This window comes from Haemorhous mexicanus, chromosome 2 (genome assembly GCF_027477595.1).
Source record: "Haemorhous mexicanus isolate bHaeMex1 chromosome 2, bHaeMex1.pri, whole genome shotgun sequence".
NCBI lineage: Eukaryota > Metazoa > Chordata > Aves > Passeriformes > Fringillidae > Haemorhous > Haemorhous mexicanus.
Window position 1 is genome coordinate 31,231,730 of NC_082342.1, and position 280,852 is coordinate 31,512,581.

A 280,852-nucleotide genomic window follows, 5' to 3' on the forward strand; every position below is an offset into this window, starting at 1 on the left:
TGTCATGCTGTGCAAATGGAAGGGATCTAAGCCTAAGGGAGTAACAGGCTCTGGGAGAAGGCTTCTGCTGTATTAAAGCAGTATTAACTGCTCTGCTTTAACCTTGATGTTGTTCATGTGCCTTTTCACAAAAGAGATTTGGGGCTCTCACTATCCACTGTTTCCAGCATGATTTAGACATCTGTGTTTACCGTATTGAGATGCTGTGCTGCTCTGAATGTCCTCTGTGTGAATCAGAAAGGGAAGATGTTGGCTTTGTATCTCCAAGCATATGGATTCCTTGTAATGAGCGGAGGGTAGCTTGCTTAAGGCATTTTTATTTTATTTTCTGAACATAATTTTTGAGCCTCTGTTCCTGTGTCACAGGCCTGCTTGTAGCAGGAAATGATAAACCCAGACCCTGCCTCTTTGAGGAAAGGATAGGTGGAGAAAAAGACTTCAAATACATGTATGTTTTTCATAAAAAGATAAGACAGCAACTTTAAGTGTGCTGAACATACCAGAGAATAGAAACAGACTTTTTTTTTTTTCTTTTTTTGGTTCTTCCTCTGGTCTAAGCCATGGAGCCTAACCAGATCAAATGTATGCAATAGGTTTGACTTGTATGCAAATGTTTTTCAGACCTGGATCCAATTCTATCACCCAGGTTTTTCACTCTAGCAGATGTTGAACCACACAAGAGGCATTCAAACTTCCATTTCTAGAAGTTCCTCTAAAACATGTCACTATGGACTAACCTTAACCTTTATTCTCCCTTCATTTCCTCTAAAATGCAAAAAGGCATTTCTTCCTCATTTTTCACAAGACTTTAGGATCTGTTATCTGTTGAGGATGCTGCCTTCCTGATGTGATTCTGCCCTGTACTTCCCAGGATTATTTCAGTGATGATGGACTCAAGCTGCACAGGGCACAGGTCTCGAATGCAAAAACTTTGAGAAGAGCAGGTGGAGAGCAAAGAAAACACCTGATGGATTCCACAAATAAAGAGGCTGATGGTGGAGATTCAACACTGCTTGTTGAATATATCTTGTCAGGAGACAACATCATCCTTTACCTCACATCACCCACAACTGGTGTCCTGTCAAGGTACCAGAACAATGCTTGAGAACCCAGAAGGACAAGGATAGATCTGTGCTCTCTCTGCTTTACCAGTAGATCACCTACCAGTACTGCATCAGTTTCCATCTTTCAGTCTGATTAGAATCTAGGGTGTGATAAGCCTAGGCCAGGCCAGAAAGCCATGCCAAAATTTCTAGAGATTAGGAGAAAAAAATTGAAGTGTTGACAAGAGGGCGACTGCTCGCCAATAGCATTCTGTCAAGTGTCCTACACCATTGTTTGGATGCCATAAATAGCATTTTCTGCAGGACATTGTCCCTCAATGAAAATAGAAGCCCCAAGTGAAAGAACATCGAGAGAAGTGAATTGCTAAATGTGAGAGGGAAGAGAGTGTAGGAATTACGAGCTATGCCTTGCAGCCACTTCCTAGCCACAAAGTCCTTGCCTTCCTCAGCCACCTAAGAATTTTTTTAGGGAAAATTGTAATTCAAGTACAACTACAAACATATATAAAATATAATAAATGAATACATATTTGTGGAGTAGTCCATTTGGTTAGTGGGTTAGCAGACAGATGTAGGTGTAAAGGAAAAATAGAACAGCAGATCATAGAAAGGCTTCTTCTAGAAGCACCAAGTTCCATATCAAGATAGCTTTTAGTGAACTCTTACATTAAAAAGGGCAAGAAATATTTTGCATAATTAACAATTCACATGTAAATGTAACAAACATATTCAGTCATGGGTTTTTTAGTAATGGGAAATAAATTGTTAAACTTGGTACAAGCTTGTTAATTGCTCACTCTGTCACATGTAAAACACAGTCCAAACGTGGGACATTCTGGATAAAAAGTAGATCTTAGTTTTATCTAAAATTTACCTGAGGCTCATTCCTGGAATCCAACTTTAATTCTGCTCTGAGAAAGGCTGTATATCCTCTTCTCTACCACATGGAGCTGGGTGAAAAATGGGAAACCACGGCAAATTGATTAAGAATAATGAGATATAAAAACTTTATGGTGACATTATTAGTGAGATGATTTACTATGCTTGAGATTATAATGCTTTCATGGGGGAAAGAATTGGCTTTGCTAGAGAAAAAGTAAGCAGGAGAGAAATGCAGTAGCCAACAAGTAAGAAACATTTCCCACCAACACCCAAACTAACAGGGCAATGACCAAACTTCAGGCTTCAAAAACAACACAGGTGGAAAATCCATTGAACATTTATAAAGACCTCAGTACAGTGAAAGGGAGAGAAGATGAATGTACAGGACTGTCAGTGGGTTCTTTTTCCAAGTAGAGATGTTGTTCTGCTAGATTAGAACCTTTTTACTCTGTAAGGTTTTTTTTACTTTCAAGAAATAATCCTTTTCATTGGGACAGACACTTGATTAGAAGACAGGACTTCCCTTGCTTCTGGAAGGAGCAGAGCAGGAAGTGCTACAGGGAATCAAGGCACAGCAAAGAAGTTCTGGTGTCCTTCAGGCCAGCCTGAGGAACCTTTCACAGGCACTTACACCTGCCCCTCACACAAAGCTTGCCAAGGCTCTGGACCTCCATGAAAAGGCTTTGGAAAGGGCTGCTTTTAAAGCTTCTGCCATAAACTCTTCTGGCTAATAGGAACCAGCAGAAATTACTTGCATGAAATATGTGTAAATGGTGAAAGAATGCTACATTTGCAAAATAATGGTTCAACTATTTGTAAGTATTCTATCTAAAGGATTTTTTTTTCAATAGGCTGAGAAGACTGATAAGAAATTGATTCCTAGAGCAACCACATATATTATTTTCTCCATATCTTTCTCTTTGTTACAGAAATTCAATACCAGAAAAAGCAAACAGAATACAAAGCTTATTTTCTCCACTATACCTCAGTTAGCATAGTACTGTATCTTTCCCTGCTACAGTATAATAAAAGATAAGACCAGCCCTAAGGAGCTGGAAAAAGAAGTGGAAATTTAATTCACAGACAAATTAGCTGCATTGCATTTAATATTCCCAGTGAGGAAATGAAGAGAAATTTATTCTGTTCCTGCTTTCCACAAATTCACCAGAGGGAATGATAACCCTTAATTAAAGAAGACTGATTGCTTTTTTTTTTCCCCCAAGCTTTCATTGCCCTAAAATTAAAAGATGAGAAATAAATGCATATTAAAAAAACCCCAAAAAACTCACTGGAAATGCTGCAGTCATTCAAATTTCTCAAATGTAGTAGATATTACATTCTAAAGAGCTCTTTAATAATCTAGCAGGAGAGGAGATCAAATTGGACAAATTCATGCCTGGTTTCAGTACAGCAAATCCATTCAAGAAAACAAACAAAACCCAAGGAATTCTTTCTCTTACTTCAGGGCTTATAATTTTGGATAGTTTGTAAGTATACAGCCTTTTTTTTTTCCCTTTAAACATAAAGACTATGTTTAAATATGAAGAAAACAGGAAGGTCTGGATGAAGAAGAAGATGGATGGCAAAGCAGAAAGGAGCCTAGGACTAGAACTATATTCATTACACCTTGGTATGGTCAGACAAAATTGAATAGGAAACACAGGTTGAACAGCAGAACTGATCCTAATGCAAGCTTAACAAAGTGTGGTTGTGCCTAGAGAGCTGCAAACTATTAAAATATCTGTCAATATTTAAGGATTGAGATGTGACCTAAAACCTTCATTTGCATCTTGTTTATAAAGAATGCTCATCTTTCCATTTGTTTAAAAATGTAAAATAGAGGAGTTGGAAAGTGTAGTTAGAGAGAAGACATCCCAGTACCTTCTACTGCCCACTTAGACCAAGGAGGAACTCTGAAGAGTCTGATGGCAAGGGGGCCTTTGATAATGGGTAGGTAAGGTAGAGGATGACTCTTGCATGACTTGTTTCTCCTGGCCTGAATGTAGCCATGGTGCTGCCTTAGGCTGGTCACTCAAAGGGCTAATGACACTGTATTGACAGTCTTTGACACATTTCCCACAGCATTCTACTGGTGGAACTGTTACAGATCTTTTCCAACCCAAACTTCTAGGATTCTATGTAAGAAAGAGGTCTATGGAAACTGCTATCCTGCTTTGATCTAGGATACTTTTAGCTCTGGCACAGGTCCTTGTGCAGCTTCTCTGGAGGCATCTGCTCTAAAAAATATGTATTGCTACTCTCTGTTTCCTTTGTTTCAATTAATTCTTTTTCATAAACTTCCTTCTTATACATTGGCTATTTAGTGTACTTAGCAGGCTTTGGTGAGGGACATATGAAGGCAGATTCTGTCTACAGGGCTGTTTTTGGCAATCTGCTGATGATCCTTTCAGAGATATGCAAGGAAAGCTCTCAGAGAAGGCTTCTCTTTACACAAAGATTTTGACTCACTTGAAGTATATTCTATTTGTCCACATATGAAGAATGAATTCTCTACTGAATGCCAATGGTTTGTCAACAGTAGAATTTGCCCTCTGACACAAGCAAGTCCTGGTCTTCAGCAGCTGTGCTGTTCACATTTCTAGGCTTAGAAAGTACTATGAAACATAAGAACTGTGTTTCCCTGCATGTCCCCCAGGACCTGTTTTAAAGTTTGGCTTCATAAATGTCACCTTTGAGTCTTCAGGTCCCAAAGAGGTTCCAAATGGAAGGCTGCACACCATGAACAGCATTTCAGTCTTTCCATCCTTGATTTCTGCTAGGTGTCATCTGACTCCAGCAGCGTGTAATAAATATCTCACTTTGTCTATTTGAAACAAAATCTCATCCACAGTTACTTTGACTTCAGATGTATCTTTTGCATTTTCCCCCATATGAAAACTTTTCCCCTTCCCAGTGAAAAACACTGCAGAATGGCTTAATTGTCTCTGATTTTTGTCCAATCACTAGCTGGCTGCGCACAGCCCCTAGCAAGATTTTTCCCCAGACATTTTTGATGAAGTACTAGTTTTGATTTCTTTAGCTAGTTCTCCTCAAACTCTTCTAGGATTTTTGCTTTTAATCTGCCTGACAACACTATTCTTTTCATTTTATTGGTTTGGATACAATAGACATCTTTTTGGAAATTGCCTTTTTTTTCCTGCTAATAAACTTGCTTACTTGGCTGTTCATATGTGCTGGCCTCCTTTAATCCATTCTCCGGCCTTTCTCAATAGGTCATACGCAGCGGTGTTATGCTTCCAGTCTGGTGTTCTTCAGAAGTTTCCATGCTGTTTGCTAGGATTTCTCTTTGCTGACCTTTCTAGATTCTTTTTAACAAGCTCCCTCATTCCTGCATAGCTTTTCTTGAAGTGGAGGACAATGGCACTGGCGTGTTTGGCCTGCAGTGCTCCTCTAGAGCTGGTGAGGCTGAGCCCTCTGTGGTCACTGTCACAGAGTGGAGCTGCCATTAGAAGGGCTAGAGCCACAAAGCTGAGGACTGCCTTTGCTCCAGTGGGCTCAGACCAGATGCTCCATGAAATAATTGCTGACAGAGCCCAAAAATGTCATCTCTCTTTCATCTGCTGGTATGACATTTGTCTATCTACAGGAGGGCTGTTGATGTCTCCCATTGCTACTGTTTTTTCTGCTTCTCTGATTTCTTACAGTGTATTGAATTCAGGGCATTTTGCTATCCTGGGTCAGTAACATTATCTATCATAACAATAATGTGTTTAGGCCTGGAATTTCAACTAGCACAGATTTCAAGTAACGAGATGATGAACTTGTAAATTTGTTTTGATGATCAGCTTTTAAAGAGGCAGAGCATTGCTCTGCCTCCTGCACAGTTTATCTCCGTATTTTATATCCTGGTTTTAGTGTCCCTTTGTTAGTCTTCTTTGCTCCAGGTTTCCAATATGTATGATTGATCAGTGTCTGCATTTTGGATTAAATATTCTGCTTCCCTATTTCCATTTTGAGATTTCACATGCTATGTGGAACTGTACCACTACTTTGGTTCTGTTATTGGCATCTAGTATAAAATTCATTGTTTGTTTTCATTTGCCTGCTGGATTACTTGCATCTTCTGGATTGTGATTTTCTTGAGGATTCAGAACTTCCCCACTTTTTGTCTCATAAGGATACTCATGTTAAGCCTGGCCTTTTGCACACCTATCAGCTTGCCCCAGCTACCTGGGTTTTCCAGCCTGTTGGGGAATATTTTAATTCCAAAATTACTGTCTGGGGCCTTCATTTTGCTAAGAATGTTTGAGAATGTTTTCAATTTGCTGCAAGACCAAGCAATATCATGAAAGAGATTTAGACATGTTGGATGTTTTCAAATAGGCTGGACTTGATGAAATTCCTGCTAGGATACTTGGAAGATTGTCTGAAGCGCTGCCAGCACTATTAGCTGCTATCTTTGAGGAACTGTGAGATACAGAGATAAATGTGTTGCCTCTTACATTTTTCTTCAAAAATGAGGGAGCAGGGGAAGCAATAGTTGAGCCTCCAGAAGTCAACTACAAGGTGAGTGGCAACCAGGGTGAATTTATTAAGAACAAATCATCCCACACCAATCTAATATATTCCTGTGATGGGACTTGTGGCTAGGGAAGAAAAGCAGACAGATTATTTTAACCTTAGTAAGGCTTGGAACATTGTCTTTTATGTCTCATAGCTTCTAAGAAGCAATCTAAGGAAATATTGTCTGTGTACAATTTTCAGCAGTTGAGAGCAATACTGACTGAAAAATACAATCAGAGAGTAGTCCTTGATATTCAGACTCAATTTGATGATTGACTTTTTAATTAATCAAATAACACAGGAAAAAAACCCACAGAATATATTTGAAGGGTTTGAAATTAGTCTGAATAATCTTGATGACCTGGAGAAATAATTTGGAAAACTTAGTATGCAGTTTTGTGAGGAAAACGTGTTGCCTGTAGCTCTCAGTCACCAGCTGTTCGTGAGCTGGACAGCAGCATTGCAGGGAGGAATCTGGAGGCTGCAGCGTGGCCCAAGCTGAAATCTTCATGCAAAGCTGCTGCAAAACAGAGAAACTCCTCACTAGAATGATGCCACAGATCAGTGGGCAAACAGGGTCACACTGCCTCAGCTCAGCTGCTTCCCCACTCTCAGAGTCGGTGTCAGCCTGAAGAATGCCTCTGAGTGGGCTGCTGGGGGTGGGGGCAGCCTCTGAACCCATACTGGGGTCCCTTGAGAGTAAATTCTCTACTTTCAAGAGAGTCTGAAGCTCTGCTGTGTGTCTAGACATTAGCAATAGTCAACAAGCCACCTTCCAATACACCAGTGGAGGTTTGCTTCCTGAAGGCAGCAGCTCTGGTGTTCCAGAGCCCTAGGCTCAGCTTAAGCACTAATTCAGTCTCAAGGGTAAAAGCAGCCTCACATTTATACTTTTGAGTCCACAGTCTCATTAACACTGAGATTCATTAAAATCTCCTTATTTTCTGCCCTTCCACCACCATGAAATCTCAAGGCTGAGGTGGACCTGTCATGACAGAAATTGTTCATGACCCTGTTGCTCAAAGGCCTCCTTTATACCACAGCAGCTTTCTCTGTCTCTTTTACTCTGAGGTGACTTTCAGCATGTATTAGGGTGTCTCTGTCATGTATTTGGGATGGAGTCTTTTAAAGTCATCTGCCACCTCTCAACATCTTCAGCAAAAAAATGAGAGTTCTTTCCTATGTGGTTGATCTCTGAGATTTGAGACTTCTATTACCTTTAGCCTGACTCTTATCTGAAGAGAAGACAAGACTACTTCTTGATTTGGAAGAGGTGAACAAAAGTGTTTGTCTCCTTTCTTCATCTCAGGATGGAATGACACATCTGGAGAAATAAGTAAGGAACATACTGCTGAGCAATGAACACAAAAATACTGTCTATCATCACAGCTGAATAAACAGTAGTATTGCCAAAATCTGTCTCCTTTGTTCCATATGAGGGCCAGGAGAGGACCCAGCTGGAAGATCATGTCCAGTTCCTGGTGCTTTGATTAAGGGAGGATGTTGAACAGCTGGAGAGTCAGAGGACAGAACTTGGGATGACCAGAAGTCTAGAAAATATGGCTCATGATGAAAAGCCAAAGGAATTTGCACAACTTGGTTTAGAAAAGAGACAATAGAGGGGGTGGCCCATTGATGAACTTTAAATATTTTAAAAATAGGCATAAAGAGAAAGGGACTGAATCTTTTTTGTGCCCATTATGGGTGGAAAACAACTGAAATTACAGGAAGGGAGATCCAGATGAAACATCTGTAAATTTTCATTGTAAAGTCAATTGATGAAACTGATTTTCTTTGGAGGAAGTGGCATCTCCATGAGTGGAGACAGGCACGGGTGTAGCTAATTCTGACTTCAGGAACAGGAGTGGACTGGATGGCTTCTCCTCTCCAGCCTACTTTTCTATTCTTCTGTGAATGTTATCCAGTGGCTGACAAAGACTTAGTGCTCACTGATTCCCAAATGGTGCTGCTGATAGCAGGATCACTCCCACTGCAAGTAGAAGCTACCAGAACTTTTTCCTGCTGATGAAATGGAAGGGGAACATCAAGAGCAGAGCACTCTTCGGCTCAGATAGGGGCAGGTCCCAGGTGCCTCATGTTTCTGTTTTTAGTGTCCTCTGTGAATTTGAGCAAGCTACTGCTTTCACTGCTAGCACCATGGGACTTTAAATACAAGGCAAAGAAGGAAGGCCACAGCTAGAGAAGCCTAGCTGGTCGAGCAGGCCAGGTAAGGCTATGGACAAAATAATCCATAGCCAAACCTGTGTGAGGGTATATCATGATTAATCTCATATCCTGCCTCTGACTCCCTGGCTTCAGGAGGGACAACTGTCCATGGAAATCAAGGGGAAAACCCCATGCTGAGCTTTGTCTGAGCTCCTCTGCTGCTCCACCCTGTGTGAGCTCAGTGTCTTTGGAGACAGCTTTGGCAGCAGCTGGTGAGAACCAAAGGGTGTTCTGGGAAATGGCTTCTGTAGACCTTCCTCCCCCAACTGTGTTCTTGCTCACCTCGCACTGTACACCAATTTTTCATAAATGCTATAAGTTGCAGTGATTTGTGGAGTTCTTTGCCTGACAGTAGTCTCAGATATGTACCTGAGGGATGCTGTATGTTTTCATACTGAGAGTATACAGTCATTGTCCTCCCTCCTCCAGCATTGCCCAGCAATAGTTCAATGACTCTGCATCTGCTCTCTGAAAACTATTTTTAAAATGTTTTGTTCTGGTCTGCTCAGCCTGTGACTCTGCTTGCACACACCCTCCCTGCTACCTGCATGTCATCCTCCTCACATGACCCAGCTGGGTCTCCTACATCAAACACTGATGTGGTCTTTCCTCCCAGCCTGTTGGACTTATCCAAGCATTGCTGGTGTCACAGTTTACAGCTCCAGGTCTTTTATGGAGAGAGGTAACCAGGGAAAAAGACTGCATTGTCTTTCTTAAATGTCACAAAGCACTCTAGATCTTCCTCATCTGAAGAAATACAGTGGAACAGACTTCCACAGTAGGACACAGAAGCAGGCTTCTGAATTCTTCTGGGTTTTTTGGGGGGGAGGGAAAGGAGGAATGAAAAAAGAAATTGTAAGGATGAGATGAAAGAAAGGATACCACAAAAAATTCAGATGAATGCTGAGCATAAATCAAGTTCTCTTCTGGTTTTTGCAGAAAGAACAGCCAAATGCTTGGTAGTCTCCTAGATCACTAGAAAAGTGTGTCACAGGCCGTCCCCTTCTGCCTCTTTCCTGAATTTATCCCCTTCTCTTGATCCTTTTACCCCTTGAAACCCTGCCATCCCAGAATATCCCTGCTTGGATTTTCCCCACCTGCTCTGTCTCTGGCCTTGTTGCTTCTGCATATCCCTCCCTGCCTGTCCCTGGATGCTGTCCTGTAGGTCCTATTTTGAGCCATTATTTTTCTCCTCCTCCCCTTCAGTGCTGTTAAAGGCGGCATCCAACTCTGGGTGGCACAGGGTGAGGGAGAGTGGGCACAGCCAGCTCTCTGCCCTGCCTCTGCTCATACTTGGGGCTGAGCTCCTATGGCACCAGCATGCTCTGCACCAGGCAAGTCTTCAGCAAAGACAACATCTGGATTTCAGACAAGCTCTGCAGGCCATGTGCAAGTGGAAAGCCGTGATTTACAGCTAGGTCAGATCTGACAGGATTTTCATATGGCCACCAAGCACAGGCTGATGTCTCCAGGGATCAACCCCCGCTAATTTCAAGCCCCTGCATGAAGCACTGAACTGCAGTGAAACCACTGTAAGATATTTTCAGCATGGGCCAACCATATTTTTCACTAACCTCATTCTTGGAAGTTGCTGACCAACTTTCAGTGAAATGTTCCCAAAATAAAAATTCAGCCCAACACAGCAAACAAGAATGGAAAATTTCAGCCTAGAATGAATAAAATATGAAAAAATTAAAAGCAACTGAAAACCAGATCTTATAATCAAAACTGTTAGGCAACGTTAAATATAAGATTTGTTGCCCTCTCCACCTGTAACAGAGGGATGGCTATTTAAGCATTCAATTTGGGAAAAACTTTCTTGCATAACTGACATGCAAGGAGAAAGCATTTTCCTTCTGCACATGAGGCATGTGCCCAAGAAGGACATCTGATAAGGAGAACCAGTGGTGGCTGTATGCAAACTGTTATGTGATCTGAATTATTTACATTGCTTGGAGTTCATCAGATTCTTCACCAAACTGTTTTAAAGTCTTTCACCAAACTGAGCACTAGTGGATGCATCAGGGGGAGAGATGTCAGCTTGACCCACCATGATTTGCCATCTGAGAAAAACAAACAAATACAAACAACTGGAGGAAGGGGCATTGTGACTGTAACAGGAACTGGAGCACAGATTTACAGAGGATCTTTGTGTTTGGACTCAGGAGCCTTTGACTATGTTAGCCCTGAAAAGTGAGCAGCTGCAAAAGCCCAGCTACACAGATCTGTGTAAAAAATCAAGCTTTGCCTGTTGACTGCTTGACATTCTACCTGCAAGGGTGGACCAGATGGGTGTAATTATTTCCTATACTATTTTCTTTAGTTTTTAAAAGAAGACAGCTAGGTTTCCAGCAAAGTTTTTAGAGAGTCTCTATAAGGTTTTTACTATACTCCAATGAGAAGGCTTCAGGATTTTAAAACTTTTCCACTTTTTTCAAGTATATACACAGGTTATAATAAAAGATATTGTCTCTGTGGCAAATTCTGGTTTCCTCAGATTACAGCTTCACAGCTAAATCAGGAGTATTACTGCTATCAGAGAAACTACCTCTTTTGGAACAACAAGTCACTGCTACTTTGAATTGAGTCCATTGCTGAAAGAAGAAAATATATCTAGATGCAAAGTACAGCCTCTTAAAAGCCACAGCATAAACACAGAGAGTTTTCCCCTTTTCTGATCCAAAATACAGTAGTCACAGACTATTTTTAATTCATGTAGAATTATGATAATCATGAAAGCATAAACTCCATGGTTTGCTGAATTGGCTGCAATGTGCATCCCTAAAGTAGGGAAGTACTGAGATCAGCATAATGAGAAATATGACAGAGGACCCTGCAGATGACTTGTAGGCTGAACCAAAGATCATGCCAGACCAGATGTAGCTACATTTATTGCTGTGCTGTGCACCAGAAAATGTCAAAAATAAGGCACGGGGAGTGAAGATTTCCAAACACATTATTAGTACTTTGGTGATGTGATTGCAGCAGTTTTAAGGCCATAGTGCCTCGCAGGCCAGCAAGTACTGGGTTCTTTTTAATGCTTTTCCAAACCTAGGTTGAAATATATGACCCAAACCTGACATCTAGTGGAGGAAGAACGAGGGCAGGATTTTTCTTGCCTTCCCAGGGATGCACTGGGCTGCGAGCACACACTTTGCTCTTTCCAGAAGTGACCTGAAGGCTGTCTGCCCCACGGCTCGTCCTGGGTGGGGAAACAGACCAAAGAGATTGTGGGCATTTCAGCTAATTGTGCACACCTTGTCTAGTTCATGACACCTGTATCCACAGCTATCCATGCCAGAAGCCAGTTCCACAGTGCTGTCAGCAGATCATGAGCTCTGAAGGCTGAATTTAAAGTTTCCAAAGGCAGTAGTAGAGCCACCCATGTCTGGTTGAACTTGGGCAGGGTCTTGTGAGAGCATCTAACAGAAAGGTGTTCACTACAGCTGCACAGATGGTGTAGTGACCTACAATTTCTGCTGTCACAAATGTCATCTCTGCTCTCCTGGACCAGACCAGCCAGTTCAATGCCAGCTCATGAGGCTGCAGATCTCTTTAGCTTCCAGCTTTTTCCCACAACAGTAGTTCATTCACTGCCCCATCTGGGCTGTTTGAGCTGGGAGGCCAACAATACTTTGGGAAAGCTTTAACAAGTTTCTGAGTTGTCCTCTGCACCTGCCACTGTAATATCTCATTTCTCAGTTAGCAAAAATTAAAACTTCAGGTTCTCATACTTGCACAGAAATATTGAAGGCATGAACCCTAAAGGCTAAAAGAAGCTAAAAGCCAAATAAAACTGTCCAGTGTTTATTTTTCATATCTTAGAAATTTAAATCAATATCATAAATTTGTTGGTACCTCTGTCCTGATGAGAGCACTTGCAGGCCATTAAAAATGGCAGAATACAAGGGGTATTTTAGTTGTTTATAGACTGCAGGATGCAAAAAACATCTCCCACATGTTAGTAAATTATCCAGGCTTTGTAGCTGGGAGTTGTAACTACTCACACTGTCTATGAATCATCATTTTGGAAGGATGAAGCAAGAAGTTACCAACAGTTTAGAGATTCATTAAACCCCCTGAAATACTGTTGCTTGATTAAGCGAATGCAGAGCCATCAGCCACTGCCAAGGAGCTCAGCTACAGGGCTCTGTCCCAAGCAATCACAATGCTGACAAGGTGATGCATTTTTTAGGAGGGATTTTTAATCTCCTGATAGCAAAACAAAGTCAGTGTTATACAAACAGTACAAAGTTTACCACAGGATTGAGCTTTAATCTCTGGTGGTTGCTTATTGACTGCAGAAGAAACACAAGCTACTCAGTGAAAAGACCTCAAAATCCTGTTTGCAGGCAAACTTGAAGGAGAGGCTCTCACCCCCTGCAGCTTTCCCTGAAACCCAAAGTAAGTCTGAGCTGAGGTCTGAATTGGAAGATAGGACAGGGCCTGGATTGTTTAAAATTCCTGTTTATTCTGCCATGAGTGGACTTGGTTTATCTTATTGTGCTTGATGATGTTGACCTTTCTAAAAGTTAGAAAAGCAGAAGTTGTGATAGATGGCTTTAAGAATGTCACAGAGTATTTATGAAGACTTGTGCTATCAGCACAACTCTCAAAGTCAGAGAAAGCAGGCTTGGGATTCTTGCACCCTCTCCTACCCGATGCCTGTCAGAGCAGACAGAACAATACTGAAGAAATCAGTTGCATTTCTTCTTCCTCGTCCAATGAGTTCCTCATCTTGGGCTCTTAACTAGCAGAGAATTGTGAGTGCTAAATCTCAAATGTAAACACAGGTACTTCAGTCAGTGAGAAGCAGGGTGCCTGCAGTTTGACATGTTGTGTATGTGTACATAACCTGTGTGTTTATCTGTGCCAAAAGTGACCAACATGGGACACATGGGGCTGATTTTGGTGAAGCTTGACACCCTTGCTATATTGGGGTGGGAGGTTAATCCTGAAAATTAGGATATTTACTTCTTCCTGTATATTTTTTTGAGAAGTCAGACTGAGCCACAGCTGTTTTAAAATGTCATGTTTCCACATATCTTGCTAAATATTTATTTTAATCAGAACTGCAGAAGTAACTGCAACTAACAATTTAGAAAATTGACTTTGTCTGTGTTTTGTACATGTTTCTGCACACACGGGCATGGTTTGCTAAAATATTATTTTTCATAGCTTTCAGTTCTTGCTTCTTCAAAAGTATGTAAGTGCAGGCATTTTCTGGGCAGCATTTATGTTGGTTTGATTAGACATCTGGGTCACGAAACTTCGCTTCCATTCCCTGAAATGCCGAGATTAGTTCTCAGAAACGTTTCATATTGTGCAATTTGTTTTTTGCCAGTGTTTTCTCATAGCTTGTCCAAATTCTGTAAGTTCCTTTTATAGTATATATCAGTGCTCCAGCATGTAATGCAAACACCCAGAAGATATTTGTTACAGAAGAGAAAGGAAGAGCTGTAGAAAATGCTTTGTTTTTTCCACAGCACTGGCTTCTACAGTGACTTGTTCTCAGGGTCTGGACATAGTTTTACAGTGTGTTCATCCTGGAGCAGGTTACATGTAGACTCTGTATTTACTTGTTTCCAGATTTCATGAACTTGAATTCCATCCCTGTGCTCCATAACTAACTGTTCAGTCACGGTGCCGTCCTTAGGGGTAGTCTAACAAATTATGTTCTGGGACAAGCTTTGAGCAGAATTAGTGGAACAAATAATGCAGCTTGTTTTAAGATGGAACTTATGACAGAATTACACAATTGAAATAGCAGAGGACCTAAAATGTCCTCTTCAGGCTGCTATTTCAAACAGAATGAAGAGAGGCACAGAGATGCAAGCTTCCTCCTGATCTCATGGCTGCATCTGCAAGTTTTCCCCATACTGGGGGAGAGGATTCATAGACCGATGTGCAAGACAGGCTGAGACAACTCTCAGCAGCGCTTTTGTAAAACAGATGGCTCCAAGTTTTGCATGCAGTGACGTTAGAGCCCCTGGAAGAGAGAATGACAGTTCAGAGACCTAATTTCTGCTCCATGTTATTCTTTTCTTCAAGGTTCCCTACACCTCTCTCAGCAATGGCTATGGTGTGTCTTTCTGACTTTGAAGCTTATGCTAAGAAGTATTTACCCAAAATTGCTTGGGATTATTTTGCAGCTGGAGCAGACGACTGTACCACACGAGATGAAAACATCCTGGCATATAAAAGGTAATGGGAGAAGGAAATGAAGGAGGTTGTGCTGGGACCTTTTAAACTGTTTTTGTGCAAGAGTTTGGACTTGACAAGCAAAGACACCTAAAGCCTTGTCCTTTCCAGGCGGTCCCCAAGCTAAATGCAAAACCTGAGCACTGCGTGCTCTGATGCCAGACTGAGCATGACATGGGTTGGATGAGGATTTAGGGATGCTGAGGGTACAGGCAGGGGTAGGGTAGGACAGAGTAGGGTACAGTGTGCTATGGAGTGTGTGGCATTACAGGAAAGGGCATGAGCAGCTCTAATAGAACGAATTGCAACAGGGAGCTCTTGGTGTACAGCAGGAAGCCTGTGTGCAAATAGGGTGGGATTTGGGGAACATGCTGCAGAGCCTGAGGCAGGCACACTGAGCAGTGAGGACAGACACATGAAGGGTGAAGTGGAAGGACCCAGCCTTCCTGCAAGTGAAAGGAGCCTGGGGGAGGACAGTGGGAGAACAAGACACAGTGAGCTGAGGTGGGAGATGCAGAAATCATGTACTGTGGCCAGTAGAGCAGGACTAATGAAAAGTGGAAGTGACTGAACTCCTGGCTGAATTGACCTCTAAAAGCAAACAGAAAGGACAAAGAGCCTTTTTTATATTTTCTTTCATTATCATCTTATTATTTGCTGTTTTCTTCATTGGCTCAGACTCCTGCTTTGTAATTGGTGAACAAAGACCTGGTTTCCATGAAATTTCAGAAAACTCACTGAACATCTACTATCCTAAAGGGGTTTTTTTGCCTTACAGAATTCGTTTCCGGCCACGTATGCTGCGGGACGTATCTGTGATGGACATTAGGACTAAAATCCTGGGTTCTGAAATCAGCTTTCCTGTAGGAATTGCCCCTACAGGCTTCCACCAGCTAGCATGGCCTGATGGAGAGAAAAGCACAGCCAGAGGTATGCTTCTGCTCTGGTGCCATGTAGCACCAAAAGGTGTTGTAGAAAAGCCTCAAGAAGCTGTCAGGATGACTTAAGTGAGACTGAGAGATATTTTCAGTCTTGAGGGGGCAAACTCCATTCCCACTTTCTGACACCCTGCATAGGAAGATGTATAGATGGTGCTCTTCTTCTCCAGCTACCAACATAAAAAATCATGGAGTGTGCTGCAAACTGAAGACCAGGACAGGGGACACATTTCTGACTCATACCAAAAACCACATAAGTTTTTCAGTCCTAGGAGCTCTAGATGGGTTGTAAAAGTGGTGCATAGGACTCAGATTGTGAATTCCTTGTTACTGGTATAGAAATATCTCCCTTGGACAAAATATATTCCCTTTTCACAAATCCTCTGGAGAGTTTGGAGACCTGACCCCTAGAAATGTTTTTTCTTCTGTGTACACTAAGAGGACTCAGTCATAAAGATAAAATTCATGCTTTTCTAAAAAATGCAGATGCAAAATGAAAGCACAGCTTGGTTAATTACCTCTCCCTTTTCTGCTTTCTTAACCAAGGACTAACAAGAGTGCATGGTAAATGCAGTCATTGTCAATTCTGGGAAATAGCTGCCCTATGCTTTGTAGGATTCACATGAAATTGGGAGTTGGGGTGGTCTCTGAAAACAGCGCATGGTTTTGTATCTGATGGCTGGCAAGACCCTTCAGATGCCTTTGTTTCTGACTCCTTCCCAATGCCCCCCAAGCGGCCAGAGCAATGGACACCTGCTACATTGCCAGCACCTACTCCACCTGCACGCTGGAGGAGATCTCCGCGGCTGCGCCCGGCGGCCTCCGCTGGTTCCAGCTCTACATCCACCGCAACAGGACAGCTTCCCAGCAGCTGGTCCGGCGGGCAGAGGCCTTGGGCTTCCAGGGCCTCGTCCTCACCGCGGATCTGCCCTACACAGGCAAGAGACGCGACGATGTCCGCAATGGTTTCCGCCTTCCTCCCCACATGAAAGTGAAGAACTTGGAAGGAGCCTTTGAGGTTTGTAAAATGAGCCTGTCCTTTCATTCGCTGCGCTGGCATGTACCACATGAGAGAAAAACCACTGGGTAACTGCTGCCCTGGCATTTGCTGTACCGGGGTGTATCTTCTCCCCTGCTGGTTCTGCAGCATCCTGGCTTGACCTCCTGCCGGACTGGGTTCTGTCTTCAAAATCCCCACCCAGCTGCCTTAGAGACACTGATCTCCACCCCCATTGTAATTATTCTCCTCCAGAGACATGTGACATTTCTGGAGCTGATGAACATGTCTGTTGGCAAGTTTGATTAATCTCTTCTAGGGCAAGGAAAGACACCAAGGGACCTGCGTATTGTTGCAGCCTGGATGAGCTTTCCTTTTGCTGTTTCATTGTGGCTGTAGGGAGATGACTGCTCTGAGTACGGACTGCCACCCAACAGCTTGGATCCTTCAGTCACCTGGAATGACATCTACTGGCTGCGGAGCCTGACACGCCTGCCCATCATCATCAAAGGCATCTTGACAAGAGAAGATGCAGAGCTGGCAGTGAAACATGGAGTTCAGGGAATTATTGTGTCCAACCATGGTGGAAGGCAACTGGATGAAGGACCTGCCACTGTAAGTGAGAATGGATGAAAATGGATGTCCCACATTTTCCCCGTTTATGGCCTGCACGTTTGCATTAACCTGGGTGTCTCTATGCCCAGGTTTGTGTGTACACTTCTGGTGGACTTGAGTTTGTCCAGTGGCCATGGATGTGTGCAGATAGACTTTGGCTTTAAACTGGTGAGATCCATGCCTTGGTATGGGGGCTACCCACTGAAGTATTTCTTCAGCTTCTTGGGAGGGTTCTGTAAGTAGCACAGAACCCACTTAAGTGCGGGTAAACTCCTGGCCTAAGTCAGGGAGAGTTCCTGCCTGTGTCTCCATGAGCTGGTGCAGCACACTCAAACTCTTTGCGCACTGCAGCAAAAAGAAAACAAAGCTCTGGAACCAAAATTGTACAAATGAGAGCATAATGTATTCTCATTGTTCACATCTGTCAAAACATGCAAAACAATGCAGCTAGATTTAGTGAGAGGTCTGCTTGCGTATTTACAGGCTCAAGTCTAAACGGGAATTTATTGACTTACACGAGCCAGAAAAAGGATAACTTATCTGGAGAAAAATTCCCCTGCTTTTAAATTTGTACAAAGAAATCGTGCATTGTTTAGACATGTGTGTATTTCACTGGCTTAATTTGGCTTCTGTCAGTTTTTCCAATTGCTCTTATTTTACAGTTCTGCATTGCACAGTATCTTACGAACTTTCTTTTCTCAGTTTTCTTTTGTTAAATAAAAATAGGTACCAGGGAATTCTCTTCTATTCTGTGTCAAGGCTGACCATAATGAATTAAAAAAATATTTAATAAACTCAATGCTAAAGGCATAATAACAGAAATGGCATCCACATTAAACTGTTCTTCTACCTTATAAGTTGTTTTACACACACAGACAGGGCAGTAGATTCCTAGTTGGGCTCTACTATTTTTCTGGTGCCAAGCCTGGCTCTTGCTGAGTTAGTCCTAGAAAATTTCAGCCAGAAGGTTTTCAGTTTGAAATTCAGAGAAAAAAAAAAAAAGGCAGAAAGGTATAAGACACTGCAGAAAAGAGCCTTTTGGGTTTGCTCAGGAGGAGAGTTAATTATGTCCACTGCTGTGTCCTGCCCCTGGCTGTACTGCCTTTGGGGCCAGAGGCAGCACCTCTGCGTGGTGCTGCCCTGCAATGACATGAGGCTTACTCCATGCTGAACTCTACAGGAAAGACCTCAGGGAATCAGGAGACTTAACCTGGAAGAAATGATTGACTGTACTACATAGCAAATGAAACCCTTCACAGATGCTTTAGAGGGAGGCACTCAACAAGTGGTCACCAAGATTAAGTTGAAATGTAAGTTTAGGTAGTTTGAGCAGTAGAAGTCTGACATCAGCCTTTCTTGCAAACAGCTGTATTATTCATCATTGTCTCAAATAAAAGAAAAATATTGATGACGGCAGTTCCCATTGAAATTTATATTTAAAATCTTTCATAAATCTATTGAAAATGTTACTTTTTCACTAATCAAAAGTGAGAGCAAAGAATATCAGTAAAAGCAAAGCACTGGAAAATGGCATTAAACATCTGGAAAGCAGAGCAGGGAGCTGCATGTTCGTTATTCTGCAGCTCCGGGTGCTGAGCTATTTGTGATGCATTGTCACCTTTCATTTCGAGAAGGTATCTTACTAAAGCACTGCATCCCTGCCTGTCTCTTTGGAATATATCCTCCTTCTCCTGGAATCAAAAGCTGCCCTCAAGATGAGACTGGCTTCTTCTTTGCAGATTGATGCTCTGGTTGAGGTTGTGGAGGCAGTACGAGGCAGAGTGGAAGTTTATGTAGATGGTGGGATTCGAAAAGGAAGCGACGTGTTAAAAGCACTGGCACTGGGAGCAAAATGCGTCTTTATTGGAAGACCAGCTTTGTGGGGCCTGGCTTACAAGGTGAGTAAGGAGCTCCGAGTCCATATGCCTGCTTCTCACACTCTCCAGCAGTCTTGCTACTGAAGTCACAGAATTGTCACTGGTGGAGAGCACATTTTTTTAATTTTATTTTGCTGAATTTGAAGTGGAATCACCCCGAATTGAATGAAACCCTGACATTTCATCTGACTTAAAAACACCACTGAATTTGACAATTTCCTAGGATTTTGAACAATGGGATTTTGAAGGTGATAGCATTGTTTTGTGGGACCTGATGTGTTGTTGTTGCAATTTGGTGCTAAAATAGTTTAGGACTCAGGATCATCAGTGCTTTTGAAAACTGGAGCTGGGCTTATTTGCCAGAAAGATTAGTCTGACAATTTTATTTGCTTTCAGCAAATAGTTGGTAACAATACATGGTTTTGGTAGAACAGTTTCACAGTGCTATGAATTCTTCAAAAATACATAAAGAACTCCATGCCATGGATGGCTGAAACATTTTGGACCAGGCTGAGCAAAACTGTGTCCTGGAGGTTTTCCACTGTGGCCTGGATTTTCCACTACTATTTCAGTTCCAGCTTTGCTGCTTCTCAACTCCAGGCATATTTCTATGATCCAGAGTCATGAATTAGGCTTCTGATGCAGGAGGTAAACATAATACAATTAAAATGAAAATAATATTATTATACCAGTTGGGGGTTTTTTGCTAATTGTTTGCTTTTTACTCTCTGGATGGAGTCTTCCAAAACTTTTCTCTAGAAGAAAAGATACTTTTTTGTATAGTCTAGACACATTTCCCTTCTCTTAAATGGCACTCTTGTCCAGTGGTATGATTGCTGTGGATTCCAGTAGCAAGGGTTTGATCAAGAAATCACCTGAATCTCCTGAAAAAAACCTGTAAGAGTTGGCAGTACTGTTTCTTTTGCCAGTAAATATTAACAAACGGCCTAGGATGAAAAAGGTGCTCCTGTGAGTTGCCTGCACTTTCTCCACAATGGAAACAGAAAGGAGATGGGATTTTGGGGAGTTCAACTGTGCTTTGGTGTTGTATTCCATAGAGTATTCCTAAAGATTTATCTCAGTGGCATTACCAAAGCATACAACAGAGGAAGGGCATAAACCAGTGCTAGCATTGACTGCACCCAAAGTATCCATTATTGCAAGACATAAAAAGAAAATTTAAGAGAAAAAAAAATTAATCCTCAAGTATTTTATAGGAAGATCAAAATCTTCTATACATTTTATTGGCTTTTGAGCTTCTTGGTGTCACTTACACAGAGGAAAACACGTAGTCTATTATTTTTAAAGATTCAGTCCAGTATTTGAGTAAAGTACAGTTTCTGGAGTGGTAACATATATAAAACTCTCATTACTTTGTTAAAACCTGTCAGCATTGTAAGGCTTGACATTTTAAATAGCAAGCCCATTGGTGGGGGAAAACTGAAAGCTGAAAAAAAGAACCGACTACAAAATGTCAGAAGTGAAAAACAGCTTTGTTTTCTTTCCCTGTTCAGATGTATCCCAAAAGGAAAAGCATCTAAATTAATCTGTGATGAACTGAGCACATCCATCATATCATTTTAATCATTCATCTGCATGAGAGACTGGAATTGGCACGGGCTTAAGGGACTATCCCAGCTCTCAGGGCGCAGGCATCCTGCAGCACTGCTCTGTGCCAGTGCTGCTTTTACCCTGACTGCTTCCTCTGTTGGTTGGTGCAGGGTGAAGAAGGTCTTCAGGATGTCTTGAGAATCCTTCAGGATGAGTTTCGCTTGTCTATGGCCTTAGCTGGTAAGTATTTTGCTTGTCATGGGTGTTACAGATGTTTCTGCATGCAGGCCCTATAAAATGAGGAGTGTGATGGATAGGTGACAAAAAGGGAGTCCACAGGAGCTGTGATGGTTCTAGCTGCTATACTTGAGATTCTCTGCTTCCTGTGAAACCACTTGGCATTCCAGGTGTCACAGCAATGAAGTTTCCATAGAGGGAGTAGGTTAGAGCAGCTTTGTGGCCCAAGTAAACAGATGCAAAACTGTGAAGTACAGCCAAGCAAAACTTGGAATTTCTGTTCTTCAGGGAATGACAGCATCTGTTTTTCAGTATTTAGTGTTTATCAAGGTAAAATGCAACTGATCTTTTTTCTGCATGAAGAGTTCATTAAAAATGGATGCAGAATTTTTCTCTGTGTTAGAGAATACGGTCTGTAGGTGATTACACATGTTTTAAAAGCTTCTGTGTCTCCTCCCTTTACACTCTGTTTTTCTCACTCCTGCTCCCAGCTATAGCTGCCCTGTTTGAGCCTCTCACCAAACACTAAATTTGCAGAGTGCAGTGCAAGCTCCAGTTTTACTCTTGAACAAGAGGGTTATGGCACTGGAACAGGCTCCCCAGGGCAGTGGTCAAAGCACCAAGGCTGACAGAATTCCAGAACCATTTGGACAATGCTCTCAGGCACATGATGTGATTCTTGGGGTGTCCTTTGCAGGGCCAGGAGTTGGACAGGATGATCCTTGTGGGTCCTTTTCAGTGCAGGATATTCTATATATTATGACATGTAGAACTCAAGTGGAGAGCAACACTGACTGGGACACTGGAGCTGAAATCCCTCTGGCCATAGCGTGGGTTTATGGGTTACTTTTTCAACCAGTAAAGATTCCTGGGTTTTTTCCCCAGCAGACTTTTACAGTTCTTTTCATGTAAAAGGGCACAGGATTCAGCAAGGTTGGGATCCTTTTGCTGATGCTGGGAAATTCATTGAAACAGTCTTTTAGGTTGGAAAATACATTTTTAGATCATCAAGTCCGACTGTTAACCCAACACTGCGAATTCCACCATGAAACCATGTCCCTTAGTGCCATATCTACGTGTCTTTTAAACACTTTCAGAACTGGTGACTCAGCCACTTCCTTGGCAGCCTATTCCCGTGCTCGATAACAATTTCTGTGAAGAAATTTTTCCTAATATCCAATCTAAACCTCTCCTGAACAGAGGATTCAAGGTGCAGCCTCACCAGTGCCCAGTCCATGGGGACAATCACTGGCCTGGTCCTGCTGCCCACACCATTGCTGACAAAGGCCAGGATACCCACCTGGGTACGCAGCTGACTCATGTTCAGCCAGCTGTCAACCAGCGCCCCTATTCCACCCATATTTGTCCAAATTAAATGGCAATGCAAATCTTCACCTCTGGCCATTTGGCACACAGCAACCCCTGTCTTTTCTCTGTGTTTTTCTGCTGACTTTACTGGATCAGATTGCACCCTGCTCAGCTTGTTATAAAAATATTTTTTTTCATGTTTCTGACTCTTCTTATGGGGGGACTCCAGTGCTGAACCTCGGTGCTGAAGATGCTGCTGAGGAGTGGAAATTTTGAAGTACAAACCTATTCCAACCTGGCTCGTACAAGACTGGGGTTCAGAGCAGAGGGGCTTCCAAACTTCATCCACAGACCTTTCTCTCTCACCAGTGTTTCATTTATTGCAGGCTGTGCCAGCGTCTCAGAGATTGGCCAGCACCTGGTTCAGTTCTCAAGGCTGTGATCAGCCTCCTGCCATGCCCACCAAACAGAGGCAGCTGAAGCCAAGGTCCCAGCCAGACTGAAGATGAAAAAGGAAGTGCAATAAGTATCTGATAAGGCCTTCTGGAAACTTCAGAAGCGATTAGGAAAGGCTCTGTGTTAGCAAAGGTTGCTCTCTGCTTTTATTAAATGAATTCCATAACAGTTTGGGTAATTGTTACTTGTCTAAATGAATTTTCTTTAAACTGGCTGTTCCACGGCATTACCTATGTTGGGTCTTCCTCCAAAGTTCCGCTACACTGAAGAGCCAGACATGGAAAACCCTGTGCCTTGCTTTTTCCACTTGTCATGCCAAGTCTCACTGCAACCCAATCCACACACCTCTCCTGCTCAGGCACAGTAAGTGTTGTGGCTGCTATCTTCCACAGACTTGGCTTTTCCTGGATGTATTCATAAAAGATACAGAAATAAGATGAATCAGCTACCAGGCACCCCAACTGCCCTTTGAAAGTGGGGGCAGTCCTTGTCCACTGCTTCTAAGTGCAAAGCAGGGAAGGGGTGGAGCAGAGTACCACTGGTGGGGAAGGTGCCAGCTCCTTTTTCCAGCAGTGCAGCCCCCCTGCCTCCCCCTGCTTTGGAGCCAGCAGATACCCTGATACCCATTTCCCTGGCACGTGCAGGGGAGCTGTGCTACCAAAAGGTGACCTTTTGCATAAAGCCCACTTTAAATCAGCCCAAAGAAGGCAGAAGGAAGAAGCTAACCCTGTTGGTTCGCTCTGTTTAGGCTTTAGTTTCTCTCAGAGATAACAGCGTCTGCAGTGATCTTCCAGAGGCCTTCACATGGAGGCCTTCCTCTCTGCTCCAGTAACAATAAACCTTGTCAGCAGACTGACAGCCCGGCAGATAAGACTTGGGAATTACAGCACATCACACACTTTGATGGATTTCAAGGATGTACAGGAAGAAAATGAGACAACTGGGAGTGCTCAGTCCCGCAAAGGCTAAAGCAGGGGGAGGGGGATCACATCACTGCCTTTTACTACTCGTTTGGAGAAGATCCAGGCCAAATTCTTGGATGTGTGCAGTAAAAGGGTGAAAGGCAATGGGCACAAGTTGCAGTGAGGAAAATTCCAGGCAGAAATCAGTGGGGGGGAAAACCACCATGAGGGCAGTGAGACACTGCAACACGGGGTTTGTGAAACCTTCATTGTCGGAGATATCCAGAGCTTGCCGGGGCAAGGTCCAGAGCAGCCTCTCTGACGCTGCTGTGAGAAGAGGTTGGCACAGAGATCTCCCAAGGCTGCCTTTAATCTGAATTGTAGGAGGATGTCACAGAATCATTAAATAAGAGCTGCACATGCGATCTGTACCCTGCCATGCCACTGTGCTGCCACGACCACCTACCTGGAGCTGCAGAGGCAGCACCTGTATCTCTGTGAAAGGCTGCAAGAAAACATTTTCTGAGTTAAAAACAAAGACATTTGGTGAGTGAACTTAAAGTGAGAGGTCACAGGGCTCAATCAGGATAAGAATCTATTTAACAAGCCCAGTTTTTTCAAGACATTGAAAGTTTTCTATGAGCTGGGTTAGGCCTAAGCCAATGCATACCAAAGTTTTGTGCCCCATTGTCTGCACCCAGTTCTGCTTTATGTACTTGATGTCTGATATACTTTCAAGCAAGGTTAAATCTTACAAAAAAACTGTCCTCAAGATTGTAAACATGCAGCTTAAGGACTAATCAAGCCCTGCTGCTTCCCAGCATCCCTGGAGGATGGGACAGAGAATCAGCCTACTTACAAGGGTAGTTTATCTACAAAATGGATCCACACATAAACATTTTTCTTTGGCATATGATGCAAATTTCTCCAGCCTTTAAATATATGAGTCACTCATCAATTTCACCTGAGGAAATAGAGTTCTTCCTAAAACTAAAGGGAAAAGAAGACTAAATGTTTGTTTCTAGATAATTGCCCAAATCATGTGCTGTCTAATATGGCAAAGGCAAGAAGCCTTTTTGATCTTGGAGATAAAGTCAGAAATGTTTACAATCACCTTCTCCGTTCTACTGGAAGAATTTTGGTATTACTGAAATAGGAGATATTTTCTTTGTCAGGTTTGAAGACACAGAAACACTGAGGCCTCTTAAGGTGGTTTTCTTCATACCATGATAACAGTGTCTTACAGCTCTTCTCCACCATGAGAAGCTGTGTTTATTCAGAGTCCAATACAGGACAGTTGTCCACAAGTTAATTATTTAAATATTTTCCCCCTCTTGTCAGTATATAACTAGAAGAGAGGGAAATGTTTCCAGGAGGGAACAGTGCCTCCCACGCTGAAGGGCAGAAGTTTTCCTTGAGTAAATCTACATTTCAAAGTCCAGCCTCTCTCTTACAGCTGCCAGCATGCCAGCTTACAGGCATACAGTGGTAGAGAAACACATTAGTTTTTCATGTGAGAAGAAACATGGAACTGTGTGTGTGTGTGTGTTTTGGTCACAATTACTCTATATTTAGAAATCAAAAGGTCCAGCTAAATAATGAGTATGCTTTTGCTGCTTTTGCTATTCCCTGCTTCAGTTCTCATAGGTCTGGGCAACAGGCCAGACTTCCCTTTCCTGAATTAAAATTCTTTCTGGACAAATAGATCTGTTATTTCTTTCTTACTTCTGGATACCCTGATTGAGAGCAAAATCAGTTTACCTGATTCCATAATTAAACAGCATTGCCCGCTGTAAAAGTAAATTTTATCCCATAAAACATCCATACCTTGGAATGTTATTGCATAAAGCCATTCCAGTACCATGATTCAGTTTTTTCCTAATGCTGCTGGGAATTTTCCCTTCACTATTTCTCTTTGTGTCTTCTCATCTCCACTACACTCCCTCCCAATCCACTTTTCCCCTTGTGACAAGGCTCAGAAAATACATTCTCTAACACCAATCATTGCCCCAGAGTATCTGTCACAACAGGCACCAGTAAAAGCAGAGGAGCAGCTGTTCCTGGCCAGGCTGGAATGGGACATGGTGCATTGCACATATACTAAGCTGTCCACTTAGTCCACGTGTAGCATTCCTCCAACACTCATCAAAATGTACAAGCTCTGATTTTCTAAAATGATGCTCTTAGTAATGCAGTCCATTCTACAGCAAAATACCAGATTGTGGTGGCTTCATTTTACAATGAAGTCTGAGAGAAGGAAGACATCAACATAGTTAAAAAATGTCTATGCCTTGACACAGCTTGGTAAACTTTTCAAATGCTGCTCAATTATGTTTTAATCTGCAAGTCCCCTAGCTGTGCAATAACTCTGAATTTCATCGAGTTGTTCCTGGTGGTCAGGGGTCTGGTGGACTTTGGCCTTGCTGCTCACTGGCTCCATTCTGGGGTGTGCAGCCCATTCCAGCATCTGCCTCCCTGTCCTTTGGGGAACACCAGAGCCTCTCTTGTCTGCAGGAGGAGCTGGCATGGCACTCAGCAGCCCCAGCAGCGATGTCAACACCAAACAAGAGGTGAAAATGTTGTCTCTAGGTGAGACTGCAGGAAGGACCAGTAGGTCTGAGCTGGAGTTGAGCAAATTGCTGCTCTCTGACCACTGACATTCACACACGGCAGTTCAGGGGAAGGCTGCTATGCAGTCATGTATAAAACTCCCTCAAACTAAGCCAAGCATTTGTCTGAGTAGTACCTGAGAGGATAAAGCACAGCAGCAGTAAATCTCCCTGCAGTCCCCTATGAAACACACATATTCTCATATAAGCATATAATGCTAGGCTTGGTCATTCTGATAGGCAATCCTGATGCACAAGAGTGTTTTGTACCCTAAGAGGCTATGTGGTCTTGTGTGGTCTTGTAATGCCTCTTCAAAGCATTTTATTTCCTTTTTGAAAGCGAAAAGGAAGCCCTGTTACAGAGAATGCCACTTGGAGCAGCAGTATTTGGCTAGTTATTTTTCCTTGCAAAGTGCACAAAATTAATTTGCAGCAGCTTCTGATAAGAATATACAATGTCAAGGTCCTGAATGTGAAAAGCCAAGGAAAGAAGCACTGATAACAAATTTTTTAAAGCTCTGTTGGGGTAAGTAACAGATTTTCAAGGACTCTGGGATTGAAACAGTTGCCAAAACTTTGTCATCTGTGTCAGCCAAAAGCCTTTATCCTCCAACAGAAGTGGTTTTGCTTCTCTCCTGTAACTTGCAAGCCCAGTTTTGCTCTAAAAAAGTAGCAGTGTGGGGATGCTTCTACAGCTTTTCTCCAGAACTCTCTTTAATGAGTGAACAAAACCCATGATAGAATAAAAAGAGGAGCATAGCAGGTAGTGGCAAGAAAGGAAACAAAGCATTTTTAGAGATCCATCCCAGCTATGCCCCAAATCAGGGATCCCTTCTCCAGTGATTTCAGCCTAATTAATTGTGTTGCTGGCCTGCTTTGTAACTTCCTTGTCACTCAAGGCAACTCCCTATTTATCATCCTGCTTCAGCAGGGGTGGCAGCCTATCCCTGTGTGAGAGAGAGAGAGAAAATACAGCTGCAGCCAGAGTGTGCTGACAGACCCAGGAGGGCAGTGCTGGCACCAGGAGGTTCAGGCTATTGCTCTGCCTGGTCTCACAGGACAAAACAGTTTTGCTGGAAGTGGAGTGAAACCCCAGGGAGGAACACCTGGGCATTTTGCCTGCGTGTTGGAGATGTAAAGCAGTAACGACACAGATCACTGCAGAGGAACAAACAGCCTTACTTTAAACAGCTACTCTTGCACAAGACATTTCCAGAGGTGAATCTTTCCCTCCTGCAGCTTGAATTTAACTTGGATGGTACATTAAACAATTTCATCACTTCAAATGCCTGTGGTGTACTGAACAAATACAAAATCCCCAGGGTTAGTTTCTGATCTTGCACAGAGAGAGTGAGAAACCCACACTGTAATGGGGGAGCCCAGCATCCAGAAAATATATAGCAGCAGAATTCACTCCTCAAGCCACTTTAAATAGCTTCTCCTCTATTTACATTTAATTTAAATGATCCCTACCTTCAATATTGGCACAATATCGGCGCTGTATTACACAAGCAAGTGCAGCTGAAGAGAATTATCAACATGGGGGTTTATTTTCTGGGGATTTAGGGATGCAGGACCACATCTAGGCTCAGACCTCACTGTATCCAGAGCCTTACTCTTTGGGGGGAGTGGTGTGGAAGCATCACATTCTTTTGCAGCAAAGGAGGCACTCAAGAGGGAGGGGAGCAAAATGACCGAGGTGGAGGTGGTGCCCAGCAGGATATAAATACAGGCAAATCTCCCCCACGGTCTTCTGAGTGCTAGGGAGGTGGAACCAAGACTCAAGGCAGTGGGGTTTGTTTGGCATTGAAGTCGATTTTGAGCATTTTCAGATTTGTTAATTGAATTGGTGGTTTGTAATAATTTGTTAGAATGTTTTCTTTGCATGGAAAAAATACATAGACTGCTTCTGAATAGGAATAGCTAGCAAAAGTAAGGCACGCTTAAAAATTTGTTTAATGTAGGGATTAAAGTTTGTTTTTCAGTAGTCTCTCCTTCTGGTAACACCCTTTGATTTGCAGTGTTTCCAGAGGTTGTGTCATATGTTCCTTCCCTCAGGCAGGAGGAGAACCAAGCTCAAGAGACAGCAAATCCACCAGCGAGGAGCAACGCAGAGCAATGTCCCTGGCTGGGGTGAGCTGCCTGGTGACAGGGGCAGGAGGGTTTCTTGGCCAGAGGATTGTGTGCTTGCTGCTGGAAGAAGAGGAGGCTCTGGCTGAGATGCGGCTGCTGGACAAAGCCTTCAGCGCGGAGGCGCTCGGCAGGTTTGACAGTAAGTGCCTTTTCCTGGGACTGTGCTGCAGTCCCACGGGGGTAGCTGGGAAACCTTTACCTCTCATCTGAACCAGCTTTGCAGATAGAGGTTTTATCTCAAGGAACCCTTGCTTTATCCCTCCCTCCCCCTCCAGCACAGGAATCAGATGTAAAATGTGAAAACAAGAGGGTTTTCTGTCAGGCCCTGAGGATTCTGTATACTGTCCTTGCAGTAAACAGGCTGTCTTCAACCTGACTTCTCTTACAGCAAAACCCACAGAGCAAAATTAGTGCAAAAATCTCAGACTTCTTCATGGGGAAAGGGAAAATTCAAGCACTGCTATACTGGGTGGGAGGGCAGAGGTGTCCAAGCATGCTGTGCTGGGCTCTGGTGGGCCAGACAGAGAAGGCAGTGAAAAATTGGCGGGTGCAAATTCCAATGGTTTTCTTCAACCTGTGATTAATTCGATTAATAGTGATCTTCTGGCTGAGACCTGTGGGGAGGTATTTTTAAAACTGCTTCTGTTAATAACATTATTGCAGTTTCCTGTTTAAGCAAATGCTAAACAGAAGAGACAGAACACATTTGCAAAGGGCAAGGCAGGCTTCTTGAATGGATTGGAGACAACACAAGGGAATGATGTGCCCAGTGTCAGAAACAGTCTGTGGCAGGGAAAGCAGCTCAGAGTGTTTTATTTTGAATGCCCTATTTATCAAGATGCACTGAACACATCTATAAAAAGGCATCTAAGGAGCCTAAATTCAGTCAGGTTCATAAGTCCCTCCATTATGTTTACTTAACAGTAACTTCCTCCATCACATCTTCACTGCAAGACTCCTCTTCCTCAATGCAGGAAACTATATGGAAACCCTTAAGGAATATCTCTGTATGGTTTGCTGAAGTGCCTCAATCACTCTATAGAGCATGAAGTGTCATCAAGGGACAGCAACAGTGCACAGTATACCTGGTACAAATTGCACAAGCCTTTATCATGGTTTTACGTCACTCAAACTTCTTCTCCATTAAATCTGACTCAGCATTTCAGTATTTCTAAATGCCCCTGAGCCTTGCAGCAACCTGTCCTGCTCTGGTTTCCAGAGAGTTTCCTCAGAAACAAACCCAAAACCTGCAGCTACAGTAGAGGCTGAAGCAGCAGGAGTGTGTGTGGTTTAGCACTGATGCAGCAGTGCAGAGCCATCTACACTGCTTTGGGCCAGAAGAGCTTTGTGGGGATAATGGAGCATCCTGGGGAGTGAAAACCATTGTTTGTGTGAGCAGGCTTGGCTGGGCTGCAGCAAACGTTTTGATGTTTTGGTTTTTTGTTAATAGGCAAGCTCTATGCCCTCTTTCCTTATCCTCCCTTCTTCCTCCATGGAGCATGGCCCACACTCCCCCTCTCCTATTCTTTTAACATTCCTTCTGCCTATCTGAGCAGCACAGGAGGTAGAGAAAAATCAGTTGCCAAAGCCTTTTCTTCCTTATAAACAGGTTATAGGGGCCATAGGCTGACAGTCCAGATTTGAACCCCTACATTTTGACAGGCAGCTCCTCTGTCTGCATCAGCCCTTGTGGCGACATCTCTTCTAGTGCCCTGCTAGTCCCTGTGCTCAGGACTACCCGAAATATTTCCCTGCTGTTCCCTTTCAAGCCCTTCTCTGACTCAGTGACTCCTATTCCAAGGGCTGGGCTGCTGCAAAACCTGTGGGTGGGGCTGGAGTCTTCTGACCTGCATTATTTTTACTACAGGGACTTTTACTTGCTAGCCGATGTTATCTGGATTTCTGGAACAGCCAGGAGCAGAGCTGAGTGGGTTTTTTCCCTCACCAATCTCTTGAGCACGTTGCACTGGCAATATCTGTGCAGAGTCAGGGCTGTGGGCAGTGAGACAGAACAGCCTGTGCAAGTCACAGGTCTTTGTGCCAGAAGGCACCCAGGGGCACTCCTCTTTTGTCCAAACAACCTTCCTGCTGAGAGCTTGACCGTCCCACTCAGTCTGTGTAAGACAGTGGCATTTGTGGTCTTCCACAGCCCCAGGGAGTCTGGGATGATCCAGTCAGTGTCCAGGGCAGTGAGTCGGAGTCCACCCGGTTCCATTGTGCGGCTGAGAATGGATATGAAGTTGAACAGGGTACTTTGGTGCCTGGGTTTCTTACCTCCCACCTCCCATGGCAGATTATTTATCTTTCTGCCTTTCCTGTGCTCCCACTTACACAATCCTTCTTTTGCTGTTCACTATTGCATTGGCACTTCTGGAGAAATCAAAACTCCTGTGTTTTGCTCAAGTTTAGGGTAAATAGTCTGTACTGCTGAGTCAAAAACTGCTCACAACAGGACACTGAATTTTATTGAGAAATCATTGCATTTTCAAGCAAAAACTACCCACAGCAAGCAGGGAGATTACTTACAACTCAGAGGACACAGAAACCACTGGTGAAGAAGAACAAGTTTTCCCAATGAGTAGATACTTTGTCATAATCACTTTATGCCAAAATGGAGAGCTGACTTGAATTTATGCTGTTCCTCCCCCTCTGACCTACCCACATGTGTTCTTTTGCTGCCTGGGCAATGGTTTGTCTAGATGGAAATCAAGAGCAGTTCTCTGTGCTGGCCATCTCAGACTGAAACCACTGCCAGTCATTCCTTAACTCTCTTTTCTTCCAAGCTCACCTGTAGTTTTCTCTTCACCCGGAGCAAAACAAGATCAATCTTCTGATTCCTGACAGGCAGCTGATGCTGCTAAAGGGAGCAAGGCCCAAATTGTACCTACCATGGCAACTTCTGCTGGCTAAAACGATATAGAGGAGCAGATTTCCTGACTCACATCACACACACACAAACTGCAAGCCCAAACAAGGCACAAAGCATGCAGACAGCAGATTTCTTGGGACTGGCTTTAAAAGGGACAGGCTTCTTCTGTACTTTTCCTGAAACCTTTGATTTGCACGTGTGAAACTTCCTTTTTCCTAACCCCTTCCTGGGCACTGTGATAACTTTAAAGAGGTCACATGTCAGAATTAATGTTGTGAAAACTATTTCTGTCTGTTTTTGGGATTATTACAACCCCATAAAGCCTCGTTCATGGAGAACATCAACCTTAGGGTAATACAGACACTAATATTTATTAGAGCAAATCTAACTACCAGGTGCTTAAAAAAAGCCCAGCCCTAGTCTGGCACCTTTGCATCCATGCAAGCAGAGATCAGAGTGAAGCTTCTGGAGATGGAAGTCTGTAAAGTAAAGGAGCAGAAGACAGCATGTGGCAGTGACTGTGCTGGGAGGGCAGCAACTCTAGATTTAGTAACAGTTCAGCAAATGTTTCACAAATCTTAAATCTCAGACCAACTGTTTGTGGTGGGGGAAAAAAGCCCCTTAAGCCTGTTGCATCAGAATAATTGTTAAAATGACACAGGATTACATTCGTAGTGTGCTATAGAGAAAATGAGATAAAATAATTTTAAGATCTATTCCCACTCAGTTCCAGATCTAACAGCTGTCTCTTGCAGTGTTTCCTATTACAGACATGGGATGAAATAGTGCCTGCTTTGGAGCTGGTGACAAAGCTCTAGGATACATGAGATTTCAGTCATGGCTGAAGCTAAAAGCTGTACAAATTAATCAGGTTCTCCTCTTATCTAAAAGGGGCATTTGATTACCCTGGAAGAAGACAGAAGCCCGTGCTGCAGAGACCCTGCCCAGCAGCTGTGCCAGGGGAGCCATCTAGTGCAGCCACAGCAGAGGCTCCCAGAGGACTTGCTGATGGCACCAGCTCCTCACAGGCTGTGGCTCGTGCTGAGGAAGTCCCCTCCTGTCCCGCAGCACTGCTGCAGCCAGGCCAGCTGAGGTCCCTGCACAGCAGCATTGCCTTGGACTGTGCATTTTTCCAAGTGATTGTCAGGTGCTGGCTCATGTTTGTGCAGCTCTGGGCTGCAGAAAGAATCCTTCTACCCAGCACAGGATGGCTCTGAGACCTAGAGCTCCTCTGGGGCCACACACTGCAGCTGCTGTGGAGGGCTTAGAAAGCAGGATTTAAGCAAACCAGGCTGAGGTAGCTCAGGAGAGCACTCTTGAGAGTTCAGGTATGAAGCAGAAAGACGTGCAGGCTAAAAATTACCCACAGCACAGACACTGAAATGGAGCCAGAGCTGGAAGAGGCACTGTAAGTCCTGGCCAATGCTCAAGAAAAAGCTGTCAGAATTGTATGTGATTTATTAGAAGAGCTGCAAATACAGGCAAGGTAAAGGGGCACAGAGTAGGTATGAACACATCTCTGTGCTCACATGCTCTGGGTGGAGAGAGATCATTCATCAGCTTGAAGACAGGAACATGCAGTGCCTGCTCAGTGCTCTTGGGTTAACACACCTATAGCCAGCCAGCCACCAGGACATGCACAGCTAAAGCTGCTCCTCTGGGAACTTCAACACAGCCACAACTCAAGGAAGCTTGCTAGCAGTGGAAAAGATCTCCCTCTAAAAAATAAAATGGAAAGAAACACGTTGAGTATTGGTGCCAGATCTATGGCGGGTGATGCAAAATAAGTCTCTGTAGCACTGTAGTTAGCACTGACAGTAGAGTCCAGGGAAAATGCCTTCTGTTTCACAGCCTTAAAATATCCCTGCAGTTCCTGGGCAGTCAGCACCTGCCAGGCAGGGTCAGCTCTTCACCAGCCTTCCAGTGCTCTCCTTAGGGGGCCTGTAAGATCTTGTGCTATGTTTTCTCTGCCCCTGCAGAGTTCAAGGGGAAGACTGAGGTGAAAATCCTGGAAGGGGACATCCGAGATGTGACATTCCTGCACCGTGCCTGCCAGGGGGTCTCCCTCGTCATCCACACGGCTTCCCTCATTGACACCCTGGGCCTCATCGACAAGAAGCTGCTCTGGGAAGTCAATGTGACAGGTGAGCAGGGGAAGCACCTTCCTCAAAGCCACATCTGTGTCCTCGCCACTGCTCGGGGGGGAGCACCTGAGCCGTGGTTGTTTTGGGCCAGGTCACCTGGCTTGTCCTGCGTCTTGCACAGGCATACCCTGGGGTGCAAATCCCATGTCTGTGCAACCCCAAGAATTTCTGGGCCTCTCCACACCCAGTCTCTTCCACTTCAGGGCAGGGCAGGATCTCTCCTTCTTGGCAACACTTCTGTATGCCCATGCTGAGGTCTGCACAGGCCCTGCCTTCAGTGGTGATAGTCATAAACCCATGCTCAGGGGAACTTTCTGAAAGCAATTTACCTCTGAAACCCCAATGCTCACCTCAGAAATTGGTCCTTACTCTCACCCCACATGGCATCCCTGACTGTGTGCATTTTTCAAAGTTTACAAATACTGCCGACTTTGGCTGCAGTTACAGAAATGTTGCATTGATGACATCCCAGAGCCTGCAGCTCTCTCCTTGCTATTCTTTCTCTTCTTCTTTTTCTCCTTTTCCTTCCTTTGCCTTTAAGTCTGTGTGTGCAAGAAGGCAGTTGAGAGGAGCAAGTGCTCTCCCACCTTGAGCTTATAATTTAAAATTCCCCAACAAACTCAGAGCTTTGGGAGGGAGGGGTTTCAGTGGCTCAGGGATGGGATTTTCCCTTCCACTAAGGAACCCCCATTCTTCAGGAAATATCAGGTGAAGGGAGAAAGTTTAGACTTAGGAATGGCCCATGTAGCATCACCTACCAGGAAGTTTAAATGTATTTCCTAAAAGAACAACTTCAGCCCCTGTCTGTGATGCCAAAACCCTCAGTGCCACTCTGAGGACTGGCACTGCCAAACCTGCATGCACACTGGCCTCCCTGACTGCCTTGCTTCAACTGCCTGGGGCAGATTTGGGGAAGATGTTCTTCTTTACACAAACAGCTTTCCCAGTTCTCTGTTCCTCTCTGCCACAGCCACAGGGCTTCTTCACAGAAAAATGAGGAACATACCTGTACAGGCATCGCTTTCACAGATATTGGCTGCTCACCAGTGTTCAGAGGAAGAGAGAATTCTTGGCAGTTGAGGTGTTTCTTACATGTACCTTAAAAACAGTGGGATGGCATTTCAGTTATTTTAGTGTGGCTCATTCCCTGTATCATTAGCTTCCAGACCCTTTCATTTTGGCTCAATCAAAGCCACAAATTATCAGTGATCAAAGCATAGAGCCCACTGGGCAGCCTCTTAGGCCCCTGTCAGGAGGGAAGAGTAGAAAGGCAAGTTCCTGGAAACCTGTGCATTGAGTAATCTAAAAATATACCTGGTTGGTAGTTCAGAGAGAGGATTTCTAAAGCTCTGTCTTGATGACTGTACTCCTGCTACAATCTGTTTTTTCACAGCAGAATGTGCTGCTTAAACACATTTTACCATGGGGAATAAAAAAAAGCCCCCTGGGCCAGGGAGGATTAGCTGATAACATTTGCTAGAAGGAAATACCATCCCCAGTCCTGCTCCCAGAGCCCAGTGGCCACAAGGTCAGTGAGTGAATACTGCTGTCCCCTCTTCCCTGTTTTCTTCCATTTCCATTCTGATGCTGTTCTGGTTTTCTGATCAGCCAGGACACTGCTATATATTTCATGGGCTTGCAGGATGAAAGTTTTGTTTCTCCTAGAAAATAAAACTCATGTAATATCAATGTTTCAAGAATCAGATGTGGATGTTCACGAACCAGGACAGAAGGGAGAAACTTCAACTTGCCTTGGTGCAGGGCTTTCCTCCATTGCCATACAATATCTCAGAGCAAAAATATCTTTTTTAGGAAGGAAGGGAATCAAATTTTTCAAAGGAAGGGAATTGAGAAAATAATTAACTATAAACAAAGCAAAATACCTTCTGTGAACCAGATCCTTAACCAGAAGGGCAAACAAACCAAGGGGACCCTCTCACTGAATAAAGCATGTAATACAGTAATAATTTACTTATTACATGCTATATGGAAGATACTCAGATTCCCATTACTGTAGAATCTTTAAACTTTTACATATAGTTTTGATTTACAAATAAACCACATTTTATTTGGGTGAAATTCATCTTGAACAGATACCAACTGTCAAGATAATTTTATGATTGCCTTTTTCTAAAACTTGCTATCTCATTTGATTTCATCAAGACCTTCTGCATTTGATTACTTTCCCTCATTTTTCATACAGTAGTGACAGCAGGAATAAAGCTATTATTTTTAAAATAATAAAATAAATAAATTTTTTTTCCAGATGACCCTGGCTTTTATGTCATCTAAACAGGCTGAACTCAGTTTTCACATTAATTTATTCCTGCCTGTGTAACTTTTTTTCAGTTCACTTCCTTAATGTTTCTGAAAGCCTCATTCAGATTTGTTTTCCATTTGTTTCAATGTCTTTCTTTTTCTTGTTCAAGCTTGAAAAGAGGAATTTTGGTGCCCTAACAATATTCAGTTCAATAATTCTTCCTATTTTTCACTCATTAACAAGTCCATATTTTGCTGCCAATATTCCTGGCTCTTCTGAACCTCTTTAATTCATTATATTTGTTTCAGTCACACTAGCCTGGTCTGCACTGTGCTGCCTTCAGTTGTTGCTGTAACAGACTGAGCAGACTTGGAAGATCTTTAATGTGCCTCACTGCCTGTGCTTGATTGTATCCCCTGGATTTTAGCCTACACCCTTCTGGTACCATACCAGTCATTTTAATTTAATGTTCCTTTGCCAAAAATGTTTCCAAATGTCTTTGAGCTGTGTCTTCTCTTCCTAATTCGCTGGCCTTTTTACATTTCATTTCTCTCATTACAATAAGTAAGGCAATTTCTGCCTCAAAGCTGGGTAGAAAGAGATTATTCTAATTGCAAGTATAACAACACAACTTATTAAAGTATTTATTTCCCCCTTCAGAGTGCTTTCCTTGTTTAACCTTCTTGGCTATTTAAAAGACTTTGAACAGCTGACCTCTGCTGCCCCCAATGAAAGCATTAAAGGATTTAAAATGTAAGAAATCCTGTACTACTGCAAGGAAAAGCCAGATTGCCAGAAGAGGAGGCTTACACACACAAACCTCTCTTTGCTCATTGCACTTCATGATCTTTGACTACATGTTATCATGCCTTGCTTCACCATGTTTCTCTCCAAGCCCTTCTCTTTACTCAGTCAAATACTGTATAAATTTGCACTGGGTGTGAGTGCACTGATTTTGGAGCAGATCTTCAGGTCCCGTAATAATTCTGTCCTTTCTTAGCAAACCACCCAAGAGCATCCTCAAACCTGAAAAACATGGGCTTCACCACAGGGCATGGATGACACCTAAGGGGAGGGGCAGCTTCTGAAGGTTCTCTGCCTTAAGCCCACTCAAGTTGGCACAAGTCCCTGAATCCGTGCTCAGTCTCCATGCTAAGTTAAAGAAAGGCAAAAATTTTATTCTTGTCATAAAAAACTCCCCACAACATGCAATTAGGATCAAAATTCACCCTTGTTTAACTCTGGAAGGTGCACTGATACCACGTAAATACAGATTCAGAGCAGGTTTAGTGTCACTGAATATACTGCCCTGTTCAGGACAGGATTCTTCCAGCTGCAGGGAAGGAGATCTGGCTAAGCTCAGGCCAGAGATGCTGTTTCTGATCTGAAACCCCCACTTTTTCCTGGTTAGGAGGCCCTGACCTAGACTGCCTTTCATGTTTGTTTTCTGAAGGCACTCAGCTGCTGCTGGAGGCGTGTGTCCGCTGCAACGTCCAGCACTTCATTTACACCAGCACCATAGAAGTGACGGGCCCAAACTGCAGAGGGGACCCCATCTTCAACGGGGACGAAGACACAGCTTATGAGAGCACATCCAAATTTCCTTATGCCCAAAGCAAGAGACTGGCAGAGGAGTCTGTGCTGAAAGCAGACGGCCAGGTGCTGAAGGATGGTGGCACGCTGATGACCTGTGCCCTGAGATCCATGTACATTTTTGGGGAAGGCTGCCCGTTTCTCCAGGGCCATCTGGATAAGTGCCTGCTGAACAAGAACATCTACCTGCGCTTCTCCAGGAAGGAGGCTCTGGTGAACCCCGTGTACGTGGGCAACATCGCCTGGGCGCACGTGCAGGCGGCCAAAGCCCTGCGAGCCCCGCAGAGAGCCAAGCACGTCAGGGGCAAGTTCTACTACATCTCAGATGACACCCCTCACATGAGCTACGCTGACCTGAATTACGAGCTGACCAAGGAGCTGGGGTTCGGCATCGAGCCCCGGCTCCCCATGCCCCTGACAGTGCTCTACTACTTCTCGCTGCTGCTGGAGGTGCTCAGCTTCCTGCTGCGCCCCTTCGTCCGATACGTGCCCTCCACCAACCGCCACCTGGTCACGCTGCTCAACACCCCCTTCACCTTCTCCTACAGAAAGGCACAGCAGGATTTTGGCTACGTGCCCCGCTACACGTGGGAAGAGGCCAAGCAGGGCACTGGAGAGTGGATCGCCTCCGTGATCCCCCAGAGAAGGCTGTGCTTGCAAAGCAGCACTGCCTGAGCCCGGAGAGGAGCTGAAACCCAGCTAAGCAAGTCGGGCCTTGAGCCACAGGAGAGCTGGGAGAGCAGCAGCAGCAGCAAACTACAAAGCATTTAAATGAATCCTTTGTGTAAGAGCCCACTGAAACCCCTCACCCCCAACCTCAGAATAAATAAAAGTGGAATGTTCATTTGTTTGCTGAGTACAGGCTGATGAGGGTAACTGTATTGCATAGCCCACACCCACTTGTACATCTCTGCAGCACAAGGACCGATTTTAGCAAGACTCCACACAATCCATGGTGTGAACATTTCAGCCCTTCTTTCCCTCCACGCCACCTCCAAGGCTTTTGTAAAACACAGCTTGTCCTAGAAGTAGGATTACACTTTACAAATGTGCACCACTCAGCTACACCCTGTTCACTCAGAGTTTGCCAGCCTCACCAAACAGGCAGCAGGCAGAAGCCACCTGATGGCAAAAGCTGCAACAAATCTTGTTCACTTTTTCAAGGGTGTTGTGCATTTCATGTTCACCTGACAGCCAAACTTTGAGCGCTGTAAGCATCATGAGATCAAAAGTACAATGTAAGTGCAATACGGTTTTAGGCAGGACAGTGTGTGGAGGGAGAGAAGGGACAGATTTGGTCAGGTGAATTCTTCTTTATACACCCTCATTTTGCAGTAAATTCTGTGGGTGTCCAGCAGAACAACTTCAAGAAAATGAAAGGGAAAAAAATATTGCAGGAAGGCCTTGATCACAGAGGGGTGTCACTGCAGAGTCAATGTATTTGTGACCACTGAGGAAAAATAAAGAGCACTGAAAAAAATCCTGCTCTTACCACGTTTCAGCTGGGAACAAAGGCTAACCTAGGCTGATGGGTACACGTGTGCTGCCCCTGTGCTTCTCTGATGGCCACATGAGCTTCTGCACAATGTGTAACTTGACTTGTGGGCAAAAACACAGATCTTGTCTGAACAAACAAATCTGATCCAGTGTTTGTTTCTCAAACATGCTTCTCTTCTCACCTGCTGAAAACAACTCTAAAAGATGGGAAATTCTGTCTTGTTTTGGAGGTGTGAACAGAAACATTTCACCTGACTCAATACTAATGTAGATAAATCACATTTCCAGGGGTGCTGAGTGCTTGAAGTCTGTGCTGAGTTTAATTATCCAGCACCCTAGACATTAGGTAGTCCCAGTGCAAACATTACTGTGTGCTTCAGTAACATCTTTGGTTAACTGTGTAAGGTCTGAAGTAGTAGAATAGCAGAGTGACCAGAGCTGTCAGTCATATTCTGGGGACCCAGATCCCCACAAGGGTATGGCCTTTGGTATCCATCTGCCTGCAAGGAGATTACTTAATGCCTCCCTGCCTTCAGATGTGCCTTTTCACCTTTTCTGCCATGGTGACAGTGATTATCAAACATCCTGAAGGAACACAGGACCTCTCTTGAAAAGAGGTCTGGGGAGAGAAGGAAGGGTCACAACTGCTTTGGGTGCAGCTGCTTTAGGCCCTGGCAGAGCATCAGCTGGTCCTGCCAGGCCTCTGGGACACTGCACTTAGATCTCTGTGCTTTTTTCTTCTCCATCCCCTTCCATGGACATTGCTCCTCTTCCCTGCCCTGCAGGCACACTCTTACTTTATTTATTCTGCTCTCTGCCCACCCTTAGAAAAGCAAAAACGTGTTTAACACAGTAACACCCACAGTTTTTCTAGGCTAATGATATTTCATCCTAATGCTCAGTGAGTGCCAAGCAATGGGTGCAGCCATGGCTGCTCTGTCACTGAGGTAGGAACAGGAAGAGCAATCCAGGCACAGGGAATTAGAGCAGGAAAGGAAGAGGGAGAACAGCAGCAGCAAAGCCACTATTCCACAGGGGGAGACACTTCTCATGTCAAAGGGATGGGGTATTAAAACACATTCCAGAAAACTGGGACATCTTTCCACATGTTTAACAGAGGCCCTAAAATATCCACAGATGCTGCCAGAGAGAATAAAGGACACTTTTTCTTCCACAGTCCAGTGACTTGTTTCCCAAGTGCAAGCTCCCACTGCCAGAGCTTTCTTTGCCATTTTTGCCTTCACAGGAAGACAGTGGGATCTTTTCATCTCTCCAAGAGCCTTGCTCCCAACAGTCAGATTTCTAAGTGCCAAATTCCTCCTTTGTTGAACTTCCTCCCTGTGTCTTGCTACCACCCTCCCTTACTTCAATCCCCATGACAAGCCATTCCTGCTTACAGGAAGCTTATTCCCCGCTCCTGTCCCTACCTGAGCACCCCTGGGTTGGCATCTGTGCTGTCTTTTGCTTCAGGTGGCTGCCCCAAATAGTGGAATAAAGCATCCTGGAAGCCCAAGGGAGTGGCTACCTGAGACATTTATCCTGCTGCTCGGAGGCACTGGAGCTGTTGTGTGCTGGTACCCAGTGACAAAAACGAGCCAATGAGGATATGCCAAGGATACCAAGAGGGAGAACAGGCAAACTTACTGCAGAGGGTTGATTTTCTGCAAGTTTGCACTCCAGCCTGCTTTGCAGAAGCTTGTTTCCATGCTCTTACCCTTGGCAGGTTAGCAAAATGGCTACAAAATGGACTTGATCAGGACGAGCCTTGTTGCTTTCAGGTCAGCTGACCAGGACCATTCCTCTGATTTAATTAGTTTGTCTGGCAATCACTAAAGCAAACTATTGGTTATCAATGAAGCTCCACTGTCAACAGCATCACAGTCAGTAAGAAGACCTTTACTTCTGTATAAACAATGGAAGAGAAAAGAAAACCCCAAAACATGAGGGCTGCTTTGCTGGACAGGTGTTTATTTACCCTTCAGACATGCAGAAAAGGAAGAAATAGCAAATATATATCAGTGATACTTACATGCTACAGGCAAATTAATGACTTCTGGTTCCAACAGGTTCAAAACCCTACATTTATAAAGACCACCATTTGCTGTTAAATATTTTGCCACTGCAGAGGAGCAGAGTTTTGCTAGCTAAAAGGGCCAGGAACTATAATAATGCACATTTTGAATGGATTTAGGGACAAGGAAGAAGCTGCAGAGGAACAGAAGGAAGAATAGCTCTCATGTCAATACCAGAAATCCATGCCTGGAATTGGTATCATTAATATAGGATACAGTCAGTGGAGGACAGTTGGATAGTTGATGCCAATGAACATGTTTTTGTGAAAAATCCATTTTATCAGACAAACATGACACTGGTATCCTGAGTGCATTTCAGGCTTCAAATAACAATAATTTGAATTATGAATTTAAATGAATTAATACAGACTAAATTATAAAATCACAAAATTAATGTTAACTTTCTCAATAATGATCTTTAAAACTGATTTTTTTTTCCTTTTTTAAAGCTTTGGCTCAGTTTACAGGCTTTGTGCAGAATAACAATGTGAAAAGTTATGTACAACCCCTGTTATGTAGGAAACCAAAAGTACCAATTATCTCTTGACCTGAGAAATCTGTCACTTATACATGCAGCTATAATGGATTACAGTGGCTCTAAAGCTAGTTTGGGAAGTGGGAGCACAGTTGGGTACATTCCCAAAGAACAACTTCACCGCTCCCTGCCATGACCCCTGCACTCCCTTGTAATACTCTTCTCCCTCCTGAAAGCTCTCCCTCTGCATCTCCATCTCAGCTCAAAATCCACTGGATAACTGGAATTCATGTATGGCTGTGCAATGGATTTCTTACTCAGACCAGTGATCGCTATTTCTAGGCATTCCTCATTCACAAAGCTAAACTTGTCTCATTTCTTAAATAAGACGTGTCTCTCCAGTGCTGGCAGCAAGCACTGAATAATAAGCAGTTAAGGATTAATCTGCAAAAGGGAAAAGAACATTAATCAAAAATAAAGATTTATTTAATCTCTAGCTTGATCCTATAACAGGTGCCACTCAAAATGCTTAACATGCATTGTGGAACACCAGCAAGACAGAGAAAGATGGGGATTTTTTGCTGCCTAAAATGTGGAAAGACAATCCAGAAACTTGAAAGGAAATAAAATACATGTGGGCAAAAAATGCTTTGAAGGTACTGATATACTCAGTAATCATCTCATCCTTTCAGGGTTTTTTTTTTTTTTTTTTTTTTTTGGTAAAAAGAAAATAAATTACAGGAATGAAGCACCGTCAGCTTCTCTATTTTCTTTTTCAAATATTCCTGCACCTCAACATTTTCTATGTGGTGATTTCATCAGAGGCTAGATATATATTTTTCTGATAATGCCACATGCAATTCTAGTTATCCATGTAGGTTTAATTTATCCAGACCAAAAGCACGCTGGATTTCTTACACGCACTTGGCCTTTTTACATGCTCTATTTGCAATTTGTTTGTGCTGATGACATAAGGAGCGCTGCACACTCAGCACTAAGCCCAGGAAAGTTCACTTTCAGGGGGGAGTTTCTTTTGGTCCATCTTGGAATTGATGTCTCTTCTCTACAGGGCTCTTGAAACAACCTCTGGCCCACAGGTGCTGCTGCAGCAAGGGTCTCTCTGGCCAGCCACGAGCAAGAATCAAGAGATGAAAACTGCTTGACCCCGATCACGGCGCGGCAGGTTTTGCCTGTACAAAGTGGGTGAGGCAGCCATTCTGCAGTGTTCAGCTTCTCCTGCTTCCCCAGGAACCTTCCCTCAGCCCCCTTAAATGTACTGGCGATGTATTTACAGAGAGGAGGTAGCTCCTTTTACGATGGCCTCGTTTCATTTGAGCTCTCTGCTCCTGGCATTGCTATAAATGAGGGAAAGGAACCAGGACAACTTCCCAGCAGGCGCTGGATCCCCTCTTGCCACAAGCTCTGCGATTAACTGCGAGCAGAGCGGCTCCTGCTGCAGGTCCCAGATCCCCGCTGGGCTCTCCTGCCCGTCAGGGCCCCCGCGCCCCCTCCGGGGCTGTGGGAGCAGCCGGCAGCTCTGCGCGCCAAGCTGGGCATCAGGGGCTGGAGCCAGAGGGCAGAGCTCCCTGATGCACCGGGAAGGTGGGTGGGAAGTGGCCTCGGACACTTCTGGGAGAGGTCCCGGGGTAAGGACCAGATCTGCATTCAGATCTCGCCATCCTGTCCCAGGGAAAGCTGCTTCGGGCGAGGGATGTCCTGGAGCGGCCGCTGGGTGGGGTGAGTGCAGTGTCAACCTGGGGCTTTCCCTGCGGGTCCCCTCCCCGCAGCTCCTGGCCGAGGACACAGCGGGATGGGAGCCCAGGATCAGCACTTGCTCCTCGGGGGCATTTCCTCCTTTTCTTGGCGAGGGAGGAGTGCCCGATCAGCTGCTCGGTAGGACTGCTGCTTTGCTCCGCACAGCTTAGATCCGCTGGCTCTCTTGGTCTGTGCCTCTCGCTGCCACAAGATGGTATCGTCAGCGATGGTTTCCCCTGCTCCGCAAAGCCCAACTTAACATTCCGACTGCGGAGTTTCTGCCTTCACAAAGTCCGAAAAAACACAGTGCAAGGTTGCTGGTGTGGGCTGCCTGCTGCTGGGTACGGGGGATCCAGACAAACAGAGACAAATGATCAAGCCTGATACATCACAGAAGTAAGTATTCATCCCACCTCGCCTCCTGCTAACACTCTTGGCTGTTTTGCAACCCAGGAAAACTCCTCTTACTAGTCAGAATTTCTCAACGTCGCTTTAAGGGAATGACTTGATACATGTATTTTAAGAAAAGGTCTCAGGTTCATTTTCTGAACACTGCTCCAGTGGGAGTGATGCCACGCTTAGCAGTGACAACACAAGAACTACAGCACAGCTGAGATAGTGTCTGGAAGATGCTTCCAAAACTAGAGTGTCACTGTCTAGCTTTTTGTTCCTGTCTGAGAACAAATTGGTTAATGCACTGGAAGTCTGTTGGGTCTCTCTGTACAAGCAGATAAGCAGCACAGGATTTAAAAATCCCTTGAGTTTCTCCCTTGCTTCCTCCCTCCAGCAATCCTGCAGCAAGTAATGGAAGAACCACAGGTGACAGACTCAAGGTCAAGTGTATGAATCCCTTTCAAGTGTATGAATCCCATTCATTCATTTCCACTTTGGTGTGGAAAAATTATTCTGTCCCTATGAAGATCAGTGCAAGAATCCTAAAGTGACTCTGGGGCTCACATTTATATCACAGGGACATTTTACCTGGATGTCCTGGTTTTGAGTGTTATGTTTTGTACCTGGTTACTGTGAGCTATCTCGCTAAAACCAGGATGCTGCCAACTGTTTGAACCAGAGCAGTCAGCAGGATCAATTGCATGGTATGTCTGTGGAACAAAGATCCATGTCTGCTTCACATTTAGGTTGTAAAAAATTAAAAAGTTGTGTTTTCTGAAAAGCAAGTTGCCCTTAAGTATCTGTAGCAATGCTCTGGGTGAGCTTAATGCAGGAGTGCCCACTCTTGATCATTTCATGATGCTGGAACTTCTGCCAGATTGGAAGTTAAGCCAAGTTTTATTTTTGCTTTATTGTTAAGCGTGGTTCTCACCATTCTGAAAAAGAAAAAAAGGTCAGGGCTTGGAAATATTAAACTATGAGTGACACAAAAGCTCAAGATTAAATAAAATCCCACAACTGCAGACATGGAAAAAGATCCTCAAACCCATTATTTAGAAGCAATCTCATAATTCTTGCAGACTGACTCATCAGTTTTTGAAAAATCAGGCTTGTCAAGCAGCTGAAGTACACCCTTTTCCCAACAGGAGCCAGTTAAAATCTCATGGTGCCCACAGAGGTTATAGACCCTCCACATCAGGTGGTTTTTTTTTTCCCTTCAGGAAGAAGGCTCCTCACTGTCACAGCTGATGTCCCACATCACAAAAGGATTTCATCCTTTGTATTGATTTTCTGATCTGTTCAGGGCAGACTGCTGTCCCCCTGTGCCTGGCTGGCTCTGCTCAGCCTCACTGACTCCCCAAACCAGGAACTTTGCACAGGAGTGGGCAAAGGTTCAGCATTTGGGAGACACTGTGAGGGTTTGGCATATGAACCTTAATGTTCAAATGTCACCATTCTGGAAGTCAGTCTGATACCATTATTGAAAACAAACTATGACTTCCAGACTCTGAGCAGACCAGCACCAGAGCACACTCAGCCACATCCTTGCCCTTTTCCAACAGCTCAAGCTGGCAAGAAGTTTCTACTGCAGGAGTAAGAAAAGGATGTGGGCAGAGCATCTTCCTGATGCAGCAAACCAGCATCTGGCACTAAACATAACCTGTTCAGAGGGAACATCTCCAGGGCTACACACTGTGCTCTGTGAAGCCTGGATGTGCTTAACCCATAGATTTCTATTAAGAAATAGCATGAGCAGGATCTGGAGGAAATTTGAGGCAGTATATTGAAAGGTTTTCTTAGAGGACACACTTGAAAAAGGAGCATTTGTGTGTTATTTAAGTTAATAAAAAGTCAGCGTAATGATGTCACCCAGATGTGGCAGTGAATTTTTCTCTGTTGTCACTGAACTCATCAAAGCCTGCTTCACAGCAAAGCAATTAATTCCACAAGTTGATGGCTGGTGTGCATTCAAAGATTTGGAGGATTTTTTTTCCTGTGGAAAATTTCCACTTCAGTTGCAAAATATCTAATGAGAACCTGAAAGCCTAACCTTGCTGTGATACAAGAAGTACAGTGTGGGAGTTTGGCATAAGGTTTAGCAGACTGTAGTACTGGTCTGACAAAAATGGTTGCTCAAGTTACACTGGTTTTAAGATTTGAGCACACTAACAGCAAGAATCTGTGGATTCTTTGAAAAGCATGTGCCTGGCTAAAGTGTACAAAATGCATGACCACGTATCAGTGCAGAGCTAAGAGAACACTTGCAAAAATGCCAGAGAACTGTCAGGGAAATCCCTTGATGTGAACATCAATTAGTGCAGAAATAGCCCACAGGCATAAGGTGCCTCGAGTTTGGGATGCATACCCAAACAAAGGACAAGATGAGCCACCTAGAACTGGATGCAAAAAGGATTTAAATGCATGCAACAGAGAGTATCTTCAGAGATTCTCTCTTGAGGGTACTGTGTAAGAATTACTGCACAAAGGATTCTATTTGCAGACTGTGCCACTCCTTTGTTTTAATATAATATTCTTAGTTACTTGGGTTTTGTTCAGTAACCATCTTTAGATCAAAAGAGATTGGTGTCCCTATGTTGTTAACACTGTGCTCCAACACGCTGCAATCTGTTTCTGATTTCTCCACAGAAAATCCAGTGGTGAAAGGTCATTGGATAACTGTGTTAGAAAACTTAATTGGAAGTCTTTTGGTGAATTCCTATTCATCATTACTCAAACAGCATAGCAAATGTGAATGAGTAACTCCCATCCATGAAGGGCTTTTTGCTTCCTGATTCCATGGCATTTTACACTCGCCCTGCCCTAGAAACAGATAACAGAGCAAAGGAAAGAGCTTTTGTAAATTCAGCCCTAGACTTAGAGATCCCACAGGAGCTCTGGAATGCAGGACAGCAAAGGACCTCCTACATCCTTGATTCAGGTACATGAAACTGCTGGCAAGCACACATCATCCTTTTATTCAGCAGAAAAACATGTTTTCTACTTCTAGGACCTCACTGTCAGAAGTGATTCAGACATTGCAGGTATCAGTTTGTGTGGGGCTTTTGTGCAAGTTTTGTCCTCCAGGAAAAACAGCTTTTCTCTCTCCCAGGCTGACCAACCACTTGATGTGTTGTAGACAGCAGATATCCCCTCTGCCAACCTTCCACTTTGCCAGGCTGAATTCCTCTCACCTGTCCTGACACCAAGTCTCTCTCCATTCCCTGGTAAGCCTCAATCCTCCTGTCTCCTCTGAGACAAGCCCTCCTGAATTCGGGTGACCAGAACCACAGACCACATCTCAGAGGTGTTCACCCATCTCTGCACAGCACTGACATGCTTTTTGTGTCATCAGAAACAGCCTCTCAGTGCATGGATGCCTTGCCAGCACCATGAGGCTCCTTGGCAGAGCTCGCTCTGCTCCCTGACAGCCGCTATTGATTCAATAAGTGACTGGACTAATTCCAGAGAACAGCCCCCCCTCCATGCATGTCCAGGCCTATTAAATACCAAGATAACCACCTATGGCTCAGGAAGCTGCAGATCACTTCAGGGTATGTTTGTGAAGTACCAAAATTCACTTTCCTGCTCTTCTGTTGGAATTTGCTCTTGATTAGAGTTGAGTCAAGATATGAGGTCAGACAGGCCTTAGTTTTGACTCAGCACAACCATTTTAATTTTCACTTGCTTTTTTTCACCCTGCACTGGTGATCTGTGTATTATGGCTGACTGTATGTTCCATTTTTTCTGTTACCCATTTCAGATTGACAACATCCCAGACTACAGTGAAAGGTTTTGCTCCTCATCCCAGGAGGAACAACTTGCATTTTGACTTTTAAAATTTCTTGTCTTCTTCTGTTCCAGGCCTCAGCATTATCTGATCTTCCATTCTCTGTATTGACAATTCTTTCTAGATTTTTCTACAAACAAATTCTTCTTACCATTACAGACAGACATCACACCTGTCACCCGTGACTACTTGGAAACCACCTAAGAGAGCAAACAGTGACACTATTGGTACACATGAACACACAGCGCTTTTCCCTTCCTCCCCAAATTCTTCCCTGAATTTTTACCTGCAAGTAAGTTTGGCTATATGAGTGACTGCTCTTTCTCAAACCATTTCTCATGGGAGTTGGCTCAGCCTGAAATATTGTCAAAAAGACTCTTGCTCTTCATATTACAAAAAAAAAAAAAAAAAAAAAAATAGCAAGCACACCATCACCAACCTTCACACATCCCACACGTGAACCAGCACAGATAGAGTAATGCTTCCTTTCCAAAGCCCACAGAAAGCCCATGACTTTGCACTGAGAGAAGCCAGCTCCCAGAGCTACAAGACAAAGGCTAAAAATAACCCATTAAAGGATTAATTTCAGGATTTTTAAATACAGCTAATTAATATGCATAGGAAAGGCACATGGTCTCCAGGAAGGAGCACACACAACCACAGAGTCTGCAAGGGAAGGGGGGGGGGGTGGGTGACATGCAGGCAGAGCGCCAGTGGAGAGATAAAAGAGGATATTCCCTATATATATCCCTTGGGCAGAGAACATGCAAAAGAACGTCTGTTTCAGAGGAGGTGGAAGCAGAGGCGTGAAGCACTTCACTGTTGAAGAGGCACAGACAATGCAGTGCAACCACAAAGGACAGGACACACCTTGCTAGAGCAAGTGAATCCCAGTGAGGTGGCTCAGGGGCTGAGGACACCACAGGGAGAGCAATGGATGCAAAAGCTGCTGCTTCAGAAGAGATGCTGCAGTTGGGAGCAGCACGAACGCGCCAGTGCAAGAAGCAACGGAGCAACGGCTGGATGAAAAACTGGATCTCAAGGTGGATGGCATGGCAGCACACCAGGGGCCATGGGCTGCACTCAGTTATGGCACTTTGGAGGCAATTTCCTCTTATGATCATTGCATCCTGAAAACAAGGTACCAGGTATGAGCAACACGGGTGACGTCAGACAGAAGGGATTATCTACAGGTAATGTGAATCAGAAAGCAAATCTGGTTACTCACAGGATGTACTGGAAAAAACAGAGCTGTAGCAGCAGTTCCAGAGAATTTCAAGGTACAGGGGGAAAACAAGCTCAGCTGAAGCCACATTCCCTGTGAAAAACACATTATTGGAAACTTTTTCCATTTCCCAGACAGCAGAGGAATGGATGGACAGACTTTATTGCCCAACTCACTGGCTACTGAAGTCTCAAGGAAAGCTGGGGGTTTAACCTGGTGGCTTAATTATTTAGTACCACTGCTTGTCTGCCTGACCCTTTACCCTCATCTAAAAGGATCTTTGAACCTTTTAGCCACTTTCACAGAATATGAGAAATGGAGAGAAATCTCAAACTTTTGTGAGGTTTGGTGGCTTTCACAATGACACCCAGGAAGAGCCTCAAAGTGTTGTGCATGAAGCTGCATCTTGAGAGCCATCTGAGCACTACAGGCACCTGTCAGAAGCAGGTACAGGGGTTTAATTTTGCAACAGGGGGTCCTGATACATGTTTAAGTTGACAAAGTCCTTAGTTGAGCTGCAGGGGAAAGAAAAGCTGCAGCACTATCACACCATTGGAACAGGGTCAGCTTCACACTTCAGCGCTACAGGATGCTGCTTTTGGAGGCAAAGGACAAAAAACACATTCTCTTCACTTAAAGACATTCTTTATTCAATCTTTTTTATATACAATATTATTTTTTAATCTGTAAAAAGTACATATGCAGGATTCCAGGTCAGAGGCAGAAGGTTTCACCATCAGAAGATAGACTTTTGCCCTTTTATTATTTTGGAGGAAAAAAAAAATCTGTCAGTTTTAGACAAAGCAAGAATAAAGGCAGAATGCAAATCCAACTTTCACCAAGCAATTAGGATTAAAGGCAACAATTCACTGTAACAGGTCAGGCTGTCTCCTCTGACTTTGGTGGTTCCCAACTATCCTGGGCAATTACAGAGCAGTTTGTTAGAAGGCGCTGACAGCTGAAGCAGCTCCTGCTTATCATCTCTGCTACAGCTTGCACACAACTTGCAAAAGAGCCTGGGCTTCCTCTTTGTATGGCAACTCAAACTCTTGAGTCAGAAGACTGTTTTCTCAAAATTCAAGGACTGAAAGAGGGATGCTTTACTCAGGGTGAACTGATCTCCCAACTACAGTATGGATCATGAGCTTGCTTTCATTTTTCTCTGGTATCAAGAAGCCTGTTTCTTATTTGTCCCCTTAGCAGGGGCTTAGCAGTGTAAATACCAACAGGGCTTTGCTTAGGGGGTGCACCTGTAATCCTAAAGGAGTGTGTAATTATTGTCACCTTTTAGTACCCAGGCAATATTCAAATCTTGTAAAATGCTGTGGGGGAATATGTCAGTGTTTGGGAGCTGGAACTCACCGATCCACAAATCTGGAGCAAAGAGCTGAAGGAACAGCAAAGGTGTGACTGGCAAATGGAACTACTAGCTCTTCCTTCTACTCCAGGGCACTTGCTATTTTCTATACTTTCCTTGAACATTCAGTTTGAAGGACTATATTGTGCAGCAAAATTACCACTCAGAATATCATCCAAGGTGCTTTTTTTATTTAGAGGACAATGCTAAGAAGTTGACTTCTTGACTGCAGGATATGCACAGCTCCAGGGTTGTTAATGGAAGCTGCAGAAATCTGGCCTCTCTGAAAAGTCAAGCTCTTTTTTGAGGCTTGGATTAGGAAAAGAACCATACATCCTTGTTTTGACTGCATGCAAACAGGAAATAGACAATTTTGGGATTTCCAGGCTCTTGCCCAAATCCAGTGTGCCAGAAATGCACATGATTTTCTGTTTTTTATTTCATTCTGTAAGGGGAAAGGGTATTGTAGAAGTTGTAAAATGGGACAGCTACCTAGAGAAAATGAGGATTGTTTTGTTAGAGAGTACAGTGCAAGACTCAGAAACAGCTAGGACTAAAAAGTCATTTTTGTGCTTAAATTTACACTCTTATCTTCAAGAAAGTAAGACAGCAGCAACAGAATGAAATGGCAACATTCTACTGTACCTTATGTACCCAGAGGGAAAACAGTCTGAACTTTGGGTTGCACATAATGCCATTTTGCAGATCAGAACCTACTTTTCTGTGAAGGATTCAGAAGGAGGGCACATCACTTCAGTTAGAAGTTTCAGTATCTGTGGTGCTTGGTAATAAAGTGTGTACCTCAGCCAGAACCCATAACCTCCAAACTCTGCTTGATCTAGGCAATCTCAGAATGAAATTTATGAAAGACACAGCAATTAGTCCTTAAAATGCATCGTTTTTGATAGACTCTGCACATCATTAGCTTCTGGAGGAAAAGGCCAGCTGGTATTTTAAAGAGTGATGGAGAATAAACTGACTGTTATTGGGGTAACTGGAAAACAAGAAACAAGTGTCCTTTATTTGGTACCTGCTGCTTATCCACACAAAGAAGAAATAGCAGTACTGTACATCTGCTTTGAGAAGAACACCATCCCATAACATGAAATGGCTTAGTCTTCAATTCAGGCATTCCTGTGGCAGCAAGTTAACCCACTGGGATTCATGGAGAAGTTAAATTTGAAGGGTTCCTCTTTAATTCACAAGAGGGGGATGGAGGAGGAGAGGCAAGTTTGCTGTTTCTGGGACTCCTTGACATCTCTCTGAACAGACTGGCAGCCATTCTACACATGCATTTAACATGAGGAATACAGGATGGGTCTATGGGGCAGAAAGTGTTTTTATTATTTTTAATTCTTTCTTTCTTTCTTGTTTTCTAAACAGAAGGGCCTGCTTTTCCTCTTTCTTCTATACACCCAGAGACATGTAGGAGAACAAGGCAATCGAGTGCAGTTTTAAACTAATAACAGTTCTCATAGGATCAGAAAAACAATTTGAAAACACAGCATATCTGAACTTGGGAAAATGAAAAACTACTAGTTCTTCAGTAAGTCACTGAATAATAATTAGAAAAATATATTAATGTGGGGCCAGTAAGAAGAATCCATTTATTAAGCTATTTCTAATTTTAAATAAACAATTACTGAAATCAGCATTATTTACTATACCAATTACTTTATAAGTTCTCAAATTATTTTTAGGATACTGCTGCAAATTACAGTAACAAAGTAACTGGTATGAAGGTACAAACATTGAGACTGAAACTTTTCTCAAGCCCCATGTTTTCTTCCTCTTAAACTAAAGAAACTGTCTGGGAAAAAGCATCTGACAGCATTTTTACTTAGATCATATGATGATTTCTATGTCTAAGTAAGTGACAAACGAAGATTAATTTTGGGGGGAAACTCTACAGTCAGATGCATTATAATATGATAAGGAGCAAAGTCTTTTTATAAAAAACTTCATTTAAAAACATTTTTGAGGAGGGAAAATAGCACTCACTCCCTTTAAATCTGTTGCTGTACTGCTGTAGCTCACTAAAGAGTTCTCCCACTTGCTTCAGTACAAAAACATCATCAAGATTTTTTAAAGACTGAACCTGTGCACGAATTAGGAGGGAAACCTGCACCTAAAGGCTGTTTGTCAGCAAAGGGGCCAGTCACCATGGCAAAAAGATTTGAGAGCTCTATAGGGGAATAAAAAGAATAGTTTGAGCTGTAAGGGTTCTGAATAACAGTAAAAGAGATTGAGGAAGACAAAACTGAAAACATAAAAAATCTGGAAGGATGAAACTTTTTCTAGCAAATAAATGAAAATTGAAAAAGACTCCATTTAAGGATACTATCCAGCCCAGCCATGAAGCACTTGAAAATACCCTATGCATTTAGCAGCATCATAAATTAATGAAAAAGAGACTCTTCAGTTTCTTTTTCCAGTCACACATGAGAGATATCAGGATGCTTCCAAAAATCATGCTGGATTTGTACTGGAGCACCCAGAAGAAAAGCAAGTTTTATAAAGTAAATCAAAGGCAGTTTTAGGCTTCTGTCAGACACCCATATACCTGCAGAGAAGATTCTGTGAATAGAATCCAAAGAATGAAATGTAACAGATTGTGTACAAAAACACAGAGCAACAAGCTCTCACTGCTTAGCTCAAGGGGAGCTCCTTTTAGTTCCCTACACTGTATCCTCCTATATAAATCATGAAATAGTTATGCTCATGCTGTCATCTCTGTTTATTTAGCTAAAAGAACCAGGACTAAGAGGAGAATGGTTTTTTTCATGTGACATAATTTGTGAGGAAGGGAAACTTAGGCTCCTTCCTACTCCTGTGATGTGCTCCAGACTCTGCCTGAGCTTGCCAAATGAACTAAGCCCACTCTGCTGACAGTGAACTACAAACCAAATTTTTTTTCTTTTTGGTTATAAGCATTATTTTGAAAAGGGAAAATGAGGAGGCAATACTTTTTGTACTTTAGGTCTAACAGATAAGAGGCTCTGAGAATGGCTGCCAATCTGGACAGATGCTCCTTAGAAAATTCAGACAGGTACAGAAAGAAATTCAAATCCTGATGCTGCTGGTGCAGTGGTGTTGCTTTGTTCATGCCATCATAAAAAATTTTGAAAAGAAAAAAAGAAAGGAAAAGAAAACCTAGGTATTTGGAACCCACCCAATCTGAAGAGGTGACTGTGTGTTGTTCCTTGCAACAGCAAGCAGCAAGTTCCTCTCCCTGGATGGGAAAGCCTTTTCTTTCTTATTAGTGCTGCTGCATTAATATTATCTGTAGATTCCATGTCTTGCCAGGGTTCAAAGCGTGTGAAGTCTCCGTCCTGCAAAAATCACACTCACGTGTTTTGGTCATGTATAAAACAGAACTTTTAACTTATTCATATGTTGAAGAGCTTCGTTTCCCATGCCAATACTTGCTTGACTCGGGGGTCTAGGTTTACCAAGTGTCTGTCTGTCTGTCTCCCCTCCTGCTAAAGTCTCAAGTGGTCCATGTAAACAAAACAGAGCTGAAAACAGTCTCTCTTCCTCTTCATAGAGCTGTTTTTATCGATATGCAGGATTTCCTGACAGTGTGGTGTTGGCTAAATGTAAAACAGGCAGAGGATGAGCTTCTGTGTTAAAAACCCAGTTGTCTAATGGTAGAAGATCATCGTTGGAGAAAAGCAGATACAAATACCTGGACAAAAAGGCAGAGATGAAAAACATGGGTATTAAAGCAGAGCACAGGCAGGCAGGAGCAACAGACCATATTCAGTCCTCACAGTTCAGCAACTACAGCAATAAACAAATTACTTGCTTTCAATCTTTGTACAGCACACACACAGCCTTCCCTATTGTGATGATCTGAAGTCATTTTTATTGTGATCAAGCCCTTCAATGAAAAGTTGTTATAAAGACAACATTTTAATCTTTGCAAGAAACTTTTGTTTTTCGAGTCTCCCTTCAAAGACCTGCAATGTAAAACAAACATCAAGACATCAACTACAAGTATTTGGGGGACAGGAAAGCAGAGGAGTTGTCAAAAAGCTTTTCTTAATGAAGTGAACCCACATGGAAATGACTAACCCTCCTTAATCCAAACCAAAGATTTTGTGGCAGCACAAGAGAAGCTATTCAACCATGGCAGGTATCTGATTTGTCATCACCGTTCTGGAAGCTGGTTCAGCTTCTGGTGAGAAGAAATGGGACAACAGATTGTGCAGAGGGATTTCACAGATGTTGTACATTGTAACACAATGCAGAGGACATGAAGCATGTAACAAAATAAGGATTACTGGACATATGAAGAGAAAAAGTTTTTGTTGTTCCTTTTTTCTTAATGCACACTTTTGAATGTGGCTGTGCTGTAACTCTGTAGGACATACTGGTAGTAGGGATCTGTCAGAGTTTCCTAACACAGCAGCTAAAACTCAAACCACATTTCCCTTGTTACAGAACACCTGGCTGTGTGCTGGGAGTGCAAGCACAACAGCGTGGCTGTACAGGATCTCTCATCTCCTGCTTGCTTTCCTGCCATCCAGAAAAAGACAGCTTTGCTGCACTGACAAGGAAAGGGTGTCATTCCCATTAGTGGACTCTGCCCCATCCAGAATGCACACACTTGTTCTGCTGCTCCTTCGCTCTCTCTCCACTGGGAGTGTCTGCTCCTTTCAGCCTGACCAATTCTTCTGCTGCCTTTATTTGCCAGCTCTATCCACAATCCAGGCAGCAGAGCCCTAATTTTTCTTTCCTTCCTCATCTATTCATGGTTTACAGATAAAAATTTCTTGCAGAGATGATTCAGTTTTGTCACACATATTTCGTCTCCTTCTCCACACTCTTCATTTGTCTTTAAAGCATCAGGCCTTTCCTTTCCTCGATACTCCTGCCTCGCTCTCTCCTGCTGCAGCTCTCCAAGCTCTTTCTCACCACAGCAGCAATATTTCATCTTACTCAAACTCACCTTCCTCATTTGATTCACACTTTTCCTTTGAATAACTTAAGAAACCTATTTCTCCATCTTGGTCCTTCCCACTCAACAGGTACCTTCATGCCAGGTACTGCTCAAAACTCTCAAATTTGCTGTGTATGTCTGATGAATTGAAGTATCCAAGCAGCAAGAAAGCATATTTGGGACAGTCACCAAATGTGAATTTGAGAGGAACGAATATGCAGAAGTAATCATCAATAGCAGAAAAAACTACAGCAGGTATTGCTTAAGGCATATTTTATGCCCCTCTTCTGAGGAACACCTTTGTTTTTCTCATGACATCACACCAAACCTTTCCATCTTTATTTTCATTCGGGCTATCTCATTGTGAAACCGGTTTCTGGTCTGGGCTATGCCAATTGCATCAACGTCAAAAACATCTAATATCCAGCTCTTCAATAAGCCTTCATTTTGTTCCACAAGCAGGAAACGCTCAAAGCAAAAGTCAGTAAAAATTACTGAGTTCTTTCCTAGAACCGCCTATCTGCAATGCTTGCACTGCAGTATAACCAGTTACTGAATGATGCATCAGTGAATTTTCAGATCTTGTGATTATTTAAGATGCAGACAGGATTCTGGTGATACATCAAAAGTCAGCCTTGCCACCACACAAGTCCCTTAGGAGCAGATTTCATTCTCTTATTTGGCTTTTATAGGCAGATCAATCATATACCATCAGCTCCTGGAGAGGTACTGTTTCTCTGACCTGACCTGTTTGAAACTGCTGCCTCTCTCTTTGGGATCACTGCTTTTAGTCTCCAGAAAATGAACTTGAAGGAGTAAGTGAAATAAAATTAAAGAAGACAATAGAGGACGTAGCAGTGGCTGACTTCCTTTTTATAATGGTAACACGAGGCAGCAAAGTATTGGGATTACCTGGAGGAATTTGGTAAGGAGCCAGCAGAAGGATAGAATAGCCACACTGTGCCCTTAGACACAATGAACTCGGAGTCCCTTTTTTCCCAGTGAAACATGCTGTGATCCCTGAATTAGACACAAAACCTGCCATTTTCAGGACCTGCTTTCTGTTCCATTTGGTGCTCCTAATACTCAAAATCAGTCTTTGTCTCCTTTTAGCTACCTGTGGAGCATCTTCTAGAATTTAGATGTGAGTTTTTACAGAAAGATGCAGAAGTGAAAAGGACTTACTTCAAAGTTTCAGCAAGGAAAAAGCTCTGCTGTACATCATCATATGTAGGAGATGAGGAATACACATCCTTGACACCAGAAAAGCCACCACTAACTCGGCAATACTTGTCAATTGCCTGCAAAAAGGAAGGGAAAAGACACAGAGAATTTAACTGTAGAACAAAATTTGGAAATTTTAAAGCATCGAGCTTGATCAACAAAGCAGGTGGTTTTTTTGTGCTGCATTTTTCTGCTGTGAATCTCTTTGTTGAAGGATGCTATGGACATTAACAGTTTGTGCTAAAATAAAGAAAAATAGACTGGACACATACAGAAGTAGCATCCTTTTAGTGTTATTAATGACACCACATTTGGCAAACTGCTACATGCTAAGAAAGTATTCTGGGGAAGAACACTTTCTTTCCTGGGTATTTACTGTTGGCTGATATTGATGACATGACAAGGACTCCGTAGACTTTTTTTCTGAGCTCATGCAGTTCCTCATCAATGACATTGGGTAGAACATCCATCAGTCAAATCAATGGAATAAGTGCTGTGATGTGCACAGGAAGGTAACAAACCCTGGAAGAGTCTGAAGAGTTATAGGAATTCTTTTACTGGTAGACAGTCACGAAGACTTACTGAAAGTAGAAATAAAATACTGTACTCATCTTTATGGACTGTTGATTCCATCCTGTAAACTCTTCCAGCTGCTGCTTTCTCCCCTCATCTCCTTCTCCTGCCTATGCTATTTTCTGTTTCCTGTTTACACAGCTGAAACTCAAGTCAGCTTGCATGCTGGACTGCAGCAGAGCTCTTTACCTTTAAAGCATGGAGTTAAAATCCATGCACATTCCATGAAGGAAGGGGCCGATGGATTCTCCCCCTCCCCAGCTCCAACACAGTACTGTGAAAAGCACAATGGAAGAGGAGGAGACTGGAAAGAAAGCGTTAGTAGCTCAGAGCACCTCTCGCCTACACTTTCATTATTCCACTCGCATGCACGACCTTACAGCACACAAGGATATCAGCCATTAAAACTGGTTCTGAAGAAACAACTCTGAAATGATTCACAGGTTATTTGTGCTTCCCTGCTGCTTTGACTGTGCTTCCTCAGCAGATACCAACTCTTTTAATAGATTCATGCAGGGACAGAAAAGAAGCAGGCATGAAGGAAAATGTTTGTCTCGGGATGTCTGTCATTATCAACAACTGAACACAGCCACCTGTAGCTCAGCAATCTATGATTCAGCCCCATAGCCTTGTGTGAAGCTCCTCTCCACATGGTGCTTTAGGCCCACATTTCTGTTAATTCTGATTTTTGCTAGTTATACTCAGCAGAAGCTGAAGGGAGTCAAGGCAGGGGAGAAAACAAGTTGTGAATGATGCCCTTTTTATGCAGAGAACAAAGATTAAATCAAAACTAAGTCTTCAAGGACCTCAGTATTGCCTTTGCATACTAGAAATACTGGGAGACAGAGAGGAATTTTCCACTGGACAAATGGACAAACAATGTCAGCAGATGCTGTCACTGAAATCAGGAGGAAAAGCGAAAAGTTGAGCAGGATACCCAGGGCAGTAAGTCACAGCACAGCAGGTACTACAGCTCACCTCCTCCTAGAACATACTCTTACCCTGTGAAAATCTGAGACTGTTCACAGACCAAAGAATAATCCAGACTGTACAAAGTTCTTTCAAGTTTCTAAAAAGCAAGGTTTTAGAAAAGCAAGTGGAGAGACTGGCAAAAAGATGTTATTGGAATGGCTGTGGCTGTAGAGTCTGAACTTCTGCCAAGAAAGGTACAGTCTTTCCTGGCAAAATCTAATTACTGTAATTCCTTATCTCAAGCACAGCTTTCTCCAAGTTTGGATGGAAACACTCCATTTTTTTTGGGGACTTGAGTCTAAAAGGAGAAAGTGTCTGGATGAATTACTTTCAGATTTGGTTACTGGTGCAGGAGAGGGGCTACACTGAGACTACTCCCATGGTGAGAGCTGGGTGGACCAGGATTTCTCTACAGTGAAGAGAAAGGTATATGTGACACATCTAACCCAACAGCACCAAATGCATGACAATCTCTTAGTCTGCACGCTCTTGCACAACAACAGTGATGCTAGCTACCACATGGCAGCCAAACAACAACATCAACAACACAAACAACCCCAACACCACTCTCTCCACACAAAATGAAACCACACCAACCAACCAAACCAACAAAAAGGGAAAAAAATTAATTGCGTAGCTTCTGAAGAAATAATGCATATGCTGTTTACAGAACCATTTGCATATTCCTCCCCAGAACTCCTACAGCCACCAGGTAGGTGTTATATGAATAAACAAGAGCCAAAGCACTTTTGCTTTACAGGCAGAAAATGAATTGCCTGCTCTTAGCACTATTCCCTTTTATAATAAAGCAGAACATGACCTTGTGTCTGCTCTGAAGCACGGCAAGATGGAGGAGGAAGCCCCAGTGTTTACAACTCCTACCAGAATTCCCAGCATACAGCCTAATCAGGACTCTGGTCAACCAGTCAGCAGCCTTGATGCTGTCTGCCATAGCCTAGACAGGAGAAACCTGCTAGTGACTGTGGCAAAATGAAAACAAGGAATACATGATACCATTGTAAGAGACAAAACTTGCTTATTTTGGAAACTGTAGCTAATGGATAGCACTGAGATCCTCCTCTGTGCTGTAGAGGTCACATATTTCGGTAACTAAGTGCAAAACTGGTGAAGCCAGCAGGACTACAAGCCTAGAGAGAGAATATCAACTTTTTTTTTCCTTACAGTTACCAAGTAACCTTGAATCTTCAGAAATTTCTCCTTGGAAAGGCAGACTTGTGTTCAGAATAGGCAAAGGATTTACCCTAGCTGATCAGAGTTCTACATAATACAGGGAGTATTGAACTGCACAGGAAAAAAGCCTCTGAAAGATTGCTTTACAGCTATTCATCCAAATAGAAAATTTTACAACATGAACAAATCACTTGTCCTTGATTCCGAGCTGTACAGAACTTCAGGACACTGTCTGAAACACTTGGTGCCACAGACAAGCTGCTTAAATGCCACCTGAAAGTCTCAGTGTTCTGTCTTCACACCGACCTCAGAGCACTTGGTGTAGTGGCATCTGATTTGCCACCCAGATACACTTTCACTCCAGAGCTGAAGACCAGTCTCCCTGATAAAACAATGCTTAATTTATTGCACCATAGAATACAGGGAAGCTCCAAGATGATTGGAAGGGTATTAAGGTAATATTGCTACCATTATGAGGCACTGGCAGACTGAATAATTTTAGGATGGCATACCTGATGTTAGTTCCAGTCACTTACAGACACATGGGTGTGTATATATATATATATATATATATTTTTTTTTAAGAATTAGAGGATAACTGACACCAATCAGCATGGTTTTATAGAAAACTATCTTGGTCATAAGCTTGATTTCATTCTTTGAGAGCTACAAATTTGATAAATAAAGGTAACTGCAAAGCTGTAATAAACTTAAAAGCTTTTAAGGCAATTGACATAGTATTTAAGATGTTATGAGAAGACAAGGCAGCACTATACCATAAAAATATAATTCAATTTAAAATTGACTGACAGTGCTCTAAGAAAGAACTGGCAATGAAAAATCATCAGAAAATAGAGCTGCTTCTCAGAGAGATCCACAAGGAGCAGTCTGAAGTTTTATCAAGCACTGCAACACCGCTGCTGGCTAAAATGACATATGTAAATAACAGCAGCCAGTGTAATCTGCTGGTAACTGGGTGCCAAACAAAATGAGTTTCATAAAACCAGGCACATAATCCTAAATCTAGTCATCAAGACTGTGAAACTGCAGACCCAGGCTAGCCTGCAAGGTAGAGACAACCTTTGGAATGCAGAGACAATTCAAAGACTTCCATGGCCACGTAAGACAGTTCAGTCTGAGTTCCTGTCAGGACGTTGCTTATTATAATCTATGAAAATTCTCTGGAAAGAAAACATGGGGGAAAGGACATTTTAAAATGGCATTGGAAGTCACAGGAAAAGCCAGTGATTGAGAGCTGAAACTAGGCAAATTCAAATGGGAAATAAAACATGGGGTTTTTTAACACCAAGAATAAATAAGTAATGGAATAAACTACAAGAAGTAGTGGATTTAGTACTTTCCTTTATTCAAATACAGAATAGAACAGGAGAATATTCAACAGTATACTCCTGCCAAATACGTGTGTCTCAACTCAAAAGTGACACAAAGTGAAATTTCAGTGCCTATAACATACAGGGAGGTCAACATGAACCTAAGTTCTTTGGAAATAAAATCTGATGTGCTTCTAGATTGGACCCCAGCTCCCTCAGTTTCTCTGAGGGTGTTTTTTGTGGCATATGTGACTTTTCTTGACTGTGCCAACAACATGCCCATAAAAACTGTGCCAGTTTCTTCACCAGCTGTCATACTCACAGCTTCCAACCCACGAAACTGTGAAACCATATTTCTTTTACCTCCAACTTATGTCTGGCTCTTTTCTGTCTACTCTTCTTCTCTAAGTAGAATCACAGAATGGCTTGGGTTGAAAAGGACCTCAAAGATCATCTATAGAGTTCCAACCCCACTGCCTTGGGTAGGGATGCCACTCATTAGAACAGGATGCTCAGGGCTCCATCCAACCTGATCTTGAACACTTACATCCATTAGCTTCTCTGGGCAACCTGTTCCAGTGCCTCACCACGCTCTCAATAAAGAATTTCTTTCTAACATCTAATATAAATCTGTTCTTTCAGTTTAAAACAATTGCCTTTTGTCCTGTCACTATCTGCCCACATAAAAAACACCATCTTGCTTCTTTTAATAAGCCCTCTTTAGGTACTAGAAGGCTGCAATGAGGTCCCCCTGGAGCCTTCCCTTCCTCAGGCTGAACAACCCCAGGTCTCTCTCAGCCTGTCTTTGTAGGAGAGGTGCTCCCACCCTTGGATTATATTTGTGTCCCTTCCTGGAACCTGCTCTAAAAGGTCCACATCGTTCTTGTGCTGAGGACCCCAGATCTGGGTGCAGCTGAGGTCTGATGAGGACAGAGAGCTATAGGTCTTTCTACTCCACCTTACTATCAATCCCCAATTTGCCTGAAGTTAGCCCCAGCTTCAGGTCTTGGCTATTTATTTTCACTGTTAATAGAAGCTCTGATGAACTCAGCAGCCTCTGTGGTGCAGTCCTACTTAGTGAGATACACAAGTCCACAACTCTTAATTGAACCCTTCATTCACACAGCTCAGATTAGTAATTGGCTTTACATGCCTATTGTGAAATGGTGGCTCTTACTGCTTTCAAATAATTAGCCTGAAAAGGATTTTAGTAATTTTCTGTATTTACCCTGAGTATCCTCCATGCATATTTCTGTAATAGTTCAGCCAGCCCCCCAGCACACCATCATCCAATTTGACTGGCCCAATACAATTGAGATGAATGCTGTCTCTTGTGCTAAGTACAGTATTAGGGAGAATTAGCCTTTTTTTCATCAGGAAAGGGATAGAGACCCTGTCATAGGGATTTATGATCACTGAGGGAATGTAAGATTGAACTTCTTGTTTTTTTCCTCCAGAGACACTGGATTTGGAGAGATGCAACAAAACAGGCCTTGGACAAAGCATAGGATATGCACTAAAGTGCATAAGTTTTGTCCAGCAATATAGATAATAAATCCAAGTATGCGTCAGAGGTTGGAAGGCAAAAGGAAGACAAATTCAGACAGTGTTGTACAACAGCAGTAAGCCAACTGCTCTGCGTGTCACACCAGCTTCTTCTCTATTTATAAGTGATGGAATAAACAGAGGCAGAGCTGTGTGTGATAGGGAAGAAGAAAAAGTAGTGAGTAGGTGTGAGGAATAAACACAAGAACTTATTATCTCTACGCAATGAACAGAAAATCCTGGGGAACAAAACGCTTCAAGCTTCTGTGTCAGTACGATGGTGGGGTAGGAAAATTCCTAATTGTGGGAAGGAGGGGTTTGCAAAACTATTTATTAAGAAGTCAAAAATATTTTATGGCTTTGTTAGATAAAGAAATATTGTATCAAGGAAACAACAAGCAGAAGAAGGCAGTCTGTAAGGATAGAGGCAATTAAGCACAGGGGCAGCTTGATTTACAACTTTAATGGAGGTTGACAGAAGGAAAAAATAAAATCCTACCCCACACATGGAGAAAATTAGAGGCAGAGGAGGAGGAAGGGAGGGTTTGTTTTGAAAGCATTAATGGGAACCAAGATAATGAAAGCAAATGAAGAAAACTGAGCAAAATGCAATTAAAACACATGCTTCGCAGTGTACTTAGGAGACTGATCCTGGCTTGAAAACCTTTACATATGTAAATTTTTTAACCTATTACAAAGGACCCCTCCTCAGCTTGGATCACCCAGCCATAGCTTCTGAAAGGAGTTTGTTAGATCAGCAAGAATTTGTAGTATCTACACAGGCAAGGAGTAGATTATTAACTTTGTCATGTTAGAAATATGCATAGTTTAGGCAGCAGGGATGATGAGACTCAAAGTTTGATGTTTTGGAGACAGCAGCAAGGCATTCTGGAATAAAAATGTTACAAATGTGGAACCTGTCTCCAGAATAACATAATTCTGGTTGGAACAAAACAGACTAAAAGGCAAAACCACACTAAGACACAACTGTAAAATACCTGACCTCTTCTAGGTGTTGCAGGGATGGATAGTAATGAGCTGAGGGATGGATAGTAATGAGCTTGGCTAAATATTCTGTATACAGGCATCTCAACAGATCTCTTCCCACCTTCTCTTGATCTCTTGCTTTTGGAGCAAACCTGGTTTTCAGCCACAGAATAAACTTACCCAGTCTCCTGGTTTGTCTCTTTCTTTGCTTTTTTCTCATCTCCTCTGGCTGTAGTCAAAATATTTCATTACTGTCTTGTTATCTTTAATGTTTATTCTCATCTCTGAAACTGGCTTTGAGCTGTTTCCAAAGACTGCTGGAGCAATAGCAGGGAAGTAGAGAAACTCTCGGGGGCTGTGCATTGCTGACAACAGTAGGAGTCATGACTAGGGGCTTCTGTTTCCACACCTAAACTCATGGGCTGTGTAATGCTGAATGCACCCCTCACCTGAGCATCTGACTCAGCAAATGCAAACTAGCAATAACTGTGTGCACCCTCATATGTACCCTGGTTTACAGGAAACTGTGAAAATCAATTACCACTCCAGGTGTTTCATTACTGTGAGACTGAAGTGGCTTCCAAGGGGAAATACACAAACTTAAATTACTGACAGATGATTAACAGTTACCTGTGCTGCCTCCCAGCCCCACTGCCTGTACTTGGGATCGTGGGTGAATCTCCACATATACCAGTAGGTCTCAATCACCTCTGGCCTTAGGATGTAATACTTCTCATTCTGCCGCACTGCCACCGCCTCCACGCCACCATCAAATTTGAATGCTTCTGGGCCCAGCTTTAGTGCTGCAGAGGAAACAAACAACCAAAAAAAAAAAAGTAAAGGTAAGAAAAGATTTGCTCCATACCAATCTTTGCAGGAAGGATGGGTAGGAGACTGCTTTATCCCAAGCTTGTGGAAAAAAAACCCAGGACCTTTAAGCAGTCTCATAAACATTTCCTACTTTTGAGGCCTATAATTTTTCTTATGAATAATTTATCGAATTCCTTTGAGAAAACTACCTATTTTGACAGGACTACAGTAATCCTCTTGAAAACTACTGGAACACTAAGAATATAAGCACATTAACACATTCAGTTATAGGATAAAATTGAAGTGACCGACATCAGTTCCTTACAAGAAAAAAGAAAAAAAGTGTCAACAAAGGTTTTGATGTCCTTTGATCCCATCCAGCACAAGAGGAAAAGATCTTGGAACTAAACAAGTAGTATCATACCAAATAACTTGTATCTTTATCCAAACTGTTGATTTAAGGATGTGCTGTCAGGCCACTGTAACTGATGTGCTGTGATCTTCAAGTAAAGGGTTTACAACTTGGCAAGGAAGTCTTAAGTGACCTGAAAATAAATCTCTGAAATAAGAGATTCACTGTTTAAGCCCTTAAAGGAACCTGTAAAGGCCCTGTGCCAGCACCTGGAAGACTACTCATATAAGAACAACACACCTGTAAAATAACTGTCTATAATAAGAAGTTAGACATATTTTGATTAGACAGCTGCACATTGGTCCTCAAATTTAACATTACTAATGCACTCTTATTACTGCACCTAACCATTTGCTTTGGCAGAGAATTTTTAAGGTGCTGAACGCTGGAGCTGCACTCAAGCTTTAAAAATTATCAAAGCAATTAATCATGTAATTCCTGTGGGCTAGAGATTCAAATTAACCAAGGTTTCATGGGTCTGAAAGGGGAACCTTCGAATACTATAATGAAAAATATGAGCGACTCTCAGTGCATGCTGCAGCAGAAAATCTCCAAAAGTTCCTTAAACTTTTTGTTTTAAGGGACTGTGGCTCTATATGCCAAAAGAAAAGGCATCACACTGCTTCAGCCACATGAATGGTAAAGGAAATGCCATCAAGAAATTTTTTTATTGCACTTCTTTCAAAATGGGCCATTTTATTGTTTTAACTTAAAAAAATAAATAATTCTCACTACAAAATGGAGGAGATTAGATACAGAGTTCTACCTATCCAAAATTCTGAGTATAAGAATGGTTATCCTGGACCAGATGGAATTCTGTCTGCTACAGTATCACATCTCCAACAACAGCCAAAATAAGACATCCATGGGAAGTGGAAGCACCTGTCAAGTATATGAGACACCTTTTCCCATCTTTTCTACCAGCCTCTACTGTTTTTGAGCTCAAAACTTCTCCCAAACTAGACATACTTTTATAGGTGGTCAGTAATTCTTAATAAATTTATTTCCCAGGTACTCATCTGGTGCTTCCTTAAATCTGTGTAAGCCTTGAGCATCCAAAACAGCCTCTGCTAAGGAGCACCACATCTCTAATACCTATTTGATGCAGAACCACTCTCCAATCCCTATGTAATTTTGCAAATCTGATGAATCCTACCTAGAAGGTCCCTTTTCCACCCTGAATAATACTCAACTCAGTTGGGCCTCGAATGGAAACTATTCCATGCCTCTAGTTAATCTTCTTGCCCTTCTCTGCAACTCCTCCAGTTCTACTATATCCTTTGTTAAACAAGAGAGGACCAGCAAATATAGGGGAAAAAAAGCGCAGGTGAGATTAATACAGTGACATAATGACATTTTCTATTTTTCTCTTTCTCATTTTGTTTTTCCTGAGTGCTACTGAGTTGACATTTTCATAATCTCAAAAGCAATTTCCTGAATTGCAACGGTCAGTTAGCACTCATCATTTAATATGTAAGGTTAGAAATAATTTTTTCAGAGGCGCCTCACTTTACAATTAACTACACTGGATTTAATTTAGCAATTTATTATGCAGTTACTCAACCTCATAAGGTCCTTGTGTAGTGCTTTTTTTTGTTATTATCAGCACACTTAGCTTACTGTTCCTGCCCTTTTCTGATCATTTAGATATGTGTGTGCTTTATAGACAATACATACTAAAATATGAAATGTAAATATACTATACAATTACAATGTATATAAATACAGTATTTTACACAGCTATGCACATACTCTGATATCAAATATATCAGAGTACTGCTGGTTAACCAGCATTTATCCATTTGCAAGAGTGGACTATTTACCTCTATCCTCTTTTCTATATTATGCCCATTATCTTCCTCCATGCAGGTACTTGCTGCTTAGCTTGTAATCGTTTAACAACCCTAATGGCCCTTAGTAAAACACTTGTTAAAAAGCCTTTTGGAATCAGGGAAACATCACAGCTATGTTAGTCTTATCCACCAAAGAAGCTGGATTTCAGGCAGTTCTGGTGATCCACTACCTACAGAAACTGTGATGTCTTCTCTTGCTTTGTAGCTTGCTCGTGCTATAGTGGTCACAGAATAATCCAAAATTTTCATATTAATAACGCTGATAGACTATAGTCTAGGCAGGGAGAACAGATGAGAAACAATTTCATACCAGTGGAAAGCTGAACAACCACCATTTAAAAAAAATTTAACTGACATAAAATTGACTTCAATGAGAGCTGTATTTAGTACTGCCAAAAAAAAGAGCAAATCTTTATACTTTTAGATAAATATATTTCTAATTCCATAGGTATTTTTGAAAATACTGTTGTCTGTTTTGTATGTTTCTTTAAGACTACGATCAATCTAGCAATAAATTTCCTGAAAGTAAGAAAGCAATCATAATTATAAAAATACATGCTAGGCTCTAATTCATACCAAATTGGAGGAACAGAACATCCAAGACACTTCTCTTTGAGACTCTGAACTATTCCATCAACACATTGCTATTTCATACGTCTCACAAAAACATGTTATTATTCTCATTTCCTCAGCCTTGCCTGTTTAGCTGCTTACTGAAAGTCTTGGGGCAGAGACAGCATCTACTCATACACATGCATATGTCTCAGCTGAAATCTTAGTCATCTGGCTTATTCTGCACTTGAACTGTCACACATAAAAAACAGCTAAAGCTGTACCGCGATTCTGAGGACAGCTCTTGTCAAGAAACTTTAAAGATGTGCAAAAAATTTCATCCTAAAATAAGCTCTCTGTAGTCAGTCAATACTTTACACACTATCAGCTAATGGCTAGGAAAATTCTTATGCATAAGGGATGGTAGAGTGTACTAAAAATACTGCGTGCTATAGATCAGCACACAATGCCATCTATACAGATAATTTTGCTTATTTATCTAACCTCAACAATACCTATGAAAGCTGATTTTTCAGTTTGATTTGTTAGTGATCTTTCCATTCCTTTGATTTCATTGGACTTGTTTTTTGTTGCCATCTCCAGATTTCACATTGCCAATTATTTTATGCCTGTGCTGTGTTTCTCAGTGCTTCACATTAAGCATGAAAAACAAAGAACTAACCCCCAGAAACTGGAACACCTCAAGACGTGCAGTACTCACATAAGCTTAAACACCAAGAAACCTTGTGCCATGAGCACATGAAGCTGTATTTTTGTAGCCTTACCAGTGCCCACTGACAGCATTGTGATTTCTTCTGCTGGTAAATGGATACACAGATCAGAACATGCCTCCTATCTTTGTTTTTCTCAATCTTCTCTCCAAACTGAGAGCACACAGGACTACAGGAAAATCCTGCAATCTCCTGTCACAGGATGGGAGATTTAGGATGGCTGCAGCATTAATCTATTGATAGTTCATGGTACAAAAAATAGTAGAGTTGGTAGGAAGCAGAGGCATGTATAGACTACACATCATAAGACTATTCTGGTTACAGTTAAGTTTTCTCATTGACCATCAATAAGCCTTTTCAAATCCTTTCTAAGGGGCACCACATGCATTAACAATTTCCTGAAGAGGGGAAGAGCCTTGTGGGGGCTCTCATGCTGCAATGCCCAACAGATCCTGGAAATACAAATCCCTTGCTCAGAGGTAGACCAGAACCACGACTACATCCCCTGCCTTCACCTTTCAAAAAACCACCAGCTTCCTCCAGCTGCTGAATTAGAAAGACATCCTTTGAGGACTGCTACAGACTGATCCTCAGCTCAAGCAGAATCTGCAAGGATTTTCACAGAGCCATGGCAAGGGCGCAAGCTTCTCACAACATACCTAGTCACTTCTCCAGCATCATAGTCTGAAGTCTAATGTTTTCTCTCAGGGATTCCTGGAGAACATTAATAGGTGACTCAGATTGTCAGTGAGACTACATCCCTGCATAAACTTCTTGATTACATGGCAGTGATGCCAGCTGCCACTGGGACATAATTCCCAAGAAAATACATCAGAAATAGTTTCAAGGACTTTCCAGCTCTCTGTACTAGGCAGCACTAAAATAACCAGCTTTCTGAAATACCAGGTTGTTTTTTCTAACAGGCTTTCAAACCTGCAATATGTGCAACAGGTTGATGATAGTTGTCAATATAATGCCCTCATTTTCCAGAAATGCTTTTATTCTGTGAAATTCTGTTTCAATTTTGCTGAGACTTAAGCTCAGCTATGGAAATTTAGGTTGCTTCATAAAGTAGTATTTTAATACTGAAGTATTGCATCATCACATACATACTGGAGTTTATTACAAGAAGTTGTGGAATGATACAGGCAAGGGCCGCTCTGCTGGTTTATCTAAAGAGCTGCCTAACCCCTGCCTGCAGTCTCTGCATCCTTCTCCTTCCTCTGGGCATGCCCAATGGGGCAAGTTCTCCCATGTCCATAGGAGAAAGAAACCAGGCAATCCCCTTTGCCTGCTGAACCATAAACATATTAGCTGAACCAGGATGACTGTCTGCCCTCTTAAAGATGCTTTTACTGCCATCAGCCAGTTCTGCCATTAAAGTGTACAATTATGCTCAAATCCTGCTGTTAAAACATAACAAAGAAGTTGACATTTTGCATGTATAAGTTCTTAATTTCCTTTGAAAAATCAGGCCAGAAAATTAAAACCAAAACATCCAAACACAAACAATCCACATTCCTGGGACTGCACAACTGAACAAAAGAAAACAAGGGCATTGCAATTTTATAGCTGTCTGTACAGCTTTCAGTCTTTCTTGCTCATGTGTTCTATTACAGTCATTAAATATGTAATCAAAACTTTTATCTCCCCCATCTTTTGACTTATTTAGGGTACAGAATAAACATCTGAAGGAATAAAATTAGGTCTGCTCAAACAACTGTGAATTTAACATTGCTTATTTTAAATGTCAAATTAAACATTTAAATGCAATTTTTCAGAATGCAACAATAGCTGCTATGTCCTACCTTTTTTTCTTTAGCATACTCATATTTTTTCTTTTCCTTTTTTTAAAACTGTTGCTACCCAAATAAAATTATCACTTCTGTGACTGAATTATTTAGAAAGACAGGCAACTATACAATGATACGATGTAACCCTGTGGATAAATACATGAATTCTCATCTTGAAACTGCTTAAATTATAGTTACCATTATTTCTGCTGGGAAGGTATTTCAGAAACTCACTTCTCTGATAGCTATGCAAAGCCATTTCCAACCTCCAACCCACATTTATGCACAGCGAGCTAAAAATCTTACTCTCGTTACAACTGTGTTTTTTATATCCTAAAAATATATGTTTTTTATATCCTAAAATAACTATTTCTCTTCAGTGTTTACCCCTTGAGATGGCAATAAATTTGTTCCTTTCTTCAGTATTAATTTTTTAGCCTGAGCAGGCCAATCTCTCATATTTTCCCCGCTGTAAGATAAAACCTCTGTCACTCTATTCATTCTCTTGGTCCCTCTCTGCATTTGTTCTGCTTGAAATTCAGATTTATACAGAGTATTCAGGGTGACAAATTACACATGTCTTCTAAGGCAGTCTTAATATTATCTAATCTCTGCTGAAAATTCTTCATCTGATAGAGACCAGGACATTTTTCAACTCCCACTTCAGACTAAGAGCTCCTGACTTTTCCCGGCAACCTTCTTATTTCTGATAGTCCAGTTCTCAAGATGTCCCTGATTACTATTCTGAGACTCTTCCATTTTAATTATGTTTTACAACTACATGGCCACCCGAAGAACAATCAGTATACTTCAAGCATCAAGGTCACTATAAAATAATTCTGGTCCAAAAGACTGACCTTGAGAAACTTCTAGCCCAAAAATGAAGTCTGAAGCTGCCTCCTCACTAGTCAGGCCTTTGGCCTTCTCACAGTCTGCACAGTACTCCTCATCCTCTCTTGTTTAATTGTACTTACTCAGGATGCACTACTACAAACAACCGGTAAAAAGTCGTCTATTTACAAATTTTTTCCTCTATTTAAGTGTAAGAATAGTATATGAAAGTAAAAACTTCCCTATATATCTGTGAGGACAAGAGTTCACTCAATTTCCTTCCTCACCATACCCATATAACCCATCTTAGCTGACTGATCCAAAACTGAGGACAAACATGCAGGAAGGAACCATAAAATCTGGGTTTATATTTACTCACCATGATGAACAGCAGAAGTAAATACACAAATGTTAAAAATTCACACTGGTACAAAACCAGTGCGTGTTAGACAAGGTCCATAACAAATCCTAACAATAATCACAAGAGCTGCTGTATTCCAACTATTGAAATAATTAGATTAACAATAGGTCTTACTTGTCCTGTCATACGACTCATGACATGTATGTGCAATTTCAGCTCCAAGCTGCAAATAGTGTCCAGCTTTATCATCTCTGGAACCATCTGCTCCAAGGGCAAACATTCCCCCTGCAAAACAGGTCAAATGGCCCATCTTTCTTTCAAGATGCCCGTTCTTCCACTCCCCAATGAAGGTCAGTCCTCCATTGGACTTTCTGACGAGATGTTTTTCTATGGCCTACAAAGAGATTAAGAGAACATTCAAACACTGTTTCACATGCAAGTTTTACTTATTAACATTCATTATTTATCAAGCAAAGTCTGGCTTTCAAAACAAAAATAATTTTCTTTTTTCAAATTCACTTCTGAGCACTACAGGAACAGACAGCTATAAGAATATAATTTCAAAGCACAAAAAAAAATACCCTAACTGCTAAAAATGCTAATGACATCTAACATAGGAAAATCACAACATAGACAACACTGTACTTTTACTTGAGAATTCAACACTTATTTTATGGCTCAAGCAGTATTTGTCTAACTGTTAATTCTGGGAAGTACCAGAGCTCTGTGCACTCTGTGAGTACTCAGAAAACACATCCATGTTGGAAACTTTTGGTCAGCAACATGCAAACCTGTACCCTCAGTCAGTCTTTAATAGGAAGTGACAGGAATGCTCCAGCCACCTCCCAGCTTCTCCATAGCAGCTTTCTGATTGCACATTCTCAAATGATGGGTGTTGGAGCAGCTGATCACAAAAAACCCTTTATTTTATACATGAGACAACGGCTGCTTTCTTTTTGCACATTTGTACCAATATATGCTGTTGCTTGTGACTTAAAAATGGTATCTATCCTTCTCTTAGAAGAACAGCTGACCTAACTTCCCAAAGTTTGCAAACTAGATGGAACAACGTTTGCTTAAGCCTCTTTCAGAGAGGATCACAATTCCCACCAACTTACTACAGTATTTACTATGTCTAGTCTTGGACAGTGAGAAAGTAATGAAAAGAGAAGCGCTGGCCTGCACTCCTGTTGGGTTAATTCTTTCACTAACACCACTGATAGACCTGAGGTTTGTGCTCATGGCAGGATCCAGAGAGAAGAAGGCAGAAGTAACTGAGCAGAAACCAGTAAATCTCTGACAGCTGCCAGGATGGTTGTCTAACCATCATGCAAATTGGCATTGATGACTGCCTTCTGCTGCGAGGGAGCCTGATGTGGTTAACTCTACAAGCCTCATTTGGGATGAAAGTACTGGTACAGGAAGTATTGGATCTGCTGGAAACTTCCATTGGAAAGGATATCAAGATCTGGAGCATTAACTCTGTTGATGCTAGACTGTGACAAAACTGCTGTTTTTTGACCATACGGTATATCAAAGTTGAGCCCTCTTTGAAGGAAAGCCACTTTAACTATGAAGAGCAGGAAGGCACTAAAGCATATGGATTATTTATTTCCTAGAGGAAAGCATTTTTTTCCAAATGCTAAGTGACATTTCCTTTTGAATTGTATCTTCCCATAATTTCATAACTGTTGAGGAGCAAATGGTTGCAGAAGCATTTCCAGTGGGACAAAATTGCTGTGGTTAGCACCAGGATAGCCAACAAAGGCCAAATTTACATACTTCTCCATGAGCTACACTTCTACTCTGGATTTGCTTTCATGGTTTGACTGAAGAGCATGTTCTAAGTGCAACATGCTCCTTTTCTGAGCAGAAAACACATCTGAACTTGGAAATAACTGCCTGGAAGAAGGAGTAGTTTTTGAAATCTGAAAATCAAGTTCTATCAGCTACTTAATATCTAGGTTAGGTTCTGAGAGTCACAAAGGAAGCATCCCAAGAATATAAATGCAACTCTCTCAAAATACTTTATCATTCAACAACCCACTGCCTATTAACTGCCCAGGGAATAAGAAAAGTTTGTGCAGGTTGGGATAGGTGTGGCATTTGTATCCTGGACTGGATGGCTGAGGCCACAGAGCACTCCAACAGGAACTGCAAAGCAGTGACATCCAGCTGGACTACAAGGAGTATACATGTACCAGAGTGGATGTGTACACCCCAACTCCCAAAGAGAAGATTTAGTTCACATCAACTAAGATTTACAATGGAAGGAGCTTCCTTAGTCTGAGCAATGCCTGAGAAACAGGGGTCGTTGAGGTCACTTGGTTTGTTCAGCCTACAGGAGAGACTGAGGGGAGACCTCATTGCAGCCTTCAACATCCTCACAAGGGGCAGTGGAGGGAAAGGCACTGATCTCTTCACTCCTGAAACCACTGACAGTAGCCATGGGAATGGCCTGAAGTTGTCTCAGGGGAGGTTTAGGTTGGATAGCAAGAAAAGGTTCTTCACCCAGAGGGTGGCTGGGCACTGGAACAGGCTGCCCAGGGCAGTGCTCATAGCACCAAGCCTGACAGAATTCAGGAAGTGTTTTGACAACACTCTCAGGCACATGGCATGACTCTTGGGGGGTCCTGTGTGGGGCCAGAGCTGGACTAAATGATTCCTGAGGGTCCCCTGCTATTCAAGATACTCTGATTCTATGCAAAACCTCAATGTTCCCTGAAGTTCATGTGCTTTTCATGACTACAAAAAATAGCATTTTCTGAGCTGTCTTGCAGCAGTACTTGCTATGTTGTGACAGTCAAGCACACGGCTGAGTCCTTCTTTTAGCTACCTAATGCTGCGCAGTAAAGAAAGAGTAAGGATCAAATTTATGAGCCTAACAGATTAGGCTACTCAAGGCAGCAGATCAAAAAGAAGCTTACCCATTCTCCAGCTGATGTGAGAAGGAAAAAAAGACACTTGAAACCAGACTAGCTGGAAGGCCCACATGATGATGATGAAGGCAAAGTTAAGAGGCCCATCCTCAATTTTTATCACCACAAAAAATTCCCAGCAGGTTTCACAATTTCAGCTTTTATCACAGCTGTAAATTTCCATACTAGGACATAGCAATGAAGTGCTCTTTACAGTGCAAGACTGCACCCATGTTATACAGAGAGGTTATGGACATACAAATTGTTTGTATTCATGTTAGGAAGTATGTGGTGACCTGGATAAGATTTCATATGCCATGGAAAGGAAATCATGACATCTGAAGCACAGATACTGCATTTTTCTTCCCTGTGATAGTTCCAAGGAATGAGATATCACTGTCTACTGCAAGACTTAGGACTGAGGTTATGTTGTCCATCTTCCCCCCACATTGCTGTAATAAGATAAGGGAATGAAGTGTGGCTGGACAGAGACAATCTTTTAGACTGGTGGGTGCTGAGAACACTTCCAACTCTGTGCTGTGAGTGGGAGGAATGCATGCTACACCTTTCCCCTTCTGCTTGTACAAAGAGCTTCTGCTCCACATTTTGAAAAACAAAGAATAAGAAGTGTTAGCTATGGAGGAAGACCTATATCATAGGCAAGAACAAAAGAATGGTAAGGGAACCTCTTAAAAAAATGTAAATAAAAATTCGAATTGCAGTTATGCATAGTGAATCCTACTTAATGAATCTTTGCCTATGTCTTTCCATGTCAAGTAGGACCTGGGAGAGACACAAACCCTGAAACAGAATATGTTCCACAGCACATAAATCAGTACAGTTCATGCAGACTCAAATGTACAGGGTGGGTTTAGCTGAGTAAAAGCAGAAGGAACCCTCTGATACTTGGACATATCACACATGAAGCAGGATCACCTTGGCTTTTCCTTCCTCCTGTTCACAGAGTGTTTTCACCTGGTCCCAAATTTACCTTGCTCTGTCTCCATTCAGAGATGTGCTTATATGAAATGTTTGTGAGATGGTTTACAGTAAAGAGGATGAACAGGAGAGTTTATTTCCTCTAATTTTGAAGTGTTCACAGTTTAGGAATTAGAGTAAAACATTTAAACAGTAACACTATGGAAGCTAAGTATCAACTGCTAAACATGCTTAAACCCACAGGACCCCATAAACTGTATTTTAACCTGTTAAAAATACACAAGTAATGTTATGAACTAGTAATATAGATTTTTAACAAACTCTGGAAAGCTAAGGAAGTTCAAAAGGACTGGGAAACAGCCAATGCTTTATCAGTAGTTAAAAAAGTTAATAAAACAATTATCTAAAATTAATGATATGGTTTCAAAAATACATGTTTGATTGATATGTATATGCTGATACTAGCAATATTAGAGAGTTCAAGAATTTCTTGGCATTTTACAAAATATTAGTCCTAAACAAGTAAAGAAAAAAAAATTCTGAAAAAATCAAAAATATCCTTATCCCATGAAAATTCTGCATAGATCCTTTATTAACACTGGGCAGTATTTCTAATAATGATCTCCAAGAAAAATGTAGGGAAAAAAATTGCAGATGACACAAAAATTGATGTAACTATAGATAATGATAAAGAAAAAGTCACTTCTGTGAAATCACTGAGAGCAGGTGACAAAACGGGTTTTGCCTGAACAATGTGTTGCAATAGAGATAAGTGTAAGGTCAAACACTGAGGAATCAGGAATGTAAATCACAGTGGTAGGAAAGCAGTAAATCGAAAAGATTATAACCAGCTTCAGAATAAAGCAACTGGAAAGTGGATGATGGTATGAGGCAAAGGTTAAGAGTACAAGCAGTGCTTCTGGCTGGATGAAGAGGATAAAACCAAGAAGGAATCAGTTAAAAGAAGAATCACATTAGAAGAACCATTACATTGCTCTCTCCATACTGAAGATAGTGGAAAATACAAAGAAAAAGCTTAAGAAAAAATTCAAAATCTGTTTTTTCTTGTGAGACCAAAAAAAGGGCATTTTTCCTTCAAGAGAGAATGCCTATTGTACATTTGATAGTACCAACTATATGGTGTAGATAACCCTTTAAAACAATGTAGAGAAGGAAAAAGTCAAAGCAGCTGGAAGTCAAATGTAATCAAATTCAGGTCAGGAATAAGACATATTATAGCTTCAAAGCAATTTTGTACTAGAACTTTCGCTATATATCTTGTAAAATGTGAATTTTGAGAATTCCAAAAATAGGTGTTTTGCTTTAGAAGACCGACTGCACTAAAACTAAGCTGTAGAAACTTATGTTGAAAGCAGGAGGGCATGCACAGAGCCTGGAACACATCAGGCACCAGCCACACAACAGCACGGGGACAAGGCTACACAGCCCCTGCTCATGCTGGTACCACAGCTCACTCAAACCAGCCCAGTTACTCTTTTAAGTTCCTAAACTGTAGCGGAGGAATGGTGGCACAGTGGGAACCACTATGAGAGGCTGCTGAGAGAAGATGGGGAAACTGGGGAAGTAAGAGCTGGGCAGCAAAAACCTCAGAGCCACCACAGAAAGGCCATTGTCCCCCAAGTCCCACTGAACCACCCTGCAGTACTGCCCTGCTTGGACAAGCACTTCTTTGTCTGTGACAGGGAGTAAGACCATAGCACAAAAGAACCATAGAAACAGGAATAGATATGAACTACATTTTACAAGGTAAATATGGAATATAACATGTAAATGCCCTAGAAAATCATGCAAAGAATAAAACATTTTGGGTCTTCAGATCCTAGAATGATGAATTCTAAACACTGTAAAAAAGTGACTTGGTTGTTCTGCACACATCTCAAGGTTGCTAGATCTCCTTCTAATAAATTAGAGCCTGGGCTTCTACATTTTACCATTTGGGACAAGCTGATTATTTTTAGCACAATAATCTGCATCACATGTATTCCACAATAATACTTTTTAAACTACTCGAAGTGAAAGCTAGTATTATTCATCACTTGATTTCTTAAAACTTACACAATCAAAACAAGTCCTGTGGTTGGTGGTGGTTTTTCTCCCTAGGTTTCTTTTTAAAATTTAATTTAATTTCCTTAAAATCATTAAAGATTGTTCCAGTGTATTGGAAAACCCAATGAATTATAATCACCTCAATTGCATCGTCGTACATTTTCCTTGCCTCCGTGTCCATCTTGTCTGACATAAGCCAGGCTTTCAATAAATATTCATAAAAACTGTCTCCCAGCCCGCCCACGGATGTGTGATCTGTAGAAGGGAAAGAGGGAAGAAAACAACAACAAAAAAAAAAGGTTGAAGTTGTTATGTAATAGCACCTTAGATTTATTCAAAACATAAACTTATGTTTTTAAGGCCTACTGCTGTAGAATTATAAACATTTTTAGCCTGTTTAGAAAGCTGCACTGCACTCTTTCCCCTCCAAACTTACATCACAGGCATAGAACCTTCTGTACATGTTCCCTTTTCGTCATTCTGCGCAGGCTGTCCCTCATATCAAAAATGTACTTTAACCTCTGTTTTTACTTCATTCCAAAGAACCTAATTGTTTTGCTGCTAGGGTTTGGGGGTTTTATTTTTTGGTTTTTTAAGGTATATGTGAAAAAAGCATGTAGAAAACCTCCTAAGACCTCTGTACCCAGGATGTAACCAGGTCACATGGCTGGCTACAAACTGTCACCCATGAACTACACAGAATCCAATCTTTCCAGCAGACTTTTATTTCTTACAGGTTAGTTACTCAGCAGACTAATGAATTCCCTAAACTAAATGTTCTTACTGAAATTATTTTAGTCCAAAGGGAAGCAAGCTGCCTTTGCAGCGTACAACACAAGCCCTGCTCTGTTCCACTGTGCCTGAGCAGCTACACAGAGCTGTGCCACGTGCCACAGGGTAAGACTGCTTCACTATTAGAATCCACCAGCACATAAACTGAACCTTCTAACACACAGATTTCTTTTTTGTCCCCCTTTTTTCTTTCATTTTTTTCCCTTGCAGGGGTTGCCTTTCACAAATAATGTCACTGCTATTCTGTGCTGACAGACCACTTGAGAACTATCTATGTTTCTCTCTGGCTGAACTACCATCCTTCCCCACAAAAAGCCCACTGATGGTCTGGCAGCCTTGCAGCTCCTGCTCCAACCAGGGTAAGCACTGACTCAGTACACCCTTCATTCAAAAAGCAGCACTCTGTGAGATTTAATAAGTGACTCCAACCAGAATACACATAACCTTCTATTTCTTATGTTACAGCTCTCAAAACAGTAGCACCAGAACAGTCTTAGACTCCTGAAGCTAGGTGAGGGAAATGTTTAACACCAACATTGTCACAATGCCAGAAATTCACTGCCCTGAGCATGGCTGGTTGAGTCATGCAAGTACCCTTTCACTGGGTGAAGAAAAGATATGACACTTCCTTTTACAAAATACCTCAAAAAGTGGTATTATTCACAGTTTTTCTGGGATAAAGGTGCAAAAGAGAGGTTGAGCTCTCCTTCTGTTCTTTTTTCCTCCAAGCACCACCCTACCACAGCATGTCTGCTTGTCTCTGAAGATGTGAGTAGGAGGTTAGAGCTGGTAGATGCTGCTATCCTAACTCTTCTAGCTGCCTCTTGGCTCCTCTGCTACTTAAAAATGGATTTCTAAACAAAGGAAGGAGCAAGTAGAGAGCCTGTAGCTTTCCCATTTAGTTTCAAGTTGTGAATTTGAAGCAAATTACTTCATGCCCTTCTCTTAAACCTCAGAATCTCCTCGACTGCCTTTTCACACCCAGTTACTCAGTGATTATGACTTTTCATAAGCTTTCTCACCCTGAGCTAAGGGAGGACATTCAGGTCATGAGTCACTTTCTCACACAAACACAAGGGCTGGAAAGTATTCCTTCGATTTACAATTACATTCTTAAGTAGACACAAGACACAAGGGTCTGTGGTTTTCAGGAAAAAAATAAAAAAAATCACAAACTATCCTAAGACTTCAAAGCTACAATTCATGCCAGGACTGCTCAGGGACTGACTGCACAAGAGACAGTTTGAAACTACTTCTATTAAGCTGCTGCCTTGTCCCCAGCTGAGCTCTGTCATTTGAGTAAGGGATGATCCTCAGCCACATTTCCTTGACAGATGCACTCAGGTCCCAACAAAGACAGGCTGCTGAATCCTCAGCAGTGCTCTTGTAGTAGCTCCAGCTGGGAATGGGACAGGAAAGAGCAGGAAGATGAGTAGAAAACATTCATTTCCTAAACAGAGAAATCCACATTCCAGGTGTCTTTCAAAAGTCAATTATCAGCAACACGTCCCATTTCATGACTACTTCTCCAGGCAGTCATTTGAGAACTGTCCTTCTCTTCTGTCAGCAGCTCTTCTCCTTCACCTTGCTTGTCATCTTAGCCAAGAGTACAGGGAACACAGGCACCAGAAGCACGGGGGGACACAGAACTCAGAGCCATCCCCTAGAGAGCCTTTTTTGCACCTTCTTCTTGCAGAGAACAGGGCTGCTCAAGCCTCAGATTCAGATCCTCCTCCCATTCAGAAGCAGACAAGCACATGGTAGGAAACTAAGGCCTTTCAAGGGCCTTCCAATTCCCAGCAGCAGCATTTTCCTTGCTCCTTCTATGCATACCTCACTCCAGCTCTGACCAGCCCAGAGTTTTCAAGGCTCCTCTCTCATTCAGTAGTGGGCTACTCCACTCCCCAGCTGATGCCTTTCACAGCTGGACCAGAGGGAAGACCTGTCAAAAAAGGCAAACGGATCCTGTTCCTTCTCTTCAGCAGCAGGAGAAGGACATATGAAATATTTCTGGTGGGAACACATGATGGTATTTCAGGGGAGCTGGCCGCATCAAGACGCAGCTGTCTTTATGTCCTGTCCCCTCATCCATAAAAATAGCCAAAAGGGGATGGAAGTGAAAAGGAGGCCAATGCAGCAGCTGAACTGAGGTTTAAACACAGTGAGTTTTCCAGCTTCTGCAGCTGCATTAACTGCACCCTGGCAAGGCCTTCTTCAGCTTTTCTGCTAGTGTCTGCTAAAGCAGAATTTGCTGCATTTTATAAGAAGTATAAGTAGAAATTACTTAAAACACAGCTTGTGACAGATTGTGGGTCTTTGACAATTTGCTCTCACCTAGAGCAGAAATGCTAAAGAAATATTTTCCAAGATTCCTTAGCAAATATATAACTGGGGAAGACTGTAGAACTGGGTCATTGCATATCATTCTCTCCTAAAAGTAAACCTCCCTATCCAAACTTATCAGAAGGTCCATGGTGGTTATCACTCTCCTGCTCTTTGAGCTATAGCTCAGATGGGTTCAAAGATTTAAGTCAGCTCAACTCGGAATGTTTTGCTCAGAAAAATGTTTTCCACATAAAATTTACTGATGTTTTCACACTGGCCCTAACTTTCCATCTCAATCCAGAGTACTAAAAAGGAATAACTTCTGATTTGAATAACTGAGCTTACAATAGCATCTTGACACTGGGTACTCCTCAGTAAACAACTGAGAAGATAAGCATTAAGTACAAGCATTTTGAAAATTTTAAATAGATTCATTCTTTCACAAATTTGATCTACAAGAATCATTTAATTAGCTCTTTGTCATGTAAAGGTTTTTATTTTGATGAGCTGTTTTACAGTGAAATCCTGGAGTAGAATGCATTCCAGATTAAGACAAGTATAGCAAGAAGAACAGAAGTATGATAGCACAACAAATGTGGCTGAAGCCACATGTTGTGTTCAATGTATATATTTTTAGAACACACATTCCTTCAAATCAAGACATATTTGGGTAATTTCTTCATTCCGCATTTTTTCAAATGTAGGCCCAGATGACTGGGCAAACATAAAAGGATTCCAGTCAAGAATTGCTTTGGAATTCTTTTCAAACTGAAAGACACAGTAACTGCAGTTGGAAAGAATACCTTCAACTTTTGCAACCAAAAGCAATTACAAGAAACCCTGTATTTTTTCTGGTTTGTCACACTTGAAAGCATATTGTGTGCAAACCTGTGCAGTTAGTCTGTGTGTAAGGATTCTTTTCCCCAAAAAGAGACAAATAAAACCTTAATAGAAAGACAATGATATTTCAAGTTCAGAGCAACATTTTTGCTCAGCTACTACAAAGGATCTTCATCCTGTTAAATACTGGCATTTTTCTTCTTAATAAACAGCACTCAACTGTAAACAAAAAACCCTCAATGAACAACAAACCAATCAATCTCAGAGCAATACTTTAATGAGTTGTTAATGTATTGATAAAATATCTGTACTTAGTAACATTGTGTCTCAGCTAATATGCCAAAAACCAGATCTACCTCTTTCCCACAGACTGAGAGGGGGACTCTCTTTTAAAACCTCACACCATCATTATCTAATATTCCAAAGATAGTTTCATTCCAAATGATCTTATTGGTATCAGCAAGCCATGAGCTCACTGCTGACACAGTCTGAACCACAGCACAGGCAGGAGGTCAGACAGGGCGCACACAATCTCGCTGAAATGCCCCTGGATCTCAGCCCCAGGGAGGACGGAGGGTCTGCAGAGCTCTGGTGATTTGTTCTCTCTAAGTGAAACTATTTCTTTACAAATCTGGGGGAGAAAAATAAACAGCTTTTTACTGCAAACAGCTCTTCAAGGCATAGGCAACAAGGTTTCCCCTCCTCAGTGACAGGTGAGGCACTGAGACAGATCTGGCTGTTCTTTCTCTTCAAGACTAATTTTTGGGGATGGTTGTAGATAACAGGGATACTATGCATTCCCACAGCTCATCCTCATTTGTCATACCCAGATCTACCTAATATCTGTAAATAACTTCCTCCACAGCAAGCCAATTTCCACATGAGCGGCAGTGGTTCCCAAGAATACGGTTATGGCCACAGACTGCAAGTTACCAACACGTGCCACTTCCTTTTGTTTACAGGGAAAGTTTGGTTCAGTGAGCAATAACATGTTTCCCACAACTGACAGGCCCCTAAAGATAACATTAATAATGAAGCCTGTTCTAATGAAGGTCTACCTGCTCTCTAGAGCAAACTTAAGATGTGCAAATTATTTTTAGGCAGATGGCTTTAAGTAGTTAACAGCAGCTTAATGAGGCAAATTAAAAACAGTTCATGATTTGCTAAACCCTCTCTGCTTTGTGCCTTAATTGTTCAATTGTAATTTCTTGGCAAGGAGCAAGAATAAATAAAGAAGCCAGGCATTGTATTAAAGGCAGCATCTCATGCCAGAAGTGATGCTGCAGTCCCAACACCTGAGGGTGAGGCTTCCTGCTAGCCAGGAGCAGAGGGGAGCGAGCCACTGCCCCTCCCTGACCCCAGGGCACATCCACCCTCGGCAGGAAGCTTCTGCACGGCTCACTGCACATGGAATAAAAAAGATGAAATACAATACTGAGCAGAGGTATGTTTAGCATGCACAGGCTGCCCTGCTGGAAAGCAAGACGGTGAGATAACATTTGTGCAGTGCAGAAGCACAAACAGGTGGAGATGAGGATCAACTATGTCCACAGTAGTTTCAATTCACAAATTGTAACTACAACATTGATTCAGTATTTTAAACTAGAGACAGAGAGAGAACACCCAAGCAAAAAATTACTAATTTGGCCATTTATAAACTGAAATATCAGAACTGTAATCGCCACTTTTGGCTTTAAAATAAAGCAAAACTCACTAAAACCTGTGCTATACTCAGTAGACTGGAAATGCCAAGATAAACAAACCACTGATTCATTTCAACCAAGAGCAAGAGGACAGAATTACTTTGCAACAAAAAAAAGAAGCAATAAAAAGGGAGGCTGATCTTCCTCAAGGATCACAAATTGACAAAGTGCTATTGTAATATGTAAGAGAAGGAGTTCAAGAGTGGAGAAGTTAAGTGACCAGGAGGGGGTAACAAAGTGATTAGGCTAATACCGACTTTCATTAGGAAGCCCACATATCCCACCACCATTAGTTGTTCTGGCCTGCACCAACTGGCCTCACACTGCAGGAACCCTCTTTCTCTGTGCAGGAATCTTCCAAAGAATTGTTTTTCTGTTTGTCTTCAGGCTGGCTCTGATTAAATTTCAGTTCAATCTTTACTTCATGTAGTTGGACTTACTGCTCCTCAGCTGCTCTAAATAGGTGCAAGCTCCCCTCTTAATCCTTTAATCCAGAAATCTGAGGCCCTGGAAATTGCAGCTGCTGCAATTCACAGCAGAAATTCAACCTAAGGATGTCATAAGCCATAGTGGTTGGCTAAAAGTGCAAACACTTGTAAATTAACTGCAGCAAAGGCAGCCTGGTAAAAGGAGATGGAGGTGTAATTCACAGTCAAATATAAACCATGTATCACTCAGGAACACCTCACCAGCATGAGAATTTTTCTGAAAACATTCAGGGTCTCATATAACAGAATCACTTTTGAAGAATTTAAGTTAAGCATTTACCAGTTGGGAGGTAGCTGAACACACACTGCTTCCCATTCTGGTGCCACAACAGAACCCAGCAACATGAAACAGCTCGCCCAGCTCCTCCCGACCTGGGGGTGTGTGGGCATGACTGCTCAGCACCCACAGCCCTGGAGAATGGAGCAGCTGAACTCTAAATACTCCAGATGGAGAAACTAGATGTGAATATTTTAACAAGACTTGGAAAAATATGGACGGTTCTTGAGTTCCTTAACTGTACTCTTTGAAAAAACAAACTTTAATCTGAGTAGAATCACATTCCATTTCTAGTTTCATTTAGAGATGACTAAAGCATTTTTGTCCAAGTTGTTTAAAGAAACCCCAAGAGAACAGCTTGAGGCAGACAGAATATTCTAGTTGGAAGAACTAAAGTCTGGCAGCTACAAGAAACTGAAAATACAATCACTTAATGGAAAGTATTAAGCAATCTTAATTATAAGTGCTACCAGTTTCTCATATAATAAAATTAAGCAAAATTGCTTCCTAGATCTGTAGGGACTATCAAACTAAAGATTAAAAACAGTTAAACTTGCACAATTCAAGTGTGTCCAAAGACAATAGAAATACTTTGAAACAGACCAGCAAGTATAGCGAGCCAACTAATACACATATTTAGGTAACTAATGGTATTAGAATCAAAACATTTATTCAGACTGAATGTAATGTATGATTCTGTAATGTCGAAGGAGTAGCCTAATTTGGTATCTTCCAACAGACTGTACTTTCAATCTCAGGAATTTACAGCTGGAACAAATGTTTTCTTTTTTTTTTTTTTTGGTTTTGTATTCAAACTTTCCTGAAACATTGAAACATTCCAGCTATTATTTATAATTCTGGAAAGATTTAGGTCATCTCTCAGAAGACATATTCAAGAATTAAACACCAATCAACTAAATACATCAAGTCCACATACTAAAATTAGAAACATATTAAATCCTTATGTCGGTGTGTTTACTGAGAAGCCTTTTATCACCTGAAGTTGTCTTTTCAAGGTTATTACACTCACCCACAGAGCCACCCAAATGAAGCACACCTGCCTCTCAGCCAAGTTTGGAGTCACTGTAAATCCCAACTGTGTGGGCAGCTTTAACAAAGCCTCTGGGATTTGCAGTGGATTGGTGGGAAGTCACATGCATGCTTGTCTCTGATGACTTTTTTTTACTTGACAAGGTGGCTGTGAAAAAGCTAAAAGGGATAACACCTCCTGCTGCAAGTATGCACCAAAACCCAAAGAGTCCCTTGAGAATAAGAGTTCACATATAGGGGGATTGACAAATTCTTAAGGTCATTACATCCTTTAGTTTATTCACCTTAATCTTCCTTGAAGATCTCAATTCTGCTCTTGAAGATTATAAACAAGAACATGGGAGAGGGAAAGCTTTATTAGATTAAATCTAGTCCAACACTCATCTGCCCCAAATCAGCTGGCAAAACCACTGTCAAAAACTTCACCCTTCAAGTTGAATCAAGACATGGCAGTTTATATATTTACATATATATATATATATATATATATATATTTATATCTCCCACATGGAAGCAGACAGTCAAAAGTGATTCTGAGGAGCAAGGAAAGACACTCCCTGTTTTTGACGTACTTTTGGATTATACCACACGCAATACAAATCCAGGCTACTCTGACTGTTTCTTCCTCCTAAACTTCAGTCTATGTAGCTCTTATTTTTCTTCTCATGACAGATGCTTGAAACGGCGCACGCAGCCACCTGAAGTTTTGATCGCTCTGTAAGCGCTGGGAAATTGTGCTGATTTTAAGACTTGTTCAGTCCATGCTCCGTGACTGAGCTACCAAACCATACATGGACTGCATTCATCACCACCTCTCTCTTACTTGATTATATATGTCATATGGGACCATATCACACAGATCTTCAAGTCGAGGCAGTATTTTAGCTTGCTGCTACTAGGACACTCCAACTCCCAGTGGAACTTCAGGATTAAAAGAAGCCATTGGTAAGATACAGTCAATGTTCACAGAACAGAACTATAGACCCTCTCTTCTCAATGTCACCAAACTGGAAATGTTTCTCATGTGAACGCCAGCAGTTACATCCCCACGTACAACTCAGAATATGAAGTTTCACACACTGAAGACATAATAAAAAGAAACAGATGTCAGATGTGACAACAGATGTGTCATCTGAATTTACCAATCATCTAGAGAGCATTGATTGAAACACTTAAGTGCACAGCCTCCAACACATTACAGAGAAGGAATAAAATAAAACCAAGAAAGTTTAATAAGGCTGTAACAAGTTTGTAAGTGGACTTTGATAGGCTTCCCTTTCGTAAGAAACTAGTAAGTCAAGAGTGATTCAAAAATGCAGTTTTAGGCATAAAATTATCACAGAAATAATGAGGTTCCACAGGAAATCAAACTCTAAAAAACTCAAAGAGGTGTCAAAGGATAACTTTCTACTCCCCAATGAGTTCAAGTTAATGTCTTCAAAGCCATCAGTGTAAGCTCTCAAAAATATCAGGCAGTACCCTAAACATGCCAGACTTCATTACTACAGATGAACTTACTGAATTCACAGTAAATGACAAAGATGAGAAAGACAAATGGAAAAGCTGCTGTGGGACAAATCACAAATTCTAGATATTGATGCACTCCCCACCGAGATCATGCTCTAAAAGTATAGCTTGGTGGCACAGCAAAATGAAATATTAATCTCTTTGCCAATGTAGCAATGTATGCAAGCATTCTTATAACCCAAAGTTACACCATATCCAAATCCTCTCTTTAGGAATTATTTATAGACACTCCTTTTCAAATGCATAATTCATATACATGTTTAACCTTCCAATAACACTAGAATCTTTAACACACTAAACAAAGCTTTTATTTGTTCACCTTTTTCAGCATCTTGCTCAGCAGACCAGCAGAGCACCTTAACCTTGTAGTCTTCTAAAAGCATATTCCCTGTAATGCACAGTTCTGTTGTATTTCATTAAAATAAAGTTTTAACAGATTATCTTGCTCTTGGCTTCTAATGAATAAACAAATTTGAATGCAGCTTTTTCCTGGAACACAGCTAATTACATTTGTACAAGGCTGTAAAGCAAAAGTGCAAGGGGAATTCCCCAGCAGAGATTACACAGATTATCTTCTATTCAAAACACATGCATGTTCCAAAGGACAGAACAACACAAAATAAATTGGAGAGTAAAATTAAGGACACCTGCCAAGATAGCAGAAGAAATTAAATTGCAAAGAACCGCCCCCACCTCCTCATATGCAACAGCATGCCTACTACTGGAGGTCTAGAAATACTGAGGTAATTTTATTTGTTCATAATGTAATAAACTGAAAGCAGATTTCAAATAGCAAAACCTCCATAAATAAATGCTTACACAAATGTCCAAACTATCCAACGGATCACATATTTCCAGTTCTAGAAATGATGTTCCAAACACGAATTAAAAAAGAAATTTACTTGCTAAATCAAGTAAATGTGCAAAAATGCAGTCAGGTTGGGAACTACTCTACATGTACTTTTACAATATGCATTTATTTTACTTCTGCACCATTTCTATTTAAGAGAGAGAAAATCTTTTCCTTATGCTGAAGGGGAAAAATAATCATCTGCAAGTATTATAAATTATTACGCACAAGTCCAAACAGAAAGTAGTTATCTGATGAGTTTTGGAAAATTCTTTGGAATATACAAGGCTGACTTGACCCAATTCCCTTTGCTTCCTTTTAGGTTACAGATGTTTTGCCAGCACTTGACATTACATTTCACAGTTTTGTTTTTCCTGACTCATGGCATTGCTAGTTTCTTTAAAGAAGGTACAGGTATTAATAGACAGAATTTAAGATACTCCTCGTGCTAAGCAAGGCATGTAGTAAATAGGTAAGGGTACAAGCGAGAATCATCTTCACAGTTAATGGAGATTATGAGCAGTTTCAGCTGGCAAAGACAGGTTTTCCACAACTAGCATCTTTGCACTATCTCTAACCACACTATCAACCTGGTAATTTATGCAACAATTACATTTTTATCTGAAATATTTATCTGCAGTATTTCTTTAATCTTTTCAAAGGCTACTTCATTCTTCAGTATTATTCACTTCACCTTGCCATCTGCAAGGGTTTTCATCTCCCAGAGGCAGGTGTAAAGACTGAAAGGGCTTCTTGCTTAATTTTAAAAATGAAAGGCCCGATAACTGATAAATAAATCAGGATCTGGATTTCAATCTCTGTAGCACCCTTGAAAGTTTGCATTTTAGAGAGTCACTCTCCCTATGGATCAGACAGAGCTCCCACTGACAAGGCAATACCCTTCAGCTGACATGCTGATTTTTCTCAGTGTTTGCATTCTCACAAGGGGACGCACAGAGTGCGACAGCACCTTCTTCTTCAAAAAGGGTCTGCAGATCATAGTGGCTGGAAGGGCTGGGTGGCAGAGCACAGAGGCTGATACTGGGTCCCAGGGCCCTAGGTTTACGTGCCAGCAACTGAAAATACCCGTGTGTGTTTGTTTTTCTCAGTGAATTTGATCCCGAGTGCATGTGTACTCCATTAGCCAACTCCCAGCTGAACAGCAGGAGACCTGCACATGAAAAGACCCAAGCTCTGTGCTGATGGCTGCAAGGTCCAGGTTGCAAGCACAGGTATTGGACTGAGAGCCTCTGCTAATATTTGAAGGGTCCATGAGCATGAGGATACTTGTGAAGGGCACAAGCCCATACATTTACTTGACAGTGAACATAAGGAGGAGGATCAAAACCTGGCTACCTGTGGGTATGTTGCAGGTGAGTTGTGGCAGGACTACACGAGGGTGCTGCAAAGGCAGGGCTGTTGGTGGCTCTCTGTGTGGGCAGCTGCATCAGTGTCCTCTTAATGCACCTCTGGGATATGTCCTGACTGCAAATGGGAACTTCAGCAGTCACATCCATCACAAGGGGATGGGGACACTTGGACCTGGCTAGCCTTCAAGAGCTGGGAAGGAGGAATCCCCAGGTCTTGGAGTCTGTCAAATACAGTGGTTTCCTTATCATCTTTAACCATGTTATATACATTAACATCAAATTTATTTTCACTGTTCCTTCAAATTCTGAAAAATAAATATAGACAGATGGTGCTATGTATTTGATACCATATTGTATCACAAATGAAAATAGATAGGATGCATTGCTCGTGGTTTGTCTATTTCCTGCAAGAGTTTAAATGAAGCCTTTTGCTTAATTACTTTGCTCAGCCCAAGGGCATTAGCCTCAAACCAGCTGTACAGACAGGCATAAAAAACCTGGAATATTCACCCAGTATTTCCACTGACTTAATGACAGTAATTTATTGGTATTTTACAATGTTTGAAAATTCCACCATTTTAAAAGAAGGGTAAATCTAACACAAATAAATTAAATCTACAAATGCCTCCTCCAAGTAGCCTTTTAAAATTAAAAGTGCTTGGTTTAATTTAAGCAGTTATTGTTGAAAATTAAAGACCACCTGAAGAAAATGCAATAGGCACATCCATAAAGATATTTTCTTAAGTTTATTTGAAGGCCAGTCTAAAGCATGACCAACTGGGAAAGAGAGGATGTAAACTTCTCCCATTCAGCCATCCCGGGTTGTGCCTCTACCTACTCTGTAGTAACAGGTACTGGAAGCTGCAAGAAAGTGAGAACATCAGCAGAGGGGGCTAAGGTAGTGCAACAGGCTAAATAACCTGTGTGAATCTTCTTATTGTCTTTAAAGGATACCTATCACTTTGACATGGGAGACACCATTTAGATTTAGTGCATTTAATACTCTGATCACTTGTGATCAATATCACACTGTCAACGAGTCCTTAAAGAGATGATGACAGAGTGTCCCACACTGGGCTTTTAACCTGGACTACTTGCAAGTCTGAGTAAGGGGCTTGTTTTCTGTAAGGAGACATGAATAAAGCAGCAGAGAACAGACTGTAGCCTGAATGTTCATCATATCAGCATTTGGTGGTGACAAATTTGGTGTCTGCTGCTACATTCCTAATAGCAATGCTCACCTCATGCACTGTAAATTCACATGCTAGCTTACTTCACAGCAACTTGTCAATGTGCCCACATATCACTAAGGTGAAATAAACATATAAGATTAACACAGTATGACATTTCTGCTTATTTTCTTGCATATGGAAGCCATATTTGGCCTAAAACCCAACTTTAGTTAAACTGACAACTCTCTTAGTAACCAATCCAGGTAGTTCCATAGGTAGCCCAGACGCAGGAAATGAGATTTGAAGTTAAGAGTAATTAGAGATCCCCTTCAATAACATTATTACTTGCAAGAGATGTTGGAAACTGAAGAAATTAAGTAGTTTATTTTCAGTGTTGGAAAGCAGAAAGGAAGAATGCCCAATTTCCAGAAATGTGCAAACGTGATGTGCATGCCCTGACTTTGCAATAACATGCAGATTTGTCATTTCTTTTGTTATTGCCCTTCTAGCTGGTATTCTCATCTAACATGTTTGCAAATGCAAAATAAATTTTTTCAACATATTTTAATTTTTTAAGAAATCACTTTTCTTCAGTACCAATCAATTTCCATAATTTTGAAATCCCAGCTTTTTAATCAACTTTCTGTTACATCTGCTTAGGAAGCTTCTCTAGAAAGCACTGTTACTGCTTTTGAAAATAACCTAAATTCAAAGTCCTGATGTTCCTAAGTACTGAGTAGCTCCAACTACTCACAGTGTGTAAATGAAAAGCTAACAAAGTCAGCTGAAGGTTAATGTGAGAGATTAGAAAATCCTTTCTGACAGCTATTTTCCTTTCAGTCTTACAGAAACTGAAACTCCAAAGCAGAAGTATTGTAAATAACTTGTTCTTACTGGACCATCACCTTAGCCCATATGTAAAAATGGAATCTGTCATCATTCCTGTAGGCAATATAGCTCTGTTTCTAGCAAATGCCCCAGTGAGCTGACAAATACTGAGCTACACTCATTCAAGAGATGTCTGTCCCAGCCCCCATGCTGCAATAATACCTGCACATTATAAGCTTAACCCCAAATATTTAGCTATCATTTTCCTCCTCCTGGGTATAATGAACCCCCTTGCTGCTACACAGCATAAAGTGTCCAGTTGTATTACAAAGCATTTGCATTGGAAAGGATGGGGATTTAGCAATGACCAGTAAGCCATTCACCCAGCAGCTCTTAGAATTGGGGTTTACAGCATTCAAGTGGAAAGAAATTATGGGATGAAGCAGTAGTCCCTGCTCAGTCCTGCTTGCTGTGGCTTCAGACCCTGGCTGCTGCTGCTTCACTGAGGCAGGGAGTAAAAGAAAGAAGTAATCTGTCACCCTTCTTCAAGGGCTATGTCAAGTGCATTAAATGCAAATGAAAATTTATATTAATTAAATTGTAATCACTTCAAAGACATGCCTATAGATTAATGCCACACTGACATAATGATTTGACTCATCTCTATAACTTGTTAAGGACCTGGAAGAAATGGTCACATCCTTCTTGATGAAATGATTATTACTAATTGACTGGTAGGTTACTTCACTGGTTATAGCTGTTCAGGCATTTGTAACAGAAACACTGACTGGTTTGAAAGAAAGGACACGTCTTTGTAAGCTCCAGCAGATGAACAAGTGGAAAAGATGGTCTGCACATCTCAGGGCACTGTCCCCAGCACATCATTCCCAGCAGAGAAACTGCAGAACATGCTATTTATACTGAGATCAAAAGGCCTGCACTCTGATAAATCAAAGCCCAGCAGAAATGACTCACTGGACCCTGCACCCTCACATCAGAAGGATGCTGACAAAGTTACAGCATATCACACACACCACTCCCCTTCCCCTAACCCAAGAGGAGCACAGACCACATTTGAGCATACATTTTAAACGAGGCAAACCAAACAAGACACAGCAACATGGCCTAAGATCTATTGAGGCTAAGAAAGAAATATTCTGAGGCACAGAAAAACTCTGTAACAACTGCTGATCCCCAAAAGGCCTGAAAGACCTCTACAAAAGCTAGCTTACCACCATTCATGAACCCTGCATACACAAAGAGAACTGGGGGACCAATATACCTCTGGTTGAAACCCACAAAACTAGGGTGTGCCTAGGCTCTTAGTGGAAACAGCTCTGAGAAGGTATCAAAATACTCTAACAAGTATTAAGGTAGAAGGTACTAAGAACTTTCCACAAGGTTTTGTTTGCAAGTAGAGATGGATCCAGTTTACAGCCCTATGAGGCCACACCAAAGCCACAGAAAATGATGCTTCCCTTTTGTCCCTCAATCTTGCAACAGGAATTTCCTTTAAACATTCAAGTTTACCTACCAGCTTGTTGGAACAAAATTAAACAAAACAGCAATACTTCTAAAAGGGTACAATTTCTCTTTTATTCAAATAGTGTAATTTTTTTCTTTAAAAAATAAATAAAAAGGCAAAGAAAAAATGTAACAGCTGAGAAAACTAGACCTAAATTAATTCTTCCACTATATATTTTGTCTAATACTAAGAATCAACTGGTAGTAATAGCATTAATTGGTCTGACTGCTAAGTTCCCATCACCACTGATGTTATTACTACTTTGAATAAAGGTACTCACCACTAGAATAAAGGGTACAGAAATAAAAAATAAACCATCACTAGAAAGATGCTATATTGCAGCTATATCCCATAGTTCTTCAGCAGAGTATTTAGGTATGCATTTATGCTGATTTATTTTATCTATTTCACACCCCTCGTGACTTAGTTGGAGTACTGCACAGATTAACAAAAAAACTAACTAGAATTGAACCAAAAAGTCTGAGCAGAGAAAAAAAATGTTGAAGAAAAGCAACACTAGAAAGGTCAGAGAGAAGTTACTTGTATCTAGGCAAATAAAGTGTTCCAAAATAATTCTCAGAAACTTATCTGCAGAAAGTACTTTGTACAAGATAAGATGCATCAAACTAAGGTCACAGAAAAGATGAAAAGGGCAGCTTTCCCAGAAGCTGGAAAAAGAAAAGCTATGCTTTGATACTCTTTCCATTGTCTCAGTCTTTCCAGTACAAAGGTATATAACAAGCCAAATACAATGCTCTTTGAAATTACCTTCTGAGGGGAACATAAAAGCCTTGCTTGCCTGTAATACCAACCATGGCACTCAAGCCAGTAACAGTGTAGGGGGCTTAGACACGAGTCCTCTAGTGAATTGGGATGTTGGGTGTGAAGGCATCATCCTTACTTGACTCACTCATGCATAGCAGAACACCACCTCTGCAAGGGAGAAAGAAATTCCTGCCTAAGCCCCAGCTACTCCATCCCATCTGTCCAGTGTTTCAGACCATGTGCTCCTTTACTGTAACTTAAATTTTTGCAAGTAGATGCACCAAAGAGTGATCTACCAGGGATACAGCCGAGACATTTTCTCATCATTCCATCCAAGTTTGTGAAAGGAAATGAAGAATTATGCTATCTAGTCTCCACAATATCAGTATCAGGTTCACAAATGCTGTTTTGTCCTAGTTTCAGCTGGGACAGCATTAATTTTTAGAGTAGCTGGGAGGGGGCATGGCCAGACCCTAATGTTGTTCAATACCATCTCAGGTCATTGCCAGAGGCAGGGAAAATGACTCCTTTCAGGAGAAGGGCATCCTTTCTGGTCAGGGAGAAGAAACTGGCTGGAAAGAACAGGTCTCCTCTTCTGTGTAAACCATTTCTTTGTCTAATACCTTTTGTTATTATTATTATCGGAGTTACTGTTCATTTTCTTATCTCACTGTTGTTTCCAGTAAATTGTTCTTATCTCAACCAGTGATCTGTCGTGCAGGAGGCAGGCAGAGGGCAAGTGAGCAGCAGATGTGGTTTTTACTAAAATGAAGACTATTATCCTAAGCCATGATATTGTTACACTGTAAAAATCCTAGAAATATTACAAGAATATCTGAATATGCACTTAGAACCTTATTTGCCAAAAAAAAAACCACCCAAACACCAATCACCAAATTCCAGGAAATAAATGTATGACTCATGATCAGCATAGAAAAATTAAAGGCTCTAAGAATTTGTATTTCTTTTTATCCTCAGAACCTAAGTCTCAGTTTGTAATCCTAAACTTGAGTCCCAAATGTATTATCTTGCAAAATCCATTTAATAGTATGTTTGAACTCCACCAAACTTCTGCAAAGTTAAACTTTTCACTGTATGTTTATTTTTAGTGATGAGGAGTATTTTATTCCCAAGAGATACTAACTCTGTGCATTGTAATTACAAGAAAGCTGGAGAGGGACTTTTTACAAGGGCATGTAGTGACAGGACAAGAGGAGATGGATTCAAAGTGAAAGAGAGAAGGTTGAAATTAGATATTAGAAAGAAAGTCTTTACTGTGTGGGTGAGTATGCCCGATCCCTGGAAGTGTCCAAGGCCAGGTTATAGGCTTTGAGCAACCTGATCCAGCGGAAGGTGCCCCTGCCCACAGCAGGGGCATTGGAACTCGATGATCTCTACTTGCTCCTTCCAACCCAAGCCATTCCAAGATTCTATGAAACAGCCTCTAAAGAACCCTGGTGATACATCACATTAGACTACTTTTGATAAAACCAGCACAAGCAGATGGCTAGGAATTAAAAAAAAAAAATCAATACAAAAAATTGTTTCAAAGCAAAAATACAAAATTGTCTTTTGAATAAATAATGTGTGAGTATTTGTATTTGCATATTTTCCTATTTTTGAATATGCTGTTAAACTTAAATTTATCAGAATTTGTCCCATCAATCCATTTGCCCATCTCAGATGGTGTCATGATTCACTCAAAGATGTAAGATGCTTTGGAGAGAATTTTGGCTTTAAAGATGGGATTAGAGAAGTATTTCACAATGACTGCAATGACAGCTGCATTCATCTCCCTCACATACCAAATTCAAAGTCAGAAGCAGATTCTCAGTTTGCAAGCCAGAACATGTTCTGCTGGATATTTACAGCCAACCACTGAAATCCCCAAAACCTATCAATGATGTCAAACAGGACAGAAATAGATCATCTTGCCTGTTTTTCCTAAATAGGCCTGCACTTAAAGAAAAAGAAATAAAACCTTGAAGAAAAAAATCTCTTTTATCACTGCCACTATCAAAGCACAAAACCACTCAACTTTTTTTGAAAGAACCACTACAAGAAAGGAGTGGTTCTTTCAATGTTTGCGTCTCTCTCTTGATGTTTTATCTCTCCTCTTAACTTGTCAGCAACAATGCCTGCTTTTTCTTTTCACTCCAAAGCTTTTCTTTTTTTTTTACATCTCTAAGGAGGTTCATCATGCCATTTCACATGCCACTAAGGAGATGAATTATGTTTGTAGATGTCAGTGCCTAACACAATTTAACCACCACAAACATGTATTAATGCACGTCACCACACAATAATCCACTTACCAGATGGTTTGCAGAACAAAACCAGGAACAGAATCAAAATGAGGAAATACTTTCAGCCTTATTCTTTATTACTGGAGATTTTATTGACTGATAAACATAAGGATAGGCATCAGATTAAGCAGCAAGCTTTTTTCAGAAAGTACCCTAAAAAGTGAGCTCTGTGACTTCAGACAGAGACAGGCAAAGATTCATTTCAGGAGATCTCAAGTTCAAGCAATCCTTCTGTGTTTTATGTTATCAAGCAATGCTGTTTGCGCCCTACAGAATAAACTTTCTGATTTGCAACTCAGCAACAAAGTAAGAAGTAGACTTCTAATTAGGAATTAATAAAATAAGAATACTTACGCTGACCCCACCGGCCTGTTCTTGGATTCAAATAATTTGGATAAAGTCCATTAGGACGATCCATTTTTTGAAGTAACTTCCGAATGTGCATGACCTAAATTAAATCAAGAATCAGGTTCACCGCTAACAACGTTCGTCTGCCCTCTGCACAAAGTTAAATCTAATCTTTTTTAGTTTTCTTTTGTTTTTAGTAGCAAATTTCATTAATCTGAACCACAAGCTTTCCTCAGGGCTTTCTTCAGATTTGTACGGTTTTGGTTTTAAAGGACTGCTCACATAAACATGCTTAAAAATCATGATTTTTAAATGTATTCTGAAATAAATAAGAAAATCTATGTTATCATATATTTCTACTTGAAAAATACATCTATTTGGTAACAGAAATACAAGCAAGAAAATATTTACCTGCTACCAAAAATGGAAGTAAAATTCAATATTGAAAGTACTTCCCCTTTAATGAAATTTATGATAAGAAGTGATTTATGATAAAGAAGTGATTTATTTATGATAAAAATATTGATATTTGAGACTCACCTTGTTGTAATATACAGGGTCCCCTGTCAAATAGCTGAGGTGGACAAATTCCATGTGCAGAGTACCAAACTCAGCAAGGATGCTGCTGCCAGCAGAAGCCCAGCCCCAGTTTCGACCAACACCACTGAATTCCAGCAAATATGCATAAAGGAAGGAAGAAAACAACAGAAAATTCAGAATTATTGTGCACAGCACAACTATCATAGCCAATTAAGCAAGAAACAAGAATATTTTAACCCACATTTAAGATTACAGGAGTTGTGATTTGATTGGTCAGTTGGTTCACTGGTTGGATTTTTTTGGAATAAGGATACCATAACCTCATCAACAAAAAGTCCTACGCTTAAATAATAGATTACCATGAAGTCACACAAACATGATGACTTAACACTGGGCTCAATCACAGTTGTTCTTTATTCACTGCATGTTTTTAACAACAAGAATCAAGGAAAGACAAGTTTTGAAGGTGGCAGCGTTTGCTGCCTTATCCTGCTGATCTGCTGTGTTCCCTGTGCTTGTGTGGGATGTGCTTCCCTACCTTGTGTCTGCATAGTAACACACGATTGTTTCCTGTTGGCACAGTATATGAGTTCCTCAGACTCACCTAAGGAACCAGCAGAAAGTGTGACATATCTCCTACCTTTTGCACTCAAAGTCACACCATCTTGCTGGTCCTAACTCCTAAATTACCTCTGGTTTAATCTAATCTGGGAGTTTTCACCACCTTTCAGGATTGGGTCTTTTAATTTCTGTAGTTAACCACGTATTTCTGAAGATTACTTCTACTTCCTCTCATAAATTATTTCAGTTATGAGTAAGTGTACACACAATCTAGATATACATCCTAATTCAGCTGCTGTTCAAGGACATAGTGAAAATGTAAAGAATGCCTTGCATCAAGGCATTTCTGAGGGAAATCCTAGCACTGAGCAGGCAATACAACATAAATTAGGCAAGGCAGTTGTCTTCCATGAGGCAAAGCAGACCATCTACCTTCAGTCTGATCTGAACAGTCATATAAGGAGCCTCTCCATCTGCACAGACCACAGCTGACTTCAGCATGTCAGACTTTATACCCAAGCTAAAATGTAAAATGCAATAAGTAACTTCAGAGTCCCATCATTTTCTCAAAAGCTGGGAATCTTCTAAAGGTAACACACACCTCAAACAGTACAGAAAACCCAGTAAGTTCAACCATGTCCTGCAAACAATTCTGATTTTTAACAGATTTTATAATGACCAAAGAAACAATTATTAAGCTCAAGAACAACACACAGAATAATACCCTAAGTGTGGTCCAATGGTAAATTGAATATTTATTGCAGAATCATTTAAAAAAAAAAAAAAAAAAAAAACCAAACCAGGATCAAAATGTATTGCAGTTAATGGGTTAGAACGTGCTGAATGCTATCAAAATTATTCTAACATGCCAGGAATGACAATTTGTCTGCATTTTCTACAGTTCCACTACTAAGAAAAACTGATGTATGCCATTATTAATTTTAAGTTGGAGGGAGGGGGAGGAAGACATTTCACAAAAGAAAACTCATTACCTTTTCAGATTCACCATTGCCCATGGTATACCCGTAGGTGTGTTGAAGGCTGGAAGAAGTTTTCCTGCCAGTTGCACTGCTTTGATCTTGAAAACCTAAGATAGTAGGATCAATTGCAAATAGTTACAAAGTCTGTTTTATCTCCCAGAACTGTAAAGACTGAAATTTCCTTGCTCCACCTACCTCTTTGTATTAAAAAAGCTTTACGTTGTAAAAAACATATTAACTTATAATTTTTTGCTACTTGTTCACTTTATAACTTTCAGTTAGATTTGAACATGAAAAGCAAACTTGTCATTTTGATTTCTTTCCTTCCAATCTCTCCAGCAACAGTTCTTAGATTCCCATTACAGAAGAATATCAGGTCTCCTCCCACCTCCCTCCACCGCTATTAGGAAATTCAAGTGCTTTTTAAAACAGTCTTTAAATCATACCTTGTATTTTTCAGTTAAAAACCAAGACACAACTCTCCTACCCAAGTATTTTAGCTTTCACAAACTTCCAGCCTCTTTTTAATGAGTTTATTGCAGACAAGAGTTCCTATTATTTTACAAATATTGGCTATGCAAAACCAGATATGCAGTTTCCTCTAGTTTTTCCTTCATCAATAATGCATATGAAAAATAATTCCAGGGCTAATCTTGCCCCTCTAGTCTGATCCCTCACAGAAATTACTGACAGTACAAAATCTCAGTAATTTCTAGTGCTATTTCTACTTACTTTTAGAACATAAATCTGTAACAGCCTTACTCAGAGCCCAACATTTATTAGACAGACAAGCAATTTGGAGAAAGTTGCTTCTAAGCCTACCTGCAAGCATGTTTTCCAAAGGCATATTTGGTATCTAGATATACATAATATAATAATTCATACCCCATGGTATGAGCCTGCTTTGACCAGTTAGTTGCTAGCACACATTTTAATTAATGCCCTTTCCTTTCAGTATTTGCTACATTTCTGGACAAGTATCTCCTTAACCTGAAGATAACATTATTTACCAGTTTCAGGCACCATACAAACCAGTTAGAAAAAAAAATTCCACATCCCAAAATAACTTATGCAACACAGATGTAGCATAGAAACATAATCTCTTTGGTGACCAGCAATAGGACATGAAGAAACCTAATGAAGATGCATAAGGGCAATTTCAGATGGGGAAAATGTTCTTCACTAAGAGACTGGTCACAGCACCAAGCCTGTCAGAGCTCAAGGAAACTGGGGATGATGCTCTTAGTGACATGATTCAGTTTTAGCTAGTCCTGAGAGAAGCAGGGGGTTGGATTCCTCAGTCCTTAAAGGTCCTTCTAACTTGAGATATTATACAATTCTATTGTCAACTACCTGACCAGTAATCTGTAATCAAAATGAATAAAATCTTTAAGAAGGACTGCAGCGGTTGATTTTTAAGAAACTGAAAAGATGCTCACTAGAGAAGCAAGCTGAAAAATAAGCAATGAAGAATATCCTTATTTTTCATACGAAGGTGGGAAAAAAATCAATATCTTAATGTTTGAGGAAATGACTAGTGAGACATGAAATAAACCAGAAGAAAATATTAAAGATGACATCTAACTGTATTTGATGCAGCGGAGTATGGAGAGATAGAGGTGAATCTGAAAGCAATGAGCCAGGATAAAGAACTTTTAGAGAGGTTCTCCATATGAACTGTAAGATGGGATACATCTAAACTGAAAAAGGATATACCTGAGAATATGATTTGGAAGAACTGTGAAGCAACAGAGGCAATACATCTTGAATGATTTTTAGCAAAGAAACTGACAAGAGACAATCTTTGAGAAAATATGCAGAAATTTAGCAGTAAAATTCACATAGCACTTTGACCTTGAATAAAGGACCTATTCAGAACAGGAAGGCATAGTATAAGGAAGAGGTATACTACAGGTGGAATCTATGGTAACTGGGAAAAAAATAAACCCTTAGGAGAACTAAAACCTCAGTCTTGGCCCAGTTGCATAAGAACTACCTCATTTGAATCTATAAATAAGTGTCAAAAATTGATGTTGAACTTTTAGAATTTTAAGTAGCAAATGGGTCAAGAACAGACAGAACTATCTACTGGGAGTCATCTGGGGGGACTCCCTCTATAGTGCAGGCAAGCTTCAATACCTACTCAAGAACAGAATGATGACCTCCAGTGAAATAGTAAATAGTCTGGAAAGACATTTGTAATATGAATTTGTTTATCTTCAGCTTTCGTATCTTGCACCCTCTGAAAGTGCTATGCACTATCATATTGCTCATTAATAAAAGATACTGAAACATTAGGGTAAGAATATTCAATGGAAGAACATCCTTAGAAACATCCTTGCTCAAGAATATTCTTAATGGCTAACTATTTACGTTGCTATCCAGCTTTTAATGAATTTGAAATGTATGGTATCTGAGGAAGGAGATTTTAGCTAGAGTGTATGAAGTAAAGGTTTTGCTGATCTAAGTGTGCATGAATCTGGACAAGACAGTTAAAGCAAAGCAATCACAGAGCCATTTCAGCATCAGAGCACCAGCAGGAACTGCTAATTCAGACAACCAGGCTGTTAGCAGTAGCTGCCCAAACTGGCTGTGATTAAAGGCACTTTCCTGTCACCTCCATCGGGCTGAGGACTCCTGAGCAACACTGAGGTAGCATCAGAAGGGTACAACACTCCCTCTTTATATGCTTCTCATCTAAAACTGAATGTACAGAAACAAAAAATTGGTTGAAGGCATGCCTTTACTTTCTATTACTGTCATCTCAGTCCGATCTCACGGCTACTTCTGCATAGAAAAAACACTGAGTGCTTGGCACAGTGTTTACCTAAGCAGGCTGGAGTAAGAACTGGGAGACATTTGTATAGGATTTCATCAGAGCCAAGTGACCACAAGAACATTTTGGAGAGAGGGAGGGAAAAGAAATGTAGCAGGCAGTGGTGAGTGAGGCGCCATTTATGGGAACCTGCAGATGTATCCAGAGAGTTCTGCTGTGCTCATTAAAGTGCCCTCTTTAGCAAGTTTCAAACTTACCATAAGAACAAGAGTAAAAGCCTCTGGCTCTAGCTTATAAATAATGTGCTGGTATCAGACAACACAGTTACTTATCATGTAATATTTTTACTTTAATTTTTTTTTTTAAACTGAGTTGAACTCATAGATTCTATTTCAGCCCTGGCGGTTCCCTGCTGACAGGCGATGCATTTCAAAAAATACACAGGCAAGAAGAACAGAAAAGAACAAAAAATGAATGGGTGCCTTAAAAACAGAGCTCATTAGGAAACAGCAGAAGAATTGGGGTTATTTAGTCTAGACATAAGATGTTCAAGAGAGGACAAGATAATGACTTTTCAGTATATAAAAGGCTAACACAAGTAAAAGGAAATAATATTTTTCCATGGACACAGAGAACAAAAAATAACACCAAAATGGACCATGGAAAGGTAACCTAGTTATTAGGAAAAACTTGGTGATAAGAATAACTACTAATACAGCATGACTGTGATTGCTGCAAAGTCATCACTAAAGCTTTTAAAAATGCTCTGTACAACACATACAAAGACTTCGATGATAACTTTGCCAAGGAACAGAAGAATAACCGAGAATTACTCAGCTGTCTTACCACTCTTCCAGCCATGTTGCTGCATTTTGTTTGCATGGCAAGGTTTTAGTAGTAGGGGGACACAAGGGTGGCTTCTGTGAGAAGCTGCCAGAAGGTTCCCCATGTCTGGCTGAGCCAATGCCAGCTGGCTCTAAAACAGACCAAAAATGGGTCAAGGCTGAGCCCATCAGTGATGGTGGTAGAGCCTCTGGGATAACATAATTAAGAATGGGGTAAAAAAACCAACCACAGAACAGTAACTGCAGCCAGGGGAGTGAGAATGTGTCATGGAATCCTGCAGACACCAAGGTCAGTGCAGGAGGGAAAGGAGGTGCTCCAGGCATCAGAGAAGAGATTCCCCTGCAGACCATGGAGGTCCATGGGGGAGCAGAGATCCACCTGCAGACCATGGAGGAGCCCCAAATGAGAGCAGGTGGATCCTCAAAGAAGGCTGTCACCCTGTAGGAGCAGGGCAGACCCGTGGCCCTATGGACAGAGGAGCCCACACTGGAGCAGGTTTGCTGGTGGGACTGACAACCCCATGGGGGATACTCAGTGGAGCAGTTTGTGAAAAACTGTGGCTTGTGGGAAGAACTCATGTTGGAGAAGTTCATGGAGGGCTGTCTCCGGTGGGAGGGACCCCATCCTGGAGCAGGGGAGAGTGTGAGGAGTCCTGTCCCTGAAGAGGAAGGAAGGGCAGAGATAACACCTGATGCAACCCCATTCTCTGACCCGCTGCGCTGCTGTGGGGGAGGAGGTAGAGAAAATCATTAGTGAAATTGAGCCTGGGAAGAAGAGAGGGTGGGGGGAATGTGTTTCAAGATTTATTTTTTATTACTCATTATCAATTAATTACCCCTAGTCAAGTCTGTTTTGCCTATAACAGTACTTGGCAAGTGATCTCCCCCTGTCCTTACCCATGAGACTTTCACTGCAATTTTTTTTGTCTCTCCCCTGTCCAGCTGAGGAGGGGAGGGGCAGAGCAGTTTGGGTGGGCACCTTGCATCAACCCACCACAGATCCCAAGTATGGGATGGCCTGTGCACATTCCGTACACATAAGATTAAAATGTTTTGCCCCTCAGGTATGGTATCTATTCTGTAGACACACACAGCACCTTTCATGGAGACCATTCATCCCCAAGTTTCTTTGTTAGCACAAAGCTACAAGTATAGAACAGATCAGAATCTTCTTAAAGACAGCAGCAGCAAGACATCCCACTTTGAAAGTGCAAAAATACTGTTCTAGGTAAATGGGTATTAATCCCAGGGTAGCTGTTCTGTCCACTCCCAAAATATGGACATTCTTCAGAAAAGTTTTAGAAGCCACTGTAGCTTTGGAAAAGTGTCTCCATTTTACATGGCAAAATCTAACACATAAAGCTCAACATTTCTTTCCTCAAATACTGTAAACCATGGAAGAATTTTCCCCCCTTCTAAAAACCAAGCTGTATGCAGCTAGAAGGAAAGAGAGGGAAAATTGGCAGAAAAAGCAAAATCTAAACCCCAAATCGGATAAGTGGATCCCTCATTAAGATGAAAACAGCAATCAGTATTTACAAACTAGTATGTACAGCAGACCAGCTGTGAGGGCTTGAATAATTTTCATCCATGAAATTGATGCTTAACATATCAAACCTGCCACCCACCCCACAATATGAAAGCTTGCTCCTGAGCTGATTAATCCAAGCAAGGCCATTAAAACATGCAGCAGAAAAGGGTCTTAAAGATTTCAATGATTCTTCAAAAGCCTTATTGATGTACCCAGTGACTGCCTAGATGCATGGCTGCAGCTCTCAGAAGACTGTATTATGCTAATACTGCTGTTAGGTGTTCCCTTCCAGCATTATGAATGGTAAACAGCACCAAATGGCCTCTGCTCCTAACTTTGAGAGCGATGAGAGATGTTTTCTACAAATAAGGAATCTCTTTCATTTATGTGCATAGAGCAGCCTTTGAATCGTTCTTATTAAAAAGAAATAAATGCCAGACTTCTCTCTAATCTGATGGTTATTAACTAGTGAGAATCTACGGACTTGCAATGTGGCTGGATCTGTAGGCTTGATAGTCCTGGATCATTGAAAAAAACATCAGACAAAGCAGACATACTGCACAAGTTCACAGAAATGTAGTACTTGGCTCCCCATCAGTACTACTACATTGGTATCAAATCCTGAACACATTTCCTTTGAACACTAAGGATGAAGATGATGGGGGAGACCATCAATCTACTAAACGCAGATGGAAAAATCAGAGCCCTTGACAGCAGTACCAGACTCAGACCCTTGAGGAAACTATGTGGTATTCCTTGGCCCAATCAAGAATAGTTATCTTTCTACCTTCAGAGTTCAATCTGCAGCAGTCAGCTCCTCACTGCTTTTTGGTGGCTAAACACTCATTTAAAGGTCAATGTCTTAGAGAGTACTCTCTGCATGAGTAGAGATCAAGGTTCATGGTGAAAATCAAGCAGCATTATCACAAAAAAAACCAAAACAAAACAAAAAAAACCCCACAGAAGTAGCTTAATAAGCATTGCAGGTTTGATGACTGTTTATACATAAGTCTTACTGCATAGGAAAAAGATGTCTGCATGCCAGATAAATAATAAGTTCCTAGATGAATAGCTCTTAACTTCCAACAACCTTGCCTCTGAAAATTTTGAGGTCTCCCAGGTTTGGGGGCTCCCACTGTTCCTAGGGCATTCTCCCCTGCTAGTAGGGGCCATCTTGCTACTGAGAAATGGAGAAACAGCTCCCTCTTTACACATCTGCATCTAGTAATTTTCACTTTGTAATTACAAAGTCATCTTGTGAGATGAGGGAGATGCAGTAAGATTCTGGTAACATTTCAGCAATCGTAGTATGAAATGAGAGTGGGAGAACACTTGAGGTATATTTCATAGATGTTTGTTAGTGATGATTGAAGAGGTATGCCACATCTAGAACTGGTCCTGGAGAATGTAAATTATGTTCATGTGAAATTTAGCAAGGCAGTTACAAACTACACTACCTACAGAGGTGAAATGATGTAGAAATACATAAATTCAACAGCACCTCATCAGCACTTTAGGTTTCTTGAATTGTAGCAGATGTTCAAGGAGGGAAAATTTGCAGGTACTGTAAAGACAATGCCATAGCTGAGGTACTATTGCAGTCCTTGGTGAGCTGCAATGATTACCAAAGTACTTGATGAACAACACTTAGTATTTCCAAAAGACTGAAACTCTTTAAACAAGAAAAGACTTATTCTGCAAAGGGAATGCTCTATGAATTTATATTATTTTGTGACAGAAAAAAATCAATATGAAAATGAAAAATCTAAACCCATCCCAGCAGTCTAAGATCAGAGTTTAAAAACCAAGAATCAACTTGAATCTGGACTACAGTGACAACTTAAAATGGCTACAATGACAATTTGTTCTACTTTCTTTACTTCCTCCTTTCAGATATTTGCACAAAATGATGGGGTCTCTCCTGAGCCTTTTTTTTCTCCAGGCTGAACAGTCCCAGCTCTTTCAGCATTCCCTCAAATGAGAGATAATCCAGTCCCTTAACTATCTTTGTCAGTCCTTTGCTGAACTCTGTCCAGTATGTTCATGTCTCTTGTACTATGGAGCCTAGAACTGGATACAGCAAAGGCTAAGAACTACCTCCCTTGACCTGCTGGCATATTTGCTAATGCATGCCAGGATACCATTCACTTTCTTTACTGCAAGGACAGATTGCTGCTCATGGTCAACTTGGTGTCCACAACTTTTCTGCAGAGCTGGGTGGGACTCACAGATAATGGTGCATGGGTTTGTTCCTCCCCAGGTGTGGGACTTTGCCCTTGCCTTCACTGAACTGTATGATGCTCCTGTCAAGCTTATTTCTCCATCCTACTCAGGTTCCTCTGCGTATCAGTTGCTCTTCCTAGTTTGGTGTCGTCAGCACATTTGCTGAGAGCCCCACCTGTGTCATCACCCAGATCATTCCTGAAAACATTGAAGAGGATTGGACTTGGGATATGCTTTCAGTTACTGTCCACAAACAGCTGATATATTTTGCACAGCTGGTAATCAACCTCTGAACTTCTCTGCTCAGACAGTTTTCAATCCACCTCACTATCTGTTCATATAGGCCATACTTCACCAGCTTCCTTATGAAGATCTTATGAAAAAAAGTCAATTTATCAGAGGTCATCCAAGTCGGTTGAATATGAGTTCCCCAATCACCTTGTTCTTCTGGGGAATAGTTTTCTAAATTAGTTGCTCCATCATCTTTCCAGTGACAGAGGTAAGATTGGCCAGGCTGTAGCTCCCTGGACCCTCCTGCTTGCCCTTTTTGAAGGCAGGAGCAATCTAGGGGCGATGCCATCACACTCATCTTGAGCATTAGCTCTGGTGCCCAACGATACCCACTTAAACCTTCGGAGGCAAAGCTACTACACCTCTGTGAGGCACTCAGCTGTTACATGCGGCAGTTTACACAGGCAAAGGGAAAGAAACTCTGCCTAATTCTAACAGTCTCCAAAATTTTTAAACACTGCCAAATTCACCCTCATGTAAGTCTAGGACTGGTTACATCTGCTGCTCCTGTGCTAGGAGAATTCTGGTCTCTCAAGAGCAACAGGAAAAAGCAGATAGTACTTAAGCCATAAATATTACATAACTTGATGATTTGCTCATTTCACAAGGCAATAAATGCTTCATGGAATGTTCCTTCTTTGTGGAAAAAAGGAACTCCCTTAGTTTTCAAGATATGTTGACTAGGTTGACATTTTCTTTAACTGGTAAAATCACAAACAAGACTTCTACAAACACTTTTCTTTAAGAAAGTCACACCAGATTCCTCCCGGAAAGATAGATTTTAGCTGACAATTTTAAAGAATAGTAGGAAAGGCAAGGAAGGCTGTCCAGTTTCAGATGACACATGAAATTAGGTGATGAAACACCTAACCTGAACTTCATGGCTACACAAGCTTGGCTCTCCAGAGATTCAGCTTGTAAAAATTGTCTGTTGCAGGGTATCACAACCATCACGACTTCCAAGGTAAAAGCTGCAACTGTGCTCTACACTCTACTTCTGAACCCAGAAGCTCAGTAAAGCCCACAGGACTGGACAAGTCCATTCATACATCCAAAGCTGTTGCTTTCCTAGAAGCTCTACACTGTTTTGAGATGAAAATACTAGTAATGATTTTTTGGAATAATGGATACAGGGACAAAGACTATCAAAAGAGATGGGAAGAAACTATCTGATCATAACAATCTAGGGGAACTATCCTAGTGGTGGTTCCTAAGTCAAGAGTTGTACAGCATTAAAGTGCCTATCATATTGTTCAGCTATAGTCTACAAATGAGCTGAAAAATAAACACAAAAAATACTCCAACTCCATCAGTTAATTGCAGATAAGACAGATATTGTCTGGTTGACTACAACTTCCCCTATTTACATTTTACAAATTACCAATTATATATTCAAATGCAGCTTCTTAGATAAAAGATAAATACTCTGGTGTTTCTCTATCATCAGCAGGCAAACAGAATTCTTAAGTGATACTATCTTTACCAGCTACAAAAGTTTTCCAAAGCTAGTTTCCTGGACAAGAGACATGAGGAATCCAGTTACTGTTGACTGAGGCATCTGAGGATGTAATGAAATATTCATTGGTTTCACACTACTGTTATTTTTGAAAAATCCATATGAGAAAGTCTGTGCATATATTAGCTTATTAGAAATATTCAACATTTTTGCTTTAGAAGATCTGAACATAAAAATTTGGCATGTACTGGAAAACCAGCTAATCATATTTGAACTACCTGGCACTGGCTAATAATACTTCAATTAAACTGCATAATTTCCATTTACTTCAATAGCTGTATTAGCTTCCTTGGCACAGATTTCATGCATTTCTGAGTAGAAATGTTACATGTTCTCAATTTTTAAAGGGCCTTCAAATCCAAGGCACTTTACACCAGTCAGTCAACATCACAGATGACTTAAAATTCAGAATAAATGAAAATCTGGCATATAAATGCCTCCTCAATCTGATAATTCCAGAAGATGTAGCACATTGATTCACATCCTGTCTAACTGAGCCAGAAACTATGGCAGTCTTGAGTTAATTTTCTCTTCTGCTATTATTATTAGAGTAGTAGGCAATTTTTGTGCTTCATCTTTCCTGCTTTCCATAACTCTGGCTTCTTCACTCTTAAGTTTACCTCCACAAGCAGTATTAACCTGCCAGTTTAGTTACCTTTGTTAAAAAATGGTCCCTGAACTAAAAGCAGCAATCTTGAATTTGCACAACACACTAACTACAGTCACTCTTGCCTAAGCATAATCTCCTCTTTCTGTGGGAGCTACTACAGTAGCAGAGGGACCCAGATGTGACAGCATGGACAATGCCTGGCTTCTGGCTTAAATGTTCCCCCACTAGCAGCTGGCACAGAGAAAGACTGATTTGAACTGTGGAGAAAGGGAACAGAGAAAGAGAAAGGAGAAAAATGAATCAGAATGGCCATCAGGAAATTGAAGAAAAGAGCCATCAAGGGACAGAAGATCAGCATGGAGCTTTGCCAGTGGGGAAACAGAAATGGTAAAGGACAGGGCTTCTAATCCCCTACCTCCTATAAGGTGAAGTGTCAGGGAGACGTTGGTAAAAGAAGGAAGCATAAATAGGCAGTGAAGGGGAGAAACAAAGGCATCAAGAGGAAGGGCAGGGAACAAATGGAGATCTAAAGAAGACAAGACATAAAAGGATGGACTGCCAAGAGTACAGCTGTAAGGAACAGAATTATGAGAAACATCCTGGGGAATGTGACAGGGGAAAAACACTTTCTCATCTCCAAAACATATTCCTAGGAACTAGAATTGACTCTAATATATCAGTTTTTCAACATGCCTTTGTAGCCAAACACATCTAGGCAAAGCAAATGGTATCAATGAATCTTGGGGTGTTTTTTCTTGGTTTTTTTCTATTAATCTTTGGTATTTTGGTACTACCAGCTGTTCTCAGTTGAGTTACACAGCACTGTATGCCTGAAGTTCACAAGCCAACTGATGATCCAGTCACTCTGTGGTTTTTAAGAAGAAAAATCTGTGTTAGAAACCTTAAAAAATGGTTCTGAAGTCAAATAATGAAGATGTTTGTACTAAGCTAACAAGTTTTATTAGAACCATTTTGGTGCAATAGAAGTTATCTACTTCCTCTGGTTATTCATCTCTCTTGACATTGGTTTTCTTTTTGGTAACACCTTTTACTAGCACCTTCTCTATTAATGACAAGTATCTCCTTTATTTCTCATATATTTTTCTATGCCATGAAATTTATTTCCCCATCTATTTCTTTCTTTTGTCTTTCAGCTCTACGCTTAGATTGTCTAAATTTCTACTTTCTTTCTCTGTCTCCCATTTCTCTTGAATGTGCTGCCAAGCTTTCCCTTTTAAAATTTTCTTGATTTCCCCTTTAATCTTTGTCAGAAATGACTCAGTCCCTTTTAGACTGTATTTGCCTTTACAAAGAAAAGTTAAACAGAGATTAAATTACATATTGTTTTACACTATGTGCAGTCATTATACACACAGTCTCCCTTCTCCCACTGGTATAATGTGACAGATTACAATGCAAAAATCACAGTCTAGGGGGAAAAAAAGGTAAAAATCACAGAGCTTTCGCATCTTTAAAAACATATTCCTGACACAATGACAGATGCAAAGCACATTACACTGCACCTGATTAAAGTAAATAGTGTTTGGTGGTTGTTTTTTGTTTGCTTTTTTTTTTTATGAACTGGCTTGTTTTCCCCAATCAACAGATACGTAGCTTCTCTACAGTTTATATATACATATATGGACTAAGTTCTGACAGAAAATTAGTTGGCAAGCAAAACCTATGAGCAATGAATTAGTAAGCTCTGAATCTTCATAGTAGCATAAATTCCGCAAGGCACTTGAAAAACCAGACATTTGTTTTGACAAAATGGTGGGATAAATATCCAGACTCCTGAGGCATAATTTATAGTTCTCAGGACCAGAACTATAAGATAAAAATGTTGCTCTTTTATGCCACACAAATGAAAATAAAAAAGGCTCATGAACAACAACCTGATCATCTGCATAAAATGAGGAGCAAATATTGAGATAACTTTATACAGATACATCAGTAAGGAGTACTGAAGTGGAAGGTTCCCTTCAGAGAGATATCTGGATTGTGTCCTGTATCACATCCTGACTATTCATGTGTCCAGGAGGCATAACTACTAGACCTCTTAGTTTTCACGTCTTTCTACTGCTTCTACAAATCCTTCTAAGAATATCATTACCAAGAAGCTTGCAGCATACCAACAGCAATCTTATAAGTCTTATTAATGACTTCAACAGAAATAAATTCCTCCTCATATTTGAAGTTCCTATTTATAAACCCAAATTCTCATAGATCTTTTGCCACAGGATTTCATACCAAGGTTCAAGCTGAGCACCTCGCCTTTTTTGAGTTTTACATACTCTTCCAAAGCCACAACTACTCAAAATACAATCCCTTATTCCGTTCCCATGCTGGTATGTTCAACATGAGTTGTTCATTTTTCTTGGAACTGCCAATCTGCACCTACACCTTTGGCAACACTAAAACAGATTTAATTTACACAGGCCTAGTTGAACATTCAATTAAATTTCTCAGAAGTTTTCTACTTATTTGCCATCCCAACAAGAACAAACCTACAGTCAGATATAAATTCTTAAGACCTTTATTGTCAAATCACTGCTGTACTGATCAAGTCTTATTTTCCATTATATAAATTTCTGGGGTGGGCAGAAGAAGTGAAATCAGACTATCTGGGTCACAATTACCTAGGTCACCTTAAAAGACCTTTTCTTAAAATGCACATAGGTGCATTATTTTGATATAGGTGCTTATCTTCAATCTTGTGTTTTGAATTGGGAAAAAAAAAATCAAAGAATTTGCTGAGTTGGAAGGCTAGAGAACTTCTTGGTCATTCCTAAAAATTCGTTTCTTGATTTTCCAATTCATAAATGGTAACAGAATGTTACTGCAGACAGCATCTTCTTGATTCCTAATAGATAGGAAATGTTCACCATCTTTATCACGTGGTAGGTGTATACATCATTAGAGGCAACATATTTTTTTGTTAATATTTTTCCTAGATTCTAGTGTGTTTGCTTAGCAGTTATTGCAGCGTTCCTGGCATTTATTTTTCTCTCACCATATCTGTTCTCAGCTAAGCATGCAAATTCCTTTTCAAGACAAAAACATAAGAGTTAGTACTGAATGAGAGCAAGTTCCAAAAGGCAAAGCCAGCCAAAGATGCTTGATTTCAAAGCAGTATCATGTCCAGAGTTGTATTTTAGTTCTGTTTCAGAGTGAAAAAAAAAATCCTGCTGGAAGAATTGTGTTTTCAGTTGACAAAAGACAATGCCATACTTCCTTTCTGGACCAGATAAAGCGTGAAAACCCTCAGGAGGAAAGAACAGGAAAACTCCATGGTAGAAACTAATGTGTTACTATGTCAAGAGTAATGCCAATAAACAAATGTCTGGAAAAACAGCAGGAAGGATACTGTGCTTGCTGTCACTGGTGCCCATCAGCATCAATGTTTCTTAAACTACTGAAGAGGGACAGAAAAACTAACAGACCTGGTCAAGGGGAGATATCATGACACCTGAAGAATAGTTACCAATTACCTATTCCTTCTTAGTTTTTACAGCCCTCCACAGGAACACGGCCAAAGAATGAGTTTTAAGAGAAGCTATCACTGCACAGCTATTGTATTTTCTAGTGCTAAATCAGATTGTCCTTTATTTCCACCAATTTAAAGTATATTATACTAACAGAAAAAACCTATTTCCAATCAGAGTGGAAGAAACAAATTCACAATTAAGTCAGTTTTCTTTGCTTCAGGTGTCGTGCAGCAGCAAGATGCAGCAATAAACTGGGCTAAGTGTCCTTTCCCAGTCAAGAAAATGTTTACTACAAGCCTGGTAAACAGAAACTGCACAGGCATTGCAATCTGCACTGCAGTGAGCTGTGGCAACGCCCAATATGAGAGAACGCTTTAAAAGTCAAAGAAAAATAGAAGGTTTTTTTCAGGCTGTGTCCTGTTAAGAGACCAGTGAGCTGTCACAACTACTTATGAATAAGCAGCTCATCTCCCGGCAACAAGCTCAAATCTCATCTTCATTGAACAGGACATACACAATGTTGTTAACTCTTCTGAGATTTTCACCCTTTGAAAACTTAATTTAGATAAGCCTCAAAGCTTTTATTTAGGTAATTTCATCAGTACAGCTAAAAATCCTGTGAAATCAGTAGACACAGTATTGTCTTACTTATTAAAGACCTATATTTTATATATTTAGGTTGGTTGTTGGGGATATCCATTGACACATATAATTTGACTAACGAGTTTTCCTGAACAGAGGAGATGCTGCTTATCAGATTCCTGTAAAGGATTAGTTTGATTATCTGTTAATAGAGTATCAGGTACTTAACATCCCTCATACTCTGCTTTAAATGAGATTGGAGGCTGGATTTATCCACACAAATGATATTACTATTTTGCCCAGAAAGATATGTCATTTTGATGGTGTTTAAAAAGATGAAAAAGACAGTCATGTAAATGAACTGCTTTAGATCTAAAGCTGGCAAAAGTAAACAGAGTAAACTATTAATCTTCTTTTTTTATATATTGCAAATACCATAAATAACTTTGTTCAACAAAAACAAAACAATAAGCTACCCCTTTTATTATATTAATAAATCAGCAGCAGACAAGAACACTTTGTCATAATGGTTTAAGTGCCCTCCTGCTTCTATCACACAAGAGACATTTAGAATAATATTCACTTTGTTTTCCTTACTTGACACTGTTCCTCAAGCACAGCCGTGTACACTGTGCAACAAGCGACTCTCTATCCATCTCTGGGCTTTTGTCATTCCATGCAGTACTGCTAGCAGGAATATTTTATTTCCAACTGCCACTCACACCACAAGTTTTAATGATTTGTGAAGCTTCACTTCATGAAAAAAAGCAAGCAGTCAATAGGCTATTTGTGCACTCTCCTCAAACAAATGCTGCTCGTACCAGAGAACACTTAGTTACTCTAAAGGCAAGTTGGGGTCACTCCTGCATACCCTACAAATCTCTTATGGACTGCTAACAAAGGAGCTCTTGGCAGAGAATGTAAGTATCACTTACTTAGCCCAATTCTCAGTCACTTTTCCTACAAACTAGAACACATGCAAGAACTGGAAACAACCTTCAAATTCTGCTGCAAACAGCTGCAGATGAACTTTTGTGGGGAGCAATTCCAAAGCTTAACGTTTGGTTTTGGCACAGACTTTCTACCAGATACTAGCCAGAAGAGTTAAATCCAAGTCTTAAGAGATCACTGCGGCACTGCTTTTCTGGTTCTTCTTGCTTCAGAAAATGTGCTGAATTGTCAGAAGCTTTAAGGACTCTAATCTGAGAGGGCCACAGGCATTCAGAGTGCTAATTGCTGACGAAAGGTAATGTCATACTCCTGATCACTGAAGCACTCCAAATCCAGTAACTATCTCCAGTATTTTTATCCACTTTGCAATTACTAATGCCTGAAATGAGCATGACAACACACTCTCACAACACTGTAAACCTTCATGCACATTAATGGGACATATGTCCAATACAATTCCACAGAAGAGATCGAGAACAGGACGTTCACCCTGGGTGCTCATAAAGACAGATGTCGCACACACACACCTGCTAACTCTCCTGCATAGCACCTATGGGTGATGACTAACTAGCCCTTCCTCTGGGATCACCCCTCTGGCAGGGGCTGCATTTCATGCACTTGCAGAGCACAGCACTACTTCCCAAGCACCCTGGAATGTAGTGACCATCTCAGACATGGAACAGAGGAGTGCTGGTAGCATGATACTATAGTCAGCACACACACTGCTTTGGGGGAAATCCTAGCTCAAAACAACCAGCTTGGCAGATGCATTCTAGAACCTGTGATAGAATTTTTTTAAAAAATCACAGAGTAAGCACATCAAAACAAGCAACGACTTCTTAAGGATCACAAAATAAAACAGGCTTACTCACTGAAATGACCATTAAAGAATTTTGTTTGTCTGTATAGATGTGGGCTCTATTTACATGTTTTTGTGCTATTTCTTCTTTAATGTTCAGAAAGACAGGGGAAATCCACACATTTAAAGGATCCATCTTAATTTAGATAAAATCTAGGTACCTGAAAGAAAGTCTGCAGTGAAACAAAATAGATCCATGTAACATCATGTTCTTCTGACTGTCTTAGTCTCAGTTAACTACATCTCCTCAGCCTCCTAATGATGACATGCATTTTGCATCCTGCCCTCTCCTACTTGGAGACATAGCTCCAGCAAGTGCCTGCTTATGTTTGCTCCAGGTACTCTCAGTGTTAGAGGATTTTATTTCCTGCTCTCCATATAACATATGTGTTAAGTAACACATATCCTAACACATATTATGAGAAAACAGAAAATAATGCATGCTGGGAACACACAGGGGAAATACCAAAATCCCTAACCAGGCTGAAACCGCTATTTGAGGGAGTTTACCAACTCCCACAGGTGACACCAAGCCCCAGAAGGGATCCACGCTCATGAGGGCTCACCACCACAGCAAGCCACCAGACAGCCATGCAGTGTCACAGACTGGGCTGTAGCCAGGGGGAAAGACAAGGCTTGATATATGGAAGGTAGAAAACTCCCTCCACTCCTGGGGAGATGCTGATAACTCTGTAAGTATCAGTGGATGAGGCTTTTTTTTTTTTTTTTTTTTTTTTTTTTTTGGCTAGGGCTTGCTGTGTAAGAAATAAGTATGCCAAGCCACTCTGGAAATACAAACTTTTCTAAAGCAAGTAGAGGTCCCAGAGCATGGAGAAGAAATAGTACTCAAGGATTATTAACCTTTAGGGAAGATGTCACAGTATCCAGAGACAGCAGACATGCCTGTGACTGGGATCCCTATGAAGAGACTACTATTCTTGGAGATTTGCTCAAAAAATTGGACTTTATCTACCTATTTTTCAAGAAGCTAGACTAACATTTGGCAGGCAGTCACGTTCATTCTAGCAGTGGGTATCATCAGTGCTGGAGGCTATTGGGTAGGAGCCATAGAGGAGCAGTGACAGCAATTCATCAAATGCAACTGTAAAAAAATTGGATTTTGAACACAGAGCAATAATCTCTGGTACAAGATTGTTCTTTGTCTTATTTAGGCTTTATTGCTCCAATGATCATTCCCTGTGTTTAATTACAGAATGAGTCTGCATATATGCAACACTTGGGCTCTGCAGATATCTGTCCCTCCCTCCTTGAACAAATTCCCATTTGGAGAGCAGAAAGTTCATTTACAGTGTGTTCACAAAGACTTGGAAGTGAAAACATTGCACATAGCAGGGTTCAGTATCTTCACTGTTGTCTTTTGGATGGGTTTCAGAAATGAGGAACAATGGATCCTGCAAGATGCTCTAGGAATTTCCACCTGCCTTTATGAGCTCAAAGAAGTTCACACATCCAATAGGAAGGCTTGAAGCTGATTTCTTCTGGCATTGTCACCTGTGAAGTCTTCCTCATACTGACTGCTCCTTCACTAGCCAGGTCTGGGGACAGCACAGCAGAAATTACAACTCTTGGACCACTTGATGCAGCACATTACAAGAAAATCCAACTTCTGTTGAAAATTCCAGTGTGATATCCTACATCAGGTTGCAACAGACCTTTTACTGTTTTAGCCCTCGAGGACACTGGAACTCCTGGTCTCCTGGTAACCTACTCACAACAAATTCTACATTCAGACACAATCATCATGGATCTATTTTGTAAATTCTCCTGCAGCTTATCGCTGCGGTCTGTTGGCAAGTTTTGTTCTTTGAGCATTAACACAGAGAGATCAGCCAACTCATTTCTGCCTCGTGCCATTCATTCTTACTGCTTGCCTGCTTGTTGCTCTTTTGCACCAGGAGTTGAAAGCTTTGTGGACAGGCAGTGATTTTAAAAACAGTGCACCTATCCTCCCTCAAAAATCAGTATCAGCTACCATGATGCCCAAAAAGACCCAGGTTGACAGATGTGACTGAAAGAAGTGGAAGAACATATAATCAATCACATACCAAATAAAGATCAATTAGATAATTTGTGTTGAAAAAAAGAATTTACCAATACCAACATCCATATAGAAGAGAAAACCCAATGCTACCCAGAGAAAAACCAAGCACCATACATGACTGATCTTGAATAAAATCTTGAACTGCAGAACTAGATAGACACTAAAGGAGATCAAAGAATTCCAGAGGCACATACTCAGAAACCAGCCATACACTACAGGATCATTTCCAGATAACCTCCCAAGAAAATGACTTTAGAAGACTGCATGAACAGATAGATCCAATCTAATAAGAGTACAAATTGCAATAGCATTCTTTTTTTTGTTTTTTGTGAAATACAAGTAGATTTACGTTGCTCTAATCTCCTTATATACATGATACTCTTTCATTAAGCATTTCTATTCTGATGCTGTTACATACAATAGAGTCATATCAAGATATTTTATTACATTAGTGCTGGATACTAAGGTAAAGAAAATCATAAAGAATACAAAACATTCTTACACAGTAAGTCTAGGGAATTAACTTGGAATAAACAAAGAAGCTTACTGTTCTGGGGAAAATGCTAAACAGTGCCCTTCCACACATCACTGAAAACTGTAAAAAAACACATGGATTCATAACTAAAGACAAAAATTATATTTGTGCCAGTATGATGCACTAAAGAAAGAAAATCCCTTAATGTAGCCACATAAAAAAGTTGGGGTTTTTTGTTGTTTTGCTTTGGCATTTTATTGATGCTTTTTGTTTGTTTGTTTTTAAATCATGTAAGGCTGGTTTTCATCCTATGCTGCCATACTCAACGTTTACTTGATACTAGGCATATGGAAAATTTAATTTCTACTTATTTCTGTTACACTATCAGCTGTATCATAGTGTTGTCCCTCACCCCCAACCCACAAGCATAATGAAGACTGTACATAGTTCTTACAGAAATTAAAGGATTGTTGCAGGGATTACTGAGAAACAGTCTGGTTCAATTTGGATAAGAAGTCATTATATATTTTACCATCAATATGTTATTTTGGACTGTTAATTCTATTTGACAGACACAAAAGAGGAAGCACAGTGGTGCCTCTGAACTCAGAAGGTAGGAAACTAGGCAGTTCACACACTTTAAGTACAATCCTGTTTGATCAAAATGTAAAATACAAACATGTTATCCATTCTATCACAACCTGGGGTAGAAAATAGGAGTGTCTAATTTTCACAGTATGTCTCTCAGTCACTCACAATTCTACTAAGCAATTCTCATAAACCCTATACCTCAAATATATTTAATTAGTGGCTCCTTATTGAATACAGACACAATGAATTCTGCATTTCTTATTTAGGTATTTAGGTACTTAGAGATTATACTTATTAGCATACAATTCAATAAAGAATAACAATGAGTGAACATTTTAAGCTGGTTGCTTACTGGAACTGGGAAGAAATCTCTGGCACACAGCAACATACAAGAGAGTCTGCCTAGAGATGCTGAACTCTACTGTCAAGGTCTTTTCCAGCCTAGATGATTCTATTATTTTATGACACACAGCACTCCCAGGAGAGACCATGCTTTTTTCCTTCATTTTTTTATTGAGCCTCTCTCTGTTGCACAGAATCGGTCAGGTTGGAAGGGACCTCAGGGGATCATCTGGTCCAACCTCCTCTTTCTTTCATTTGTAGCATTTCAAAAGAAATACACTAAACCTCCCACTTATAGGGTGGGGACCCTAATACCATTTGCAGCTCTGGGGTCCCAATAAAAGAAGAATGTGGACCCGTTGAAGCAGGTCCAGAAGATGGTCTCAAAAATGATCCGAGGGCTGAAGCACATCTCCTTTGAAGGCAGGCTAAGAGAGTTGAGGCTGTTCAGCCTGGAGAAGAGAAGGCTCCAGAGGGACCTTCTAGCACCTTCCAGCCCCTGAAGGGGGCCCGGCTTCCAAGAAAGATGAAGAGGACTTTCTTCTACGGCCTCTAATGACAGGAGAAGGGACAACTGTTTAAAAACTGAAAGAGGGTAGTTTTAGAGGGGACATTATCACAAAACTGTTTAGGTTGGAAGACACCCTTAAAGATCATCTAGTTCCAACCCCTGCCATGGGAAGGGACGCCTTCCACCAGACCAGGCTGCTCAAAGCCCTCTTAGGGCCCTATGAGGAAGGCATTTGTTACAATAAGGTTAAGGACATTGTACTACCCAGGGAAGCTGTGGACACACATTCCCTGGCAGTGTTCAAAGACAGGTCAGAGAGGGCTCTGACTAACATGCCTGTTGAAAGCTGTCCCTGCCTATGGCAAAGGGGTTGTACAAGATGATCTTAAAAGGTCCTTTCCAACCCAAACCATTCTATGATTCTATATTCCACAGTTTTAGCACATACTCATTATATAATTCAATAATGTACCCTGGAGAAGTCATAGCCCCAAAGAATTTCAAAATTGATGACAGATTGAGACCTCATTTCTCTGTTGGAACTGAGACAAAGAAGGAACACTCTTTTATCTGGCAACATACACCTAGCCAGACACCAGATGGCCTGTCCACAACCAGCCAGGAAAAACATACTGTGCAGAGGATTTAAACAAGGCCCCCCCAGACTGCAGACCTACGACCTCTGCCACCAGAGATGTATCAGTGCTGCTTCAACTTCAGAAGACTGAAACAGAATGCATGGGCAAATTTTCCACTGTGTTAAGGTTTGCAGTTGTATCTTGATTATCTTCCATTCAAAAGGCACGCTGAGATGGAAAAATGGAGAAAGATGGTGATCTTTCACGCATCAAGAGAACTGCCTGTTAGACAGGGAAACAATTTTGTCTCCCAACTTTGGCAGACAGGTACAGGGAGGCAAGACAACCATGACATTTGCACCAAAATGCATCGTTCTCAAGCTTTACATGCTCACCACTCATCAAAGTCCAGCAGAAATCCCCACATATGAAAGACTGAGCTGTTAAAAAATTTACATGTCATGTTTCACAAAAAAAGACCTGTGACTCAGCACTGGACAGAACAAGCCCTACAGCATTTTCAGCCAAGCTGTCAGCGGCTAAAACCAGCAACTTTATTTTGGGTTGTATGGGAGATATATTTCATTATTCACCCATTCATTGCAGTGAGTAAGAGGAAACCCTTACTGATGAAAGGACAGCAATACTCACAATCTTAGCAAAAAAGGCTTAAAATTCTACCATTAACTATAATCAGCATTATTAAAACCATGATCTCAGTTGATGCTCCTCTAAGTAACAGCAGTAACATGACAGTTTAAATACAGCATGGAAGCCACAGAGTCATGCCACTAGACATGCTAAATAAACTTTAAATCTAACATGTTTTCAATAAAAGCATTAAAAAGGATTATTTAATCTAAATTAATAATCTGCTGCACTTGAAAACTATGGTCAATAGCTACCATTATGAATCAATCAGACAGAATCCTATCAAGCACAGTTGCCCTCTCCCTACAAAGGGCATTGTAGATACACCATGAGGACTTTAAAATTCTCCAGACGTGGCCATTTACAAATGATTAAAGTTCCACAGCTGATGCTGAGTCTTGGACACTGTTTTAGGGTTGTCCCTACAGCAACTTTATCAATACTAAGTGATGGGAGTCAAAATGAAGTAAGAGCAGCTTTTGTAACTATCACCAAACAGCAGTAACTCCTGTTGCAGATCTAAGCAGAATTTGTATTTATTTAAAGGAGAAAAAAATAATTAATTCAAAGCAGCAGTTCATTGTACTGGACCTTACTATAAATACATCAAACAAGACATGCAAAAGTATGGAAAATCAGTATGAAAACCTTCTAAAACCAATCTAACAACAGCCTTGCAGAAGTAGAGGCTTTGAGGAAGATGGCGACTGGATTATCAACAAGGTGTGTTAAGTGTACATGATCAAGCAAATGATGGTTTGATGAACAAAGAAAGGACACCTACCAGGAGACAGAGACTGCCTAAAGGTGTAAGCCCACGTGCACGTTCACAACCTGATCAGGTAAAACGCCCAAACAGCTGGGAACAGGCTTGTCTGTCTCAGCAATGCTAGAAGGTGTTCCTCACATGTCTGAACGCAGTGAATAAAAAAATCATGTCCCAAAAAAATCATGTCCCAATCCTGAGCTAAAAAATATGTTCCCTTTTTGGGGAAGAGAGAGGACCAGATTGGAAATCACATCTCAAGCAACCTGTTTCCAACTCCAAGGAGTTCCCAGACGCAGGTGTCTCTCCTGGGCTCGGCTGCTGAAGAGCCTCGAAATCCCTTTCTTGTCGTATCCACAATGACAAAATTACAGAGAAAACCCATCCAACTTGGCAAATGAAGCAGTGTCTCAGATACCCAAAGCAATCCTAGCAGCCACACTATTTTGAAAGAAATGCAGTCTGAGCACTTTTTTTTTAGCAGTTCTTTAGGAAAATAAAGATGATACATATGGACATTTGACGGGAATCCTGTATCACAAACCATGAAGCATTTGAAGTCTGTTGGAGAGAATGATGCCATAAAAATCTTAAAAACAAAAGACTCAGCCCAGCCAACATTTAGGAAAGAAAGGGTAGATGTTTTCTAAGAAGGAAAGAAATTAAAGCTATTTAAGCAAAGGTGCTTGTTCTGACTCTACCAAAAGGTTAGAAGCAAATTTAAGAAGGAATACTCTCCTTTACAAATGCAGGCAAAGCATATGTTTTGCCAGGGCTTGGCTGCACCCATCTGTATACTGGGGCAAAAAAGTTCTTTTTAAGGGGCTTGTGCACAAGTGCAGTATCACTATATACAAACAATCCAGCTATGAATGTGTGATCCTAGCTTTTTCTCTAAGGTTTTTCATAATCACAATAGATACCTCCAAGAAGCATGGTCCAATTTGAAGAAGGTAAAGCAGGAGCACTGGATGAAAAATAAACCACCCATTTCTTTCAAGATGTACACAGGATTTTTGTCTTGCCACTGAGCTCTTCTTCCTGAGAGAATACCCTCATAAAGGAGAAAATTCACACATCACAGGATGATGCCAAAGACTTAAAGAGACAATAAATTATGAGTTTTCTCTTGGTTACTTTTAGGGCTGCAGTCTTAAAATCCCTGAGAACTTGCTGGTACGTATGTGGTGCTTCCCTAAACAAAGGAAGAAGTTACCTAAGAACACCTGAAAGCCATGAAATATGTCTGGTAGTGGGCTACAGATGGGTCATGAAAAATAAAGGACAAAACCAAAGAATCAAAGACACAGGCAATAGGTTAAATTCATGCAGCTGCTAAGATATGAGAAGAGCTGGGGGTCAAGCTCTAGTCTTGTATAGTAAGTGAAGTAAGAGGTCACAGCACTGTGACTGATGGACTAAGGAGGTCCATCATTACAAGTCTTTGGGGACATGCATCCTGTCAATCTAAGCATTTTTCCACATCTTTTCTAACAGAAGTTTCAGAAGCTGTATAAAATTGGCTTGCTATTTCCCAGTTTGTCACCAAGAAAACAGTAAGAAGATCGAGTAGCACTTTGATGAAGCAAACCCACATCCTTGCAGGACAAATGACAAAGCTATTATTTCTACCTTCATGGAGTTACAGAATATCAAAACAAGTTATTGTTGGCATGAAAAGGTTGACATTTCACTTGACATTTCAAGCTGATGCTTATTTGAGTGGATATCTTCTGAAAACATCTTGATGAAAGAAGCATTTCAGAACTGTAACCAAGTGTCCAAAATGCCAAGAGACCTACTCAGAAACAAACTTTAGAGATTCCATACTCAAAGAATTTGGTTATTTTGGACAACTGACTGCTGTGAAATTAATTTGCAACCTACTGAGAAATCAAGATTCTACAAAAGTATCCATATGCCACACTTGCTAGAGTACACTGAATTTCAGACACCTTCCAATCTCCTTACCTCTTGTCCTGAAAGGTAGTATGCTGCTAGAAGACCACCAATGAAGCGAATATTGACCTCAAAAACAGACACTTCAGAATTCTAGAACAGAAAGAAAGCATTAATAAATAATTAACCAACTTCTTCATGAAGGAAGAAAAAAATTGTCAAGGCAGAAGAAAATACATATCCTAAGGCAATCCACATGCAAGGGTCTGTACTGTTGCAGTCTCTAGATCCAAACTGAAATTCTCATGCACATCTTTGTGACACCAAATGACAATTCTAGTTACAGCTTCAACTGATTTTATTAAAATCGAATTAGTTTTTCTCCTGCCCTCTAACCATTTTATCACCACAAAGTGCAATTACAGTAATTTGGGCTGGTAGAAAAGAAGGTAAATACTACACATTTCTATAATTCAGCATCTTCTCTCTTATGCTTCAGCATAGCACCAAACATTCTAGTTTTAAAAGATAAAGCAAAATAATAATTCAAGAATTCCCATAATGCACTTTTTTAGCCTAAATTACTAAACTCAAATTCAGAGCTCTATTTTAACATAACCTTTGTCTCAGAATAGCCTTTATGTTATGACAAGTAGTACTGCAGGGCCACTGAGAAATTCAAGAGAATAAACGATTTTATTGCCTTCTTCCACGTTATTATCCTTAGGTTAAATTCAACAGTATCTTTTGACTCATTTAACCCACAAAAAATTAAGAGGAACCAGATAGTTTTAACAACTGACTCCCTCTGTGCCCCATTCAGCTAATTTTCCATATACACTCCATCTGTTTCCCCCATAAACTTCTCTTCAACCTATTAGACACAGAAATGTAGTTTTATTAAGAGATTTTGAGATAGGCAAGCCTTTCCTTTTATCCAGAAAATCACTACAATGTGCACTGAACAAGCTGACTCACCAATCTGCACACAGCTGAAATGACATTTACTTCTTTCCTTTTGTGCTATTTCTCTGGTACCTGCAGTGCTTGGATCAAAACTAAATTCATTTTGCACATTCTACATATTTCAGAAAGATTATGTGAATTAAAGTTTCTTCAAACAGCACTGATTAAAACTTGGAAGTCTGAAATACTCCCAAATGTTTTTAGTAAAAGGTTTTCCCTTTTCACAGAGAGGTGATACAAGAAAAATAACACCAATGCAGCATGATTCCACTTAATACCTATTAAAGTCATGAATCACACATGCAGTGGGACAGTGTAAAGTGAAACCAATTATTTCCATTTCCCAGTAGGAGAATCCAAGAGGATCAAATTTATGTATTTATTTATAAACTCCAAACCATATAAGGAAATTACTCAAGTTTGGGGTATACACAAGACAACTCATTAACCTTCAGAAATGGTTTTTGATACATAGGAAGACGTAACTGAACCCCAGAGGGTCATGTAAATTTCTTCCATCCAAATTCTAGATTAATATTGCAAATTTATATTGAAATTGCCTTAGATCAGACAAAAGTTATGGAAGCAATTTAGTTCACCCTCATAATGGTATCATTATCTCTACACTGTCTCTGATATATTTAGGATCTTCAGTTTTAGACTGAATAATTATCTGGTAGTAACTGAAAAAGTAGAGTAAAATTTCTTTGATGTTTGCCAGACAGTCAAGGTACAAATCAAAAGGAAAAAGCCCAAACAAATAATTTTTGAAAAGTAGGTTAAAATATAGAAACAACAGTAAGCATTTGCTGAGCTCAGAGTATACAACTATATTTCATTATGTGCATTATGTGAATGAAAAATTATTTTTGGAACCATAGGGCAAATCCAAGGACTGAAATACAAATTCCATCACAGAGTCTGTGACAGTCCCAAAATTAGTACAAAGAACACTAATCAATAAGACTAAAATAGCGCCATTTCTTCCATTTAATGCCTCTCAAGAATGTCAGATACTGTATGATCAACTGGGAAATTCTTGTGATAGATTAGGAGCCTGTAGGAAAACTCAAGAATTCAAGTGGCATATTTTGTGTTAAAACTCTTAAGAAATGGAAGAAGAGATTGTATTCTTAAGTAATTTATACACTGCAGTTTTGGGGAAAATTGTCTTTCATAGCTCCGTTTTTTGCAACAACTATCAGTCAATAAAGCCTCGTCTTTCTGTCTTCATTTCTGAGGCCTGGTTGTTTCTCATAAAACACTTCCTCTTACTTCCATTATCCAGTTATAATTTGTACTTTGAAAATACAATATATAGGTGTATCTCTACTTAGAATCGTAACTGTGAAAAGGTCAGGGCATATTGTTTTTCCCTAAAACAAAGTTAGATACACAGAGAATGTCACATCTGTGACAAGTTTACATCTGACACTTTGATCCATAATTTTTATTAAGTTTCACCTGAAAGACCTCTTCTGGATCTTCCCAAGATGAACACCTTGAAAAGAACTAGAGAAATATTTAGGGCAGGCTCTACTTACCACACTGAAATCAAGATTTTTGTCAATCCATTCTTGTCCTTCTCTGAATTCATCGTGAAGTCCCATGATATAAAGAGTATCCAATGCATCTACTATGGTAGCACCCATTTGTGAGTTTCCTATGTGCAAAAAAGAAGGGTTTCTATTACAAATGACTATTTCACTATTTTTCTTAAACATCACAAACGTGAGAAAATAACCTAAGCAGCAGCAAAGCAAAGTTACTACAAAAGTGTCAGCACAAAGAATTATCAAAATGAGCACGGAATTATCAAGTACATAAGAGGATTCCCACTTCTCTTTCAAAGTATCAATCCTCTGGCACAGTTTGGCTTCTGGGGAAAATAGAATACTAAAGACAGAAAAAAAGAGCCCTTCTCATCTGTTTTCATAACTTGAACTTGAGCAACTGTACTTTGACACAAAAAAAAATCACCAAAAAAACCCCACAGAAAACCAAAGGACAGAAAGACATTCAGTTCCAAAAAGCTACTAGGAATTCTAGGACAGAAGCATTAGGGGGAAAAAAAAAAAAAAAGGCACATGCAAGGTAACGCAATCAGCACTTGTAGTAATGCCTTACATTTCCCAACATTTACTTCTGAAATGTTCAAAGTTTCCCAATTATGGACACAAGCTAATGATTGAAAAGCACGGCCTGATGAGCAGGGAAGCGCTGGCCAGGCGTGACTGCCGGAGCCGCAGTCCCAAGATGTTCTCTTGGGCGTCTGCAGGGACGCGCTAGGAGCGCTAATGGATTTCTCAACTGTCACCACTTCAAGTGGAGCATTGAAAGCCAAATAAAAATCAATGGTGCTTTAAGCTAAAATGCCATTCACTTGAAACAGCAGCAATTTAGAGCTGATTGATGAGTGACTCATCGGTCTGTGCAAGGGATAGGAGATGGCAAGCCACAGCCCATGATAGCCCTGATCTCCCTAGGCCATCCCAACCAAACCTGCTGCCCTCAGTAGGCACAGGTCTTGGTTTCCAGAGGAAACCAAAATCATTATGAGTTATCTGTTTTCGTGAAGTGTTTAAAACTTCCTGTGCACCAACAAAGTAGCCAAATTTCACTGATCATACCTGTAATCTATAAACCAGTACACTCTGGTTTATAAACTCTGGTAAACTCTGATTAGCAATTTAATGACACTAGTGACAAGTCCATTTTAGGGTTCTTTTAATGTGCTTTCCACCCATAATGGAAATCTCTACAGCACAGTGTTCCTGCTTGGTAGTTTTTATTCATCCATTTCTGACTTTCACATGGTTAGAGCTATATTTTTTCCCCTCAAACATAACAGTAACTGAATGAAGCCATCATCCCCACTGTGTTTCTTTCACACATCTAAATGACTGAGAAAGCTTAATTTCATTTTCAGGGACTTCTTTCTCCAGATAATAAAAATTAAACACAACAGTATCCATGACAAAGCAACCACCGACTAATTTTTAAAGAATAGCCATGCACTGCTTTTAATTAATTTCAATTAGATTTGGAAAGCCTGAAGTTGGCGGTGTTTGTTAAGAAAATTCAAGTACAGATTGAGACACACTACCTTTTGCAAGATTAATTAAAAGACAAATCCTCTGACAAATTGTCCACCAGCCATACCTATAACTCTCAGGAAATGAATTCACTGGGGTGCTCAAGTAGTGTAAGGTTTAACGCCTTCAGCCAAATGACAAATCCCACTGCTTACGCTAAAGTGGAGGTTGCTTTGAGCAGAGCCACAGCACTGCACTTAACTTAGCACCTTCTCAAAAGCATAATGTGACAGTTATCTAATTTATCACTTCAAAAATATGCAAATAAGACCATGACACAAGGACTACCTTCAGTACCAGCTGACAAAGTATTTTTTTTTTTACATAAAGTTGGAATGTGTTATACAGCTTCCATGACATGCTCTAAGTAATTTCTGTTCCTTTATTTAAATCACATTGATAAAATTTTCAAATACACACAGTGTTTGAACGAAAAGGGATATGTAAGTCTTAGGAAATCCTGGAAGTTCCTCTTGTAATACTTCCAAAAAGTAAAAACTTTCCAAATTAAACACAGTGGTAATCAGATCAGTAAGATCTTGTATTCTTCAGCTTGCAAGGGATGTGGAAAACACATTGCATGGAAATGGCCTGGTGTGTCATTGTCCGCCACCCTACCTCCCCACAGCTGCTCCAAAGAACTTCAGACACCACGGCACAATCTTCCACAGTTTTCTAGATCTCAGAACTATTGGAATAAAATCCCAATATTGCCGGGTGGAATGTGCCTGGTCTCGTCTGGCCCTAGTGCTCTGGACCAAAGGTGGCAGCTGTGGTGTTTCACCTCACAGACACCTTTGGCTGGCTGGAAGTTGCAGTCAGGCACTCAGAACAAGTCCAGGCATGTTAGAAACTCAGTTTACTTCTAGTAGAAAAGGTTCAGGTGATAGTGAAGAGGAAAGAGAGCGGATTCCGCCGGAGGGTTAACTCCAGAGTTTATTCCAGGGTCACAGAGCTCTGAATCTTGGTAACAGCTCCAACAGAATCCCGACCGCATGGTCTCTGTGTCTTTTAAGCCCACAGGGAGGGGGGAGGGAAAGGATAGGTGAGCCACCAACCAGGTGGGAGGGGGAGGGTCTCAGGGGACAATGACACCTGGACAGGCCAATGACCCCAGGTCTGAGAAGCATCTTTTGAACTCCTGCCAATCACACGACGTCCTTGCTGGAATGTGGAGCTTGATAGACATCATTTTGGAAAGGGGGCAAGGGGGAGGGGAAGGGAGAGGTTGGCACACCTGAGAGGAACTGGGACAGGATATTGCCTCACACCGCAACACAGAACTACATTCCAGTGTCAAAAACATGGGAGAGCAGTATGTTGGGGGCAAGAATATCTACTTGCCAGATGTCAAGAAAGTATCTTCAAAACACAAATTTAAACAACCTTTTTCACAGGAATTCTCTTTGCACAGAGCCACAAAAGAAGGGCCATGGAAATTAAAAAGCACATCACTTCTGCCATCTAACAAATTCAATAGACTAATTCAGAGAGAACAGAACAGAGCTCTCTTCAGAGCTGATCAAAAGTGTTCAAGGTTTCCCCAGTGCATCCCATAGACTGAAAAATATGACCTCGCCAAATACAGACAAGAAATTTGCTTTCACTATCACTGTGTTAAAAGTGAGCCCCTCAACCCCCTCAACAGAGATCTCACTTAAACCAGTGGTCCCCAAAAGGGATTGCCTACAACCCACTTCTACAGATCCTCTGGTGCTGTTTGCAGCCACAGAAACAAGTGCAGGCCAGTAAAATTGGCTTGTTCAGCACTTTTTGTCCCTAAGAGTCAGTTAAACGCATAGGCTCACACTCTTGAGATTTTTGTCTGGGCCATACCCTAATACTTTGTTCAAGCCCTCCTTCCAGCTGCCTTTACACTCCTTTCTTTCACCTTTTACGTATATCTTTTCTAGAATGATGAATGTCCAACAAAACATTACTGAGAAAAGCCCTTCTACTCTCACATGCCTCTTCCCTAAGCAGTGATGGGCACCTGTTTCTGAGGCACAAATCAGTGTGGTTATAGTTTCTAGACTCCATGTGAGAGCTCAACTCTTTTTTATCCCAATCCCCTAAGGACAGCATGTACATCCTAACCTATAATAAATTATTAGTTTTCTTTTTTTCATATAAGCAGACTATTTCAACCAAATTTGAGTTATTTTTCTTTTTTCTACACATGAGTGCTTCTTCCTTGAGGAAGACTCAGAAGAACAATCTTTGCATTTTCAAATCCTTTTGGCTGAAAATGTTTCCAAAAGGTCAAGAGATGACAAGTCAAAATTTTGCAACAGATTGTCTGCTCAGTCTTCTTCCTTTAGTGTCAATCAGGCAGCAGGAAGCAAGCTAATTCCTTCCTCATGGGCATTGAGGTAGAAAAGTCCAAAATGCAGAATTCACACTCAGAAGTCTTTTGTCTACAAGAATACAGGGCAGAACTGAACATAATACAACACTGAGGACAATACACATTTAACACCTTGGCTGCTCCATACTGTAAGACAGGTACAACTTAAAACTATTTGTGGGCTACATGACATTTGGTCAGAGAGTAAAATGAGCTCTCAGCTTCTTTGTTCAAGGACTATGTAGAAACGATGTCATTCTTAATTTGTTCTTAAGAGCTTCCACTGAAGTCTTCAGTATCTACAGCTTGACCAAAATAAGCAGTGACATTCTTCATCTTAAAATGCACTGCACTTCCAGCAAGGCACAGACTGAAAACTGAAGAAGGAAGAAACAGCAAGTGTTCCAATCACTAGCCTGCACTAGGGTCAGTGTGCTGCTATAGGTAAAGCAGAAATGGATAGGCAGTGGTGCTTCCCCCTACTGATGCTGATAGAAACCATGCATCTAAAGTCACTAAGTGAAATCATTTTCCATTCATAATAGAGAATGCTCTTTTTTTTTCCTTTCTCAGCCATGCTAAGATCCATAAATTTTGGATCAAAAGGACAAGGGGATAACCTTTCTGGAATTAAACTGCAGAAGGTATCATTTGAAGTGCCATAAAGTAACCCTAAATGATGAGATAACAGTTTATAGTATACACTTCTTGCTACCACCTCAAGCAGTCTATTATTGCTCCACATATAGAGGGAGCAGATGTCTCATTGTGGTGAAAAAAGCCTATAAAACAATTAAACTATAATAGAAAATAACACTTCTTCTAGCTGAAGGCACTCCTCCCAGGGTCTGCCTCTGTTCAATACAAAGGCTCAGCTAGCCATGTCACAGAAGATAATAACCAATTCCAAAAAGGCTCAGTTTTAAAAACGTCAGATTAGGAAGTTTCCTCTCCATATAATTATAGTTCTAGTTGATTGAGCTCCAAATTTAATGAAGTTTGCCTAATGAATGCAATGCCCATTCTTCTAAATAAAACAGAACATCCATCATGAGCTAATGGAAAGAATTTAGCAGTGAAATAGCTGAACTATTAAGAAAATCATGCACACTCTCATTAAGCAAAAGTGTTATTCCAAAGGACTGCAAAATGGGAATTCAAATTTGTAGTTAGACAGGCTTCAGTTTCTTGAGATAAGTCAAATAATTCCTTCACTTGATACCACATAAAACTACAGTTTGAAATTTCTAGCAAATCATATGACTAAGTGTAAATATCAGGGCCTCTAAAAGAAAAATGTTCTTCTAATCTGGAATTCTTTCAGTATGCCAAAGCACTAGATGAAGAACTGGCTTATTAGTACCATTTGAAATTCTCACAAGAGACTACCAGAGTACAAGGGAGACAGAACACTGTAAAGTGTTCCACAACAAAATGAACACGAAGAAAATAAATAGCCCATTTTCATTATACCATAAGAAAAAGTGTAGAGATTTAGAATGTCTGGTATCAGCTTAGGGCTGCTTTGTGTATTTATTATGTGGAAGCAGAAGAGACCATAAGCAGTGAGGTACTAGAGAAAATATATTAATAGATCAACTATGCATAGATCAATTATGAACAGAAAAAGACTAAAGATTAAATAAGGAACAAGATGACAAAACTCTGCACCAACAAACTGAAGTCAGGCACTAAACTGAAAGGCAATCATCAAATAGGTGTTTCACAGAAACTCTGATTATTTAACATCTCACCCATACCTCCTCATTGCTTCAACATGTATACACCACACAAATCTCATTGCCTCTCCTAAAAAACACTTCCATAGGGGCTTTCATTGGCCCAAGTGGAGGGTTGAGCAGGGATACTGAGTCTGCATGGGAGCAAGTTAATTTTCTTCCCAGCAGCTTGTGTGGTGCTGTGGGGTTTGGATGTGTGACTAAACCAGTGCTGGAAACACACCAGAATTTTGACTATTGCTGAGCAGTGCTTGTACAGCATCCAGGCTCTTTGCTGCCCCCCTACATCCCCACAGTGAATAAGCCAGGGGAAGGCATAAGGTTGGAGACAGAATTTCCTCTTACCCTTTTTCTCCCTCTGCCTGTGCTCCAACACCTCTGTACCATAAGCGTGTGAGTGTCCTACAACACACTTGGCATTTACCCAGACACTTGCTAGAGGAGTAACAAACCTGAAGGAAATCCAGCCTACTCAAATGGATCACTCATTACCAAAATGTATGCTGCTGCTACGAAATCAAGGAAAGCAGCCTAAGTGGAAAACTACTGAGGCCACTCTGCTTCCAAAGAAGTCATATAAATAGGCCTAAGAGATGCATGTAACCATTCCTACTCTTCTACCTCAAGCAGTGACTGAGAAGGAAGCATTTTTTGTTTCTTCAGAAAAGAAAGCAGACGACACGTCCAAAAGCAGGATCAGTCCTTTTACAATCAAGGTAGGGTTTTCACATTTCCTAACCAGTGACAAAATCACACAGGAATAAATTACAGGAATAAAGACTCTTACTCTTCTTGGCAAGGATAGCCTGCAGACATCAGCAGCAGCTACATTTTGAAGAAAGCTAAGGGAATTGGTGAGACTGAGGAAGAACAAGAAGTTAGATACAGTAAAAGCATTTGGACAATTACTGAGGACAATTGTCTCTACACCACACAAAGAGCAAGTATCTCTGTATTAAGACATCCCTGCAATCTAAATTATTTTATACTCTAGAAAGCAGACTTATCTTCCTAAGCAATAAAAAGTTGGAATACATAGTTAGTTATGTGCAAAGAGTAGAGATCTAGATGCAAGAAAATAGCTTTCACTCTTAAAACAGCTTCCCATGGCTAATGGGATGGTCATATTGATTGACAGAACCATAAGATACAAACAGAAATAGTGCCAGAAGGACTACTGGTCTCAGCCTGATTCATATCTGATTAGTTTTTTTGCAGAGCCCTGGACAGACATCACTTAGTGAAAGCTGAACCTACTCTAACTGGTGCAGAACATGCTTGATTACTGGTGTAGCTACTTGGGGATGGAGGCAGGATCAGCTTGTAAAAGGAATGTAAGCGGACCAAAGCCTCAAGGGATAATTTACCATAATTTCTAGAGATAAATTTCCACTAAAGCAGGCGACCTCAGCTTCAGACGGGTCCAGCACTACTGACAGAGAAACCCAACAACGGGGGTGTACACAGGCATAGAGCAGATCCTCCCTTTTCCACCACAGTGGTTCCAGAAACAAAAGAGGAGAAGTAAAGCCTCCCCAAGGAGAAATATATACTCTATCAACACTCTGAAGTGTTACACTCTGAAGGTAAAAGTTTAGTTATATTTCACATAGGCAGTTATTTTAATTCCCAGCAACTGAGCGAAAATGTTTCCTTGACAGACTCAACCTGACATTAAATACAGAGTTATTACAATCCTAAGGAAAATAAATATTCTTGTTATTGTTATTCCTGCCTGCCCAGATTCATAATGGCTGAAAAATACATACTGGGCAAGACTGCACTATGTATTAGAAAATATACCAATTTCTAGTCTAAAAGATTTAAATAATTCAAGTTTTCAGACTGTAGCAATAGGATTTCTTGATGTGACAGACAATTAGAGACATGGTATGAAAATATGTAACATGAAAATTAAAAGCAAACAATTATCAACAATTTTCTGTATCTCTAATGAGAGTCTGGCAATAAAGCTGCCACTACTGAAGCATACCACTTGCAAAATATCTTAATGACTCACAAGGAACAAGATAACATTTAAGAAAATTAATTAAACTTTTGAACAAGAGAGTTTAATTTCACTGAGAAAACAAGTGCTTCAAAATTAGTCAATGAAACTATACATTTCATACAAAACTGCAGTGTATGATTTCAGCTCAGTCATAAAATGCAATGAATAAGCCTGTAAGTATCCATGAAGAAACCAATTGCCTTTAACATTTTAGACTAATTAAAAAAGCAGAAAAAAAAAAAAGCATGCTGATTGCTTAGTTCTGTTAAATTGCTGATAATAGACAAGATGAAAAGGAGGTCTTAATGTTTTGTACCAGACAATAGAGTACTTTAGCATATAAATAACATTAAATGATCAATTTTAATGCTTTCCTTAATTTCATAACAGAGGAAGTCATGGGAGTAGAACACTGAATTGTATGCTAGACTTTGAACCTATTAAAAACTGGACCTGCTGGTATTTGTTAATAATCAACAAACTGCTGCCTGAATACCCATGCTCTTAAAACCCGAATTTTAAAACTTTGTCTAAGAATCTACACTGCAATAAACCCTCCTCTTGACTGCTTTTCACTTGATTGCTTTACTTTGCTCCCTAAATCTTACATGGCCCTTCAAATTAATTCAGAATTCATGCAAGCAAGAGCTGAATGCAGTCCCCCTAATACAAAGCCTGAATATCCTCAGACCATTTCAATTTTCTACATTTCTATCCAATTTCCTCCATATTTTTTGTTATCTTATTTTTAAGCACAAAGACCAAACTCTAATACTGTACACAGGAGGAGGACTGTGTGCAGACCATAATAAAGATTAATGCTGGAACTATGATCTGAGTTAGTGGAAGGTTAAGACCTGGTGATAACTGAAAAGCCACGATGTCAGGAGAGAAAGGATAGCATGAATTTCAGAGTAGGAAAGGAAAGAGGGAGAGAAGATGGCATTGAGTACAAAGGAGGCCATGGAAGCATGTCAGAAAGAAACCAAGAATAACGTGAAAAGTGAATGGTGACAGCAAATCTGCTGCATACACAAAGCAGTCAATCAAAACTAATCAAAAATATAGATCTGAAGTAAGCCCATTTAAGAAAACAGGAAGTGGAAGACTGAAGGGAAAAGTACCTATGAATGATGGCCTGGAAGTATGAAGAGCCTAAACACTAGCAGCAATCAGTTAAACACCACAGCAAGCAAAGCAAGATTAATATTTGAGACTAAATAAGAGAACAAGATGTTATCTGGACTTGATATAGTTGTGTGACTTTATATAAATCAAGCTAAGTACAGGTCTTCCAAGACCAGATACAATCTCTCACAGATAATAGTAAGCTAAATTGCTTTGTCAGCTAGGGAGTAGGAAAAGGCATATCAAAAAAAGCCCCACCTAAGAGCCATCATGGCACACAAGCTTTTCTGTCTTTATATCTGGGCCACTTCCGCACACTTTGGTCCAAACCACGTTCTAAATTTTCTTTGGGACACCGTAAGAGAGTAGATTTTCAGTGGGATAGCCACAGAACTTCACCAGATGGGTGCAAAACGTGAGTGAACAGTATCAGTGTATCAGGCACAAGCACAGTGCTCCACTCACGTGGTTGAACTGTTCCCGAATTCCAGCTGCCAGGTACACCTGCTGACTTCAGATGACAGCAAAGCACACCCACACCTGACTCCCTCACCCTACACATGCCCAGAGAGTTGTCCTCAGCAGATTTCGCTTTAGAGCTCAGAATGCCAATTCTTACTCAGCTGTCATGCCAGGTCATATTTTAACACTGTCCAAAATGAGACTGCATAGCCTTATCTTCATCTCCTCATTATACCCTCTGCTTTCAGTTCCAAAGGTTAAATTCATGAACAGCATTCCCACAACCTAAATAATTCACAAATCAAAATAAACATTAAGTCCAAAGATTTCCAACAGGAAACAATTTTTTCTTCCTCAGAGCAAACCATATGGTTTATACGAGAAGAACAGGAGAGAATGCTGTGGGGAAGAATCAAAATTCTCAGTCTGAGCCTCAGCCCTGAACTCTAGTATGACTTAATTTTTTCATTGCCATTTCATACAGATGTTTACCTCACAATTCTACAAGGCAGGTTAGAGAAATGAGGTGTGTTTATCTAATTTCACTTTGCATTTGTGCATCTTTTGTTCATTTTGTGGGGTTTTCTGGTTAAAGCAGAATTTTCAGTCTTCTGAATAGGATTTAACATAATTGTTTCAGACACTTAAAAAAGTCACCGAGTACAACTGCCCTAATTGTGTTGTACACAAACTAATACAAACTGTGTGAGAAGAATTCAGTAGGAATATTGTATTATTAAAATGAACAAGACAACAGCTGCTCGCGGTGAATTTTCCTGATATGCATAGGCACACTTGTGACAGTTTGATGAAATATCAGTGACACTCAAAAAAAATTCTTGCTAAGCAGTTGTTTTTATCTACAGCATCAGTACTGTAAAACACTTAAGAGGGAACACACAGACAGAGTGTATCCTGTCTGCACAAATTTGCAAGTTTCAGAGAACAACTATATTCTGAATAAGCACCATACACATTGCAGTGAAGCAAAACAGTGTTAACAAATCACTACTTGCCCAATTGGCAGCATCAATCGGAAGACAGCTTTAAATGAGATAAACGAAGGGAAGTCAGAAATTTTGTAGAGGAAGTCTTGTCTTACCATCAATGTTAAAGTCTTTTCAAGAAGTGAACTTGCATATTGACAGAGAACATACACAGAAGGGATGTGAGACCACCCCTTAACAAAAACTCTGAGAAAGTGACCTGCCACACGGTAAAAGAAAATTGTTCTTGTGCAGATGAATAATGGTTTAAAAGAAAGGAAATGGGATAAGTGCAAACAACCATCAGTGTGAGGGATCACCAGGGGGATCCTACTGAAATGATTGCTTGGACAAAAGCTTAAATATGAAATAACTGAAAAATGTTTGATACATTAGATTTATAAAATAAACCATTGGATATAGTGGATGAGGATTTCCAAAAGGAATGCTACTGCAGAAATGCTACCCTGTACTGTGTTTGTAGACTCAACAAGAAGCCTGAAAGACAGAGAATACAATTACTAGGAAAAGAACAGCAAACAGAACAGAAAACCGAGCAAAGTTTTAGTCTTCATCTCTAAGATCAAAAAAGACCCCAAAAGCACCACCTTGAAAATACACAAAGAAAGAAGATAACAACATATTAGGTATGAAAAAATGTAATTACAAGAAATGAGCTTACAGGCTAAGACCCTCCATACAGAACAGGGGCACTACTGAGGGCATTTGCAGTTCTACAAACTCATGAACAGCAAACAAGGGATGAATAATGGATTTTTTTTTTTTCTAACACCAAAACCAGTAAGCCAGGACAGCGAGCAGACTTCAAAACTAAAAAGTTCTCTACACAATATCAAATCAAACTATGGAACCATTTGTAATGGCTTATGTTGCTCTTAAGGTTGCCCAGACTCCAAAGCAGTTTGGATAAAATCAAGGAAAAATAAACTAGAAGTGATTAAATAAAACTTGCTGCCTCTGACCACAGAAGCACTAGCACTACACAAACTTCTGTAAGGCTGTGGAGTACTCTGAGACAAGCTCACTATGAGCTACTCCTGCTCTTACATGTCTTCCCTAGGTACCCACCGTGAGCAATTTTTTAAGACTGAGTAACAATCATGTTTGATCTGTCATCTGACCTGAAGGAACTTTTCTTTGTTATTAGAACACTGTTCTAGTTTCAAATAAAGCCAGCAGCTCAGGAGTTATGCTCTTTCTCAAAACTTTATCTTTTCAAAGTTCCTCTTACTGGTTAAAAAAATACACATTCAATGTACTTATAATATTCAACATTATCTTGCTGTAATCACTCATTATGGAGTTTGCAGAGGACACAGATGCACAGGCCTGTCTTAAGGCCATTTCCATTTATTTTAAAATTGACTTGAACCTGAAATACAGAGATTAGGCTGAAATTTGCATTGTGAAATTACCTCTCTTCCCTAGTTAGCAAGAATGGATTTTCTTTCTCCTTCCATTTGCCACAGAAAAAGGCAATAATGAGTAAATTACTTGTGCATGTACAGTTAAAAGATAAGAACTACTCACTAAGGAGGCTTTTGTTTATCAAGATAATATATAGTCAAGAACGTTTTTGTTGACATATATACCTCATATTCCCTTTTTGGGCTCATTCATCTCTACGTGGATTTAGAGGCTGAACACAAGCACAGAAAAGGGATGTTGAGCAGAAGCTGTGATTTCCATTGTCTTTTTATTAGGATTTTACAGTGAGAAGACAAGAGAGGTTTTCCACCATATTTTTAAAAGGTCACTCCACAGTCTTTAAGGTGTATCATCTATTTTCTTTCCAGTAAAAGCCTTTTTCTCCATACTGTTTATAAACACGTATTCTGCCAGCTAAAAACCAAACAAACTAACAAACCAGAAAATACAAAAGGCTTACTAAATCAGACACCCTTGACACTCAATTAATGTGAACTTCAAAAGTAAATTACAACTAATCAGGTGACAGCAGATGATGGTGTCAGAGCAGTTCAGGCAGCCCAGTAAGTGCTACAAGGACAGATAACAAAAATGTCTTATAAACTAACGAATATTTCCAAGGGTAAGTAATAATAAAAAATCTGTTATAGTGTCTTCTTGTAGTGCTTAGAAGAAAAATTCCACCCCTCACTTCAGGAACCACAAAGTGGACAAAGAAATCTCATTGCTCTCCCAAGCTATACTGTACTTGTCAAAGGTATTGGAAAAGCAGGCTCCTGTGCCTGACTCAGCTCCTTCTTGCAACAGCCTCCCATCCTTGCAGTGTGACAGATGCATTTTCCTTGGGAGTTTTGCTGCTCCTGTTCCCCAGCACAGGGAGAAATGCACTGTCAGATCTCCATTGCTTAGCAACACGAGGAGCTGCCGCAGGAGCTTCCTACGCTGCTGCTGGGTACCGGGCAGTCACCTCAGCAACTTTCCCCCGTGTCACCAGGGTGCATCAGTGGCGCTGGCAGCAAAAGGCTGAGGCTGGACACACTCAATGATGTGGTACAAACCAAGGAGTCCACTGGTATATCAGGGAATATTCAGCACATGAGCTGCCCCCACCTGAATCCTTGAGTTACTCTCTTGGACATATCTCGCTCACCAATGACACTTAAAACACCAGACAAAAAATTCCTCATAAAAGAGAGGACAGATTTATTTGGTCAAGTTTTAAGGAAGAGATAAGGCACTGCATTGCAGCCTTGGGGCTCTACCAGATACCAAAAATGCAACCACAATGTGACTTCACTGACAATTCTCTCTTCCCCCCTAGAAGACAGGATCCCAAAGAGAGCTGGCAGGCAGCTCAGGTTAAACTGACTGTTTGCATGGCATGTGAGGTGAGAGAACGGGAGAGGCATGAAAGCCCTGTCAATGCATGAGACAGCTCTAGTGTGGAAAAATACAGAATAATTACTTTATTAAATCTTTGTGTATGAGAACAGGCATGTGTATATGCAAGCATCCACTACTTCTAAACTTTTAAAACTTTTTATCATTATTAAAATCTTTCCACACCCTTCAAAACACATCTAGACATATAATTGTCTATGGATTATGTGCATTACCAGATCATCTTCATAGAAAGCAGCTCATCTCTAGACAGAATACATCCAAATGCAAGGTTTAGAAGTGCCCTGCTAGTAATATGGGAAGTTTTCAATTTTGCAAGAGTTGTATCAGTGCTTTGCCATGTACTTATTACTTGACAAACTGCACATCTTCACTTTATTTTTAAATAATATAAAATTAGCAAAACAAACAAAAAAGCAACCCCAAAACAACAAAAATAAAACACACCACAAATGTCAGAACTCTCATTTCAGAAAGCATCAGGTTAGATGACAGTCCACAATTTCTAGTTTTGGTGAGGACAGTGCTCCAAATTGCCCAAGCATGGTCTATTTTCTTTATATTGTTCCTTATAGTAATTCAGGTTGTCAAATAAACATATTTTAGAAAAACACAGATTGAAGATGATGCAAACCAACTTGTACTAACTACCCAATTTAACTCACAATATAGTATCCTTAAAGCTTATGCTAAGGTAATTATTTCATATTATACTGGATACAAACACATACAGTTTAAAACTCTGAAGCATATCAGGACTGAATAATTTTGATTGTGTTTTCAGGATATGTTCACCTATGGGTCATCAAACAGAGACAAATCAGCTTCAAACAGCATGTTTCAGGTGGTTACTCTCATCCTCAAAAGCAAATCCAACCAGATTTCACTACAGGGAAAGAATCCAACAATACCATCAAGTGCTCTGGTTCGTGCTAAACTCAGAAACCCTCCTGAAGCAAGCTCAGTGTTTGCTGTGCTTGCCCATTACCTTACATGCATCATTTTCATGATCAGCCTCTTTACCCTTTGTGTTCTAATGAGAACTTGACCGAGATCCCACACAAACCCCCTCTGCAAAAAGACCCTGCAGCAGCCATCAAATTTTTTCACCAATTTAAGCAGTCCAACAAAAAAGGCCAACTTTTCCTTTTTAGCTTAGTTGCTACAACCTTCAGCAGAGCTGCAAAGAAAAATTTAAACTGGAAAGAAAATTTACACCTCTCTGCTGCACTTTCTCCTTGACTTTTATATTTCATTTTACAGGGTAGGAATAAATGCCAGCCTTTTCAAAAGCAGTTATCACCCCATTTCACCTATTAAGGTTTGTTTCATATATCATCTAAATGTAAATATCTTTAAGAGCTCACCCACTTCCAGTCATACTTTCTCAAAGCAGTACCACACTACTAATGCTGTGACCCAGCTGTGGAAGAGGTGTTACTCAAGATACTGCCCAACTACACAGTTTGAAAGACAGTATTTTTAGCAGACTCTCCTTTACAATTTACAATCAGACATCTCAAAAAGACTGGCAAGAGTTTCTTGCTGCAGGCCAACAAAGCAACCTACCATGTTTTGTCATAAAAGTCAAACTAATAATTGAGGAAGCCCATAAACATCCTTGCTTGCATGCTTCAGTGAGGCACCGGGCATCTTGCTTTAAAGTTTATAAAGTTTATCCTTCCTTTTATTTTTAATTACCATAGACTAAGATTTGTAAGAGCAGAGCAGGCCACCTCCTCTCCCCTTCTGTGACCCCAGACTGAAACCTGCTAGATCTTGCAATGTTAGAAACACTTGTGTTCTCCTTGGCACAGATATAGATATACACTGCTTTAGACAAAAGTGGAATCCAACAGGGAAGACTAATGACTTATTTGTCTTCTAAATTGAATCGTGTTTAACCTCACTTGGGAGTTATCAGCAAACCTGATTTCCCAAAGATTCATGCAAAGGGCTGCCGTTCAACCAGCGATACCATCTCCTTGCAGGATCTCACAGACGTGACAGGAATTGAAATGGAAGCACAGGAGATTGCAGTAATGGCTGAAAATAGTTTGGATCAAATCATCTTTGAGATGAATAATAAAAACAGATTTTGCTGAGCATCTTTTTATTAAAACTAGCATGAGGTTTCAAAAAAAATTAAGCAGCCCTTCCATAAAGGCAAATACTGCTGGGAATCGTGTCAATAGGGGTAATAGAGATTGGTAAAGAGCTTGGAATAACAATACAGCCTAGACAGTCCTTGACAAAGACCAATTTCCACACACACATCCTCCCCATCAACCATCCACCAAATGAACAATAGCTGATTCTATTTTAGACTTGATATATGCTGAAGATTATGTGTTTCAGAAAAGTTTTTCATATGAAATAGCCTTGAATAGAGCAATCATGACATGATTTGGCTAAAAACTAAATGGCACAAAATAGCATCTAGATTTTAAAAGGACAAACATGTAGGGCATTGGCTGCTAGAGTTAGCTGGAACAAGAAGAGCAGAAACTTTAGCATGGACAAGGCCTGCAATTTCTTTCAGAAAGCAATGCCAAAATTTCAAAAATAAGCACTCCAAAGAATAATCATTCCAAGAAAAAAAGGCAGAAATCCTCCAGACTCATTAGCAGACATTTTAGAAGTAAGCAGAGGAGGAATGGAAAAAAAAAAAGACTACAGTGAAATTGTAATTTGTAACTGCTTCAAAATATCATGTCAGTCACATTAAAAACAAACATCATAAAAATGTCTTTCTGCCACATGAAGGGAAAAAACTTACTTCATAGAGTCGGGGTTACAAACCAAGGCTAATCTAAAATTACACATGGCAAATTAAGCAACAGAATTGCAAGTAGCAAAGACTACATGATCATAGAGGTGAACATTAAAGATTTTTCCCTGTCAAATCCAATTTCATCATTTGCAAAAAATATAAAGGAAAGTCATCAATTAATCATAACATAAAACCAAATCACAGTAAGGTGCAGAATTTGCTCCAGGGTTCCACTCAGCTCACTCTCTCCTTGCACTGTGCTAAGTACCACTGGTGAGGCACTGGCACAGGTTGCCCAGAGAAGCTGTGAGTGCCCCATCTTTGGCAATGCTCAAAACCAGGCTGGACGGGGTTCTGAGCAACCTGGTCTCATGGAAGGTCCCAGCCCATAGCAGGGGGGCTGGACTAGGTCATCTTTAAAAGGTTCCCTCCAACTCAAACTGTTCCATGCTTCTCATGGAACTAAACACAAAGATCTAGACAATATGAGTGGGTTTAAAAAAAAACCCCAACACATCTATATTCATTGCATCTCAAAATATAACCAAAAAATAACCATCATTGCATCAGGACTTTTATTTATATATACACACACACAAAGCATCAGTGCACACAGACACAGCTTAGCCTCTGCAACAATAAGAACATACTACTCCCAAAAAGATAGGTCTATAAAGTAATTCAATGAAATACCACTGAAATAATACATTTCTGTCACTCACACTTTGAAAGATTCTTTATTAAAACAGAGTTTGCCAGAAAGTTTGGGTAGACTTCCAAAGAAAATACATGGACAGAAATATTAAAAAAAAAAAAAAAATCACAAACAAAGCAGAAAACATAGCCTACCAAATATGTTGGTGGAATGTCCTTTCCGGGCAATTGGCTTGAGCTCATTATGTCCCCATCCATATTGCCTATAATTGTCCCAGGCATGCTTCATCATCTAAGAAACAGGGAAAAAATAGGATTTGATTACATTAAAAAATTACTCTTTATTAATACAATATTTTACTCCTTATTTGAGACTTCATCTTTCACAAGCATCCCAGCATAGTGACTAACTACTTGTCACTGTTTCTATCTGTTATAGAAATTAGATTTTACAGCATGAATAAATTTGGAAAAAAATTTCAGGTCTATTTGACTTGAGCTACAGAGCCAAATGCTCTGCATTAGATCATTTTCTTGTTCTTTCTTTTCTTTTAATATATGCACAGGCATTTAACAATGTAAGCATAAGGAACGCATTTAAATGTAAGGAGTTGCTGTAAAACAATGGCTAATGTCTTAAGATGCTAACTAAAAGAAAAATATATCTACTGATACCTGAAGCATAAAAAGGATTTATTTACACACGTACATCCAAGTAGGAACCAACAATTTTGCAAAAGGCATAACAGATTTCTCATTAGCAACACCTATTTGACAAAGATGTACCGTCATATAGCCTCTACCAAAAGAAAAGCCAGAAGCTTTGCTTTTTAGAAAGCATAATGAACAAAGCAGTATAATGTTATTAATAATTACTACACAAAACATTTAGCTTTTTAATAGATATTTCCACCACCTAGTAAGAAAATTACATCTAAAAACCCAAAAGGTTCTGATGACTAGTTGTGCACATCAGCCACTAAGCAATGCTTTATGAATTTGCTAAAACTCTTCAAACTCCTTACTTGTTAAAAATTCAGCAGCCACCAAATTGCAAAGCGAATGCAATTTTAAATAAATAAATATTATTAGTACCTAAACAGATAAAAGAAAGTAATAGGAAGAAATTAGATATGAAAAGACATTGACTGCTCCAGACACAAGAACAGTAAGAAGAAACCTTTAGAACAACAGCCATGTGTCTGTAACCATGACATTATACATATTTTATTTTATATTTCATTTTAAAAAATGGTATTAAAATAGTGTTAATATAAAAAAAATCCCCAAGACAATGTATAGGACTTAAAATCATGATTTTCACAAGTTTGATAAATGCTTTCTAAGAGGAGAAACTATGTGAATGTAACTGACAGAACAATACTAACCCTTCAAGAAACTGAGGCAAGGCTATCTGTTTTCACTACAATTTACATGACTGTAATTGTATTATTTTAATCAGAGAGCCATCAGACTCACAGAACATAGGAGGGAACAAGCAGATGCTGGCTAAAAAATGAGGTGCAGCCAGCTGCCTTACCAGCACTACCTCACATCTCTCCTCTTACTACCTCTCAGATTCCTCCTCCCACCAAATTCAAGATTTAGTGGAAGTCAGCATCTTTCAAACTGCATCTAAACTGCCTGCTGAGACATGGAACACAAAGTTTCTGTTCCCCCTACAACCATCAAGAGATCCCTATCCAAACTACAAAGCCATATTTCCTTTAAATATAAGCTCCCTCCAAATTTCCCATGGCCCTGTTAACTCATGCCTAGACAGTAAATTTGAACCCCCCACAGGCCCAAGAAGCTGGGGAGCACTTCTGTGTTAAACTGGCATCAACCTAAGCACAGCTGCCCCTCTCAAGATGCCAAAGTCCCACTCCTACTGCTTGTCATTCAAAGTCAGCTCACATGTTGCTTTTAGTGTTTGCACTGATTTTGACACCTGATTAGGCCGCAATAGTCTAGAACTTCTTTTAGTGCCATGAACTAGCAGTGTAAGAAAAAGAGGATACAAATATATTAAAAGAGGAGAGAAAAGCCATTTCCTTAGCTTTCACAAACTCCTTAGTGTTAACACAGTACTTATCAAACTGGCCAATTCATGGCTATTGATATATCAAGAGAGTCAGGTAAAGAGATCCTCTGTTGACAGGTAAGAAAACTGCAGCATGATAAATCCAATAAAAACCTGGTGACAGGCAGGAAGCACAGAAGTCCCTCTGAGAGCTCTCACTAATGTTACCTAGAACAAACCTACAACTTTCCATATAAAAGTGTTCATTAATTTAGTATCAAAAAATTGAGACTCACAGCACCATTCAGATGGGAAGGAACCTCAGGATGCCTCTCCTGCTCAAAGCATCATCATCACTTATGGGATCACTCTGGGCTACTTTAGGCTTTTTCTAGTCAGGGTAGACTTAAAGCCTGGGGACAAACAAGGCTTCTGTGAAGGGTCCTGCTGTAACCTGCAGCCTGCCAGTCCTAAAAACTCTACTTGGAAAAACAGACTTAAAGGTTTAGAAAGAACTAGAGGATGAAACTAAAGACTGACCAGTGCACTCTCTGTGTTTGAAAACAGAGAGATGACTAAACAACATGTGACCATGACGTGGCAGATCCAACCAACTGGCTTGCACATAAGGGAAATAGGGCTTCTGAGATCTTTGGATGTCCCAAATAAATATTTCATGAAGGAGAATCAAGTAGCCATTAACATTCTAGCTTTGTAAAAATCTGATGGTATAGCAAATACCAGAACAGACCAAAACTAGCTAAGTCCAGGAGAAAAATAACTTGTTTCCTCACAGCAGAATGTTAATTGTGGAATATTTCACTGTCCTAATTCGCTCTACTTCTGGGGGGAAGGTACATAATTTATTACAGAATATTTCATTCTGAAGAAACCCAAAAAACGTATGCAAATTACAAAGGGCTAAAACAGAATACATACAACACAAGATGTTTCTATATATATAATTTATCCTAAGAAATTTTTATTAAGATAGAAACTGAAAAGGAGTACATTTCAATGCAAGAATGCATGAATTAATGCAGAAGTAACTTAAGAATACACTAGTGAGACCTGAAAGTCTCTTGAACACAAGAGACTAAGACACAGTTGATTGCATCAACTAAGACTGAGATAAGAAATGGTAGTTTGAGGAGACTAAGCTACTTTGGTAACCACAAACACGTCTGTCCTGCCTCTCTGCCTGCCCCAAACACTAAGAATATGGTGGTTTAAGTCCTTGAGAACCATTTATTACACTAAGCAGCCAACTGATTGTTTCCAGATGAACGCTGACCTTTACTCTGGCACTCAACTCTCTGCTTTCCTCCACCACAAAGCAAGCAGACTGCATGATATCATGTTAGCAGAGAGCTGCATATTACATGCAAGTGAGAAGCCCCAGAGCTCTTGCATACAGTATTAAGTTTTGTAAGGATGAGATGCCAAGAGATCTTGTAACAACATGGAGGTTTCTGTTACTGCCAGAACAGGCAGCATGTTATACTATAGACAGAACATCTATACAACTGGGAGCAGTTGTGCACACAAAAGCTTTGGAGAGACACAAGAAGACAGATGCCTCTGACAGCTACAAAATTTAACTGAGGATGGCATTTTGGCTCAGAAAGTACAAACAACATGAACTCCTGATTGGAAAAATGAAATTATTACTATAGGTACGCTAGGTAGTGTTTGCATAGTGCAAATTGGAAATGCTGAAGAATAGCTGCAGGGATAGACAGGCTTTTCCTACAACAAAGCTCTGTCTTTAAGAGGACAGGAAAGTCTCAGAACTGACTGGAACATTGGCACTACAGATAATAGCAAGAAGGCAAAACTATTTGCAAAACAAATGTACCCAGCCCTTAAAGAACTCAAGAGAGGTACCACCTTAGGCTCAGTAGAATGAAAATTACAAGCATGGATCAGTAAGTGTGAAAACCACAAGACACACATTTCCATAGCTGAAATTTCCATACCTGATAGCAGTTTGTCACAGGAAAGGACTGGAGCTCGGGCATATCATTTACAGATCTTGCAATCTGGCCACCTGAGAACAAGCAGTTTTGGCAATGGACTTTTAACTGACACCATTAATGGCAGATCTTGCTTTTGAAAGCAAAATCATTCAGAGGGTATTGGTCTGTTGCATCCAAATCTTGAAAATGTTTATTATGGGATGCAGTGGAAATAACAACCAGCAAGATGCTGCCACAGATACAACTTAGTAATTCTACAAAGAAGACTAATTTGGACTCGGCTGCAAGACAGAAAAGCAAGAATCAAGATGTGCCAAATGAAACTGCTTTTGTAGGTACACCATTATCTAGTTGGTTTTGCTGACTTTAGAACACGTTCATGGGATGTAATCCCCTATAGTCACAGGAAAATCAGATTTTTATAAAGAATTTTTATAAAGAAGGACTGGCAATGATGTCTTTTGACAAACAATAAAAGAAGGCTACAATTATTGAAAAGAGAGTTTGTAAGGAAGTTCTACCACTACAGCAGCATGTCAAAAACAGTAATTCGAGAGAAGGATTGGTTCAAAAACCCCTTTCCAGTCTTAAAAATAGGACAGGCAACTGGCAAACAAAGTAGGAGTCCTGAGAAACAAGCAAAAGAACCAATTTTCTGGCAAATTGCTGTATTTACTGGTTTCTGCCATTCCATCAGGAACATGCATAACAGACAGCAAACAGGTTTTGCTTCCAAAGCAATGTATTCTGCTTAAGGATACAATTTTGAGAGACTTATACAAACCACCTTCAAACTCTGTTTTAAAATTAACCAAGGACTTGCTAGACAAAATTACTCCTCAATTGGCAGATTAAACATTAATAACCATTTTTCTACTGTTGGACACAAATTTAAAAAATTATATTTTCCTTGTATACTCAGATTTTTGATGAAACTTAGAAAACTCATACAATTATTTTTCTGGGAACTCTGTCTCAAAAAAAATATTTCAGGCATCAGTTCATGCCTCTGTCATGCATTTTTAAACATTCTCACTGAAAAAGTCTGTTTGGAATATGTTCCTAACACACACAGAACACTGGGTTTTCTTTTACTGTCAAATCTGGTACCAAATCCATTAATAAAACAAAAACACTTATCAAATGGATGCAAAGTGGGAAACTCTCTTTGCTGGCATTAAATACTTGAAGCCTTATATGCCTGATGAAATTACACAGGAAAATCCTTCAGATTGGTGAGAACTGGAATGGTAGATGTAAAGAGCCTAAATTTGGAGAGCTTGCAGCAGCGAACCTTGCTCAAAAATGTTCAAGAAAGCCAAATATTTTTAATCCAAGATGATGCAGGTATCTCTGACCTTGGCTGATCATGGATTCAAGAGAACATGGTATTCACAAGATTGATTGGTGCTGTGTTGTTTAGAAAAGTAGAGCCTCTAGGATCATATTTGTAAACAACCACAACTGCACATCAGCCAAGAGAGAGAAGTTCCTGTGGCTCCTTTCTCCCAGTCTTGTCCTTTTAGGCATCAGTCTAAGCTTAGCCATCATCTGCTTAGCCCTGCACCCCTGCCAGTTTTACCCTATCCTTTTTGAAGCTGAAAGACTAGAACTACATGAACTTACAAGATGCAGGGGCACCTGAGCTTCACAGGCTGAGGTAAAGAACCTCATCTGTTCTCCTCTGAAATGCCGAATATCTGCTCACTGACTGCTGTTAAGCACTACAGTGACATTTCCAAGGAACTATAAAAAACACAATTTCTCATTCTCAAGTGTACTAAGTCACCTCACAGCTTTTCATACTTAGCATGAAGTTGGAATCTCTCCATCTCCAGCCCCAATATGCATCATTTTACATTTAGCTGAGAAATAAAAAAAGAGATTATCACTCAGTCCCATAAGGTTTTTCTGCAATTCTTCACATTGGCAGCAAAGTTGTCATACCACTACACATCCATTTTCAAACTCTAAATAATTCATTTGTATAATTTCAAGCATGGATCCCCAGCACATGTCCTCTGTGACCTCCAGCACTATTTATCTGTACTCTCCATTTCCTGCCTTCTAACCAGTTTTCCAGGCAAACACAAACTATCCTCCATCCCATGGCTGCTTAGTTCAACACCTATTAGCAGTGAACCTTGCCAAATATTTTTTTAAAAACTATGTATCCAACCATCTCTCCCTTGTTCACATGTTTGTTTACTCTTCTGGGGATCTTCTATGGCTCTGGAATAGAGCAGGACATCATACATATCTACATGCTCAGTGAATCTTTTCCCTGTTCTGGTTTCTGGTAATCTGCAGCTCATACAGCAGGCACAGGATTCTGCAGTGTTTTGGTTTCCCCTTGAATCCCTTTCAAAAACTGATGCCTTGTTAGCCACTATTCCTCTGGTAACAAAGCAGAAAATAAGAATAGATGCCAGCGATGCAAATCAGGAATCCAAATCTCAGAGTGAACTAATTAGAGTGAACTGTGGGGAGTTTCAGGTAGCTCAGTATTGTATGCAGATGGTCTCTGACTTAATGGAATACACTGTGAGAGGTTACACATCAACTACCAGTAGCTCACACTGGATATCCATGCTGTCATTAATATCAATGCTTGAGAGCTAACACCATCAAGAAAACTGCATGTTAAAAACACATGGGCATATATTCTATGGAGCTGCTCCAGCAAACACAGGGGGGACTAAAGGAGAAATTATGTAAAGATGACTAACAAGAACATAACAGGATGCTCTGGCTTTCCAATCAAAGTCTCCATAAGTAAAACACACCTATTGTCACTTGTATAATAGATCATGTGTAATTTAAAACACAGATCTCTTCAATTTAGCTGTAATTCATGATTTTTGCTACCAGCATTTCTGTTTCACAGGAATAAACGGCATATAAAATACAAAATTTAAAAAAAAATAGCAGTAAGGTCAACTAGATTTCATGGAGTCTTTTGATTTACCCAGTTCTGAAGATAAAAAATTTTCCTGGAGTTTTGCTCATTTTTGTCTGGTTGATAATATCAGGTAAGTGAAATATTTCCATATTTCTTTGATTTTAATTTGCATTTATGAGTTTTAAATACTGCAAATGTGCTAATTCATTGCTGAAAGACAGGTTCTTCTCACAATGGTCTGGAAAAAAGACATCTTTGATAACGAACACCTTCCTGAATTTTTAACATGCTTCCAATACTGCATGAGAATTCTGTAATTTCTACAACTTGACTAAATTGATTCATTTTTAAAATACCCTCAAACAAAAACTTGCACTCTTCATGAGTAGCACATTTTAAGTTATGAATCAAATCAACATATCCAGGATGTGCAGCAGAAATATTGCAAATGAAGCTGCACACTAGGAGTTTTATTTCCATTCTTCTATTCCAGTAAAATAAATACACCGAGCTGCAAAGCTTCTCACAGACATAAATGATTGATTTAACAAATGTAAAACGAGTTCTTTATAAAATCATTCCAACAAGCTGGAGCACAGCTTTGTTCAGGGCCACTCCTAACATGCCTGTACTGGCCAAAGTGCCAACTGAACAACATTCATTCTAATATATAAATGGAAAACTAGTTTACCAACAGGCTCAATCAAAAAGATTTTATCCTTAATTTACAGGTTTCACTAATTCAGTAAAATTAAGATAAACTTTAAAAGAATGTAGTGAAACTAACTGAAAATCAATTTACCTGCTCTCAACTTGTCAAATTACATTGGAAAACCCAGAACACAGAGAATCCAAATAGTGTGCAAACAAAACCAACTAATAAACAATGTGTGTGTGTATAAACATGTGTAAATTTAAAGAGATTTTTATACACACACACTTATACATAAAATGTGTGTGGATGGATTTTATACAAACATTCACACTGCAGGGCGTGTTAGCTTAAACACTGAAAAAATTGGGTGATGATAATTATGTCCTTCAGTTTTAGGAAATAACTGAAGAAACACATGTCAGGAGCAGTGAGCTACAAAATACAATGCAAAACCCTTCACAGGCATGGATTATTACAAACTGATGTGGCAACCAACTAGAAGTCCAAGTAAATTTGAACAGGGAAACAAAGACTGTAAGGTGTCAGCAGTAATGAAATTGTTCTGAAATGGTTTTAGATATTGAAAAAAGATCCCCCGGTCAGACAAGGCCACCTATTTGGCTAGATCAGAAACACTGCAATCAGAAACAATAAATGAGATTAGCTCTGAAAGTTGTATGAATAGTAACTATGAAAAGAGGACTTAGGCAGCATGAAAAGATCTCTGGATGATTGAGTAATTCTTTCCTCTACACAGTTCTTTTCTCAATAAGCACAAAAATTAGAACTCAGGTGAAGGGACACTTACTATTTTTAGCCCAATTTCTTAAAAAAATGAGGCTTATGCAACCTCGCTGTCTGTACATCCATCATTTGACACATACATTTCCAGTAGCCTTTTAATCCATTTTCTCATTTCACACTTGATTTTAAAGAGCTGGAGGAACCAGATACTCTACTTTTTGTGTTGAGGAAAAGAAAAAATGTCTGTAGCTAGATAAAGCAGACCGATACAAATTGGTACCCTGACTGAGACAAATGCATTTATAATTCAACCTTTTATTCATTCAGGGGGGCAGCAGTTAGCACACCAGTAGCTCTGAAGAAGGCACAGAACACACTGCAATTCATGCAGTCAAACAGGAAGCTAAGAAAACATTCACAGCAACAAGTGCATGATGAGCAGAGGGTGGTATAAGGGGATATAGGTCAAAAATCCATAGGAAACCGTAAGTTTTGCTACTTAAAAAGCAGCCTGTTACTCCTCAAGAGTATTATCAACCTCTTAAGTATCATCCACAGACCATGATGAAAATACATTTTAATCACTTTTCTTCTTGGCACATATCTGTAAGTACTTCTGACATTGCCTCCACTAATATTAAATAAATTAACTTCCTACCTTCCCTTCAAACAGGCAATATATTACAACTCTAATTTTAAAAGAGGATAAATGGAAAGTTGAGCTGAGGGAAGTTCACTGGCAAAAGAACTCAAGTCAGAACATCCCCAGCTTCCCAGACAGATGCGTTCCTCACTTGTGCAAAGCATCCAAACTTAACTCTTTCTACAGGTGTCATATTTCACAAATGAACTTCAAGTTGTGCTGGATGACCTTTAAAGGTCCCTTCCAATCCAAACTATTCTATTATTCAATGACCTTTAACTCTGGAACCTCTACTTCCTGGATGTCCACTTCACAATAACTTTTGTTTAAATGTCTTCTCCACTTTTTTTTTCTTTTTTTTTTTTAACCAGAAAGCTGTGACACACAGGAACAGAACCAGAATTTTGCTGTGTTGAGAACAGCTTATCAGAAAGATACCACCTTGCCCTCCCATCTCATTAAAACTAAGAGCTTTTAAACTGCACAAGCAAGAATGGTACAGCCAGCAGTTTCAGTCACTTCATAACTCTACCTTACCTCTTTGGACAGCACAGCTCCTTTGAGCTTGATTTTTACGAAGTGTATTTATAATTAGCACTATGTAATTACATGATTGCATATCACAATAAAGAACAAGTAATAGAACAGAAGCTCCAGAGAACTCAGATTTCCGAATCTATCTGAAACCTACAGCATTATTATTTAGCTGTTACGTTTACCATGTGCACTCACGTAACATTCTGGAGAAGCTGTCTTCCAGCAGGGTATCTGTCTCTGCAGGGTATCTGGTCCCACCCCCCCCCACTCAAGTAGGGTAATTTTAAACAAGCTGTCCCTTCCCAGTCATTTCCAAGGAGGAATACTCCACAATCTCTGTAGGCAACCAGCTCCAGTGCTTGGCCACCCTCACAATAAACAATGCATTATGATGTTCAGATGCAACTTCCTTCCTGTGATTCAGTGTATGCCCACTGCCTCTGTGCCTGCCACGGAAAAGAGCCTGGCTCTGGCTTCCTTGCATCCTCCCTCCCGATATTTTGCAAGATTCCCTCTCTTGTCCAGCCCAGCTGCCTCACCCTTTGCTCAGATGAGAGACTCTCCAGTCCCTTGAGCATCTTTGTGGTCTCTCACTGGACCCTCTCCAACAATGCTCCTGTCTCTTTCATACTGGGGAGTCCAAAACTGAACAAAGAACTCAGGTGTGGCCTCACCAGTGCTGAGCAGAGAGGAAGGATCACCCGCATAGGATTAGGACCATTATTGGATGAAATACACAATTTTAACAAGTATCCTAAATGAATGCTGGCAGTAAGACAATACTGTGACATCTCAGACTGAAATTAAAGAAAACATGAACCCTGAATAGAGCAAAAAGAATTACAAAATTTTCCTTATTTGACTGGGTGGAATTTACCTTCCCATGGAAATAAACTTACTGTAGACCCCAGAGCACTATATGATGATTACATTGAAACTGAAAGAAAAAAAATACTTTGAACACCTTTAAAGAGTAAATAATGGAAATTAAGTTCCAAAATTCCAAGTGCTGAAACAATTTATAGCTAATTTAACTTGGAAATTAAGCCAATGACTTCCAAAAGACAGGATTTGTTCTTAATTTCTCTGCATTAACCACAATGAAAAGACAGATCTTAAAGCCTTGCTGTAAAATTATACAAGTTGTACTTAAAATCTTTAAAAAAAAATAAATTCCTCTTTTCACTATTTTTGTTCTTCATAGTACAAAAAGGCAAAATATGAATACAAAGCTAAAGTGTAACAGCAAGAATAATTTTCAGTGTGTTTGTTCTTAAAGTACCAGTTAATTAAACACTGCAGAATCTTTAAAAGCCTGAACAGCAAGCTAATATGCCAGAGAAGTGCTATAAAGCACCTACGGTAAGCAAGTGGAAAACCTTTATTTCTCAGAGTTGTCGCCGTGCATCTAAAATAATCAGCCAACTCATAAATTCTACTTATTGAAATAATTAATAGCTTCTTAGAAGAATATAGACAGATAATACAATTTTGTAAATTAAACTTGAGAATACAATGTAAGACTATATATAATTATCAGAACCAAATAAAACACAAAAAAACCCCAGTAAGATGCAGATTCTGCTCCCAGTTGTATTCCTTGATCTTAAGAAGCGTCCCTCTCTGTGCTCAGCAAACATTCCTATTATATAAAGTTTCCAAATGTTTTGCAAAGCTCTCTTAAGAGCATTACAGAAATTCTTTTTTACTTTTATATGCACTTTTTTCTAAATCAAAATATGCCTTTTTAAAATATTAAACTACTGCCAAACCACTTATAAAGAAATGTAAAAAAACCACAGCCTTCATCAAATTGCTATTTGGAAAGAAAAACTGGCAATATATTTTCTGCAAAAATAATAGAAACTGGATCCTCATTTGAAAATTTTCCAGCCTTCCTCAGAAATGTAAAGACTCATGTGTTACAAACAGCCCCTATCATGCCATCCAATTCTATACAGTTTTTCACCATTTGATAGGAGGTGAAATAGGCTGTATAACAACATTAATTTTGTGAATTTGAACAGTCTCAAGCTGTTCTTTGAGAGTGAAATTCCTCAAATATTTATGAGGACAATTCACAGTAAACCAAAGCAAGTCAAATGCTTTCTTGAGAACAGCAAGAATTCTGAAGCCAGATATGCAGCTTCCAAAGAGTCAGTAGCTTCCCTGGGCTACTTTTCAGGTAATCATAATGTCTTAAATGTCAAAAATTATATATATATATATTTTCATATAGATCAGTTGTGGACCTACATTAGAGATATTGTCTCCTGGAACTTGTTCATTTTTTCTGCTATGTCTCTATCTCCAAAGACTATCTGTATTAGTCTACACTGGTTACATAAAACAGTGAGGGAGGACCTCAGTGATGAACGTATTTCAAAATGCACTTCACATCTCTGAAATCGCTGCTTTCTTTTCTGAGACATGTGACACTGTCAAAACCAGGCTTCAGATAAAATATTATTCATTTGACACAATTAATATGTTTTAATCTCAGCCACATTGTTCCATCAATGGTTCCTCAGCATTACTGTTTATCCATTCTCCCGAGCAGACCTCCCACTGCAGTGTTCTATGCCTTCACACATCTAGCTGTAGAACTGACAATCTCCTGCCCTGCATGAAATGAAAATTAAGAATTCTGGAGATCACCTGGTAGCTACAGTACTAACGTGGCTGAGTCAATGAAGGCAATGCATATAACAAAGAATTTCCCTCATGCTCCCGTGATCCTGGGCTGTTACAAGCACAGTGTGCGCTCAAGGGAAAACTGCTCAAGACAAAGGCATTATTATCCTAACTGAAGGACTTACCCACTTAAAACACAGTCCCACAAACACCTATGGTCTGGTAATGAAAAGCTACACTTCAGAAACCATAATAGTAGTCATCAACAAGTTATGCAATAAAAAAAACAGCTTGTCAGTGTGACTCACACGTAGGCAGATCATCAAAAAAATAAGTAAGCCTATTACAGCACGAGGTGTGTGGCAACTGCAGCTAAGGATCACCACCTGGTGATTCCTACTCACAAACTTCCCTGAGTTCCTCACACTTTGCTATATCTCCAGGTTTAGATCAGCAAGAATGGTCCGAATTTTACTACTTTTTCATGAGACCAAGAAAATTGCCATTCCATACTAACCTAGATCTTAAAATCTCTGAATCTACAATCTGACCAAACAACCTCAGAAATGCAAATACCAATTTTCAATACCCTCTCCAATTCCAGACTTGGTCTATAAGAACTTGGGTCGATTATTTCTTCTAGCTAATTCTTCACTGCTAGCTGTGCTCAGTAATTTTGTATTACTTGGTAAACTCAATTTTATTCTAAGCATTAAACCCATCTCAAAGGTATTTTGCTACAGTAATCTGTAGTAAAAATTAAGAAGTGTTGACAACCATGCTGTTCACTGTCCACCCTACAAAAACATTTAGAAAAGCAAACTGTTCTATATATTCTCATTCAAAATGTTTGCAAACAACTTAGTAGAGCCTCTTCAAATCCACAATTCAATTCTGTTCTTAGGGAAGGAGCCCGAACCAAGAAAGGTCAAGGAGGCCCGATATTCCAGACACAACTTCCTAGCAAAAGCACTTCTGCAGTAATCACTAACAGGCACATCTTCCATGGAAGGATTTGCCACTGCAGATATCCAGATTGTGACAGGGCTCAATACAGAGCAAATACTACAAATAGTGATACAGCTTCACACTGCATCACTCGTGTATAATAACCAGCTGCTCATTACTTTATAAGAGTAGATCCATCTAGCCATCATTAATATTCAAAGTAAAATTCCAGCTTGGGTGGTCCACCCACAGAATGGCATGTAATTCAGCTACAACTCTTTCCTATGACAAGGACAGGTGAATGACAGATTTCTTTTTGATTTTACAAGCTAACTAAACTCAGATTACAATTTAAAAGTAAATTTATCTGATGTAAATATTAAGGGCTATTGTTCTGGACATTCTTTAGTAACAGAGTCAGTACTTGTCTGCATCTGGCCTGAAGCATTCCTGCTTTGCTAAACCAATTTTTCGGCATAAAACTCATCAGAGTGCAGGAAAGAAAAGGAATAATGAGGCTGTACAATGTTTCTGCCATTCTAGTTAGAAGGCCAGACTCAGAGAAATGTCTGGCAATAGTAACAGGAAATTGGCATTGCCAGGACAAAAAGGAGCAATGAATCCCACAGCCAACCAGTAGTGGAGAGGATAAGACCACAAACAGCAATTCCCATAGTGTAAGTTGCCACAGAACCAAAACCCCAAGTGAAGATCTTGGTTTGTCTCATTTACCTGTAAAATATTCAATCCATTTAAATTTAATCAATTTTTAAAACCCATTTTAAATGCATTTTGAAAAGTATGTGATAATTTGGTAATTTTCAAATATTAGCAGCAAGTCTTCTTTTTCCTTATCTTTTCAACCTAATGTTTTAACGTCTAAAAATATCCTGTGACACAGTAAGATACCCCATTCTATGAAAGGAAACTCACAAAGTCATGCCCTACTTTAAAGATGCTCTTGTTGCTCTTCCATGTGTTAATGACAAAATCACTTTGAATCCATACCACTAAGCTGAAGAAATTCCTTAAAATAATTTTTAAGTTGTTAACCAGTGAAATATTAATACTCCAACACCATACAATAATGCTGATGCTCATTACTACTTGTCCACTTTTAATTTACTATATGATTTGCAGATCTGTTTTTCTTTCTTGACATAAATCACAGCAACTAAATGCCATATAAATAACAGCTGTCAGACACAAGAATGGGTAGGACCACATCATCATCATCATCTTTACCTCTTTAATTTTGTTCCTCTTCTCTCGGATATCTGGGTCTGCTGGTTCTCCGCTGTTTATCCCTATCAGGTTTGGTAAAGGAACAGGGGGCAGTGGCTTGCTGTCTTTCTTTTTCAATTCTTGCACTACTTTGTTCTTTTCTGTCTGAATCTCAGCTTGAATCTCATCCCGTGATTTCTTCAATTTCTCCTTAGCCTCTTCCAGAGCCTTTTCATGATCTGCTCGGATCTTATTTCTCAGACGTTCCTCTTCTTCTCTAGAGACACAAATGCCAGTCAGCATCTCATTACTAAAAACATATTGCTTACAAACAAACTGCAGCTTTGACAGAAGCCACATCCTAACCTGGTTTTCTCTAAGCAATTCTAATGATTCAGACAAGTTTATTGATTTATGTTAGTACACAATCTTACACTATTTGTGCCAGGAACCCCGAAAGAACACCACACACATTCACAACACTATTGTAGAAAAATTCATCATAGGAATTTTTTCGATTGTCTTAGCACCTTTGCTTGTCCACGCAAGAATTTAGAGAGTTGTACTTCAACTACAGGATGTGCACAGAGGCATGTCTAGCAATAATTCAATAATATTTTTTAAGAAATAGAAGGGCTCTTCTTCACTTTCTCCGCAATAAACAAATCTTACACAACTTGACAAAACCAGAAGTAACCACTACAAAAAAAAAAAAAAAACCACAGTCACTTTGTTTATTACCAGCCCCCACCACAGCATGTTTTCCCGTCAATTCACAACTCATTGTTCCAATCAGTACAGTCCTTAAACCATCACTCCTAAAAGCAGAATTAATTACAAAGCCATTTAGGTGCATAACAGCTTTTAATAAAACATGATTTTGAAATTCACTTTCAACAAGACCAACATCATCTTGATTTTAAGCAGTATCTTACAGTGTGATCTTTAATGATCAGTCAAGGCTTTAAGATTTGCACATAGAATGAAGAGTTCTAAAGCTTGGCTTAAAGAGGTTATTCTAACAACAGACAAAAATGGCCCATTCCAGTCCTAAAATATTTCAAGGCATCAGAAAGACACACATCAGACTCTCAATATAGCACCACCTTTACAAGCTTCTTTAAAAAACAGAGTTGCTCAATGACTAATGTAAGCCAAAAAAAGTTGTAGGCATTTAAAACAAGCATTAGGTAAAAAAAAAATGCATTGTTACACAAAGAGTACTTTATTAGCTCTTACATTCTTCCAAAGTGCTATTAGGTTTGCATTTAAAATAAATTATAGCAGCATTATTACCTTCAATATATCAGTACTAGGAATACAAAGCAACATTTTAATAGATGCACTGATGGAAACGCTTTCAAACTGAAGTTCTTCAGCCACTTTTCTCAATATGATTCACACCACATCCATATTTCTTCCCAACAATAAAAAAAATCAAAGGACTGGGCTCCTCAATTTGACTGTCAAATCCAAGATCATTAATACTGTCTAAGGGTATCAGTGCCTCTCTCCCTTAACTGAGAAGCAAAGAAAAAACTTCCAAAGCAGCAAAACACTATTCTAAAAAGAGAAAACAAATACCATTTAGGATAACTTTTACTTCTTCTGTGACCCACTTATATGAGAAAAAAAACTTCCTTGTATTCCTGCAAAAGCTACTCACACTCTGTATGGCAGCAATATCGTGCTCAAATAGCAATAACAAAACCAGAAAAAATTTCTACCACTTGGAAGATCTGAAGCTCTGGAAAGCTTCTCCAGAGCTAGCAGAAGGCCCTGCATAAGAAGTATCAAGAGAGAATGAGGTCGCCAGAACAAGACATCATTCCCACAGTCATGTTCTCCCCAAAAGACAGCATGATGTGAAGGAGCCAAAGAGGTGCTTGACAGAAAACGAGAAATCTGAAATGTTACTGAACGGTTAGGAGTCAAAATACTTCAGTGTGGGAATAATGTATTTTGCAGGAACATTTCCCATATTCAAAATTCAGTATCTTTAGGCAAGTGACAGTATTTACTCTGACTAAATTCACTAATATTTTGCTGACAGGTATTGAAATTCTTTTTGCAAAGGATCAACCGTCATTGAAATAAGTGCATTTTTATGAGGGAAAAGGTAACACTGTGGCTCAGACCTTAAGAAAAATCTGGTCAAGGTATATTTACATTACCCTAATTGCTTTATTGATAAATCAAAATATGCTTGGTAAAACACATGGTTAACTTGGAAGTGCCTAAATACAATCCCGCTGTGTGAAAAAGAATTATGAAGTTTGAGTAGTTACAGTGAGTGTGATTCACTGAAATGAGTCACTGCCGATGTGCTTTGTGCACCTTCACAACTTTGCATCATCAGTATCAAGTGCCAGGAAGATTTTGCTTTTACCTTTTTTATACGTTTTCAATTCCAGGTGCCACATGCAACAACCATAATACAAGCTCCATCACTCTACAAACTTCATGTGTTTCTAGATTCAAACTGCATGAAACAGCCATAAATTGGAAAACAAGTTTTGAACTCACATCTGTCTACACTGCAGGAACCACTGTATAAACATACAAAAACTGTTCATTTCTAGAGCACGATAATCCAATTAGAGCCATTAAGAAAGTTTGAATGGCACAGTCTGCTTTCCTTCAGTCACTCAGAAGAAAATAAACAGACTCAATACAGATGAAAAATCCCAATGCTGACTTTATGATCAGCTCAAGGAAGTGACATTTTGAGATAAACAAACAGTAAGATGAAGAGAAAGGTCAACAGGTATTTGAGGGAGTTTACAGGAGATAGCACAAGAGCTTCTTCTGCAGACACATAGTCTCTGTGCAATTACCAATGATGGACAGCATGAGCTACATGACACCTCATATTCTACATGCCAGCTGAAGACATATTTTTAAACATATTCAAGTATAAGACCCTGACAGAAGAAAAATCACACCCCTAAATAACAATACCACATGTTTCTTCTGAGGTCTTAAGCAACAAGAATTCAGTGAAAATACAGAATAAAGTTAAGAGAATGAGAAGACTGATTATGTGTGAGCAGCTGACACCCCCTCAAGTCACCAAGCTTCCTGGCCAGCAGAGGAAGGAGTAAGCAACAATTTAATGAGTGCAGAGAGCACTATATTAAAATACTCAGAGACCTCAGAAGGATCAATCTAAAAATATAAGAGAGATATTGGAGAGAATCCCAGCATAAACACGTATACCAAAACCTGTCAAACTGTTTCCGTATCCCACCCCCGCTTCCAAGCAACATAAGTAAACTCTTAAAATTTAAAGTATTTTGAGTAAATCTTCAAAACCTTATCTAAGAGAAAGCTACTTTCTTCTAGTCATCCCTAAAGCTTATTCAAGAGTCTCAAGAGATGTTCAAGTACCATGAAACTACAGCAGCAGCTACTTTAAAACAAGCAATGCTATTAAAATAACCTGTGATTAGACTGTTTTTGCCAAGAAGAACCATAAATAGATCTAATAACTAGAATCTGAAACTAGAAACAGGTACAAGTTTTTTAAACAATTACTGCCATGAGCTATTGCAGCTGCCTATGCAGGAACACTGTATGCTCTCAAAGTGTCCACGAGCTGCCTAAATATCATTCAGAGAAGACCACAAATTATAATGCTTGACACCCAAATCACCAACTGGAACTTAATGTGCTTTAATTATGCACACAGTAGCAAGTCTTCTGAACAGCTACCAAGCCTCACTTGTCAAGACAATGAGTTTTAACAAAAGGCTTTCCTATCTGCTTTGACACAACAGGCTCTTTAGTAAGCAAACTGAAAAAAAAAACCCTCTAAAATTTGTTCAAATTTCTTTGTGAGTTTCAAGACTTAAAAAACAGAAATAAAAATCAGAACAGAGTGAAGAAAAGCAAGCACGCCACCAGCAACTGCTCTTGCCACTAAAAAGTAGGCCACTGGCTTACTATACAGAAAGGATACACAGTTTATCATTTGGATTTTCAGCAGATGGATAGACAACTGTTAGAGGACACAAATATTTGTGTAAGCCTATCATTCATAAATAACCTCCTGTGTGGAAATTGTGAACTTTTACCTTTGGTCACGCTTGATCTTCAACCAGAGGCTACTTTCAGAGACAGTGAAACAAAAAAAGCAGGCACTAACTAAAACGAAAAAGTTTGAGAGTCAGCACCTAGGAAGCATTTCACACATTAACTGCAAGACTTTACTCCAGTCCTTCAGCATACACAGTTTTATAATATCCCCACGTATCACAACTCCATTACCATCTCTCAGTATATGGGGAATATATATCCATGGCATACATGAGGCACGGAGATACATATACTGCTCCTCACATGATTGGAGTCTAAAAGAGGAAGAACTGGAAGAACAGAGCAGTTGTGTTGGCTTTTGTTCTTGCTGGATGACCCTTCCTGTATGGATGGCTGTATTAGTGTCAAGCCAGTACAGAAAAAGAGGCCTGATTATTTTTCTCTAATGTTTGGTTTTCATCATGAGTAACCTGCAAAAGTGACCATTTTCTCCCAATTTGCTGGGCTGCTCTGAGACAGCAAAAGAAGGCTCATGAAGGAGTACCAGAGCAATATGTATCTGTGACAGCTGAAGAGGGAAGCTCCACCATTAACATGGAGGCTGTTACTTAGCAAGAATTTTCTCTTTCAAGGCAAGTTAAGGTTGTATTTATTAGACTGAATTTTTTTATTCAGGTAATGAACTGAATCAGAGATCGCTGGTTAGAAAGGAATATTTTTATTGGAAAAAAATTAATCCTACAGGCATGGAGGTAACTTTGGTTTAAAAAAAATACTGTCAAAGTATTGATTATAAAGACTTTCCAAACAGACTTTAAGAAGAATCTTATTCATGTTTTCCGCCGAATGTTTTGTCCCCAAATCATCTGACAGTGTTTGTCCGAAGCACTGTATCTAAATATATTTTCACCTTTGTTTAAAACGACCTTGTAGATGGACACAGTCTAAAACTCTAGCACAGGCAGAGTAAATACTTGATAATTTAGCCGGAAAAAGTTTTTGTTATTTAAAAAAATGACTAAGTCAAACTGTCCTTTTTCAAAGTTCTAAACTAGTTTAAGAACATTATGCTTTTAGTTATCTGCAAGCATTCTACCTGCTCACTGTTTTACTTAAAACACCAAAACCTACTTGGGCTATATACACACACTATACAGTTACTTGTGCATCTATGTGGTGTCCTGGGAATGAAAAGCTGAAATGCAGAATATTCCCCATTTCAACCCTTATTAACTCCCTTGGGGAAGAAGGGTTGAAATGGGGAATAAGAAGAGTTCATTATGACATCAGAAGAGACCATATCTAATACACTTTGAAAAACTATTGTTGAACAGCTTTTCCATACACAGAAAACTTGTGGAAAGGAATTTGGGAATCCTGGTCAATGGTAAGTTGAATCTGAGTCAGCAGAGCCTTGGCAGCCAGGAGGGCCAACATTGCATCAGGCACAGCATCACCAGCAGAGCAAGGGAGGGAGGGGACTGTCCTACTCTGCTCTGCACAGGCGCAGCCTCACCTCGAGTGCTGGGGGCAGTTTTGGGTGCTACAAGAAAGCCACTGAGCTATTAGAGAGTGTCCAAAGGAGAGCCATCCTCTGCTGGTGAACAGTCTGGAGGGGAAGCCTTGTGAGGAGCAGCTGAGGTCACTTGGTCTGTTCAGCCTGGAGAGGAGACTGAGGGGAGAGCTCATTGCCGGCTGCAACTTCCTCATAAGGGGAAGAGGAGGGGCAGGCACTGATCTCTTCTCTGTGGTGACAAGTGACAGGACCCCAGGCAATGGCCTGAAGTTGTGTCAGGGGAGGTTTGGGCTGGACATTAGAAAAGGTTTTTCACCCAGAGGGTGGCTGGGCACTGGAACAGCTCCCCAGGGAAGTGGTCACAGAACCAAGTCAGACAGAATTCAAGGAGCATTCGGACAACACTCTCGGGCACATGGTGCCTCTTGGGGTTGTCCCCTCAGTACCAGGAGTGGACTCTGATCCTTCTGGGTCCTTTCCAACTCAAGATACTCTCTAATTCTGTGATTTACTGCCCAGAAAATTACCCCAAAGAACAGATGCCTTGAGTGGTTTCGTTTAGATAAAGATGACAGTAAATTTTTTTCTAGCAAGTGGTTAGATTTGCATGATGAGACAGAATCCTTATTCAACTCCTATCCCTTTCCATCTAGTTTTAGCTTTTTTTCCTCTTGCTGTGACACTTCCTCTTGACCTCCATCCTCCTACTTCCTACCTTCCTTTACTATTATTTGCACCAACTTAAGCTTCCCTAGCTTCCTTCCTTGGTCTTCAACAAGGGCACGGCCACCACCCTGGATGCCAGTCCTTCTCACTGTAATCATTCAACTTATTTGGACAATGCTAGGGAGAAGAGAGAATTCACTGCCACAGGCACTCTCCTTAATCCTAAATATTCCCACAAAGTCTATGCAGACCTTCTCCAAATAAAATTTCCTCCCACCCTTCTGCAAGAAATGATGACCCTAACTGATCTTGTTTGCAGCCCAAATCTCAGACCAAGAATCTGGGCTTTCAGCCACCTTCATCACTGCCCTCAAGACTTCTCATCTCCATGATGGAAGCTCACAGATCCTGTTTCAGATCTGATCTTGTGTTTAAACCAAAATCTTAGCCCCTGACATTTCTTTGTAGATACCTGGGTGTCACCTTCAAGGCAAATCAACTGTAACTTAACTTTTAATCTTCCTTCCATATCTTTTGTTTAGCAGTGGAAACTTCACCATTGTCCAGATTGCCAGTGTCTGGGCATTCTTCCCATTTTCTAGAACCTGACTACAACGAACTTATCTGCTTAGTTGCCAAGTATTTTAAATTCAGTCTTTCTTAAACTATATCATTAGAAGCCCTCAGAACTTGATTGTACTCCTTTCACCCAGCAATTCCACCAGGAAGAAAAGCCACTTAACTACTGACATCCTTAGACTGCCTTTCTGTATTTTTTCCCCCTGCAACTGTAATTCATTATATGCATTTTTTTAGAAACACCCAAAAAAATATGTCTATTTCCAGAAATCCAGTATGTTAAATTCACAGATTTCTATGCTAGTCATTAGAGGCCTTCTGCTTGTTACTCCTTTACTGTCTCGACCTAATTGTTTTCCTTTGTCCTCTAATTTAGGTATGGGCCTTGGAAACAGCTCTAGAATGAAGACAAGCAAAATCCTGGGGGAAATATATGTACAGAGAATTTCAAAAACAGAGATTGAATGGGCACACAGAATTTGCAGAAGGGAGTAAAGAGCTGAAGCACTTCCCTTATGCATGAAGTCCTCTACAAAACAAAATGACACTGAGTATTCCTTGGTATCTTGTACAGTATTTTGGAACGTAGCCAGGATCTTCATGAATCTTCATATGCTAATAATTTATTAATTAAGAATGTTAACAAAAAAGATAACTCATAGGGTTTCTTTACAACCATAATAAAAAGAACAAAACATACCTTCCAGTTAAGACCAAAATAGTACAGCTAACACTATCAAATGTGGAACATGTATGGCCTTTGAAGGAAGAAGGAAAAAAAGATATGCAGGTAAGGGATCATCCTTTGGGAATTATTTGTTTCCTGTGTTATGAATATTTACATGAACAGATTTGGTAAAACTTATTTTGAGAATCTGTCAAGTGGTGTGACCATTAGCAGAGGCATTTGTTCATCACCTCTGTCTACAGCAGCCATGTATTCTGAAAAACCAACTTAAAAAGGGACAAGGGTGCCAAGCTCAGGAAGCAATGCTATAGTTGGTACAGTCAGCTCAAGTTTTACTAGGGAAGAAAAGTAGTTGTTTTCTACAAACACTCCTACACTTGCACTTACATGAGCAGCCAGGCATTTGTCAACACTAAGAAGGGTCACTAGAGACTGTGTAAGCATTTAAAGCTTACATGAAACTTCTTTGTTTTGCAGTTACAGTATCAGCTGATTTTCAGAAGAATCAGATCAACTATTTCAAAAAGAAAAATAATACTTTTCACAACAGCAATTAATGCAACGTTCACTAGTTGTGAGCAAACAAAATTACACATTTCAACAAGACATAAGCAAACTCATTTAGTTTTTACTGTCTTAATGTCATTTGGGTACAAAACCACTTCATTAGAAAAAGCAGTAGTTGCAAAAAGTTCAATAATGTAGAGTTTTCCATCACTACAGCCCTATTAAACACATCTCTTTTGTATCTCTTCTGCTCCTCCAGTGTAAAAGAGGATACAACCACATTTGCCTCAATGCGCTAACACAATCAAAAATAAGCATTATTTCAGATTTTTTGATTATTAAAGGAACTTGAGTTAACATCTGCAACTAATTAACTTCTGTGCAGAATATTAAGCATCTGCAGAACAAGGTCTTAAATCTGGTCCAAGCACTTACATTGCTAATATAGAGGTGAAAATATATATTTTAGGAATCAGTCTTATGCCTATAAAAGGACTCTGAAAACTCTACTAAAAGTTCAGGAAATCTTCCTGTTTCCTCAAGAAAACTGAATGAGAAGAATGGTGGGACCTTGTCCTGTGTAAAACTGTTTTAAATAGCTTCCTGTATCCTAGCACCATACTGATGGAAGCATCAGATCTTCCTTTCCAACTAGCACCCAAATGAGACAGACTTTATTTTTTAAAAGCAATAAAGATGAAAGAACTTTACAAGAAATGGGAGCAAAAAATACATATAGACTATGGGAGTAAGAAACAGAAAAAGAAATCAATACTGAACAAGAGAATTAGGTAGGATAAAAAGTCAAGAATTCTCCATTTGGAAATGTAAGGTTTATTTTGATGTGGGTTTCAATCCACCAAAAACCAGTAAGATTATTTTAATAGAGGATTAATTTCAAAAGCCCATTACAATTAACAATGTCAAACCACAGTATTTTCTACTACAAATCACTCTAAGTCACTAGAAACACTGCTGGTACACAAATTTAATTATGTATGTAGCAATGTATTTACACTCTACTCGCTACAGTCAAGTCAAAGACAGCATGGACCACCACCCTGCATACTGTATTATTTAGCAACACAAAGAGCAGTTTGATGAAGACAGAATAATACATAGCTGGTCCTGTGACACTGAGAAGTAATGAACTGAGTTCTCAAGCAAGACCAATGCATCATTGCTGCTTCCTATTAAAGAAGGAATTTTTATAAATAAGCACATTTACATATAGGACAAGGCAGTCCCACTGATGTTGATGGCACAGATCAGACAGTGAAGCATATGCTCAAGCAGAGCTAAAAGGAACCAGAGAACTCCCACATACAGTATTAGGCTCTTAAATATTATTTCTAGTCTACTACTATTGCCCAAAACTGAGTTCCCAACAGGGAAAAAACCCAAATATTTAAACCCATCAACACAAGACATAAAGGAAAATAAGAGTGGTACATTCTATGAGTCGGCATATATCACACAAGTTGCTGCAGAGTCTGAAGCTTTACTGCATTTTCCATATCACTCAAACCTCATCTTTCGCAGAGGTCACAACGTTACAATCTTCACAAGCATTACCTATTTTTCTTCATTCTATACAAAACTGAGTATTTGTAAACTCAAGTTTTTCACTATAATAAACAAAGTTGCTTTGATAGAAGTTTTTCCAGGGAAAAGGTTGCTAACTTAGCTACCCAACATTAAACAGAATCCTAAAATTAGCTAGACTTAGCTAATTTTAGATTAAAAACAATAGATTCAAGCACCTAAACCCCAGGAATATTTAGTGGATTCTGCTACACCTTAATTTTCACCCTTTCAAGCACATGCAGACCCACAAGTTGCATGTGCAACTACTATTCTACATATTTTAATATTCCTGGGAGTGAGAAGTTTTTGACTTTTCAGAAACATAATTCTTAAATATATTTTACCTAAGGAAAATTAATCATGGGCTCCATTTTGTACACCACCAGCAATTTTTTCAGTGTATGCTCTACAGAAGATTGAATTACATGTTCAGCACTACAGTACTGACTTGCTACTCCTTCACCCTCTGTACCACCCACATTGCCTAAGAGTTGTGCCAAGACTGGATGCTGGCTTCAAAACCTCAGATTTGTACAGGAATTTTGGGAGGATATGGGGACAAACACAAGAACAAAGTGACAACAAAGGAACTGCAATCATACATACATGTGTGTTATATACAGTATCTTGCCCTCCCTCCTTTTCTGATCTTCCTTGACCCCAGAATTATAAATTTCTCCTTTCACATGTGATACTACCAGAGGAAAAGAAAAAGTTTCTGAAGTCATGCCAAAAAATCTTCAGAAGTAATGGAAAGGACCCAAATAATAGCCTCCAGAAACTAAACTTCTGAGTAGGAGCTTTAGCCAGTTGAAAAAATTTAGTTTCTGCACATGCACATGTTAAAGCAAAAGAACTTTTAGCACATCTATTGATGTGTACATGCCTTTGTTCAGATTGGTCAGCCAAATAAGAGAACAATATTTGTCTGCCTCATAAGCTATGAAGAGTTTTCAAACATTTCACCTGACATACAGAAACAGCAATATATGAGACTCTTCAAGCAAAAGAGAAGCAGGATTTTGCCTGTTACCTTCATAACATTAGAGCTTGAAAACTTTCGTTCAGCAGGTACCAAAAGCTTGCTGCAATCACTGTGTAAGATTATCACAGTGAAAGCTGCATTAATTCCTTGCAATGAGAAGTGCTTAATACAAATGCTTTAAATACTTAATAGAACAGGACAGCCTCATTCTCCACATGTGGTAGGACAGATGCTTCTGTGACATTCTACACAGACATTATAAGCTTGTTCTAAAAGGAAGGAACAAGAGGGGACATACTTGAAAAGAATTTGTCCAAAAACACCCACACTAAATGTATGATTCCAGAATGAAGAGCAGAAAGAAGAAAACTCCTGGTCTACTGATGTTTTGGATAAAAGACCAAGCAAATCATAACACAGACCAAGAAAACTTTTCAAGCAACAGTTAACAAGCCAACACCTCTATCAACCCCCTTTTTTTCATCTTATTTTGTTAAGAACAGGGTTTGAAAACTTCATTGAGTTTCAAATAACAACCAGGAAAAGCTAGATACCAACTGTGAGCAGCAATATCTTACTGACTTCTAGAAGCATCAAGTTAGCAACCTTAATAACAGGACCTAAGTTAACAGAAAATAGGGTGACAAAAGACATTTGTCATATAGAATTGTGGTTGGGAGTAAGGGTGCATTTTTTAAGAAAATTAAGAAGCAGCAACCACTAAAAATTATGACAATCATTTAAATAGACTTGTGTTTCAAAAGAGAAATCCTGGAGCTTTTTGTCATTAAGAGAATCCACCATTTGAGCCATTAGCAGGAGGCTGTTATCCTCCATCTATGTAAACAACAGAGGAAGAGAAAATACCTTGACAGGGTTTCACACATATCAGGCCACAGCAAAAAAAAAAATAAAAGATACTCTAGTTACAGTTCCTCATTATGTTTAAGCTGATTAATACCTCACTACTGACAAGTGAAATGTCCCAACAGCAATACAGCAAGGATCTGCTGGAAACTGAGGACTACTGGATAAAAACATGGTCAGATAAATGATAACTGGATAACTGAAACAACACCTAGAGCACAGATCACCAGTGTGTGCACAAGCCTTGGCAGGTTAAGCTTTGGGAAGCTCTTCTCTGAGAAACTCAGAGGGGACCCATCTGCAGACCCAATTTCCAGCTGCAGAATAACACCGCCATCACTGCACACCTGAGATAGAGAAATTAACCTGTGTGGTAAGAAGATATCCCTGGGTAAATAAGAGTTGCACACCACCAGCATGGGTCCTCCCTCTGCTGATCACCAGCCAGATAAAGCCCAGAACACAGCCTCCCTGGCATTGTCACAGCCAGTCACCTATGGCTACAAAACTAGCACTTCTGCAGAAACAAGAAGTGGCACATAAGGATGTGGGTGTCCATACATGCTGCTGATTTAGTAGGTTAAAGACTGATAGTGGTGACTGCAGCATTACTAGAATGATCAACTCTAACAGCTGAAATATTGGTTTATGGATAAAGGATGTTATAACCCTATATTCCTTATATTGGTCACCATCTCTGTGCAAATCATTCTTTTCTCTTTTAGTGGTCCTGTAAAAGCAAGCTCCCTTACTCCTTGTGCTGATACCCAGAAGACTGGGCAACAAGCCATTCAGCCAGTGGTGAGCTGAGCCAGCTGAAAAATTATGGATCATTTCAGGCCAAATCAGGTCTCCTAACTGGCCGACTGCCCAAACACTGATTTTGGGGCTAGAATGTAGTCAAGATTAATGTCTGGGGACACAGCAGAACAGGAAATGAGCTTCAAAGTGTTTAGACCTGCATGTTCAGGAGTGTTAAAGCCCTAGGTACAAGTAGCGTCTTTTCTGCCCACAAATTCACATGGCCATTAACCACTACTATCCATGGCCATTCCCTACAACCATTTCTATCTATTCCATCACTCAGCCACATGGTTTCCTCTTCTCTACCCCACTGATACCACTTCTTCCATCAGCAAGAATCACTCCCTACCATCTTAAATTTTATTTCTGCCTTCCTAACTATCAACTTCCTCCAAATGTCTCCTCTCCCCAAGGCCTCTGATTAGTCTCTGGTATCTCACTCAGCCAATGCCTGCCTCTTCTTACACCTCAGACAACAATAATCTTTTTCTACTTAGGGAAAAAGGAAACCAAAACACAATTATTTCAGAGTTATCCTACACTCGTTTATTTTGCTCCAAGTGCAGTTTCCATCTCCAGCTTTCAAAGAAATAAACTGCTGCTCCTCACCACCACCAAGGTCCTCTACAAGCCCTGACTCAACCTCACCCCTCTCCTCCAGGTTCCCATTCCTAATCCAGTACTTCCTTCCCTTTTCCCACCCTCTATACTTGGAAAATGAGAACTATATTAACTGAAGGAATATCCTCTTCCTGATGTCTGTGTTTCAAAGGGGTACCACAGTAAATAAGATAGCTCCCTCCATTTACACTATGAGTCTCGTTGGTAGCCTGATCTCCAGGAGTAAGCACCAAACTCTTACCAACAGAAGAAAAATAGCTGGAGAAAGTTAGCAATTTAAAGCAATAGCCATGATATTAGTATGGTCTTAGTATGAAAGTTCTTAATTGTTCAAATACTAAATAAATAGACAGAAAAACACATAAATTGAAAATGGCTGTTACAAAGTAAAAGTAGCAAGTCGCATATAATGCAGACTCAGAGATGGCAAACTTTCAGGTAAGCAGATGGTACCAGGCCTCTCTGCATGGGAAACCCTCTGGCAGGTCCTACAGAGCTCTAAGGAAGTGACTACCCTCACACAGATGTTCTGTCAACTCAAGCTACCACATTTCCATAATGCTATTTTAATCACCCAGCCAAAGCTGCTTTGCACATCCCAGAAGCAACACTGCTTTAAATATCGGATTGGAATTTCACACACATTGCTCAGATTTCTCTTCCTCCCCTACCAATAATTGTAACTGTATGTCTATATGGTAAATTGACACCTGTCTATCAATGTGTTTAAAATCAGAATAGCACTCAACACGCATGGTGCCACTGCAATGTTGTATGGCGGAGCTTGCAGAGAAAGAGGAGGGGAACTATCCTGGGGTCTCGCATAGGAAAGGGAGACAAGCTCTTTGTTATGGGGAATCAACGCTGCTAGGGGTGGGCAGCTCTGTCCAAACACAGGCCTAGAAGAATTTCTCCTGACTCGTTCCTCTTGTCCCCAGGACACCACTATGCACAACCCTCCTGGCTCAGACAACATCAGTGCTACTCAATTAGCCTTGCTGTGGCACAGCAGCAGCACTGAATTTGTCTGAGACACAGAGCTCTGCAGTGCAAGATTGGCAGGATCACTCCCTTCCTTCTACGCGGCAGCAGTTTAAAACATAGCTCTGCTCTGCAGAAACTGGATGAAATACAGGGCAACAACAGTAACAAAACAAAACAAAAAATTAGTTTGAACACAGTCCCCGAATATCAATAGTTTCCAGAAGGTATTATGTGACATGTCGTGAGAAAAGCTCTGACAGGACAGGAGATGCAGGCAATGTTCTGCTGCTAAACACAGTTGTCCTTGTTTCAGGGTGGAAATACATACACACACACACAAATATAGTTCATACACAGTGATTCAAAAGGTTTTCATAAAAAATGGCACAGGCTGCAGTGTGGATATACTCAACAGTAATGCTGCATTAACTAAAACAGAAACGTAAGTTCTCGCATTCAGCACCGCTGGGACTAGTCAGAAGGAAAGAACACCAAAGCTTTATACCTCTCCACTCAGCAAACCAGCCAAAACAGTAACTAAAGATAGAGTAACAAAATACCTGGAAATCATGACGTACAGTCTAATCTGTGCTGTTTCCACAGAGCAAAACTCTATCTCATTACTCCCAAAGTTCTTTAATCTTGTCAGTAAAGCAGAGGATAAGAGACAACTATATGACAAATTATTTAGCCTTCCAGGTGCTTTTAATAAGTTTCCACATGACAATAATCCCCACTGCTAATAAAATATGCAATTTTGATTCAGGAGACAGATAACTGGATGTTGGTTTTTTTCCTTTTCAAAAAGGCCAGGAAAGCAACACTATGTTAGTAACTCCCCATCCAAAAAAAACCTAGCAATGCAAGGCTCAGACTACTCAGTACATCCATAAATATGGAAAAGAAGGTATTTGCATGTCAAATGAGAACACAGTCCTCATCACAAAATGACAGAAAGGTTGAAGGGGAAAAGGGTCCCTGGAGGTCATCTGATCCAACCCCACTGCTCAAGCAGGGTCACCTAGAGGTGGTTGTTCAGGATCACGTCCAGATAGCTTCCAAATATCTTCAAGAATATAGATATCGTTGCCACAAATTATGCAGGAGTTTGCTCATTTGCTCCATTCCATCAGCAAACTGCACAAAATATGAATGATAAGCTTCACTCTGCAAAAGATACCTTCCCAATTGAAATGTCTTCCCAACTGAGTAAACACTGTTGACAGCCATCTCAGCTAGCAAAATCCAGGATGCAGTCTAAGGAATCACTGACCCATAAACAAGGTAAGGATGGTAGGTAGCATCGTGACAGTAAACACCACAGAATGCAAAAAGAAAAAGTACAAGAGAAGAAACTATGATGTGCAAACTACTTTTAACACATTAAAAATAATTTTGCCAAAGATGACTTGGCATACTTTGGGAATTGCTGAGCAAATCTTTGTTCATGTATATCTGTAATCAAAATATTGTCGGGACACAAGAAGGGAAACAAAATACAGCATATGAGCAATGTTTCAGCAGTATGTACATTTAGAACTACCACATGAGGTTTTCACAAGCCTATCATAATATTAACAGATTAAGCTAATGCAATGAAATGCTGATTTAAAGCTATCAGTGCTATTTCCAGTATCAGTGAAATACTTTTAACACTAACATGTTTTACAAGCTACATATACAGGTTCTAGATGTATGCAGCAGCAGCAGCTGAGCTGGACACAAACTACTCTTGACCAAAACAAAAACACACAGAAGTACCACAGCCCAAAACATGAATCTAGAACAATGGGAGAGCTGGGGGTATAAAATGTCTCAATTATTTGATCTTTGAATTGTGTTCAACAATAGAATCTCAGGTTTTTCAGAGAGCTTTAGAAACAGTACATAGTACACAGCGTTGTCTTCCTCTGTTCATCTGCAGAATAAAATAACATATGCATCCAGCATGTAAAGTCTAATTTCTTATTCCTCTACCACCACCACATACAACTTCCTGAACTCCCAACAACGAAGTGCAGTTCATAGATAGTCGTAGTTACATGTTTGATTTCTTCAATATTAAATTAAAATCTGTTTCATTACTTAAAATTATTATGGCAATGTTCTTACCTCATTCATGAAAAAGAGTTCATTTCACTAACAAATACATCCACACTATAACAGCACATAATTAAGAAAGAGATGACTCAAGCAGGATAACACTGTCAATTTGACTAATGCAAGTTTTGGAAATGGAAAAAGACCCACAACCCTTTCCTTCACTTCAGTGGCTGTAGGCAATTGTCATGTTTGAGTTCAGATCTAATAGTCTCAAACACACTGGTCCAGAGTAAACAAGCACACAGCCCCACGATCACCAAACCAAGAATTGTACTCTTTTACTACCCAAAAATCCAGTGTGAGCTTGGGCTGAGCTCCTCCAAAAATAAACTGGTACCTTATAAGAGGATTCTCTCATCACTGTAAGCCACAAAAGGTAAAAAAAAGAGTGTCACTGATCAGACACTAACTTAATTCAAGAGAAAAATATTGACTAAAAGATGCATAAAAGCTGAGAAAAAAGTGGAGCTGGAACATATTGACTCAGCAAGATCAAGAATCAACCCACTCCAAGATCAAAGGCGGCTGGTATTTGCCTACCTTGTACCTTCCAAGCCAGCAGGGACTCCTTGAGCTGGTAAGCACATTAATCCACAGTAAATTGCCTAACTGGCTAGGCTCTCTGCATGAGCCAGTAAATAATTGCTGTGTATCTCCTGCTTGAAGAACCTCTGTGCATGGTAGAAGATGCCGGACACTCACCCATGGCAATTTTAAAGACAGACTCTATTCCCCAAGACTAATGGTCTGGCAAAAGGTCATGTCCTTGCAGCCAATGTCCTGCATGGAAGATAATATTAGCTGGGAAGTTCTTTCCAACCCTAAAGACACTGCAAAATTAAGCACTCAGACTAGGAATTGAAAGTTTTATTCAGTCTCCAATAAATATTATGTCACCATCAGTCACCATTTTGGATTCCAGAAAGAAGGTATAGGGCAAAATAAATAACACAAAACATGGTATTTAAGACGGCTGTCAAAGCCTAATGCAACTTCCTTTCTTGACGATTTCTTTAGTTTTATGGAGAATTTTACTCACTCCTTCTTCTCAGAGGTTAAAGTTCAGTCATTATCAACAGGTTAAAAGAGGCAGTATTACCCATCCATCATCATAACACATACCAGGACCACACCAAGCTTTTGCAAGAAAAAGGCTGGGGCAAAGGCTGTGATGTGAAAAACAATATAGCTGTCCGGGTTTAGGGCAAATTTAGGGAGCAAGCCTCCAAAGGGGTCCCTCTAGAAAGCAAATTCAGGTGGCCCCTCCCTCACCTGGTTCAGGAGACAAAAATTTCCTTTGAGAAAAGTGGAAAAAAACATGTTTAACTAGCAGAGTACTCAAAACATGGGAAAATGAATAATATTAAACAATGGAACTTCATTATTCTGAAGAGATGGCAAAAGCAGAAGGTCCTTTTTGTGGGGTGTGGCTCGGCTTGCTCAGTCTCTTATCCACCCCTCCAGTGCTGGAAAATGCAGTGTACCAGGCCCTGGTGGGCTACAGCCATGAGCTCCCAGTGATTTTTCTGGGTTTTTGGTCCAAAGCAAGGCTTATCAGTTCCAAGAAGAAGAAAAGCCACAGTCTGGGGAACTCCTCTGCCTCAGCTAGCAAAAAAACTAACTAAAAGCAAAGGAGAGCTCTCTCCCACTGTCCGTGCTGCAGACAACACCGTCCGTGAGAGAGCAGGCTGAAGTTCTTATCCCTGTGTTTTTGAATACAGCCACCTCAGACATTTCACTGCTTCTTCTCCCTCCCTTCACTCTCAGATCTAGTTTAAAGGTAGAAAACTTATTTCTTGGCTAAACAGACAAATGGCGATACAATTCAGCATCATAAAGTCACCCCAGGACACTGGTATAAAGGAATACAAGAAACATTTCTGGGTTACACTTCGATCCAACTCTTCCTATCCTTTCCTACCTTCCCAGCTTTTCCATCTCTAGAGAGCATAGAGGATGATGCTGCTGTTTTAGAAGTTCTGGACTAGAGAGCCACTGCATAACCCTTGCCACTTCACTGCCCTGTTTTATTTCAACTGTTGAGCACTGAGCTGAAAGCAGTAAGGTCAAATTGCTAAAAATAAGTGAACAATTCTATAAAAAAGAAAAGGTAGAGCAGAAACTGAAAATAAAATACAAAACCAAAAACCATCTGCCACAAATGTGTTTGAACAGTTTGATGTAAATATAAGAGTTTCTAAATCTCAAAAGACATTCTATTTTAAGCATTACTGAATACACTTTAAAGTTAGAAAGAGCAAGGTTATGGTTGATGGAGTTTAAGGCAATTTTTTCAAGACAGCTTGGAAGAACTCAACTTACAGTCTGTACAGGCTCCAGGAATTTTTTCTTCTTAAAAGAATTCAGATATAGAAAAATGAATTTGTTAACTATCATATTTAAGGAGTACTTAAAAAATTTATGCTTCCATATATTTTCTAGTTACTAAAACACTAGGCAGTATTACACAGCCTGCTTTTTTCCTAAAAATTCCACACTGTAAATCCATGAAGGTTCAAAACAAATTTGCTAGAGAACCAAAGAACAGCAAGTAATTACAACTGACTCAAAAGTTACACACACTGCTTTGGAGTTTGGGCTAGTTGCTAGTTGGTTAACTTGTTACTATATGAGAGGAACTTCCATAGATGTTTCCTTGGATTTTTTTTTTTCCTTTTAAACTCAAAAGAGTCTTTAAATTTTCCCAGGATCACCACCAAATTCTAGAGATTGAAAAATTTTTAACAAAATTAAATATCTTAATGGACTAAACCACAATCTTGTGATGGGTACTGATCTGATGGCTTGTGTCAGTATCTGAAGCTCCCAGCCCACGTTAGGGTGGCATTTTCTTTGCACTGCCTCCAGTTTCTCCAGCAAGTGCTCCTGCAGGTTACATCCCCACTTGAAATGTCACATATTTCATTGAGCATAATGATTCAGGCATCTTGCCAAATTGACACGAATATGTCAAGCCTCATTTTTCTTTGTAATAGCAGTAGATTGGATGATCTAGTCCCACTGTAGTGTGATGGCCAGACGCTATTCCAAGAAAATTATGTCTGAAGAGGGGAGACAGGGTGTCAAGCAAACGACGATGCATAACTGCAACAGCAAACCCATCTGAATAAAATTAGTGCTAGAGTGATTTATGGAAATCGAAACAAACATATCAAAAGACCACAGATGTATAAAACCTGGACCAAACTAAGGACCTGGAGTTCACATGGAGTGTTTAAAACACAATCAGAAAAATTCCATTGTTTCACCAACACACACAAGAACAAAGTTACCATTAGGCTCTTGGCTTAGTGAGTCAATAAACTGTTCCCATCGCCTACTCTGGCCAGCAAGCAGCTGCCAAACACTGCAATGCCAACATGGTGCTAAGTAAAGGCCAGTCAGAAAGAACAACAAAAAAACACTGGTAGAAGAGAAACCTGGAATCTTTTTCACGTTAAGGAGTACCAAGAATGACTGAGTGATGGCAGGGTTTATTGTTTGGTTTTGGGTAGGGATTTGAGTGGATTTTGGTCTTATTTTCACAAAAGAGCTTCCTTTGGTTAACAACACAACTCTGAATCATTTCCGATCACTGTGTTCTATCTCTTCAAGAAAATACTGAGCCAAGTTCATACAGAAGTTATTCATAAAAACTGCCAGTACAGTATCAGTCATCTCCTTAGCCACTGGCTTTGAAGTTTCACATTCGAGTACTGAAATGATGGCAGTGACAACTGATTATCCACCTCACTGGGCAATTTATAGATATTACACACACAGATACCTTGGTATCCTTCCATAGGTATCAGACCCTCAAAATGACAAAGCTCCCAGACATAATACAAAACTAAAAAAATTCCTAGTTATCACTGTGACAGCTACTGAAGAGCAGTTAAGTTCCCTTCCAGCATTTGGGATTTGAAAAAGTAACTCATTTCACATAAAAACAGGTGTAACGGTGAAGCTCTTTGAACTTTTCAATGCATGGATCTGGAGCAATTTAACAAGCGTAACAATTAGCAGATCCAGCTTGACTGGTTTTAAGTATCTAAATCCGAACAGTTCACAGTAACAACCAGTTAAAATCATGTGCAAGACAGTGATAAAACTGAAGTTAAAGTTTTGTTTAATTGCTTGCATTATTTCCCATTTGTTCTGATTTTTTTCTGCTTATTGGAAAATGTCTGAACTACAGACCAATTAATATTTTAATTGTCATGGATTCCACTGTCTGTAGAAGGCAGATTTATTCACAAATTAGAAATCTGAATTTCCATTATACTCCTTATAACATCAGAACTCCACGATGCAAAGAGCCTCTTATACCTCTGCAATATTTTCTTCTCCAGAACACTGTGCATTGCAATTCAGAATTCACTACATGTGTTACTTAATCACTTGGAGAACACTTTCCACTCAAATAGAAGCCAGTGACAACAGAACAGATGCCTTTAGGAAACTAAGGATGTGTGATTACAGTACTGGAAAAACAGACACATGCTTGCATCATCTGCAATTATTAAGTTTAGAATTAAATAGTCATCAGTGTTTCCAAGATAAAACTGATTAAAAGATTTAAAAGGTCACTAGAAACACAGTTCTAAGTCAAGCTACTTCATGCTATCATTTTTTCAAGACAAAATATTTTCTTTCTGTAAGGGGGAAAAAAAAAAAAAAAAGAGGGGGGAGAAATATTGCATCTTAACCAGGAAAATAACTTCCCTCTTCTCTAAGCATCTTTCCCACTACTGCCATCTCAAACCAATCAAGAGAGTGGCAGGTCTTCTTTCAATTTTTATTTTTAAAGCGCACAGCAAATTTTATTTCATAAAAGTAATGAAAACAAACAGGAAGCTTGTGGTCTAGAAAGTCAGCTCTGGATTATGATTTTCTAAATATACTGCAGAAAGGATGCAAGTATTTTGGAGCCAAAGCATATCCTCTAACTCAAGAAAACAGCAAATAGCCATCCAAATGCAATACAGCGGTAAAGATAGCAACACACCCAGAAAAATCTGCCGAGGAAACAGCACACGGCTGCGAGCTATTCTTACTTGCTAACAAACCTAAACCAGGAATAGAACCCAGTATATTAACCACAGGTTTGTTTATCCAGCAGGACAATCCAAGCAAGAAGATGTGATCTTCCCATTCCCACTGAAGATTTAAGGGATATACCGCTCCCACAAACGATATGTTTTTCTCACCCTTTGTAAGTACATTCAGGTTGATCCAATAAAAAGCAAATTGGATTAGTTTGATTTACCACTGATGGTCACCTGCTCTTAAGTGGCCTGATGGTACACTTCAGCCTTAAAGCATGTCAGCAGGTCACAGAGAGATATGATAACAAATTACTGAGAAAATACTTACACAGCTTGTCTGTGCAAGCTTCAGATGCCTTGCTGACCTGCAAATGGTGCTAAAACTCAGCTGAGATGAATGTCAACATGCAAATGACTTCCAAATGGGTACTAGCATACAGAAAAAGCTGGAGCAGCTCTTTATGAAGACAGGCTGAGAGAGTTGGGGTTGATTTAACCAGGAGTGAGCTCCATGGAGACCTACTACCAGCCTTCCAGTACCAAAAGGAACTTTGGTACTGGAAGAGGGACTTTTACAAGAAAGCTGGAGAGGGACTTTTTACAAGGGTGTGTAGAGACAGAATAAAGGAGAATGGCCTTAAACTAAAACAGGTTTAGGTAAGATGTTAGGAAGGGGATGAGGCACTGGAATGAGTTGTCCAGAAAACCTGTGGATACCCCATCCCTGGAAGTGTACAGGGCCAGGCTGTATGGGGCTTTGAGCAATCTGGTCTAGTGGAAGGTGTCCCTGCTTTTGGAAGGGGAGTTAATAATTGATGTTCTTTCAGATACCTTCCAACCCAAACAGTTCTAGAATTCTGTGAAAACTGACACTTCAGCATGCTGGTGTTAACAGACACAAAGTAATCTCATTGAGGAGCTCTCAGAGCTTTATATAGCAAGAAAATACTTTCGTCACTCCCTTAAATCTGTAATTTTGCTCATGCCATACTGATCAGATTACATAATGTTAAGCCTAGTGAAAACCTCAAACTTGCTCTCTCAAATAGAATCACAGAAATAACTAGCTGGCCACTGGAAGCTGTGATGGTAGTACTGCTGCGAGGAGCTGGGGAAGCACCTCCAAAATCCTCTGGTGGGTTAAGAGTTAACTAACAATTAACAGAGCACATCAAACATTAACAAAACTGATGCTGAATACCATATGCAAGGTAATCCAGTTCATAGGTGTGCATCATAATAATATTTAAGAGAACAAAGGCAGCAAGACAAAATGACAAATATGATTCAATCTTTGGGCAAATAAATCCTCTGAGAAACAGAACTAACACACCCCTGTATTTCAAACATAAATGACCTTTAGCCTTCTGTCCCAATGTTTTCTACTACTTCAGTAAACACACCCCGTTGCTACTGCTATGCCACAAAACCCAGGTTTTCCTTACCACAGCATTCATTTCCAACCACCCTTCTCTAACAATCAGCGAAGAACAGAAAACTCATGCTGTGGCTGGCTCAAAATTACACTTGTGCAGACTGACTAGCAGCAGCAGAAGTATCAGAAGCTACTCTTGGGCTCAGTGATCCTTCCTTCAGCACTGTTCCCAATTAAGGTCTTTCCCTCAGCACCAGGACACACAAGATAGAGAAATGTAATTCTAACAGGTCACCCTTTGCTGCTGATTGACTGGGGAAAAGGAGGGAATAAAGAACAAGGAAGGATCAGTGAGAGCTACAATGTGTCCACAGCATGTCCACATAAACTTTGTTGGCTTCCTAGACAAGGCTAAAAAGACCTTTCAAAAGCAGTCTCTAGATAACAAAATAATATTACAGGTTACTTCTTAACCTATCTTCTCAGCTTTTTTTTTTCTTTTTAAATTTTAGAAATGCTAGTGTACCTGGTTAGGTACTCTAAAAAACAAGAGTGGAAGGAATGGAAGTTACCAGGGAAAATTATCTCCCTTACTATTTATCATTTAGTATTTGTAGAGCTGAAAAATAATACAGAACCTCCACATCCTTGAGTGAATAGATGAAGTTCCATAATTTGCTCTATACTGGGCACTAGATTAGACAAAAAAGACAAAAGGAATCAAAAGCCTACAGATTTTATGAGCAAACATATGACAAGAACTTAGTCACCAAAACTCTTCCCAATTGACCCCCTATGAATACATGTATTCACTCTAAATAAAACAGTTACAGGCATACAGGACATTTGGAGCACTCAGAATTTTTATTTCAAGGTTTGAGGTGGCAGGAAAAAGGCATTTATTTTTTCTCTTTCTTGCCTCTTACTGGCTTATTGGCCTGTTGAAGACCCCTCTCCCCACAGTTTACTCGCAACAGAACTCTTAATTCAGTAAAAAAGTGATGATCTAGTTACTGAGTTAAGACAGATGACAGCACTCACTTGAGCCAGCTTCTGAAAATAAAGGGAAAAGAACAAAATCCCATAAGCTATACCCAAACATGTGTCCCCAGGTTCCTACTCTGTTAGCCTGAATAACTACTGTGAGAAATAGCTGCCTACCCATGAGACCAGACTTTTATCAACATTGAGAGCTGCAATAATTAGAAGTGAAGGATGGTGGAATAAAAGCACTGACCATGTTTAGAATTTTACAGGCTTCTTAGGGATGGACATAAGAAAGGCCTATGAAAACATGTACACATACCGGGTGTGTATGTAAAACTAATTACAAGTTTGGTAATATTTGTTGTAAAGAAGAAAACACGCATAACTCAAAACTAGCCCAGTAGGTTGGAGATGTTTGTATTTACTACAGGAAACTGAAAGGATTAGAAGATGAGGGAACTCCTGTAGTGCTGTATGCCCACAACTAGCCATACTGCTTACTATTGCCTGCACTGCTACCATCATCAAGCAACCCACATTTATGCTAAAGTTCTTCTGAGATTTTAATCTACAAAACTCCAAATGAACCAAATTGCTACTGCCTTCCACCCACTAGCTGGCATAAATCCAGCCAGCAGGCTTTCTGCAGTTTTCCCACGCCTGATTGTTTCCCATCATGTAGACAAAGTGTAGATCATGCAGAAAACCAACAAGTTCAAGCTTTTTTTTTTTTTTTACTGGAAAGGGTAAGAACTGGAGAATACCAGCACTCAGCTCCTCTCTTTCATAATACAGGAAATACTTTGACTAACTGGAGTACAGCAAGAAAACATGAAGAAAGCAGCACTCTACATATGATGTAGGCTGCTCAGCAGATTGGGGGGGGAGGAGGGAGGACATCTAAACAGATGGTCTAAAATTTGCATTTTGTATTTCAAAGCATTTCTCAGCCTACAACATAAAGCACTAATTTCAGCAGAACCTTAGAAATAACCCAAGAGGGTACTTCTCCCACTGTCCAGTGCAACTTCAGGAAAAATCCCAATTACATTAAGGTTATAATGTGGGCACTCCAGAAGACATCAAGCTCCCATAATTCTTCAAGTACCAGCATCACCTCTCAAGTCTCTTCTCAACACAGGCTCCAGAGAAAAGAATAACATGCAGCTACTAAAAACTCTAGCTAAGAAAAGTCTTCAAATAAAGAGGGTCAGTGCTCTTTGCAGAAGCTTCAGCAGCTGAAGACTGACACCAGGCAGTTACACCTCAACTTCACCCTAGACATGAGATGTTTCTGAAGCCTGACTTGGAATGCACTATCCTGCCCTCACTGGCTCCAGATGACACCGTGAGGACTTCCATTTCCTGAATGAGGCACTCCAGAAAATCCTTGCTTCTAGATCAAGCATCTCAGCTTAAAATCAGTGCCCACATTTCAGAGAGACTGTGGGGAGCCTGCTCTAAAGACAGGCTCAATCTCATCCACTGAAAAATTGAATGGAGTAGGAGCTGGGGGGCGGACACTAGAGTGGCTCCTGATTTTTCAGGGGAAAAAAACAGGTTCCCTGAATCACAATAATCTTATAGTCATTAATGAAATGTGCCTCAAGAAAAGTTGGAAAGGAAGAGCAAAGAGTTTTATGCACTTTTATACTCGATGGCATGGCAGAGGATGACAGAAGACACTGATCCCACTGAGTAACAGAAGTTAAATTATCTCCTCTGCCTACTTTTACTATAGCTAGCTAAGTAATATAGATGAGAGAAGATAAAGGGATTCCAAATAAGCATATTAAGCTTTTCATGTTTCTTTTTTAAAAAACTGGAGAAATTAGAGGAAGAAATTAAGACCAAAAGCACCTCAGAATAATTTTTGTTACTTTCACCTCCTAAGAGTAGAGACAGCCACTGCTACTACCAAAGAGACAACCACACACTGAGCAACAGAAGATAGAGCACTTTTAGATTACTGCCATATATCTGCTGACCCACAACTCATCATATCAGACTGCAGAGCTATCATCCTTGCATAACACAGCAGTCAGTATTCCTCAGCATTCCAGAAACAGAGTCAAAAGCATGATTTAAACTGATCTATACCCACCACCACACAGAGGCCAAGGCATTGAGATGGGCACATGTATCATGTATTAGCAGCAGCTGCTGTCACCCTGATGACTTGAGGGTTTGTGAGGTTTTTTTTCAAGCACAGACAGAAATTTTGACTTGAAGTGATACACAGGAATTCAGCAGCTGAAGATGCATCTTCACAAATTCTGAAGGATTGAACTATTTGCCCAACAGCAGTCCAAGTACTGCTACAAAGTAGCTAAGAGCTCATAAAATTACATTTGTTGCCTCTGAGATTAATATACTTTCACCACAGAAATGGCCTTAGCTTTTGTCAAGTAATACAGAGAGCAGCTCCTTTGACAGATCATTAAAGAAACAAGTCTTCTCCATTTACATATTGCAGATAGTCTTATTTTCTAAAAATCTGAGAAATCAAGGAGATGACATGGCATTTGCATTCTCACTCATTTGCATCAGATGCAAAGAAGCTATAAGAATATTTTGCTTTACCTCCAGAGCTATCTTTTAGATCTGGTACTGAAGAATGAACCACAGATACTCGAAAAGTAACTGGGTATTAAGAAACACCTTAAGTATCTTTGTGTGCCAAGAGATGCAGAAGTTTGGGAAAAATTACAGTTATCTAAAATTATGTAACAAATTTTGAGGACTACACAAGTTTGTTTGGCAAGATGTGTCTTCAAAACCATGCAGCTCTCGTTCCAGAATCTCTGCAATATCCTACTTGAAATGGAAAGAAATTCATCTTCAGGAAATGAAATTGATTTTTTAAAAGTGTGATATGTGTATGCACATATCTTCCTAAGTCCTGGACTAATCCTTTCCACTCTCCCTCCTCTCAAAAGCAAAAATTTGTGGTACACCTTCCCAACATTACTCACTCATTCCCCATGCACTACCCTGCAGGAAGAGCTTACAGATGAAATGAACAGCTGAAAGTGAGCATTACCTTGCAATACAGCCCATCCATCTCCCAAAAACAGACTGCAGTTTTACTCCAGATTTTAACTATCTTCTTAGAAGAAATGTGTTTTTCTCTGGAGATAGGTAAGAACATTGTAATTCTTGAATAAATATTTAAGACCATCAGGAAGGGAGTAGGGCTTTCTCCCCACACCCTCCCAATTTTTCTGTCTGAAAGGGGAAAACAAAAGACAGGAGCAGTAAAGAAAACAATTTCATGGAAGATGTAAACTTAATGTCAGCAAGGGGTAACCACTGTAACAATAAAAATAAAAGCACTCAAGAATGTCAAGGGTGCCCAGGGGAAGAGGTAGGAAAGCAATGCAAGGAAGACAGAGAAAGTCCAGTGGGAACCACTGTTTGCACACCCAACACTAAAGCATGATTTTTACAATGATTTTCCACCTACATCACTGCTGCATTTTTCTAGAAGATAGAAAAAAATATTTCCAGTAGCCTACAAAACTAAAGATTTTAGTAAGGCAAAATGAGCATTAAAATACTATAGCCTATATACCAAGGAAGCAATATAATAAGATATGTGTTTTATCATTTGATAGATGTCAATACCAGCATTCACAGAATAAACACTTTCCTTTTTAGTGACTAAATCAAAACATCTGTCACTTCATAATCAAGTGTATACTTCATATGAATGACCTTTGATCCAATTAGTTCTGAAGCCCCTCGATTTCTGGAAACACAGCTTGTCAATCCATCCTCACCCTTCACATTTTAGGCTACATCCTCCTTCATATTAGGATTAGGTTAATTTCTCTTGACCTTTTGTACCCCAACTACTCTGCCTCACTCAAAAAACAGCACTTACAAAGTAGCTGATGCTTGACTTTGCCCCTTGATAGTAAGCAGAACAAATTTTTCCATCCCAAACTGCGACGGTAAGTAATCCAGAACTCACCACAGAAGATCCTACACTTTCTCAAAATACCATCTGTCAATGTCCCTGCAATCCAGGAGCAAGAACTCCACAATGAAAATGGCAGCATGTGTTTTCCATTATGGTAAACAACCACATTAGCCACAAGCTGATGGCAAATAGTCTGTTGCTAAAACTGTGGTGATCAGCCAAAGTTGCTTCAAAAGTAAAACACATAACCTTGCTTCACAATGCATATTGTGACATTCACACAAGGGTCTTACAAGCAGGTTAAGCAGGCAGGCTTTTAAGTAGTTAAAATATGCCTGGTTTACAAAGCTAAAACAACAGGAAAAGTAATTATTCTTGCTCAAATAACAACTCAAAAATTGAACATGACAGGGAAATTTGGATGGAGGACAGGTGGGAGGTACACACAGCCATAGCAATACAGGAACCATAGGACAGTTAACTGATGTCAGGATAACCACTTTGTTTAAGAACAGATCCCAAACAACCTTAGCTCTGACAGTTGTAAGCTACTGCTTATCTACACATGACACACAAAAAAGTAGTACTTCATTCCTAAAGCTGTGGCCTCAGTAACTAAAAGAGGGAACCTGGAAAGGATATGAACTATCACTATCAACAGACTCCTTTCTTCTACAGCCCATCTACTGGGCAACACAAGGTACAACAGCCACAGCTGGAGTTCTGAACATTTCTGAACTCTTCTTTTTGTTTCATCTGTCCTATATTTTAGAAACTGATTTTGACTGCATGTGCCACAGGGACTGGGGAAGCTAAGAAATAAGATCACACACATACACACACACACAAAAATAAACCCACACAGTGAAAGACAAGAACTTCAAAGGCATATTAGAGACTGTCTAAACTTAATGCAGCGTTCAACCACACCAGCAATTAACATCATAGACAAAATAACTCCTTGTTAAATATTAAGCACCCATGCCCTCTCAGATAGGGAGAAAGGGCTCATCTGAAGTGCCCAGAGACATCCAACAGCAAAGATGCCTTAAGGAAAAATACCATAGTATTCACATATTCTTTATAACTCATAACAGATTAATAAAAAGAAGTAAATTAAAGCCTCTCCTTTTAATCTCATACAAATAACCTTTAAATAATTCTTATGCCAGTAAGACATATTTCAAGTTGCTTCCAAAGGAACACTATCAGCATAAGTAACCTTTGTTTAAAATTCCCTGTGTTACTAATTTGAGTATGGAAAAGCAGGTATTTTATCACCCACCATCATATTTTAACGCATCTTTGACAGTGAAGAGAGATCTGTCAGACTCATTAAGATACAGGCAGCAGGGTAGGATTTAGGCAACTGAAGTATGTTAGAAGCAAATATATTGTATAATCATCATTTAAGGTTTTTTACCGCCTTTTCGAATACTTAACTTCATGATCCAGTCCTGAACATTTAGAGGCTTGCACCACACAAAGCTTTAGGTAGCCTCTATAAAGCTGTTGATACAGTATATCTACCCATGATACTCTTATTTTATCTGTGATTTCTTTATGCTGGCAAATACAATTAAGGAAACTCAGCCACCGGCACCTTCAATCGTCTGGATTAACATTGGGGCAAGTAATTTTAAGGGCCAGAAAAAGGCAATTGTGCCATCTGCACTAGTTCTGTGTCCTGCACGTCACAGGCTGACAGCCTCTGGATCACAGCATGAAGTCTTTTTCAGATCAAAGTTCTTGTGCACTATTCAGCAACAAGCAGCTGTTTTGAGTAAGCACATAATAGCTGTAGAAGAGATGCAGCAGTTTTTCAGTGACTTATACTGCCTCCACAAATGCCATAACTTAACCCCCTTCTTTCCACGGCTGATGCATGGAATTGGCTAGGGTGAGAAAATAAATCAGCCACTGGAAGACACCTCGTATTTGCCCTCCCAGCTCTAGCTCGCCAGAAGGCTAAATTCCCACTGGGGAAGGCAACACGGAGCCACAGCTACATATGGCAGCTAGAGGACACAAGGCTAGCGCTCAGAAGTTGATACACGCTGGGGAGACACGAGGATGTCGGTGAGAGGAGGGACAGCAGCACGGGAAAGACATATTTTAAGGGATCACCCAGTCCCGCTCCCTTCCCGGCGAGCGAGGCACCCACCTGTGCCGGTGCTCGTCGTGCCCTTGCCCGTGGATGAGGAAGCCGCCGAGGTTCTTGCCCCCTTTGCTGGTGTCCACGTGGGGAATGAGCACATCCTCCAAGCCCAGGTCAAAGCGCTTGTGCTTCGAGGAGTCGGGGAGGAAGAAGAACGCCCCGAAGCACAGGGTGATGAAGGCACTAAGAATAAGGAGCAGGATAAATTTTTCGGAGAGTCTCAAGGTAGCCCTGTGGTGCGGGAAGGCGGAGGCCCCCAGGTTCAGCGGGGGCAGCCTCCGCCCGGAGAGCGGCAGCAGGGCGGGAGTGGTCATCCTTCCGCTAGCGACCCCCCGGCGGGGCACGGCTCATCCCCTCAGCCCCTGCGGAGGGCGGCCCCGGCCCGCCTCGGGGGCTGCGGGCGGCTGCACCATCACCATCCTCCCCGCGGGTGCCGGAGGAAGGGAGAACGGGGGGGGAGGCCGGGCCGCCCCGACGGCCCTCGCCCCCACGGGGGCTCGGGCCGGGGCGCGGTCGCCCCGCTACCTGCGCGCCCCCTTCCCTCCTTCCTTCCTTCCCTCCCTCGCCGCGGGGCCAGCCGGGCCCGAGCGAGCGACTCCGGTCAGCGGCGCTCCCCGAGCTCCGCGGCCGCGGGGCTGCGGGACGAGCGGCAGCGGGGAGCCGGGGACCCGGCCTGGCTCGCGGCGTCGCTCCACCTGCGTCCCCTTGTCCGGGCCGGGCGGAGGCGCATCCCCCTGGCCGCGCCGGGGCCCCGCCGCGGACGACGCCGGGAGCGGCCGCCGCGCCGGTCCCGCTCCGGACCCTCTGCCCGCCCCCACGGCGCCTGCGCGGCGGCGGCGGGCGGCGCACGCGCGCGGGGCGGGGGCGGGGCGGGGGCGGGGCCGGCGCGGCCCCCGCGGGGACCGGGAGCGGGAGCGGCTGCGGGGCCGAGCTGAGGGAGTCGCGTCTCTCGGGGGGAATCACCATACGGACAGGCAGCTGCGGGAGACGGCCCATGGGTGGCCACAAAGATGCTGAGGGGACTAGGGCATCTCTTTTACGAGGGAGCTGCGGGAGCTGGGCCTGTTTTGTCTAGAGAAGGCCGAGAGGGGATCTCATTAATGCACATAAATATCTCAGTGGTGGGTGCCCAGAGGATGGTGCCAGACTCTTTCCTCTGGTGCCCGGCCACAGGGCGAGGAGCAGTGGCCATAAACTGAAACACTAGAAGTTTTACCAAGACAGGAGGAAGAACTTCTTTACCCTGAGGGTGGCAGAGCACTGGAACAGGCTGTTCATGGAGATCCATGGAGTTTCCCTCTCTGGAGACATTGGAAGCCCACCTGCATGCATTCCTGCTCCCTTATTTGCACACAGTAACCTGCTCCGTGTGACCCTGCCTTGGCAGGGGGGTTGGACTAGAGGACCTCCACGAAGTCATCGTGGGCACCCCATAAGACAGGGTTTCAGGCAAAGGCAAAAGGAAAGACCTGGTCAAGGGAGCTGCAGGAACCAGAGTCAATGGAGGTCACAGAACAAAAGTAGGTTCATAAATTTGGGAGACAAGTTTCCCTGGCAGCTTTTTTCAGAGTAAGGTGTTTTCCACATTATAAAGGTTTAAAAACGCTGGAGACTCAGGTACTCCCAGATGATGGAGACCAGAGTCTGTTTAGTGAAGCTGGCAGCCAAATCTGAATCACACAGCTAAGGAGGTATAAAGGCAGGGGAGAGAGCAGGTCAGCTCAGCCTGCTGAAGTGAAGCTAGCTGGGCTGGAGAGGACTTCCCAGGTGCAGGCAGCACCCCCAGGTTCGGCTAGGAGTGACAGGATGAGAACTGAACTGAAGCAGCAGGCAGCAGCTCCCTGCAGGAAACCTTCCTGCTGAGACAAGCTCCAGAAGGAAGAGGAATCCCATCTAGAGGTGTCAATACACAAAGAAAGTGAGAGAGAAAGCATTGAGACATGTGTCCTGCAGGTAGACAAAGCAGACACACAGCCAAGAGTGGTTTCCAGTACCACAAATGCTGCCAATGCCCCTGAGTGGAGTGCCTTGATCCCTGTCACAGCAGCTGGAATCTGAGCAATGCAGGTTTGATAACAGCAATCCCAGGCATTTAGGTTTGTTATCTGGCTTATACTTCGTTTTATGCGGTTTGAATTTGTAGAATTATGCTGGCCTGTGGAAAAAGAACTCCAAGCCCAACTGGACATGCTGAATTAATAAAGGTTAGTCCTCATCTTTTCGTCTGAGTGTGGTTTACTATGAAAATTAAGCCCTCAAGAAAGGTTACTTTGGGATGTTTCCAGGGAAGGAAACCAGCTGAGCTAACAAAAAATACTCTGACAGTCATACAATGGCACAGGTGTGGGTGCTTCAAAGAAATCGAGATTAAGGAACACTTAGGGCCAATCAAGTTAGTTGATGTTAACTGCTCAAGGTAAAGGAGACCTTGACAAGATTAACTTCTCTGCTCTGACCGCTCCTTATGTCCTCACAACCAAGCTATGAATCCCACCTTGCTGGATCTTATTGCGTTTCATGTGGGAGCTGTTGGCCTTTCCCATCTCTCTGCCCAGCTAAACTCTTTCATCAACTTATTTTGCTTCCTCTTCTCTGTTTTCTACAAACAGAACCCGTGACAATGCCATGCAGCAGACAGCTGGGCCCTGCTCAGTAATCTCACACTAGTGAAAAGCAAAACAAAGTGAGAAACTGCCATGAGGTGATAAAACCCAAAAAGCCAGTGGGGTACAGAGATACCAAAAAGAGGAGATGCAAAAAGAGCTGTATTATCAATGATACTACAATGCACTCCAGTCAGTACAGAAACTAAACCCAACATTTAATGATGTTAGAACAGGATCAACATGCTTCAACTGGTCTGCTGGCCATTTCAACTGTCTTCTAGTTTTGATCTGGTAAAGTAAATTATCTTCAAATATGTTCACGTCTTCACTTGTTAAATTGCTTACACACAGTCTGGAAAACAAAGAGCAGTCCATGAAGACTTTTGTTCTTCCGTCTTTTTGCCCTTTGCTTCACTCTTCTCTGCCAACTGCTAGTTCTTCCTTTGCTTTAAAAGACTGAGCAGAAGCTTCCAATTTATTTTAGAAAATGTTTCTTTGTGTTTAGCATATTGGCAGAAAGTGACATTTCTGTAGGTTTTTTTCAGTTTGTGATGACCTTTCCAAATTCTAAAGCATCTGTGTCTAAACCGTGATGAAGTTTTGTATTTCTACAACTTTGTGCTTGTTTTGACTTCCTTACTTTTTACCAAAGTCTAATAGTAATTTTTCATCCTTTGGTTCTGTCATACTGGGTAATATGCATATCCCTGTAAGTTTGCCAGTGATTTTCCACGCTGCAGTGCTGTTATTCTGTAGCTGAACAACATTAAATATAGAACGATATTGCATTAGTTGGGTTTTGTGAGCCTGTGCTACACTATATAGATTTTGCATCTATTAGTGTTTTATCACAGACACCCAGAACACTCTCGGAAGTGTCCTGAGCAGAAACATAAAGGTTTTCACAAGAACCAGGAATTTCCCATACTCACTGCCTTGACTTTGATCAATTGCTAATGTAACTGGGAACTTGAGGTCCAAAAGTGCTTGATCATCAGTTCTAAAGTCACTGTATTTCCACAAACCAACATTTTTGGAAAGCTATTAGGGCAGTTCACATTTTTCAAAGGTACACAAAGTAAGTCTTGTAGAAGTACAGATCCATATCAATGTACTATTTCTTTCTTCTTGAAACTGCAGTGATCCTTTCTAGCATCAGAATTTGGACACACAATCTGGATTCATTGTTTGCGAAGCCTCTTCTTCAGTTTTCTCTCCAAAACTGTCCAGCCTTTCCAGGTTGCATGGAAAATCCGATGTGTCTTGATATAACATTCATGTTCTGTTGGACTCAATGGTGACTGCGGTCCCAAGAGCACATTCTTTATGAAATCTAAAGTCTAGAGACTCACTAGGGGTTCCTGTGGCTGTCTTTATGTTTTTCCCCCCTATCCCTCCAATCACAGCCCATCTGAAAAAGACTTTACCCTCAGCCAGGCTTTGCCAGAAACCTTTGGTCTTTGGCCCATTGCCCTGCTCTCTATATCCTCCTGCCTGTGTTGCTGGGTGTATGTAAACATACACTTCACTATTATTTCTATCAAAACAATCATCACAAATTGACCTTTGCAATTCAGATCCCATTTTCTTCCAAGCAGCCCTTACTCTTTAACTTTACAAGGAAGACTAGCCTTGTTCATCCTTAATGTGGCTAAGCAGGATGATTATTACTGTCCTAATCTCATTCTCCTCCTTTCATTTTCAATTGAGATGAGAACACACTCTTCTCCTAATTCAGACCTATACCACATGCAAGGTCTTCTGCTCTGAATTCTATGTCCTCACATCCACATTCTGTCTCACACCTTGCTGAGATTTTTCTGCGTAACGTATCAAAGATATGAACTTTCTGATCCATCACCTCAGCCAAACTATTCCACCTAGGTATTATCATGCTTCCTTGTCTCTGGTTCTGAAAAAGGCAGTATTGCACTTTTCATGTCCATTCGGAGTTCTTCTGGAAAGGCATTTTCTTTGTGACTGCCCTTGCTGTGTCACTTCAAGCTTTGCATCTTCCCAATCTTTCCTGACATGCCTTCCCCCTCTCCTAGCATTTCTGATTCATCACTAAGACACCAGCTCCTCCTACACCCAGTTGGCCCATAATATCAGCCTCCAGCACCTATTTATTAATGTTTCAAGTGCTTCCATACTTTCTTCTGTGCTTCCCTAAGGCATGAAAGGACCTGCACATCAAAAAGAAATTTGGGAACCATGAAAGTGTATTAGACTACACCAGAAAATTTGCGGCTATGAAAACTGAACTTACTAATGGCAACTTCTCTACAGAGACACAAAATGGGCATAAGTATCAGATTGTAAAAGGAAAATGTGATATCTATCAGTGTGTATTTGAATCAGCAGCAGTAATGCTGTTCTTTGGCTTAAAAGTGAAAATAAGTTTTCCAGGGATGGTCAGAAAAAAGAGCCAAGAGCCACAGAGCTTCAAGGCTTTGAAACCAAATAGTTGCCTGTAGTGTGCACTGGGAAGACCATCCCTGAATTATTGCAGCTTGTTAAATGCATGGAAGAGAATGTGTAACAAGTTAAACATATCACCTGCTTCATGGTCTGGGTTTGAATATGGTGGGACTTGATGGCTGAGGTTGTCACTGGAAATAAAAACCGAGCTGATCATTCAGATGGACACGAATCTCACACATTTGGTGGTCGACAATCTGCTTTAGAAGAAAACAGGATTTATGCCCCATTTGTGCAATCCTAAAAATAGAATTGCTAAGACATCTTTACGATAATAGAGATGAGAAATTTCTAAGTAAATAAATTATAGCTTCCCGTTGCCAGAAGTTTATTACAGAAATGAGTCAAGATAAAGATTTTCAACATTATAAAAAACAAGTCAGAGTCCGCTTTGAAACATAATTAGAAAAACCTGTCACCCGTTGCCACAGGCATACTGAGATGGGCAACATTTAACAGTGGCAGATCAATCAATGTTTGAAAGGGTCATGTTTTTCTTAAAATTCCATCCCTAGTCTGGTGAGCACTACAGGAGAGTGTGAAAATCAAGTTCATATTTCACAGTGAAGCGTTCTTCCATTCTGGAGAGGGCAGATTAAAATTTGGCTGGAAAAGAGAGAGATTCGCTCCCTTGCAGCTGTGTTTTAGAATATCTGCATGTCCCCTGTTCCTCCATGCAGATCTTCGTGCCTGTCTCAATGAGCCTCCCTGCAGGCATATGGACCCAACTGCACTGATTACTTTGCAGAACTGGGGGTTAGAAATTACGAAGCCACATGCTTTATAATTGCAAAGTCACTAACTTATCCCAGTCTTGTTCAACGATCTTCTCCTTCCCAGCAGGGCCCATCTGTCACCATTTCACTAACTCCATGTTTTAATGAGATCCAATTTCACTCTTTGCTTTCAAGTGTTTTTATTCTATATCTGTACAGTGAAAGAAAAGAAGAATGTTTTCTATTAAAAGAAAGTCATAAATACGTGGAAAACTGAAGGGCCCCTGCATATATCACCATTTAACATTTTATTATTGTATTATTTATAGTTTTGCATTATCTTCCTTCAATACCAAAAGAGCAATTAAAAGATGCTTCACTTTAGAAAGAGAAAAAACATGAAGGAAAGGTGGAAATTCAAGAATAAACTGCCTTAGAACTATAACAAGCTGAGAAGCAAGTCCTTTGGCAAGCCTAATCTTTGGGTAAAATGTTCTCATTCAGCTCATGCTACTGAATGAGCCTTGGACCATGAACAGTCAGTGAAGAATTCTGCAGTTACATGAGAGTATAGCCCTTGATATAAAAATAACAGTGTCAGCTCTCACATTCTTACCTCCCTTCATTAGCCCAGCCACAGATCTGGACGGAAGAAAGGTTCTACACAACTTGCAGCTCTTCCAGGCTTTACATATAATACCTTTATACCTGGAATCTCCTAGGCTGACTCAAGGCTGACAGTGGAGCTGAAGGCATCAAGACAAATTGACCAGATGGAGTAGCTGTCCGTTCACAGGATACACTATGAAGCTCATGTACCAATGCTCCTTTCTTCCAAATGAATCAAAAAGGCCAGATCAGGAGCACCATCATCAGCTACAGTGGGCAAATACATTACTTTGTTGCATAGACACAGTACTCACCTAACAAATGTCTGTCAGACAGTTGTCTGTCCTGCATTTATCCAGCCAGTTGCAGAGTGATGTGCAGCTGGGAAAGCTGCTGTGCTGTGTCCCAAGCATTGTGCTCATCCTTGCTGCTCTGTGAAGCCATCAGGGTACCTGTCAGGACTGGTAAGACAGGGATTTTTCATCTGCCTCTGTGCAGGTTGAAAGTCAAGCCAGTGGAAATGGAAGATTTACTCATCCAAACACAAGGCTTCCTCTTGATTTGTTATTCTGCCCATTACACTGTTCAGTAATCCTGCCCTCATTTATCTAACACTTTCTCCCTCTCTCCCACCATTCCCTCCAAGTCATCTAAAGCCACCCAGCCCTCAGGTGGCTACTGCTTTTCCTACCCACCATCTTTTAGCTGAGCTTGTGCATGGGTCTGTAATTACACATATCCAAACATCAGACTAGCACTGCCAGGCTTCCCTGCAGAAGCTGCAATAGGAATATATCCAGCAAAGGCCCTACATTCCATCTCTGAAGTGCCTCTAGTTAGGAAATTCTAATACCCTCCCCTCTTCCACTGGATGAGGCTTTCTAGCTACGAATCCCACGGGGTCCCTGCCTGTATTCCAGCTGTGCCATGTGAGCCTGAGTGGCCTCCCACTGCTGGTCTGGGATTTCCCAGATGTACATAGGTGTGGGTGAGTAGTAAGCCTGACCTTTTTGATCATGCTGCATTTATTAAGGTAAGAATCAAAGTCATATATACACAAGGAACCCAGAATTTGCTTTAAATGTTGTTCAGGCTCCACTGGCTGAGTAGCAGACAGAAAATAATTGAGTCCAGTGCATCCTCATGGCGCGAGCTCTACTTGACAGCTATACAGCAGCTGTGTGAGGTGTGTGTTTGAAACCACCCTAACTTCCAAATACACAGCCCCCCCAGCTGGAACAACTATGCAGGAGATTTGCAGCTACTTGGATCTAATAGATACACTTAGAAAGTCTCCTGTTCCAGCGAATTTTAAATTCTGGATACTGAAACAGAGCTTCTCTGGTGAAATCTAGGCATGGGACAATGGGTGAAGAAAAAAGGTGTTTCTGTGCCTGCTTCTACTGGTTGTAATGACCAGTGTTGCCACTGTTGATAAAAATGCCCAGAGACAGGAGACTGGGAACTTCTGCTCTACTGTATCTGTGATTATACACCTTCACCATCATTATACATTCTCTTATTTTCCCTTCCAGAAACACCCACATGTGAGCACACACTCTGAAAACGAAGAACAGGGAGCTGTTTCCCCTCAGGAAGAATGAAGCCAACTTCATCCCTTCTCTCAAGCATGAATAAAAATCTGCTGATCTTATCTGAATGTCTTCAGAGCTTTACATTTAGTCCTTTCATGCCTCAGAGAGCCTATCCAGCCTCCCTATAAATGCTGCAATGGAAGTTTATGTTCCATCCAATAGTTAAATAACTGCTGACAGGTTATTGTGTTGTATCATTGCTAGATATTCACATACTTCTTCAGGGACAGTGGCCAAGTCAAAAGATAGAATAAAAGATAGCAGCATGAATGCTGCGCTTACTGTTTGTGGTTTGGTACCTAAAATTTGTATATAATAGAAATTCAATGCATTAGAGTCCTTAAAATGAAAATCACAAGTCACAGTAAATATAGAAAAAAGATCAAGGCAGTGGAAGATGTTGCCAGATCCTGCAGTTGAGTCATTACAACCCCATGCAACGGTACAGTCTTGGGAAAGAGCGGCTGGAAAGCTGCCTGGCAGAGAAGGATCTGGAGGTTCTGGTTGACTGAACATGAGCCAGCTGTGCCCAGGTGGCCAGGAAGGCCAATGGCATTCTGGCCTGTATGAGCAATGGTGTGGCCAGCAGGAGCAGGGCAGTGATTGTCCCCCTGTACTCAGCACTGGTGGGGCCAGACCTTGAGTGCTGTGTTCAGTTCTGGGCCCCTCACTGCAAGAAAGACATGGAGGGGCTGGAGTGAGTCCAGAGAAGGGCAACAGAGCTGGTGAAGGGTCCGGAGCGCAGGTCTGAGGAGAAACAGCGGAGGGAGCTGGGGGTGTTTAGTCTGGAGAAAATGAGGGTTGGGGGACCTTATCACTCTGAACAAAACCCTGAAAGGAGGCTGCAGCCTTGGTCTCATCTCCCAAGTAACAAGCAACAGTAAAAGCCTCAAGTTGTTGGGGAGGTTTAGACTGGATATTAGGTAAGATTTCTTTCATGGAAAGGGTGATCAGGCATTGGAAGAGACTGCCCAGGGAAGAGGCTGAGTCACTATCCCTGGAAGTATTTAGAAGACATTTAGGTGTGGCACTTAGGGACATAGTTTAATGCTGGACTTGACTGTGTCAGGTTTATGGTTGGACTCGATGATCTTAAGGGTCTTTCCCAACCTAAATCATTTAATAACTCTAAAATGTTCGATGAAAATCACTAACCTTGGTACAGACAAATCACAATAAAAGTAGAGTTTCAACCTCTCTGGGGTGGCACTGTGTAAATAACATAGCAGCTTTAAAAATTATGAGATGCTGATGAAATCTTGAAAAAGATCAGATTCAACTAGCATTTTCTGTTGTACATGAAAATCATTTAGGCTAGTAAAAGAGATGACAATTAAAGGAATGGCACTGGTTTGAGGAGTATTGGTTACTTTTTGTATAGGGAGATAAAAAGATTGATTTGAAATGCCAGTGCAAAGGTAGGAAGAACATTGTGCCTATAGAAGGAAATGTCCATTTTCTCAGAAAAGTGCAGAATAAAAGGAGGAAGTAGGATTTTCCCCCTCCACCCTGGAGACTTTTGTTGTGGGGTGTAGGGGTTTTTTGTTTCTTGGGTTTTTTTTTTTTTTGGTTGGTTGGTTGGCCTAATCAGATCTATTCATTATTGATAAGAAACTTGTGAATCATTGAAAAAGAAATCTGAGTGACAACTGAATCAAAATCCCAAAGGTCTTTAAAAGGAACAGATTACATTATACTAAACAACCCATTTAAAACTATTTCAGTAAAGACTAGAGAAAACAAAAAAAAAAAAAACCCAAAATAAATAAACGTGCCAAACAATGTCAGCAAAACAGCAGCTGACATTGTTTGAGCAGATATAACAGAAAATGTTAAAATACCAGCAGTTGTAGTGACAAGCCCAACTAGTTCACAAAGATGTACCTACAAGGCAGGAAAGATGGAATAACTGGGAGTAAGGTCCTTGTAAGCAGGACGAAGGGGAAATGTGCAATTCTGAGAATACCTAATAAATCAGGCACAGAAGTTTCATATTCTAACATATAGAGTAGACAGAACACCGTCAAGGAAAGTGAAAGCAGAAATAGAAATAACTGAAACAACATTATTATATACATGGAACAAGCTTGAAATGTCAAAGAGTAAAATGCCACACTGGGGGAGAAATTCCAGAACTGAGTATCTGAGCAGCTTCGATTCAGAGAAAAGACAGAGCAGTGAGATAAGGGCATGGGGGTACACCCAGGCAACCAGTGAGTTTCCATCAGAATCTCAGGGGGAGCACATGTGTTTTGCCTTAACAAGGTGTATGTAACTACCGAAAATCAGCTTCCTTAACAAACCTGACCCAGATCTGAGCGAGCCCGTTGCATCACGCCGAGTTGTATTCGCAGGAAAGAGATGTCTCCCAGAGACAAAAGAATATTTATAGAAGGCCTTGGAGATCACTGTAACTTGCAGATTTTTTACAATACTAAAGGCTTGTTCTTCTCGTGCGTTTGGTAGACAGTGCCTCACAAAACTCTTTCATGGCGTGCTCTGCAGCTGTGACATTTCTGCACAGACACAAGGACCTGACTAGATATTGCCAGGCGTAGTTTCTACCTCCTGCTTGCTCCTACTCTGCCTGCTTTTGCATAGAGGAGCAATTCTGGCAGAAATCCTGTGGCTAAACCGACACGCTCCCCAGCCCATCATTCTCCCATCATCAGGTATATCAGCTTCTGCATTTTTATGAGTTTATAGCATACCAGACCCACATTTTCTGCCTCCTTTGTGCTATATTTGACTCAAACTCAGTTACAACTACATCTCAGTGCGCAAGAATATTCCAGAAATTCATTCTTCAGTGATTAAAATCTTGTAGCATCTGTTTTAAATTTGCTCGGACTAATTTATCACCATTTATTTCTGCTCAAATGCTACTGTTAAAGCACCAGCATTCTGGTTTTATGATTTCTTTTTGTGAAGAGCTTGAAATTTAGTTTTGGCTGAATTTTTCTCATGGCAGAGATTCAGAGATTGTTCATGGATATCCCATAATAGATAATGTAAATATCTGTAACATTTAGTGTAGATCTGTGCCTGGAATGGTTCTGTTTATGCTATTTCATGTCTATTTACCTACTTACCAACAGGTAGAAGAAATGTACTGTTTACATTAGATAGAAAGCTTTTAAGTATGGCTTATTGCGCTAAACTTCATATATAGCTAATGACAGCACATAAATCTTGAATGTTCTCTGTCAGCAGCTACTCTTCAAATCCCTCACACACATTATTCAACAATTTGAATGTACTAGGAAACTAATTTGATGCACTTCAAAAATAATTTTAAGGTACACATGTACAAAATAGTCTTGGCACGGACCCTGGGAAGCAAGGCAGTGAAAAGTTTGGGCGAACAACCCACTTGTACCTTCCACACCTCTCCCAAAGGCATGTGCATTGTGAAAGTCACCTCCTGAATCAGCAGCTCAGCATTTGCCTGGGGACCCCCCCTTACCTGGGACACCAGCACACTCCACCCACATGGCACAGCACCAAACAGCCTCTCAGCCAGGCACAGACAGTTCTTTAGTCCTACTCCCCTTTTTGTCGGCTTTCCTTAGAAATGTGCTGGCACTGCTGCGCTCTTCCCTCCCTGACATGAGGTATGATTAATGGCAGTTCTTAAAAACTACAAATTCCTTTTTTGTCAGCATGGCCAACAACTGGAGTTTCACATGCTAGCAGCTTCATCAGTCTTCAAGCAGGAAACAAATCATGACACATTCCCCACAGGTCAGAATAAATATTCCACTGTGGTACTTCTTTATCATTACTGAAAGAGAAATGTACCTAAGGAGAAAGCACCCAAGATTCATTCTGAAAAATCCTTCCAAAATTCCCTTTAGTCTGCCTCTGCTCGGTGTTCATGGACACAGATTGTCGGAAGGAAAGAAATATGTGCCTACACTGAGCCCCTTTTTAGGAAAAAAAAAAAAGAAACTAGTTGAAAAACTGAGACTAAACAAAAGATTCATAATCTAAAATGCAGTTTTATTGAATACTCATTTTGGTCAGGATGCATAGGGGTTGAATTCAACTCTCTTGTTTACAATTGCCCATAATTACCTTCTGACAAAAATTCCCCATGCCTGGTTTATCCGGTTGCTGAATTTTCTTCTGTTAAGTTTAAGCAAAACAAATTTCAGCCATTCTCATCAGGAAAGCAGGGGGAACTCCCATTGTGTTACAATCTTATCTCCAAACCGTTTCCAATTTGAACAATGAATTGAAAAAGAAAAGTCCTGACTAAATTAGGTAAGGAGACTTTTAAAATATCTTTCTGGGACATTCCTGCCACAGTCAGGGAGGAATCAAGTTGTCTTTCCTGCCTGAGAAGAGCCAGTCCATGGCTATCAGACTCTCTGACCTGATTTGCACCAGGTTCTTCTGAGCTATTTGTTCATGGACTATCAACCAGAGTCTTCCACTCTTTAGCTGAGAGAGTGGGCATTTTCATTCAAAACCATCTGGGGAAGAAGCTGTGGTCCACTTACCTATGGTTTTGTGCTAGAGTTAGCACCCACCATGAGAGTGTCGGGCTCCTCACTGTTGCTCCCACGGCACGGGGGTGTGCCCCAGAGCATGGCCCTGCTGAGCACAGCCCCAGCCAGCAGCGTGTGCCCAGAAGCAGTGGCAGAGGACCCCACAGCACACAGCACTGCTCTCTTCCCAGGGGCACAGCACAATTGCTCAGCCACGGCTCCTGCTTTGCAAATAGGTACTGGGAGCCCTGGTTTGGCCAGCTATTAACCCAGGTTATGTGGCCTCCCTTCTCACTGCGCTGTGCAAAGTTTTGATCAGTGTAATGAGGTACTGAATCCACCGCCCTGTAAATATCTGTATGTTGTGTATCAACGGGGTTGGCTTTATCAGTGTATCTTGCTGTCTTCCCAGCACAACTGTTTGATCTGACTCATTTCCCTAAAAACATGCTAACTGACATTAATTATAATCTTACCCCTCAGGTCTTTCTCAGCTAATCCCTTAACCACTTTTCCCTTATTTTACCATGACTGAATCAGGCTAACTAAGTTAAAATTAGCAGTATCATTCTCATTCTCTGAATATTGACACAATATTATCACTAAGACATGATTTTCTGGGTTTTTTTCATCATTCCCATATCTGTTAAAACTATCAAAGGTGTAGAAGTCAAGTTGGCCACTACTTTTATAACTCATAGCAGCAAATAAACTGGGCCTGCAGATTTATTGATGTTACCATCTGTTACTTAACAAGCCAATAATTAGTGGGTCAGAAAGCTGTTCATTTGATATATGTGTATTACACTGATTTCACCCAAATGTAGTAAGGAAATTCTTATTTTGTCTTTTTTGCGCTATTAAAAGCAATTTTACCATCTTTATCTAGCTTTGATCAAACATTTCTGGGGCTTGAGGGTGGATTTTGTTGGGGTTTTTTTATGTTTATGCTCTTAACTTTTTAGTCCCTTTTGACTTTCCAGTCAGAGACCTTCTTCTTTGGCAGCTTTATCTTCCCATATCAATTTCCCAAGATTTGTGGCTCCTCATTTGACATTCTTCCGGCCTGTAGCCAATTGTTTCTTATTTGTTAAAAATTGCTTCATTATTTCTAATCATGGCTTTCCCTCAACAACTCAAAAGAGTACCAATGTTCTTTTCTTTGACAGTGACTTTTGGACTGCTAATAAATGCTCCTCAAGAGCCATCATCTTCCATGTACATTGTTCTGCCCAGATATATTACCCAAACAGATTCTCCTTATGACTTTCCTGAGATTTCATAAATTAAAGCTTTTGAAGCTGTGTTTGAGGCTCTCATGTGATTGGCCATGCTAAATATAATCAGGCCTTGAACACTGGTCTCTTGGTAACCACCAGCTTCCAATTCAGCAACTTTCATCTTTATTCCTTGTAGTGAAGTCCAAAATATTTATCCTATGATGGTAAGGCGTTTTAGTTATGTAAGTGACATTTTACCAACTTTTTGGAAAAAGTGGTTAGGTCACCATCCCTTTGAATGCAGAAGACAAGATTAGATCTCTTTTAAAAAGACATTCTTTGATCTAGTTCTGGAAAAACTTTATCCAGCCTCTGCACGGGGAGGGTCAGCCTAGGTGAAGAGGGAGGTCCCTTCTGTCCAGAGAGTCTGAAATTCTTTGAACAAAAATTAATCTCTATTGATGTTTAACTGGTAACTGCAAACCTTTCCGTTTTTAATTTCCCCATTACAGTGCAGATTTGAATTCTGCCCATTACAGAAACTTGGTTAGGTGTAACTCATCAATGTAATTGCAGGTTTTCTAACCCCTCTAAGGGGTCAGCTCTTTTCATGTTTCTCTTATTCTCTCCTTCCACCCTGCTGCTTCATTGTATTTTCCAGTGTTAGTTAGCACACTGGTCTACAGACATTTAGGAATCTTCACTTCTGATTCATCTCTTGCTGCAGCTGCACAGCAATAACATGAGAGGCAAAAACACAAGTTAGAACATGAAAATCTTCAATTGTAGATCACCTTTTTGGTTTGATTTGGGTTTCTTTTTTTACCTTGAGAGTGGTCAGATACTGGAAGAGGTTTCCCAGAGAGGTTAAAGGATCTTCTTCCCAAGAGGTGCTCAAGACTCTACTAGAAATGGTCCAGAGCAACCTGATGTAATTATACTTTGAGCAGGGAGGTTTCCCAGATGACCCCCAGAGATCCCTTCCAAGCTAAATAATTCATGGCTCTATGAGCTATAGACCTAAAACAAGGTAATTGTATCTTCACTGTACAGTCCTACCTCTGAAACTCTTTTTTTCCTCTCTATCTGTCTTAATCACATCATAACCAGAGGTGTTAACATTCACATCATTAACCTCTCAGCAGGTCAATGTAATTGGTAATGTCAGTGAAATTAAAATGTCTTTTTATTAAGGCTGTACCATTTCTTCAGGTCTTTTCCTCACCAGACTGGAACCCAGCCTTTATGCTTCATAAAAACAAAACCCTTGATAATATTTCAAGTGTTAGTATGCCAGCGTAGTGAGGTACTCCAATGCTCCTCCCAACTTTTTGTAGGATATAAATAGTATGTAACAGAAATAATGCATTGAAGGAGGTGTTTGAATGGTACTACCCAAAAGCAGACACATCTGCCTCAATTAAAGAGGTTTTGATGATGCCATTCTTGCACAATTCTGGTTTTGGTACATTGCTTCCTTCAGGCCTACATGAATGAATGCACTGGGCAAGGCAGGTGGAGCGTTATAATACATGCAGGAATTTCTGAGTTTTGAAAAGCCTGCCTTTGCAATAAAAATGTAAATCTAGAATGTATAAAAAAAATCTTTGTCAATTATACAATAATTTTTTGGCATATTCTGCTGGACTAAATATTTACAGCATTGCTAATGAACTCCACAGCTTTTCACTTCTGTTTGACAGATCTGTGATGAGGTACCAGAAGCACATTAAATCACCTTGAAGAATATTTCAAGATCCATTGGCTGTTATACATAACGCAAATTCAAGGTGAAGTACTTAGAATTCCAGAAGTTACAGCAGTTAAAAAAGTAGAGGCCTAATGATGGCAGATGACAAAATACAGTGGGAACTTCACTGTAGACCAAATAGATTTTTGGGAGCCCACAGTTGCACAAGCAGTCCATCAAACCTTCTGAAGTTATATTTAATTAGAAATAGCTAGGGTTTTCTATATTTATTCATACCCTGTTAATATAGTACTCACTGACACACAGGTATATGTAGGCATCTAGTATGAGTCCCAAAACCTAAGGTAAGCAAGTGTCTTACACAGAAGTGTATAATGTGCTGGGAAGAGCACAGATACATCAAGAGATAGGGATAAATATTTACCAGCAGAATTACTGTAGCTTTTATAACCTTACTACATTTCTGAAAGGGAAAAACCCTATGCCTGAGAGCCTTTTACAAGGGTGATTACCCATTAATAAACTAAGAAGCCTAAACCCAGTATTACCCATTAGGCTAAATAAAATAAAGCAGGATAGATCTCAAATTAAATTACAACTGCAATAAAGTGAATTAATATACTTTTAAGATACAGTATGAAGTCAACAATTGCACTTTATATGAGCACAAGTGGGATTCAGATTGTGAAATTACCTGTCTGAGACTTAAGAACGCATGATAATGGCAGTATAACAAACATAACCTCCTTCCAGCCTCTTTGAGGCAGCTACTCGGCTTATCAGAATTGTTGTTTATTGAGCAACTTCTGCAATTTTCCATTATTTAACCTAATTGCCCTTGTTTCCTTCAAAATGGCTTAAAACCCTCTCTTCCCCATTTTGGCAAGCAAATACATGACAAACACAGTTTCCAGCCTTTGCAATGCAATATGATTTAAGACAGCAATTTCTACATATTTGGATGTGTACAAGTTGTCATGCAGACACACTTAATCACAGTTTGTAAAGGTTACAAATATTACTCACCCATAGGGAAACCATCTATAGGCAAGTTTGCAGAGCCTTGAGCTGACATCTGCTTTGGACTAGCCCCAGGACAGCAGTTATCTGCATTTGTTGGTCCAAGAGGAAACTTCCTGTGTTTCTTCACCTCATGGATGGGATCCTCCTTTCTCTTCAACTGCTCAGATGTACTGAGGGCTGTCACATCATGCATCTCTGAAAAATGCTGTTTTCTCTCCTTTTTTCTGCCCTCTTTAACTTCCAGGGATTATCTTCAATTTAGCCCCATGTCAAACCCTGTAAATTGAACTCTTCTGCTAGCAGTTTGCATCTTGTCAACCTCTTTTAAAGCCATGATAGAAGGGTCTCAAAATAGGAAGGTTTCAGGATAAGGAGATTAGTGCACAGCTCTTTTATCAAATCCCACATAGGATAAGAGGTGAATTGATGATGCTGTCAGTTTCTCTCACTTCCTCTGGCTGTTTAGTTTCATTGATGATCTAATTCACCGATATTTTCTCTGACTTCATTGATACTCCCATTGCACCTGCCAATATTTTGAACTCTCTCAATGATTTTTCAATCATTTTTGGTCCTATGAGCAGCAAAGGGTCAGGAGAATTATTTTATTGTCATTATTATCCACCCTAGCCAAAGGAAGGTCACCCCAGCAAAAGAATTTTTTTCAGGTACACTAATAAGAAATTTAGTTAAGCAAGTAAAACCAATGTTAGCAGAGCATTAGATGGGAGAGTATGGAAAGACAGCTTTAAAAATATAACTTTGTCCAAAGGAGTTTATTATTTTACTGCTGTCTCCAAGCAATGGCTTCAAAGAAACCAGTCACTCTCGGTATTTATTTTTAAAAAATGCACAAAAGTGATTGAGAGATTATAAGTTGTCAACTTATAGATTATTTTCATTTTTCAGCAATGAGTTTAATTTATTTTAAGGTATATATCAAAACTCTCAAAAACATTTAAAAGAAAAATCTTGTATTTCTCCTTTGATAATATTTCCACACAGTGGACTTGCACTGCAGAAGAGGTAGCAGTAATTTTCTTTCCTTTTCAACCAGTTTTTGTTTTTATTTTTTATTGGGAGGACTGCCAGATTGTCTTATGCTTGGAGAGGACTTGAATTGAAAAGGATATTCTCTCTGCTGTGGTCTCAAATGTCATAATTCTTCCAGCTGGCATAATATATAAGAAGAGTGAATAAGTATAGAGGATGCATGGGACAAGAGCACTTAAATACGTCAGCATATATACAGGGTTAAGTATTTGTAAACTCATTCCCTGTATTTAAATTTCATGAATTTTATTCCCTTGCATGTTAGCATCACTTCCACATCAAAGAATCACATTTTGTTTAAACAAGTTGCAAAACCAGATGCCATGAGAATGAAATCCTCTCCAAATGCACTGGGTGCTTTAATCTCCATCTCTCAAAATGCAGGCATTATATGTCAAATAAACTTTGCTCCCAGTTTAACTGGAACATCCTGTAAGAGCCAGTCCATTAAATAAACTTAAAGACTGAAGTTTAAATGTAGTACCCCTGCTTCATACTAGCAACTCCTTCATTTTCTGAATCAAAACAAAGCAGGGTGTGCCTGAGAGTTCTCATTCCTGGACAACTGTAGGACTTGCCAAAATAGGCCCTGGGACCAGCAGAATTTTAAATCTCAGACTTTTCTGAAGGGAGAGGGTTTTCCTAGGCACTGCTGGCCATGGTTCCTAGGAACTGTAATAAGTACCTTCTTCCTAAATATTTGCTTTAATCTCCAGAAGTTTTTTCCATGCTATGGGTGGGATGTAATTTTCAGTAGACATTGGTAATCACCAGTGATCAAAGACATAACAAAAAGCAATGCAGGAGCTGCCCCTGGCCATGAAAGAAGACAAGAAGTCTGTCCAGTTAGGACAAATCCACTGAAATCTCTCAGTACTTAGGATGGTTCCTGGGCTGGATTTAAGGCATCCAAACACAGACTGACAAAGATAAAAGCCCCTTTTGAGCTGTTATTTAGCCTAAATTCTTTAGGCCTCCAGAATTTCAGGTTTCCAGGTGACCAAACCTGAGATGCTTAGAGACAATTTACTAATTCAGGTCCTACAAAGAGCCAGTCTCAGCCTTTCCTCTGTGTCTTGGTTTGGATAAGACAGGTGCCTGCTAAAGAAGGCAGGAGCTTCCCCTGAAATGGAGAATGCAAACCCTCCCCACCCCTCCAAATTGCTATGAATTTTAAATTAAGGGGCTCTCAGGCAAAAAAAATACGGGAGCAGGAAATAACAGTTCTTTAATAGGGAAGGGGGGGAAAAACCATAAAATGATAAAATAAAAACAATGCAGTACACTAAAATGACAGAGTCAGAACTCAACCTGACACCCTGTTGGTCAGGGTGCTGGCAGCAGTCCAGTTGGAAAAGTGGCTGCAGTCCTCCTGAGGTGTCAGGTGTGGTTCTGTTGGAGCAGGGGGTCCTGTAGAAAAAGGGTGATTCTTCCTCCGCAGATCCGTGGAAGAAGAAGCAGCTGCTGTTCCTCTGGTGAATCCAGTGGAGAAGCTGTGCTGGTGTGTCAGAATCTCCTGATTATATCTGGATAGCAATGCTCGGCTCCTCCCTCTGGGCGGAGCATCTCACAATGGGATGTTACAGTTCTTATCAGCCATGCAGTGACATTCAATAGCCTCTTATCACGGGATGCCCCCTGCTGAGGGAGGAGTGATTGTGATCTCGCAGGGAGAGAGATAAGGGGAAATTGCCCACTTAACACCTAGACAACTGCCATACAGATGGTAATAGAATACATCCTGCCTTGCAATCCAGAACACTCTGGTTGTCTTGTTTGATGGACTTGACATAGTTGGTTGTCTCAGAACATATTTATCGAATGAGTCTCTGCACAAAATTGGATTGCAGGTGCTTATTCCTATGGAAATATGGTAAGAGGAACGATGTCTCTCTCTGCCAATTGGACTGGGACTGTTTTTACACTTGCTTAGTGGTTAGAGTTCTCATTCAAAGGCAAGGAGGGTGCAGGCCAATTCCCAGTCCTGCCTGTCAAATGCTGGTATGCTTCCAACTCTCACATTATGGAATAGCACTGTAGACAGCTATTCCTTGGTAGATGGCAATCCTCAACCTCTCCTGAACTTATGAATTAGAAAGGGGGAATATTGCTTTAGCTGCATGATGCAAGCAGTCTCAAAGAAGAGGTCATTCCTGGTCTTTTCACAGCCCCAACCACTGCCTGTGCATTTGGCATAATAAGTCCTGGGGGCAGCAACATGAATCCAGAGCTCCCACATCCGACCTGAAGCACTACTAAATGGAGGTCATTATGCTCCTTTTCTGACCAAGAGATTTTGTAACTCTTCTGTGTAAAGTGGAGCTGGTTCAGAAGGGATTTGGTCCTACAACAGGACTGCCTTTAGCCTGGTATACAAAGTAGTCCTGCAGTGTGAAAAAGTAAGTCAGAATCTTCTGATGAACCTGAAAAGGGATTTGTTTGTGTCCTTATGACACAGTGGTGCACCTTTCTTTTTAGAGGAGGTGATGAAGGTGCCTATGAGCAGAACAAGATTTTAGACTGGGAATCCTGAGGGAAATCAGGTACCTATTAGCATAGAATGAGAAAGCCATATCCTGGAAAGTGGTAAGATTGAAGACATATTTTTGGAGGCTTCTCCCATAGATTCATGTAGGTGACTCCCTCCTCAGTGTGCTAACTGCAAAAACTTCCGTTTGGAAGCATTGCTTTCTCCCCATGAACTGTGTTTAGCATTTCTTGTTTTCTGGATGTGGGCATTCAAAGCCTTACTTATAATAGCAGTATTGATGTGGCCAGGATAGTCTAAATGAAGTGAAATTGGTAGACAGATCATGTTTCCTATTAGAAAAGGAAAAAAAGGAAAAAGAAAGCAGGCTATCAGGCACTTTTAAAGATTAAAAAATTTTAAGCTCCTCCTGTTTTTTTCTGCCAATATTTGGATTAATAAAAGATATTTCTCTGTCAACAAAACTTGCCTTATCAATTCATGGTAAAAAAATGAATAACCGCATTCCCTAGATTTTGAGATTTGTCCAGTATATTTTGGTAATATTCCATGCCTTTCATTTCTTAGAGTGAGCTGTGACTGTGGGAGCAGAAACAAGACAGCTTGGTTTCTCAATCTTTTTTGTCTTGGTACCCTTACACCACTTAGCAGAGTTTTTGGCCTTGGTTTCCCAGAGGCTCTAGGGGAACTTTGCCAAAACAATTTCCTAATCCTATGTCCAGAGTCAAGATACCTTCGAACAATACCTTGGGTGCTTCCCTGTTGTTTGCTGTAACACAGCTTTGTATGGAATTCATTTTGCTTTTTAATCACTCAGGCATAATTTCTGCATCATCATTTAATATTATGGGGGTAATGAAGAATATCTTGCCATCCCTTATGCCTTTAACAGAAAACTCAGATCCTACATATGGCTAAAGGGGTTCTGTCACTGTAAAATGGGTGGTTCTCTTTGCCACTAATGCCATCACTGCAGTTTTGGGGTCCTCATGATTTCTCACCTGCCTTCCTGGTGGCTGCATCAGCCTTAGGCACTGGATCACACCGTTCCTCTGGAAGCTTTCTGGAGTTCCCAAGGAAGGCAGCACTTACTTTCAGGACACACCATTTCCTAGGGCACTAAGGCCTCTTCTTTCAGGATGTCCTTTACCTCCTTTCCAGTACAACCCAATACCAGCTTTCTAAAAAACCTCTCCACATCCTCACATGGTTCAGTACACCATCTGCTTGCCTTTGATCATTTTATCCCATGCCTTTCCCACTCTGATAAGCACCTGCAAAACATCTGCCTACCATAAGTAAACTCTTTCTAACATTAAATGGTTAGTAGTATCTGTGTGTACAAAAAAATAAGACTTCAGGCATCCTCACTGTGGCCCTGTGTCAGCTTGGGGTGTCTGCTGAGCATGTCTGGGCTGCTCACAGCATTCACACCTGCGCTGTGTGCACAGACTCATGTCCCCATGTATCCCCATATGCTTCAATCCATCTTCTGCACCTACAATCCTACCATAATGTAAGTGTATTGCAATATCACAAGCAGCTCCAGATTGCCAAACCTTTTTAAACTGCAGCCCTGATGCACAATTGTAAATTTCAGTGAGGCTTTGTGCACACCAGAGCATCTTGTCCTTGCTGCTACGTATCTCCAAGGGAAACCTTTTCAGAGCTGGAATCTAGGCTACAAGGAAACATCTTTCCAAATACCTGTCAGCTTTTAGGGTTGTGCTGTATTAGTCATACACACGTTTTGTGTGACCGAGTTTCAACAAAGAACATGTTTCCTCTCTCTGTATGTACCAGCTTGGAGATCTGTTTTCAATCCTTACTTTGTTATCTTTGTTATTTCTTCAATTTAGACTTCAAGGTCTTTCTTTTAGCAACAGACAAAGAAGTGGATGAAATTCTGAAGAAAACTCACTCTTAAGCCTGGGCTTTCAAGTTCAGTCTGTCTTTCTAAATAATTGCTTACCTTTTATTTATGACCTACCATGAAGTATGTTTTTCCCCTTAGAATATTAAAGTGTTTTCACTGACCTCTTCTTAAAAACCTTCTTAACAGCTGCTAACTTCTAATTCTATTCTGCAAAATCCCTGCTTCTGTAGGATCTTCTCATGTAGTTTTTATTGTTTCAATTAAAGCTTGATCTAGTTTCTCTTTCCTTGCCTACACACTGTCTTTGTCTTGCTTCAAACTTTTTAGATTCTCTTCACACAGCTATCCCCATTAAATACATATGATTATCAATAAAAGTATAGATAAAGCTAACCTACAAATGCACAGCAAAGCTTTCCCCATGAGCTAGGAACCACATCCCATCTCATTAAAAGTTACCCAGGCTCATACAAAGAGCACTACCTTCTAATCCAACTGCAACCGGCCTGGTTGGTGGGGGATTTGACTCAGATGAAAACTGAGCTCAATAAATTAGTATGACATTCAGAATAAATGGTGAGACTCTGTAGGCAGAAAGACAAAGAATATTTAACATTTCCAATTTGGTTTCTTCCAGTGCAATGTTTAGGTCTCATCCATCATTACTTTTGGTGACATCTTAGAGTGGGAGGAGGATACTTCATCATCTCTGAAAATTGTATGCACTTCTCCTGTTTTTCTTGTTAACTGCAAGACTAAGTTGCATGCAAGGAAAAAAATCTGAAGCCTGTAAATGCTCCTAGGTTTTAGATTTTTGCTGAACATGTTTGGGAAACACTTAAATTAGGTCCAATTAGTCTTCAATCAATCTAGTTGAAGAAATTATTCTTTTGGCTGCATTCACAGGAAACTGTTAAAAGTAAATTATAGTTCTCTGATTGCTACAGACTGGAGAAAAAACTTCCCCTTCTTCACTCCTAACAGCCTACTTCTCTATTTTTAATCAGAGCTGTTGAGTAGTTTGTCCTGGGCAAAGAAAAACGTGCATACAGAAACTGATTTGGAATTCATTTCTAATAATAGGCAATAGATGCAGATGCTTAATAGGCAAAGGATACAGGATGGATTTATTTTTCTCCTCAGGCAGCCCCTTTTTGAATGCCACATATAAAATTTGATTCCGACAAAAGAGACTCAGGTGTGAATATTGTTTGATCTACAGCTGGCAAGGACAACTGCACTCATTAAGCTGGGCTTTTATGCATTTCACTGCATGCTCATAAGCCAACTTGAAACAAATCTAAATGGATGATAAAATTACAAGTTTTACTAAGCTGGCAGAATCAAAATGAGGTTACAGGAGAAATCAAATTCCATGTAAATAAATTGGCAATACAAGAAAATGAAGTTATCAATTTACCAAAGAATTATACATATAAATAGTCAAACACATAATCACAAAGTCTTTACTCAGTCATGTAGAAAAGTCAATGAGAATATGGCAAGAAGGGCAGCTGTGGCATAGACATGGCCTTAAATTTCTTCAATTTCCTATAAATATTATGGAATCAGTACTGATATCATTGTTCTTACATAACAATCCATTCAGATATGTTTTTACTGTGTCATCAGTTCTTAAATTAACTTGGTGACTTTCAGCAGTGGAGTACTGGGGAAGGACAGGCTGCTTTTTTTAAATCTCATTGTAGTAACTTCAGTCTTTGCCAAAAAACTGTATTTTTTATTCAAAGACCCATTTAAGCAAAGAAAAGTGAATGGTATTTGTGAGCCATAAGAACTTCTTCAAAAAGGGTTATTCCCTTCAGGCAAATTTGGAGCAAAGGTTTTCGTGAAGGCTGGGGCTACACAGCAGCTCAGGGACATTGTGAATAACACTGACACTTGTGAGAGAATCAAATGTGCCTTGAAAGGGGAATTTCTGCTTAAAAAGAGGAAGCTTCTTTTGCACAGAGAGTACTTGCTATAAGTAGCACAAACGTATTTCTTATAGGAAAGGGTGGATTTTCTGTGATCTGGGCTTTTTGCACACAGAGGAAGACATGCACTGAGGACAGAGGAAAGGATGAACATTTCTATTATCAAGCAAGATCTGTACTGGAGTATTTTGCTGCCTATGAGAAAGGAACACTGGAGAAAGAAATAAGGCATTCCCCAGTTTTGAAATAATCCTTTTGATCGAGTGCTTTAGCCTTTCTTCTTTATCTGATAATGATTTGGACAGTTACAGAAACAAGCATTTGTAATGCTCCTATAAACAAGTAGGAGCACACCTTCATAAAAACATAATTGCTACTAGTGAAGTGACTCCACAGCTGCTCTCTGAGCCACAGCTGCTGTCATAGCAGCTTCACACATATCCCTCACTTCCTGGAGCAAGCTGACCAGGCTATAGCAGAATGAGCCAGAGCTCATCCTATGGTGGCATCAGCACAATCATTTCCTGAATTCCTGGAGCAGGATGTTTATATCAGTTCCTGGGTGGAAGGACCAAAGTGGATCTCCAGGGTGTTATCCGATCGTACACATTATAAGGAGGCTGGTCCTAATTTGCACGAGGGGGTTCAAGAATCAGGTCCTTTCTTCACAGCTCAGTTCTGGTGGTTGAAGGGAGAAACCAAAACTGGAAGGCAGAATCTTTTCCTTTACCTTTGTAAAGTTAATGTGCCATAAGAAGCACTGTGAGAAAATCAGTATGTGTCCCCAGAGTGATTTCTGCACTAGAACAGAGGCTTGGCTCATTTAACTGAGCTACTGAATACCACATCTTCATTTAATAATTGAGATTAATTTATTGCAAGAAAAGTAGCACTTGATCAGCGATCCTTCTGTTTGAAAAGCAGTATGAGGTTTGTGTCACATGCTCAGCTGATTTTGAAAGACTCCTGCTGAAAATAAAGAATGTAACACATGAGGACTAAGCACAGAATATATTTCATGGCAGCTAATCTTCGTTAGCTGTGTTTGTATAGTTAGGAATCAAATACAGATTCATCTTTCTGTATACAGCACACACCTTGACACCAGAAGTGCCCTGCAAACTGCTACTTGAAGTTATGACTGCACTGCATTGTGTAGCCATGGTGCCATTTCCAGGCAGTGTCCTGTGCAGAAATAGGAGGCTTGGAAGAGGGACAGCCTGGGAATGGGCATTTACATTCCCTCTTCTGTAAAATGACTCTTGAAGAGTCTCCAGCAACTGACTGGCCTTTGAATCAGCTGTCACCTCTAAATAGTGACCTGTGTGGAAACAGGGGCGTGCTGTCTTTCTGTTTCACTGCAAAGTCAAACAGGCTGCTGTGATTTGGTGAGATGTGAACCCAGCAATTTTTGCTTCCCAGCTGACAAGTTTGCTCTACTAGCCTTTGTGCAAGTGTGAGAGCTGGGAAAGGAGCACAGACATCGCCTGTTGTACCTGTGATGCAGAAGTGGTGCAACCAACTTGCCAACTCTGTGCCCATGGGTGGCTTAAAGTGTGGAAAGATATGTACACCTGACCTTTCCTTTAGGTGGAACTCAAGCACCACAGCTAATCCAAATGAATGTCTAATTCTGGTTTGATGACGTTCTTCCCCTCCGAATTTCCCCCGCAGTTTCACTTGCAGGGAGAACACGTTTGTGTCCTGTCATTTGTGCAGTGGGACTCTGTGTCTTTAGGCAGCCGCTGTGCCCTCTTTCACAGATACCTGCCCCAAGTAGTGGATGAAGGATTCTGCTTGCAGAGGCACTGGAATGCTCCATGATCCCTGGACCAAAGGTATTATTTAAATAATTGACGGTTTTTGTTGTTGTTAAAAGAGGAGTTTCTAGATGTTAGAGCAAAGGGATCCCAGAATCATAGTGAAAGTCACGGTTCTCCTGAAGATCTGAGGTACAGTAAAGGATATTGCTGAATGGAAAGGGATACAAAATGCATTCAGAAATCAAACATTAGGAAGACAGAATGTTGGATTTTCTTCATGTAATGAAAAAAAAATTAAACAACAAGCCCATAATTTTAAAATGTCATTTGGTAATGAAAGATAGTTCTAAAAGAATGAGCAATAGAAAATGTTTTGCAATTGATTAAAACAGTGACACTTTTCTGACTGGGAGAGCACATAGGAAACACAGGTTGCCTGAGTAATGTATGTTTTTAAAACATGCCTCTTGTTGGACAGTTATATGGTTGTATGGCTTAGTATTAGGGTGGAGGGCATCATATAATCCTCTGAATCCTTCACATTGCCATGTGAAGGAAATTTTCTTAAGGTGTGATTTCCTTTCATAAGACTTGTACAGATCAGCCTTCTCCCATGTATTTACAACATGGAGGAAGGCTGGTAAATGCATTTTTAGGATAATTTAATTTACAAGCCCCTGGGATAGCTTCCAAGTCAGCAGTGGAAAGTCTTTGTCACAGATGTCCTGCCTCCAGGAGGCTCACAGCACTGCTCATGGAGCTGCTCAGTGTTGCATAGGGTGGAAATTTTAGAAAAATTCCCCATGCTAGAAAAATAAAAAGAGTGATTTACCAGTTCAGTGTTTAGTTTTGTTTTGAGTTCAGCATGGGGCAGGAGAGTCTTCCCACAGAATGTGTATACCTGTTGTAAGAAAACAAACTAATTACCTGTGGGAATATGCAAGAAAGGAACATTTTGGAAGGAACTTAATGGTAATGAAGGAACTTAGGAGTCAAAGAGCACAGATGTGCCAGTGTCTTTCAAAAGATAATGACTACATCCAAAACTGAAAACAGCAAATGAAAACCCAGGCAAGTGTACTTGATACAAAGCTCTTGTTTACTCCAAGACCTTCATGGTCCACTGTTCCTATTGGGGTTTTACATGCTGGTTTCACATGCTGGATTGGGAGGAACAGGAGACAGAAAGCCAATCTCAGTAAGTCACACTGGGCTTTCTGGCAATTGCCCTCAAAAGTAAAGGGAATGAAGTTGCCTCTTTTTCCCAAACATTGGTGTTAGAGTTTTTGCCATCCAGAAGGATCTTGACGTGCTTGGGAGGCAGATCAATGCAAACATCATGGAGTTCAATGAAGCAAAGTGCAAGGGCCTACACCTGTGTTGTGGCAATCCCAGGGACACCAACAGGCTGGTGAAGTGAAGTGATTGAGAGCAGCCCCGTGGAGAAGGACTTGGGCGTGATGGTTGATGAAAAACTCAACATGAGCAGGAAGTGTGTACTCACAGCCCAGAAAGCCAACCATACCCTGGGCTGTATCTAAAGCAGTATGGCCAGCAGACTGAGGGAGGTGATTCTCCCCTTCTTCTCTCCTCTCCACTCATGAAACCCCACCTGGAGTGCTGAATGCAGTTCCGGTGCCCCCAACACAGGAAGGACATGGAACTCTTGGAGCAAGTCCAGAGGAAGGCCACGAGGTTGGTAAGAGGACTGGAGTCCCTCCCATAGCAACTTTCCAGTATCTGAAGGGAGTTGCAGGGAAGGGAGAGGGATTCTTCATCAGGAACTGTATTGATAGGAAAGGGAGGAATGGGTGCAAATTGCAAGAGGGGAAATTTAGGCTGGATATTAGGAAGAAATTCTTTACTGTGAAGGTGGTGAGGCACTGGAAGTGGTTGCCCAGAGAAGCTGTGGATGTCTCAACCTCTGACAGTGTTCAAAGCTAGGTTGGATGGGCTTGGAACAGCCTGGTCCACTGGGAGATGTCCCTGCCCATGGCAGGGGGCATTGGGACTAGGTGATCTCTTCCAACTCTTAACATTCTATGATTTTATGATTCAGGACAGGAATCTCCCTGTACTGAGCCAAGTGGGAACTGCCTCATGAGTTTTCTCAGACTGGTTTGGACCAAACCAAAGCCCTCATGAATCAGGCTTGTAAAGTGCATGTGCTCATATGGTTTCTTCTCCTTTCAGTGATTGCACTGCAGAGGTAGTAAATAAAAAGTTGAGTGTGACCTCTGACTGCATACTGACATAATTTCAATTAATATGCTTCTCCATTTTCATCTCTGACATCCACACGTGATTTGTAATTGTGAGTCATGGAGACATCTCCAGGAATGGCTGAAAAAGCTCCAAAAGGGATGAAAGACATGCCATATATGCTAGCTTTATTTAGCAAGGGAAAATATTTACCTCCCCATGGACTGACCTCACATTATTCAGGATGTCAGAGATAATTTTAAAGCCCTGGGTCTTCAAACCATTCCCATCTCATCAGTTATCCATGAAAAAGTGCCACTTCCACAGATGGATGCACTCAACCCGTGAACAGCAAAACTGTACATCCACACACGGACCCACAATGTCTATCTTTCCTCTCTTACCTGGCCACCTTTGACTCCTGCTCAGCTCTGGGACTGAAGACTTTCAATGGCCTGCAAATATAAGAGAGAATTGAGCACAGAATTTGTATTGAATATGCCATAGGAATGGTGTAAGTAGCCCACAGTGGTACTGCGGAATTCCCCTTCCTCCCTTCAGTCTTCAGGACACTGGTTCCAAGGATTTGCATTTGTTGGTAAACGCATTTTATAAAAAAGGGGAAGTAAAGCTCCTTGCAGCACTGAAGTTGTAGCAGCCTAATTAATGATTCAGCAATTCTCTGTAAAGCAGCTCCCATGAGAGAAGCATCAATTCCCCTCTGCAGGGAAGGTAGGTGTACACCCCTCTGCAGACTCACAGGATATTCTTCATGCCAGCTCCCCCAGCAACATGCCTTCTCCTGGGAGGTGGCAGCCAGGAATACATGCAGGAACTTTGAGGACTTCTGTCCTTACAGCTCCAAATCCAAACCATAAAGAAAGGCATACAGTGCTACTTGGTATTTTTGCCTGGGTTTTTTCTCTCTCACTCTCATTTTCAGTTCTGGTTTTGCTCTTTGCTTCTGTGAGACAGTCATAGCAAAACATGCAGAACACTCTCTCCACTTATGTCAGTAGTTGCTGAATTGCTTTAATTTCTCCTCTTACACACCTGCACTGAATAAAAAAAAATAGAGCTATCCTTTATCTTTCACTTGACTGAAAGCTAAAATTCTTATTTATAGGATGGAAATATGACTGCTGCAAAGTAGTCATTTTCAGTGGCTTGGCGCAGGCATTTTTACTTAGGCAGTCAGTTGTCTGGTTTAGTTCAGTGGGGCCCAGCCTGGGAGGGGAAAATCTCTTGATAAAAGTTTACCATGCAGTTGGGTGGCTGGAGCAGAAAAAGAATGATCTCTGTCTATGACAATGGATTCTGCATGAGCCCTCCCTCCCCTCCTGCCTCTTTTGCTCTGACAGGTGGATCAAAAGAAAGTTATCTATATCCTCCAAGCCATGTGGACTTCTTTCTCCCCTTTCCTAAGAAAAGGTAGGATGAAGTTGGAAAAAAGACCATTATCAGTCCTGTACATTACAGTACACTCACAAAACATGTGTCAGTGAACTGAGTGGAATTCTGTATTAAACAGAAGAAGACACCAGCGACTTGGAGTAAAGCTAAAGATCCAAGTGTACCAGCCTAAAATAAAACATGACAAAAAATGGGAAACCATCCATCAGGAAAGTGTACTACTAGTGAGGACAGCAGACAGAGATCTCACTGGTTTTAGGTAGTATGAGAGCTGGAAAGTTTTACATCTGCTCCTGCAAAAGATGTTTCTTTGGAGCTGTTTGAAGGAGGAGAGTGCAAGACTTTGGCAAGGGTGGTATGGAGGCTTCTCCCAAATATATGGAAAAGGCACACAAAAACCACAAAGGTGCTGCTAAAGTGCAAAACAGCAAACACAGATCGGATGCAGGTGCCGCTCTCAGGCTGCATGGGAATGACATTTGCCTGTTTACCAGGACTATGGGCCCTTACACCACATGAACCCAAGCAGCTAGAGAGGTGCTTTGCTTAGGAGACAAGACCTAGGGGTTTTTTCTTGTTTCCTAAAGAGAAACTAATTTTTTCTTTTCCAAGAGCTATGTGCTGTTTAGCATCAGTTCTCTGTATCCTATATCATAAGATTTCTCTGTGTTATCCTTTGCTGTTGTTAAGGATAGGTTCCTGTTCCTGTCACAAAACTGAAGGTCACACACTTCATCACTTCTGGTAGCTGACATCACCGAGACGTCTCCCCCACCTCTTCCTCCTTCATCACACTCTCCTCCCCCTTTACTTTCAATTCCCCATCTTCTTCCCCACACTGCCAGGCCAAGCACGCTCCCCATTCCTCTTTCCTCCTCTCCGGGCATTTTGGGTACTTGTCCTGCCCTTTGGACCTCAGGGACTCTGTGTTCCTCCCATGGCATACACAGTTTGCAGTAATCTTGCAGAACATCACCTCCTCTGTAAACCAGAGATCTGCCATAGCATGCTAGTTGTGGTTGGTAAAGGCTGGGAAGCACATAGAATCCCTTGCACCAATCTATAGAAAAAGGTGAGATTAACTTTCTCAATTCTCTCTCTTGCTAAAACCTCTTGTTTTACCACTTCTTTGAGAGTACTGGAGTGTTTTTAACCTCTAACATGTTTCTTTCTTTCCTTCTTCTTACAGTGTCATGGAGGTCTGCATATTCTTCCTTTCTGCCATGATATTTCTCCCAGGTAAAAGGCAGATTTTTACTTATTAAAACTATTTTGATTGTTTGTGTCCTGCTATGTGATACTTTCTCATCTCAAGAAGATCACTCCTTAGTAGTATTAATCACTTCCATTGCACAATCAAGGTCATATAGCCCATCTGACATGGATTTAAATTGTGTGCAGGGACTCTATAAAATATATATAGTAAGTACTTTCTCTTTTCAACTTTATATCTTTACATTACACTTATTTTATGTTGCTCTTAAATTCCCAATTTAAATCTGTCTTTAAAATGTGTGTGTTATCACCTGTGTGCATTATAGAGAAGAGCAGTACTAAACTGAAAACTGACAGTCTGATATGGGACAACTGGAGTTTGAGGCAGCCACAGAGATCATTTTGCAGTCTGGTGCTCTGGAAGAACAGTCAAAACTTTGCACCAGGAGGGAGACTGTAAATCTTCTTCTCCTTCTGAACACAGCAGAGATGTTTGTATCTTCTGGGACAGAGGGCTGCATTTCTTATTCCAAGAAAACACAGTCCCCCAGACCACTACTCATAATAATGGACACATGCACGGGGGAAAGCAGGAGAAAAATCATCCCTTGTGTAGTGCTGTTCATCCTTTCTTTGCACGAAGGCATAATTGTGTTTATTGACCATTTCTGTTAACAAGATCAGCAGCAGAACAGTTAAATCTGACATTTACTCTGTCATTAAATGCTAAATTAATTACAGAACAGTTAAATCTGACATTTAATTTGTCATTAAACTTTAGATTAATTCTTCATTGAGATTGAAAGTGTTCACCTGCTTCTGACCTTCTGGTCATGCATCCCCTAGACACTCACACTTACCACACAGCGTGTACTCCACAGTACAATTTCTTCAAAAATTTAATGCGTTGTTATTTTCTTAGGAGAATTAACTCAACTTTTTAAACAGAAATTGTGCATCTATCTTCTTTGTGGCAGAATCTCATTACACTCAGGATGCGGCAAGCAAGAATTGTTTGGATCTTTGGCCTGGAGATAAGTCTTCTAAAATATAGATGCTCATGATCTCTGTGTGGTAGGCCTTCTTTGGAAAGTAAAATATAGGAAGAAAAGTTAGAAACAGTTTTATGACCTGAACTCCTCAGGACTAAATGAGTCAGTTTGAACGTGTCCTGTCATACCTAATGGGAGAATTTGTGTCTAAATGTTGGTGGTTTTATTTCCACTGTTGTTAATTGTTGGATCTCTGAGTACAACTTGATATTCCTTTGTAGCTGGTGGAAATCTTGATTTTTCTCTCTCTCTGTCGAAGGTATTGCTGCCAGTGTGCATCCGGTGAAGGCATTTCTCCATCACACTGTACACCTATCCTGCTATTTTCCAAACTCTCAGAAAATTGACATGACAAATTTAATAATCTTTTGGCAAAAAGACACTAAAGTGTTGCACGAAGTATATTATGGCCAAGAAAAGCATGATAACCTTAGTCCTGAATATATAAATCGCACCAAGGTGGACATGGGCAAATGGACCTTGCAGTTGTTAAATGCAGGAGTTGAGGACGAGGGACGCTATCAGTGTATTATTATGCAGAAAAAAACTGAACAACCAGCACAGGTCATACACCACTCTGAGTGCTCACTGCACATCATTGGTAAGTAATCTCTTCCGATTACCATCTGGTCGGTGGGATTCTTTGGGATTTTGTGCAGTCCAGAAATACGGGCCCTGAAATTGTGCCTGTTCTGTAGCAAAATTTTTAAAGAGGAATAAGAGGCTTGCTTCCTGCAAGTTTTATGGCTTTTAGGACTCTGGAAAATAAACTTATTTGCATCTGACAAACTACCTTCTATTAAAAGTAGCAGTAGTTATCCAACCTTACCAACACTGGTGGCAAATTAGAATTGAAACATAGCAAGATCTCTGCAAACACACAGCTATTTTATGATCATATAAATCACAGAGAAAATAAAGAAAAAAACAGCCTACATGGAGGAGTAGGAATTCATATGTTCAGCTAAAGGAAGGCAGAAAATACCTCTGAAGAAAATTATATACATACATTGGTGAGATTCCACCTGATTTTTCTGCATCAGAGAATTTTTTGTAATCAGAGGCAAAGGCAGTAAATCTTTTAACAGGGAGATGGAGGTGAGGCATCAATGTTTTCTTCACATTTTCTAATATTTTTTTAATAACCAATATATAATCCTAATGTTTCTCTATTTTAAACTATTCTGTTAGTAGCCTTTATCTGTATGCCTGTGTTCTGTCTTCAACTGTGGTAGTGCTAGTCATTAATAAAGCAGCTTCTAACTTGCACTGGTGTTTTCAGGCTTCAGCATAGTGCTTTAAAAGAGAACAGGCCAAGTGTAACAGCAGCCAAAAACAGGGTACCAGGACAATTGACCCTATTTAGCTTTGTGCTACTAGCAAGTGTTCCCTTGTTCCAGAGACAGAAAATATAGATTGTTAATTTGATTCTCCCAGGGTCTGCTAGAGAAGCATTTTCAGTGATGTTTCAGAACTCAGAAACTCACAATGTGCACTCAGTTTCAAGGCCCTTGGTTTAAGATTTGTAGCATCAAGTGCTCAATCAATTCAAACAGTTGAATCAGTTATCAGTTTACCCAAAATCTGAGCAACATGTTACAGATATCTCATTCTTAGGACTCAAAGTCTCCTACACTTTTTAAGGTTTAGTTAGGAAGACAGTTTTAGCAATGTGCTGTTGTCTTCCTTCCAAATTACTCTATGTTCAATAAACTCCCAAAGGAAGGAGCAGTATAAAACCATATTTGAAAAAAAAACTCAAGCCCTTCAAAATAATTAGATGAAAAATGCAAATATTGAAATGTACCTGTGCTTATATGCTGCTTTTTAATTAGAATCTCATCTAATACAGGGAGGGATTCTTGTAGTTTAGCATGTCACACTTAAAACAGGCATAAGAAAACCTGAGGGCTGTACAAGAATGACAGGGCAGTCACACAAAGCTGTCTAGATCACTTGGTGGCAAAGCATTCAGAACTAATGCAGTACTTTTGAATACAATTTAGACATGTTATTTTTATGTATTGCATTAGTACAATGTATAGATAGCATGAAACTGTGTCAGGGGAGGTTTAGGTTGGATAGCAGGAAAAGGTTTTTCACCCCATGGGTGGGAGGTCAGGCACTGACAAGTTCCCCAGGGAAGTGGCCACAACACCAAGCCTGAGAGAGTTCAAGAACAGTTTAGACAATGCTCTCAAGCACATGGTTGTGACTCTTGGGGATCCTCTGTGGGGCCAGGGGTTGGACTTGATGATCTTTGTGGGTCCCTTCTAACTCAAGAGATTCTAGGATTCTATATATATACGTTAGATGTATTTCATCCAGCCATGATGACTTATATAACAACAGACTCCGATCCTTCTCCAGAAAAAAAAAGGAAGGCTTCACAGTGGAAAACTTTGGCTCTTAAAAATGCAAGGAAGGGACCATGCCGACAAGCAGCTTAACTGGAAAATCTGCTGTTGTGGCATGTCTGCAGTGCTTCCTCTGGATAGATCAATAAGGGAAGTTGGTGAGACCAGGGAAGCTGTTTCACAATGTGCACTACTTAAAGTGTTGAGACTGAAATGATGTCACAAGAGAGACTTACAATTGCTCATTTTAAAGGGGATGTTGAAAAACTGAAAAGTGTGAAAAAAGCTCTAGTAGAGTTATCTGAAGACTGGAAAAAATACAGTCAACTAGAAACAATAAAACAACAATCTTACAACCTTATAACACAGTTTAATCAGAAGAGTTTTGTTTCCAGCATGTGAGAACCTGAAATACATGTAAAATACTGGATATTTAAAATAAAAAGAAAGTAAAGGCTAGTTCATTAATTATGTGACAGTCAGTGTCTGGAAGGAAGTAAGGCAGATGATCACTTAAGAAAACAAATGTGATTAAGCCATTGAGAAAAATATTAAGGGCTTGATGGACTGCTGTCTCTTGAGATGTTTATTCTAATCCTGAAGTTTTTTTGGAAGACACTATCTTTAAATACAAAAGACTTCCTGAAATGTGCATTTCTGTTAGCAAACATAAACCCCATACATGTAGCCCACATCCTGAATGCAGCCAGCATCACTTTTCAGTAAACTGAGGTTCCAGAAACTATAAAAGAGAAGTGCAACCTATATTCCACTATTTCCACTTGCTTACTGTCAATAAGATTGAAGCCCTTAAATCACTTGGATTTTGTGGCAAGTTTCATAGCCATGGATTACATTCTTGCTATCCCTATAAAATATCAAGGAGAGAATAAATACTCCAGACTAGAAGTCTGACAGCAGTCAGCTAAGCAAGTCAGACCTTGAGCTTTTCTGAGGGACAACTTAACTAAATTTTGTGGTATAGAAAAGGGGGGGCTTTTTCCATTTTGAATTCATATCCATCGACTCTCTTGGGGGGATTTAAGTGACTAAGCTAAATCCTATACATTGTGTACTAGGATTGAGAAAATAAAAGCAACATCATGTTTCTTCATTCATCCATATTAACAATCCTCTAGGGCAAGGATTAGATCCTTGTTCCAACACATTGAGTGTGTGTGCAGAAGAGTGAGACCCTCTCAAGACTCACATTTTTCTAAGAACCCTTTTCCCTTCTCCAATATTTCTGCATATTGTCTTTAGTCCTATTGGCCCTAAAAAAATGAAGCATTTGCAATGAAATCTTGAGTCCACTTCCCGGGATTTGTTTCTGACTTTTTGAGAGGTTCTCTGGGGTTTTTTTTAACTTGCTATGTGTCAACTTAGTGGTCAGTATTATGCCAACATTCTCTCTTTTTCCTTTTCCATTATAGTCTATTATTTTCACTATCAACCTCTGACCAAACAAATCCTGATTAAGTATATCTAGATTAATTAAGAGAAGGTATTGGTTAAAAGCTTCTATTTATCATTCATATTTTATGTTTAAATAGTTCTTCCCATTCCTGTTTCACTATTTCTTGCATGGGAAACTTGGCTTTTTAAAGCAACGGGTGTGTTTTTCATTTGTTGTGATGAGTACTCAATGACACAAAATAAAAAACCCTTATGCGATAGTCAATTCCATCAGAAATGCTAAGCTAAGGGAACCCTACCACAAAGTGATGATGAATTATATGCTGCAAAATGTTTACTTAGAATACTGACAGACACTGGGCATATTTCAACTTAAACAGCACTGCACTTTGAACTTACCCCATCTGGATTCTCTCAGATTGTTTCTATTTTTACATTTCTCAGTTAGAAGTTTGTGGGTTTCCTCTTACCCATTCAGGACACCAAAGGTAGGGAACATTGTGGTCCCCTCCCATTTTCTGCTTAAGCCCTTGTTTGTAAGCAGGCCAGGTGTCATTATTCTGAGCTATTAATGTGTCTTAAAGAGGTGGGAAGAGACAGAGGCCCATTGTCTGGCTGATCAGACTTGCATCCTTGAAACACCCTGAGAACAAGAAGCAGCAAGTCTACCTATACACCAAAAAAATGCCATATAAATCCCTTCTTAGAATGCCCATTGTTTTCCTGAAGAAAAGTGTTTAGACTTGTTTCTGCCTGAAAATCTTAAATAACTGGCAGAGACAGTCACAAATGTGGTGTGGCTGGCTCATGATGCTCTGTCTTTGGTCTATTTCAGCCAACTATAGTCAACCTGAGATAGCAGAACTGCACTCCGGGGAACCAAAGCCCAGTGGATACTTGAACCTCACCTGTTCTTCCAGTGGAGGTTATCCAGAGCCCAAGGAGATGACTTGGCTGATTTCACGTGATAACATAACACACAGCAATACAGCTCACATGGATGTCTCACAGGATGCTGTGACAAAGCTGTATAATGTTACCAGCAAGCTGAATATCCCAGTTCCTACAGGGAGCCCCACTAATATCAGCTGCTTGCTTCGCCTTAGGGAGCAGCTGGGAAGCCTTGTCTCAGTCCCACTGGGCATAGGTGAGTCTCCATTTGGCCATTCCAATTTCTGCATGGGTAGGAACAGGCAGTACTGCAGCACAGCTGATCACAGACAGCAGCATGGTCAAGGCAGGGAAAAAACTCGAAGTAGAAGTCGATTTAAAGGGGTTGTAGGTGCTCTGTCCTGTTCACTGCTGAATTTCCTCTCTTTTCCACGTGGGAAGTCTTATTACAGCAAGGAGAGGGCACAGAGAAGGAATTGCTACACAATCCAGAACATAGCCCTCAGTTAATCCCCTCCCTGGAAGATGCTGCAGTAGCAACAAAGCAAAGGAGTCTGATCAGGCAGCAATCAGTCTCTGAAGGTGACAGCTGTTGAGAGAGGTTGTCACTTCACATCAGAGAACTGGTGAGGTTGGAAGAGGCATCTGGAGATAATCTAGTTCAACCACTCTGCTCAAAGTAGGGTCAATAGGTAGCACAGCACCTTATCCAGCTGGAATTTTAAACATCTCCCAGGATAAAGACTCCACAACCTCTCTCAGCAAACTTCCAGAGTTTGACTACCCTGATAGTAAAAAAGGGGTCTTTTGCTGGTTTAAAGTGCTTGAGCTGCTATTCTTAATCATTCCTTAGGAAGAGGCAGAAGGCTAAACAGAAGAGTTCCATGGACCATATTTGGTTCACAAACTGCAAAATAGACTGTGCTGAGTTTAACTGTAAAGACCATGAAACTTGGACTAATATTAGAAGCATTCCTGGTGGTTTTTATAACATTTGGCAGAATTAAGTGCACATTCCAAAATGACTATTTGGGGATTTTTCTTCTCTGAAATTGTGTCTTTTTTCAGACACCTCTTGCAAGAAGAAGCTGGGGACCTGAGTTCCATTATGACTTTACTGCCAGATTATCTCAGGGTTCCACATGGCTGATCCTTTCTTTAAACTAAAACAGTATTTTACTTATCTTCTGGACCAGGAAAACTTCTTTTCACATGTTTTTGTTTATAAGCTATGGCACAAGAACGTCAAAATAAAAACAATTCCCATTTTGGTCATAGGTTCATTTGGCTTGCACATGTCTCTTTTAGACAATGCTGAAGATGGAGAACTGTGCTTCAATTAACAGGATCAAGGAGCCAAGAGGGAATGGTAGCATTGCAGGAAAGCCTACCAGGGTACTATAAACATGCACCTTATTACTGCAGATATAAAAGAAATTTGCCACTTGTTCTGAAAAAAGTTCCACAGTGTAGTTTCCTTAATATAAATTTAGCTAAAGGGTTAAGTTATCAAGGGTTAAGTTATCACCAGATATGGCAAACTGCCTCTGATGTCTTTGCATTCTAGGACTTTTAAACACTATTAAAATACAATCCAGAAGTCTTCTAATGTTTGTTCAGCTCTGCACATTGGTCATTGGTCTTGCAATGGTTATATTAGCTATAATGCTGAATCTTTCTCTTTCCTCTTCAATTCTTCTCTCCTCTCTGGCTTTATGAAAATAGATACCTGACAAACAGTGATGGTGGGTAAGAAACCAGGAACTCCACACAAACATAAGTTTTGTTTGGCAATAACTGAAGCTCTATCAGCTGCTAACCCTGCCAACCAAAACCTCAAAAACACAAAAACCAGAAAGAGAGGGAAAGTCCTTTGAATTCCCTGCTACTTTCACATCCCTTACAGCATTTCATTAGGCTTTGACCATCATTTCCAACAGACACCAAGGAGTTACATGTTCCAGGTTCTTCCAACTTGCACGGTAAAACGGAGCAGCATTGGCACAGTAGCTGCCTCATAGGCTGTTGTACCAATTAAGTTGCTGATCTTTCACATGTTTAGGTTACCTAAACCTCAGAAAGAGTGCTTTGCTTTACTCCCGTTGAAGTGACCAGTAAGACCAGGTAGTTTCACTAGCTATTGGAAAGGAAAATAAAATAATGTGGATAATGGTTTATTGACACTAGTAAAGCAAAAAGGATGCCAAGGGCCTCAACATAAACTTCTATTTCATGTAACTTTGGGATAGAGTGTTTAAAGTAATTGTCACCAAATTAAATCTTTGCTGTGTGTATCTCCTGTGTTTTTTTATTCAGAGATACAAGAGAAAGAAATGGAGCAAGCAAAGATAGATTTCTTTGGCCCACTTATAGCTGTGGTTGTACTGATCATTTCTGCACTTCTTCTGGGTTTTGTGATATTAAAGAAGAAAAGAAATGTCTTGTCTACCAACCAGAGTAAGTTACTACTTGTCATTCAGCTCTACTCACAGGCTTTACCCTTTGTAATCATCCTTTTACCTACTTTCAAGCTGCTGACAAAAAGTTAGGTTTCATGTTGGACTTAAGCTGAACTTCCTAGGACAATTTACTTCCTGCAGCAACTTAGTCCATCCTGCAGCAAGTCAAAGCATCTTTCTCCTGCCTCATCCTGGAATCCACTTCTCCCTCTTTTTTGTGCTCTGTGAGACTGCCATGGCACCAGCTTACCACCTTTTCCAGTAGTTTCATCCTTCTTTTTTTCTGGGTTTGGGGTAGATTTGGCTCTTAAAGTCATTGAACTATATAAATCTTTCTTGCCTATCACTACTTATAAGAAAGGTGGAGTTGGGTCAGGGATGAGATGAACTTACATGAAGTTCATGGAAGGATCTCTGTCATCACAGAGGTTAACATTGCTCCACCCCAAGCTGCCCACACACTGGGCTGAAAGAAATATCTTGTACTGGGAACAGAACTTGATCTTGGCATTTCATTTCTCTATTTTGTACCAAGACTAATTCTCAGCAGTCCAGGGTTTATTCAGCACTGAATCATGTTGACATCAAAATCTATTTTCCTTGTAGCAAGAGGGAAATGCATTCCTCAGTCAGTCCTGTTTCCCTATACAGCCCAGGGTCCTGAGCCCCACCTTGTTCTTTTCTCAAATTCTAAGATAACTGGACATTTACTAACTCCTTTACAGCTCCTATTTTTCACATTTCTGTAAATTACATATTGATCTATTCTAGGTGTCAGTCTAGCAGTCTAGAAGCTGTCCAACTTGAAACTGAGGCCATCAGCCAGACTGCTGACTGGGAACCACCTCTGCACCCAGAAAGGCATGAGGTGCCGTGTTTTTAGAGGTCCTGCCAGCACAAGAATCCTCCCCAGAAGCCCTACAGAACAACACGCAACACTTTTGTGTGATGGCTGAAACCTCCTGCCCAGTGTTCTCTGCTTTTATTGCTGCTCCAGAATGGTAGTAAATGGTAGTAAATATGATGCTCTGCCTGTCTGCATGACTACCTTTTTGTTGTATTGTTTATTATGCACTGTGACAATGTAAAATCCTGAGAGTTGATGGAGAAAGTAGAGCTGCATGGGTCACAGAATGTCTCAGAAATAGAAAGAGTTAAGCCACAATCTGTGAATCATAACCATCACTGCAAACACAATCAGAGGTAAGCTATTACCCATAAATCATAGAATCATAGAACCATAGAACAGTAGAATGACTTGGGTTGGAAGGGACCTTGAAGGTCATCTAGTTTCAAGCCTCCTGCCTAACCATGAGCCATAAATGCTTTTGGCAGAGACACAGTGGCTTTGTACCAGTAACCTCTTTGTAAAGCTTCATACCAGGAAGAGGAACTTTGGGGCACATCCCCGCTTTCTGAGAAAAGTCATGGAATTCCTATCAAGCATTTGAAACTAGAAATTATCTAAAGGAAATACTTGCTTTAAACATAATTTGTGATTAACTTCATTTTTTTTTTATATATATATCATCCAAGCTTAATATACTCAGACAGTTAGTACCTCCACACTTTGCTCTTCTGTTTTCTGACTGAGAGTTGTAAGAGCTGTTCAGGTGGATATAGGGATAGAAAATGATAGCATGAGGTATCATATGTGTGTATATCTAACCATACAAAATTAGGCAGAGCAGATAAAGAAAAAATATTACATAAGTCGTGTTCCTTTTTGGTTGACTATGTTCTTAATTTTACTTCAGACCTTGATGATAGAGAAATTCATACACTGTGGTATGTTCAGCCATAGGAAGGAGTTTTATCCTTTGGAAAAAATCCTTTGTTTCACTCAAAACGTGTCAGTTCTCCAATTTTGAATGATCTCAGCACTTTATATTCTTCAACAGCACTGACATCTCTCCAGAGGAAGAATGCAGCAAATCTGAGACAAAATTCTTCTGAGATCTTGATTGTGTTTTTAGGTCTGACACTTTCAGAAAGAGCAGGAACATTAGCATCATATTCTTAAGACAAATTTCAGCTCAGAGTTGCAGTCTGGGGACATAAATTTTCTACAGTTTTGGGGTAGAAATATTTTTTTCTGTTAAGTGATGAGAGTTGCTAGATTTCACCTCAATTTTTACTCCATTTTCAAGTATGTGAGAGAAATGCATGTCCTTTTGAGTTAGCTAAACTATTTTGAAGTCAGTTTATTAAGCTATTACACTAACATTCAAAATATTTTCATTCAGATTAATATCATTCAAACATTATTAAAAGGTAAAGGTTTCAATTTTTTGTAAAAGTTTATACTTTCTAGCAAACTTATTTAATGATGGATTAAAACATAAGTCTTTTTCTGTGTTGCTGTTTTTATTCTCCTTTCATTAAAGCATCTTGTTAGGGAATACCAACATTTGGTGTTCTCAGGGAGGAAACATTTCCAGAATTACTTCTTGGAAGCAAATGAATAAAAAAGATATTGCTGCAATGACTGAGAATGGCACAGCTGGAGGTTTCATATGTTCATTCATACATATGTACATATGATATGTACATCAGCAACTGTAACTAGTGGAAAAGGCAACATGGTGGGTTAGGTTTATCCTTTGAAAACTCCCTTCCATCCTTAATTTGTTCCTAATAGGTGAAGTTGTTTGTTTTCTCCCCTGCCATCCCTCTACTTTAGGCTGCCAACCTCCTTCTATTAACTGCTCAATTTCTCTACCTCCTCTATTATTTCCCTTAAATCAAGTCTAATTCCTTCCTGCAGGTAAAGATTTAAGGGGAAAAAAGCAGATGGGCTTCAGGGAAAATCTTAATTTGTCTCTGTGTGTTGAAACATTAATCTTCTGCACTAGCAGGTGTAATGAGCACAGTAGCAAGGCACAGGAAAAGCATGGCTTACGTGCTGGTGTTTTTGTCCTCCATACAAATGCATTCACATTTCCAGACTATCACCTCACATACTTCATTTCCTTCTTTGGCAGCTTTCAGTCAGTTAGTGACTCCATTAATGTGGCAAGCACATGAAAGAGTGTACATCCACTATGTACCACAGCATGGAACAGCTTCACTCAAAAACACCACTCCTGTATTTTTAGGCAGAACATTATGAATTTCAGAAATCAAAGACTTGTTAACAAAGAAATGGCAAAGATGCATCAAATTCGCATCCAATGCTCTAATGTAAAATTCTGTTATCAGAGTTGTGATAGATTGATCCAAGTTCGCTGATTAACCAGCACTACATCACCGCATAGTTGAGATTGGAATAGATCTAGGGAATATATCCAACTCAACCCTCCTGCTCGAGCAGGGTCACCTGGAGCAAGTTGCCCAGGTCTATGTCCAGACAGTTTGTGAGTATCTCCAAGGAGGGAGACTCCCCAGCATATCTGGGCAAGCCGGTGCAGGGCTCAGTCACCCTTCACAGTAAAAAGGATTTCTTTCTGAAAGGTGTTCAGAAAGAACCTCCTGTGTTTCAGTTTGTGCCTATTGCCTTTGGGTCTGTCACTGGGCACCACTGAAAAGAGTCTGGCTCAGACTCTTTTGCACCCTCCCTTCAGGGATTCATACGCACTCATGAGATCTCTCTGATGCTTCATTTCTCCAGGCTGAGCAGCCCCAATGTACTCAGCCTGTGCTCAGATGAGAGATGCTCCAGTACTTTAATCATTCTTGTAGTCCTTCACTGGACTCTCTTCAGTATGTCCCCGTCTCTCACATACTGGGAAGCCCAGAACTGGACACAGGACTCCCGATGGTGCTTCACTGGTGCTGATTAGAGGGGCAGGACCACATACCTCAGCCTTTCCCTCCCTGATGCAGCCCAGGCACTGTTGGCCGCCTTTGCCACGAGGGCGCACTGCTGCCTCATCTTCAGTTTGTCCACTAGGCCATCCCTGTCCTTTTCAGCTCAGCTGTTTTCCAGATGGATTGCCCCAGCCTGTCCCTGTGCCTTTTGGGGGCTATTCCTTCCAAGATGCAGGACTTCAGATTTCCTTAGAGTTTTTTCGGAGGTTCGTCTCTGCTTATTTCCCCAGCCTCTTGAGACCCCTCTGGATGGCCACACAACTGTCTGGGGTCCACTCCTCCAAGTGCTTTTTTTAAACTTGTTGACTGTACACTCAATCCCAGCATACAGGTCATTAGCAAAGTTTATTAGCAAAAAGGAAAGTCAGTTATTTTTAACGCCAGCCAGTGCTACTGCAACTAGCAATATTTCCCTATGGTTAACAAGTGATGGAAGAGTGGAGTGTAGCATTTCCAGAACATTCTACAGTTACTTCTGAGGAGATTGATATTAAAAAAGCACCACACGGCAAGTATGCCTTAGGGCACTTTTCCCTCTTTCAGGTGAATTATTTGCTACTGGAGGTTACACTCAACCGCAAAAATACAATAATTCTATTAAAGAAATCTATCTATGATCTGGTTTCAAATTATCTTTCTTCCTTCTTTCCAAACTCAGAAGGCAAAAAGCAAAATTTTATATATATATATATATATATATATATATATATATATATATATATATATATATATGTGTGTGTGTGTGTGTGTGTGTGTAAACAAAATGCTTCTCTACACTGGAATGCCAGGCTGTCATAAATTCATAACTGATTTCTCCTTGGTTTTCAGTCTTCTGCACTAGGAGGACCATAATGCTGGGACAGGGAAGGATTTAAGCAAGATATGTTTTCTGATTTCAGGATGGACTGCCAGAAGGTTTTCAAGAGAAAAACTACAATTAGACAAGAAAGCTGGTGAAAGCTGTGAAAGATGGGAAATGGATGAGGACTGAGAAAGTGTAAGGAGATCAGTGATACACCAGGCTGGCTTGAGACAGGAAGTGCAAATGCATCAAGTGCAGAGCTGCTTCACAGACTCCAGGAAAGCTGGGCAAGGCTTGTCACTAGCAAAGAAAGATTCTGCACAGAGGTCCAGAAATTCAGTATATTCTTACAGACATTACATGCCATACCTCCTCACATACTTGTGAAATTTATGGCAGATATGCAAGCTCAAATTATCCTCCACTCAGCGTGTTCTTGATATTGAGACCAGCATATCTTTTCTCCATTGCTTTTGTTAATCTCTTAAAACAAAACAAAAACCAGAAACAAAAACAGCCTCATGAAAATAATAAAAAATTATGGCCAGTCACGTGCTTCTAATAAGCAATGCTTATTATTTCAGAAGGGCACAGACCTAGGAAAAAAATGGAAACAATCAGTTGAGAGTAGCTCAGATGCAGTTACATACCTGTGTGCACAGCTGGTGCACCATGTATATTGCCTGCCCTCTTCTGAAACATGCTTTTGATTTAACTTGTACAGGTTTTAAAATGGGACTATGACACAGAAGCAATGGAGACATCTTACTTCTTTACCTTGCAATGTTAAATGCACTACCATACCCAGGAACATAAGTTATATTTTTTTAAAAGTTAAACTATTAGAATTGGAGAAGTGAAAAAAGATTAAGACTCTAGAAAGCATGCTTACAATGTGGAGTTTATGGAGTTCAACCTATGCAGGTGATGAAGAAAATGGAGAAAGTATTTGATGAATCTGTCATCTGAAATGACTGATTTAATAAGGAAGGTATGAAAGATCCTCCCTACTAAGTGACTCTTACTGGGGAGCCCAGAACTGGACACAGTACTACAGGTGTGGCCTCACCAGTGCTGAGTTCGGGAAGAACACCTCTCCTAACCCAGTCCAGCTTTCTTTGTCATTTATGTACAGCTTGATGTCCACCAGAACTATTTCTGCAAAGCTGCTTTCCAGCTTGTCATCTGCCAGCATATGCTGATGCATGGAAAGGAGACAGAGAAGTGGAGTTGAAAGAGTCAGAATTAATCAGGTCTCTTGAACATATATGAAAGATCCAGCATATATTACATTTGTACTGTGGAAGAGAAAGGGACTCATTTAACAAAATATGAGGGGGAAAACAAATTATGACACCTAGCAAGAGATTCTGTGTGGAAAGAAAAGCCAAGACAAAGCCAAGGAAAGAAAAAAAGATGCTCGGTATCCTATTCCTTTATCACTAGATAGTTTCTTGAAAGAATTATGAGTAACCACAGCTTTTATTTCTCAAGTTGCCTATGGCAACAGAGCATATTGTGAACAAGGTAGAAGCCTTTCCTCGTAGATCAGACATCCAGAAGCAAAGGATCTTAAAACTGTGAGATCTTCTTTCTTCAGAGATTTTTCTTTCTGTGCCTGAGATACTGCGCAAGATCTGCTGTCCAATTACTGTTTGGAGAGTGACACAGCTGAGGCTGGATTGGATTGGATTGGATTGGATTGGATTGGATTGGATTGGATTGGATTGGATTGGCTGAAACTAGCAGAATTATGCTGAGGGATAACAACAGGTCACGTGGCCAGTCATCTTTGTCCAGCTATATTGGAAAAGATGATTCAAAATATGAACCCCTCAGTAACAACTTATTCCTTTGTCTGCTTTAATTCAATCAGAGTTAAAGCTTATACTTAAAAGGCAAAGCTATTGCTTGAGAACTTTGAAATCATGGGAAAGCAGGCTGGAAGTGCTCAGGAGTGAAAACTATTTTGCAGACCTAAGCCTTTATAGAAATTCAATTAGACTTTTAAGAAGGTGTTTTTTGGGCTTTTTAATAGGGTCAGTGGGTAAGTCCCTCAATAATATGTATCCATCCAGAGCAGAAAGTGTATATAAACAACTCAGGACAGGAACATAGAAGGTTTCATCAATGAAAATACAAAAATGCTTGATCAGCGTAACACGCTGAAACATCAAACCCCAGCTTCCCCTAAAGAGATGCAAAGCAGCTGTTTGATCCCAGAGCACAGAGTTAGGAACCATGGCACCTACTTATCTTCTCATATCAGTTTTACCACTCCTAAGCTTCCTCTCACTGGCAAAGACTGAGTGGAAGTCAGGATTCAAGGGTATCACACCCTGACACCCATCAACAGAGGAATTTCAGGGCGCTGACTGTATCTGACTGCTTTGAAGCCCAGCACAAACACCTGCAATGGCTGTACACCACAGAGGAAAAACATTGTTATGTCTTATGATGACGGTCCCCAGTCAGGTCATTGGGCTTGGGTATTTTGCCTTTCTTCTCCTTTTTCCTTCCAGCAGCCCCCACAGACCCCGAGTAGGCCTGGCGGCCCACCCCCCACCTCGCTCCCCAGACTCTCGGAGGCAGGGCAGGGAGCACGGCTTGAACTGACATCACAGGACTCTTTGGGTTCCACATCAATTTCACTTGAATTCCACATCGATTTTATTCCTTAAAAGCCGAGACTGCGGCGCCGGCACCGCGGCCTGGGGCGCGAGGTCCCCCTGCCGGCTTCGGAGGCCGCTCCCTCAGCCCGGCGGCCCTGAGGCCGTGCGGAGGGGCAGAGAGTGGGCCGTGAGGGGCTGAGGGGCTGTGAGGGGCTGAGAGTGAGCCGTGAGGGGCTGAGGGGCTGTGAGGGGCTGAGAGTGAGCCGTGAGGGGCTGAGGGGCTGTGAGGGGCTGAGAGTGAGCCGTGAGGGGCTGAGAGTGGGCCGTGAGGGGCTGAGGGGCTGTGAGGGGCTGAGAGTGGGCCGTGAGGGGCTGAGGGGCTGTGAGGGGCTGAGAGTGAGCCGTGAGGGGCTGAGGGGCTGAGAGTGGGCTGTGAGGGGCTGAGAGTGGGCCGTGAGGGGCTGAGGGGCTGTGAGGGGCTGAGGGGCTGTGCGGTGTTGTGCAGGGGCTGTGAGGAGCTCTGCGGTGTTGTGCAGGGGCTGCCATGGGGGCATGCCGAGGGAGAGCTGTGGGGTCCCAGCGCCAAGGGCTGGAAGCGACGCCAGGAGGGCTTCAATCCCCCTCATACTCCCAACGGGGTCAGCGATGAGGCCGGACTGGGCTGCCTAGCCGTGTCCTGCCAGGTCCTCTAAACAGAAACACAGAATCAATAAGGTTGGAAAAGCCTTCCCAGAGAGATCACCAAGTCCAGCCTTTGACCAAACACCATGATGTGCCACATCCAGTCTTTCCTTAAACACCTCCAGGGACGGTGACTCCACCACATCCCTGGGCAGGCCATTCCAATGTTTAAATCACCCTTTTTGGGAAGAAATTCCTCCTGATGTCCAACCTAAACCAGTCCTGGTACAGCTTGAGACTACATCCTCTCCTGTCAAGAGGCCAACATCTGGCTACAGCCTCCTTTCAAGCAGTTGCAGATAGCGGTAAGTCTCCCCTGAGACCCCTTTTTTTCAGGCTAAACACCCTCTGCTCCCTTAGCCACTCCGCACAGGACTTATGTGCCTGATCCTTCCACAGTTATTTTGCCCTTCTCTTTACTCAAGGATAGAAATAGTACACCCTTCCAGGAGTACTTGTTTGCTCTGCTGCTCGAATGTCATAGAGAAAAATTTTTACCTTGCACGAAGCCTGAGCTGTTCTTCTTTCAGTTTCTGGCTGCCATATCTGATCCTCTCACCATGCACCACTGCGAACAACCTGGCTCCATCCTCTCAATAACCTCCTTGTGGTTGCTGGAAAGATCCAATTTAGTGTTTCACCTCCAGGGCAAACAGAGGGAGCTCCCTTGGCCCCTCCTCACAGTGCAAGTGCTCCAGTCCCATCACCACCAAACTTGCACTAATTTATCTATGTCTTTCTTGCATTGCGGAACTCAGGAGTGGACATTCTATTCTAGAGGTGGTCTAAGCAGTGATGAGCAAAAAGCAGTAGCATCGTTACCCTCACACAATCTACTGGCAATGCTGCTGTCAATACAGCCCTAGCAAACATCAGCCTTGTTTGCTGCCACTCTTTTGTCATGAACTACAGGGACAGAAGTCATCTCACCAGCATCTTCCCCTTTACACATTTTCTCCAGAGCAGCTACAGCACTTTGGGACATGAGGTATTGAGAGCCTATGCATTCCCTCTGCTGGTGTTTAATGTTGCATTGTAGTTTTCTTGTCACTTCTCCCCCTCCACTCAGGCCTGCCTCATGATCAATCCCACAAGTCTAGCGCACTCTCCACAAATTCTTTGCAATTTGCTCCATTCTTATTCTGGGAAATTTTCACGTGAAACTAGAAGAAAATACAGGGAAAAGGAGAATTATTAATGTGAACAGAACTCTGAGGCAGTCAAGGCAAAGACGATGTGGGACAAGAAGACTGAGGTTTAGAAAAGAGGAGAAATTAATTATAAGGTGTGTTTGAAAGTCTAAAGCTATTCAGATAACTGAATGCAACAGGAAGAATTGAATTCATGCAGACAAATGAGAATATGGATGATAGCCCTTTGGAGACAGGGACAGAGAGTCTCTAAGGAGAGAAGTTCCTATTTAATAAAACTTGCAAACCATGCGGGTGAAAATTGCAGCTGATAGAAAGCAGTTTTCCTCTCAGAGAAATCATTAAGAATTCAAAGTATACGCTTGAAAGGAAAATTATTTTAAAAAGTATTTGTAAATGTTTGGAAAAAAATCTAGCCAAAGCATTTAATTTCAATAGAGACAGTACAGTACAATCCAAACAAAATTGGGAATAGAATGAGAACATATAAAATATTTTTAAAATCCTTTTTAATGTTTGATTATTTGCCCCCAACTTACAAAGACAGTCTTTGCAAATTGTCTTTGGCATTTCCAAGAGAAATTTAAAAATCAGTTGAAAGTTTCTGTTCTAATACCAGAAGCTTCCCTGCGCTGAATTTTCTTTATGAGCTGATTTTAACTGACCTAAAGAGAAGCACTCAGAGACTGATCTACCAGTGAATAAAGAGCCCTGATAATTTTGGTTATCAAACACAGGTCATTAGACGTGTATCAATATATGGTGGATTTTAAGCTCCACAGTGCTGTACAACTCCATTGTGTATACACTTCTCCATCAGCTGTTTCCTAAATGTTTTATTGGTGTGAATAAGTACAATTTCAGAAACAAGTAACAATATGAAAAAAAAAAAAAAGTAATACCAGTAAAAGAAGGAGTGTCAGGCTATTAAAGACAAAGTCAGACAAAAAATCTCCATCAGACAGAACTGTGAGAAGCCAAGAGGTGTAGTACCAATCCTTTCAGTTTATAGTAACACTCCGTACTTCTGAGACATGGAAATCCATCCTTTTACATGCCCCTGACAATTCCCAAGCATTGAAGTGAGTTGAATATGAACCCTTAGGGGAAGGCTCCAGGATCACAGTTATTACACACCTACAGTGACTCCCCCATGCAATGCAGAGTGGTGCTGACAAAAGTGTTAAGCTGGGTGGGGGTGTCACAATGACATTTTGCAAAGCATTCTTTGTCACATTTCTCCTTGAGTTTAACACCTTAAGGTGTAAGATAGTGTTATCATGTCCTCACATGATAACACAATGTTACAGTGCACAAGCAAAGGAAGTCAGGTGGTTGTGGATTTTTAGCAGCCAATTTTTTGCTTGCCCTGGGCATTTTAGGAGGTAAGCTGTGGAGCACATTGGACTTAAAGACTTGGAAACGTTGCCATAATTATTTATTGGCTTTATATAAAAATGTCATTTATCTGTTGCTGATCTTCTCTGAGACACTTTGTGTTCATTCCTGCTCTGGCTATACAAGCAATATTAACGGAAGTTTTTGCCTTGATAAATTTGAAAAACTCTTAAAACCTACACTCCTTTTTCATCTCTTTCTCCCTCTCACGTGTTCAGGAATGAGGAAAAAAAAAGGAGTGTCCCACCCATCTAGTCATGGCAGCAGCTCTGTATGCTGTAAGAGTACACAATATTCTGGAAGAAACCCATCCTTATCACTTGGGTTGTTGCAATTGATACTTTGATTGTAGTAGGAGCATCTTCTCTCTAATTTTCACTATAAATATCTGAATAATTTGAAGTAAAATAGCAATCTCTCTGCTGTACTTGCCAGCTCTTAGGTCTGGGTCCTTTGTGGATGGGCAAAACATTACCTGAAAGGGAAATTGAACAAGCAGCTCAAAAATATATGCAGGAAAATCATGCAGAGAAGTATTACTCCTGATTCAAGTGAACTCCTTAAAAAGCCTCTAATAAGTCTGTTAACAAATACAGTATATTGGACAGCAGGCAACTGCAATGGGTCTTTGCCTTTTTCTCTTCCAGGTGCTGTAAATACAACAAAAATGTTTGTGTGAAAAGATGAGGAAGACAGCAGATCACCACAGGCTTCTGAGCATTAGTTGGGCAAACCTATTTTGGTGCATTAGGACCTTCAAAGTAGTTCAGTAAGAAAAAAATCAGAAAAAAATATTATTTTGTGTACGATGGCAATACTGCTTCTCAGCATTCAGTGGGAGGATGCATTGCTTTTATTTTAAGCAAGTAGTCCAATATAGCTGATAGAAATGCAGTTTCAGGAAGAAGTTAGCTAGATTTCACACATAATAGAGACCATGGATTGTTCTGACCTGTGTGCCCAGTCCCACTGGTTAAAAATGCCTGGTATGAAGAGGAACAAGCTTTACTCTATTCCTCCTTCTGAGAGCAGGGAGCAGCTGATGTGATTAAGCTGGTGAGTGATAGAGCCACTCTTGACTAATCTGAATAAGACCTGTGAGAAGAGGTAAAATTGTGGAACTTTGAATTAGAAAATATAACGGGCCCTGGAAACAATCTTGTATGAACCCTGCTGTCTGGGAATTAGAAAGAAGAAACATCACAGGCTCATCTTTCTAGTAGGTACACATACACCTGTAAAAGGAGGTGAACTTACCTGTGTCTATTTGCATATTTGGAAAGGTGGGTGCTCTGTGCTTTTTTTACACATGAAAGAGTGAAAATGTTCAAAGCTTCATTCTGTTCAGCAATTTCTACAGCAGAATTCTAGGTACAATTGATTTCAGCAAAAGAGAGGTGGTTGTCCTGTTAGTCATCCAGCCTGATGTAAAATTAAACAAGGGAAGAATTTTTTTAAAGTGAAGTAAAATTTCTCAATTCGTAAACTAAAGGAAGAATCTGCCACTTTAAGTCATAAGAAAAAGAATTGCAGGCTCATCCTCTACAATGTCCCTGATGAGAGTGTAAACCAAGTCACTGGTTGTCCTGGGGTGACTTTATGATGCTTGTAACCCCATTTGTCTGTTTAGCCCAGAAATAAGTTTTGCGCCTTTAAGATGAGTTCTGAGAACAAAAGAGGGGAGAGAAGAAGTGCGGAGTTTGTTATCAAGAACTGCACTTGCTCCCCCGCATCCTTCTCCTACACTGTGTTATCTGCAGCACAGACAGACAGTGAGAGAGAGCTCTCCTTTGCTTTTAGTTAGTTTTTAGCTAGCCAAGACAAAGAAGTTCCCTGGACTGTGGATTTTTTCTTTTTCTTAGAACTGTTTAAACCTGCTCTAGACTGAAAACCCAAAAGAGCACCAGAAGCTTACACCTGTGGCCCACCAGGCCAGGCCTGGGCCGTGGCATTTCCCGGCACTGGATGGACTGATAAGAGACTGAGTAAGCCGAGCTACAGCCCATGAAGGAGACTTTCTGAATTTGTCATCTCATCAGAGTGGCGAGAGGTTTTATTGTTTAATGTTGTTCATTTTTTTGTGCTAGTGAATGCTTTGCCTGTTAAATAAACAGGTTTTTTCCACTTTTCTCCAAGGAAATCTTTTCCCAAACCAATTGAGAGAGGAGCACTTAAATTTGCTTTCTAGAAGAATCCCTTTGGAGGTTTTCTCCAAAATTTGCCCTAAACCAGGATACTGGTGTTATGGACCTCTGCTACAGTAGCACATTCCAAGAATGAGCTACAATGGAGTCTCAGACACAAGGAACTGCACCTGGGAGATTGTTAACTTCAGCGAGGGAGCCATGTCAAGGCTCTAGTTCTCTGTGTGTCACATTTATTCTGTATAGGACCAACTCACTACTGAAATATCTGAGAAGGACCACAGCATTTTTTTAACATTGCCTACGGAGAAATGGTTCAAATGAAATTAGAAAAATGGCTGACTAGTTGAAAAGTCAAAGAAGCTTATCGCCTACATTTGAAAGTAGAGAGGAAAAAATAAAATGGCTGTTTCCATTAGCTACAATCTGATTTATAATCTGGCATAAATGAAACATTTCAGCAATAAGGAAAGCCTGGAACTGAAACAATGGAGCTAAGTGGTTCCAAAGAAAAGCTGAGAATACGCTAACTTTGAAACACTGAAATTGAGAAAAAGCTAACTGAGAGAAGGCATCTGTGAAGGTCCTGGTATCTTTGTAGCACTGAGGTTTATGTCAGGGCAGATACAGAAATTGGCATTGGAGTTATCTAGACATTTAGGTGCTTTATTTGTCAGCATCATTATAATATACAAGCATTTTCCAAGTAGACAAGTACTGTCACACTGCAAAAGAACTAAAGCACAGAGTTAAGCAATTTGACCAAAGTCATTCAGGAAAGTTGTGAAAAAGCAAGGTTTTTAGAATCAGATTAGAATCTGATCTCCTGAGAATCACACAACTTTCTAATCCACAAGGCCATTCTTCTTTGTTGAGCCAACTGATCTCAGTCAGTGCAGACCACTTTTCCAACAAGAAATCGACATTCTGGGCTTTGCTTGAACTGGGTTAAAAAAGGATGTGGTTGTATCTGAGTGGCAATTGGATAACAAGCATATTTAGAACCTGGGCAGACTTTGATCTGCAAGGGAAAAAGAGCACAGTGGAGGAAACAAGTCAGAGGCTTGCAAGTAGCAGTTTGACAAATGTGGACTAAAGGAAGCACTGGTTTATTGGTTTAATTACCCCATATTCTTGTCAGATTATGCTTTTGCACTATCTAAAGCAAATATCCCTGCTTCTCATTCATCCAAGTGAATACACTTCATCTTTTATTAATAACTTTGTTTCTTAAACCAGCCATTGGCATTTCCATGGCTCCTGAATCCCAAAATATTGTACATGTGCAATCAGTACACAGCAATGTTAATATATTTTTCCATAATAGTATTTATATAGGTGCTCACTTCCCAGACACCCAAGGAAATGCATCACATCTGCAATACAGTGCAGAGACAGCTGGTGGGAAGTGCCAGGAAGCTGGCAGCAGGCAGTAGGGATCAACTTCCAAACTTGATCAGGAATTTTTGAGCTTTACCGTGCTGGGGACCATATAGCAATAGACACATTTCCTTGCAAATTATTTAATGTCTCATTTGCAGACCACAGAGAACCAACTTTCTTGTGTGCTTATCCATTTGACTAATTGATGCCTCCTGTAATTCCAGCCTCTGTTTAAAAAAAAAAAGGAAAAAAAGAAAGCCCTCATGTTATCATCTCCTCATCTTACTTGGTCAGGCCTCATACGCAGAATACCTGCATCAGCACCTTTTTTTCTGTGCTGATCTTGCTGACCTGTACCTTTTGACAGCTATTGATAAAAAGCTGGTTACCACCAGGTGATGATGTTTGTTACTGACAAGCAGCATGAGCTCCCAGGCCCCATGGGACTCCCAAAACTCCATGTGAGGAGTTTTGCAGTGATTTTGAACACAGTGTCTCTTAAAACTGGTTATGGTTTTTCTGAAGTAATACTGTTTATTAGGAAAAGCCAATTCGTTTAAATCAGCCCTGCTGGTGAGAAAGTGCAGCTTTTTATTAATTGACTCAGTAAATTCTGGGGAAGAAATTATGTGGTTATGCTATGTGAATTTAATATTTTCAAAATTAGGCATTCTTCTTCAACTAAAATGCCTTTTGGTTTCCAACATTCATGTTTTAAAAGATTTAAAATATTCAGAAGTTCGGATGGAAAAATGCTTTTCAAAATCAATGTAACAATATTTGAAATCTCCCCTATTATTTTTCCCCCACAGAATTTTCGGTCACTATTTTTAGTAATCTTAGGGTCTTTGTGACACTTCAGGAAGAAGAGATACGCCAAAATCAGACTCTCACAGAATCCAAGACTTCTTCAGACTTCTCTGTAAACTGCCTACCCAGATACTGAAAATCAGGCACTCTTCTGAAGTGGTCCTTACTAGGGCCTCTGCCAATAACTTTGCCTATTTTCTGAACATCTGCTTGAGTTTAGTGTGGTTCATTTAAACTCACAGACATTTGGCAACATGAATACATTCCAACATGCCCTTTTCTGTAGATCACTTTGGTACGCTTGGTGTTATTCAGACTTTCTAGATCAAAGAAACAACTACTTCATATTTCACTTCCAGGATCTACAGTACTGTAAGAACATTCTAGTCTATCTGTTCAGTACTGTGCTATTTCTAGTTTCATTCCTCATTGATGAGGGCAAGTGAAGAGATATATAAGCACTTGAAAGCATAAATCAAATCTGAACTTGGAGCGCTGATATTTAGTAGAAACATGGACAAAACATGCCTAGCATTACTGTTGTCAAGCTCTGTATCCAGAAAATAATTTCTTTGATACTGATGGCATCAGTATCCCAATGTGCAGTGTCCCAGGTGGAGAGTTGATACTTAGGGCTCAGGGACATAATCAGAGCCTTCAGGAAGGCTAAGATTTCAGCAACAGTGCTGCTGCTTTGTCTAAAGGTGTGTGTTTCTGTATGTGTGCTCTTACAAAGGTGGGCAGAGTAGAGGTAGGAGTATCTTTTCATCCATTTGAACACAAAACCGAGTGTTGAATGTCTCATCTTTAATATGGGAATAATAACAATATTTCATTACCTCTGTAGGCATCAGTCTTCCCTTTGGTAAATCACAGTACAAAGTAAACTTTCGATAGTCTTTTGGCTATAGGAAGCGTTAGCCTGGTCATAAACACACTACTAAAAGTTATTTGGCCCTTTTAAAAATTAAATCATTGATCTTGTAAAAGCAAGGTCCACAGAGAAAGGCACAGTCTCTGCTTTTGCCAGCCCTTACTTTCTGATTGTGTGACTTGACTTTGCACCTCAACTCTCTGTACATTAGTGTTCCTGATTGTTAGATAAGGTAATGGTCCCCAGAGTTACAAAAACGCTTTAGCATCCCTAGACAAAAGGAAAGGTACTGTGGAAGCACAAAGAACTGTTTACATGAGTTAAAAAATAACTTTTAACCTTTGATATTGAAGATTTATTTCATGTGTGCACCATATGCTCAAAGGCCTGACAGCTTCAGCTTCACCTTTTTTCTGTGGATGCACTCTTTGACTTCACAGCCCTTATGCTTTTAGCTTGATGGCATCCAAGATGTTTCTTAGCAATCATATTCTGCCAGCAACACACATTCTTTGCTCCTCAGGATCTGGGAAATTTGCTTCATTCCTCTCTTTTCCACACTGCTCTTTGGAGAAGTTAACCTCTGAAGAAACCCAAGCAAACAAACAGAAATCCCACAAGCATAAGGGATTTGCAGCATGTTGAAAATGCATAGGGGTGGAAAAACAACTCCATAGTAGTCAGCTGAACCTGATCCAAACAATCTGATCAAAGATGATAACTCGACTTTGTTTTGTGCAAAAAGATCTTTGTTTATACATCGGGTGCACCACAAGGGGAAATCATTAGCAACATTGAAGTAGCTGGCCTGGAATGAAAAATGTGGCGGCTAGAAGAGAGGAGCAGCAGCCTGCAGAAGAAATTCAATTTTTGCAGGGCTTCTGGTGACAAAGGAAATGTCATGGAATGTGTAAGGTTTAATTCAGGGCAGATATTTTTTTAACTTATACTTTGCCTCTAATATTTGATTTAGAGAATGTTGTGTGTCTGTGAAAGGGGCAGGAATAGAAACAGGCATGGCCATGAACACCTTACTTATATAATGACTGTGCTGAAAGAGTTATTTAAGAAAGAAGCTGCTTGCCCAAGCAAGCAAGGGTCACAAAGAGAATGTTAACATGGGGAAGGTAGAAAACAAGACAGCAGCCTTGCAGTGAAAACTGTGGTCTAAGCCACTAGAAAGTGCAGGAGTAGGAGAGGAAAAGGCAGATTCTTTCCCTGCTTTCCTAATATCTGCCTTTCCTGTCCAGCAGTCAACTAGCAATAACATCACTCAGGACTGTCTCGCTGGTGACTTGATCTCACAGCATAATGCATCCAAGCCGCCTCTCCACCCCTCCTTCCCTGATTTCAGGCTGTCTATGCAGGTTAGACAGCCATCCCAGTTGTACTAAAGGTCCAGTTCAGAAGGCAGAATACTACCCCTGTAGACTAGTGACAAATGTTGAGGGAGGAAGTAAATGAACAGTGCAAATGTAGTTCAGCTGTCTCCCAGGTTCTAAAATCCACCAGTTCTGGTTCTTCCTGAAAGCCAAAACAGTCCTGAGGGAGGCATTGAAATGGCAAATTTATCTTTTGTTTTTTTCCAACCCAGTCATGATTTTTCAGACCTCTACCATAACATACCTCAGCTGCCTCATTTCCAAGCTGAACAGCATATTTAATCGCTGCCTGTATGTAAGCTATTCCAGTTCATTGACAATCTTAATTCTTTTGTACCTCTTCTAGTTCCAGTATATCCTGTTTTCAGAGGGGAAAAACCAGAGCTGAGGACAGCATTCAGGATGTGGACGTGACAGTCTTTTAATCTTCACATGACATCTCCTAGCCTACTACATTCAACAAGAAGCTGAAAGGTAAATCTCTGGTAGCTGAGATGCAAGCAGTTGTAATCACTATAAGTCCTCTTGGACTGCATAAGTACTTCTGAAAACAACAAGCAAAATAAATAAAACCATCTACCACCAAAATAAAAATAAGAAAAAAACTAATGCAAATTACAAAATTTTTGCCATCACCCAAAACAAACCAGTAGTAGAAAAATAACTTTGAAAAATGTTACTAACATCAAGCTACAGTGCCAAGTGTTGTCTCCTGTCTTACAAGATGATGGATGATGGGTTTAATTCAAACTCCAAGCAAAATAATTGGATTCTGGGAAAAGTTAAAAAATTAATAACTACAATATTTTCTGAAGGCTAAAAGTGCTACTAGAAAAGCAAACAACTCAAAGCAAGCGTAAAGACTAAAAGAGAAAGAAAACAGTGAAAGCAGTAAGTGTGACAACTACTGATTGAGGACTATGCAATAATCAACATAAAGAATAACGTAGAATACTAATATTTTGACTTTGGAACTCTTAGAATAGTTTTAGGAAACCTCAAGGAATAGAGGGATGCTTTCAGGCCACTTTCTACAGCTATTTCTCCTGGTTCTGGCAGATTCCCTTTCCCTCCTATCCAGCCTCTTTAGTCATGGTGATACCAATGTTTGTGGGTCTGTATAGGAGATAGGGCCAGATTCAACACATACATATTTTTAATTTTGACTCTGTATTCAGATCTATTCCCCAACTTCCTGTCCACCTCTACAGTCAACCACACCACACAAAAAGGGGTAAATGAGTGTTTGAGTACCTGAGGAAGGCAAACAGGAATCCCTTGACCTTGTGGCTCTGCTTTGGAGGATTTTCTTGGAGCCATAGCTTCAGATTCAACCAGGTGATAAATATTCATATCGATACTTAGATATTCATCTAAGTATTTTGTTAGGCTCTTTCTTTTTGATAAAAATCCAGAAAAATACTTCCTTAGTTGAGGCATCTTGTCATGGGAACTGTTAAGACTGATGTAGAAACAGAACGTAGTAGGACATAGAGCTGAACATGATTACCTCTTCTTCTGTTGCTCTTCAAGCACAAATGTCAATATTGACCAAAACATGAGTATTTAAAAGCCAGCCAGAAATTTCTCATTGTCTATAAAACCTTGAAGACTCACTCTACCCAAGAAGGACATTCTAAAGCATGGTAAGTGTGGGAAAGGGTATGCCAAAAAGTAGGTACAACACAATAGCAACATTTTCAGTTACTTTTTTTATGCTTTTAAAAAGAAACACAATTTACTTTTTAATCTACATTTTAGATATCATATCATCCCATTAGCAACTGTGACACAGATGACAAAAGGAGATTAATTATTTCCTTTCTTTAATGAGTAGATTTATTCAGTAATGGCTGAATAGTATGTGTGACCATTTCACAGGAAAGCAGAGGTGGTTAATGAGAGCTTCATTAAGACTGATGATCAAACCATAGTGTAATGAAAGCATAAATTCAGGCCGGATATTATAAAGACAGGAGTATTGTGAGCACATTGTTTGACTTCCTCTGTAATAGAGACTGTTTGATTTGCTATTAATGCCCTAGCAACTAAAAAACCCCCAGTTTTTAATAGAAAATATTTTTCATGAGTAATTGTTGGTAATTGTTCTGACAACTATTTGTCAGGAACACTATCAAATTTACTTGAATTCAAGTCTGAATTTGCATAAATTCAAATTCCAATAATTGTCTCTTGCTGGACTAGGTGTCTGGGTGTAAATGCAGGCAAATGGGTGTCTCTCCATATCTGAGGAGTTGAGAACTTACCCATCTCTTTCTGCCTAGCTTGGAACACCAAACAGGAAAGGTTATTTACTTTTTTCCTTGTAGAACCAGTGTCATGGTCTGAGCCTGGCAAAATGCCAGTGCTTCCATGAGAATACCTCTTTTCTTGGTATCTACTGTGAGATGTGATCAGAGACAGAGCAGAGCAGGCTCCAACTTACGATTGAAAGGAAAAAAACTTTATTAACTTAAAGCTACAGGGAAAAACACACAGAACACAGGATGAAAACTTTCTAAATTTCCTCCTCCTCCCCCCACCAAATTTCCTAATTCCGTTACCACCTTTTGGATAATCAATTTTCAATTCTTCGAGAAGAGAAGAGTCCCTCTTGCACCACAGACTTCACCCAGGAAACAGTCAAAACTTCTCGTGTTTCCGTGTCACGTGTGGCACCGCCCGGAGAACATTTTGCCATTGTGACCTCTTCCTTCCATGTCCAGTGCTCTCACCACTGCACATGGACCAGAGCTGCTTCTAGGGTTTTTCCCTTTAAGGATGCTTTGTCCAGTTTCAAAAAAGAGCACAGTCCCTCTCCTTTTGGGACACCTGTCCCCTCCATGTTTCACCCCCTGGGGCTGAAGGGTCTCTTAAACAGAGATCATCTTCTTCTTCTTCGAAGATGGAGGGCACCACCACCACCCTCCTCACCCGTCGTCTCTGTTCACACACCTTCACATCACCGCACTCTCCTGGCTCTGAGCCCTTGCCTCCCCCTAGATGCAGTCTCTGTGTCACAGGAACTCAAGGGTTCTGTCCATAGCTATCTAAGGAAAGTCCAGCTAAAAGCCACTCCATCATCTCCTCCCACCTAGAATACCTCTCAATTTCTCTCAATCTCACCAACTCCAGGAGGAATCAGCATTTGCAAGGTCTCCATCGTCCCAAGAAGGGTTAAAAGTCCCAGGCTCTGCCAGTTTGGTTCATGAACTCCCACGGCTGGCTGCCCTGCTGGGCACCCCCCCCCTTCTCCTTCACTCCAGCCGCGCTATCACAAGCACAGTCTTGGGGGGGGAATGGGGGAATGGCTGCCCGAAGCCCTCGCAGTGCTCTCTTCCACCCTTCGGCCCAGGCCTGGCCTACCTCCCTCCGGCCGCATGGCTCCCCTCCCCCCCCCCACCCAGCTCGGAGCTGGGCAGCGGAACCCTGCTCTTGTCCCAGACTGGAACTCAAAAGGGACTTCCAGTGTGAGTTCACAGCTTTTAACCCCCTGTGTTCTCAGAAGCGTATCCATGCCCTCAGTGGACAAACCAAGTGCCAATATTAAAATCTGGACACCGATTGGCGTGACCACACCATCCAAAAAAAAACTCATTTCCCCTCAAACCACGACAACCAGAAAATTGACTTTGACGTTGAAACTGAACTCTGTTTACCACTTTGCCCACCATATTGGTATTGAATGGCTGTGATAAATTCACACCTCCATCTCCTTTTCATAAACTAAACAAATCTGTCTCTTTCAAATTTTCTCTGAGGCTTTTTCCCCCAAATCTTTCATCATTATTATGTCCTTTTTCTTGCTCATCTCCAGTTTTAAGGCCATCTGTCTTAAAGGAAAAACACTTGCACTTGATACAACATTCCATCTGTTGCCACCGTAGTGCAAATCAGAGGCAGAAGATCCCCAGTTTACAAATTAACACTCTTCTGGGAAGCATTGTTTGGGTGAACCTGATGTTCATCTACATGTCCATTGAGGTGTCCAAGTGTTTTCACTGCAGTTGAGGCCTAAGCCTTAGTGAATACATGCACAAATGTCAATGTGTATGAATTTCTTATTATCTCATCTCTCACTCAGCATCAGCTAAAGTGGTTAGATTGGTGTGAATGAGTAGAAGGGCAGAGGGAAGACTGATGGCATTTTGTGTGAATCTAAAAAGATATGGAGAACTACATTCATACTGGTTTTAAGATTTTTTTCATTCAAATTTGAAGGTCCCAGATGAAGTATCTTGTTTAGGAGCAAATATTGCCACACGCTGACTCTTTACTCCATAGAGAACCTTCAGAGGGCTGTTCAGATCTTTTGATGGGGCCTTATACTTTGAATCATCTCCCGTATGTGTTATACAGAAAGTATTCTAAAGGATCTGCTTTACATCACTGCTCACTCCACCAGTTCTTCATGTCTATTGTTATTAGATAACAATAGGAGACAGTAACTAATTTGTAAAAAGGCAGATCCCTGTGATTTATGTAGAACAGTGCATTAGCATTCAGTCTTTACTAGATTAAAAACTTTGACTTGCAAAGATTGTAGAGAAAAATAGCTATTAACTTTCATCATCAAGAATAATTAACCATGACAGCAGCTGAACTTAAGATTCATCTCAGTTAATGTTTGTCAAGGCAGATAATACCTGAACTGACCAAAATCAAACACAAAACCCAAACCCAGCCAATCTGTCAAAATCTCCTCACATTTGCAATCACATGAAACAGAACTGACTGTTTGAATACATCACATTTTAAGATTATAGTTAGTGTGTGAGCTAATTAAGATTCTTCTGTTCTTAGAAGGCTGTTTATTATTCAAAGTGCAAATACTCTGGGAATGCTAGAATTTTGGGGCAGATAGTATGTGCAACTCAAAAATGGAATAGAACTTACAAGAGAAAGAAAGGAGCTGGGAGAGGAACTCAAAAAAGCAAGCACATGTACATATGGCTAGAAATCTGGCTGAAATGCAGCACTTCTGTGACTCATTCTCTTGACAGAAGAGAGCAGAATAGGAAGGATGGCAGCTAAGGAGCTGTGGGAAACGTGAGAGAAGATCAAGAGACTTCCCAAGAGTAAATGAGCACTTATGGTTCAGTTTTCACCTTGAAAATTTTCAGTATGTACATATAGGTGCTCCAAAAGCCCTTCTAAATATAGAAAGGGAAAACACTCCTGAAACTTCAGAAGGTCCTCTGATTTCAATGTATTTCTGATTTTTGTGTTTGTTTTTAATCCTACAGTATAACTTTTGCTTGGGTTGTCTGTGCTGAAGAGATGTTTGGAAGCCTCCTCTGAGGTCAGATTTGATGGTTTTCCATCCCAACATTTCACTAACTGCAGACTAAGACAAAGGGAATAACATTTACAGACCTGCAGACTTCATAATCACTATTGCCTCAGGCTGATGTGCTGCTTTTTGCTTCGGCCTAAGGTAAAAAGGGCAGGGCAATGTGTGCAAGTTTTTTCCATAGCTGACCTGAACCAAATGATGGAAATACAGAGAAGAAATACAGATGTGAAAACAAAGGAAGACAGTGGCTCACATCTGGAAAATTTTCTTTGCAATCATAAAATGTGGACATTAGACTGTTATTTTACCATGGCTAGCTCTTGAAGCACAAGACTGTCTTGAGGGAAAACAGCCAGCTCACTAAACTGCCCCAAGTAGGCCAAGCGTCCTGTAGATCAAACCAACGCAGGGACTGGGTAACAAACAAAGGAACTGCAATAGTTATAAACAATATCTTTAGCAGAAAATTCCTTGCCAAAGAATTATAACAGAATAGGATTTTTAGAAGAGTGTAATTGGCTGTGTTTAATAGAGGGCCAATGTTCTCTGTGTGCTTCTGCTTTGATATTCAGCAAATACCTTGGAGATTTTGTTTTGGTTTTTCATACTCCCCAGGACAGGATATTCCAGGGTAGGGTTGCTCAACAAATAACTGCTCAAATGATATTGCTTGGGCTGCTTGCATCTGCCAGAGTAACCCTGCCCAACTGCGCAGATCCTTTTAAAAATCTAAGGAGGAAGAAGAAACATTTAAGGATAACCAAATAAGTGCCTGTGCCCGAAAAAGGAATACAAGAATAAAGAAGATGAAGAGGGGAAAGGAGTGAAAGATAATGAGAATGGGCATCACCACCTACTTCCAGATTTGCACATGAGGAATACAGACCCTCTCCAAAAAAGTAGAACATTTCAAAATTAGTTTGGAGGTGGTCCTGGAAAATGTACATGCAGAACAATTCGGCAGCGGCAGCAGGGGGGATGGACTGGATGTGAACTTATTGGGTCTCTTCCATCTCCAGTTTCTATGAAAACAGTCACCATTCTTTAGCAATATGATAAATATTTAAAAAAATCATAGATACAAACTAAATAAAACATATTAAATAACAAGTGCAGCCAATTTAATCATGACTTTTCAACTTTTTAAACCAAGACAGCAGGGAGGAAGAAGGAACAGGCTCGAGATTTTTAGTCCTCTTTGTTTAAGGCTAATTCACATAGGACACACCTTCATGAGACTTGTTCAATAACATTTGTGGAGCTGCGCTAGAGTTGTTGTTGGATTGTTCTCAGTCCACAGGGCTGCTGGTTTTATCCAATGCACACTGGGTGCTGTCTCTCTCTAGCAGCTTTTAATTCAGATTTTGCCTTGTTTATGCTTCACTCCTAGCTGGACCTGTAGATTTCATTTTGGGTAGAGCAATACCAGTCTAATCCTTAAGCATTTCGTAACCAAAATCTGATTCCTTTCTTCATTCCTGCACTGCCTAAAACAATATAAACTACACTTCAAGAGCAAATCTCCTCCTCTGTAATGAATCCATGTGTTGCAGATACACAAACTTCATGTTCCTCAGCAGGGGGATAAAAATTTTTGGCTTAAAAAACATAGAACTCATTATTTGAGCACGTGGTGTATCTGCAAAGTCTAGCTGCAGCAAGGGGACTTGTGTTCCGTGGGACAGCCACTAGACAGTGATATAGCCACATCTACACAACCAAAGCACACCCTTCTAACAGCCCCAGTCTCTCTCCAGCATTTCCATCACAACCCAGCAGCTCAAATTTTCTCTGAATCCATGTAAAAACTCATTTTGCATGTTTCTTCTGAGTACTCACCATTCAGTCTCAGCAGAGAAGAAGGCTTTAATAATACCTTTTCTCCAGTACAAGCTGAAGCTGAAGAACATTCTAAGATAGAGGGAGACAGGGCTAAGCCTTGCCTCTGGTGCTCAGTTGGTACAATGGAAAGAAGACCTCGGCCTTCTGTTCCCTCAGTCTTGAAACTATCAGTCTAGCTTTTTTATTTGCAATAAAAGTAGTTTAAGAAGTTGAGGCAGACATTGTTATTCTCCTGGTCGCATACTTCCCTGAACTTATGTTCCAGAAGAAGACAATGGACAACCTCATTGTATAATTCTCTTCAGCATGCCAGGCCTTGGGGAAAAGACTCAGCCATGAGTCATTTGGTTCAGATTTGGGCTTAAGGTTCCCAGCAACTGGCTCAAGGCACTTATATCCACATCCATTGTATGAGGTATATCTCTGACAAACACCAGCTGCTTCACTTCTGCCTCAGGAAGCTTTGTCAGGAGGAACATTAAATTTTCCAGTTATCCCATTTAACTTTGCACCTTGGCATCTAGCTTTTATATCTCCTCCCTGACTCTTTGTTCTTCCCCAGCCACATGCATACCTGGATAAGGGACACAGGTAAACTGGAAGACGCTAACTTACAAGAACAGGAAGCCTCTCCTAGCACCAGTTCATACCCCTGACAAGGACTAGGTGAATGAAGCAGCTTTCCAAGCCATTTTGCAGTGCTGGCTGACTTGAAAGACTTGACCTGAGAGCTGCAAGAGTTCTGTTTGGGATGTGACCAACATTTTTGTCCAGATGATGGGAAGAGTTGCCCCTCTGAAGAATTTCTGCAGGAAAATGCCTCTATGGGATTAGTTTGTCCTTCACAGCTAGAGACAATTGATGAACAAAATGCCTGTATGCAATGAGGAGCCTTCAGTACTTTGTCTTACAAGCTGTCACCTGCCCTGCTCACATCAATACAGGACCTCACCACTCCCCTCACCTTTGTGAGACTCCATCACCTCATGGCATCTGCACATTTACTACTCTGGCTACTCACTAGGAAATTAACTTGGAATAGAGAAAACCATTCACAGAGCTGGTGTAAGATGTCTGTGCAATGCCATCCAACAGAGCCATTACTCCTGACCAGGAATCATCAGAGACATCATCAAGAGAATCATCAGCCAGCATAACTTGCCCAACAGTGTCCTAAAAGAGAGTCCATGAGACCCTATCTGCCTTAGTTCTGCTCAATATATACATCAACCCTTGGTAGGCCCAGCTGACTACAGATGCCACTCCAATCAATGATCTCTTCCAAGAGCCCTTTCCAGCAGCTGCCATCCTCTCTCCCAGTCTGCTTTGGGCTGAGTTGCTACTGCATCTGGGCATCTGATGAGATGCAGCTGAAAACCATAACAAGCCTTTCAATCAAACAAAACTCTTACAAGAGGAAAGTAGCTGTTTCTGAGCATCCTTCTGTCTTCTGAACTCTCTCCCTGTTCTGTGAGACTCCCTTGGTAGCTCCCTGAAGAATCTGCCCACTGACACCACAGGTGTCTTTCCATCACAAGGGATCTGCTGCAACTTGGGCAGACTGGCCTGAACAGTGCAGCCCTTGATCCTTTGAGACCTAACCCTGAAGGCCACAGTGCAGTAGAGGTGACCACACTATCATGGAAGCCACAGAAACCTCTGGCTTCCATACCACCTCAACTTTTCTCTCATTTATCCTTATGTCTGATATTCCATCTCAGTCCTTCCCAGCTTTTCCTTCTTTCACAGTTTGTGATATTTTTGGGAAATATTCAAAGGTAGGCTTGACTTGTAGTTTCAAAGGAACTAAGGTTCAGTTAGTTCTGTGTATTCTTTTTCCTTTTGTTTTCACATGTGCCTCTTAAGTAGAAATGATTCTCAGTATTTGTTGGCTTCCTCCTTCATGGGCATTGTATCACTGAGCTGCTGATGCTGTTCAGTATTGCAATAGAGAAGGAAATAAATAAATATTTGGATTTTACTTGTTATTTTAATGCTGTATTTTACGTGTTTGTTGTATATGGCAAAGGCAGAGAGAAGCTGAGATGTAAGGACTCCAAAATCAGGTCACTAATGAAACTGGCTTGGGTCCAGAGTCTCTACTAAAAACATCAGCTTCATCTGAAAAGGGCAATAGAGTCAAACCCACAATTATGGGGGTCATTAGCACGGGACTTAGAATGTTAGTATTTCCCTGGTGCAGTAGCTTACTCTTTCTTTCTCCTTCCACCTAATTCAAAATAAAATAAAGCCATGTGAATCCAAATGAAGGATAGCACAGGTTTGAAAAGGAAAGCATAGGTAATTTTTCCTCTGTAATGCTCTGTGGTGAGCTGTTTAGGCTATTTCCTTGCTAAGTGAGAGATGTGGGTTCAAATCTGCTTAGAAATTGAAAGAACTGAGCCTTCTATATCCTGGTTGGGCTCCTCAAAACACTGGGATCTCAGGGCGCCCTGATAAAGCACATTCTGGTATGAATACTACAGATCTACTCAAACTCTGTAGGTGAGAAAGAGGAAGAAAATGCTGCACTGGCTTAAATACAAGGGCCCTGAATGGATGTCATCCTGCCACCTTGCCTTGTGTTGTTGAGTTCTAGAAGCCAAAGAGATGTCCAGCAAGATCAAAGACAGTCCCAGTGGGCTTGTCCTGCTGCCTCCTCCTGATCCCATTTTTATTGCTGGAAACATGGTAGAAGAAGCCATCACAATGTGATGAAGTCACAGATAATGGGGAGCTACAATTCATATTGAAAGAAATTTAAAAATAAAACTTTCTGTTACATTGTTTTCTATTTGATACAACCATGCATGAAGTACTGGGCCACAAAAAACCCTGTGGCATAAATAGCATGGCTGGCTATGTGGGGGTAGTGCAGCAATGAATATAGCAGTAGCTGATTTACAGATTTTGTGGAAGAAGTTTGGAGTTTGCCATTTTAAAGGTTTTCTTTCATCTTTTCCGTCTCTGCCCCACAACTACATGATTATTTAAAATAACCAACTTCCTGTTCTCCTCAAGTTTCTTCACAAGAGAACAGCTTTTTAAAAAAGTTCAGTTTCATTGCCATGCTACAGCATGGCCCTGAAGAGCCTGAGTCCAAATACTTGGTGTAAAAAGAAATATGTACTCTTTCTTCAAAGAATATTTTATTTTGATTTAGTATTTGAAACATTAACACTTTTGACTGCTGCAGGGAAGTCTTAAGTTTTCTTGGGGCTGTAAATCAAAGTTTAGTACAACATTAGGAGGGAATTCTCTGAATCTGTAGACCTTGTATCTGGAACAATCTCCAGTTAAGCATGATTAAGAATTTAAAAAGCTATTCTTTTCCCTTTGGAATCAGTAATTTTTAAATTTTTTTTTAATCTGAAAAGTATTTGCTGACATTTTATTATGACTGTACAATTACACTGTATTAGCTATCAAAAGGATGATGATCTATTTCTTAAAAAGTTAGTGTACTGCAGTAGAAATAGGAAAACTAATTATTTAGCAAGATTAGCTGTATCCTAATATATGAAACGCTCTTTGAGTACATAAGTGTCTTCAGGTCTGTGGGTAATTCTGCAATAGTACATAGACTACACATTTACTAAAGTTAGGTCTCACTTCAGAATCACTGGATCTCCTTCAGAAATAAAGGTCTCTATCACCTCAAGGTAAAAATATAACACACTTTAAATACATTCTAAGTGTCACTCTCAGCAATATATTGCAACTCTAACAACATTTTTGCTGTTATTATTTGGCAAAGGAAAACTGTATGCTCAGGACAGATCCAAACCCTTTAAGACTGGACTGGCTATAGAATGGCACCAGAGTCTGTGTATAGGGCTACATGCTACTTTTCCTTAAAAAAAAAAACATTTTACGAGGTTAAGAGTTTTCAAATACAAACTGTATAATGATCCCAAAAGACTGTTGCTCTCGAATGGTGTTGAAAGATTTTTGGACTAGGGAAGCAGTGTAATAATGTAAGCGCTACCATATAATAATGAAAACATTTTGTTCTCTGCATTTCAGTTCTAAAGATCCAAAGAAACTGGTGGGTATAGGAGATCTGTAGCTGTAAAAACCTGTGAAACCACACCAAAATTTAACTGTACAGAGCCATATGAGGATTTTCATCTTCAAGAAATTCAGGTCCCTGGTGTCTACTCGGTGAGCTTCAGGTACCAGGGAGCAGCATAAACCGGGAGGTTAGACCTTTGCGTTGAGAGCTGGAAGAAGACCCTAGTCTTGAAAAGAAAACTGAGCAAGCAATGAATTCTTTTTTTTTTTCTTCCCCCACAGTAGCGTCCTGCTGCAGGGTTAAGTACCCGGGTGCCAACCTGCCGGGTGCCGCTGCACGGTGAGCCGCAGGGTCAGCTCCCCGAAGCCTGGCAGCAGGGAGGCTCACGGAGAGGTATCCGACTTCCCTGCGCCTCCGGGGCGGTACGCGCGGTGCCTGCCCGGGGCCGCCGCTACCTGCGGGGCAGCGCGGGGCGGCGCGGAGCGAGGAGCGCCCGGGCGGGTCCCCGCTGTCGCCGCCGCCCGCCCCGCCTTGCGTGGCCCGTGGGAGCGGGCCCGGGTGCCGAAGGCGGCGGGGAGGGCTGGGACGGGGCCCTGGCCAGGGGTTTCTCTCTCCCCCACCCCCTCCTCCCCTCGCCGCCGGTTCCGTGAGGCTGCAAGTGCCGCCGCGGCAGCTGGGGGGCCGGCGGGGGATGCTGCTGCCGCCGCCCTGCCCAGCGCCGGAGTGAGGGCAGGAGCTGGTGGCGGCAGGAGCAGCCCCGGCGGCGGGACGAGGTGAGCGGGGCGCGGGCCGGCGGGGCAGGTGGGTGCGCGCCCGGGATGGGAGCGGGGCCGGGGCGGGCAGCGCTCCCGCTGGCACCAGCCCGCCCGCGCTGGGGGCACACGGGGGAGCGACGGACGGGGCGCAGCCGCGGCGTCTGACGGGCGGGGAGCGCTGCGCAGCCCGGGTCTGGCTTTGGGGTGCAGAAACGTGGAGAAGCAGAGCCCCTGGCCAGGCAGGGTGCGGAGCGAGCCGAGGGCGACGGGGAGCCGGGGGCACTTCAGACTGAGCCCGGCCGGCCATGCCAGGTGCAGACGTAATTCTACGGAGGGACCCCTCCGCCTCCCCTCCCCAAATCTTGGGCTGGGTGGCTTCTGATTCATGTAGGATCAGGCGAAAGTAGAAATTTCCGTAGAGCTCTGAGGTGTTTTCTCTGGCTCAAGTTATCTAGGAATAATATTGAGGGGAAGAAGAACAGTAATTCATAACAAAACTTTAAAGAGCAACAGGTTGTTTTACTGAAATCACACGCGCTGGGAAAAAGAATCACCTCACTGATCCAGATAAAAAGTGGCTAATAGCAGTATCTTGAAAACCGATTTATACCACAGTTATGAGTTTCTGAAGCCTTAGCACTATTCAAAACAAATTTCACCATATATATGAAAAAAGTTTTTGAGAAGTCCTGAATCTGCCCTTAAATTCTTCATTTTCACTTGTGTAGGATATGATAAAATTATTTTCTTATTTGTTTGAAGTGTTTCCATTTTTACTGGTGGGGTTTTTTTCCCTGCTTGAAACAGATGGTGCATTTTGCACCACCCTCTTGCTTCCTCTCAGGCTCTGCTCCCCAAAACCACTACTGTGTGTCTTTCTGTGCAGTCATGGTGCAAACCAGATTGATCTTGTTGGACTCTCTGGGCTGGTTTCAAAGGAGCAGAGGAGGGGGCTGGTAGCCCTACATTTCCCAGCCATGGCCAGTGCAGTTCTCCTGTTTGGTCATGTATCATGGAGGAGAGTGACTTTGCAGGCTTTTCCCGATTTCCCCTTTTGAGTAGTGTCTCTATCACAGTTGGGACTTTTTTGCCTCCTACTCGAGTTTCACCACCCGGTGTAAACGGAGAGAGGATGTGCTGGGAGGGACAAGGTCAGGGGAGTATCAGTGAGGCGTTGCTAAGGCTATTTCCCAGGAACTGTGGTGCCCCTGAAAGTGTTTATGCTAATTGTGGAAATTAGAGCCTTCAACTCCTGTACTTGATTTAGTCTGAAGTTGGGCAGTTGTGCACTTTTTTCACTTACTGTTCTATGCTTCTCCCCTCTCCATGCTGCAGGACTAAGCTCTTTGCAACAAGAAATAGAAGTTTCAGCCCCAAGAACAAAATCTCTTTCTGTGCTCTGTGCACTCGCTGGGGTCTGCCCATTGACCTCTGTGTTGTGAAGACCAAATTCTTACATCTTTTCTAGCTGTGAGAGTGGAAAAATTGGTTGGATGATTATTAGGAATATGTTTAATTGAGCAGTCGTGATGGCTGTTCAGATGAAATACTGTTCCAAAATCTAGTTTGCATTTAATTGATGTAATTGAAGTTGTTGAAATGTAATTATTTTTAAAGAGGATTGATTATGGCAGGTTAGTGACTAGAAACCATACAAAGCACCCAAGGTAATTTCTTTTGTTCTAGGACATGACAAGGCTGATGCTTGGAGACATCTATAAAATTATTAGGGCTATCCTAACTCTGTGCCCAAGTGCGTGTCAAATCTCATTACAGTATTTGACACCAGACTGTCCTACCCTTAACTTCTCAGAAAGGTCAGTGATGGAGTGGGTGACAGCAGGCAAAATTTCTACATCATTCTCAAAATGTCAATAGACCAATATCGACACAAAAGGTTGAACAGCTATCTCCAATGTTAAACTTTCTGGCTTAGCGGAAGAATTCAGATCCCAGGTCTGTCAGCCTGACACTCTTTCTACCATTCTCAAACCTCAATATTTTTGTGGTATTTGATAAGATAATTAGGATTATCTTCTGAATTATGAGCAAAAATGTCAAGTGAGACAAGGGGACCTTTTCAGTTCATTCTCATTCTATCTGCATGTTGGTTGCAAGCTGTTGCATCTATTGTTGGTTGCAAACAACCTCTTCTGCATAAATTGACAGCCTTTCTCTGTCACTTATTAACTGCAAGAGTGCTGAATTCTTTGCCTGCGCTAATTTGTGCCAATGATTTAGAGAACATTATTGACACCAAGTAGGCTGAGGGAGGACATTGACAGAGAGGTGGTAGCTTTAGTACCAGAGTCTTCTTTGCTCGTGTTTCAAGGCTTATCCCATGTAAGCACATTTTTTTGTTGTTGTTCAGCTGAGAAAGTTAGGTGAGATGAACTGCCCAGCTCACAAAACATGAGAGATTATAATCTCTTCATGCCTACATTAAATGATGGTGAAGGCAACACAGTCTAGTGACTCAGTTGTAACAACCATTCCAGAACCTGTTCTGGGCTTGGACCTCAGGCAAACCATTTTCTTTCAGTTTTCCGGTTTGCAAAAAGTGAGGATAAGAACTGTACCTCACAGGGTCTTGTTAAAAATACTTTGGTTAGAAACAGAGGTTTCTAAAGCACACTGGAATTTCCATGCAAAAAACTTTGTAGTGTTTTATGGTAAGATCGACATATAGGAACAGGCAAAGCAGAGCGGTTCAAAAGTATCTGATCCTTTTTCTTTCCATTTTCAGGACAATTCAACTGACTGTTGTGATGCATAGGGTTGGTTGACCACTTCTCTGATCTGCAGCCTTCATGTGGTCCTTGTAACTAGAACCCCTGTGTCTGAAACCAGCTTTACTGATATAAAACCATTTTGGAGTTGGAAGGAAAACTTTATGCTACTGAACTTTTAATTTTCATTTATTAATAATTCTTTTGGGGCACTTAGGGCTGGCATGTTAACCTGCCTCTGCCTCCGTGGCCTGGAATAGAGACTACTTGGTGTGGAATAATTTGGTGGATGAGATACAGAACACCTGGGTGAGTGTCCAGTATGGATAAAGCAGTTAGTAAGTGCCTGGGTCGTGATTTTTGATTCTTGAAAAATACTGAGGGGGAAGGAATGTTAAACCCAGCTGTGACATTGCAGATGTATATATGCAATATTCTCTTGAGCAGAAAGTGAGGGCCTTTGTGCTGTGTCCTCAGTTTGGAGAGAGATTTGAACCAGTGCTCCTCTGGAGTTGTCAGAATGCAAGTACTTGTGGTTAACGGTGGCACTGCACATGTTAGAGTGACCATTCCAACACAGTGCACAGGGAGTGGGAATCTGCAGTGACACACGCAAAGAGAAGAAAAGGAAGACAGAGGAAAGAAAGAAGGATGGGGAAGGGAAAAAAGACAGGAGGCAAGGGTGGCAATGATACTAGCAAAGGGAACATTTTCCAGTAAGCAGTTCTGAATGTGATGTAAAAAATAACAACTGAAAGTTTTATTTTACTACACAGAGCCCAAATTCTTCCTTTGATCTCTGTACAAGCTTCCTTTTGGCATCTGTGGGAGATCAGTGGAGAGTGAGGAGTCTTGAATTTATGATGCAGCCTGTAGCCAGTCATGAAATGGAATTCAGTCCTCTCAAAAAATGATTACATAGCTGTGAGTCAGCCAGAAGGTACACTCAGGTTCTGAAATAAATGATAAAAGTCAGTCAACACGACGACATCTCACAACCAAAATAGTAGGTAAGATATGTGAACACTTTGATCGTTGCAGCTAAACTGTTGGTATCTGTTTAAAATGTTATCTTGGTGTCCATGCTAGTATCTACAGGAATTCCTTGATGGACGTGGTTTTTTTCAGTAATAGTTTGCACAAATACACTATTTATGAGACTTGTGACAGTATTCAACATCTAAAACCAGATATTTCATCTTAATAAGTTAGAAACATATTAGGTAACCTCTACTGAGTAAATAAATTCACTACAACACTTCCTTAAATTATGGAATCTGTTTAGTAATTTTTCCTAATTAAACTTTCTACTTGAAAATAGCAATTGGGAGCTTTAAAAGATAGACAACAGATGCACCAACCTGCCAGAGCAAACCAAATACACAGGAAATCATTAAACTTAAGACAGATTATTTCAGGAATTTTTTTTCAGATAATTAACATGAATAATCAAAATATATATAGATCTGCTAATCTACAGAAAGATCATTTTTACTTGAAAGGATTTGACCTTTGATGCTTCTCCTTGCCTATTAAGCTGCTGATATTCTTGGACAGTTGATATCTTGAATTAAAACATTGAGAAACTAGGGGTTTGGGGGTTCTTTACATACATACTACGACAAGCAGAACATTCAGGAGCAACCCAAAGTAAAATCTAATATTGAAGTGTCACTAAAAATCATTCCTGCTGTAAGAAGCTCTGCTGACTTTTTGCCTTCAATCAGCAAGTCCTTCCAGCACCACTACACTGTTCAGAGTCTGCTGGGTTTTGCAAGCAATGGGGCTCCTGACCTGATACTTGTCTTCACTTAGGAGAGCATGTTATAAACCAGAATAGTGGTCTGCAGTATGCTCTGCAACCAGAAAAGAGAACTGGTCCCTGCCACAGAGTGCTGAAGTTGTCTTAGGCAGACTAGGTTAAGGAGATTAAAGACTCTTCATCTTTCAATTTCATGTCATCTCCTCAAGACAGAGCTTAACAGATGTTGTCCTTTCCTCCAAGAAGTACTATTTAACCTGTATTTTCTGCTTTCTGTCCTCTGTGCTTTCTTGTTACCTTGTAGTCCTAATTTCCCTGAAAAGGAGGACATTATTTCCCCATTCCTGTTTTTCTACCCTCCGGCTCACCCATGGCCTGGCAGCATTAATTAAGCATTTACTTTGGAAGTTTGTTTAAGAACTGCTAAAGGAGCATTACTAAAGACAAGCTGCTGAATGAATGTAGTACTGTGGGGGGATTTCCTCTAGCCCCATTATTCCTGGCTCCTCTAGTAGCAGCTAGACATGGAAACACAAGGGTTGGGAGCAGGCTGATTGTTCCAGTGAATGCAGCAGATACATGTCTCTCACACTTGTTAGTGTCAAAGTGTCCACCAAACTCAGGAGGTCCATGGAACCATCCACCATGGCTGTGTTCACATGGGCCATTGCACAGAACTCCACAGTGACACAGAAAAAGGGGGGCTGAGGTTGGTGGTGATGGGAGTTCATCAGTGAATTTACAGATTAGGGACCTGGGTGTCACACAGTTTTGTTTGCACCTTTTCATCTTCTCAGAAAGATTGGTACCTTTAGAATTTTCAGTGAGTACCATTTCAGGTGCACAGAGTAGATCTTTTGCAGGTCCTGTATCACCTGTGCCAGATGCTGCAGTTATCTCTGATATTCTGCAAGGCACAGTACAGGCAAATTTAGGTGTCTGGACTAGTGCCTCAATTGTAGGTGCTTGTGGCAGGGATTTTTTTCCTTATTCCCATCTTCTTCCACCTTTTAACTCTTTGCTGTCTTTGCCACGCACAATGCATGTTTCTGCTCAGTTCTTTGACACTGCTTGAAACCCTCTTATGGGAAGCCATGATGGAATGTGTCCACATGTACCACACTCAGTCTGCTATGGTAGCTGCTTCCAAGGTGACCAGTTTAGCTCTATATGTTTTTAAATATTTTGAACTTATAAGAATTGGTACCTTTTGACTAACCCTGGGCAAGCCAGCTGTCCAAGCCCTGCAACAAAGATCCAGTTTTCAGATGTCTCTGAGAACATTTTCTACATTTAGCCTTTGAGGAGAAATTTAACTAAGCTACACCCAGTCAACACCAAGCAGTATGCTCTACACCAGATGCCATTCTTTATCCTTTCAGGAACTTTATGTTGGAAAGACAACAATCTGCTCAAAGGACAACTAATCTATGCCACATATAAATCCCACAGATATTTTATGCCTTCTGCATAGCCATATATTTTGTAACGCTGTCATAATCTTGCACAAATTATAAAATGTCATACCCTGCTGATGAATTTCCTCCGTTTAGTGGCCTTCAGTATGGGAAAAACACATAGATTTATAAACCAAGCTGTAATACTAAATCTTCTGCTGCCTGTGTTTATTATTTCAAGGAACCTGCCTATAGTCTTTATCTCACCGTAGGGAGGCAGCTGTGATTGTCCTGGGTCATGTATTAGAGACTGAAGGGGCTGGATCCAGTTAGTGAGTGACAAACTGAGTATAAAAGTCTGATTTCTAAACAACAGAAATAGGTTCTACTTTTTGTGCCATGATGTCTTTTCAGTACATTACTCCATATGATATCCTTGTCTAAAGCATTGTAATGAGGTTACAACATAAATATCATCAGTGATGTGTGAATATGTATATATGCCTGTATAAACATGAATTCTTCATAACATTTAGACTTCTGTCTTTAACAAACACATTGATACCATATTGTGCTTCTTTTACTTCCCAGGATAGTCCAGGGTTGAGTAATATCAGCAGATAGCTAGGGTACAATTACTGCTGCTGTCATTTCTTAGGAAGCAGTGTTTACATTGTGAATGGTCTCTGATGTGTCATGTCCATTTTCATACCAAAGCCTTCGAAAGGATCAGTCAATCAGAAAGCTGAGCTTAATCTTAAACAGGCCTTTACCCTTCCTCCTCCACAGTTAGATCACATATTTTGAATACTCTGCCTGGGAGCTTTCCGCTGAGAGATTTGAGCAGTGTCTCTCCATGAAGTGATGCAGGATGCAGTGTCAGTGTACTGGCTTGCAGAGATGAGATCCCAGTCTTCCAGGCTTATGTAGCAGCTGGATGACACTTCTGGGGGTGGAAAATTCTTTGTGCCTAAAGAGGGTGATGAGTATCTCGAGAACTTTCAAGGACCTGAGTTTTAGCTCCTCAGTGTTAGTAACTGCAACCTCTACCTCTTCTGAAGCTTCTGCAACGCTTGCTCTATTTGTTTTACTCTTCTTAAGCACTCAAGTTTTGGTTCACAGCCATGAAAGGCAGAGGTGTTTAGTTTAAATTGAAAACTGAGGTTCAAATGAAACCACGTGGTGTCTGATCACCAAAGTCACAGATACATTCTTGCTGAGACTGTGCTCTGACCATGGGTACATCAGGAACTCTGTGGCTGGAATCTGAAACAGGCATGATCAGTCACCATATTTTGGAAATAGCCAGAATGAAGTAGATTAAGTATTTGGCAGTTGTTTTGCTTTAGTTATTTTCATCCCTTCCATAAAATCTATTTCAGTTTTCAGTTGGTAAACTGAGGCATTTTATGAAGGACAAGAAAAATTGGACACTCAATGGAAAGGAACTCAGTACAATCAGAAATATCCATACATTCTGGTTGTTGTCATAGGTGAACAATATGGAGAGAAGTGCAGTGGTTCTCTGTGCTGTTGGACTTCCTGTGTGCAGTGATAGAGCTGAAGGTGTGAATGTAGGAGCCAGCCATTTTCCTCTACTTGTCAAACTGGAAATGCTCTAGCTGAAGTAGGACATGTCTGATGTTTTATCACCAGCACCACAGCTGGCAGCACAGTGCAGAGGGAGTGCTACAGAGTTAGCACTGAAACCAACAGCAGTGAGAGGCTCTGAAGCTCATGTGGAGACCTGACAAGAGGCAGCAGTAGGGTGGGAATTGAGGCAGACAGAGAGCTGGCACTGTGCCAGAGTGCATAGTGCCGGCTTACAGACCTGCCTAAGGGAAATGTGGGAAGAACATCATCCCTGTTGGAGTGAACAGGATCAACAGGGTGAAACAAGGGACTGTGAGGCTGAGTTCTCCCCATTTGTCGTTTGTATGAGATGCTTTCCCTATATAATGCCTGTTTTCTTTCTCCCCTAATAACTAATTTCTTGCCTTGTACATCAAAATGTATTTGTACAAATAGATTTATTGCCTGCTACTGGCACTGAGGCATAGCACTTTATTTTCCTTGATTATAGGTAGAGACTATTAGCTAGTTATAGCTGCAGATGATCGTATTTCTAAGAACCTTTAGCTTGGTGACAGTGCCTGGCAGGTGATACTGAAAATACCAACGAAATCCTGTGAGAAGAGACCATTGACAAAGATTATTATAGAGGAAAAGATTATTTTAATGCGTCTATATCAAAATAGTGTAAATTACTTACTCTGAAATGACTTATTTTTCCTGAAAGTTTTAGAGTTTTACCAAAATGTCTTTCCTACAAGCAATGCCCTGACATTGTTCATATTTGCAGTTTTTAAAGTGAAAACCTTATTCTGGTAGGGGATTTGTAGCAGTCTTATTTTCTTACTCAATACGTCTTTTGTGATGTTTATCAGGGCAATAGCTGCTGTTACTAAAGTCTAAAACAAATCTTGGTGCTGTAATTTCTATTAACATTGCAAAACTGGCAGAGCTGACACAACAATTTGTATCCTCTCTTTTTGTGTACCTTGCCCAAAGAATTACTGACTTGTAACTGAGAATTGTTGGCAGTTGTGTCAGCAACGTGGGGGATGCAGAAGACTGTATGTGACACCAAGGGTGCAGTTTGTCCTCACAATTTCCTGTTGCTGTTAGCAATTTGCAAACTGGCAGGTAGGTTTGGAGGGATGTCCGTTAAAAACAATAACATCTTGTAAATTATAAGGAGTATACACTTGCATGCAACACATGTGGACTATTAAGATTTTGTTATTATAGGCACTTTGAAACAACCCTACATTATATGGCCTTGCTTGAAAGGTCTCTTGTAGTAAATCAAAACACATTGAAATAGCTGTCCCAGAAATACAAAAGGTTGATCTGATATAGTTTTAAAAATTCAATTCCAGACAGTAAAAATGTTGGCAGCAGCTTGGCATCCAGATATTGTGTTTCATCCAAAGAGCTGAAAGAACTTTTAAAAATGTCTAATTGCAGTGTAACGAGTTCCCATTTTGTATCAAGGATTATTAAAGTAGAAAAAATGCATAACTGTAATTTTCAGGTTCAGATTTCTATTGTTGGATGCTTCTGTTCATATTCATGTCCTTGATCTAAATGTAGGTTTAGATGGCAACTTGCATTCAGTTTTGAAAAATGATCTGATTTCCAGGCCCAGAGATGGAAAGGAGGAAATTTTGATAAGCATATGAAACTTGTAAAAGTCTACGTATTTTGTTCCTCACTGGGATTCATCCTTTTTTCTTCTTTTTTTTTTTTTTTTTTGATTATTTGTCTCTGGCTTTAGATGGCAATTGCCAGTTAATGTATCTCTGTGATGCTCACACTAATATTACAACACCTTTTTCAGAAGCAAAACAATAAAAATTATTCAGGTATCTAATAACCTTACAACTGGGAAGGAAAGAGAGTTCATACTTCTCAGTTTAGCATGTAATGCAGCAGTGCTACTATGTACCTAAGAATGCTCATGTCCTTCCTAGATTAAGTATTTGAGATGAGCAAGAGCTCACATCCTGTTGGGGAAAGGGATTATGAAACCTTTATCTCTTAATTAAGAGAACATGATTTCACCAAAAGACCTGGCCGTAGGGTTAGATAACTCATGGCTCTCATATTTTTCTTTCAGTGCTGTGGGCTGATAGAAATTGAACACAGTGGCCTGTGGGATCATAGAATGGTTTGGGTTGGAAGAAGGCACAAAGATCATTCCATTCCAACCTCCCTGCCATGGACAGGGACACCTTCCATCAGATTAGGTTTCTCAGAGTCCCATCCAGCCTGGCCTCAAACACTTCCAGTGATGAGGCATCCACAGCTTTTCTGGGAAACCTGTTCCAGTGTCTCACCACCCTCACAGGAGAGAATTTTTCCCTAATACCGAATCTAAATCTCTTTCAGTTTAAGACCATCACCTCTCATATGGTCACTACGTCCTCTTGTAAAAAGTCCCTCTCCAGATGTCTTGTAGCTCTTTTTTTACTGGAAGGCTGCCATCCATGTGCTGTCCCTCAGATTTCTCTTTTCCAGGTTTCTTATGCCAGAGGCCCCAGAGCTGGATGCAGCACTCCATGTGGGGTCTCATGAAAGTGGAGTAGAGAGAGAGAATCACCTTCCTTGACTTGGTGGCCAGCCAGGATGTGGTTGGTTTTCTGGGCTGGAAGTGCACAGTGCTGGGTCATGTCAGTCTTTTCATCCACTAACACCCCAAGGCTTCCTTAAGCTGCTCTCAGTTGCCTTGCCTGTATACTTAGCCCAGTTTAAATTTAAGTGCTCTAAGTTAATATTATGCCATTGTTTGATCCAAAAAGTTCACAGAGGAGAGTTTTTCAGTTGAGCTGTTTCTAAAATCCAGAGATCTATTGGCTTGGTACCAGCCAGGTCACTTAATGTTTCCTGTGCCTCGGGAAAACACCTGTGAGAATTAAAGTTCACCTTCTCCCTGTGGTCCTCAGTTATCAAATACCCTGCTGGAACCCCAGGCAAGTTGGTGATAGGCAGAGCAGTCCTGTAGCTATACTGTGGCAGGCAGGGCTGGGGCTAGCCTCTCTCTGTGTTACTTGATTTGGGCAATTGCAAGGATGACACAAAGTTATTTTTGTTTCACCTTTGCTGGTCTTATGCCAAGAACAGCTTGGAGAACCTTGGCATGACTTGTACAGCAACGATTACTTCTGTGTAATTGCTGTAGCACAAAGTCTCTTCTCAGTCAACTGTTTAAACTATGGGTGATCACAGATACTTATATTCATTGCCTTCTGCTATCTTTATTTTTTTTTAATTCATAAAGCAATAAAATCCTTATCTGCATGGATTGTGTACATTGTAAAGAGGAAAAAATCTCTCCCAAGTTTATTTCGTTTGTAAAGCCCTCTGCAGGCCTGACATCTGTTTAACATAGTGTATGTTTACAGTACAACTTAAATGGTTAAGAGTAATAATTACATTTAAAAATATACAGATGTCCTCATTCTGAACAAAATTCATGACTATATCAGATTGCAAACCTTATCCCAATTCTTATTCACTATACCTCTGTTTTTCCTAAATGCCTAAAGAAAGAGGATCTTGTGGTTCCTCTGCAAATTAATAGCTGAGCTGTCCTTCTTACACTATCTTCTTGGACCATTTCTTCAGAAGTATTCTGCATGTTCCAAGACTCTACATCACTACATATAAAACTACAGTAACGGCTGCTTGACATGATATTATTCTAGGAATACTCTATGACTTTGTAAACACAGATTGTGTGATAAAGAGAATCTCAATTGAAAAATCAAAAGGTCATTCTTGTTCATTCTATATTGAGATGAAAGATGAAAAAATGGATGAATAGAGCAGCACAGACTTGAGCTCGTGTTGTGAGGCTTAGCTAGTTATTTCTTCAGCTCTGTCCTAAGTCATGTATTTCCATGACAGAAGTTATTTTAATTCATTTATATAAAATAGCAAAATAATCATTCAAGGTCAGTTGTGATTTGAGGAAAAACTCCTGCTCTCTGGCTACAGTGTGATTAAATCATGCATAAATAATCAGGTAATTACAAAGGAAATATAGGTAAAATTGAAAGTGGGTTCTGAAATTTCAATTAGCTTACACAGATTTTAGTATTTGTTTAGAAATTTGTATTGGGAATCAATTTAGTTTGCAGCTCTTCAAGTAATATTAGCTATTCCATGGTCTTAAATTGTTATTAGTTTGGAAATCAGAAGCATGTGCATGACTGTTGGGTCCTTTTAGGATCACACCATATCAAGAGAATGGAAGCTCATCAAGTGTTGTTTGCCTGGACATCTCTTTTTAACTCAAAAATTAGAGCAGAGTTCGAACATTTGTTCAAAGCTATGTCCTCTTCTAATCCAGCTCCTGGCTTTGGGAGCTGTGCATTTTCCCTACATTTCCTGTTGTCACACCTTCCCCACATGACAAGTTTGATTTGATCCTCTTGCTCTGTTGTCTGACCATTGGCAAAGCATGTTTGGAGGTTCATGCTGTGCAGGAGAGATACGTTTTCTTCAGCCCAGGTTAAAACACCAGTTTCTGAGACCTGAGCCAGGCATCTGAGCTGACTGCCAGTGTGTTCACAAACAAAACAGCAGGTGCTTGTGGTTCTCTTTGAATATGGAGGAGGAGACTGAGGATGTTGTGGAGTATACTGCTCCAAAGAAGTGAGGGTAGGATTTGACAGAGTAACTGAAATTATTTAAATCAAACCATGGAAGCATATAAAAGTTATATAGGGAATTTCTTACTTTCAGATAATTTCTTTATTTCCTGTTATCAATCATTGTAGCAATGTGTTTTGCTGGAGCTCTATTGGAAATAGATCTGTATTTATATGTCTACATATGGATGGGTCTATATAAAACCCTCTGGCTTAGGGAAAGCTGATCTAACTGCAGTGATTGATCCATTTCAACATGTGTCAAATGCATTAACAGTAAATGCTGCTTAAACAGAAACCTGTCTCAAGACCTGAACCTCTTAAGGTGATGGACCTATGTAACATACTAGTTTGGAATCTCTGCCCTTGCAAATGAGACATTGATGTTTTTTTCCATAAAAACTGTGTTGTTTTAAAGCTGCAAGTTTTGCTGGGCTGCTGTGATGCAAACTTTATGCAACATAGCTAAAACCCAGAAGATGCAGCAAAGTTGATAGGCTAGGCTGATAGAATACAGGCTGATAAACACACAAAGACACACTGATGGGTTTATATGTTTCTAAATACATAAATAAAGGAAATAGCTGAATATAAACATGTGTTTATAAATTCAGAAATATTAATCACTGAAATACAAAAATATGAGCAATAGTGGTGTCTGATTCATAGTTCTCAGTAGAAGGTAGGGTGACAAACACCCGTGGTAAGGACAATTGGCTGAAAAATTGCTCACCTTTGAAAAAGGAAAAGGAAGAGTTGAACTTGGGTTCCTGGATGTCAGTACAACAGTCCTCATTTTTTGTCTCCTGAGTATGCTTTGAGCATTGGCTTTTCCTAATGGTCTTACCATGTGCACAGTAATATGGTTGGGAAACTCACACAGCTGGGTCGCTCAGTCAGGACAGACTGAAGACAGAAAATCAGTGTAGGTTTTTAAAAACACCCTTGATATGTATGTCAGTAAGTATGTCAGAAAATTTATACACCAGTGAAAATTAACTGGCCCAAGAATACAGCAGGCTTGCAAAACTGGGTTTTTAAAAAGTGGTGATCTAAGACTACATGATGTAAGTCTTAGCAGTCAGAATATGCGTTGCTAATAATGACACTTTCTGATAGAAACATGAAGTCCTTTTGCCTCGGTGCTTAAAAAATTTAAAATTGTTGGAGATGATGGTGGGACCTGAGGTGGAAGGTTAACTATCCCAGCTTGTGGTGACTTGTTCTGAAATAAGCAGTGATAATTTCTGCTGGAGAGAGAACCCTGGGCAAGTTATACACAGGTGAGAATACATTCCTTTTTTTCTGTGTCTGTACATAAATTTTGGTGTACACTGTAATACTGAGAAGCTACTAATTAAAAGTTCTTGTAGTTGTCACCTCTTACTAATCTCTCTCTAAAATAAATAATAGAATTTTTCTTTCTGTCTCTCCAGAAAGCTCTTTGCTGTTTTCCTCTAAACTCTGAAGACAAGATCCCTTGATACTGGTGTTCCAGACAGAGCTATTAGATCTGAGCCTCCAGACAGAGAAATTGAATTTACAGGCTTGATGCTGTAAGGCTTCAAAGAGCCGAAGGGGTGGAGAGAGACTGGCATGAAATAGTACACTTTTCTCAGTTTCACTTTTGGGAAATTAAATAAACATTTAGAAATAAAATCATGAAAGCATTTTTTAAAATTAGATGTGTAAGCATTAGCTGTTCATTACATTCTCCCACTTGCAAACAAATTGTAGCAAAGTATCATTTGTCTTCCAAGAGTGTGGAGGCAAGGATTAATTTAATGTTTGTTAGGAAGTCTTAGATCCATGGAGAGGAGCTATGAGAGGTGTCCACAGATCATTATCATAATTTTATATATAATAATGTTGTGTTCTTTCCTTTTGCTGAGGAACAATTATTCAGAATCCACATCCTCCACAAAAGTGGTCACAGCTAATTATTATCTATTTATTGGCTAGGGAAGCTGAGATTTTTTTTGCTGCATTCAACGTTGCACAAGAAGTAAATGACTGAGCAAGAAATGAAGCTGGCAAGAAATTAGGCATGTGCAATGAAGACTTGAAATCTTTCTGATGTAGTTTTCACCTAAGTGCTTCCTCTTACTGTTTTCTTAGCAATGTTTCCGTAGCTAATGGGTTTAGCTCAGAAAGAGGTTACAAATGCTAATGGTAGTTTTGTGCTCTCTTTGATTCCTTGCAGAAGAACCCAGAGGGGGGTGCTTTGTTTGTTTGAAATTGTTGCTTTTAGCTTTGTAGATAGCGAAAGAGGAGAATATTCTGTCTTCTGAAATTTTAGGAGCAGTCTGCCTTGTTTCTTTGTAACTTGGAAAGGTAATATCACGGAGTCTTGCTAGAGACTCTTTAACAATATTGTCTGACATAATCAAGGTAAGCAACAACAAAAGGGTTGAATGATTTGATTAAAATTTGCTATTCCCAATCACTTTGTAATGTTTGTTGCCTTGACTGTTGTGGTGGTGCTTTTTCACTGCCAGTCTGCTGTTTTAGTAGAGTTTTCTTGTTTACAGAAATCCAAATGCATTCCTGTGGTACACCTTAGGTCTGTCTTTTCAATAGTGGGAAGGGAGATCCATGGATAGGTTAATTTTAAGAGTACTTCCTTTCACTTTGTAACATATTTTTCTTTAGATGGCTACAGATCTGGTAGGTTTGGTCTTAGCAAGGGTACATTTTGAGTATTGAATCTGTTAAAAGCAAGAGAAAATCAGACATCACTTTAGTGAGGGTTTAAGAATGCATTCCCAGGTTCAGCATTTACTTTTCCCTTTGTAAGAGAGGGCAGCTCTCTAAAAAGTGATATATCAATGAAATAACCTCTTGCTCATCTGTATTTATTCTCCTTTTGAGGCCTTGTCTTTGGTCTATTCAGTGTGTAAGTCAAAACAAGGCATGACACCATTGCTAACACTGCAGGTTTAGCCTGCTATCTGAACATCAAGCCAGGCTTGTTCTGCTTCACTAAAGTGGCACCCACAGGAAAGGGGCTCTAGATCTGGAACTTATCAGGGTTTTTTGTTTATGCTTAAGACAAGTATACATGTGACCTAGACTTCAACTTTTACTGTGCTGACACTATAGGAAACACTTTCCTTGTCAGTAAGCTGATCTGTCAACACCAGAAGTAGTCCTAGCTAGTGGCTGCTTTTTGACCAATTCTGGTCACTTTGGTTAGACGGGCTCTAGGAGGATTGCCTTAAACAGCTGAAGCCTCTAAGTGGAGGAATTGCTCAACAACCAAAGTTTAGATGATCTGCAGCAGAATTCAGTATCACATTGTTCTCATTTTATGACAGTGGCACACCTACAGCACCATCTGTACACGCTGTCTCTCCTTATGCCCTGAGGGTTGTGTTGTGTCCTGAGGAGCTCTCAGTACAACTGTTGTGAGACAAAGAACATCACATATACCCTTCCCTTACCAAAACACTATGCATGCCTTCTGCCCCAGGAGAATCAAGCCTCTGAGTCATGCAGTGATTGCAACCCCTGAAGAGATATGTCCTTTTTTATTTTAAGATCTTGTAAGTCTGTTAAATCTCATGGTTTAAGTTTGTTATTTGCATCTCCCAGTACAAGTCTAGGAAGATAAGAAGAGAAAACAGTGAGTTAGTTGCACTTGGGATTCTCGCCAGTCTTTGTGGGATGGAAAATTCCTTCCTAATTCCATATCTGACTTTAAATTTGACCCTCAGCATGTGAGCAAGTTAGACCAACATACGCACTTAAGAAAAAATAGATCCTTTGTGTCCTAGCAGGACACTGGTGCAACTTTTTCAGGGTCTCAGTCTAGCTGCTGCCAATAAGTGAAGCTTTGTCTTCCTTCAAGCATCCTAGAGCGTGCTGGTAAATTGGGCATCAGAAAAAAGAGCAGTCCTCTCCCTCCTGCAGGCTGTCCACAGAAGCCTTGAAACATGAGATTAAGTTATGGAGTTATTTCAATGCAGAGCCACAAGGAAGATGAGTAAGTTGAGCACCGCACAGAAAATCTCTGGTGCCCAGGGGAGAGTTTAGTTTTGTACATGCCAACATTAGTGATCAATCATACATTTAAACTGTCTTCTTCACTGCTAGCTTTTGTGTTTGTATTAGCTTTTAACAAGTGTGGCTTCATTTTACAATCTAGAGGACTGATTAAAAAATATGGAATAGGTTCATAATGAGATTGATCTCTGGGTGGTGTCTTTAGGAAATACTCCTCTCATTGATACTATCCCTTGAACAAAACCTTTAAGATCTATCCATAAACTAGTCTTGATTCTATTAATTGCAACTTTTAATCTGGTCAATCATATGCCTTGGACTTGTCCATGTTGTAGTCTATATAGTTGTCTTTATCTAGTTCATCATTTCATGAAAAGAACAGTGGGGATTTTTTAGAGTATGGTTTGAATTAATAATATTTTATCCTCATTGATTTTTAGAAAGACTGCTGTCTCAGTTAATTTCATTATTGTACCCAGACTGATATTGGGGTATGGTGCCTATAATTTCTTGGGCCTTCCTTCTTTAGTAGTTATTTAATAACTGCATACACTTGCAGTTCTCTGACCCTTTGAAATTTTCCCATTTTTCCATGAGTTGTTCAGTATCAACACTAGTGATTCGGAGAACTCCTTATTTAGTTTATGTTAGACTCCAGGCCTGTTGATTTGAAAACATTTAATTTTAGCAGATCTCGTCTCACATCTCCTTTTATTACCTACGGTGAATTTTGTTGGGCTGACGTAATATGGGATGATACTTTCTACAGCTTCATTCCAAGGACAAAACAATGTGCGAAGGACAAAATGTTTATTCGATATTTCCGCCTTTTTTGGATTGTCATTTACAGTTTTATCACCCGCATCAAGCAATGGGCTCGCGGCCAGTCTCAGGCACATTTTATATTTATAAAAATATCATTTTTGCCTCTTTATCTCTGTTAACTATTTAGTACTTCCTTGGACTTATAAACCTCCTTCATAAATTCTCTGCATGTTTAGAATCTTAGCATTTATTAATGGTTTTTACTTTCCCCTTCCTTCAATACTACAAATAAGTGGTTTTTTAGTATTTTTATTGCCAACTTTTTTTCAGACAGCTTCTGGTTTAGTGTAAATATTTTTGTGACTAGAAGTGCGTTTTTGGTCCATGACTAGATAAGCTTAACACTTTAATTTACATTTCCCATTTGATTTTACACTACCAGACTGTGGGAATGATGATTGTCAAAGTTTGTCTTATCTAAGCTCCAAGCCTGGTTGAAACCAGCCCCCTCTTACTGGTTGATGCCACATTCTGCTTGAATATCATAATTGTAACCACATCACCATTACTGGTACCCAGGCAATTACCAGATGAAGGCAAGCACTAAAAATTTCTAGTCCATAAAAAACAATTCTGTGGCAGAGCTGATTGAGCTCCCACAGGGTAATTTTTATGTTACCACTAGAACCCCAGGAAACTTAAAAATCATCTTGTTGCTGGCCACTTGATGTGTATAGCAATTCCTCCTCAACACATTTTTTTTCAAGTTAGCAAGGAAATTGTAATAAGAAGCAGACAGGAAACATGAGTACAAGGTTATTAGGAACAATTCCAGTGAGTTTCCCGAAGGAAGCATGAGAAGTTGCCTGAAAATCCTTGAGTTTTTTTTCCTCCCACTGGCTGTTTGTGCTTGCTCCATGCTGTTTGCTGCCCCTGCTGTTGTGTTGATAGAAATGTTTATAGGGCTGTGATGTAAATAAGAGCACCAAGACTCAATCAGACATTAAAAATGTTACCAGTGAGGATGTGTTCTGATTTACAGCAGAATCCTCTGGAATTTTTATTAGCCAAATATCTATTCTTGCAAGTTTTAATATGAGATGTGAATAAAACAGAGGATATTTTGTACCAATCCCCAAGGCAGAGAACTAAAATAGATGTAGGTTGTCCTTTACACGGTGGCAAGTATGGAGTGCTTCTGTGACTCTAATGTTGTATGAGCAGTTCTGGCTCCAGCTTAAGGAGACTGTACTCTGAGATGATATAGGATTCCCACTCAGAGAAGAAAGGGAGGAAACAAAGTCAGCTATATAGCTGGGATCTTGTTGGGAGCTGTTAAAAAAAAGACCATCCAAAGGGAAAGCTGTCCTTTCCACTGTGAAATTAATTTTTTGGTTTGTCACTTTAGGTGAAGGGAAATCTGGTTCATCCCCTGGTCTTGCACTCTTCTTGTTGCTGAAGAACAGATCCCAAAAGGAAGAGGATCCTCACCTTTTGAAACTTACAAAACAGTCTCTATTTCTTTCTCTTTTTCTGAGATTTTCTGAGGCAAGGGGTAGCATTTCATTCTTTGAGTGGTTTATAGAATGCCAGGGAAAAAATATGGAATTATTCAAAAGAGGATAGGATGGTTTTCTTTGAGTAGGTAGCAAGATTCCTCCCAGGAGAGGAGAAAGTATGGCTGAGAAGTGGTGAATGGACATTTGGCTAGTGGTATCAGCTGCTTCCTTTGCTGTTCCTGAAATAGTCACTCTTGTCACCTGCCTTTCCTGTCACCTTTTCTCCCACTCACCTTTCCCCTCCCACTTAGATAATGAGAGCACCCATTCTCTCAGCCCTTACTGAGAGCTAAGTGGGGATGGAGTGAAGCCCTATGGGTAGGGGGCTGACTGCTGTAGAAAATTCCTGGAAGTGGAAATGCTCATCCACATCTGGCCCTCTTCTGGTACTCCAATTCTCTTCTCTTCTCTTCTCTTCTCTTCTCTTCTCTTCTCTTCTCTTCTCTTCTCTTCTCTTCTCTTCTCTTCTCTTCTCTTCTCTTCTCTTCTCTTCTCTTCTCTTCTCTTCTCTTCTCTTCTCTTCTCTTCTCTTCTCTTCTCTTCTCTTCTCTTCTCTTCTCTTCTCTTCTCTTCTCTTCTTTTCTCTTCCTCTTCTTTTCTCTTCCTCTTCTTTTTTCCCCCTACTGAAATAAGCACAGCAGAGTTGTTTCTTTATCATGCTCCTGCATTTTTCCAACCCAATTAGGCCATTACCAGGGCTAAATGAGGCATAGAGCCTCCAAAAGTCACACCGTCGTCCCGGAGATGAAGCGCGTAGAGCTGCAGAGCTGGCAGGCAGGCAAGGCGGCTGAGTGTGACCCCAGGTGTTTTTCTGCTCCAGAAAGATCACCTTCAAAAAGGAGTGAGGGGGAAGTCAATCAAAGAATACTATTTTTTCAAGTCCTATGTTAACGAGAAGTGGCCACATTGTGGTCATTTAAACACAGCTGTGTTTCTCAGGGATGCACAGAGGAACTGGGTGGTCATGGTGTCTTCTGATTTCTGGACCATGTAGCAGAACGGGCCATGAAGACCATGAAAGCTTTCAAGCATCTTCCAGTAGTTCTGGTATTAGTTTTTTGCTTGCTGGTCAAGAACTCCCTCCCTGCCCTTAGGTCTGTAGTGGGCAATCCAACTCTCCTGATAGACAGCTGGTATTCCAGCATCCAGGCTCCCTATCCATCTGAGAGCCTTCAATCATTCATATCCTGCCAGTCTGTGCAATAAAGCAGGGTGCTCTTCAATTCTTTCCATGGCACAAACCCTGTATTTGATTCTATTCCCCAGCTACTGGGAACTCTGTGTTGGATATGGAAATGATGCAGAGGAGGAGGTCGTCTCTCCTGAAGCTCTGAAGTTTTAGTATTCCTCACCAATCATGCTTAAATTATGAACTGGAAAAAATTATGTTATAATATCTAACACAATGGGAACAGGCCCTGTTTAGAAAGGCAGAGAACACAAAGCCTAGCAATTCAGTTCATTAAAGCCTGGGATCCCCTGCTTTATTTCAGAGAGGAGCTGTGCCAGAAAAGAGGCTAATTTTCCATAATACGCTATTTCAAAAACATAAGGTGTTGTGTGCTGGAAGAAAAATTACACATGCCCTCTTATGAGTTTTATTTTTGTACAGTGAAGATAATGGATGAAGTCCTTTGCTGTGAATACAGATTATTTTGGAAGCTAAATAGCTTTGCTTGTCCCTACTTTCACTTGAGTTCTGCTGTCTTTATTCTCACTGAGCAATACCTTAGTTACCAGCTAAGTCATATGAAAATTCCTGAAGAATGTGGTAGTAGTAATACTAAATTCACCAACTAAATAAATCTAGAAGTGAGAAAGATACAATTCCTAGCCTTTTTCTGGTTTAAAAGCATGATAGTGGGCCTGTTGAGATAGATGTACTCAAAAGGAGCCCACACTTGAGCATTATTACACATGTTCCTTTGGATTTAGTTATTTGAGGTGCTAGTCTAAAAAGAGCATGCTCTTCATCTGGGCAGTCTCCCTAGCAAGTGCCCTGCTCCTGGTCTTCCTCAGTGCCAAATCCAGCTGAGTTGCTTAATTGCCTCATCACAGCAGTTTAACTTAAACTGACAGAATTTGCAGGAGAAAGCTAAGGTGAGGATTCAAGATCTATTTGATGACTCCTGATGACCTCCAATAGTGATGCAATAAAAAAATCACAGTGACATTATGATATCATTGGTGATTCTATCAGCTGAGGAGAGTGAAGGGAAATTTCAATAGGGGAATATCTTGTTCATTGGAGTGTTTGATTTTGGTGTTTTTTTTTTTTTTTTTTTTTTTCTTTTGTGAAGAAAGGCTGGTTTTCATGAAACTTTGTCCTGTTTGCTTAGGACATTAATCAACTGCTAGCTAGTGGAAGTAGACGTGCCCTTTATTAGACACTAGCCCTGTAATTTTCTAACACAACATTTTTGAAGCAGGCATCACTGGGTACTGCTGGAGGCTGGTTCTTATACTGAATGGACAGTGATTTGAATCTGGATGGCAATTTCCAGCATCCTCTTATATTATAGACCAGATAACATGCATCTGTAGCGTTCAAGATGAAATCTGTAAAAAATTGAGAAAAGTGTTTACACTTGTCTACTCTGTCTTCTACAAATCATTGTGGAAAGTTTGATTCCTACAAACTTGTAAATAATATGATGTATCCCTGGAGAGGGCAGCAGGTGCAATAGAGGAGAGCAACACTGGCTGTTTGCATCGGTGTTGCTACTTGCCAGTGCTGGCTGCATCTCATGGATCTGTGGTATCATCTTACTGATGTCTGCAACCACAAAGTGCAGCCCCACAGGCCCAGGCAGCATTTCTTGGGTGAATAAAGTAAATAATCATAACTGATAAACAAGTTCTTGCATATCACATTGATCTTCCAGCCTGTTGCATAGGCAGATAAGGGTCACTGTTCCTGTTCCAGGGGTCAGTGTATAGTGTACAGTATTGTATTCCTCCCTGTGCCCCATTCCATGAGACATGCTAGCACAAGCCAGATCTGCAAAGAAAACTCAGCAAAACTTGCCTTCTCTCACTGTAGGGCTAGAATGGGACATGTGCCTGTCTGTGTCCATAACTCACCTCCTCTCACTCTTGCAGTTCGACTCTTGAATTTCTTCTGTGCGTTTCACTGATCTGTTTTAATGATTTATGGGTTTAGCAGAGTTTCTGTCCTTGCTAGAGTTCAATATTTCTGATGACCTTTCCAAGACTCCCTTTACATTGAATCTCTTTTCTTTTCCTGGGGACCCTATTCACTCCTGCCTTCTCTAGCAGGAAGAGGTTACATGTCACGTACAGGAAAAAGTAATACAAAACTAGACAAGAATGTTTTGGTATTAGAATGAAAGGAGGAGAGAGAAGAAAACTGGAGAAGGAACAATAATTATTCTGTTTAGAAAATCATAAAAAAGAGAAAATAAGCAATGGGAAAATGTAGAAAAAGAAAAAGACAAAAAAAGAAAAAGAAAAAGGCACCCTGTGACAGTAGAGAGCGAAAAATATAAAAGAATGGATTAGGAATAAAAAAGCCAAAAAAATACATAAGGATTTATTAATAAATCATGTTGGAGTCAGTATAAAAAGAAATTATCCAACACAAAGGAAGTGTTTATTTGTTTTTAATAATAGTATAAATGAGAAAGGAGCAATCAGCCAGAGACCACTTCAGCTTCTGATTCAGCAAACCAATAAGTACATAGTAAGCTTTTAGAATCTACTAAATTTCATTAAAGACAAGTCTCACTAAAGTTGAGCACATACTTAAGTGTTTTTTCTGAATTGGATTTATGTTGAAACTGGCTCAGAATTACAGTTGTCCTTATTGTTTGGTTCACTGAGGATTCTGCAGGGAAAAAAAATGTGACTAAAGCATTTTACTTCAAGCACAGATGTTTTTAAAAACAAAATCAAGTAAAATTAAAATAAATTACTAAGCAAAATATGTTTTCCCCTTATAAGCAATTTAACAAAGCTGAATTTGAAAAAGTGTTCAGCTCTTAGATCTGTATTTTATTTTTTTGCTAGAGAAAAGCCTGAATTAGCCTTGATACAGCTGATACTCAGTTTGACATCTGTTGACATAGATGAAGCATAGTTCCAATACGTTTCTATAATTATTTCTGGACACTATTACAAGTTGGGAAGCAAAGTCTCAAAGTAATTGACATATGGCTGCCAAGTCAGGCAGGATAAAGAAACAAGTATCATGTCAAGTGTCCTCCCCCACTACAGCTGTGGGAGAGCACCACTTCCAACAAACCCATACCAAATTGTAATCAGAAATATGTTATCCCAGATTGTTTAAAAGTTCACTTAACAGACAGATTGACTTTTCTAGGGGGTTGCACCTAATGCTGATTGATCATAGAAGGTTTTGTAAATAAGAATTTTGCTGATACAAATCAGATTCTTCTCTATTTATTTACATGATCTGAGCTTATTTGCTCTTGCTGTTTTGTAGAGGAATAATCAAAAATTGGTTAATTAACTGAGAGAAATACAGAAAGATAATTATGCACTGCCTTACTTGAGAATTTTTTTTTCTGTTATTTCATCTTCCCTGACCTTTTGGTTTGCTAACCACCAGATCTAATGCTGGCCAATCAAAAAGCGTGACATCTCTTTTGAATAACACTCCACTGAATTATGTAATTTTAATTCTAACTACTCACAAATGACTGACTGCTTTGGCACCTCTGTGACCCCTCCTCTGTTCTTTTCTGCCTCACAATGTAGAACAGGAAAAAAAAAGCAGTTCAAGATGTCATATCCTAGTGACCAGTCCTTCTAACCTATTATTTTCTAAAGAAAAGAAAGAAAGACAAAAATTAGAGAGAAATGTAAAGTATAGAGCATCCAGGAGCAGATAACAGCAATAGTTCCTCCTTATTCTCCAGACAGACTACAGCAATGCAGTTTTATAAACTGTGTTCTTTTACTGGCATTTTTTGTATTAAAGAACTAAGCTGAAGAGTCTTTTCATTTTCTTGTAGAAAAGCTCATCTTTTAAAAATTGGGCTTATGCAGAGAGCATAACACAATGATGTTGTTTCTTTGGGCATCCTGAGCAAGGAAAAAAGATTTTGCGAGGGGGATTCAGTCCTTTTGTCAGCCCCAGAGATGTTTTTGTAAGAGAGGAAGAAGATAGATTGGAATCTGGGAAAGATGAAGAAACTTCCCAGTTGCCTATCCAGGGTCATTTTGCAGTTATGGGCTTCACTTCTGTGGGCTGTGAACACAGCAGTGTGTTAACACTGCTGTGTGTCCTAAGGCCAGACACACAGAAAAGATAAGTCCTGCAAATCAGGAACTAAGAGCAATTTGGTTGGGTGACACTTGCTGGCAAAGCTCCTGCACTGGATGTCCAGGAAAGACTTGCTTGAGATGCAGGAATGTACATATGATGTGCAGGAATGTTAGGTGCCCTGAAAGGCACACAGGGTGAGTGCATGGCTGCAGGCAAAATCTGAACAACTCAAGTTTCACAAACCACATCCCAGTGCCATAGGGATGCACCATGCCACAAGGGTGGAGATTTTCTTCATTCTCCAGAGTAACACCCTGGTATTCTTTCTCTATCTGTTCAGAAGGGTCTAGTCACATCCCAAAAATATAGGATGGGGTAAAGTATCTGTGACTGAAATGTACAGTCATTAGCATGGATAGCATGGTTCAGACTTTCTTTAGGAGCAAGGAAAGTCAGAGAAATCAAGTTAATAAAAAATGTTACCTAAGCAAAGTATTTCACTTCCTATTTTGTTGCAGCTCTTATGGGTCTCCCTTGATCTCCTCCATATATAAAGACAAAAATCATTCAAACTACCAAGAAGCCTTTAGACTGGTATTATATCAAAGGCATCTTTTCATCCACTGTAAATTGATAAAATAATGGGCTTTTTAAGAGGCAAGGTAGGAAAAAAACAAGTTAGCAAACCATGGCAGAGCAACAGAAGGTCAGAATCTGCAACACAGGGAGGCAAAACAGGACACCTCTAAGATGTAGGCAAGATGGATTCCCTGGTACTTATAGTCTCTAAATCTGAGATTGCTCAAGGGTCCAATGCAGCTCCCAGCCATACCACTGGGTTTATGGCAGTTTCCCAAAAGGCTGCAGATGGGCTGCTGTGGCTCTGGAACTTCCTAGGACTTGGAAATCTCTCCAAGCTCACTTGTTCTGCATGTATCCTCTTTGGTGCTGTAGCTCTTAAGCATATCTAAGCAGTTCTTATGAATTTGTCACAGGTTTCTTGTCCAAGATTACTTGATAAAGTCATGCACTCCACTGTTCCCTTGGATATGTGTACACATGCACTTTTCACACTTGTACTGAAGAAGGCACAGGAGTGGAAAGATGAGGAGTTGTAGAATTGTCTTATTCCCTTCCAGTATTTGTTTCAGAGGTTTGTGATATGGCTTGTAGAAATGAGCCTTAGCTCTTATTGCAGAAAACACTTAAGGCCTTCACAGGAGCAAAAGCAGTCACGCCTGTGAGGTCCCTGGAGCTGCTTCTCAGCCTGACTTACAGCCACACCTGTGAAAAAATGACTCCAAAGATGTAAGTCACCCTCCACATGGATTTCCACTCAAAAGCCACTTACAGCTCTGTGTTTGCTAATGGTGTTCGCTGAGTGCATCCAACGAGTCTCTAAGGTATTTTCTATTGCCACTTCTGGTTTTTTGCTTCCTGCCATCAGCAAACAGAATTATTTCCACAAAGGGATATCGCATCCCACTTCACACTGATCAGGGATATTGAACATGATACTGATGCAATGTTCAGTGAATCCCAAAGCCTGGTACAGTCCTGATGGAAAGGTGGTTGCTGCAAAGCTGTGCAATCACAGCAACGTGGCTTGGCATGGGATTGTGTGCACTTTGGGAGCCTGTGCTGAAGTGGGAGGGAGATCAGAGGCCTTGTAATGCCACATTAAATCCATACATGGAAAATGCTGCCTGTGGGCAGGTTTGGGTTTTTACCTGGTTGTGCAGCTGTCAGGAGCTGATGCTCTTTTGACTGCTGTTGCTACAACCAGATTTGTTTGAGACTCCATGAAAAAAAGTGTTCTGCTTATTCCTGGTTCCATTTTCCATACCTGCAGTTCCCAAGAGTCTGGGACATCAGCCTCTAACATTTTAGGCTTCCTTGATCTCAAGCTTCTGTGTTGAGCAGAGTATCAGCAGGGATATCTTAGGCATATTTCTGTCACTCTGGTATTTTATAGTGCTGAACAGATCAGGGTGGGACTCCACACTTTCATAGTAGGTTCTGTATTATATGGACACCAGTATATGACCTTAGGAGTAAAGGAAAGCTAAAGATCTGGCTGCTACATAAAAATAAAGTTATAGATATGAAAACTCTGGAAACCTAAAAGGTAACTCTCAGACAGACTTGATGTTGTTGGGTATATCAAACATAGCAGGATTGAATGTTACAATTGCCTGGTTTACTGTACTGTTTTCAACATTAAGTTTATCCTGGAGAATTGAGAATGTTACTCCAGAACAAGTGGTCAGATTTTTCATGGCCAACCTAGGCTATTAGACCCACATTTCCTCCTGCAGTCTCTTCCTCCCAGTGCTAAGGATATGTATAAGTATATTCTTCCCAGTATAAGTATAAGCTAAGTATATGGCTTTCTTCATTTGAACTGGCCAAGTCTTGTTAAGTATGACTTTCAGCAGCTTCTTCAGTACTGTGTCTGATTTGTGTGCTGTGGTTTTAACCTCCTCTTAGCTTTTGTAATGGCAGGTGAGACTGTAATATATCATTTTTAACATACATTTGCTGTAGTGTAATAGTATATTACCATCTTGACTTCTGCCAGAAAAATAGGATCTGTAGCAGGTAACATGCCCTTAAGCTAATAGCAGGGCTTGGAAATACTGTCCTCGTGACCCTGATGGTCTTGATGATTTTAAAAACTTTTTATTGGTTAAAGCTCTTGAAGTCACATTTTGTATTTAGTTCAAAACCAAGTGGGAGGGAAGTGGTTTTAGAACAGAATTAGTGCTCTAGATCTGAATTCTTCTCTACACTCATCTGAAATCTCCAGATTTTTCCAAGGCTGGCATTCCATCTCTCAATCATGCTATTTGTCCAGATAAAAATCTACTTATCTTAGGCAGTGTGCTGTGTAAGAATTGTCTTTTTCTGCATAGGCAAAGAGTTCTTTGCAGAAAATTTTCAGTTAGCACTTGCATTGTTTAAAGATGGAGCTGTTTATTTCCACAAAATGCAAGCACAGCTCCTCCATTTGAGCACCCCAACCCTCTGGTTCTGATTGCATCTTTGATGCACTTGTCCCTCATTTTGACCAAAGAGGTGCAGGAAGGTTGAGCTAATGCTTGCTCTGGTGAGAAAGGAGAACAATTTATTTTTTCTTATATTGTCATGGTATCTAACCACTAGAAGTCTGGTCTGGTCTTAGGAGTAGGAAGACTTATATTCTGTGTCCATTGTCCATTCAAGTGTCATTTTTTTATCTTCTTTGAGGCATCCAGGCCTCCCAGAAGCAGAACAAACCTGCTGTGTGTGAGGCCAGTGTCTTCTAGGGTCTGGGACAGCCCTTTTTCCGCAGCTGTAAGCAGGAATCTTCCCCAGCTCTCTGCTGTGTAAAGGTCCTGAAAGCCCAGGAGACTCAGTTGAGCTTGTCCATGCTGGTTCCTTGTTGGTGTCCAGGATGATCATGTGAAATGTAGCAGGTTGTACCTTTGAATTGAATGTGAGGGAAAAGCTTTTGGAAAATGATAGTTTCTTGTGAGGTTTCACGGCCTTGTGAATATAAACATGCTGAACTTTGCTTTGTGTTTAGCTGATAAGTTACCATCAGTTAACAATATCATGCTGTTCCAAAAAAAGACAAATGCCGTGCTGAGATGTACAAACAGGGCTGTAGCCTGAAAGACACACAAAGTAATTCTACTACTTTGCTCAGTGCTTGTAACGGCCAAACAAGGACACTGTGTCCATTTCTGGGCACTGGTCTGCACCAAATGTGGTGACATGCTGGAGAGAGGCCAGAGGAATGAAATAAGAATAATCTGAGCTCAGAAAAACATCTTTATGGGAAAAAAAAAGTTAATTTAATTTGCTTGGTCTAGAAAAAGAGTAAAAGGGGAGGTGAATCAAATCCCAAATAAGGTGATTATAGGCAGGGAGGCACTGGCCTTCATGTGGTAGATGGGAGAACACAGGCTTAAGTTGTAACAAAATACATTGAAATTAGATGTGAGAAGACATTTTCTTTGGTAAGAGCAAAGAAGCATTGAAGTAAGCTGCTCTGAGTGTCTGATTTACTTTCTTCCTGACAAGGTCTTGGAGAAAATATGCCAGGAACTGCACTACTATTGCTGAGCCCTTCTTGGGCTGAGGGGCAGCTTCATGGAGATCCCTTGAGATCCTTCCCATGCCAGCTCTTAGATGTACCTGAGCAGCTGCTGTTGAGAGCTGTGGTTAGTTACTGTTTGATTAATAATTTCTTCATCAGTAATGCATGCCATGAGTGTGCCATTCAGCTTCTTTTCACCTAAAAACCCGAATTGAACATTTCTGACTTTTCTGCCTGATTTAGTCTGACAACTAAAACTTTCATTCAACTGGCAAAATGGTACTGATTGCTGCAAGCTTTCCGAGTACCCACAGCTGTACCTGGCTACCCTCCCTCCCCACCTCAGCTGCTGTTCCTGCCATGGCAATAGTTGCCTGGTAGCTCATCCTGTCCCTGGAACTGGTTCAAATTCCTCCATGGAAGCTTAGAAGCTCTCTTCCAAGACAGTTCAGAATCATAGTGTCTGATAGTTAATGACACAGAGTGAAAAACTATTGAGGATTATTTTTAAAAGGGGAGGGGGATTAAAAATCAGGCCACGTCAAAAAAAAAAAAGAAAAAAATGATAAAATTACTATTTAGTTTTTATATTTTCTTGCAAAAGTAATCTTATGGAATTTTATTGGCTGAATATATGTACAGGGAAAAGGGTTCTGCATTGAAGAGCTCATATAATGTTCTACATGTAAAAACATTTGCAAAGGAAAAAGATATCAGTGGATTCCATCTTAATTCAGTTGCTTGTTAATTTAATCTTTTTATTTATTAGCTGAAACTGCAGGACCACAGTAATTTGTTCTATTAGTAGTACAATTTCCACTTGTAGTATGCTTAGTTTTATGTCTGGAAGCATTCTTCAACAGGTAATTCAATCATTTGCTGTGTAATGCCTTCTTTAATAAGGAAGAGGCTCATAATCTTAATCTAATAAAAGAAAATAGAACTGAGGGAAAATTTGCCACAACAGAATTTGATACTAGAGGATATTATCTGGGGCACTGGCAACAAGATAACAATCGTTCATCAGGAAATTGGTACCTTCAAATATTTTCGTCTTCAGGCGCACTGGGCACTTGAAAGCAGCTGTGAGTCCTCTGTCTCCCATTAAATGAGTTTGGCTGTCCAGCTATAGCTGAAATTTAGGTATGGAGAGTTGTAAATTTGGACACTGAGATTTATGAGGAGCTGAGCATACATTTAGTTTTGCTTTTCTGTGCCAGTGCATCTTTGGACATTTATCCTTCAGTTTTCTGCCTCAGGGGTGCGCTTTATGTATACACAGCCCATCTTGTTCCCAGACATCACCTCTGATGTTACTTCAGTTCTGTGTCCTGTCTCTAAGAACTGCTAGTTCCAAATTACTTAGAAGGATACCAACTAATGCATAAATGAATTATCTTGTTTTCATTGTCTATTCCATTGTCATGCTCTTGAATTGACAACTGGGACTACTAACTGCTGTAAATGCTGTTTTAAAATTTGCTGTATTTTGCCAGTTTGGATGCTTTGACTTTGTCTACTGTGAGAAAAGAGAAATGAGAGTGTGAATTTACTTTTTCTATATTTCATACTTCAGCAATGTACTGTCTTGTAGTGAAGAGTTCCTAAATATTCAGTAGCATCAGCCCAAACCCCTAAACAGCAGCCTAGCAAACAAAATTATATTGTGTGTCTGCTGCTGATGGAAACAATTTCCTTTTTCATAAGCCAATAACCCCAAAGGCAAAAGAAAGCCTTATTAAAGTAAAAGCAGAAAAATTGCGTAGTAAATCAGCAGGCTGTGGTCTTCCCACAGCAGATGGGGAAGTCACTGACCTCATCCCACCTCGGTTGAGTCCCACACGGGGTTCCTTGCCCAGACTCTGGGGACGCCATCCCTGCAGCTATCGGAGCATGCAGTCCCCCAGGTCCCTGCCATCCCAGAGGCAGCTGGGGGAGGGGATGAGCTGAGCTAAAGAGCATTAGTCAGACCATCGCATGGCTTTGCAGTGTCTCTTCAGAAATTACTCGCCCTCTTTCAAACGTCTCACCTCTAAGTGCTGGTCCTGCCTGTGCTAGTCCTCACCTCAGGACACTGTATCAGCACTTCACCAATGTTTGTATCTTTCCCAAAACCACAGGTGATGGGAGGAAAATTACATTCCTCTAACTGAAATATGGAAAAGTGTTTTGTTCTTTATTCTGTTGGGCACTGAAGAAGCCAAACCACCATCCATCTGCGAGAAAAGATTAAAACCCAAACACTTCATGACACTCACTTGTTGCATTGCTCTGTCCCCTCCTAATCCTGGTTCTGGTTAAAATTCTGTCATCCAGCTGTCAAAGGGCCACTTGCCAATACCTAGACATATCTTGATATCTAGCCAAAGATTTTATTGCCCTTGACAATAAAAATGCACTGGTCAAGCCAGGGCCAAAGAACAGTTTAGAGTGGACCCGTCGCAGAGAATTGCAGTGTGTGCCCAGCTAAGTGCAGTGACCACAGAGGCATGAGAACAGCAGGAGCTTTGTCTCTCCTCTCTCATTGACTGCTGCATCCAAACCTTCATTGTAATGAAAATGTATGAAATAGTTCCACATGCTTGGTGGTCATACAGCATGCAGGACCATCCAGACTGGCTACCAGAAGAAGCCTCACAATCAAAATTTTCCCCTGCAGTAGCTCTTTATTTGACCTAGGTGAAGATGAAATCCATATAGCTGCATTTAGTGATAATAAGTCAGCCTCATAAAAAGGTTCTCAGCACTTAAAAACTCTTGATGACTTGCTTCAGAAATTAATTGTCCTCAGGATTAGCAATGTATGCCTAGCTTCTACTCTAAATTTCACTAACTTCAGATTCTTACTACTAGACCTGTTTCAAATAGGCTGAAGCTTTGTTCATTGTGAATTTTCTATACTATCTCCTCTCCTGTAGCCATATCCATTTTCATATGCCATAATTAAGTTAGTTCTTTGTTTGGGAAGCCTGTAGACATGCTGCAGGGAAAATGTATAGAGCATGGAAAAGCTGCAGTATTCTTCATCCCCAGGAAA

General features: G+C 40.6%; 4 protein-coding genes and 4 long non-coding RNA genes across 12 annotated transcripts; 6 read left to right on the top strand and 2 right to left on the bottom strand.

The window, feature by feature from the left end:
• The first annotated feature begins 13,001 nt into the window (after positions 1-13,001).
• HAO2 (hydroxyacid oxidase 2) lies at positions 13,002-23,045 on the top strand. Its single transcript, XM_059840346.1, has 8 exons — positions 13,002-13,100; positions 14,748-14,900; positions 15,676-15,827; positions 16,570-16,853; positions 17,232-17,447; positions 19,187-19,345; positions 21,046-21,115; positions 22,807-23,045. Exons 2-8 carry the CDS (start codon positions 14,770-14,772, stop codon positions 22,860-22,862), a joined length of 1,068 nt encoding a protein of 355 aa, XP_059696329.1. The 5' UTR covers positions 13,002-13,100; positions 14,748-14,769; the 3' UTR covers positions 22,863-23,045.
• A 5,087-nt stretch (positions 23,046-28,132) lies between these two features.
• Positions 28,133-38,242, top strand: LOC132323192 (3 beta-hydroxysteroid dehydrogenase/Delta 5-->4-isomerase-like). The gene is made up of 4 exons (XM_059838139.1): positions 28,133-28,319; positions 28,446-28,659; positions 33,369-33,533; positions 37,247-38,242. Exons 2-4 carry the CDS (start codon positions 28,506-28,508, stop codon positions 38,059-38,061), a joined length of 1,134 nt encoding a protein of 377 aa, XP_059694122.1. The 5' UTR covers positions 28,133-28,319; positions 28,446-28,505; the 3' UTR covers positions 38,062-38,242.
• A 5,039-nt stretch (positions 38,243-43,281) lies between these two features.
• Positions 43,282-50,575, top strand: LOC132323196 (uncharacterized). The gene is made up of 2 exons (XR_009485282.1): positions 43,282-43,581; positions 46,688-50,575. It is a non-coding gene; the product is annotated as an uncharacterized LOC132323196 (long non-coding RNA).
• Positions 49,214-182,978, bottom strand: MAN1A2 (mannosidase alpha class 1A member 2). Of its 2 annotated transcripts, XM_059838142.1 has the most exons (13): positions 182,521-182,978; positions 153,098-153,353; positions 138,983-139,079; positions 122,287-122,405; positions 119,849-119,929; positions 96,242-96,336; positions 94,689-94,812; positions 94,155-94,248; positions 76,122-76,237; positions 70,233-70,452; positions 63,346-63,518; positions 56,078-56,193; positions 49,214-53,635 (listed from the first exon to the last, which is right to left on the bottom strand). In XM_059838142.1, exons 1-13 carry the CDS (start codon positions 182,826-182,828, stop codon positions 53,503-53,505), a joined length of 1,932 nt encoding a protein of 643 aa, XP_059694125.1. In that variant the 5' UTR covers positions 182,829-182,978; the 3' UTR covers positions 49,214-53,502. The 2 variants fall into 2 exon arrangements, with proteins under 2 accessions (XP_059694125.1, XP_059694126.1); XM_059838143.1 differs by lacking the exons at positions 138,983-139,079; positions 153,098-153,353; positions 182,521-182,978 and adding an exon at positions 124,701-124,804.
• On the top strand, positions 128,347-157,926 carry LOC132323197 (uncharacterized). The gene is made up of 2 exons (XR_009485284.1): positions 128,347-128,639; positions 155,491-157,926. It is a non-coding gene; the product is annotated as an uncharacterized LOC132323197 (long non-coding RNA).
• A 440-nt stretch (positions 182,979-183,418) lies between the features above and the next one.
• LOC132323194 (uncharacterized) lies at positions 183,419-190,580 on the top strand. The gene is made up of 2 exons (XR_009485280.1): positions 183,419-184,718; positions 190,462-190,580. It is a non-coding gene; the product is annotated as an uncharacterized LOC132323194 (long non-coding RNA).
• Positions 185,339-189,366, bottom strand: LOC132323195 (uncharacterized). The gene is made up of 3 exons (XR_009485281.1): positions 189,241-189,366; positions 187,680-187,798; positions 185,339-185,472 (listed from the first exon to the last, which is right to left on the bottom strand). It is a non-coding gene; the product is annotated as an uncharacterized LOC132323195 (long non-coding RNA).
• Positions 190,581-208,010: 17,430 nt separating the features above from the next.
• CD86 (CD86 molecule) lies at positions 208,011-222,127 on the top strand. Of its 4 annotated transcripts, XM_059838145.1 has the most exons (7): positions 208,011-208,160; positions 209,704-209,780; positions 212,890-212,939; positions 214,227-214,568; positions 218,576-218,887; positions 220,948-221,088; positions 221,862-222,127. In XM_059838145.1, exons 2-7 carry the CDS (start codon positions 209,710-209,712, stop codon positions 221,879-221,881), a joined length of 936 nt encoding a protein of 311 aa, XP_059694128.1. In that variant the 5' UTR covers positions 208,011-208,160; positions 209,704-209,709; the 3' UTR covers positions 221,882-222,127. The 4 variants fall into 4 exon arrangements, with proteins under 4 accessions (XP_059694128.1, XP_059694130.1, XP_059694127.1 ...); XM_059838147.1 differs by lacking the exon at positions 209,704-209,780; XM_059838144.1 differs by lacking the exons at positions 208,011-208,160; positions 209,704-209,780 and adding an exon at positions 210,259-211,718.
• The last annotated feature ends 58,725 nt before the right edge of the window (positions 222,128-280,852 follow it).

Bases quoted from the DNA above. Each gene is read 5' to 3' on its own strand.
- MAN1A2 (XM_059838142.1), bottom strand. From the start codon at position 182,828: ATGACCACTCCCGCCCTGCTGCCGCTCTCCGGGCGGAGGCTGCCCCCG. The intron at 76,238-94,154 runs GTAAGTATTCTT...TCCCTTCTACAG, and splicing joins AACAGGCCGGTGGGGTCAGC to ATCACACATCCGTGGGCGGG. The intron at 63,519-70,232 runs GTAAGACCTATT...TTTCCTCTGCAG, and splicing joins TGAGTCGTATGACAGGACAA to CACTAAAGCTGGGCCCAGAA.
- CD86 (XM_059838144.1), top strand. From the start codon at position 211,549: ATGCAGTTGGGTGGCTGGAGCAGAAAAAGAATGATCTCTGTCTATGAC. The intron at 211,719-212,889 runs GTAGGATGAAGT...TTCTTCTTACAG, and splicing joins CTCCCCTTTCCTAAGAAAAG to TGTCATGGAGGTCTGCATAT. The intron at 221,089-221,861 runs GTAAGTTACTAC...GATCTATTCTAG, and splicing joins TGTCTTGTCTACCAACCAGA to GTGTCAGTCTAGCAGTCTAG.
- HAO2 (XM_059840346.1), top strand. From the start codon at position 14,770: ATGGCTATGGTGTGTCTTTCTGACTTTGAAGCTTATGCTAAGAAGTAT. The intron at 16,854-17,231 runs GTTTGTAAAATG...TTGTGGCTGTAG, and splicing joins ACTTGGAAGGAGCCTTTGAG to GGAGATGACTGCTCTGAGTA. The intron at 17,448-19,186 runs GTAAGTGAGAAT...TCTTCTTTGCAG, and splicing joins TGGATGAAGGACCTGCCACT to ATTGATGCTCTGGTTGAGGT.
- LOC132323192 (XM_059838139.1), top strand. From the start codon at position 28,506: ATGTCCCTGGCTGGGGTGAGCTGCCTGGTGACAGGGGCAGGAGGGTTT. The intron at 28,660-33,368 runs GTAAGTGCCTTT...CTGCCCCTGCAG, and splicing joins GGCGCTCGGCAGGTTTGACA to AGTTCAAGGGGAAGACTGAG. The intron at 33,534-37,246 runs GTGAGCAGGGGA...TGTTTTCTGAAG, and splicing joins CTGGGAAGTCAATGTGACAG to GCACTCAGCTGCTGCTGGAG.